Raw genomic sequence first — 288358 nt, forward strand, 5'->3', positions numbered from 1 at the left:
CAACATTGTTGACAGCAGTGACTTGGGAGTCAGAAATGCTTCCAGGGGTCTTCCCCATGCTGTTCCCATGTCATTTGAGCACTGTTCCCATCGATTTGGGCAATTTTTAGGCCCTCTGCAGAAAGCCGGGGGGAGTCGCCGGAAAAATGCTCGAGTTTCCCATAGATTTACATTGGGCTCATTGCTCTGGTCGAGCACCCGAGCATTCCAATTTGCTCGACTTGAGCAACGAGCACCCGAGCATTTTAGTGCTCGCCCATCACTAGTCTCTTTCCAGAAAAACCTCTGTCATAAGTGCCTCAGTTATAATACAAATAAAGGGACATGGGTCATTGCAGGTTTTGCTTTAAGGGATTGTTCATACGTAGTGATTTTTGTGCCTTTTTTTTCTGCAGCTTTTTAGCGCCGTCTTCTGCAGGTGCAAAATGCAATTTTGTCTTATTGCATTTTTTTGCTGTGTTTTCCTCTTTATTTGAAGCTGCATTTTTAATGCATTTTTGGTACAGAAAAGCTGCACATCTGCAAAACTCAACTGTGTTTTTTTCAAGATCCCCATAGAGGCCTGCAGAGAAAAAAATGCACCAAAATATGCACATTTCAGCAGAGTTTATAGATGTACAGTGGGCAGGAGTTTTCATGAAATTGTATTCACTTTGCTTGGTCCGTTAAATGCAAGATATTTTTTTTTTGTGGGAACATGGCCTAACGGGATTGTTCCCTGGTAAACCACACAGGCATCTTATACATGGCTTGTTTATTCCAGTAGGGATTACCACCTGCAGTAAGGCACAACCATGATAAGTATCACTAGGAGCGTCTTCTATGGATTATTATAAATTACAGTGGCCTGTAAAAGTTTGGGCACCCTTGGTCAAAATTACTGTTATTGTGAACCGTTAAGCAAGTTGAAGATGAAATGATCTCTAAAAGGGCTAAAGTTAAAGATGACACATTGCATTTGTATTTTAGGCAAAAATATACACTGTACATTTTCATCTTTTACATTTTAAAAATTACAAAAAGGAAAATGGGCCAATGCAAAAGTTTGGGCACCCTGCATAGTTAGTACCTAGTAGCACCCCCTTTTGAAAGTATCACAGCTTGTAAACGCTTTTGTAGCCAGACAAGAGTCTTTCAATTCTTGTTGGAGGGCACTAGCATATGGCCCATAGTGGCAGACCACGCTGCCGCTATGGGGCCCATGAGACAGGGGGGCCCGGGAGTCGGGAGAAGGGTATCCACCTCTGCAAAAGTTGTGTTGTTCTGCACAAAGGATGCCTCACTGTCTGCTCTGTTAGAGAAGGAGAGGAGGTTCCAGCCTCCAGCAGAGCAGAGAGACTGCTTACAGCATGGCCACTGCTCTCCCAGCCCACCCCTCTGTATATTATAGCGCCGCTCTCTCCCTCCTGCCCTGTAATCAGGGGTGTACATAGGAATCATGGGGCCCCATAGCAGAAGTTCTAATTGGGCCCCCCACTCTCCAAAAAAATGTAAATAATTGTCAGGGTCACAGAAGAGTAGATCTCACAACCTTCCATCCTTTACATAGTAATTTTCCTCCTGCTGAAGTCCTAGATCCCTCTTTCCTTGCCCTATAAAGTGTGATGCCAACAAAAGTGACCCCCCAAACACAGTATGATACCCCCATGGTGAATTCCTTCACACGCACAATATAATGATACTACTGTACCCCACCTCAACTCCCAGGGCAAAGTATGCTGACCCCAACACAGTATGATTTCCCAACGGTGACCCCCTAGAGCTAGAGATAATGGTACATAATAAGGGAGGGTGTTATACATAATAAAAGAGGAAACTATATAACTAAGGACGAAGCTATACATAATAAGTGAGTACACTATATACTAAGGGAGTATGCTATACATAATTCGGCTACATTCCTGCATCTGTGTGCAGTGTCGGTGTGCTGCCCGCTTTTACAGACGCATTGGGCATGTCCTATTCTAATCCTCAAATTCGGATCTGAACAGGACATTATCTGACCCTCACAGATCTCATTCTCAGATCTGTGATTTTCATGGATGTGTGAATGGATTTATAAAACTGTATGAGTCCGTGGACCATCCGATAAAAAAATCTGGTAGCACATGGACATTTCACACAAATGTGAGAATGCAGCCTAAGGGATTTTACAGACAACATTATCACTCCAAGTCACACAGTGCAGATACAGAATAATATTTACATCCAGGCACTTACCGCTGACGTCTCATCTGATCAGAGTCGGTTTCTGCTGCTTCTTCTCCATCTGGTCAGACCTTCATGTCGACATCTCCCAGCCACGACTCGTCTTGTCATGATGATCTCCAGCCTAGAAAATAACAAGGTCACATATATTGTATACATACATGTATCTCCCCCACACTGCGCCCCTGAAAACAGATATGTACCACCCACCCATTAATATGCTATTAGCCACTTAGTAATCAAAATATAATGTGATAAGTAGCACTGTGCCCCCCATTAACTATAATCTCCGCCGTCCAATTATATAAATTATTCAGTCTCTGTGACTAAAATTAACTGAAAGGTTACTTTCACACGGAAAATATATAAGGCTTTACAGTACTAGTAAAGTGAAACCCCCATCATTGCTCTCTCCCAGCACCTCCATCATTGCTCTATCCCAGCAACCCCATCATTGCTCTGTCCCAGCAACCCCATCATTGCTCTGTCCCAGCAACCCCATCATTGCTCTGTCCCAGCAACCCCATAATTGCTCTGTCCCAGCAACCCCATCATTGCTCTGTCCCAGCAACCCCGTCACTGCTCTCTCCCAGCACCCCCGTCACTGCTCTCTCCCAGCACCTCCGTCATTGCTCTCACCCAGCACTCCCATCATTGCTCTCTCCCAACACCCCCGTCATTGCTCTCTCCCAGCACCCCCGTCATTGCTCTCTACCAGCACCCCCGTCACTGCTCTCTCACAGCAACCCCCGTCACTGCTCTCTCACAGCAACCCCCGTCACTGCTCTCTCCTTCCCCACCATCCCCATCATTGCTCTCCCCAGTCCCACCATTCCCATCATTGCTCTCTCCAGCCCCATCACTGCTCTCCCCAGCCCCATCAGCCCTATAATTGCTCTCCCCAGCCCCCCCATCCCCATCATTGCTCTCCCCAGCCCTCCCTACACCATCATTGCTCTTCCAGCCCCACCATCCCATCATTGCTCTCCCCAGCAGCCCCATCATTCCTCTACCCAGCACCCCAATCCCCATTATTGCTCTCCCCAGCCCCATCATTGCTCTCCCAAGCCCAATCAGCCCAATTATTGCTCTCCCCAACCCCATTAACCGCATCATTGCTCTCCCCAGCTCCATCATTGCTCTCCCCAGCCCCATCATTGCTATCCCTAGCCCCTACAGCCCCTTTATTGCTTTTCCCAGCCCCATCATTCCTCTCCCCAGCCCCATTATTGCTCTCCCCAGCCCAATCATTGCTCTTCCCAGCCCCACCATCCCATCATTCCTTTCTCCAGCCCCATTATTGCTCTCCTCAACCCCACCATCCCATCATTGCTCTTCCCACACCAATCAGCCCCATTATTGCTCTTCACAGCCCTTCAGCCCCATTATTACTCTCCCCAGCTCCACCATCCCATCATTCCTCTCCCCAGCCCCATTATTGCTCTCCCCAGCCCCACCATCCCATCATTCCTCTCCCTAGCCCCATTATTGCTCTCCCCAGCCCCACCATCCCATCATTGTTCTCCCCAACCCTATCATTGCTCTCCCAAGCCCCATCAGCCCCATGATTGCTCTCCCCAGCCCCATCAGTGTCATCATTGCTCTCCCCAGCTCCATCATTGCTCTCCCCAGCAACTATAGCCCCATTATTGCTCTTTCCAGCCCCATCAGCACCATCTTTCCTCTCCCCAGCCCCATTATTGCTCTCCTCAACCCCACCATCTGATCATTGCTCTCCCCAGCCCAATTATTGCTCTCCCCAGCCCCACCATCCCATCATTCCTCTCCCCAGCCCCATTATTGCTCTCCCCAGCCCCACTATCCCATCATTGTTCTCCCCAGCCTCGTTATTGATCTCCTCAACCCCACCATCCGATCACTGCTCTCCCCAGCCCAATCAGCCCAATTATTGCTCTTCCCAGCCCCACCATCCCATCATTCCTCTCCCCAGCCCCAACATCCCATCATTCCTCTCACCAGCCCCAACTTCCATAATTGCTCTCCGCCACCTCCCCTCCCAACGCTTTAGTAAAACAAACAAACAAAAAAAAAACACAACTTACCTCAGCTCGCTCCCCTGCAGCATCCTCCTGGTTGCCGTCAGCATTCTGCCCGACTCAGGAGCGCACTGCATGATGACGTCATCAAGCTGCGCGCGCCTGGGTCAGGGAGAAAGCAGAGGACGGATCCCTCCAGCACTTCTGCTACTCTTCTCCTGTCAGCAGCAGAGCTGCAGGGATCGCTCCCTGCGTGCCGTGTGCAGGGAGAAGCTGGACTACTATGGGGCCCCAACGGCTCACGGGCCCCATAGCCGTCGCGTGGCCTGCTGTCATTGGCAGTACGCCACTGCCTGTAATTATAGCAAGAGAGGAGCCAGCTCTGCAGTCATGCCACAGAGGAGGGGAGGCTACACCACAGAGAAGATGGTGCATTCAACAGGTTCTTTTCTCTGAAGACTGTACAGTGGGTACGGAAAGTATTCAGACCCTTTAAAATTTTCACTCTTTGCAGTCATTTGGTAAATTCTAAAAAGTTCATTTTTTTCTCATGAAAGTACACTCTGCACCCCATCTTGACTGAAAAAAATAGAAATGTAGAAAGGGTGTTTTTCAGCTGCAGGGACAGGACGACTGGTTGCAATTGAAGGAAACATGAATGCGGCCAAGTACAGAGATATCCTGAATGAAAACTTCTTCCAGAGTGCTCTGGACCTCAGACTTGGCCGAAGGTTCACCTTGCAACAAGACAATGACCCTAAGCACACAGCTAAAATAACAAAGGAGTGGCTTCAGAACAACTCTGTGACCATTCTTGAATGGCCCATCTTGAGCCTTGACCTAAACCCAATTGAGCATCTCTGGAGAGACCTGAAAATGGCTGTCCACCAGCATTCACCATCCAACCTGACGGAACTGGAGAGGATCTGCAAGGAAGAATGGCAGAGGATCCCCAAATCCAGGTGTGAAAAACTTGTTGCATCATTCCCAAGAAGACTCATGACTGTACTAGCTCAAAAGGGTGCTTCTACTCAATACTGAGCAAAGGGTCTGAATACTTATGACCATGTGATATTTCAGTTTTTCTTTTTAATAAATTTGCAAAAATTTCTACATTTCTGTTTTTTTTTCAATCAAGATGGGGTGCAGAGTGCACTTTAATGAGAAAAAAAATAACTTTTTAGAATTTACCAAATGGCTGCAATGAAACAAAGAGTGAAAAATGTAAAGGGGTCTGAATACTTTCCGTACCCACTATACCTCCATGTGCAATCATCTACAGGGAAGGTAAGTTCATGTGTAATGTGTGGGTATATACGGTATTTATATGTATAGAGGTGTGTTATATGTCATCTCTATGTATTTGTGTACATATGTGTATGTGATGTCCATGTATTTATCTGTGGTACATCCATGTATTCTCATGTATTCATATGTGGCATTTCAGCTCCATTAAAACTTTGAGAAAGACCCAGTGCGGTGGGGCTGAAGTGCCACATATAAACAGAGAAGTGAATAAATACATTTCATGATGTCTGTGGTGCAGCACGCCCTAAATTGAACCTGACATGATATACGCTGCTCCATCCACAGGTAGCGGCCGCTCCATCCACAGGCAGCGGCCACTCCATCCACAGGCAGCGGCAGGATGATCTCAGCCAGCAATGTTTTACTCTGAAACGTGGCGGAGTTTCAGATAAAACCATACTTTAAAAGCCACCATGGAACGAGCCATATGGTGGACTAGTTGGACTGACGTGACCCGGTGGCTTTTCCCACCCACTGCCAGTGACTGACGGTTCTCTCAATCACTCTTGCAGTAATACTAGCGACTTGTCAGTCACTGGTAGCCGGTGGGGGAGAAGCTGCGGGGTTATGTCTGTCCGATTCATCCACTGTGCGGCTCAGTCCCCTACAGCTTTCAAAGTAGGATCTTCTTGGAAATGCCGCAGCATTCCAGAGTCAGACATACCTGGCTCAGATCATACAGCCTGTGCCTGATACCTGCTGCCCATGGATGATGGGAGTCATCTGTCAGGTTCCATTTTAAGGTGTAATGCAAAATAATGAAAACTCTGCACCCCAGCAGTAATACATGTCGATTAAAGAGATTATCTGGTAAAAGGTTCTCATGAAGGGTTAGGGTACATGCCCACAATCTGGAGTAGCAGCGGTTTGGACGCAGCTCACTTACACTGCGTCCAAACTGCTGCGTTGTACAGTAGAAGCACAGTGGATGGATTTATAGAAATCCCATGCCCACTGTGCTTCTATTTGCTGCTGCGTAAACTCACTAGTGGTGCAGCTTTACGAGCCGCAGCATTGTAATTTCACAAGTGGATTTACCTACTGGTTCGGACACAGTGAAAATATGCTGCGTCCAAAGCGCTGCTGTAGCCGGATCGTGGGCACATACCATTGGATTTTGTAAAAATAAAAACAAAATTAGCCATACTCACCTGCAGTCACCCTCCTTGATTCAGTGCAGACTGATCTGTGATAAGTCACAATAATGTCACCGTTCTACCAGACACAGGAGCACTGCGCTTGTGATAGGCTGCAGCGGTCAGGTAACTTGAACTGCATGCATCCCAAGCTGTAGCAGTCGTGTGTCTGGTAGAACGGTGTCATAATTAATGTTGGTGCAGACCATAGGGCGGTCTGCTCTGAGTCCAGGAGGGGGGCAGTAGCTGAGTAGGATTTATTTTGTTATTTTTACAGAATCTGGCCTCCAGGCAATGAGCACTTTTGCCTGGACAACCCCTTTAATAAACGTATAGATACTCATCTTCCTAACTCCTGGCAGCTTTAGTGTCACATTTCCTGATGCTTCCGTTTACAATGGCTGCAGACATCTCAGCCCAGATGCCCCATGTGACATCTCCAGCCAATCACTGTCTTCATGATCTTGAGCCTTATACCACTGACAAGCTGCAAAAGACACTTTGGGCGTCCAGGTTGTGTGATCTGCAGCCCATGTAAATAGAATCATCGGTGAAATGGCACTGGAGATCTGCAAACGATCAGTATAGGGCAGCAGGAGAAGCTGAACACCATATGTACAATGTATGTAGCTTCCCATCATGGAGGGAGCACATAGCCACATATGTCTCATCTACTTCCTGACCCACAACGATCTGTATGATCAGAAGTGGAGGCTTAAAGTGATGTGTACTTTTCTTTACACTTCCAGGGCATTGTTATCATATAGGTCTAAGGTGGACTCTGAGAATTAATATCACTGGTGGGCCCTATATACCCCAGTCCAACAGTGAATACAATGGTGGAACAGGGATCTGTCTGATCCTCTCTCTACCAGTCAGCTTGTATGTCTGAGTCCCAGCACAGAAGGCACAATTACATTACAAGATGGAGCCTGCTGCGCAGAGCTTACGTCCACGCGCTACACAGAGTGGAGCAGCACAACAGTGGAATGTGGCTAGGTGAGTGATATATATTTTCTTTATCAGTCAGTACTTATAGGGCCATCATACTCAGTGGTGATGGGGACCATTGTGGGAGCGTTCATACTGTGTTTGGGGGAATTGTACTGGTGGGGCCATTATATTATATAAGGTGTCTCATTATGTGGGGGTATACAGTGCCTACAAGTAGTATTCAACCCCCTGCAGATTTAGCTGGTTTGATAAGATGCAAATAAGTTAGAGCCTTCAAACTGCAAACGAGAGTAGGTTTTATGAACAGAAGCATAAATCTTACAAACCAAAAAGTTATGTTGCTCAGTTGAATTTTATTAAATTTTAAACATAAAAGTGTGGGTCAGTTATTATACAACCCCTATGTTTAATATTTTGTGGAATAACCCTTGTTTGCAATTACAGCTAATAATCGTCTTTTATAAGACCTGATCAGGCCGGCACAGGTCTGTGGAGTTATCTTGGCCCACTCCTCCATGCAGATCTTCTCCAAGTTATCTAGGTTCTTTGGGTGTCTCATGTGGACTTTATTCTTGAGCTCCTTCCACAAGTTTTCAATTGGGTTAAGGTCAGGAGACTGACTAGGCCACTCCAACACCTTGACTTTTTCCCTATTGAACCAGGCCTTGGTTTTCTTGGCTGTGTGCTTTGGGTCGTTGTCTTGTTGGAAGATGAAATTACGACCCATCTTAAGATCCTTGATGGAGGAGCGGAGGTTCTTGGCCAAAATCTCCAGGTAGGCCGTGCTATCCATCTTCCCATGGATGCGGACCAGATGGCCAGGCCCCTTGGCAGAGAAACAGCCCCACAGCATGATGCTGCCACCACCATGCTTGACTGTAGGGATGGTATTCTTGGGGTCGTATGCAGTGCCATCCAGTCTCCAAACGTCACGTGCGTGGTTGGCAGCAAAGATCTCGATCTTGGTCTCATCAGACCATAGAACCTTGAACCAGTCTGTCTCAGAGTCCTCCAAGTGATCATGAGCAAACTGTAGACGAGCCTTGACGTGACGCTTTGAAAGTAAAGCTACCTTACGGGCTCGTCTGGAACGGAGACCATTGCGGTGGAGTACGTTACTTATGGTATTGACTGAAACCAATGTCCCCACTGCCATGAGATCTTCCCGGAGCTCCTTCCTTGTTGTCCTTGGGTTAGCCTTGACTCTTCGGACAAGCCTGGCCTCGGCACGGGAGGACACTTTCAAAGGCTGTCCTGGCTGTGGAAGGCTAACAGTAGTTCCATAAGCCTTCCACTTACGGATGATGCTCCCAACAGTGGAGACAGGTAGGCCCAACTCCTTGGAAAGGGTTTTGTACCCCTTGCCAGCCTTGTGACGCTCCACGATTTTGTCTCTGATGGCCTTGGAATGCTCCTTTGTCTTTCCCATGTTGACCATGTCTGAGTGCTGTTCACAAGTTTGGGGAGGGTCTTAAATAGTCAGAAAAGGCTGGCAAAAGAGATCTTTAATCCACACATGTGAAGCTCATTATTCTTGGTACCTGAACTACTTCTTAATACTTTAGGGGGACCAAACAGAATTCTTGTGGTTTAAGGGGTTGAATAATAAATGACACTCTGAATTAAATTTTTACGTTTTAAAAAAAAAAATAAAATAAAAAAATTTGCTGCAGTGCATTTCCCACTTCCAGGCTGATCTACAGTACAAATGTCACAATGCCAAGTTAATTCCGCATGTGTCAACCAGCTAAATCTGCAGGGGGTTGAATACTACTTGTAGGCACTGTATACTGAGGGGACATCATACTGTTTTGGAGTTCATCATACTTTGTGTTTGGGGGAATTCACTGTTGGGTGGGGGTATCATTCTGTGTGTTAGATGCATTCTTAGAGACATTATAATGTATGGGGTCTCAAAAGGTGGATTGTAGTGGTTGAAAACAGTAAGGGGCTTAAGAAGGAGCAAAATTACTGTGTATGTGCTGCAATACATGTTTCTCTCTCCCCATTTTTAAAAAGTTATGAGGTATGCCATTTTGTGACTTCCTGTGCCCTGTGACCCCGCCCACTCCAGTGACAGGGAAGGAGGGGGCCCAATTAGGACTTTTGCTATGAGGACCCATGGTTTCTATGTATGCCCCTGGCTGTGCAGACAGGACACAGAGCAGAGCACAGAAGGAGGGTGCTGAAGCCTGGGCACAGCGGGAATAGCAAATGAAAATGAGTTGCTGTCTCCCTGCGGGTGCCCCATCTGGTCTCTGACTGCCTGCACCTTGTGTGACCGCACTGGTCGCACATAGGTAAGGCCGGCAATGGTTGCAAATAGTCAGAGTCGCAAACAACATGTTGAGAAAAAAAGATGCACAAAGGCATTGTTCACTACTAAGACAACCCCTTCTCACACTGGTGCCGTTCCAGCGGTGTCAGCCCTTGCGTTCCTGGAGCTCACATGAGCTTGTTATGTCACGTGAACCCTGTGCCCAATAAGCGCTGGCGTCACTGTCCTCTCCTTTGGACATAAAGTAATCAAGAGGAAGTGAGAGTTTGGTCTGGCCATAACTGTCATGATGACGTGAATATCAGCAGATTCCCTTTCAGCTCAGTCTCTTCCTAACTCTACTTCGCTTGTTCAATTTCACACCTTGGTCAGCCAATAATTTCTTTCACATATCACTAATTTAATTAAACTGTACTAATCCTAACTGCCATGTTCATGTGAGGACACCAAGACATTATGGTTTAAACTTGGGAAAAATCACAAAAATAAATGTATTTCACATAATGCTGTACCTGCTTTTTTCACTAAAAAAGCAGCAAAATCTGATACTTGCTTTTTTGCACTTACTAATTGCTTTCTATGGGTGAAAAAATGCTGCAAAAATGCTGAAAGAAGTGACATGCGGCTGTTTTAAAAAGCACAGCAGTTTTCCAATGCAGTCAGGAAAAAAAAAAAACAATGTGTGTGCACAAGATTTCTGAAATCTCGTAGCTTTTTGCTGGTACTGTAAAATGCAGCTTATAATTTACATACATTTTCATTAAAAACACAGCAAAATCGCAACGTGTGAACATACACTGTGTTCCAAATTATTATGCAAATAATATTTTCTCAGATTTTCCCAAATTACCTATATGAATTGCAGTCATTGTAATTTTCCAGTCAAATAACTATTAGAGTACAATTGAAAGATTTTTGCACAAACTGCCTATGATAACAGTATATTTTTTAAAAAATAAAAAACTCAAACTGCACTCAAAATGCATGTTCCAAATTATTATGCACAGCAGAGTTTTCAACCTTTTCATTTTAATAAAGAGCAAAAAAATTGTCATTTTTGAAATTATAAGCATTAGCAGGTTATTACAAACTGAAATCAAACAGTTTTCAACTCAAAACTTTATTCTAGGCTATGTTACATTTGCACATAGGACCCCTTGTTCGAAAGGAGCTTCTGAACTCTCTCGTCCATTGAATTTGTCAGGTTTTGGATGGTTTCTGCTTTAATTGTTTTGCATGAGGACAGAATACCCTCCCAGAGCTGTTGCTTAGATGTGAACTACCTCCCGCCATCATAGACACTCCTTTTGATGATGCTCCAGAGGTTCTCAATGGGGTTGAGGTCAGGGGAGCATGGGTACTACACCATAAGTTTGTCCCCTTTTATGCCCATAGCAGCCAGAGATGCAGATGTGTTATGTGCAGCATGAGACCAAAAAACAACAGCCATGCGTTCTTCTAAGAAGCTGCCTACCACTCTGAAAATGAAAATGGTGGAGGCCCACAAAGCAGGAGAAGGCTATAAGAAGATAGCAAAGCGTTTTCAAGTTGCCCTTTCCTCAGTTTGAAATGTAGTTAAGAAATGGCAGTTAACAGGAACAGTTGAGGTCAAAATAAGATCTGGAAGACCATGCAAGTTTTCAGTGAGAGCTGCTGGTAGAATTGCTAGAGAGGCAATTCAGAACTCTTACTTGACTGCAAAAGACCTTCAGAAAGATTTAACAGACTCTGGCGTTGTGGTACATTGTTCTACTGTTCAGAGACACCTGCACAAATATGGCCATCATGGAAGAATCATCAGAAGAAACCTCTCCTGCATCCTCACCATAAAATTCAGCATCAGAAGTATACAAAATGACATCTAAACAAGCCTGATACATTTTGGAAACAAATTCTGTGGACCGATGAAGTTAAAATAGAACTCTTTGGCCACAATGATAAAAGGTATATGTGGAGAAAAATTGGCACAGAATTTTAGGAAAAGAACATCTCGCCAACCATTCAGCATGGGGATGGATCAATCATGCTTTGGGATTGTGTTGCAGCCAATGGCACGGGGAACATTTAACAGGTAGAGGGAAGAATGGATTCAATGAAATTTCAACAAATTCTTGATGCAAATATAACATCATCTGCAAAAAAGCTGAAGTTGAAAAGAGGATAGCTTCTACAAATGGATAATGATCCTAAACACATGTCAAAATCAACAATAGACTACTTCAAAGGCACAAGCTGAAGGTCTTACAATGGCCCTCACAGTCCCCTGATCTGCTGATCTGAACATCATTGAAAATCTGTGGTTAGACCTCAAAATAGCAGTGCATGCAAGATGACCTAGGAATCTCACAGAACTGGAAGAATTTTCCGAGGAAGAATGGATGAAAATCCCTCAAACAAGAATTGAAAGACTTTTGGCTGGCTACAAAAAGCGTTTGCAAGCTGTGACACTTTCAAAAGGGGGCACTACTAGCTATTAACCATGTAGGGTGCCCAAACATTACATTGGCCCATTTTTCTTTCTGTAAGTTTTAAAAAGTAAAAAATTACTATATTATATCTATCTATATCATAACCGAGGATGCGTCCCTCTGTCTGAAGCCTCGATAGACTGCGCATGCGTGACGCGCAGTCTGGCTCCAGACAGAAGCTGATATCCAGCCGTTACAGATAAGAGGAGGTGTATGGCGCCGGAGATCGCAGTATGCGTAGACACTGAACGTCAGATAAGCTTGGTGATTCAATTGATGGGATATATTCATTTTTCCATCTAGCCCGACCTACTATGGTGTACTCCTGTGATTGTCCCGTGATGAGCCCTGAACTAGGAGGGGGCGAAACGCGTTGGAACTGGGACTTCATGTATATATAGTGATCATGAACCAATCAGCATCAGATAAGTTTGCGATTTACCAGTTTGTTATTATGTGATTGTTGCAATGTGAATTCATTTAGCACATTGCACTAAGTACTGGGAGTGCAGCGTATATTATGACCATGAACTACTGAGCATCATAGTTCATCTGTTATCTAGCAGTCTGTTTATTTATGACTGCTGTTACATTATTTTAATGAGAACATTTGACTTTGCATATATCTTTTTGGCCATTATGTGGGTAACTGAGACGCAAAAAGTTATTCCAATCTTATCTTTGGTTGTCTAAAAAAGACTGTGATTTATGGTTTCTCATATAGAAATTCATTGATAGGGATATATGGTCTCTTTCACTTCCATTTTCTCACAACTGTAGCCCTGATATTTCTTGGGGCATATTGACACTGATTGTTGGTGGTCTTTGTAATAAGTTATTCTGTTTACCCATTATTGACACTGATTGTCGGTGATTTTTACAATAAGTTATCCTGTTGACACTCCTTACCCACCTTACCATAACTGATGCATGGTTTGACTTTTACAGCATATTAATTTTTGATATGATTGTCAGGTCTCCCAATTTTGGGACACCGTTTTGTTTTTTGCTTTCTGTTTTTATGTCTGTATGTCTGCATAGGGACGTGCTAGGGATAGGCAAGGGACAGCCACGCTGACACATTAGGGTGATTACTCTGCTGTTAGGTAGGGCATTCCTCTCTTAGGGTCTATAGGGCAAGTCTGTATGCTATTTTGTGCCGCCCCATTGCCTTTCCTTCCTTATACTTTTATCTGAATTTTTGTCCTGGGTGTATTGTTATTATCTTTTAAAATATCTATTAAAAGTTATATCTTAGGTTGTATACCTTATGTTTTTTGTGGTTTTTGTATTTTTGAAACACCTACTTTATATTATTATTTGAGCCTCTGTTTTTTTGCCATAGGAGGGCAACAACCCAGCAGCAGGACCGCTACCTCCGCCTTTGTGCAAGGAGGAACAGGAGGAGCACTGCCAGAGTCCTGCAAAATGACCTCCAGCAGGGAACAAATGTGCATGTGTCTGCACAAACGGTTAGAAACCGATTCCATGAGGGTGGTATGAGGGCCCAACGTCCACAGGTGGGGGTTGTGCTCTCAGCCCAACACCGTGCAGGACGCTTGGCATTTGCCACAGAACACCAGGATTGGCAAAATCGCCACTGGCGCCCTGTGCTCTTCACAGATGAAAGCAAGTTCACATGGATCACATGTGACAGACGTGACAGAGTCTGGAGACGCCATGGAGAGCGATCTGCTGCCTGCAACATCTTCCAGCATGATCGGTTTGGCAGTGGGTCAATAATAGTGTGGGGTGGCATTTCTTTGGAGGGCCGCACAGCCCTCCATGTGCTCGCCAGAGGTAGCCTGACTGCCATTAGGTACCGAGATGAGATCCTCAGACCCCTTGTGAGACCATATGCTGGTGCGGTTGGCCCTGGGTTCCTCCTAATGCAGGACAATGCCAGACCTCATGTGGCTGGAGTGTGTCAGCAGTTCCTGCAAGATGAAGGCATTGAAGCTATGGACTGGCCCGCCCGTTCCCCAGACCTGAATCCGATTGAGCACATCTGGGACATCATTTCTCGCTCCATCCACCAACATCACATTGCACCACAGACTGTCCAGGAGTTGGCGGATGCTTTAGTCCAGGTCTGGGAGGAGATCCCACAGGAGACCATCCGCAACCTCATGAGGAGCATGCCCAGGCATTGTAGGGAGGTCATACAGGCACGTTGAGGCCACACACAATACTGAGCCTCATTTTGACTTGTTTTAAGGAAATTACATCAAAGTTGGATCAGCCTGTAGTGTGTTTTTCCACTTTAATTTTGGCGGTGACTTCAAATCCAGGTCTCCATTGGTTAATAAATTTGATTTCCATTGATGATTTTTGTGTGATTTTGTTGTCAGCACATTCAACTTTGTACAGAAAAAGTATTCTTTTAGAATATTTCATTTACTCAGATCTAGGATGTGTTATTTGAGTGTTCCCTTTATTTTTTTGAGCAGTGTATATATATATTTTTTTGCCTAAAATGCAAAGGAAATGTGTCATATTTAACTTTAGGCGTTTTAGAAATAATTTCATCTTCAACTTGCTTAACTGTAATTTTGACCAGGGGTACCCAAACTTTTCCATGCCACTGTATATACTGTATGAGACTACACACAGCCCCCTATATATCTATCAAGAAAGAAGGAATTGTGCGGTGTTAGTGAAGCGCTAGAACAACTAGACAGGGGATTAGGTTATAACACACAAACCTTTTGTTGTTCAGTACGCTCTCTAACGCCACAACGCATTTCGATAGCAGAAGATAGCTTCCTCAGGTAGATGGAGGAAGCTATCTTCTGCTATCGAAACGCGATCGCAGCATTGCTGTGGCTAAGGGGAGGTGATCGGTATACTCACCTCCTCTTCCGGCCTCCAGCGCTGTCTGCCGCGGCTTCCCGGGTGTTGCCATGACGACCCGATGTCGTCATGACAATATCCGGGTCACCAGACAGCAGGAAGATTTTTTGGTCATGCGCAGTGCATGACCAAACTATCTTCTCACTGTGCAGCGCTGACAGCCTGCACAGCACAGGGATGGTGCTCCATCCCTATGCTATGCAGGCGATCAGAATAAAAAAAAGTGAAAGTCCCATAGTGGGACAAAGTAAACAAATAAAAAAACTGTCAGAAAGTGAAAAAAAAAATTTAAAAAAATTGTAAAAATATTTAAAAAAAAATAAAAAAAATAATCCACCAAAAATAAAAATATAATGTACCCATCAATAAATATTATGAAAAAACAAACAAACAAAAAAAGTACACATATTTGGTATCGCCGCGTCCAGAACGACCTGACCTATAAAATTGTCCCACTAGTTAACCCCTTCAGTGAACACGGTAAAAAAAAAAAGCGAAGCAAAAAACAATGCTTTATCATCATACCGCCAAACAAAAAATTGAATAACACGCGATCAAAAAGACGAATATAAATAAAAATGGTACCGCTGAAAACGTCATCCTGTCCCGCAAAAAACAAGCCACCATACAGCTCCATCATCTGAAAAATCAAAAAGTTATAGGTTATAGCTCTCAGAATAAAGCGATGCAAAAAAATAATTTTTTCTATAAAATAGCTTTTATTGTGTAAAAGCGCCAAAACATAGAAAAACGATATAAATGTGGTACCGCTGTAAACGTACTGACCCAAAGAATAAAGCTACCTTATCAATTTTACCACACGTGGAGTAGAATAAAAAAAAAAAACAATTCCAGAATTGTTGTTTTTTGTTTATTCTGCCTCCCAAAAGCTGGAATAGAAAGCGATCAATAAATATCACGTGCCTGAAAATGGCACCAATAAAAACGTCAACTCATCCCACAAAAAACAAGCCATCACATGACTCTGCCGGCCAAAATATGGAAAAATTATAGCTCTCAAAATATGGCGATGCAAAAACTAGATTTTTACAAAATATGTGTTTTTTAGTGTGTGACAGCTGTCAATCATGAAAACCCGATATGATTCTGGTATCTCTGTAGTCGCACCGACCCGAAGAATAAGGTCGTCTAATCACTTATACCGCACTAGGAGCGGCATAAAAAATAAACGCTAGAGCTGGGTTTGGGGTTAGGGTTGTGCTAATGTTAGGGTTGGGGTTAGGGTTGGGCTAGGGTAGGGTTAGGGTTGGTAGGGTTTTCAAAAGTAAAAAAAAAAAAAATGATGAAAAAGATGACGATATGGCAACTAGTGTTGAACGCAAGTGCTCGCTACTTGAGTTTGCATCGGGTGCTCGGGTATGCATTGAGTATCACGGGTGCTCAAGTCTCCGCCCCATATGCTTCGCGGCCAAAAAAAACTCGCTGGGATTGCCTGCCATGCACGAGCGATCCACGCATGTTTTTTTGGGGTGTCTAATAACCGTGAAACATGCGGGCGGGGACTCGAGCATTTCACTTGAGCACCCGTGATAAATGGTGCATACCTGAGTACCCGATGCAAACTCAAGTAATGAGCACTTGCGCTCAAGACTAATGACAACTTATTCAATATGATGACCTAATGTTATCAAATTCTGTGTCGTACCTCTGGGTTCAAAATGTTAACTATACCCCTTGATAAAATCCTTGAGGGGTGTAGTTTCCAAAATGGGGTCACTTGTGGGGGGTTTCCACTATTTAGGCACATCAGGGGCTGTCCAAACGCGACATGGCGTCCGCTCTTGATTCCAGCCGATTTTGCGTTCAAAAAGTCACACAGTGCTCCATCCCTTCTGAACTCTGCCGTGTGCCCAAACACTGTATTTTCCCCACAAATGGAGTATTGGCGTACTCAGGAGAAATTGCACAAAAGTTTTTGGGGTCTATTTTCTCCTCTTACCCTTGTGAAAATAAAAAAATTGGGGCTAAAACATTTTTGTGGAAAAAGTTTGATTTTTTTATTTTCACGGCTCCATGTTATAAACTTCTGTAAAGGACATGGGGGTTCAAGGTGCTCACCACACACCTAGATAAGTTCCCTGAGGGGTCTAGTTTCCAAAATGGTGTCACTTGTGGGGGGTTTCCACTGTTTAGGCACATCAGGGGCACATCCGCTAATTATTCAAGCAAATTTTACAATCAAAAATTCAAATGGCGCTCCTTCCCTTCTTAACCCCGCCGCGCGCCCAAACAGTGTTTTTTCCCCCACATATGGGGTATCTGCTAACTCAGGAGAAATTGCACAACAAACTGCATGGTGCAATTTCTTCTGTTACCCTTATGAAAATGCAAAAGTGGGGGCTGAAAAACATTTTTGTGGGAAAAATTTGAAAATTTTATTTTTACGGCTCAATGTTATAAACTTCTGTGAAGCACATGGGGGTTCAAGGTGCTCACCACACATCTAGATAAGTTCCCTGAGGGGTCTAGTTTCCAAAATGGTGTCACTTGTGGGGGGTTTCTACTGTTTAGCCACATCAGGGGCTCCCCAAATGCAACATGGCGTAAGCTAATTATTCAGGCAAATTTTACATTCAAAAAGTCAAATGGCGCTCTTTCCCTTCCGAACCCTTCCGCGCACCCAAACAGTGTTTTTTCCCCCACATATGGGGTATCTGCTTACTCAGGAGAAATTGCACAACAAACAGCATGGTGCAATTTCTCCTGTTACCCTTATGAAAATGCAAAAGTGGGGGCTGAAAAACATTTTTGTGGGAAAATAGTGAAAATTTTATTTTTACGGCTCAATGTTATAAACTTCTGTGAAGCACCTGGGGGTTCAAGGTGCTCACCGCACATCTAGATAATTTCCCTGAGGGGTCTAGTTTCCAAAATGGTGTCACTTGTGGGGGGTTTCCACTGTTTAGGCACATCAGGGGCTCCCCAAATGCAACATGGCGTCCGCTAATTATTCAAGCAAATTTTACATTCAAAAAGTCAAGTAGTGCTCCTTCCCTTCCGAACCCTGCCGTGGGCCAAAACAGTGGTTTTTCCCCACAAATGGGGTATCTGCGTGCCCAGGGGAAATTGCACAACAAATTTTGGGGTCCATTTTTTCCTGTTACCCCTGCGAAAATAAAAAACATTGGGTCTAAAGTAACATTTTTGTGAAAAAAGTTAAATGTTAATTTTTTTCTTCCACATTCCAAAAATTCCTGTGAAGCACCTGAAGGGTTAATAAAGTTCTTGAATGTGGTTTTGAACACCTTGAGGGGTGCAGTTTTTAGAATGGTGTCACTTTTGGGTATTTTCTGTCATAAACACCCCTCAAAGTGACTTTAAATATGATGTGGTCCCTAAAAATATGGTTTTGTAAATTTTGTTGGAAAAATGAGAAATCGCTGGTCAACTTTTAACCCTTATAGCTCCCCAATAAAAAAAAATTTGGTTCCAAAATTGTGCTGATGTAAAGTAGACATGTGGGAAATGTTATTTATTAATTATTTTGTGTGACATATCTCTCTGATTTAAGGGCATAAAAATTAAAATTTTGAAAATTGCTAAATTTTCACATTTTTCGCCAAATTTCTGTTTTTTTCACAAATAAACGCAAGTGATATCGAAGAAATTTTTACCACATTCATGAAGTACAATATGTCACGAAAAAACAGTCTCAGAATCAAGGGGATCCGTTGAAGCGTTCCAGAGTAATTGCCTCATAAAGTGACAGTGGTCAGAATTGTAAAAATTGGCCTGGTCATTAACGTGTAAACCACCTTGGGTTGTAAAGGGGTTAATATATACTATATCGAGAAAACAGAGTGAAATAAATCTTTTGAAGATAAAGAGTTAATTTTCCAATCCTTGCAAGTCTGGGAGCGCTAGTCCTATCGGGTATTTCATTCTGAATCCTGTCTTATATTCTAGGTTCTTCAAAGTAGCCACCTTTTGTTTGATGACTGCTTTGCACACTCTTGGCATTCTCTTGATGAGCTTCAAGAGGTAGTCACCGGAAATGGTCTTCCAACAATCTTGAAGGAGTTCCCAGAGATGCTTAGCACTTGTTGGCCCTTTTGCCTTCACTCTGCGGTCCAGCTCACCCCAAACCATCTCAATTGGGTTCAGGTCTGGTGACTGTGGAGGCCAGGTCATCTGGCGTAGCACCCCATCACTCTCCTTCTTGGTCAAATAGCCCTTACACAGCCTGGAGGTGTGTTTGGGGTCATTGTCCTGTTGAAAAATAAATGATGGTCCAACTAAACGCAAACCGGATGGAATAGCATGCCATTGCAAGATGCTGTGGTAGCCATGCTGGTTCAGTATGCCTTCAATTTTAAATAAATCCCCAACAGTGTCACCAGCAAAGCACCCCCACACCATCACATCTCCTCCTCCATGCTTCACGGTGGGAACAAGGCATGTAGAGTCCATCCGTTCACCTTTTCTGTGTCGCACAAAGACACGGTGGTTGGAACCAAAGATCTCAAATTTGGACTCATCAGACCAAAGCACAGATTTCCACTGGTCTAATGTCCATTCCTTGTGTTCTTTAGCCCAAACAAGTCTCTTCTGCTTGTTGCCTGTTCTTAGCAGTGGTTTCCTAGCAGCTATTTTACCATGAAGGCCTGCTGCAGAGATGTGTCTGCTGCTAGAACTCTGTGTGGCATTGACCTGGTCTCTAATCTGAGATGCTGTTAACCTGCGATTTCTGAGGCTGGTGACTCGGATAAACTTATCCTCAGAAGCAGAGGTGACTCTTGGTCTTCCTTTCCTAGGGCGGTCCTCATGTGAGCCAGTTTCTTTGTAGCGCTTGATGGTTTTTGCAACTGCACTTGGGGACACTTTCAAAGTTTTCCCAATTTTTCGCACTGACTGACCTTCATTTTTGAAAGTAATGATGGCCACTCGTTTTTCTTTACTTAGCTGCTTTTTTCTTTCCATAATACAAATTCTAACAGTCTATTCAGTAAGACTATCAGTTGTGTATCCACCAGACTTCTGCACAACACAACTGATGGTCCCAACCCCATTTATAAGGCAGGAAATCCCACTTATTAAACCTGACAGGGCACACCTGTGAAGTGAAAACCATTTCCGGTGACTACCTCTTAAACCTCATCAAGAGAATGGCAAGAGTGTGCAAAGCAGTCATCAAAGCAAAAGGTGGCTACTTTGAAGAACCTAGAATATAAGACATATTTTCAGTTGTTTCACACTATTTTGTTAAGTATATAATTCCACATGTTTTAATTCACAGTTTTGATGCCTTCAGTGTGAATGTACAATTTTCATAGTCATGAAAATACAGAAAAATCTTTAAATGAGAAGGTGTGTCCAAATGTTTGGTCTGTATTGTATGTTATGATAATACAGTAATCGCTCTTATAGCGTTCAAAATGGATAAATAAATCCTTCACCCCAGTATTGCCATATGAATTAACATGTAGTAGAACAACACCATAACGAATAAACATCACAATGGATAAATATTACCTGTAGCCATATTGGAGAAGAAGGAAAAGAGGGATACTGCACACCTCTATACCGTAAGAGCTCACACACAGCCCCTTATATACAGTATGAGTCCCCATTGCTTCCTATATACAATATGAGCCCCAGCATAGCCCCCTATATACAGTATGAGCCCCACATAGCCTCTCTATATACAATATGAACCCTCACATAGCCTCTCTATATACAATATGAACCCTCACATAGCCTCCTATACACAGTATGAGTCCCCACATAGCCTCGTTATATACAGGGTGGGCCATTTATATGGATACACCTAAATAAAATGGAATGGTTGATGATAACAACTTCCTGTTTGTGGCACATTAGTATATGGGAGGGGGAATACTTTTCCAGATGGGTGGTGACTATGGCGACCATTTTGAAGTCGGCCATTTTGGATCCAACTTTATTTTTTTCAGTGGGAAGAGGGTCATGTGACACATCAAACTTATTGAGAATTTCATAAGAAAAACATTGGTGTGCTTGGTTTTAACATAACTTCAGACCAATAGCGGTGGTTTTGTTTGTTAACTTCACCATTCACAAAAAAGTTTGCCTCATCACTGAACATAATGTTCTGTGTAAACTGAGGGTCCTGTTCCAATTTTTGTTTTGCCCAGTCTGCAATTTTAGTGCGCCAATCCAGGTCATCCTCGTTGAGATGCTGCAGCAGCTGTATTTTGTAAGGATGCCATTTGTGAGTAGCTAATATCCGCAGAAGGGATGTTCGACTGATGCCACTCTCCAGTGACATGCGGTGAGTGCTACGCTGTGGGCTCTTGCTGAATGAAGCTAGCACAGCCATTGATATTTCTTCATTAGTAACAGTTTTCTTGTGTCCACATTTTGGCCAATCCAACACTGAACCGGTTTCACGAAATTTGGCAGTTTGCTAACTGTAGCATGGGAGATGGGTGGTCTCGTAGGGAGTCTTGCATTGAAATCTGCTGCAATGACCTGGGTACTGCGTTCACCAAACATCAACACAATTTGTATCCGCTCCTCACGTGTTAACCTCTGCGACATGTCAATGGCTGTAAACAAAGAGAAACGTGTAAATAACTCATGAAAGAATAAAGCTATGTTACAACCAAGCACACCATTGTTTTTCTTATGAAATTCTCAATAAGTTTGATGTGTCACATGACCATCTTCCCATTGAAAAAAATAAAGTTGGATCCAAAATGGCCAACTTCAAAATGGCCGCCATGGTCACCACCCATCTGGAAAAGTTTTCCCCCTCCCATATACTAATGTGCCACAAACAGGAAGTTGATATCACCAACCATTCCCATTTAATTTAAGTGTATCCATATAAATGGCCCACCCTGTAGTATATTGCACCCCCATAGGCAGACTCTATATAGTATAATGCACCCCCATAGGCCCCTATAGTATAATGCACCCATATAGGCAGACTCTGTATAGTAAAATGCACCCACATAGGCAGAGTCTATAGTATAATGCACCTCCAAGGCAGACTCTGTATAGTATAGTGCAGCCCCAAAGGCAGAGTCTATATAGTATAATACATGCCCATAGGCACAGTCTATAGTATAATACACCCCCATAAGCACAGTCTATAGTATAATACACCCCCATAGGCAGAGTCTGTAGTATGATGCACCTCCATAGGCAGACTCTATATAAAGTTTTCCCCCTCCCATATACTAATGTGCCGCAAACAGGAAGTTGATATCACCAACCATTCCAATTTAATTTAGGTGTATCCATATAAATGGCCCACCCTGTAGTATATTGCACCCCCATAGGCAGACTCTATATAGTATAATGCACCCCCATAGGCCTCTATAGTATAATGCACCCATATAGGCAGACTCTGTATAGTAAAATGCACCCCCATAGGCAGAGTCTATAGTATAAGGCACCTCCAAAGCAGACTCTATATAGAATAATACACCCCCATAGGCAGAGTCTATAGTATAATGCACCTCCAAGGCAGACTCTATATAGTATAATACACCCCCATAGGCAGAGTCTATAGTATAATGCACCCACATAGGCAGAGTCTATATAGTATAATGCACCCCCATAGGCAGACTCTGTATAGTAAAATGCACGGCCATAGGCAGAGTCTATAGTATAATGCACCTCCAAAGCAGACTCTATATAGTATAATACACCCCCATAGGCAGAGTCTATAGTATAATGCACCCACATAGGCAGAGTCTATATAGTATAATGCACCCCCATAGGCAGACTCTATATAGTGTAATGCACTCCATAGGCAGACGCTATATAGTATAATGCACCCCCAAAGGCAGACTCTATGTAGTATAATACACCCCCATAGGTAGACTCTATATAGTATAATGCACCCCCATAGGCAAAGTCTATAGTATAATGCACTCCCATAGGCAGATTCTATATAGTATAATGCTCCTACATATAGTATAATGCACCCCTATAGACCTCCATATAGTATAATATAGTATAATGCACCCCCATAGGCAGACTTTATATAGTATAATTCACCCCCATGGGCAGACTTTATATAGTATAATTCACTCCCATAGGCAGATTCCGTATAACATAATGCACCCCCATAGGCAGACTTTATATAGGATAATGCACCCCTATAGACCTCCATATAGTATAATGAACCCCTATAGACTTCCATATAGTATAATATAATATAATGCACCCCCATAGGCAGACTCTATATAATATAATACACCCCCATAGGCAGAGTCTATAGTATAATACACCCCATAGGCAGACTCTATATACTATAATGCACCCCGTAGGCAAAGTGTATAGTATAATGCACGCCCATAGGCAGAGTCTATAGTATAATGCACCTTCATAGGCAGACTCTATATAGTATAATACACCCCCATAAGCAGAGTCTATAGTATAATGCACCCACATAGGTAGAGTCTATATACAGTAGTATAATGCACCCCCATAGGCAGACTCTATATAGTGTAATGCACTCCATAGGCAGACACTATATAGTATAATGCACCCCCATAGACAGACTCTATGCAGTATAATACACCCCCATAGGTAGACTCTATATAGTATAATGCACCCCCATAAGCAGAGTCTATAGTATAATGCACCCACATAGGCAGACTCTATATAGTATAATGCACCCCCATAGGCAGACTCTATATAATATAATACTCCCCATAGGCAGAGTCTATAGTATAATACACCCCCATAGGCAGACTCTATATAATATAATGCACCCCGTAGGCAAAGTATATAGTATAATGCACACCCATAGGCAGAGTCTGTAGTATAATGCACCCCCATAGGCAGACTCTATATAGTATAATGCACCCCCATAGGCAGACTATTTATAGTATAATGCACCCCCATAGGCAGACTCTATATAGTATAATGCACCCCCATGGGCAGAGTCTATAGTATAATTCATCCCCATAGGCAGAGTCTATATTGTGTAATGCACTCCCATAGGCCTCCATATAATATAGTGCACCCCATAGGCCTCCATCTACTATAATGCACCCGCATAGGCAGATGCTATATAGTATAATACACCCCCATAGACAGACTCTATATAGTATAATACACCCCCATAGGCAGACTGTATATAGTATAATGCACCCCCATAGGCAGAGTCTACAGTATAATGCAGCCCCATAGGCAGAGTCTATATAGTATAATACACCCACATAGTTAGAGTTTATAGTATAATACACCCCCATAGGCACAGTCTATAGCAGGGGTCTCAAACTCGGCTGGGTATATGGGCCACACATGGAAAAAAATTTGAATTTGGGGGTCCGAATTCTTTGCAGGTGAAAGTGCCATTTTTAGTGATACCATTTTTTTTTGTATACACCTTTTGAACATTTTTGCCATGTTTATTTTATTTTTTTTAGAGCTTGGGTCGTAATGGATGTTATGATAATATGCATGCACTTTTTTGTGTTTACTTTAGTTTATATATAAAACAGCATTTTTAGTGCCAAAATATTTTTCATGCTTTATTTATTTATTTATTTATTTTAACTTTACAATTTTGTTTCCCCCAATTGGCTACATACATTAACATTATCTTACAATTAGCACCATATAATAATTCTGGCAAACATCTTGCAGTAATGTTCTCCATCCTGGTCCTCATTTTGCAGTAATGTGCCCCATCCTGGTCCTCATCTTGTAGTAATGTTCCATCCTGGTCCTCATCTTGAAGTAATGCTCCCCATCCTGGTCCTCATCTTGTAGTAATGTGCGCCATCCTGGTCCTCATCTTGTAGTAATGTGCCCCATCATAGTCCCCATCTTGTAGTAATGTGCCCCATCCTAGTCCCCATCTTGTAGTAATGTGCCCCATCCTAGTCCCCATCTTGTAGTAATGTGCCTCATCCTGGTCCCCATCTTGTAGTAATGTGCCCCATCCTAGTCCCCATCTTGTAGTAATGTGCCCCATCCTAGTCCCCATCTTGTAGTAATGTGCCCCATCCTGGTCCCAATCTTGTAGTAATGTGCCCCATCCTTATCCCCATCTTTTAGTAATGTTCCCCATCCTGGTCCTCATCTTGTAGTAATGTTCCCCATCCTGGTCCTCATCTTGTAGTAATGTGCCCATCCCGGTCCCCATCTTGTAGTAATGTGCCCATACTGGTCCCCATCTTGAAGTAATGCCCCATCCTGGTCCCCATCATGGAGTAATGTTCCCATCTTGTAGTAATGTCCCCCATCCAGGTTTACATATTGTGGCTATGTCCCAGATCCAGGTTTCCATATTGTGGCTATGTCCCCCATCCAGGTTTCCATATTGTGGCTATGTAACCATCCAGGTCCCCATATTGTGGCTATGTCCCCATCCAGGTCCCCATATTGTGGCTATGTCCCCATCCAGGTCCCCATATTGTGGCTATGTCCCCATCCAGGTCCTCATATTGTGGCTATGCCCCCATTCAGGTCCCCATGTTGCGTCTATGTCCCCATCAATGCCCCCATGCTGTGGCTATGTTCCCATCAATGTCCCCATGTTGTGGCTATGTCCCCATCAATGTCCCCATGTTGTGGCTATGTCCCCATGCTGAGGCTATGTTCCCCTCAATGTCCCCATGCTGTGGCTGTGTCCCCATCAATCTCCCCATGCTGTGGCTATGGTCCCATCAATGTCCCCATGTTGTGGCTGTGTCCCCATCGATGTAACCATTCTGTGGCTATGTCCCCATCAATGTCCCCATGCTGTGGCTATGTCCCCATGTTGTGGCTATGTCCCCCATCCAGGTCCCCATGTTGTGGCTATGTCCCCCATCCAGGTCCCCATGTTGTGGCTATGTCCGCCATCCAGGTCCCCATTTGAGGCTATGTCCCCATCGATGTCCCCTTGCTGTGGCTATGTTCACATGTTGTGGCTATGTCCCCCTTTCGAGTCCCCATGTTGTGGCTATGTCCCCTATTGTGCTGTTCTTCACACACATAAAAGAGAAAAAAAAAGATTCTTGTCACCTGTCCTCCATTCCCTCGGCGTCCTTTCTGCACATGCGGCCAACAGGCACCACAGAGTCAGACCCCTTACTGGTCCCGGAGGAGCCGCCGACAGCAACGCTGCATTGCCGCGCACTGCGCACAGAGACAGTCTCCCAGCACAGTATTACCAATGCCAGCCGCTGGCCAATCAGAGGCCAGCAGCTGACATCTGCGCATGGCAGTGACGGCGCGCAAATGTCAGCTGCTGGCCTCTGATTGGCCAGCGGCTGGCATTGGTAATGCTGTGCTGGGAGACTGTCTCTGCGCGCAGCGTGCAGCAATGCAGTGCTGCTGTTGGCGGCTCCTCCGGGACCAGGTCGGGATTGTCAAGGGGTCTGACTCTGTGGTGCCTGCGGGCCGCATAAAGCAGACTCAGGGACCACATGCGGCCCGCAAGCTGCGTGTTTGAGATCTCTGGTCTATAGTATAATACACCCCCATAAGCAGAGTCTATAGTATAATGCACCCACATAGGCAGAGTCTATATAGTATAATGCACCCCCATAGGCAGGCGCTATATAGTATAATGCACTCCCATAGGCAGATGCTATATAGTATAATGCACCCCCATAGGCAGACTCTATGTAGTATAATACACCCCCATAGGTAGACTCTATATAGTATAATGCACCCCCATAGGCCTCCATATAATATAATGTACCCCTATAGACCTCCATAGAGTATAATATAGTATAATGCACCCCCATAAGCAGACTCTACATAGTATAATTCACCCCATAGGCAGATTCTATATAGTATAATGCACCCCCATAGGCAGGCTTTATATAGGACAATGCACCCCTATAGGCCTCCATATAGTATAATGCACCCCCATAGGCAGAGTATATAGTATAATACACCCAATAGGCAGAGTCTATGTAGCATAATGCACCTTTCATCAATTTTTCTCTGCTGTCCACATCAAGGGAGATTAGCTACAGTGCTATGGGTTGTAAACTTCTTGATTATGTTGCACACCATAGACAAAGAACCGTCAAGATCTCTGGAGATGGACTTGTAACTGTAGCGCCGGCGTCCCTGCCCTCTGCTAGGCAGGGACGCTGTTCCCCTCACCTTCCTGCTCCGTGCCCGGCGTCCTCCTCCCGCTCTGCTGGCAGCGCGCGCTCCTTCCCGGCCACTGTGCTTAGGGCGCGCGCGCTCTCCCTCCCTCTTAAAGGGGCCGCGCGCGCCGTCCTAAGGAGTCCCCGGCCAATGGCCGGAGGACTTCACCATATATAAGGCACCTCCTCCAAAATGGAGGTGCCCGAGCAATGTTGTTACACTGTTCACTACTCTGCTTCAGCCCTCAGGTCCCGTTGCCAGTTACCTGCCAGTTACCTGCCAGATTCCTGCCTGATTATCTGCTACCTGCCTGCTAGTCTGAGGTCCGACGGTCTGCCTTACTACTCCTGTCAGTCTGTCTAAGGACCAGCCTGCCCGCTCACCTGGGAGCGCACACCAGCCACCTGCCTGCTTGCCTGAGGTCCGACGGTCTGCCTTCCTACTCCCGTCAGTCTGTCTATGGACCAGCTTGCCCGCTCACCTGGGAGCACACACCTGCTACCTGCCTGCTAGTCTACCTGGAGGCTCCGCCGTCACATGCTGTGACCACCTGCCTGTCCAGTGACTCCTGCTCGCTCACCTGGGAGCGCTCATCTGCTGCCTGTCTGCTAGCCTACCTGGAGGCTCTGCCGTCACGTGCTGTGACCACCCGCCTGTCCAGAGACTTCTGCCCGCTCACCTGGGAGCGCTCATCTGCCGCCTGTCTGTTGGTCTTCCTGGAGGCTCCGCCGTCACATGCTGTGACCACCCGTTTATCCAGAGACTCTCGCCTGCTCACCTGGGAGCTCAAGTCTACCATCAGCCGCCACAGGTCGTACCAACCCTTTACCCAGAGACTGCCCCGGTCACTTGCCGTGATCATCTGCCCGTTCACCCAGAGACTGCCCCAATCACTTGCCGTGATCTCCTGCCCGTTCTTCCAGAGACTGTCCCGGTCACTTGCTGTGACTGCCTGCCTGGTCGCCACCCGCTCCCTTACAAGGACTGCCCCCTTGTATAGTAGCTCAGAGGTTCCGCCTCCCAGACCCGTTACAGTTTGCTCGGGCCATGGAACCCGGTGGCACCCAAGCTCCCTCGCTCTCGGACCTCTGTCATGAACTGTCCCGTCAGAGGTCCCAACAGGAGTCCATCCTGGGTCACCTGCGGAATGTCAATTCTCGCCTGGACACTCTGACTGCTCCACCAGCAACCACCGCCTGTGCCATGACTCGCAACCCGGCAGCTCCGCTGCCCACCAATACCATGGTATCCTACCCCGGACCCCGGCTTTCTGCACCTCCTCGCTTCGGAGGCGACCCCGCCCAGGCTCGGGGCTTCATTAATCAGTGCACCCTGCACTTTGAACTATTGTCCCACCAGTTTAACTCCGACCGGGCCAAAATTGCCTTCATCATGTCCCATCTCACCGGGGAGGCCCTGGCCTGGCTAAATCCTCTATGGGAGAGAGGAGACCCCCTGGTGTCCGACCTGCCTGCCTTCCTCACGGCTTTCCGGAAAGTCTTCGACGAACCCGGACGGAAGACCTCATCCGCATCGTCTCTGCTACGCCTCCGTCAGGGAAGTCTCACCGTGGGCCAATATGCCATACGGTTCCGTACCCTTGCCTCGGAGCTGGCCTGGGATAACGACGCTCTGGTATCCGTCTTCTGGGAGGGTCTGTCCGGCCGTATTAAAGATGAACTTGCCGGTCGGGACGTTCCTACCACTCTCGATGACCTAATAACTCTTGCCACCCGGATTGACCTACGGTTCCAGGAGCGTGCCAAAGAGGTCACCCATGAGAGGAGGTTTCCACGTCTAGCTCCTACTTTTCAGAGACCCGTCACTCCCTCCGTCTCTCCCCAGGTACACTCTCCTGAGCCTATGCAGGTCGACCAGACCAAGATGGTCAAAACCCGTCAGGACTTACGCCGTGCCGAGGGGAGCTGCTTCTACTGTGGCAGTAAGGAGCACCGGATCCGTGCCTGCCCAGAGAGGTCGGGAAACGCCTGTGTCTAGGTTCGCTCAGAGAGGTCGACCTAGACAAGAATAAATCCTCTCCATCTCTGCTGCTGTCAGTTTCAATCGTCTGCGGGGAGAACCGTTATTTCGAACTAGCCCAACTGGACTCTGGAGCAGCCGGGAATCTTATTTCACAGTCCCTGGTAGAGAAGTACCGCATCCCCACCAAACCTCTGGCTGTACCCTTGTCTGTTGCTGCCGTGGATGGGGGCCTCTTACCACGCCCCATCCAACTCATCACCGAATCCATTACTCTGCAAGTGGGAATGCTGCATTCTGAGAGTATCTCCTTTCATGTTCTGCCTGGACTCTCTCACGCCCTCCTGCTAGGTCTACCTTGGCTCCAGAGACATGCACCCGTGCTTGACTGGCAGACCGGAGAAGTCCTTCGCTGGGGACAGGACTGCCATAAGACCTGTCTGGTTCCCGTCCATCCCGTCCGTCCTTCTCCTACCCCAGCTAATCTACCTGGACTTCCGATTCCTTATTGGTCTTATGCTGATGTCTTTAATAAAAAGGAAGCAGAGACACTACCCCCTCATAGACCATACGACTGCCCTATCGACTTGTTACCCGGTACTACTCCTCCCCGTGGGCGTATTTATCCATTATCCGCTGCTGAGACCCGGTCGATGTCCGAATATATTGAGGAGAATCTGGCCAGGGGATTCATCCGGAAGTCTACCTCCCCGGCGGGAGCAGGCTTCTTCTTCGTAAAAAAGAAGGACGGCTCTCTCCGTCCCTGTATAGACTATAGAGGACTTAACCAGATCACGGTGAAAAATAAGTACCCCCTTCCGCTCATTCCGGAGTTATTTGATCGTCTGAGAGGGGCTAGAATCTTCACCAAACTGGACCTCCGTGGGGCTTACAACCTGGTTCGTATCCGTCAGGGGGATGAATGGAAGACGGCATTCAACACCCGGGACGGCAACTATGAATATCTGGTAATGCCCTTTGGTCTCTGTAACGCTCCTGCCGTCTTTCAAGAGTTGGTCAATGACATCTTCCGGGACCTTCTCTACTCCTGCGTAGTGGTGTACCTGGACGACATCTTGGTCTTCTCTCCGGATCTCCAGACTCACCGGAGGGACGTTCGTCAGGTCCTGCTCAGGCTCAGGCAGAATCACCTCTTCGCTAAATACGAGAAGTGCCTCTTTGAGCAGACCTCGCTTCCGTTTTTAGGCTACATTATTTCTCAGACCGGCCTACGAATGGATCCAGAGAAACTGTCTGCCATCGAGAAATGGCCCCGACCGGAGGGGTTGAAGGCCATTCAGCGGTTCCTGGGCTTCGCCAACTACTACCGCCTCTTCATACCACACTTCTCTTCCCGGACTGCCCCAATTTCCGCGCTCACCCGTAAGGGTACTAATCCCAAAGAGTGGCCGCCCGAAGCAGAGGAGGCCTTTCTTTCCTTAAAACAGGCCTTCTCTTCCGCCCCGGTGCTGCATCGCCCGGACGGCAACAAGCAGTTCTTCCTGGAAGTTGACGCCTCCTCCTCTGGAGCCGGAGCGGTACTTACTCAAAAATCATCTTCCGGGAGAATGGTAACTTGCGACTTCTTCTCTAAACTCTTCTCCTCCTCTGAGCGCAATTATTCCATAGGAGACCGAGAGTTACTGGCCATCAAGCTGGCATTGGAGGAGTGGCGTTACCTGCTCGAGGGGGCTCTTCACCCGGTAATAATTTACACTGACCACAAGAACTTGGCTTACCTCCAGCATGCCCAGAGACTTAACCCGCGCCAAGCCCGGTGGTCCTTGTTTTTTGCTCGCTTTGATTTTGTTCTTCATTTTCGCCCGGCTGACAAAAACGTCAAGGCGGACGCCTTGTCTCGATCCTTTCTGGTGTCTGATCTCGAGGAAGATCCGAAACACATCATCGATCCCGCCAGAGTAATGCAGGTGGCTCCCGTGAGTCTAAATAGTCTCCCTCCCGGAAAGACGTTTGTATCAGTACCTGATCGGGAGAAGATCCTTCACTGGGGTCACTCGTCTAAACTAGCTGGCCATGCCGGTCAGAAAAAGACCCTCCAGCTTATTACCCGGCACTACTGGTGGCCTACCCTGCACAAGGACGTAATAGACTTTGTTTCTGCCTGTGTGTCCTGCGCCCGCAACAAGGTTCCGAGACATCTGCCAGCCGGTCGCCTCCTTCCGCTCCCAGTACCTGCTGCCCCCTGGCAGCATATAGCAATGGACTTTATAACAGACCTCCCAGTCTCTGCCGGTTGTACGGTCATTTGGGTGGTCGCTGACCGCTTCTCCAAGATGGCTCATTTCGTTCCCCTGCCAGGCCTCCCGTCTGCACCCGAGCTAGCTAAAGACTTTATTCATCACATCTTTCGTCTTCATGGCCTGCCCCTCCACATCGTGTCGGATCGTGGGGTACAGTTCACCTCACGCTTCTGGAGAGCCACTTGTAAACTGCTAGATGTCACCCTGGACTTCTCTTCCGCTTACCACCCACAGTCCAATGGTCAAGTGGAGTGGATCAATCAGAACCTGACCAGTTACCTCCGGCACTTCGTTAATGCCCATCATTCTGACTGGGTGGATCTCCTATCTTGGGCCGAGTTCTCTTATAATAATCACGAGAGCGAATCCTCCTCCAAATCCCCGTTTTTTGTAGTCTTCGGTCAGCATCCTCGGATTCCTTTTCCTGTCTCCACCTCTGTGGACAACCCGGCTGCGGAATCTCTCGTTAGCAAATTTTCCTCCATTTGGGAGAGTACCCGATCCGCACCCCTTCAGTCGTCCGAACGGATGAAAAGACACGCTGACAAAAAACGCCTGGATCCTCCACAATTTCGTCCCGGAGATAAAGTCTGGCTCTCATCTAAATATGTCCGGCTCAAGATACCTTCTTACAAGTTAGGGCCTCGGTTCATCGGCCCCCTGGAGGTCATCAGTCAGATCAACCCGGTGGCCTATGAATTGAAACTCCCGGCCAACTTACGGATCCCTAACTCCTTCCATGTATCTCTCCTCAAACCTGTGGTACTTAACTCTTTTTCCAAGTCTACAGGTACGCCTCCTGCTCCGGTTTCTGCTGAGGACGAGTTTGAGGTAGAGAACATTCTTGCCACCAAAAGGGTAAGAGGAAAGACCTTTTTTCTAGTAGATTGGAAGGGGTTTGGTCCTGAGGAGAGAACGTGGGAGCCCCGGGAGAACATCCATGCCCCTCTTATCCTTGCTAAATTTCTGTCTGGCCTAAAAAAGGGGGGGCCTAAAGGGGGGGGTACTGTAGCGCCGGCGTCCCTGCCCTCTGCTAGGCAGGGACGCTGTTCCCCTCACCTTCCTGCTCCGTGCCCGGCGTCCTCCTCCCGCTCTGCTGGCAGCGCGCGCTCCTTCCCGGCCACTGTGCTTAGGGCGCGCGCGCTCTCCCTCCCTCTTAAAGGGGCCGCGCGCGCCGTCCTAAGGAGTCCCCGGCCAATGGCCGGAGGACTTCACCATATATAAGGCACCTCCTCCAAAATGGAGGTGCCCGAGCAATGTTGTTGCACTGTTCACTACTCTGCTTCAGCCCTCAGGTCCCGTTGCCAGTTACCTGCCAGTTACCTGCCAGATTCCTGCCTGATTATCTGCTACCTGCCTGCTAGTCTGAGGTCCGACGGTCTGCCTTACTACTCCTGTCAGTCTGTCTAAGGACCAGCCTGCCCGCTCACCTGGGAGCGCACACCAGCCACCTGCCTGCTTGCCTGAGGTCCGACGGTCTGCCTTCCTACTCCCGTCAGTCTGTCTATGGACCAGCTTGCCCGCTCACCTGGGAGCACACACCTGCTACCTGCCTGCTAGTCTACCTGGAGGCTCCGCCGTCACATGCTGTGACCACCTGCCTGTCCAGTGACTCCTGCTCGCTCACCTGGGAGCGCTCATCTGCTGCCTGTCTGCTAGCCTACCTGGAGGCTCTGCCGTCACGTGCTGTGACCACCCGCCTGTCCAGAGACTTCTGCCCGCTCACCTGGGAGCGCTCATCTGCCGCCTGTCTGTTGGTCTTCCTGGAGGCTCCGCCGTCACATGCTGTGACCACCCGTTTATCCAGAGACTCTCGCCTGCTCACCTGGGAGCTCAAGTCTACCATCAGCCGCCACAGGTCGTACCAACCCTTTACCCAGAGACTGCCCCGGTCACTTGCCGTGATCATCTGCCCGTTCACCCAGAGACTGCCCCAGTCACTTGCCGTGATCTCCTGCCCGTTCTTCCAGAGACTGTCCCGGTCACTTGCCGTGACCATCTGCCCGTTCACCCAGAGACTGCCCCAGTCACTTGTCGAGATCTCCTGCCCGTTCTTCCAGAGACTGTCCCGGTCACCTGCTGTGACTGCCTGCCTGGTCGCCACCCGCTCCCTTACAAGGACTGCCCCCTTGTATAGTAGCTCAGAGGTTCCGCCTCCCAGACCCGTTACAGTAACCTTGAGATTGTTGATAGTTTTCAACAATTTTGGTTCTAAAGTCCTCAGACAGTCCTCTTCCCTTCTTTCAGTTCTTCATGCTTAGTGTGGCACACACAGACACACAATGCAAAGATTGAGTCAACTTCTTCCCTTTATATCTGGTTTCAGGTGTGATTTTCATATTATCCACACCTGTTACTTGCCACAGCTGAGTTTGAACGAGCATCACATGCTTGAAGCAAAATGGTTTACTCACAATTTTGGAAAGGTGCCAACTAGTGATGAGCAAGCGTGGTCGTTTAGCCCTTTTGCCGAGCACGTTAGGTGCTTTCCCAGTATCTTCGGCGTGCTCGTATATTAAGTTGGAGTCCCTGCGTCTGCATGATTTATGACTGATAGTCAGCCTCAACACATGCAAAGATAGCCTGTTTGTTAGTCAACCTCAACGCATGTGAGAATTCCCTAACAAACAGGCTATCTTTGCATGTGTTGAGGCTGACTATCAGTCATAAATCATGCAGACGCAGGGACTTGAACTTAATATACGAGCACGCCGAAGATACTCAGAAAGCACAAGAGCATGCTCGGCGAAAGGGTTGAATGAACATGCTCGCTCATCACTAGTGCCAACAATTTTCTCTGGCCCAGTTTTGGGGTTTTGTGTGAAATTATGTCCAATTTGCCTTTTTTCTCTGTTTTGTGTTGTTCCAATACACACAAAGGAAATAAACATGTGTATAACAAACATCTGTAATAGCAATAATTTTCCTGGAGAAATACTTCATTTTCTGGAACAATTTCAAGGGTGCCAACACATTCGGCCATGACTGTATCAGGGACATTAGGCCATCATACACATTAGATGGTCAATTGACCTAATCGAAATCAGCTGTTTTTTCCAAGTTTTCTCCATTGTGGATGAGGGCCATGACAACCTGCCTATCCGGACTTAACAGTATCTCTGCTGTAACATCTTAATTTGCAGTGATCGCTAATATAGTATTTTATGACTAAACAGTCAAAGCAATTAGTGCTACTTATATTCGTGAGAGAATTTATCTACATTCATAAAGAAATGAATGGGTTGATCCTGAACAAACCGCATATTGATTCATTCAACTCACCATGGTGCTTACTAAATGGCAAGAAAGACTTGCACAAGGAGTGATGTGCAGACATTCCTGCACATTGTCTTAGTGCACTGACTTTACATAAAGAGGAGGTCAGCCCCGAGAGCTTCCAATCAATATTTTATGGCAGAATGCATATCTAGGTCAAACCTGACCAGGGCTCTGCATCATGTGTGAATATGTTGTAAAGCATTTTGTTACAACCATCACTATTCATATTCTGGATTCTCTCATTTAATAAGGTTTACCAATGACTATGCAAAAATACAATTTTAAAAGAGTTTTCAGAGATCAGAATATATCCTTAGGATAGGCCTGGAGTATCTGGTATGCCGAGGCTGCAGCACTCACTGAGCACCGCAGTTCCTTCAAACAGCTGATTGGCAGGATACTGAAAGTCTGATGCACACCCCTTGAGGAAGCACGGCGAAACACTCATGCTATCCAGGCTGACAGCAATTACGTATGCTTTATATTATGCTATTATTAGTGATTAGTAGCATGCTCGCTACTGCTCGGTACTCGCCCGAGCATCTCACTGCTCGAGATGCTCGGCGCTCGCCGAGTATTTCTGGGTTGCTCGGGCAGGAACTCCGGTCCCCTCCCTGCATGTTTGGCACTCTTTAGAGAGCCAATGAATATGCAGGGATTGCCTGCCATGCATTGTAATGCTGTAGCCATGTTGGTTGTGGGCATTACAGTGATTGGCTGGCCGCACAGCGTCACCAGGTCTATATCAGACCTGGCGCCGCCATGCTTGTCACAGTCACTCCGGAATCAGACAGTGTAGGGCGAGGTGCTGCTGAGCTAGGGAGAGATTTGCTTATGTATTAGGTAGTGTAGGGAGAAAAACCGTACATAACATATATCCATCTTAACAAACAGTCCTTCTGAGGACTAATCCGTCTGCAGAGTTATCAGGCAGGCAGTGTATATAGGTGTAACGGGTCTGGGAGGCGGAACCTCTGAGCAACTTATACAAGGGGGCGGTCCTTGTAAGGAAGCGGGTGGCGACCAGGGAAGACAGGCAGGTAGTCACAGCAGGTGACCGGGACAGTCTCTGGGTAAACGGGCAGGAGGTCACAGCAAGTGACCGGGGCAGTCTCTGGGTGAACGGGCAGGAGGTCACGGCAAGTGACCGGGACAGTCTCTGGGTGAACGGGCAGGAGGTCACGGCAAGTGACCGGGACAGTCTCTGGGTAAAGGGTAGGTACGACCTGTGACGGCTGAGCCTCCAGGTAGGCTAGCAGGCAGATGGCAGATGTGTGCTCCCAGGTGAGCAGGCGAGAGTCTCTGGATAAGCAGGTGGTCACAGCATGTGACGGCGGAGCCTCCAGGTAGGCTAGCAGGCAGATGGCAGATGTCTGCTCCCAGGTGAGCAGGCGAGAGTCTCTGGATAAGCAGGTGGTCACAGCATGTGATGGCGGAGCCTCCAGGTAGGCTAACAGGCAGGTAGCAGATGAGCGCTCCCAGGTGAGCAGGCAAGAGTCTCTGGACTGGCAGGTGGTCACAGCACGTGACGGCGGAGCCTCCAGGTAGGCTAGCAGACAGGTAGCAGATGAGCGCTCCCAGGTGAGCGGGCAAGCTGGTCCATAGACAGACTGACAGGTGTCGGAAGGCAGACCGTCGGACCTCAGGCTAGCAAGCAGGTAAGCGGATAACAGGCAGGAATCAGACAGCAATCTGGCAGGAAACTGGCAGGCAACTGGCAGGTAACTGGAAACGGGACCTGAGGGCTGAAGCAGAGTAGTGAACAGTGCAACAACATTGCTCGGGCACCTCCATTTTGGAGGAGGTGCCTTATATATGGTGAAGTCCTCCGGCCATTGGCCGGGGACTCCTTAGGACGGCGCGCGCGGCCCCTTTAAGAGGGGGGAGCGTGCGCGCGCGCGCCCTAAGCACCGTGGCCGGGAAGGAGCGCGCGCTGCCAGCAGAGCGGGAGGAGGACGCCGGGCTCGGAGCGGAGAGGTGAGGGGAACAGCATCCCTGCCTAGCAGAGGGCAGGGACGCCGACGCTACAGTACCCCCCCCTTTAGGCCCCCCCTTTTTTAGGCCAGACAGAAATTTAGCAAGGATGAGAGGGGCATGGATGTTCTCCCGGGGCTCCCACGTTCTCTCCTCAGGACCAAACCCCTTCCAATCTACTAGAAAAAAGGTCTTTCCTCTTACCCTTTCTGTGGCCAGAATGTTCTCTACCTCAAACTCGTTTTCAGCGGAAACCGGAGCAGGAGGCGTACCTGTAGACTTGGAAAAAGAGTCAAGTACCACGGGTTTGAGGAGAGATACATGGAAGGAGTTAGGGATCCGCAAGTTGGCCGGGAGTTTCAATTTATAGGCCACCGGGTTGATCTGACTGATGACCTCCAGAGGACCGATGAACCGAGGCCCTAACTTATAGGAAGGAATCTTGAGCCGGACATACTTGGACGAGAGCCAGACCTTATCCCCTGGACGGAATTGAGGAGGATCCAGACGTTTTTTGTCAGCATGTCTTTTCATACGCTCGGACGACTGAAGGAGTGCGGACCGGGTACTCTCCCACAAGGAGGAAAATTTGTTAACAAGAGACTCCGCAGCCGGATTATCCACCGAGGTGGAGACGGGAAATGGGATCCGAGGATGCTGACCGAAGACTACAAAAAACGGGGATTTGGAGGAAGATTCGCTCTCGTGATTGTTGTAAGAGAATTCGGCCCATGGCAGGAGATCCACCCAATCAGAATGGTGGGCATTAACGAAGTGCCGGAGGTAACTGGTCAGGATCTGATTGATCCGCTCCACTTGACCATTAGACTGTGGGTGGTAAGCGGAGGAGAAGTCCAGGGTGACGTCTAGCAATTTACAAGTGTGAGGTGAACTGTACCCCACGATCCGACACGATATGGAGGGGCAGGCCATGAAGACGGAAGATGTGGCGGATAAAGTCTTTAGCCAGCTCGGGTGCAGACGGAAGGCCTGGCAGGGGAATAAAGTGAGCCATCTTTGAAAAGCGGTCAGCGACCACCCAAATGACCGTACAACCGGCAGAGACGGGGAGATCAGTTATGAAGTCCATAGCAATATGCTGCCAGGGGGCAGCAGGCACAGGAAGCGGAAGGAGGCGACCGGCTGGCAGGTGTCTCAGGACTTTGTTGCAGGCGCAGGACACACAGGCAGAAACAAAGTCTATTACGTCCTTGTGCAGGGTAGGCCACCAGTAGTGCCGGGTAATAAGCTGGAGGGTCTTTTTCTGACCGGCGTGGCCAGCTAGTTTAGACGAATGGCCCCAGTGTAGGATCTTCTCCCGATCAGGTACTGAAACGAACGTCTTACCGGGAGGGAGACTATTTAGACTCACGGGAGCCACTTGCATTACTCTGGCGGGATCGATGATATGTTTGGGTTCTTCCTCGAGATCGGACACCAGAAAGGATCGGGACAAGGCGTCTGATTTGATGTTTTTGTCAGCCGGGCGAAAATGAAGAACAAAATCAAAGCGAGCAAAAAACAAGGACCACCGGGCTTGGCGCGGGTTAAGTCTCTGGGCATGCTGGAGGTAAGCCAAGTTCTTGTGGTCAGTGTAGATTATTACCGGGTGAAGAGCCCCCTCGAGTAGCTAACGCCACTCCTCCAATGCCAGCTTGATGGCCAATAACTCTCGGTCTCCTATGGAATAGTTGCGCTCAGAAGAGGAGAAGAGTTTGGAGAAGAAGCCACAAGTTACCATTCTCCCGGAAGACGATTTTTGGGTAAGTACCGCTCCGGCTCCAGAGGAGGAGGCGTCAACTTCCAGGAAGAACTGCTTGTTGCTGTCCGGGCGATGCAGCACCGGGGCGGAAGAGAATGCCTGTTTTAAGGAAAGAAAGGCCTCCTCTGCTTCGGGCGGCCACTCTCTGGGATTAGTGCCCTTACGGGTGAGCGCGGAAATTGGGGCAGTCCGGGAAGAGAAGTGTGGTATGAAGAGGCGGTAGTAGTTGGCGAAGCCCAGGAACCGCTGAATAGCCTTCAACCCCTCCGGTCGAGGCCATTTCTCGATGGCAGACAGTTTCTCTGGATCCATTCGGAGGCCGGTCTGAGAAATAATGTAGCCCAAAAACGGAAGCGAGGTCTGCTCAAAGAGGCACTTCTCATATTTAGCGAAGAGGTGATTCTGCCTGAGCCTGAGCAGGACCTGACGAACATCCCTCCGGTGAGTCTGGAGATCCGGAGAGAAGACCAAGATGTCGTCCAGGTACACCACTACGCAGGAGTAGAGAAGGTCCCGGAAGATGTCATTGACCAACTCTTGAAAGACGGCAGGAGCATTACAGAGACCAAAGGGCATTACCAGATATTCATAGTGGCCGTCCCGGGTGTTGAATGCAGTCTTCCATTCATCCCCCTGACGGATACGGACCAGGTTGTACGCCCCACGGAGGTCCAGTTTGGTGAAGATTCTAGCCCCCCTCAGACGATCAAATAACTCCTGAATAAGTGGAAGGGGGTACTTATTCTTCACCGTGATCTGGTTAAGGCCTCTATAGTCTATACAGGGACGGAGAGAGCCGTCCTTCTTTTTAACGAAAAAGAAGCCTGCTCCCGCCGGGGAGGTAGATTTCCGGATGAATCCCCGGGCCAGATTCTCCTCAATATATTCGGACATCGACCGGGTCTCAGCAGCGGACAATGGGTAAATACGCCCACGAGGAGGCGTAGTACCGGGTAACAGGTCGATAGGACAGTCGTATGGTCTATGAGGGGGTAATGTCTCTGCCTCCTTTTTATTAAAGACATCAGCAAATGACCAATAAGGAATCGGAAGTCCAGGTAGATTAGTTGGGGTAGGAGAAGGACGGACGGGATGAACGGGAACCAAACAAGTCTTATGGCAGTCCTGTCCCCAACGAAGGACTTCTCCGGTCTTCCAGTCAAGCACGGGTGCATGTCTCTGGAGCCAAGGTAGGCCTAGTAAGAGGGCGTGAGAGAGTCCAGGCAGAACATGAAAAGAGATGCTCTCAGAATGCAGCATTCCCACCTGCAGAGTAATGAATTCGGTGATGAGTTGGATGGGACGTGGTAAGAGGCCCCCATCCACGGCAGCGACAGATAAGGGTACAGCCAGAGGTTTGGTGGGAATGCGGTGTTTTTCTACCAGGGACTGTGAAATAAGATTCCCGGCTGCTCCAGAGTCAAGTTGGGCTAGTTCGAAAAAACGGTTCTCCCTGCAGATAATTGAGACTGACAGCAGCAGAGATGGAGAGGATTTATTCTTGTCTAGGTCGACCTCTCTGAGCGAACCTAGACACAGGCGTTTCCCGACCTCTCCGGGCAGGTACGGATCCGGTGCTCCTTGCTGCCACAGTAGAAGCAGCTCCCCTCGGCACGGCGTAAGTCCTGACGGGTTTTGACCATCTTGGTCTGGTCGACCTGCATAGGCTCAGGAGAGTGTACCTGGGGAGAAACGGAGGGAGTGACGGGTTTCTGGAAGGTAGGAGCTAGACGTGGAAACCTCCTCTCACGGGTGACCTCTTTGGCACGCTCCTGGAACCGTAGGTCAATCCGGGTGGCAAGAGTTATTAAGTCATCGAGAGTGGTAGGAATGTCCCGACCGGCGAGTTCATCTTTAATACGGCCGGACAGACCCTCCCAGAAGACAGACACCAGAGCGTCGTTATCCCAGGCCAGCTCCGAGGCAAGGGTACGGAACCGTATGGCATATTGGCCCACGGTGAGACTTCCCTGACGGAGGCGTAGCAGAGACGATGCGGATGAGGTCTTCCGTCCGGGTTCGTCGAAGACTTTCCGGAAAGCCGTGAGAAAGGCAGGCAAGTCGGACACCAGGGGGTCTCCTCTCTCCCATAGAGGATTTAGCCAAGCCAGTGCCTCCCCCGTGAGATGGGACATGATGAAGGCTACTTTGGCCCGGTCGGAGTTAAACTGGTGGGACAGGAGTTCAAAGTGCAGGGTGCACTGGTTTATGAAGCCCCGAGCCAGAGCGGAGTCGCCTCCGAAGCGAGGAGGTGCAGAAAGCCGGGGTCCGGAGCAGGATACCATGGTATTGGTGGGCAGCGGAGCTGCCGGGTTGCGAGTCAAGACACTAGCGGTGGTTGCTGGTGGAGCAGTCAGAGTGTCCAGGCGAGAATTGACATTCCGCAGGTGACTCAGGATGGACTCCTGTTGGGACCTCTGACGGGACAGTTCATGACAAAGGTCCGAGAGCGAGGGAGCTTGGGTGCCACCGGGTTCCATGGCCCGAGCAAACTGTAACGGGTCTGGGAGGCGGAACCTCTGAGCAACTTATACAAGGGGGCGGTCCTTGTAAGGAAGCGGGTGGCGACCAGGGAAGACAGGCAGGTAGTCACAGCAGGTGACCAGGACAGTCTCTGGGTAAACGGGCAGGAGGTCACAGCAAGTGACCGGGGCAGTCTCTGGGTGAACGGGCAGGAGGTCACGGCAAGTGACCGGGACAGTCTCTGGGTGAACGGGCAGGAGGTCACGGCAAGTGACCGGGACAGTCTCTGGGTAAAGGGTAGGTACGACCTGTGACGGCTGAGCCTCCAGGTAGGCTAGCAGGCAGATGGCAGATGTGTGCTCCCAGTTGAGCAGGCGAGAGTCTCTGGATAAGCAGGTGGTCAAAGCATGTGACGGCGGAGCCTCCAGGTAGGCTAGCAGGCAGATGGCAGATGTGTGCTCCCAGGTGAGCAGGCGAGAGTCTCTGGATAAGCAGGTGGTCACAGCATGTGACGGCGGAGCCTCCAGGTAGGCTAACAGGCAGGTAGCAGATGAGCGCTCCCAGGTGAGCGGGCAAGAGTCTCTGGACTGGCAGGTGGTCACAGCACGTGACGGCGGAGCCTCCAGGTAGGCTAGCAGACAGGTAGCAGATGAGCGCTCCCAGGTGAGCAGGCAAGCTGGTCCATAGACAGACTGACAGGTGTCGGAAGGCAGACCGTCGGACCTCAGGCTAGCAAGCAGGTAAGCGGATAACAGGCAGGAATCAGACAGCAATCTGGCAGGAAACTGGCAGGTAACTGGCAGGTAACTGGAAACGGGACCTGAGGGCTGAAGCAGAGTAGTGAACAGTGAAACAACATTGCTCGGGCACCTCCATTTTGGAGGAGGTGCCTTATATATGGTGAAGTCCTCTGGCCATTGGCCGGGGACTCCTTAGGACGGCGCGCGCGACCCCTTTAAGAGGGGGGGAGCGCGCGCGCGCCCTAAGCACCGTGGCCGGGAAGGAGCGCGCGCTGCCAGCAGACCGGGAGGAGGACGCCGGGCTCGGAGCGGAGAGGTGAGGGGAACAGTGTCCCTGCCTAGCAGAGGGCAGGGACGCCGACGCTACAATAGGCAGGCAGTGTATATAGCAGACTGCAGTGCATATAGCACAAGAGGCTCCATTCCAGTTCTGCCTTCTGCTGCAGTTAGATATTTCTATACAAAGGTCCAGGTCTCAGGGGCCAGGAATACTTTTCTTTGGATCTTAATCCTCATTATTTGCTTAAAAAGCAATCCAGAGAAAACAGCTTTTCTGCGCCATTTGCTTGTATGGGGAGAGGTGCAGCTGCATCAGGGAGAGATTTGCTTGTGTATTAGGTAGTGTAGGGAGAAAAAACGTACATTACACATATCCATCTTAACAAACAGTCCTTTTGAGGACTAACTAATCCATCTGCAGAGATATCAGGCAGGCAGTGTATGTAGGAAGGCAGGCAGGGTATATAGCAGACTGCAGTGCATATAACACAGGAGGCTCCATTCCAATTCTGTCTTCTGCTGCTGTTAGATATTTCTATACAAAGGCCCAGGTCTCAGGGGCCAGGAATACTTTTCTTTGGATCTTAATCCTCATTATTTGCTTAAAAAGCAATCCAGAGAACACGGTTTCTCTGCGCCATTTGCTTGTTGGCACTGCAGAATACAGCCAGGTCCTTTCCATAATACAGCACTAAAAATCGAGCTATTTAAAACTGTGTTTTCTCCGTCAAACGGATCACATATAAATTGTCAGAAAATACTGCCATTTCTGGCCTCCATTAAAAATTTCTTTCAGTGTGTCAGTGAAGCAATTCACAGCAGTTTGCTGTTCAAACTACTTACCTACAGGCCAAGTATTTAACCGCTTTACAGCCTGTGCCGTATTTGTATGCAAAAGGCTGTAACCCCTGGTTCAGTGAGGGCTCCGGTGCTGAGCCCGCACTGAACCGGGCACATGTCAGCTGATTACTACAGCTGACATGTGCCCGCAACAGCTGCGGGTGGAATCGCGATCCACCCGCGCCTGTTAACATGTTAAATGCCGCTGTCAATCTCTGACAGCAGCATTTAACAGCGCCACGCCGGAAGCGCGTCACTTACCCTGCCCATCTGTGACCCCGTCACGTGATTGCGGGTCACCGATGCATGGGCATGTCAACCGTGGGTCTGCAGCAGACTCCAGTGGTTGTCATGAGCTGATCGCTATGAGAGCCACCTAGTGGTCGGCGCTCATATCACAGGACCATTTCTGCTACACAGAGGTGATCTGCTGATCACCTCTATGTAGCACAGGCGATCAGACAAGTGCTGCTTCTACATATGTGCCTTGCCATGCCTGGTCACAAATTATTTATATTTGTATGATAATAGCTTTTGGTCATGAGGGGTCAGATATATGGCCCCCCTTACGGAGTTTTTCAGTATCCTTTAGAAGGAATCTTATCAGGCCATTTGCCTTAGATTTGATACCTTAATATTTTTGATAATCGTTTATTTACTGTTTGATACGTGCTTTGTAATAATGTTGGCATGCGCGATCATTTACTGGTGTCCCTCTTATATTTATATCAATTATTAGAAGGAACTTGTATTTGCCTTCACCTTGCATGTTGTTGACTTGGGATGGAGGCAAACTGGAAGACTCACCATCTAACAGGCAGTTGCATACCTTCTGGCGGGGAACGATCAAATAAGTTATGGATTCTTACCCCTATTCCTCTTTAGGTTACCTTTAGCTAGCAGCACTTCCCAAAATACCTTTGTCCTTTATTATTTGGCTGACCTGGTGTCTGCTCTCTACGGCGCAGACGCACCTCGCACATGCACTGCTTGTTCCCTGGGGCGCCGCGGGCGAGAAGCGTTGCCGGGACGACGGAGGTGATGACGTTGTCCTCTCTTCCGTTGTTTCCGGCACGTGCCGGCCGGAAGCGCCCCTGGGGGAGGAGCAACATGACGAGCAATGCGCCGATTCGCCAGCGCTCCAGACTCTTTCATTTAAATAGTGCCCCCTTTTTAACTCTCTATACGCCTCCTGACGAAGCCGGAAGGAGAAACGCGCGTCGAGGCGCTTCCTTGGATGTTCCACCCGCTATAGAACACGCCAGCATGTATTCAGGTATAGCTTGTCACATACATTGTATTTTACGTTTAGTTTATTCATCTGGCATCTGTATATGACTGCATATTATTTATATGCACAACCTTGTCTAGTGCTTACCCACTTACAAGTGTGTACATGCTCTTTGCTGTTCGTGCTACTATTATAGGGATCAGGTTTGGAGCTCCAATGTGCTCTCATGGTTTCTATACGTTTAACCGCTTTTGAACAATTTTAGCAATCTACTCTGTCTCACCTTTTATGGATAATCTGTTTAGATATATCTTTAATAAAATGTGTTGCATATAGAATGAAACTGTTCCCGCAGTTCTTTTTTTGATTGGAGTCCTTTTGATGTTGCTATATTTAGCCTTAATAACTACTCATAATCTCTCGAGATTATTTGCATATTATTACTTCTCTGGTTCCTTGTAGATTGAATATATATTCTATGACTCTGATCCCCCTTTTGCTTTTTTTTCGGTTTTAAGTGCTGCTTCTAGTCTCCTATGCAGAATATAGAAGCAAGCAAAAAGTGAAAAAAAATATTTTTAAAAATATTTAAAAAATTAAAAAAATATAAAAGTTTAAATCACCCCCATTTCGCCCCATTGAAAATAAAATAATTAAAAAAAAACAACCACATACACATATTTGGTATCTCCGCGTTCAGAATCGCCCGATCTATCAATATAAAAAAAGAATTAATCCGATCAGTAAACGGCGTAAATAGAAAAATATTCTAAATGCCCGAATTACGCTTTTTGGTCGCTGCAACATTGCAATAAAATGCAATAACGGGCAATCAAAACATTGGATCTACCCCAAAATGGTATCAATAAAAACTTCAGGTTGGCGCTCAAAAAATAAGTCCTCATCCGGCCCCAGATCCCGAAAAATGGAGACGCTACGGGTCTTGGAAAATTGCGCCATTTTTTTTTTAGCAAATTTGGAATTTTTTTTCACCACTTAAATGAAAAAGAACCTATACATGTTTGGTGTCTATAAACTTGTAATGACCTGGAGAATAATAATGGCAGGTCAGTTTTAGCATTCAGTGAATGTGGTAAAAAAAAACAAACATCTGTGGTATTGCACTTTTTTTGCAATTTCACCGCACTTGGAATTTTTTTCCCGTTTTCCCGTACACAATATGGTAAAACTAGTAATGGCGTTGAATAGTAAAACTCGTCCTGCAATAAATAAGCCCTCACACGGCCATATTGACGAAAAAATGAAAACGCTATGGCTCTGGGAACAAGGGGAGCAAAAAATGAAAATGCAATAATGGAAAATCACAGGGTTGAGATTAAAACTGTGTTCTCTCTGTGACACGGATCACATATACGTTGTCAGAAAATACTGCCATTTCTAGCCTCCATTAAAAATTTCCTTTAGTGTGTCAGTGAAGCAATTCACAGCAGTTTGCTGTTCAAACTACTTACCTACAGGTCAGGTATTTAAAACTCTGTTTTCTCCGTCACACGGATCACATAAATGTTGTCAGAAAATACTGCCATTTCTGGCCTCCATTAAAAATTTCCTTTATTGTGTCAGTGAAGCAATTCACAGCAGTTTGCTGTTCAAACTACTTACCTACAGGTCAGGTATTTAAAACTCTGTTTTCTCCGTCACACGGATCACATAAATGTTGTCAGAAAATACTGCCATTTCTGGCCTCCATTAAAATTTCCTTTAGACTATGTGCCTACGATGCTGAAATGCTCGTCCCATGCGATTTCCTGACAGGGACATGCGGAAGTGAAGCATTCTTCATTTGCATTTCCGCATGCGGGTTGACAAGCGCTTTCCAAGAGATTTTAGCATCACTTGGAAAGTGCTTGTCAACTTGGTCACACTATATAAATCCATGCAAACAGCATGGATTTATATAGTGTGACCCGAGAGAATGTCAAAAAATAAAAAAATAAATCTATACTTACCCTCTGATGGCCCCCGGCGTCTTGCTTCGCTCCGTTCTCCCTTGCCGGCAGCGGTACACTGAAAGACCTGCCGATGTCAGCGTCGCGTGACCCGTCACATGACTATGACGTCAGCGCAGGTCCGTCAGTCCATCGCGAACTGCCGGCTTGCGAGGAGGAGCGCACCGCGGGCCGCCAGAAGGTAAGTATATATTTATTTTTTATTTTATTCTTTTTTTTAAAAAAATTTTCTATGGTACCCAGGTCCGGAGGAGAGTCTCCTGTCCTCTAGACCTGGGTACCATCTGAACATTAGAACGCATGGAATGTGCATCTACATATACAGTGATGCGTAATCCATGCGTTCTAATGCAAGTCAATGGCGGCGAAAACGCAGCACTTCCGCAAAATAAGTGGTAGTGCCGCGTTTTTTCCCGCAATGATAGTCTGCAGCGGAAATTTCCGCAGCATGTGCACAGCACATGCGGATTATCATTGGGGAGCATGGCAGGCCTTCTACCATGCGTTTTTTAAGTGTTTCTGCAGCGTTTTTGCCACTGCGGAAACGCTTAAAAAATGCATCGTGGGCACACAGCCTTAGTGGGTCAGTGAAGCAATTCACACCAGTTTGCTGTTCAAACTACTTACCTACAGGCCAGGTATTTAAAACTCTGTTTTCTCCGTCACACGGATCACATATAAGTTCGCTCCAAACTCAGTCATTTGTAGTGAGCGTGGAAGATACTGTCCTCCATTTAAATTGGGCAAGGCACGTGGCAAGGGACGGGGAACTGGACGTGATGGTAATGGTGCATGCAGAGGCCGAGGACAAGGCCGTGGGCCGTGGCCGAAATTGTGCCACAACAAACACCCACATCTTCTCGCCTGACCTTCCTGTCCCAATTTCTAGGGGACCGCAGCACACCACTATTGAACCCAAAGCAGTGTCAAAAGGTTGTTGGTTGAATAGCTGATAATGCTTCCAGTCACTTTGCCACCACCACCACCAACACCCTGTCTTCCACACGGTCAAGTCTCAGTAGCCGTGAGTCTGGACCGCATATTCCTCACCCTGATCCTACTTCCTCCCACCATGCTGAGCACCCAGAGACAACTGATCCCACACTTGGACAATCTGAAGAGCTGTTCACTTTTATAGATTCGGGCCTCTCGCCCGGTCCACTTGAAGCGGGGCAAGAGGAGATCGCGTGTAGCTATGCCCAAATATTTGAGCAGCCACGGTTACACGAAGGCGACGGTGGGAAAGTGTCACAAGAGGTGGACGATCATGAAACGCAATTGCCAGAAAGTCAGGAGGAGAACCAGGGTGCGGAAGTGGAAGAAGAGGTGGTGGATGATATAGTAACTGACCAAACCTGGCAGGAGGACATGCAGAGCGAGGACAGCAGCACACAGGGGGAGGGAGGCAGAGCACCCCAACAGGCAGGAAGAAGCAGTGTGGTGGCCGCAAACAGAAGGCAGGCAACCGTTCCCCGTAACACCAACATGAAGGAAGTTGCCAGTACAACTGTTAGGCCTTCCCGAGTCTGGTTGTTTTTTAAAGACTCTGCCGATAACCCCAAAAAAGCCATTTGCACCACCTGCCAGGCCAGCATCAGCAGGGGTGGCAAAACGTCCAGCCTGACCACCACCAGCATGATCAGGCACATGGCAGCAAAGCACCCAACTTTGTGGGCCGAACCCCAGGGTCCAGGAACAGTGACTGCGGGTGGCACCATTGCTTCTTCCGCTGTTGTGCATGCAAGCCAATCCCCTGTCTATGGTGCATGCGAAGATGCCTCCTGCCCTGCACCTGTCGTTGCACACTCTAAAGTAGCAGCATCAGGAAGCAGGCCCATGTCCTTGTCCCAGCATAGCATTCAGTTGTCCATACCCCAGTCCTTGGAACGCAAGCGCAAATATGCAGCCAACGCCCCACAGGCCACACTACTAAATTCTCACATTTCACGACTGCTTGCTCTCGAAATGTTGTCTTTTAGGCTCGTGGAGACGGAAGCATTGCGCAACATGATGGCGGCGGCCATCCCTCGGTACTTGGTCCCCAGCAGCCACTATTTCTCCCGGTGTGCCGTCCCCACATTACACAAGCACGTATCCCAAAACATTAGCCGTGCCCTCAACAACGCAGTAACCGGTAAAGTCCACCTAACCAATGACACGTGGACAAGTGCTTGTGGGACGGGACGGTACATCTCGCTGACGGCACACTGGGTTAACATAGTGGAAGCCGGGACCCAGTCGGACCTTGGGACGGAACACGTCCTCCCGACGCCAAGGATTGCGGGCCCTAGGTCAATCAGGGTTGCCCCCACGGTCTACAGCTCCTGCACCTCATCCTCCTCAGCCTCCTCTTCCTCTTCAGCCTCCATCTCCGAAATGACCACATCAGTCACAAGCTGGAAGCACTGCAGCACTGCCTCGGCCAAGCGGCAACAGGCTGTGCTGAAGCTAATATGCTTAGGTGACAAACCACATAATGCTGAAGAGTTGTGGACAGCTCTGAAAGAGCTGGAAGATCTGTGGCTCACACCACTGAACCTACAGCCAGGCATGGTCGTGTGTGACAATGGCCGGAACCTGGTGGCAGCTCTGAGGCGAGCTCACACACGTACCATGCCTGGCTCATGTGCTTAACCTCGTGGTTCAGCGGTTTCTCAAATCCTACCCGAAGCTGCAGGATCTGCTTGTTAAAGTACGCCGCCTGTGTGCCCATTTTAGAAAGTCAGCTACAGCTTACTCCGCCCTTGCAGTGTTTCAGCAGCGTTTGCAGATTCCGGCTCACAGACTGGTGTGTGATGTCCCTACGCGTTGGAACTCTACACTGCAGATGTTGGGAAGAATTTGCGAGCAGAAGAGGGCGGTTGTTGAGTACCAGCATCAACAAGGCCGTCAGTATTCAATTCAGGCTCCACACATAAGACCTCAGGAGTGGACATGGATGTCAGACATATGTACCATCCTCCAAAACTTTGAGGACTCCAAGATGGTGAGCGGCGATTACACCATAATTAGTGTCACCATCCAGCTTCTCTGTCTTGTGAAACGCTCTCTGCTCACAATCAAAGAGGATGCATTGTAGGCGGAGCACGATGAGATGGAGCAAGGAAGCATACAGGGTGATTACACACAGCCAAGCCTCGTCTCATCCCAACGTGGATTGGGTGACAATGAGGAAGAGGAGGAGGAAGGACATGAGCTAGTTTCATGCACTATAGACGGTACTACCTGCACAGCTGTCATACCGTCTGTTCAGCGTGGATGGCCAGAGGACAGAGAGGAGGAGGAGGAGAGCATGGTCAGTCATCCTCTTGGTGAGGACATGGAAGTCTTGCCTGTTAGTAGTCTGGCACGCATGGATGAGTTTATGTTACGCTGCCTTTCCCATGACCCTCGCATTCTCAAAATTTTTGGTGACAGTTATTACTGGTTGGTGACACTTCTAGACCCACGCTACAAGGAGAACTTTATATCTCTTTATCCTGAGGCGGATAGGTCGACAAAAATAGGGCTTTACCAGAAGGCCCTTGTTGCGGAACTGTTAAAAAAATTCCCATCTGAAAACGCTGGCGGCAGAGGGCACACTTCGTTGGACAACCAAGGAGTACAGGCGAGAGAGACACAACTTCAATCCAGCAGAGGCAGGGGAACACTGTCAAAGTTCTGGGAGAGTTTTATCAGACTCTCCCATCGCACAGGCCCTGAGGCGCAGGGTACTCTCACAAGGAGTGCAAAGTTTGGGAAGATGCTGAGGGAGTACCTTGCCGACCGTACCAACGTCCTCCGTGATTTCGCTGTGCCTTATAATAATTGGGTATCCAAGCTGGATACATGGAATGAACTGGCTCTCTATGCCTTGGAGGTCCTGGCCTGCCCTGCTGCCAGCGTTATATCAGAGCGGGTTTTTAGTGCCGCTGGTGGAATTATAGCTGATAAGCGCATCCGCCTGTCAACCGAAAATGCTGACAGGCTGACTCTTATAAAAATAAACAAGGGCTGGATTGGGCCAGACTTCTCAACACCACCGAATAATAGCAGTGTAACATAAACTCAAATCCAGTGTATTTTCTTGGGAGGTGTATTCCCATGCACCTTTTCACACCCACACATGGGTATACGCTTCCTGATTTTGGCTATTTGCTCTTGTCCTCCCTCTTTCTCCTCATCCTCCACCACCATATCACCAGGGTGACCGTGGTCCGTGATACAACACCCACAAAAATTTTTTAAAGGGTGTTTATGATGAACGTAAAAAAATTTTTTTATACAGTATGTTCATGTATACCCCCCAGGGGTAAATGTTTGTCAGCCCATACACTTAGTGCGTGGGCATTACAAGTATAGCAGGCCCACTCCTTTCTAATGGGAACATTTTTTTATGAGGCCCTCCTCCACGTCTCTTCTAAGGGACATTGAAGTGCCTCCAAATTTTTGGCAGCCCTTGCATTCACTGCATAAGCCAACACTATAGGAGACTCTCTCCTTTCTAATGGGAGTTTGTTGTTACTGTGGCCCTGCTCTATGTGTCTTTAAATTCTTAGTGGGGTTTTTCCTAAAATTGGGCAGCCGTTGGACTCACTGCAAACCCTATAACTGTATAGCAGACCCTCTCCTTTCTAATGGGAACATGTCATACCTTGTTACTGTGGCCCTGCTCTCTGTGTCTTTAAATTCTTAGTGGGGTTTTTCCTAAAATTGGTCAGCCGTTGGACTCACTGCATACCCTATATTTGTATAGCAGACTCTCTCCTTTCTAATGGGAACATGTCGTACTTGTTACTGTGGCCCTGCTCTGTGTTAAATTCTTAGTGGGGTTTTTCCTAAAATTGGTCAGCCGTTGAAGTCACTGCATACCCTATAACTGTATAACAGACCCTCTCCTTTCTAATGGGAACATGTCGTACCTTGTTACTGTGGCCCTGCTCTATGTGTCTTTAAATTCTTAGTGTTTTTTTTTCTAAAATTGGTCAGCCGTTGGACTCACTGCATACCCTATAACTGTATAGCAGACTCTCTCCTTTCTAATGGGAACATGTCGTACTTGTTACTGTGGCCCTGCTCTGTGTGTCTTTAAATTCTTAGTGGGGTTTTTACTAAAGTTGGTCAGCCGTTGGACTCACTGCATACCCTATAACTGTATAGCAGACTCTCTCCTTTCTAAAGGGAACATGTTGTACTTGTTACTGTGGCCCTGCTCTGTGTGTCTTTAAATTCTTAGTGGGGTTTTTCCTAAAATTGGTCAGCCGTTGGACTCACTGCATACCCTATAACTGTATAGCAGACTCTCTTCTTTCTAATGGGAACATGTCATACTTGTTACTGTGGCCCTGCTCTGTGTGTCTTTAAATTCTTAGTGGGGTTTTTCCTAAAATTGGTCAGCCGTTGGACTCACTGCATACCCTATAACTGTATAGCAGACTCTCTCCTTTCTAATGGGAACATGTCGTACTTGTTACTGTGGCCCTGCTCTGTGTGTCTTTAAATTCTTAGTGGGGTTTTTACTAAAATTGGTCAGCCGTTGGACTCACTGCATACCCTATAACTGTATAGCAGACTCTCTCCTTTCTAATGGGAATATGTCGTACTTGTTACTGTGGCCCTGCTCTGTGTGTCTTTAAATTCTTAGTGGGGTTTTTACTAAAGTTGGTCAGCCGTTGGACTCACTGCATACCCTATAACTCTATAGCAGACTCTCTTCTTTCTAATGGGAACATGTCATACTTGTTACTGTGGCCCTGCTCTGTGTGTCTTTAAATTCTTAGTGGGGTTTTTCCTAAAATTGGTCAGCCGTTGGACTCACTGCATACCCTATAACTGTATAGCAGACTCTCTCCTTTCTAATGGGAACATGTCGTACTTGTTACTGTGGCCCTGCTCTGTGTTAAATTCTTAGTGGGGTTTTTCCTAAAATTGGTCAGCCGCTGAACTCACTGCATACCCTATAACTGTATAACAGACCCTCTCCTTTCTAATGGGAACATGTCGTACCTTGTTACTGTGGCCCTGCTCTATGTGTCTTTAAATTCTTAGTGGAGTTTTTTCTAAAATTGGTCAGCCGTTGGACTCACTGCATACCCTATAACTGTATAGCAGACTCTCTCCTTTCTAATGGGAACATGTCGTACTTGTTACTGTGGCCCTGCTCTGTGTGTCTTTAAATTCTTAGTGGGGTATTTACTAAAGTTGGTCAGCCGTTGGACTCACTTCATACCCTATAACTGTATAGCTGACTCTCTCCTTTCTAATGGGAACATGTCGTACTTGTTACTGTGGCCCTGCTCTGTGTGTCTTTAAATTCTTAGTGGGGGTTTTCCTAAAATTGGTCAGCCGTTGGACTCACTGCATACTCTATAACTGTATAGCAGACTCTCTCCTTTCTAATGGGAACATGTCGTACTTGTTACTGTGGCCCTGCTCTATGTTAAATTCTTAGTGGGGTTTTTCCTAAAATTGGTCAGCCGTTGAAGTCACTGCATACCCTATAACTGTATAACAGACCCTCTCCTTTCTAATGGGAACATGTCGTACCTTGTCACTATGGCCCTGCTCTATGTGTCTTTAAATTCTTAGTAGGGTTTTTTCTAAAATTGGTCAGTCGTTGGACTCACTGCATACCCTATAACTGTATAGCAGACTCTCTCCTTTCTAATGGGAACATGTCGTACTTGTTACTGTGGCCCTGCTTTGTGTGTCTTTAAATTCTTAGTGGGGTTTTTACTAAAATTGGTCAGCCATTGGACTCACTGCATACCCTATAACTGTATAGCAGACTCTCTCCTTTCTAATGGGAACATGTTGTACTTGTTACTGTGGCCCTGCTCTGTGTGTCTTTAAATTCTTAGTGGAGTTTTTCCCAAATTTTGGCAGCCTTTGCAGTCACAGCATGGGCATTACCACTATAGGAGACCCGCTCCTTTATAATGGGAACATTTTTTTTACTGAGACCCTCCTCTATATCTCTTCAAAGGGGTATTGGGTTGCTTCCAAATTTTTGGCAGCCCTTGCAGTCACTGGATACGCAATAACAGTATAGGACCCACTTGTTAATAATGGGAACAACAACGCATAGCCGGCTGATGGCTCTCTCTAGCGAGGGCCGACTGCTGGCCTTTTAAGAATAGTAAGGGCCGTCTGATGGCCCTATAAAAATAGGCTTTATGACTTTCAGAGTCCCTCCATCATAAATAAAACAGGATGTGTCTGATGATGTGTCGCACACCACATTGCCAGATAAGGTTGTAAAATGTTAAAATGACATTTCCCAGTGAATGCATTTGTCTTAAAAAATAACGTAAAAAAACCAAAACAATATGATTTTTCTTTAGTATAAAAAACAGCGTCACCAATTTAACCTCAATGTAATCACATTGTTCAGCTCATGCACCTCCTCCTCCATCTCCGAAATGACTACATCAGTCACAAGCTGACAGCACTGCAGCACTGCCTTGTCCAACCGGCAACAGGCTGTGCTGAAGATAACATGCTTAATGCTTAATTGACAAACCGCCCAGCACTGCAGAGTTGTTGAAAGCTGTAACACAGCAGCCTGATCTGTGGCTCTCACCGCTGAACATACAGCCAGGCATGGTCGTGTGTGACAATGGGTGGAACATGGTGATGGAGAAATGACAGCGGGAGTAGATACGGTTTCTCTCTATGCCAGTCCTTTCACCGAGCTAAATACAACTCTCAGCAAAAAAAGTTGTGGACTGGCTCTGTACCGTCCCTGGCCACATTCGCCTGTCCACGTGTTTGTGGTTAGGCGGTCCTTCCCAGTAAGTGCACTGGGGAGGGCACGGGTAATGTTGTGGGACCCATGCTTGTGGAAGGCGGAGACGATACCGGGAGAAATAGTGGCAGCTGGGGACCGAGTATGGACACCCGGCCGCCGCCGGCATGAGGTTGTGAAAAGCTTCCGCCTCCACAATCTTAAAAGGCCATATTTCAAGTGCAAGCAGCTGCCCAGAAATCTGGCAGTTTAGTGTTGCGGCCTGTGGGTGGGTGGCTGGCTGCATACTTGCACTTGCATTCCAACTAACAGGAAACTAAGCAGATGGTGGCCTCTATCATCATCATGGCTTCACCTCGACACTATGAATTCTCCTGAAGGAGAAGACAGGGCCCGCCGGAGGAGTCTCCGGTTCTCTGGTGGGCCCGTGCAACCCTGTCGAGAAGCAGCCCTGGGTAAGAAAAGTGTGGCAGAAGGTTCCCGGACACTCTATGGCTGCTTTTTTAATGTGGATCGGCCATGCTTATGCATGTTATTTCTTAAACCGCATTACAGATCAGGCCATTGTCCAACTCTGTATTCAAGAAATTAAATGCGCAAAGAAAGATGTGTGTGTGTGTGTCAAAGCACCACGACAAGTGCGAGTTGATGTTGGACGGCCTGCATTGCTTCTGCAACAAGCTGCATTAGAGGACTTCCTGGGAGAAATGACACCCAGGGTAGATACGGTTTCCCTCTATGCCAGTCCTTTCACCGAGCTAAATACAACTCTCTGCAAAAAAAGTTGTGGACTGGATCCGTACCGTCCCTGGCCATATTCACCTATCCATGTGTTTGTGGTTAGGTGGTCCTTCCCAGTAAGTGCACTGGGGAGGGCATGGGTAATGTTGTGCAACCCGTGCTTGTGGAAGGCGGAGGCGACACTGGGAGAAACAGTGGCGACTGGGGACCAAGTATGGACACCCGGCCGCCGCCGGCATGAGGTTATGAAAAGCTTCCGCCTCCACGAGCCTAAAAGGCCACATTTCAAGTGCAAACAGCTGTCAAAAATTTGGCAGTATAGTACTGCAGCATGTGGGTGGGTGGGTGGCTGGCTGCATACTTGCACTTGCATTCCAAGGAATGGGGTAGGGACAACTGAACGCTGCACTGGGACAAGGACGTGGACGGTGATTGTTGCAAGTCTGCAATGACAGGTGCATGGCGGGAGGCATCTTCACGTGCGCCAAGGATCACTTATGATGGGCACACTTTTAGGCAGTGACCTGGGAGTCAGAAATGATTCCAGAGATCTTCCCCATTCTGTTCCCATGTCTTTTCAGCACTGTATGCATGTGTCTGATGATGTGTCACACACCACATGGCCAGATAAGGTTGCAAAATGTTAAAATGACATTTCCCAGTGAATGCATTTGTCTTTGTTGAAAGCAATGCAAAAGTGCACAAACGCATCAAAAATGCTACGTGTGAACATAGCCCAAGGTGTGGAGGAGTATTTTTGTTTTTGATTATTTATTTTGCTTTATATACATTGTACATGTCATGGAAAGGATGTTCCTTAACATATTTCCCAGGAAAATCAATTTTGGTTTAGTTTTGGTATGTTTTATTGTGAGTCTGTAAAAGTAGCATAATACCTCTGACAATGTTGTTCGACAGCAGTGACCTGGGAGTCAGAAATGCTTCCAGGGATCTTCCCCATGCTGTCCCCATGTCATTTAAGCACTGTTCCCATCAATTTGGGCAATTTTTAGGCCCTCTGCAGACCGCCGGGGGGAGCCGCCTGAAAAATGCTCGAGTTTCCCATAGACTTACATTGGGCTCGTTGCTCGGGTCGAGCACCCGAGTATTCCAATTTGCTCGATCCGAGCAACGAGCACCCAAGCATTTTAGTGCTTGCTCATCACTAGCTATTATTTATTATGATACATTACCATCTACTATTCTGTTCAACTACTGCATCTTCTATTAATGAGATAACTTTGCCCTGCACACTTTGCCATTATCAGATATATTATAGTTGATTTTTCAGTGGCGCAGACTTTAATATATACAGTGCCTTGTGAAAGTATTTGGCCCCCTTGAACTTTTCTACCTTTTGCCACATTTCTGGCATCAAACATAAAGATATAAAATTCTAATTTTTTTGGGAAGAATCAACAACAAGTGTGACACAATCGTGAAGTGGAACGAAATTTATTGGATATTTTAAACTTTTTAAAAAAATTTAAAACTGAAAAGTGGGGCGTGCAATATTATTCAGCCCCTTTACTTTCAGTGTAGCAAACTCACTCCAGAAGTTCAGTGAGGATCTCTGAATGATCCAATGTTGTCCTAAATGACTGGTAATGATAAATAGAATCCACCTGTGTGTAATCAAGTCTCCGTATAAATGCACCTGCTCTGTGATAGTCTCAGGGTTCTGTTTCAAGTGCAGAGAGCATCATGAAGACCAAGGAACACACCAGGCAGGTCCGAGATACTGTTGTGGCAAAGTTTAAAGCCGGATTTGGATACAAAAAGATTTCCCAAGTTTTAAACATCTCAAGGAGCACTGTGCAAGCGATCATATTGAAATAGAAGGAGTATCAGACCACTGCAAATCTACCAAGACCCGGCCGTCCCTCTAAACTTTCATCTCAAACAAGGAGAAGTCTGATCAGAGATGCAGCCAAAAGGCCCATGATTAGTGTTGAGACACCCCCGTAGAGTTCGAGCTCGGTTCGGTTCGCCGAACTTTTCGTCGAACTGTTCGTCGAACACCTTCGAACACCGTTAAAACCAATGGCAGGCAAACAAAACACATAGAAACACATAGAAAACACCTTCAAAGGTGTCCAAAAGCTGACAAACTGCTCAGAAGACACAACTAACACATGGAAAAGTGACAAGTACATATAGTCATGCGAAAAGAAAAGAGGTGGAGGAGTAAAAGGAGGGGGAGACACAGATATAGGCATGTCATGCCCTTCTAAAACCAAAAAAGTGCGAAGCCGACACGGCCAGTCCGTTCCTGCTCGTGCGACCTCCGTGTCGCCGGGTTTGTGCCAGAGCCGCGGTGGACCCTGACGGCCAGCCCCCCTCTCCCAATACTGGAGCCTGTCCGCTGGTGGATCGAGCGAGCCCCCCTGCGGTGGAGGCAGGTCTAATCTTTTTAATTTAAATTGTCTCTCTAATTTGAATGAGTACACTTTAAATCCTTTTACAAGGATGTATTGAAGGGCAAGTCTCATGCCAGCAGCCGCGGTAATTCCAGCTCCAGTAGTGTCCACTAAAGCTGCTGCAGTTAAAAAGCTTTTATAAAGATCGAGCTTGGCGGTCCACCGCAAGGCGTCCTACCGCCAGTCCCAGCCCCTGTGCCTTGGGGTGCCTCCCCGATGCTCTTCACTGAGTGTCCCGGGGGCCCGAACCATTTCCTTTGAAAAAATTAAGTGTCCAAACTACAGGTGGTGTAGCTAGCTTAACAGCTGGGATAATAAGCTGACTAGCAGACACTGCTACTAGGCACAAAGTATTTCCTGGGCTAGATGCAGTTAAAAATTTGTAATTAGATACTCTCGTTGGATGCTGAGAAAGCATTCCATAGAGTCTCCTGGCACGCCATATATTATTCTCTTAAAAAGCTTGGGGTAGGGGTCTATGGGACCCTTTTACAGCCAAAATCACGGCCCTGTATCGCAATACGTCACCTAGGCTGAAGATAAATGGAACATTTTCATCACCTTTCATAATCACCAATGGGACAAGGCAGGGATGTCCTCTGTCCCCTCTCTTATACATCCTAGTGACGGACCACCTGCTCTCATCAATTCGCCATAACCCCAATATTAGGTGGATTGAGGTGGGAGGCACCGAGTACAAGTGCTCTGCATTTGCTGATGATGTCCTAGTATATATCACTCAATCACATATATCCATCCCTGCTGTTATGGCTGAAATAGATCACTTTGTTACATGGTCAAATTTTAAAATTAATGCAGCGAAGTCTGAGGCCCTCGATGTCTCCCTCCCCAAATCCATACAGGATTCCATCCAGTTCAACTTTCCCTTTGCCTGGCCCTCACAGGGTATCAAATACTTAGAAATTCGTATTCATAGAGACCTCTCCCGTCTATGTTATCTTAATTTTGGGCCCCTTATTGAACAACTCCATACAGACCATGGTTGGCAAGTTAGAACTGTAAGATTCACTACGTGAACCACTGGTATTTTGTGGAAAAGCACATGTACACTGTGTTCCAAATTATTATGCAAAAAGTGTTTAGGAGTGATAAGGTAAGAATTTTTTTGTTTGTCAGTTAAACTCATTGATGGTGATGTGCATCAGGGCTCTTTATATCACTGTAAGCAATTGCAGACACCTGTGCTAATTAGTTTGGCAGGTGTGTCCAATGAAAGGTAAGACTACTTAAGAAGGCTGTCCCACATTATTAAGCAGCCTACATTTTCTGCCAAAATGGGAAAGAAAAAGGATGTGTCGGCTGCTGAGAAGCAACAAATTGTGGAGTGTTTAGGTCAAGGCATGACTACAATCAACATTGCCAAGACACTTCATCCTGATCATCGCACAATCAAGAAGTATGTAGCTGATTCACAGTACACACGTGTGCGTGCTGATAAGGGAAAATTGAGGACTCTTTCCTACAGGCAATTACGTCAGGTTAAAAGAGCAGCGGCAAAAAAGCCTTGTCATAGCAGCAGACAAGTTTTTGCAGCTGCTGGTGCCTCCAACGTCCCCCGAACAACAAGATGCAGGGTCCTTCAGAGGTTTGCAGCTGTACGTAAGCCATCCTGTCGACCTCCTCTATCCACTGTACACAAGCAGAAACGGCTCCAGCGGGCCAAACAATACATGAAGACTGACTTCAAAACTGTTTTGTTCACCGATGAGTGCCGTGCAACGCTCGATGGTCCAGATGGATGGAGTGGAGGATGGCTGGTTGATGGACACCCGATGCAAACACGGCTACGGCGCCAACAAGGAGGAGGTGGAGTAATGTTTTGGGCTAGAATCATGGGGAGAGAGATTGTCGGCCCCTTTAGGATCCCTGAAGGGGTAAAGATGAACTCCATAATGTATGTGGAGTTTCTCAAACAGCACTTCCTGCCATGGTTCAAGAAGAAGAACCGTGTATTCCGCAGCAAGATCATTTTCATGCATGATAATGCACCATCTCATGCTGCACATAACACATCTGCATCTCTGGCTGATATGGGCATAAAAGGGGACAAACTTATGGTGTGACCCCCATGCTCCCCTGACCTCAACCCCATTGAGAACCTCTGGAGCATCATCAAAAGGAGTGTCTATGATGGCAGGAGGCAGTTCACATCTAAGCAACAGCTCTGGGAGGGTATTCTGTCCTCATGCAAAACAATTGAAGCAGAAACCATCCAAAACCTGACAAATTCAATGAACGAGAGAGTTCAGAAGCTCCTTTCGAACAAGGGGTCCTATGTGCAAATGTAACATCACCTAGAATAAAGTTTTGAGTTGAAAACTGTTTGATTTCAGTTTCTAATAACCTGCTAATGCTTATAATTTCAAAAATGACCATTTTTTGGTTCTTTATTAAAATGAAAAGGTTGATCGAAGAGTGTGGGGGATGTAAGAGTGTGGCAACTCAGTAGTCAGGATTATTTTGAATTCTGACAATCTGAGGGTCATGTTGCAGGTAGTGCAGCAAGAAGGCACTCATGTGTCTTGCGCATCTAGGAGCCCCAAAATTATTTTCCGGGCTAGATGCAGCTAAAAATGATTATTAATTTGAAAGCTGGTGGAGCTTAGTATAGATGGCCTAATAGAATCAGTACTGCAAACTGCTACAAGGCCCAAATTATTTTCCAGCCAAGATACAGATAAACATGATTAGTAATTTTAAATCTGGTGGAGTTTAGTATAGATGGCCTAATAGAATCAGTACTGCACACTGCTACAAGGCCCAAATTATTTTCCAGCCAAGATACAGATAAACATGATTAGTAATTTGAAAGCTTAAAACGGTTGGTGAGGTGATTTTAACAAATCATCAAGCTTTTACTCTCCCCAGGATGACACAGGGGTAGAAAAGTCATTTTGGATCCATGATTTGTTCATCTTTATGAACGTGAGTCTGTCTACATTATCAGTGGAGAGCCGCGTGCGCTTATCTGTCAGCACACCACCAGCAGCGCTGAACACACGTTCAGACAGAACGCTGGCTGCGGGGCATGACAAGATCTCCAAGGCGTAAGTGGCGAGCTCCGGCTATTTATCCAGATTGGAAGCCCAAAAAGAGCAAGGGTCCAGTGACACAGTCATGGCTTCAATGTTTACTTGGAGATACTCCTGTACCATCGTCTCTAGGCGTTGACTATGTGTCAGACTTCTTGTCTCCTGTGGCATTGCAAAGGATGGGCTAAAAAAGTGGTGAAATGATTCCGCAAAATTGATGTTACCAGCAGAAACAGTGTTTCTGTTACGTTTTGAGTGCTGAACACTTGACGGTTCCACGGTTGGCAAGTTGGAACTGTAAGATTCACTACGTGCACCACTAGTGTTTTGAGGAAAAGCACATGTAAGATTCTGCAACAGTCTCTGCTGATACTCCTGCATGCGTGCATCCCTTTCTATGGCAGGAATAATTTCTGCAAATTTACTTTTGTACCGGGGATCTAACAGTGTGGCAACCCAGTAGTCAGGATTATTTCTAATTCTCACAATTCGAGGGTCATGTTGCAGGTAGTGCAGCAAGAAGGCACTCCTGTGTCTTGCGCATCCAGGAGGACCAAGTACTTGTTGTGTTGGTGGCGAGGTAACAATCATGCTTCCTTCCTCTGCCCTCTCCCCCCAACCTCGCACAACAGAAATGTGATCAAGGTCTCCCTCATCTGATGAGTCTTCCATCAGTTCGTCCTCCACTTCTTCCTGGGCTCCTGCACCTTCCTCACTAGTTTGGCTGCTACCATGCGCCCTGGTAAAACCATCTCCCCCACCCTCACACGCCTGCCGCCTTGGTGCTGCCGACTGTCTGGACCTTGCAGATGTTAGCCCTTCTGCATACAACTCCTCCTCCTCTACTTCCTCCACCTCCTCTTGTGCCACCACCTGACTCCAAATTCTGTTTAACATGTGCTCCAGCATGTAAATCACCGGAATAGTCATGCTGATAATGGCATCGTCAGCACTAAACATCTTCGTCGCCATTTCAAAACTGTGCAGAAGGGTGCATAGGTCCCTGATCTGAGACCACTCCTCCAGCGTGATTTGCCCCATCTCTGGATCTCGTTGACCCAGGCTATACGTCAGAACGTATTGCACCAGGGCTTGTCGGTGCTGCCACAGTCGCTGCAACATGTGCAGAGTTGAATTCCACAGGGTAGGCACATCGCATTTTAGCCGGTGAAGTGGCAGGCCCAACGACTTCTGTAGAGATGTAAGTCGCTGAGCTGCGGGATGCGATCGGCGGAAGTGAGCACACAGCGATCGTGCCCTCTGCAGAAGGCCATCTAGTCCTTGATAGTGGGCTAAAAATTGCTGGACAGCCAGGTTCAACACATGAGCCATACAAGGCACGTGTGTGACATTTCCCCGGCGAAGGGCCGCACCCAGGTTTGCAGCATTGTCGCACACGGCCTTCCCTGGTTTCAGGTCCAGTGGAGACAACCATTCATGAAACTGGTTCTCCAGAGCTGACCACAACTCCTCAGCTGTGTGACTCACATTTCCCAGACATTTCAAAGTAAAAACTGCATGATGACGTTGAGTCCTGCTGCTAGCATAGTAAGGAGGTGTGCAGGATCCCTTCTGCGCAGTTAGAAAGCTTGTGGCATGACCAGACAGGCTTTGGGTGCAGGTGGAGGACCGAGAGGAGGTTGAGGAGGCAGAAGCAGTGGAGGAACTTCGAGATAAAGAGGATTGACGCACCACTCGTGGGGACGGCAAGACTTGGACAGCAGCCCCTTGTCCTGCTGTCACCATAGTTACCCAGTGCCCAGTCAGCGACATGTAACGCCCCTGTCCTAGCCTACTTGTCCAAGTGTCTGTGGTGAAATGCACCCTGTCACACACAGAGTTTCTCAAAGAAGCGGTGATGTTGTGTGCGACATGCTGGTGGAGCGCAGGCACACCTTTCTTTGAGAAGTAGTGCCGACTGGGCATCTGGTACTGGAGCACTGCGACGGACATAAGGTCTCGAAAATCCTCTGTGTCCACCAGGCGGAAAGGCAGCATTTCTGTAGCCAAGAGCTTGCAGATGGTGAAATTCAACCTCTTAGCTTTCTCATGGCTAGGAGGAAATGGTCTTTTACTTGTCCACATCTGAGGGACCGAGGGCTGGCTGTTGAGCTTAGTCGGGGTTGAGAAGGGTGTCCCCGGCAAACTGCCGGTCTGTGAGGAAGATGCAGGCGGACATGTTAGGTTGCCTTGATCCAAAGGTGGTGCTATCGATGTCGGACAGCGCTGAACACCAGCTGGTGTTTCCACCTCCAAAGAAAATGATGACCTGCCAATCACGCTGGCTGTTGCGGGTAAAGAGGTGGCAGGTCAGCGTCCCAAAACAGGTGTGACCGCTGTCCCCCCAGTCACAGAGGATGAAGAGGCCGCGGATGCACAAGATGTGGCAGATGGTGGTTGGCCCGGCCGGCTAGGCCGCATTGTAGCACAGTGAGCTTCCCACTGCAACTTATGCTTCATATCCATGTGCCGGTTCATGCATGAAGTACTCAAACTATGTATTTTTTGGCCTCTACTTAGCTTTTGCTGACAAATGTTACAGATAACACGAGTTGGGTCATCTTTATCGATCTGAAAAAATGCCCAGGCTATGCAAGGCTTAGCACCCATGCAACCTGAAGAGCCACCATGACTTGTGGTCAGAGGCAGAGTTGTGTTTGAGGATGCAGTTGTTGACGTGCTTCCAGTACTACGTCTCTGTCCAGGAAGGCGCAACCTGACCTCATCGTCACTAGCATCCTCCTCCATCTCCTCTGCTGACCTCATCGACTGGCTGACTGTGGGTTGACAGTAAGTGGGATCTCCAACCTCGTCATCATCATCCTGTGTGTTATCACACCCGTCGTCCTCAGAGCCAACCTCTTCCTGCCCTGACAAAAAACTAAAGTTGTCGCTCCAATCAGGTATTTGAGTCTCATCATCGTCTTCCTCATTGTCTCCACCAACAGGAGTTACAGTTTGGGAACGAGGGTCTACATTATGGTCAGAACCTTCAGCGTCTGGTCCTGGATCCGACTCATAAAGATTCTGGGCATCAGTGCAGATCATTTCCTCGTCTGGATTCACAGAAGCTCTGGAGCCGACCTCTGATTCCCAGGCTATAGTATGAGTAAACAGCTCTGCAGACTCAACCATCTGTTCTACGCCATACTCAGACGGGCAGCTGGAGACTTGGGAGCTGTGAGGAAGCAAGTGCGATTGGGGTGACACCTCTGAGGACTGGAGTATTTGTGATGTTGAAGTTGAGGTGGAGGAGAGCCCACTTAAAGGAGCACTTGATATCCGTTGAAGCACCTGCTGTTTTTGTGCCTCATCTGGAATTTGTAGCGAGTGGCGTGGCCGTAAGAAAGGGATCTTATCACATTGTCCGCTAAAAGAAGTAGACATCTTAGTTTGGCTGGAAGATGGTCTTTCTTCTGCAGCTGTTACTGGTGCTTTAACACCTACCCCACGGACACAACCTTTTTTTCCCTTCCCAACACGCCTATTCCCCTTTTCACCAGCAGCAGGCCTTTTTCCACTCATTTTGGTGGTTAACTAATTCAAAACTCTGGAGTTGTTTGCACAAAAAACAATGGATGGGAACCAAGCAGAGCTGAGTGGTATTAGCCCAAAAGTATTGGCTGGGTTAGATGCAGAAAAAAATTATTTTGAATTTGCAACCTGGTGGAGGTTATTATAGATGGACTAATAGAACAAGTCCCACACACTGCTACAAGCCGAAATATTTTTTCAGAGCTAGATGCAGAAAAAAATTATATTGAATTTGCAACCTGGTGGAGGTTAGTATACATGGACTAATAGAACAAGTCCCACACACTGCTACAAGCCGAAATATTGTTTCAGAGCTAGATGCAGAAAAAAATTATTTTGAATTTGCAACCTGGTGGAGGTTAGTATAGATGGACTAATAGAACAAGTCCCACACACTGGTACAAGCCAAAATATTTTTTCAGAGCTAGATGCAGAAAAAAATTATATTGAATTTGCAACCTGCTGGAGGTTAGTATAGATGGACTAATAGAACAAGTCCCACACACTGCTACAAGCCGAAATATTTTTTCAGAGCTAGATGCAGATAAAAATTATTTTGAATTTGCAACCTCGTGGAGGTTAGTATAGATGGACTAATAGAACAAGTCCCACACACTGCTACAAGCCGAAGCCCAAATATTTTTTCAGAGCTAGATGCAGATAAAAATTATTTTGAATTTGCAACCTAGTGGAGGTTAGTATAGATGGACTAATAGAACAAGTCCCACACACCGCTACAAGCCCAAGCCCAAATATTTTTTCAGAGCTAGATGCAGATAAAAATTATTTTGAATTTGCAACCTGGTGAAGGTTAGTATAGATGGACTAATAGAACAAGTCCCACACATTGCTACAAGCCCAAGCCCAAATATTTTTTCAGAGCTAGATGCAGATAAAAATTATTTTGAATTTTCAACCTGGTGGAAGTTAGTATAGATGGACTAATAGAATGATGCTATGCCCAAAAGGTTTTACTTCACTAGGTGCAGTAAAAAAATTTGTATTCTATACACAGGTGGTGTAGCTTGCAACACGGATAGGCTACTCCACTGACTAACACATACTGCAAGAGGCCAAAAAGGATTTGCTTTGCTAGATTTAGCCAAATGCTGTGAAAAAAACTTGCACAGCACTGGCACAGACCTGCCTTGCAAAAAGTGATAGCAACTGATGTAACCTAGCCCTCAAAAGGACTGCAATTACAATTAGTCTTTACTCCCAACCTATCTATTTAAGAGCACAGACCTGCCTGATAAAAGTCGTAGGAAATGATGTAACCTAGTCCTCAAAAGGACTGCAATTACAATTAGTCTTTACTCCCAACCTATCTATTTAAGAGCACAGACCTGCCTGATAAACGTCGTAGGAAATGATGTAACCTAGTCCTTAAAAGGACTGCAATCACAACTATTGCCTACTCCCAAGCTATCTGTAGATTTGTGCGAAAATTGGCTTGAAATTAACACTGAAAGTATAGCGCACACAGCAACAGTGGTGCTGTCTAACATGCAGCTGCAGCGATGGGGAAAATGGCTGGGTCTTATAGGGCAAGGACATGTGACATACACTGCCAATGACACATGCCCTTGCTTGTGTGAAAAAAAGCACTTCGCTCCGTGTGTGTGATGCGCCCCCTGGGCCTGTGCTGTGCAGGGGGATACCCGGAGCCGGATCGCTGGGGGTTGTAGTCCTCCGTGGCGGTGACCCGGTCCGTGCCCAGGGCGGTCAAACCAGTGGCAGTCTTAAGTAATAACAATGTCTGACTACGCCACCCGTGGATTGCGGTCAGTGGGGACCGCTGCTGCGCTGCAGACCGCTGAGGCTGATGTAGTTTGCGCAGCCGAGTATGGAATAACTCCCCACGGGAGAAGTGTGGATGCTGGGAGTGATGGTGTGAGCGTCCCAGTACTGATGGTGCTGGTGCGGCGATGAAACACAGAGACTTGTGGTGCAGTTTCCAATGCTTTACTCACAGTTTTCATCCAGGTCACTTGTGCACATGAAGGACCGCCTGAGCTGTGCTGCGTTCACCAGGCAAGGGGCTCGACCAACTCCCAGGCAATTCCAGAGCGTGGCACAGGGCTCCCTTCTCTTCCTTTCTCTGGCCGTCCCCACCAGGGACCCAACTTTGTCCAGCTTTCTCGGGCCTTCTGTTGGCGAAACCTATCTCCGGTTTCCCTGACCCTATGCGGTATGCTTTCCTGGTGGATGTAGTGGAGGGTCGCACCAAGATGTGGTGACGACCTCCAGTCTTTGGCTGAGGAGTCTGTTGCCTCCACCAATTTGGGTTCCGGTACCCTGCTCTGCCAACCCTTCACCCTGTATCTCCTGGGCATATGGGGTTCCTTCTTTACTCGCGTCGCTGGGCCTTTCTCTGTGTTCCTTGCTTCCTTTCTCCTCTGTTCCAGTTCCTTTCTTACTTTCCTTTCCGTTCCTTCTCCTCTCTCTCTTTCTGCTGTTTGTGGCCTCCACTCCAGGCCTGCCTCTGGAGCTGGGCCCAGACTGAGCCACAGCTCCCTGCCAGCCCTCTCTGGCTGAACTCCTCTCTGACCTGAACTGGACTCTCTCCCACTCTAAGATGGTGCCCACCTTATATACCTCCCTCTATGTGTGAGCCCAGGTGACTAGCAACCAATGGGCTCCTACCTATGCCCAGAGACCCACCCCTATCTGCTCCTACACCATTGGGTTTTCCTTCCCCTCCCCACTCCAGACAGGGACAGATGCTGTCGTGCCTGCACTCCTGTCTCGTGGGAGCACCGTTGACCTGTCCCTCGGAAATGGGGTGTGTGTGGTGCATGCAGCTAAACGAGTCCTGGTCCACACTCCATCCTTACCCGGGAGTGGAATATCACACCTCTGGTTTGAGGTGCAACACCCCTGTAGCAGCCGAGCCCTCGGGGTGCTACATGTGCGCTGCTGATAGGCTGACAGATTGCACCTCCCCACTGTAAATGCGGGAAAGAGAAAAAAAAATGGAGATCTTCATTATTTCTGCAGAGATCCATCCCCTGCCCCTCCCCCCGCCCCGCTGTACACTCAAACTGCGTATTACCATTAATTTTCAGCATTACTGAGAAAAAATCCAGTTATGATTTTGGTGCACGAACAGTTATCGAACATAACCTCGAACAGCCGAATTTTTTTCAAATTGTTCGTGTTCGCCGAACGTCTCGAACACCGACCAAAACAGCTCGAATTTGAGATTGGCGAACAGTTCGAGTCGAACACCGCTCATCTCTACCCATGATCACTCTGGATGAACTGCAGAGATCTACAGCTGAGGTGGGAGAGACTGTCCATAGGACAACAATCAGTAGTACACTGCACAAATCTGGCCTTTATGGAAGAGTGGCAAGAAGAAAGCCATTTCTCAAAGATATCCATTAAAATTCTTTTTTGAAGTTTGCCACAAGCCACCTGGGAGACACACCAAACATGTGGAATAAGGTGCTCTGGTCAGATGAAACCAAAATCAAACTTTTTGGCCACAATGCAAAAAGATATGTTTGGCGTAAAAGCAACACAGCTCATCACCCTCAAAACACCATCCCCACTGTCAAACATGGTGGTGGCAGCATCATGGTTTGGGCCTTCTTTTCTTCAGCAGGGACAGGGAAGATGGTAAAAACTGATGGGAAGATGGACGGAGCCAAATACAGGACCATTCTGGAAGAAAACCTGTTGGAGTCTGCAAAAGACCTGAGACTGGGATGAAGATTTATCTTCCAACAAGACAATGATCCCAAACATAAAGCAAAATCTACAATGGAATGGTTTAAAAATAAACGTATCCAGGTATTAGAATGGTCAAGTCAAAGTCCAGACCTGAATCCAATCGAGAATCTGTGGAAAGAGCTGAAAACTGCTGTTCACAAACGCCCTCCATCCAACCTCAATGAGCTCGAGCTGTTTTACATGGAAGTATGGGCAAGAATTTCAGCCTCTCGATGTTCAAAAATGATAAAGACATACCCTAAGCAACTTGCAGCTGTAATCGCAGCAAAAGGTGGCGCTAAAAAGTATTAACTCAAGGGGGCCGAATAATATTGCTCACCCCACTTTTCAGTTTTTAATTTTTTTTAAAAGTTTAAAATAGCCAATAAATTTCGTTCCACTTCACGATTGTGTCCCACTTGTTGTAGATTCTTCCCCAAAAAATTAGAATTTTATATCTTTATGTTTGAAGCCAGAAATGTGGCAAAAGGTAGAAAAGTTCAAGGGGGCCAAATACTTTCACAAGGCACTGTATGTATGTTTATAATTGCTGTAATCCCTACAGTATTACAGTATAACTTTATATCACTGTCTGTAACTTACCTGGATCAGTTCATGTCATCTTTGAGTAACTTTGCTTTTCTAAATTGCTGTACATTTTAAAGTATTTAAAGAAAAAAAATAAGTTTCAAACTAATGTTTTAAGGATTTGCTGCACCACCTGTTTTCTCCTGGATTTTATGCTTAGGAGATTTGATTATATATGATAGTTTTGGGTGTTATCCCTGTCACTTCTAGTGGTTCACCACTAAGGAATTGCTTTGCATATGGTATAACAAAGTATCTGAAGAAACACAAAATATATACAAAAAAATAGCAGAGCCATGACACACTAAATGGACATTTAAAAAAATAAACTGAGCTCATAGATTGAATCATAAATTAGATTAGATAATTAATGTGAAAGTTTTATTATCCCAATATCCATGTAAGATAGGGGTGCATAACATTTTTAGTCCAAGGGCAACATTGCCATACTGAACGAATCCCAAGGGCAGAATTTTTTTTTAAAGGGGTACTTACTCAAAATTTGGTTCTGGTGATGTATTAATGTATTTGAAAACGATTTGGAGAGTTTCTGCTCCAAAAAATCAGTAAAAAAAATCAGCTAAAATTATTTTTTTAGAGCAGAAACTCACCAAATCCTCCTCATAATCTCAAATTTCTAAGTTTTGACACTATTTAAGTTTTAACATAGCCATGAAACACGTTAAGGATTGCTACATGTGTACAAGATCAGAACCTCTGTTAGCACATGAGTACAGCACCAAAACCACCATCAGTACATGAATGCAATACTAGAACAACCGTCAATACATGAGTGCAGCTAAATAAACACTGTCAGTACATGAATGCAGCGTCAGAAATACCATCAGTATATGAATGCAGTGAAAGAACCTCCATCAGTGCATGAATACAGCACCAACCTTAGTACAGTGATCAACTGTGACACCTTACATGGCCTGGACCTGCCGAAACACCAAGGCTTCCTTGATACCATCCCTTAAGTCCAAAATCCATAAGTCAATGCCAATCGCATTGAGATGAACTCCATCCTACCTCAATTGCTCCCTTGAAGGCACCTTCAACTCCTTGTGTCTTACCACTATACTTCTGTTCCTTACAACAAAATGAGCTACTGTTTTATTGACTTTAATCCTGGTCTTAATGACCTTCTCCACCTATTTTGTGTACCTCCTGGTAAGCCGTGCCACAATGTCTGACCAAACAATAATAGTCCCTGGATAGGAAGACCACAACCTTAAAAAAAAAAAACTTTATGTCTCTAACTCCCAAGAGGATCTAACTCCCAGGTCATTACCTCCCATATGCAACACCAGCACATTCATGGTTGATCCACTCTGCAGTAATAGGAGACTTCAGGCAGAACCCTCCCTCAAGTCATACCGCGAATTCCAAGCCATTTGATCAGTGCTGACCAGCACAGTCCACCTAGCCTGCCCGAGCTGCAAACCATGAGGATGAACATCAGCCTGCAACGCCCCCAGAACACGTACGAGTGGCCCAGGATCCAAATTAAGCAAGAACCTATAGTGAAACAAAACAATCACCACATTAATTCTTGCATTACTATGACCAGACCAAACCCGACTCCAGACCCGCACATCATTATAAAACCACAAAATGAGGGCGAGCATAAGAACGAAACCGTGCCAATTCCCAACACCCAATATGGCAAACAATCTCCTCTCCCAAACCCCAACGTGATACCTCCGTCGCTGCCCTGATGCGAAAGGAGTTTGACCCATATTTCTCAAGCCTTTCACCAATACGCAACAAACATATATCCTACACAAAAAAACAGAGCAAATAGCCAAAGTAGATAAAAAATAAAATTTTATTTATATATACAACAGACAATACATATAAGTTATTAAAAATAGATAAAACAGATGTACAAGCAGAAAAGTGCACTCACACACTGATCACCCATGCGGGTGTATGTAATAGCTATGTGGCTACCTCAAGAAAACCTACTGGTGAATAACAAAAAAAAAAGTCAGCATCCAAGAATGCATATACCTAATGTCATCAATTCCCCTAGGTATATACATATGACTACAAAATTTCACCTGCAAAGCTGTTCTATGTTGTGGCAAATGACAGTCTATACAATTCAATGTAACATGCAATACATAAGAAAACACAACTTTATCCTCAGGGTTAGAATGTCGCAGTAACCAGATAAATCATGGTGCATGATAAGGCCGCAGGAGGAACCAACCGGCGCCATCTGCGCTCCACCTCCATGGTCATCCTGCCTTGATTATCTTCCTCCACCGGCATTTGTGAAGGGCCCCGTGGGACAGCCTGCCCCTGCGAGCCCTGCCTTTATCCAGGGACTCCTGGAATTTTGCTTCCACATCCAGCCTGTCAGCTGCCTCAAGCCCCCCCTGCCGACTGCAGGAGGGCCGCTCACTTCCCTCCAGATGCCTGGAACGACCCCCAGCTGTCACCTCTGCACTTGACCTGGGACTGCTGGTCTGGGACTGCTGGTCTGGGGCTTAGTAGGCCGCAACCCTGCCTGGCGACTGCAGGAAGGATCCACATGCTCCCTCCAATGCTGTATTCGACCCCTCACCACCCCAGGGGCCTCTGCTACCTGACGACTGAGCCTAGCAGGACACAATCCAGAAGAGGGCCGCAACCCCCATTCCCACCCGCAAGTGAACTCCCCAAAGCTCTCCCGCCGCTGGGTTCGACCCCCAGTCAGCACATCACTAGGGGCCCCCACCACGCTTGTTCGGGGCCTGGCTGGCCGTGAACTGTAAGTAGGCCGCAACTCAGGAACGCCCACTTTCGGTAGGCCACGGCTCCGGGGTGGATTCCTCCAGGGGACAGGAAAAGGAGCCGCAGGCTCCTGCTGATCCCCAGCCACAGAGGGTCTCAGATGGGGCTCCTGGAGCGTCTACTGCTCTGCTTCTCACCTTCTGGTGAGTAACGCTCAGGCAAGAGGAGGTAACCATCCCATTCAACTCCTTTTATCCCCTCTTAACCCTGCCCCCAAACCCTCCCCGCCAATCACAAACCCCCACACATATTCCTACTATACAAACCCCCATGGGGCTCCCCAGCTTTTCTGTGTGATGGAAAAGGGAAGCTAATATATTTTTTGTTTATATGTGAAAAACGGATGCAACAAAGATCCCAAAAACTGACACATGGACAAAAAATGGGTCTGGCACACTGAAACTGACTTTACTAATGAATGGTTTTGGTTGGAAATGTTCTTTGACTGTAAAGGTTAAGTTCCCACAATGAAGTTTTGACGCTGCATATTTTCAGTGTGCAAAAAAATGATGCGTCTTACAGTTCCAGCAAAATGGATAGAATTCATAGAAATCTCATGTCCACTGTGCTTTTTTTTATGCTGCACAAACTAACCCGGGGTGCGTGTTTGAAATCCACAATATGTCAGTTTCTCTTGCGGATACGCTGAGTTTTATGTGCAGATTTTCCTCATAGACTTGCATTAGATGCGGAAAATCCTCAGGTAAAAAACGCATGTGCATTTTTAGTGCGTCGCCGCTGTAGAAACTCAATAAAAAAACGCTTGTGAACCATATCAATAAAGTTTCATCAGATCCAAATAACCGGAAGTATCAAAAACAAAGCAGCTTTATTTCAAATAATAATAATAATTTTTATTTCTATGGCGCCAACATATTCCGCAGCACTTTACAATTTTAGGGGAAACATGACAAACCAACAAAAGACAATAATGTCGCATCAAAAACATAATAAAAACGCATGTAAAAGAAAGTATTCAAAAGCACAATAAAAAAAAACAGCAAAAGTAACATAATTTACTTAGTAAGAGTAGAAAATGTGTAACATCAAAAACTCACCAAATACTCATTGGGGTAACATAACCTAATTAAATTTTTGGCAGAACAAACTCTCACTAAATATAAATGAACAAGTCACGATGTAATTGTGTAGACCTGTGTCATCAACTGTCTCCAAATAAGGAGTAATTTGCTATTTTCAGGCTCTTCTTACATAAGAGCAGAATTCCCATTTTTAGCCGAGATTTAGCAAAGTTAAAATTAGCTTTCTTCATTGACAGCACACCATGCAATGTCATATAATTACACAGTCATCTGATGACTTTCTTCAGTCTCCATAGCTACTGCTAATTTACTAGCGGATTCACTTGCACGTGGACTGTCGATTACTCTATTAGGGGTTTCTCTTAAACACAGATTTAACCCTATTAACTTCACTTTTCTTTGTGGTATATTCCAGCTCTATTATCACATGCTAAACGATTTCATCCTCATGTGGGAAAAGCCTTAATGGATATTAAAGTAATGCTATAAAAATGCTTTAAAACTATTAAAGTAAAAAAATGGAGATAGCTATCTCCTAAAGTGGATGGCTACCAAGTATCCCGCCTAGTCGAATAGTAGGGGCGTATAATAGGATGCTGGCTAGGCACGGTGCCGCGAGTGTGTGAATTGCACCCTACTGCAGGTTTCATCTGTGTGCAGTTTTAGTGCTGGGTAGTCGCCCCTCCAGTGAGAGTGGTTGAGGGCGATTGTTCATTAGCATTCTGCACCTGTGTTACCTCCTTGTAACAAAAGGGGGCCGGCCGTGTCCTGGTGTGCATTTTTTCTTGAAACCTTGGCTGGTGAGTACCATTGCCTTTTGCTATTTTCTAAAAATTTTGTCTATTGTTCTGGCTATGCTGTCTGTTTCTACCAAGTATCCTGCACTATAAAAATAGGTTAATTACCCTCATGTTCTCTTATCTCTTATTTCTCGTAAGTGGATTGTACTTGGATGAATGTGGACGCCTATCTCACTAGGAAAAGAAGAAAAAACTCATCTCACTAGACCAACACTTACTTACAGTTATCAATCTCAAAAATCACAAGTTACTGTAAACGGGTTGTCCAGATTTTATTGGGATACATAGGGAGACCTTCAATACCAAGCACAGGTGTGGCATCAGTGGCGTACCCCTGCTATGGGGCTCGTGAGTCGGGGGGGCCTGGTGTCAGCGCAGGCACTGCCCCCATCTCCCCAGCACAATACTTTTAACTGTTTTGGCATCCTGGATGCCGAGACAGTTGAAAGCAATGATGGGAGAGGGAGCTGTCAGCTGTCAGCTGGAGCAATACTTGGGGTCAATTATACTGAATGGAGCACTATATGGGGCCCATAATACTATATGGAGCGCTATATGGAGCTCATAATACTGTATGGAACGCTATATGGGACCCATAATACTGTATGGAGCAATATATGGGGCAAGTAATACTGTATGGAGGGCTATATGGGGCCCATCATACTGTATGGAGGACTATGTGGTACCCATAATACTGTATGGAGGACTTTGTGGTGCCCATAATATTGTATGGAGGACTAGGTGGGGCCCATAATACTGAATGGAGGACTAGGTGGGGCCCATTATACTATATGGAGGACTATGTGGGGCCCATTATACTGTATAGAGGACTATGTGGGGCCCAATATACTATATGGAGGACTATGTGGGGCCCATTATACTGTATAGAGGACTATGTGGGGCCCATTATACTGTATGGAGGACTATGTGGGGCCCATTATACTGTATGGAGGACTATGTGGGGCCTATTATACCGTATGGAGGACTATGTAGGGCCTATTATACTGTATGGAGGACTTTGTGGTGCCCATAATACTGTATGGAGGACTATGTGTGGCCCATAATACTGTATGGAAGGCTATGTGTGGCCTATAATACTGTATGGAGGACTATGTGGGGCCCATAATACTGTATGGAGGACTATGTGGGCCAATAATACTGTATGAAAGACTATGCAGTGCCCATAATACTATATGGATGATTATATAGGAGGAAAATGGTTTTGTAAAGGGTACACGGCTAAGGACAGTTTCTACTGATAGGATATGTTTATCAATATCCCGTTTACCTCTGATACTACAGGTACTGAAACCCTGAAACCTATGGACCATAGATGACCTGAATCTCCTCTGCTGTATGGTATTGTAGAATTTACAATAGATATTACTCATGTGATGGAAATCTTAAAGTGTTGGAGCCATCAGTTTGGGGACTACTAAGGGGTCAGTATACTGTGTGAGGGACACTATACAGTGAGAGGGGATTATACTGTATATAGGAGAGCATCATACTGTGTAGAGGGGAGCTGTACAGAGGGGAGACTCGGACATAATTAAATGTTAAGTGGGCACTTATCGTTATAGGGGAACTCAGGTTATTGTGACTGTCAAAGGGGCACACAGAGGGCATTATTACTTTCTAGGGGACAAAATATGGGCACTGTTTTCTAGGGCACTTGCACACAACATTATTATATTCTAGAGGGTTGTTTTACCATCTAGAGGGCACACAGTACCACACAGCAAGTGCATTACTGGGGACACATACAGCAGCAGCGGCTCAGCATTGGGGTATCAGCAGGATGAGGAAATTGTGCAGGTTAGGAATAGGAAATGTGCAGGGAATGTGAGAAGTCAGATGTGTCTTTGTTGTAATCTCTGCAGACGAGTCCTGGATGGAGAAGTTGTCATGTCGGTCTGGGCCAAATGGAAAAGACGGGAAATGTGAACGATTTCACCAGAAAGAACGTCAGCTGTAAGGTACTATATATACCTGTAGTGTAGTCTATTATATGTTCTGCAGGACTGAAATCTATCAATACATGGCGGTAATATCAGCGTTGGTCTTTGCATAAAGATTATTTTCAGTAACAGTGCAGTCATCTGCTGAGGTTCTCCTACATCCACTATGGGTTATGGTCCCATTTAGTAGTTTCTCCCCCCCTGAACCAAACCCTCAGCTACAGCTCTGCGGTCATCTCATGTTCTAATATTCTTTCATTCACTTGGAAAAAAAAAGATATTTAGAATTCAGTCTTTTGAGCCAGGATGCATTTCTCCCCCAAGCAGCAGCTATTTTTACAATGACATTTATACCAGCTTTTTCATTATTATCCTTAACTTGTCAAACCTGAGGCAGAAGTCATCTGTGTTTAACTTTGCGGTGAATCACAGCACATCCAGCACTTCATTTATTCTAGATCCATTACAGCTGGCTCTGTTTGCTCATAAATTCAAGCTTTGAATATCTGGCCTGAGCTAGATGTATTAATTATGCAGTAATTAGACCCCTGACATCTGCATGGAAAGAATGGACCTGTTTCCTCACCAGAGAGTCGTTATTTGCATTACCTGTGGGAAAAGGAACTTTCCCCTTGTGCTCTGCTAAATATAGAGTCAAATACGTAGAAAACACATTTATATCTATTCAACATGGTACAGTACCAGTCCCTTACCGCAGCTTCTGGGCAGAGGGAACTATTCATATAAATACCATATACTGTATAAGCCCCCAATCTCCATCCTATTACTGATGCTGAGGAAAAAAGGGGAGGAGGCGAGAACCCCACTTTGAGTGACAGTTCTGATTTAGTAGAAGCTTCTCCTGATCTTATCTTGCTGCTCTGACACATTCAGGTCTGTTAGTGCTTGTTTTGAAGTCTACACTGTTATCACTATATTTGCATATATAAATTACTGTGATTTGAAGGAGCACACTAATGGGGAATGTGAGAGCCATGTTTATAAGAGCTGCTCCTGATATAGCAAGAAGTGGGGAAGTGGGCTAGTGATTTTGCATGACTGATAACATCAGCTCAAAGTCAGAGGCTGAGAGGTAGGGGGAGGTGACCAGTTAACTACTGTATAGAAATTAATGCGTTGGAGAGAGGTGACAATAATGTCGTGTTAGATGGCTGGCAGGCCTGCTGGTGTTGAAACCCCTTTATAAACCCTACTCACTCCGCCCCTAAGGTCTTGGGACAGCCCCTTTACTTTCCCGCAATTTTAATTAACCCCTTCCTACTCCCTTACAGTCATAGGGCCTATCCTGATTTAGTTAAGGCCCTGTAAGGAGGTTGGTATCCTTGTCAATGACTTGAAAACCATGTAAGAAAAAAAGTTCTTATAGCAGGAGAACAACAGCAGATGGAAAAAGCAAGTCAATTGTAAACTTGCTTATTTTCATGTTGTCCAACTAACTATACTAATTCCATAACATGAAAATAACCCTTTCATTTCATTTTTATGTATTTTAAATGCATAACTTAGCTTTTTTAAAGAGAACCTAACAGCAGGATTTAGACCTATAATCTAAAGGCATGGCCATAATGGCATTGTGATGCTGATTAATCTGATACCTGATGTGAAGGGATCCAATCAGTGGCTGTTGAATACTCAGCTTGTGAAGTTTTCATAAAATTACATCTTGTGTGCTTCGGGGCAGACCACCAGCCTTCTCTGCTTCTTGTACAGGTCACTGATTATTCAGTGTGTAAAGAAAGGAGAGAACAAGGCGCAATGGGTGACTCAGTATTGCAATTGTAGAGGGGTGTGGGGATGGCTACTAACCTTATGAAGTTGTGCACCTCTGCACAACCCCAGTGTAAAGCTCCACAAGCTCCGCTCTGTTGGTGGCTGTCATCTATTTCCAGCGGCGTTCACAGATCCTGATCTCTTGATGGTATATCACGTGGTCAGGTTAGTGGCATGTAATGCCGAGATAGACACCCAGCTTCACCAACACCCCCGGCAGCGCTCCGGAGGGGTTAAGGCAGCGCAGCTTGGAAAACCAGGGTAGTGATTCTAATTAAATTGCTCCCACAGGTGAAAAAACAATAGGTTAAAGGCAGCTCTACCGCACCCCAACAGGGGGAAAAGGACAATCAATGGATATGACTAGCGGTACCAGAGCGCCAATAACAGGGCAAAAATATTAAAAGGACTAATATTAGTCCTTTTAATATTTTTGCCCTGTTATTGGCGCTCTGGTACCGCTATTCATATCCATTGACTGATTATTCAGTGACCTGATTTCTTTTTAAAATTCTGAGCCGCCATCGTTGAGTGGGCGGCGCGTGCACAGTGTGAGTCTCTGTCCTGTGTGCAGCTCTTCAATAAGATGGTGCCAGAGGCGGAGCATGTGCAGATCGAGATTTCGGCTCTGAAAAATTCACCGAGCCGAAAACTTGATTTGCGCCTGCGCCGATAGTGACTTGTACAATTACTGCTTCCAACATGTGCCTCTATAAAGTTCTAGTCATCTTCCTCTCTGAAGGGGCAATTTGCATATTTATTTTCCAGAGGAGCACTGCATGGTGAATAAGTTTCCTTACATTGGCATGCCAGGGCCGGTATGTCACTCTCCACAAGGAGAAATGTTACCCCTTAGGCCACGGCCCCACTATCAGTATTCTGTCAGTATTTTTCTCAGGAGTGGGTGATAAATGCAGAATTGGTGACTTGTTTCTATTATACCTTTTCTCTGATTGTTCCTCACCTGGTTTTGGCTCCCACTCCTGAGAAAAAATACTGATAGTGGGGCCGTGGCCTTAGACTTCTAACAATGAAAAACACAGTATGTGAAAAACTGACGTTTGAATGAGTCCTTATAGTACGTGACGCCTCTGCCAATCTGCGATGGTTATATTAGTTTCTATGAAAAGAATTGGAGCTGATCTGCAGTTTTCAGCAGCTGCTGCTACACATTGCTATTGTTCAACTCTGGTGTTTATATGAAGCCACCACTGGAGCTCATAACAGCTGATTGAGGGGGTTCTGGATGTCTGCCCCCCCATTGAAATTCCCAGACAACTCCTTTAAATACAGTGGTGGTAATAAAATATTGTGTGGGCCATCCCTGACTACAGTAAGGAGCTGCACATTATAGACAGGACTGGGTCAGGGAGCAATCAAAAACACACATCCTTTTTACACAACTTTAAGATGTCGTGTGGGTTGTAAAAATGGGTTTTACTTCACTCAAAATATAAAACATTCTAAAATACTCACTTTATCAAATTAATTTTCTGTTAGTACCTGTTCTTCTTTACATTGAGCGTAATGATGTGTCATCCATATTGAAATTCAACATGCCAGATACTACTTTCCTACAACTTCTGCTGTCTGATTTGATTAATTTAATCTAACATGTATGTTTTGGAAAAATAATGTAATGGCAACAACCAACATGGCTGCACTTGCCGTATTAATATTTTTAGTAAACTTTGGCTTTAATTTTTTGCTGTACTACTAAAGGTATGTAGGATATGTTCACACATGGCGTTTTTGCAGTATTTTTCCCTTTTTTTTTTTTTTTTTTACAGTACCAGCATAATCAATGAGATTTCTGAAATCTCATGCAGATACTGCATTTTTTCCATGCAAAATGTGGGCTCCACTGCATTCTTTTCCAAGAAACAGCATGTCAATTCTTTATGTTTTTCCAGAGCTTTTCACCCAAAATGAATGAAAAATGCAAGTAATAACACAGCAAAAATTCATGTAAATATGTATCAAAAATGCAAGTATGGAATGCAGCATTTTTTTCCTACTAACACACTGGTTTGCAATGCAGAAAAAAAGCTGCAAAACTGCAACATGTCAACAGGCCCTAAAGGTATACTATGTGCACACGTTGAGTATGTACAACAGATTGTTCTGCACCAGAAACCAGTGTTAGTAGCAAAAATTCTGCATAAAATATGAAAGTTCTTAATGCGTTTTTATGTGGGTTTTAATTGTGACTGTACTTATGTTTTTCCCATTTATTTGAATGGGTGAAATCGCTGCAAAAAAGTAGAAAGAATTGACATACTGCAGATTTGAAAAAACATTGAAAATGGTTCAAATCAGCAAGGAGAAAATAAGCAGCATGTGCTTGAGAATTCAACAATATCATTCACTTTGCCAATACTGTAAAACTCTTTTTTTTTTAACCCTGGAAAACCGCAGCATGTGAACAAGCCCTTATAACTGCAACCAAGCACTTCTTTAATCACTGTCTTTGAGGTTTCATTCACACGTTCATGTTTAAGCACATACGTGAAAAAAATGGTACCGGTGTCATTAGAGTGTCTGTTTTAGGCCACGGCCCCACTATCAGTATTTGGTCAGTATTCGGTCAGTATTTTTTCTCAGGAGTGAGAGCCAAAACCAGGTGAGGAACAATCAGAGAAAAAGTATAATAGAAACAAGTCACCAATTCAGCATTTATCACCCACTCCTGGTTTTGGCTCCCACTCCTGAGAAAAATTACTGACCGAATACTGATAGTGGGGCCGTGGCCTTACCATCAGTGTCCTCCGTGCTTTTCACAGGTAAATAAATAAATATATTACAAGCTTTTCCTATACATGAACAGCACACGCGCTGTACACTGATGCCATCCATGTGCTGTACGTGTTTTTCACGGACCCATAGACTTGTATTGGTCCTTTTCATCCGTGATATATGAAAAAATGGACATGTCTGTGAGTTTTGCACAGACACAGTCCTTGAAAAAACACAGACATGTGCACAGTCCCATAGATTATAATGGGTATGCTTTGTTTCCTTGAAAAAAAAAACCAAAAAGGAAAGAAACACTGACGCGTGAATGAGGCCTAACATCACTTTTTTTTTCATTCCACTATTTATCCTAAGGGTGGGGGATGGTGGGGTCGACTGGGTATTATGTTTAAAAATGAAAAAACATTTCCGGCATGCAAATTTGTTATAAAGGAAGCCACTACCTTCATTGTCCTGTAAAATCCGGTAAAATAATTCTGTGGTAGTGAGCGCTCTCTAGTGGTCATATTTAAGATTACACAAAATAGTGCAAACAATCATATTTTGTAGTTTCCTTTCCTTTTATAGCAGGTTCAGTACATTATTTTTGAGGCCTTTTGAATGTTTAAGCACCAAGATCTTTTTTTATTCATTTTTTTCCTTCCTATTTACATTGATGTAGCTATATTACGTGTTTGGTTTGTTTTTTTGCATGTTACTTTCTTATCTATCTATATAATTGTCTTATCCCGTCTGTCTGTCTGTCTTTCTGTCTGTCTGTCTGTCCAGGAAATCCCGGGACGCTGATTGGTCCGGTCGCGGCCAATCAGCGACGCGGCATTTCAGAAAAACATGGCGGCCATTAGCGGCTCATGTGCAGCACAGAGGTCAGCGGCGATGCAGCCGGGAGATGCAGCCGGCTGCTCGCAGCATAAGTCCCCCGACCGCAGGCGCCGCTGACCTACATGCGGCTATCGTCGGAAGATCAGCGGCTACGGCCGCTTATCTCCCAAGGACAAGTGTGACGCCCCTCCCCTCCCCTCCACTCCTCTCCCCTCTCCTCTCCTCCGGTCCCTCCCCCCGCTCGATCAGGACCCCGGCACCCGGCATCATACTTACCCCTCCCCGTGCCTGCGCAGCAGCTCCTGTGTCTTCCGCTGATGCTCTGTGACGTCTCAGGTCAGAGGGCGCAGTGACGTCTTTACACCACGCTCTCTCCTGAGCGGTCACAGCGCACAGCGGGAAGATGCCGGCTACGCTGGAGTCCAGAGAAGCAGTGAGGTGAGTATTGGATTTTTATTTTTTGTATGGGGCCATAGGGGACCTGCATGGGGCACTATGGGGGGATGTGACATCCTGCATAGGGTATTATATAGGGGGGATGTGACAGCCTGCATGGGGCACTATGGATAGATGTGACATCCTGCATGGGGCACTATGGAGAGATGTGACAGCCTGCATTGGACACTATGGAGAGATGTGACATCCTACATGGGGTATTATATAGGGGGGATGTGACATCCTGCATGGGGCACTATAGGGGGATGTGACATCCTGCATGGGGTATTATATAGGGGGGATGTGACTTCCTGCATGGGGCATTATATAGTGGGGATGTGACATCCTGCATGGGGTAATATATACGGGGGATGTGACTTCCTGAATGGGGTATTATATAGGGGGGATGTGACAGCCTGCATGGGGCACTATGGAGAGATGTGACATCCTGCATGGGGTATTATATAGGGGGGATGTGACATCCTGCATGGGGCACTATAGTGGGATGTGACATCCTGCATGGGGTATTATATAGGGGGGATGTGACTTCCTGCATGGGGCATTATATAGGGGGGATGTGACATCCTGCATGGGGTATTATATACGGGGGATGTGACATCCTGCATGGGGTATTATATGCATGGGGTATTATATACGGGGGATGTAACATCCTGCATGAGGTATTATATAGGGGGGATGTGACAGCCCGCATGGGGCACTATGGAGAGATGTGACAGCCTGCATGGGGCACTATGGAGAGATGTGACATCCTGCATGGGGTATTATATAGGGGGGATGTGACATCCTGCATGGGGCACTATAGGGGGATGTGACATCCTGCATGGGGTATTATATAGGGGGGATGTGACTTCCTGAATGGGGCATTACATAGTGGGGATGTGACAGCCTGCATGGGGTATTATATAGGGGGGATGTGACAGCCTGCATGGGGCACTATGGAGAGATGTGACATCCTGCATGGGGTATTATATAGGGGGGATGTGACATCCTGCATGGGGCACTATAGGGGGATGTGACATCCTGCATGGGGTATTATATAGGGGGATGTGACTTCCTGCATGGGGCATTATATAGGGGGATGTAACATCCTGCATGGGGTATTATATACGGGGGATGTGACATCCTGCATGGGGTATTATATGCGTGGGGTATTATATACGGGGGATGTGACATCTTGCATGGGTATTATATAGGGGGGATGTGACAGCCTGCATGGGGCACTATGGAGAGATGTGACAGCCTGCATGGGGCACTATGGAGAGATGTGACATCCTGCATGGGGTATTATATAGGGGGGATGTGACAGCCTGCATGGGGCATTATATAGGGGGATGTGACATCCTGCATGGGGTATTATATACGGGGGATGTGACATCCTGCATGGGGTATTATATGCGTGGGGTATTATATACGGGGGATGTGACATCTTGCATGGGGTATTATATAGGGGGGATGTGACAGCCTGCATGGGGCACTATGGAGAGATGTGACAGCCTGCATGGGGCACTATGGAGAGATGTGACATCCTGCATGGGGTATTATATAGGGGGGATGTGACTTCCTGAATGGGGCATTATATAGTGGGGATGTGACATCCTGCATGGGGTATTATATAGGGGGGATGTGACAGCCTGCATGGGGCACTATGGAGAGATGTGACATCCTGCATGGGGTATTATATAGGGGGGATGTGACATCCTGCATGGGGCACTATAGGGTGATGTGACATCCTGCATGGGGTATTATATAGAGGGGATGTGACTTCCTGCATGGGGCATTATATAGGGGGGATGTGACATCCTGCATGGGGTATTATATACGGGGGATGTGACATCCTGCATGGGGTATTATATGCATGGGGTATTATATACGGGGGATGTGACATCCTGCATGGGGTATTATATAGGGGGGATGTGACTTCCTGCATGGGGCATTATAAGGGAGGGGGGGATGTGACATCCTGCATGGGGCATTATAAAGGAGGGTCGGGAGACATATGCTAGAATAAACGATGCGTTAGAATCGGGCCACCATCTAGTATATTATATTTTGGGTTACATATACCGTAGTGTTTGATGCTAACATAATGTATTTTTTCACTAAATTAAAATAAGTATATATATTTAAAATGATTACAGTAACAGAAACAGGCGGTATTTGGGAGAGTTTAATTATTATTTTATATATGTTCTTATAAATCAATATGTTTATTGAAGTGCGCCTGCACAGGAGCGAGATTGGGGGACACCGTGATGATGACGTAGGACGCGTCATTCACACAAAGCAGGGAAGGAGGACGGTGATTGTAGAAAGAGAATAAAACTTTTCAAAAAGTTTTTTAAAAAAAAACCTTAAAACTCATTTCACCCAACGAATGAATGTTTTGTTCGTGCATTGGGTGATTGACAACCTGTTTAGATAGATCGATAATCAGTTTCCCATTATCAGCTACAGTGTTAAAGGGGTTGTCTGATCTAAAACTACAAATCTGCAGTCACTGTATGTGACTCTATGTGACTGCAGACTTGTGAATCCTCACATCACGCACTGCTTGCTGTGAGTATTCTCCGGTGTCAGTATTAGGAACGACAGTCATGTGACTGCATTAAGTGATTTGCATACTTCCGGCCACAATCCGACTATGCAAGTAAACTGAGCGAGGCCTCGCCCATCTAGTCGGATTGTGGGTGGGAGTATGCACATCACATACTTTTGGTCACATGACTACCGTTCCTGGCGCTGACACCGGAAAATCCTCACAGAAGCAGTGCGTGGGCTGGGAGAATTCACAACTCTGCAGTCCCATAGTGACTCCAGATTTGTAGTCTTATACTGGACAACCCCTTTAATGCTCCTTAAAGGGGTTGTTTCAAGTTGGAAAGTTATGCACAGGTGGTTGGACTCCCAGTGTTTCTGACTACTGGAACCTAGGTCGATCATCTGCACTACCATTCATTCATTCTTAATGGGAGTGCCAGAGATTACTGAGCTCAGCACTCTGCTCATCTTTGGCATTCCCATTAGAATGAATGGACCAGTAGTGCGGATGCCTCTTCAACCCAGGGCTTTTCATATCTCCGGTTCTCAGGATCGGTGAGAATCACCGCAGTTGGACCCCCAGTGATCAGAAAGTTATTCCCTATCCCATGGATGGGGATCAACTTTCAAACTTGAGATATCCACTTTAGATAATATGTAAACTTTTGGGATATTTTTTAAGTTTTATACCCATTCTGAGCAGATTGGTGGATTACCCAGTTCTGAGGCTCCCACAACTCGCTAAACAAAGACCTACTAGAATGCCACAGCTCAGGAGACAGGAGAGCATGTACACAGCGCAGAGTGGATCCAGTGAGTATAAAGTCATAGTCTGGTCTCCTGAGCTGTGCACTTCTAAGTCTTTTGAGCAATCGGTGGGGATCTTAGGTCCCACCCTATGATGCCCCTTCTCCATACTGAGCCAACTTCAGACTCACACCAATCTGCTGAGAATTAATGGACCTAAAGCATATAATATATCTTATATTACTCTTTGAATGTGCAATAAAGGTCCTGCCTAGGACCCAGCAGTACTGTAGTTCCTGCAGGGCTGCCACCAGGAATTTCAGGGCCTCATACTGCCAAAATTTTTGGGCTACCTTGAGACTCTGTCCAGGCTCCACTCCAACTCCGCCTCCGCCCCTCAAACCTTCCACATTCCCACCGCCCACTTTTGGAAAAATTCATCTTCTGCACCACGTCCTCACCAATCACACATTAACAGTTCCCATCAAACCATATCACATACATAGGCATCAGATTTAGTTTTGGCCAAAAGATTTTTTAAACCACCACCACGACAAGGTAGACTCTTCTGTCAGGGCCCTACTCTACTCTAACCTATTAAATATTTCTTAAAATATCCAATACTCTTTTTCGGTATATTTTTATTTATTTTTCTTTAAGGGAATGTGTCACTTACATTTTTTAAAATGACCAATAATATCACATATAAGGAACAAATACCACCACACCATGACTAGACCACATATTACCACCACATAGTGACCGAATAATACCAGATACAAGGAACAAATATCACCACACCATGACCAGACCAAATATTACCACCACATAGTGAGCGAATACTACAATACTGATCATTAATAAAAAAAAAAACACAATACTAATATTACCATAAGTGCCATTATACACAGGAGCTCTGTACATAGTATACAGTGTATAGTGTCAGTGTACAGGTAATACAATGACCACCAGTGACATATTATATACAGGAGCTCTGTATATAGCGTCAGTGTACAGGTAATACAGGGATCACTAGTGACATTATACACAGGAGCTCTGTATATAGTGTCAGTGTACAGGTAATATGTGGATCACTGGAGACATTATACACAGTAGCTCTGTATATAGTGTACAGGTAATACAATGATCACCGGTCACATTATACATAGGAGCTCTGTATATAGTGTATAGTTTACAGGTAATACAGTGATCACCAGTGGCATTATACACAGGAGATCTGTACATAGTATATAGTGTATAGTGTCAGAGTAGAGATAACACACAGACTCACCGGTGACGTCACTAGTTGAAGTCCTTCATCTTCGCTTTTCTCCTTCATATAGCGCAAACTATCCATCACTTCTTCCAGCCAGGAATCGTTTCTGCATAAAATAACACACAGTTATCTAGAGCACCGCTTCCAGAGTACAGTCCTCAACTTCTACACTATACAGCTGAATACAGACGTGCACCCACCATTAATATATAATTAATTATGCAACCCACTATTCCAAATATAAATTGTAATCCACCACTGCACCCCCACTAACTATAAATAGCCACTTTCCTCATCCAATAAATATATCAATTAGTTAGTACCTGTACTCTTTCCCCCAGTTCATTACCAGTCAAACTTCTGAATCCTCAATTTCCCCCTCATGCTATACCTCCCACTCCCCCGATTCATATTTACATGCCCCTCTCCGCCCCAATTCATTATCATGTCCTCTCTCTCACCCCCAATCCCAATTCACCATTTGCTCTCCCCACCCCCCACTCCCAGTTCATTTGCTCTCCACACGCCACACACCCAATTCATCATTTGCTCTCGCCACCCCCACTCCCAGTTTATCATTTGCTCTCCCCACCCCCCACTCCCAATTCATCATTTGCCCCCCCCACTCTAAATTCATCATTTGCTCCCCCTCTCACTCACAATTCATCATTTGTTCTCTCCACCCTCCCACTCCCAATTCATAATTTTCTCTCCCGACCCCCACTCCTAATTCGTTTTCTCTCCCCACTCCCAGTTCATCATTTGCTCCCCCCACTCCCAGTTCATCATTTGCTCTCCCTACCCTCACTCCCAGTTCATCATTTTCTCCCCCCACTTCCAGTTCATCATTTGCTCCCTCCACTCCCAGTTCATCATTTGCCCCCCCACTTCCAGTTCATCATTTACCCCCTCACTCCCAGTTCATCATTTGCCCCCCACTCCCAGTTCATCATTTGCCCCCCACTCCCAGTTCATCATTTGCTCTCCCCACCCCCTACTCCAAATTCATCATTTGCTCCCCCTCTCACTCACAATTCATCATTTGCTCTCCCCACCCCCACTCCCAGTTCATAACTTGCCCTCCCCATCCCCCCACTCCCAAGTCATCATTCTCTGTCCCCACTCCCAATCACAATTCATCATTTGCTCTCTTCAACCCCCAACTCTCAATTCATCATTTGCTCCTCCTCTCACTCACAATTCATCATTTGTTCTCTCCACCCTCCCACTCCCAATTCATAATTTTCTTTCCCAACCCCCACTCCTAATTCATTGTTTTCTCTCCCCACACCCCACTCTCAGTTCATCATTTGCTCCCCCCACTCCCAGTTCATCATTTGCTCTCCCTACCCTCACTCCCAGTTCATCATTTGCTCCCCCCATTTCCAGTTCATCATTTGCTCCCCCCACTCCCAGTTCATCATTCCCCCCCACTTCCAGTTCATCATTTGGCCCCCCACTCCCAGTTCATCATTTGCCCCCTCCACTCCCAGTTCATAATTTGCTCTCCCCACTCCCAACTCCAAATTCATCATTTGCTCTCCCTCTCACTCACAATTCATCATTTGCTCTCCCCACCCCCACTCTCAGTTCATAATTTGCCCTTCCCATCCCCCCACTCCCAAGTCATAATTTTCTCTCCCCACCCCCAATCACAATTCATCATTTGCTCTCTTCAACCCCCACTCGCAATTCATCATTTTCTCTCCCCACCGCCCACTCGCAATTCATCATTTGCTCTCCCCACACGCCACTCCCAGTTCATCATTTGCTCTCCCCACCCCCACCCAGTTCATAATTTGCCCTCCCCATCCCCCCACTCCCAAGTCATCATTTTGTCTCCTCACCCCCCAATCACAGTTCATCATTTGCACTCTTCAACCCCCCACTAATTCATAATTTTCTCTCCCCACCGCCCACTCACAATTCATCATTTGCTCTCCTCACCCCCATTCCCAGTTCATCAATTGCTTTTCCCCCACTCACAGTCCATCATTTGCTCTCCCCACCCCCCACTCACAGTACATTATTTGCCCCCCCCCCACTCCCAGTTCATCATTTGCTCTCCCCACCCACCACTCCAAATTCATCATTTGCTCTCCCCACCCCCCAGTCCAAATTCATAATTTGCTGTCCCAAAGACCATTTATCTAATTCTATTTAAAAAAAAAGTTTTTCATACTTACCTCCTCTACGATCCCCTGCAGCTTCACTTCTGGACTGGCATCCTGGCGTTTGATGGGGGCGCGTAAGTCATCACGTATGTGCCTTCACCAGTGCATCACAGCAGAGGTGGAGTGACTCCCTTGGAGCTGCACGGCTGTTCAGTTTTGACGGCCTTGAGAGCTCCAAGGCTCCCTGCGCCAAGATGTATGCCGTCGGCGGCAGCACTCCGTTACACGGCAAACATTATCCTGGGGCCCAGTGAGCAGTAGCAAAAGAGGGGGGACCCTGGACTGGGTCCCCTCTCTTTACTACTGTTCACCAGGCCCCATACAGCAGTAAGGGATTCCTGTATGGTCTGATGACGGCTGGTAACAACAACTTCAAGCATCTCATTACCATTGTTAAGGACACACTGGGAGTTGTAGGTTAATACAATTCAATTGTATATGGGGCTGACCTGACACTACAATTGACGCGGCAATGTATTCATGTACCAATGGAGGTTCTGGTGATGTATTGCTATGCTGACGTTGGTTCTGGTGATGTATTACTGTATTGACGGAGGTTCTGGTGATGTTTTACTGTACTGACAGTGGTTTTAGTGATGTTTTACTGTACTGACGGCGGTTTCAGTGATATTTTACTGTACTCACTGTGGTTCTGGTGATGTATTACTGTATTGACAGTGGTTCTGGTGATGTATTATTGTATTGATTGTGGTTCTGGTGATGTGGTCATGTAGATGTTGTAATCTTTAATTTATCAGACTTGATACTTTAACATTATAAGGTTAGTGTGCTGGACTAACAATTCAGCTATCAGAATGTCTGTCAACTGAAAAAGAAATTGAGTAAAGCCCCCATACACTATAGACAGCTGTCCAATCATTCGGCCAGCAGCTATCTCACTCTACTCTCCCATATACAGGATTGCTCACTTTGCCGAGTGTTCCTGTGTTCTCTATGAGAGCCAATGTTATACATCTCTGACAGCAGCTTATCACTTAGAGAACAAAAGGATCAACAGTCTGAAATTGGACATGCTGGATTCTTATCTCCCCCGAGAATCCTCAGTCAGAGCCACCCATACACATTGGACTGTCAGCAGAACCTGTTGATATTGGCGGGTTTGGACAAAATTAGTCTAATATGTGGGGGTCTTAACTACTATCTGAAGGGTATGGGCGCTGTCAGGGTATGTGTACACAACTTCTTTTAGGAATCCTTGGAGTTTTTCAGACGGAAGAAGCTTCGGGACACATAGTCAACGGTCGTCATTTTGTCCTGAATGAACTTTTTTTGCTTCATTTTGAGCGTCTTTTCTGACATTTTTAGCCATCAGTTTTTGTTTATTTATTTTAATTAACGTAGCAGCTTCCAAATGAAGCCACCCAGATAATGGACCGGTAACTTCTTTTAGCAGCTTCATGTCTTAGCAAACCTGAAGCGGTTAAAAAAACCCTCAAAGGACTGAACATATGAACAGCGAGTCGTCTTTATAGTGCGTGGTATGAGTGTAATGCCAGTGATGCACTACTGTGCCATAGATCACACACAGGTGGTGTGCTAGTATTATCACTTCACTAAGGCAGGAAGAAAAGTAAAAGAGAATGTAGTTCGTGATGCCAGGGTGCACTGTATTAACTTCTGTTTCCTGGTATGATGGTATGTTGTGCACCCGATAATCCAGAAAAACAGATAGATGGATAGGCTATTGGTAAACTTTACTTTTTGCAAACAACTACAGATAAATCCAGACAGATGATTCAGCAGAGTTTCAATTCCAATGCAGCAAGCACAGTTATTTTCAGTACAGCAATGCAGGTACATAAATAGTGCAGCAATTCCTGAGTACTATCATCTGCTTATATGCACAGTCTATCACATGGCAGATTGCAGCTGAAGCTGTGGTCTCTCATGTACAGGAGCTCTGTCTTGAGCTTCCTACCTGCTCCTTCAGCTTCCAGGCAAAATCAGACACCACAGGATGTCTCCTCCTCTCTCCTTCTCTCTGAGCACACACTGGACTAAGCTCAGGACCTTGGCATGTCATCTAACCTTGTGACCTTATTGCCATATATGGAAAGCAGGGCTAAATCATTAACTGTTGGTAATCTGTTATTGTATTCTACTAAGTACATCACTCTCTGCAAATATAAAACATTCTGTACACTGGATCCTCATGTACATTATCTGCAAAGGGAAATATAAACATTGTCCAGACATAATGAGGTAGCTGCTGACTCTGCTACATCTTAAAGGGGCATACACATACAACTTTGGGGCACTACATGAGTTCATTGTTTTTAACATATATTTAGCACTTCTTCAGGTGTGTTACAGAGCAGATCTGCCTGAAAAAGACACTGTGAGCACATACCGTTAGTCTGACTGATCAATGGGGGTCATACCATTGAAAGTGTCTTGGGCAGCATGAATGCCAAACACGGCGCTGGGTATATGTACAGAGTTATTTCCATATGGCTTCTAGTGATGAAGTGACTTTGCTTTCTAACTTTTTGTCACACACACGCTGCTAGGTTCAGATAGGGGCGAGACAGGTTACATGAATTCTTTGGAATCCTGAGGGAAACGTTACTCAGGGCGACCATAGACCATGTGCTGCAGCTTCTCTCAGGCACACAGGGGTATTGACCCTCAGGCACAGACACGTAGATTGTTTCACTTGTTGACCAGACACACTTGACAAGAGTCCCCATAAACGGTAGAACAGTTGCATTTAATAAGAAGCCGCACAGCCAGTGCAAGTTAAGTCTTATGTGCAACAGGCTCCAGTGACAAACAGTACAGTTTCCTTAGCAGCACAGAAGTTCACAGTCTTCCCAGTAGTTTACAGCACAGTGAGATGGAGGAGGGGTGGGAGGGTTTGCTGAGGGAGATGATCCCTGTGACACCATTTCTTCCAGTCCTTACCTTTCTGCCTGGCAATACTCTGCACGCTAGTACAGGAACTCTACCTGACCTCTTCTTAGCTTCACTCCTGACTTGAATCCTTTTCACTTGCAGGGGCGCTTCTGTGAGATACAGAACACACACACCACCTTTCTCTTTGGCTCCAGCCAGACAGTAAACAACTTCCCCACAATCCCCCTGGGGCTCTGCTAAAACACTCCCCTTCTCCTGTGACTGTGTTAACCCCTCTAGTTGCTGGATGCTTCTGGAGCACAACACTTCCTGTCTCATGTACTTTTGTTACTGCTAATAGTGGCTGAATGCTTTTAAAGCAAGATCACTACTTCTGCATGTCTCACTCTGCAACAGCACTACTTCTGCTTGTCACACTCTTCCCTCCTTTTTGAATGTCGTCCTCGACATTTGTCTTAATTAGTCAATCTGACCAATTCTGAGACAGTGGTGAAAGTTGGATAGCTTTATATATAAATTGGCATTGACAAATTGGTATAACATTCATAAACATTGATAACAACCTAATCTTACAAACTTTTTCTTGTAGGATCCCTGTAAGAAATAAACAATTAACACAATTAAAACAATCAGCATCTCTTCAGCTGGAGCTTTTCATACGTCTTCAACCAGCTCTCTCTCTCTATGCTTTAACAGTTTTTGTTTCTACAAAGTCTTTTAAGGAAAATCTAAGCATGAAAACAAGTTTTTCCAGTAGGCAACATCTTCCATACTGCCTCTCAGTGGTGAATACCACTCAAGTGGGCTTACCTGGTCTGCAGGCAGAGATACCTGTTTCCAGTTGACAGTCCTTGGCACTTGACTCGGTTCACCAAGTGTCTCATACGTCAGCATCACGGGCCTCCTCACTTCTCGAGTCGACATCCTCCTGGTGGGTTGTTCCTCAGAGACCACGGGTTTTTCGGTCACAGAAGTTTCTTCCGCCGCACTCATTTCCTGTGCTTCCTCAGATGCTCTTGGAGCTGCCTCTGTAAGTTCCTGTAGTTCTCCTGAGTCGCTTGTTTCTGCATGGTCTGGTAATTCCGCTCCTCCTGAGTGTCGATTGGTCTCTTTAGGGGCCGGTGTTCGATCATCAGATCTGAATTGGACTTCATCTGTACTCCTTGGTACAAACTCTGGAGCCTCAGGACTTAGTTCACTCTCCTGAGGATGGTAAATCCCTCTCCTTGCCGGTCCGTGAAATAGGTCACTATCCACCTCCGGAGCTTCAGTCAGTGGTGGTCCCTTAGTCGATCTCGGACGATGTCGGTCTACTTCTAGGAAGTCTTGTTGTGGTAGGAGATAATCACCGGGTAGTAGCAAATTCTGATGGACTATTCTGGTTTTCTTGTCTCCCGTTTCCAATCGGATTTCATACACTGGGTTGTCATCAGCTTTCTTCCTTACGACCACATATACCTTGTCTTCCCAGTATGAACAAAGTTTTCCTGGACCTCCTTTCTAACATATGTTCTTGACTAGCACCCGACTTCCCGATGCCAATTCTGCTCCATAAAATTTTCAATCATAATACTCCTTACTCTTGCTCTGTCCTTGCGTAACCACTTTGGACACTATGTTGTATGCCTCTGCCATCCGTTCCTTCCATTTCTGAACGTACTCTGGGTACGTTCTGTAAGTCTCTAACACCGGAATATCAAACATGATGTCGATTGACAGTCTTGGCGATCGTCCATACAATAGGAAAAAGGGTGAGTAACCCGTTGCATCGCTCTTTGAACAGTTATAGGCATGTACCACTTTTGACAGAGAACTCTTCCAGTCTTTCTTCTCGTTAGCTGTTAAAGTGCGCAACATCGACAATAATGTCCGGTTAAAACGTTCCACTCGTCCATTACCCTCTGGGTGATAGGGAGGTGTGTGGGATCTCTGAATTCTACAGTACTTTCCTAGCTTGGCAAAGAGCTGGTTCTCAAATTCTATCCCTTGGTCATGGTGTAACCTCGTAGGGAACCCAAACCTCAAAGAAAAATCATTGAAGATCTTCTCTGCTGCTGCTCAACCCGATTTATTGGAGGTGGCATATGCTTGACCAAATCAAATGAAATGGTCCATCACCACCAAGATGTATTCGTAACCACCCTTGCACGTCTCGATATATAGGAAGTCTATTGAGACCATCTCAAACGGATACGTAGTTTGGATGTTGCCCATAGGTGCCCGGGTTGATGTTTTTGGACGTTTATCTTTCAGACACTCAAACTCCCTGGTCACGTACCTCTCAATATCTCTCTACATGTATGGCCAAAAGAAAAGTTCACAGATCAAATTTGTTGTCCTTTCCACTCCCAGATGTCTCATGTTTTCATGGAGTTCTTTGAAGACCAAGCTACGGAATACTCTGGGTAGTACCAACTGCCGGTTTTGTCCTCCTTTACGATACAGGATACTGTATTCAGTGAGGTAGAGCTTCATCCATTCTTTAAAACAAAAAACAGATAGTGCTGGCGACTCATTATCTCTCTCCCGTTTACTTGGAAACCGATTTTGGTCCACATAAAGTAGTATTCTACCAATTATCTGATCTTGTCGTTGTGCTCTACGGATTTTCTCTTTTGGTAGTTGCTGAATAGACTGTGGGTGATCTTGTTCTCTTGCTTTTATGGTGGTTTCCACCGTCAACGGACACCACAATGGTGTGTCTTCCTCCTGATAAGCTTGTACTGCTTGGGTAGTGCTCTCAATTGCTTCCAGACTGACTTCCTCCGAGCATTCTTGCATGAACTCCTCAGGCTCTAGTGGCATTCTTGACAATTTGTCAGCATCCGCATTGCATTTTCCTGGCCTGCACTTGATGCTGAAATTGAAGTCAGCTAGTTCAGCGACCCATCTCTGACACGTTGCATTCAGTTTGGCTGTAGTAAGGACATAGGTCAAAGGGTTGTTGTCAGGGTATACCTCAAACTCTTTGATGTAGTAGAGATAATCTCTAAATCATTCACAGATAGCCCATTTTGATGCCAGGAACTCCAATTTTCTGGAATGTAGATGGTAATTCTTCTCGGCGTCTGTCAACGTTTTAGAACCGTAACCGATGACTCTCATTTTTCCATCTTAATGCTGATACAGGGCAGCTCCCAGTCCAACTTGAGAAGCGTCACAATGAAGAATAAATGGTAAATTGAAATCAGGATATCCCAAGATAGGTGGTTTTACCAGGTAGTCTACTAGTTCTTCCAATACCTCCTGGTGGTCTGCTGTCCAGAGAATGGGCTGTTGGGACGAAACGGCGTTGTTGCTTTTAAGCCCGGTCCTACCCGCGTTCTTCTTTTTCTCCGTGGGTGTTGTTGTCTCTGTCGTTCCCCCCAAGAGGAGAAGTTCCGAAAGTAAGTACGATAGTAGGAGAGGAATCCTAATATCTGCCTCAACTCCCCTACGGTAGACGGCCGCTTGTCTTTTAAGGCCAGTACCGGAGCGATTTCTGCTGGGTTCATGGTATATCCTTCTCCAGACACAATTTTCCCTAGAAATCAGACTTGTCTTTTCAACACTTCACACTTCTTTGGGGTCAGCTTATCTCCGTGTTGTTGATACCGCTGTAATACGGTCCTCACTTGTTCAACATGCTCCCAGAAGGTTTTGCTGTGTACCACATTGTCATCCAAGTACTGTTGGCAGATATCGTCCCTCAATCCTTCTAAACATGTCTCCATGCTCCTCTGGAATTCTGATGGAGCTGAACTGAGCCCAAATGGTATGTGGATCCACTCATATCCCCACAGTGTGATGAATGCTGTCAAGGGTCTACTGGACTCTTCGAAAAATTCTTGGTGTTATGTAGTGTTGAGCGAACATGCTCGACACTGCTCGGTACTCGCCCGAGCATCACGCTACTCGGGATGTTCGGCGAGCACCGAGCATTTCCGGGTTACTCGGGCGGGAGCTCGGGTCTCCGCCCTGCATGTTTGGTGCTCTTTACAGAGCCAATGAACATGCAGGGATTGCCAGCCAGTCACTGTAATGCTGCAGCCATGTTGTTTGTGGGTATTACAGTGATTGGCTGGCCGCACAGCGTCACCTCCCAGACGATCAGCCCGTCATGATTGGTGTGTGCGGGGTGTCTGTGCGTGTGTCTGCGAGTGTGTGCGGGTGTGTGCGGTGTCTGTGCGATGTCTGCGGGTGTGCGCGGTGTCTGTGCGATGTCTGCGGGTGTGCGCGGTATCTGTGCGATGTCTGCGGTGTCTGTGCGATGTCTGCGAGTGTGTGCGGTGTCTGTGCAATGTCTGCGGGTGTGTGCGGTGTCTGTGCGATGTCTGTGAGTGTGTGCGGTGTCTGTGCGATGTCTGGGGGGTGTGTGAGTGCAGGCAGACATAAGCCGATGTGACACTACTACTCCCATCGGCCTATGTCTGTCCCTGGTCCACTGGTGCCAGCAGGATCAGCTCGATGGGAGCAGTAGTTCCCATCAGCCTGATCCTGCTATTTAAATTGCCCTACTGTGTCCCCAATAAATTTTAAATACATGTCATTGGTGGCCAGTGGTTGCCTACAATAAATTAGTTCATACATTACCTGTCCCCGCCGATCGCCACCTAAAATAAAGTAAAAAATAAAAAACTACGCCTATATTCACCTAGACACCTAATTCCCTGAAGCAATCGATCTCCTGTAATAAAATATAAAATAATAAACCACAACCTTATCCTTACCCCTCCGTAGTAGTCCACGAGTGTCCCACGAAGATCTCCAGTTTAGAGCAGCCACATAGAATGTGACCGCTCTGAACCGCTGCCGCCGCTAGAATGATGGGGCCGTAAAGCAGCCCCGTCATTGCATAAGCGGGTTCGCCGGAGTTCAGGCAGCGCTGCTCCGGTTAGCTCCTTTACGGCCCTGCTGTATCGTGAGAAATTCCCACGGTACAGCAGTGCCGTAAAGGAGGTCTCCGGAGCTGTGCTGCCTGAATGCACTCCGGTGACCTCAGTCAGTGGCTCCCGCTGCCGGGAGCTGACGTGTTCCCGGCAGTGTGAGCTTACAGCAGCCATGCACAGCTGTCACCATCTCCAGATGTGACAGCTGTGCATGGGAGATCAGCGCAGGAACGTGGACAGGTAACTATTTTTTTTTAGTAAACTAAGAATTAAATAAAATGGTGTGTTTTATTTCAAATAAATTATTTTTTTCTGGGTGTAGTGTGTTTTTTCTTTTTAACACTTTGTAGGTTAGTAATGGGGGTGTCTTATAGACGCCCATCATTACTAACCTGGGCTTCATGGCAGCTGGCGCTGACATGAACCCCAACCCTATTACCCCCTGCCACTGCACCAGGGCAGCGTGGAAGAGCGAGGCTAAGCGCCAGAATTGGGGCATCCTATGGATGCGCCATTTCTGGGGCCGCTGACGGCTGGTGTTTCTAGCCTGGGAGGGGGCCAATATTCATGGCACCCTTCCTGGGCTATTAATATCAGCCCCCAGCTGTCTGCCTAGCCTTTGCTAGCTATTAAATTAGGGGGGACCCCACGTCATTTTTTTGAGCGGGTCCCCCATTTTAATAGCTAGTAAAGGCTAGGTATTCAGCTGGGGGCTGATATTAGTAGCCTGGGAAGCTCCGTGGGTATTACTCCCTTCCCAGGCTTCAAACAACTGCCCCAGCCGTCTGCTTAACTTCCGCTAGAGACTAAAATTACGGGGAACCCCACGCCAATTTTTTTTTTAATAAATCCTTTATTTTAACACTAAATGACAAGTACAGTAATCAACACTGTCACTGTACTTCATATATATGTGACTGACATGTTTCTATCTATCTAATCTATGTGTGATTCTCTATTCCTTCAATTTAAATTGTCGGGTACAGATGCTGAATTGCCGGCCGGCTTTTTTAAAGAGACGGTGCATGAAAACACTATTATATTTTTAAATAAATCCTTTACACTAAATGACAAGTACAGTAAGCAACACTGTCACTGTACTTCATATATATGTGACTGACATGTTTCTATCTATCTAATCTATGTGTGAAGCTCTATTCTGTCTGTTATAAATTGTCGGGTACCGCAGCTGAATTGCCAGCCGGCTTTTTTAAAGAGACGGTGCATGAAAACACAATTATTTTTTTAAATAAATCCTTTACACTAAATGACAAGTACAGTAAGCAACACTGTCACTGTACTTCATATATATGTGACTGACATGTTTCTATCTATCTAATCTATGTGTGAAGCTCTATTCTTTCTGTTGTAAATTGTCGGGTACCGGTGTATGCCGCTGCTGAATTGCCGGCTTTTCGCGTAATACATTCTACATTATTCTTAGTTGTTTTACTTCATGTAGAATTAACCTACAAGGAAAGAAAGGGTTTATTTTCATTCCGATATTTGTGTCCCATTGACTTGCATTGGTTTCCGGTATCGGAATCGGCGATATCCGATACTTTTTGGGTATCGGTCCGATCCAATCCGATACGATATTTCCTGATATCGGAAAGTATCGCTCAACACTATCCTTAACATATTTCACAGGAAAGCACTTTCACTTTCGTTTTTGAACGTTTTATTTTGAGCCTGTAAAAGTGGCTTAATACCTCTGACCACGTTGTTGACAGCAGTGACCTGGGGGTCAGAAATGCTTCCTGGGGCGATCCCCATGCTGTCCCCATGTCATTTGAGCACTGTCACTATCGTTTTGGGCACTTGTTAGGCTTTTAAAAGACTGCCGGGGGAGCCGCCGCAAAAATGCTCGAGTCTCCCATAGACTAACATTGGGCTCGTTGCTCGGGTCGAGCACCCGAGTATCACGGCGAGCTCGGCCCGAGCTTTGAGCACCCGAGCATTTTAGTGCTCGCTCAACACTAGTGTTATGCCTTACCCTGATCGAGAACAGAGAACCAGCTGCTTCCTGATAGGCTATCCAGCATATCTTGGATCTTTGGTATCGGGTGTCGATCAGGTACTGACTTTCGGTTTAGTTCCCGGTAATCACAACAGAGTCTCAGTGCACCGTCCTTCTTCCTAACACAGACAATAGGAGAGGAAAAAGACGACTTTGACTTTTGGACCCAACCTCTGTTGATGAGATCTTGTAAATATTCTTTCACTTCACGGTGTAAAGGTTTTGGCACAGACATGTAACTTCTGGTTACTGGGGTCGTGTCTTTCAAATTGATTTTCAAGTGCAAAGAAGGGATACAGCCTATATCAGAGTCATCTTTGGAGAATGCAAGACACTCTTCTCTCAGCATCTGTTTTGCTACCGCTAGATCTTCAGCATACAAGTATTCCAGGGGTACTGGGGAATCCCAGGACTCTGAGGTGGGTCGTGCAATTTCTTCCCCTGGGCAACCCCTGTTCCTTGGTGGGGAGACTGAATTCACTGTAGATCCCTGGGCGGGTCTCACTCTGGCTGGATATACCATTTTAACGGTTTTGATGTGAACTAACACAGTCTTTGGATCCAGTCTAATTTCATGTCTCGTAGTATTCATCACCGATATTGCCACTCGAGCAAATCCACCAGTAGGAATAATAAGCACAGTCTCACCTTTAATTAGGCCTTCTGGAAGTTCTGAGGAGTCTTTTGGCACAAACAGTCTTTTCTGGACTTTTCTTCCCGGTTCTACAGGGACTCCACACCTCACCCCCCCATTTAGTTTGCAGGGATGATGGCTGGGGGCCAGCCTACCTTGACTTCTTTTAGGTCCATTGTATTCTGTGCTTTCTTTACTCAATGAATCACATTTTCTGCCACAATGTTGGGTATGGCAAGCGATGTGGCAATTGCATCCACCACCAGTGTCCCTGACTTGTGTTTCGTGATGACCTCACTGATTACATTATAACCCAGGATAGGATCCTTTGCCACGTTCTGATAACTGGTCACGAGAAAAGGTACCAAGAGCTCAATGGTGTTGCTGTTCTTCGTGGCCCAGAGTTGGAAAGTCACTTCCACCCAGCCTATGAAAGGGATTTCGGTCTGGTTGACAGGTTTGCCATGGAGTTCCACTGGTCCCAAGAGTTATTTTAGTGACCGAAGGCAAGTGTGTGTCAGGTAGCGCCTTCTCCATTCTTCATTTAAAAGGCTTGCTTGTGCTCCTGTGTCCCACAGTGCTTTTACTAGGAGTCCATCTAGCTGGCACTGTATAAAGCACCTTTCACCGATCAGGCTGATGAGGCTATCTTTACTGACCGAGGAATCCTCCTCCCAGGAGTACATCGTTTGACCTCCGCACTGGGCATTAAGCAACTGATGGCCCCGTCTCCCTTGTAGCTGTTGTAGATGGGAACACACTTGGGGATAGTACTGATGCAGCTGTTTTACCTCATGCGCCGTTCTGGGGTTTGGTGAGATTTGGATTTGCTTCTGGGGCCTCCTCCGTGCCGTGGTTACCAGTCACCCCACACTGGCAACCTCCTGTCTTTTAACCCAAACGACCGTGACCATTTGCACTCCTTGGCATAATGTCCTTCCTCATCACATCTTAGACAGTGGACACACACCGTACTCTGATTCGATGAACGGCACGCTTCACAAGCCAGGTTTCTTCTGTTTTGGAACCCACTTCTGGGTCTGAGGGATACAGGTTCTGGCCTAGAACGAATCAACTTTTTCACCTCAATCAACTCGGCTCGCAGTTCTCCTATTACTTCCTCCCAGTCAGCGCAGGCAGGCCTCTCTTTTGTTCGTGATTTAAGGTTCCCTCTTGGAGGTGGCACTGGAGGCACTTCAGCTGACTCATTTTGGTGATTTTAGGAGCAGAGCCTTTCTTTAACTTCTGTTCGCTCTCTGACTCCAAACTAGCGGCCTCATTCATTTTTACAATTAGGACTTCGTCCAAAATGCCAGGATCTTCTAAGTACTGTTTCAGCTGCAACTTGATATCTTTGCTGATTAATCCCATTTCCAATGATCTCAAGAACTTCTTCTGGACTAGTCCAGCATCAAACTTCTACTCCGCTTGTACATCTCTGGATGCAAAGAACAGTCTATCTTTCAGTTCAATTGCTCTGAACAAGAAACTTTGGGGTGATTCATTATTTTTCTGTGAGAGGTTAATGAGTCGGTGGAACAATTCTGAAGTACTTTCTTCTTTATGGTGCCTTTTTAAAACCATCTTCAGCTGTGGTCAATTGACTCTTCATTTCTAGCATACTACGGAGGTTCAGTCCTGGGTTGATCACTTTTAACCACCCACTGAACGATCTCATCTGTCTGGTAGCCTTTCTGTAATCCTGCATCGATCTGCTGCAACAAGTTCATATAAGACAGTTTCCCTTTCTGTTCACACTCTCCAATCTGTCCCAGGATCTTGAATTCTCTCCTTATGGTGATTTGTGGTGTTAGAGAGGACTGTCTCCCTGATTTATCTGACCCGAGCAGGTTAAAGCTCCTGTCTGAGTCTATCACCCGTTCAGAGGTTTTGGTCGATTCCTGCAGGGCTGTTGTTAGGGATTTGAATTGTTCTTTCAATTCCTGTAGTTCAGTCTGTGGACAGAGATTCCCGCTTTTGGTAATTGGTGCGGCCCCTCTATCCTGCAACTTCAACCTGGTTAGAAACTGTGTTAGTTCCTGGAGGAATGTCCCCATGACGTCTTCAGCTTCTTTCTCCCCCAGCTCATCCATTTTTGCCTGCGGTTGTGTGCTTTGGAAATCTGTTCTACTGACATCTTTATATGTTCTGCTACTGTTCTCAATTCTTAAGAACTGCTTAACTAAGGAAGCAGCTCACTAATTCTGTCCATTTGTATTTCCATATCCATTGCTGCTAGTGAGTTTTTCTTTAGGGCTGGTCCCCTTTAACTGGTGTAGCAGAGTTAAGTTGGAGGTGCTGTGCTGCTGTGTTTTTCCAGACTCTTTTCCTCTTCTCCCTCTACATGCTGATTCCCGCTCAGGATTCCCCTTATGGGCCACCAATGTTACACGCACGCTGCTAGGTTCAGATAGGGGCGAGACAGGTTACATGAATTCTTTGGAATCCTGGGGAACCGTTACTCAGGGTGACCATACGCTGCAGCTTCTCTCAGGCACACAGGGGAATTGACCCTCAGGCACAGACAAGTAGGTTGTTTCACTTGCTAACCAGACACACTTGACAAGAGTTCTCATAAATGGCAGAACAGTAGCATTTAATAAGAAGCCGCACAGCCAGTGCAAGTTAAGTCTTATGAACAACAGGCTCCAGTGACAAACAGTACAGTTTCCTTAGCAGCACAGCAGTTCACAGTCTTCCCAGTAGTGGTCAGGACAGCACAGTTCTAATGCAAAGGCACATTAATGAACACAGCATTCTTTACAGCACAGTGAGATGGAGGAGGGGGGGGGGTTGCTGAGGGAGATGATCCCTGTGACACCATTTCTTCCAGTCCTTATGTTTATGCCTGACAATACTCAGCACTGCTAGTTCAGGAACTCTACCTGACCTCTGCTTAGCTTCACTCCTGACTTGAATCCTTTTCACTTGCAGGGGCGCTTCTGTGAGATACAGAACAAATACACTGCCTTTCTCTTTGGCTCCAGCCAGACAGTAAACAACTTCCCCACAATCCCCCTGGGGCTCTGCTAAAACACTCCCCTTCTCCTGTGACTGTGTTAACCCCTCTAGTTGCTGGATGCTTCTGGAGCACAACACTTCCTGTGCTTGTGTTACTTCTAATAGCTGCTGAATGCTTTTAAAGCAACAGCACTACTTCTGCATGTCACACTCTGCAACAGCACTACTTCTGCTTGTCACATTTTCCTTCACATGATATCAGTGACGTTACTTTTCTCCAGTTCAGACTGACTAGTTCACTCACAAAGCGTCTTTTGTGTACACCAAGTCACTTTCTCAGTGTAAATATATGAGATCCTTTATGTTGGTGTAATAGGATGGCATTGAGAAAACCCATTTCTGGTAAACAGAGGAGACACTGTCTGATCTGGCTAATCTGAAATATAGTCACAAGATACAGAAGAAGAGCAAAACAGTACTGATATCAGGAAGGGACAGTGATCAGGAAGTATAAGAACAGATACAAAATCTTCTACATTCATATTGCTAAGGGACTAAGAAATTAACATTTTCCTGGAAGTGCTTCTATATAAAGAGTCTGTCAGCATAAAATGACTGTTCATACCAAGGACAGGCGCTCGGTGCACCCTTGAAGTGGCCAAGCAGCTCTTTGTACCTTCCCAGCTGCTTGTTTTCCATCAGTTTCCATTTTCCTCTGACTCCTGAAAAGGCAGAACTGTCAATCAGTGAATTGGGGAGTTAACATTAATGCAAAACATGCTTGGCTGTGTCAAAGCTACACTGATTGGCTGTGCTTGGTTTGATCAGTCATTTTGTTCTGACAGACTCCCTTTAATCATGGCTCCTTGCCACTACACGAGTCTTGGTGTTTGGACAGCAAGGGAGACGTCACATTGAATGCACGCTTCATAGCTGCAGCCAATCTCTAAGCTCAGTGGCTTGTGCTGTCTACCTTGGTAAGAAAAGAGCTGGCAAGCGCATGTTTTTTGCCCAGGATACTGGCCACTTCGGAAAGTTTGCTGGTAAATATGACAACAAGCAGTAAACAAAATAATTCAAAAAACCTCTTAGTTTGCAGCATGGTTTGGGGCGATAGCCTCGGGCAAGGCACTCATCTTCTCCTGTTACTGTTAGAACCCACCTGTTTGCTTTTTCCATCTTGTGTTTTGCGGTCACATGACCATCTGCCTTTATATTCCATCTAAGCCCTTTTGGCTGTGCTGGACTTCAGTGTTTGACTGTTTCTCTAGCCAGGTGCTTCTGTGCCTTTCTCTGTCAGTTCGTTTTGTCCTTCTGGGACCTCTAGTACTTTTTTGTCTGTTCGTCTTTTTGTGCTCTGCAACAAATTCTCTGTTTAGGAGGTGTCCCATTTTTGTCCCAGTCCTTAGTTCTTTTAGGGACCCCTCCCCTTATGCTATAGGTCTTTGTTCAGACTAGCTTTAGAACTAAGGCAGGTCTATTTGCTAGGAACAGGCAGCCCGCTACATCATAGGGATTCAGCTTAGTTTTACTGTAGGGACAGTTTTCCCTTATCTTTCCTTAGTACATGTTGCAGATCAAAGCAGTAAGTCCAGCCCAAAAAAACTAAAAAGAAAGAAATTCGGGGATCAGTATGGTTTCCGTCCAGGATTTGGCTCAAAGCCTGCAGAGATTGTCTCTGGAGGTAGCCAAGTTCCAGCAACACGTGAGTAGCTGTTCTGAAGCGCAATTTGTGGAACCCAAGGTAGGACTGCCTGATGTTTTTTATGGTAAACAGCAAGATTTTTTTTTCCTTTAAAAATGCTTGTTTGTTATATTTTCATTTGAGACCAAGGTCCTCTGGGAATGAATCACAGCACATTGGTTTTATTATGTCACTTTTGCGCAAAGAACCACAGGGATAGGCCTTTTCTCTCCAACCTAATGATCCATGTTTAAGGTCTGTAGAAGATTTTTTTTCTGCTATGGGGCTATTATATGACGATCCTGATTGAATCTCATCTGCTGAGGCAGAACTCAGGTGTTTGAATCAGGGGTCAGGTGATGCTGAAAATTATTGCACACACTTCAGAAGATGGGCCTCAGAAGTTAAATGGAATGATCCAGCTCTGAAATGTCTATTTCTTGCTGGTCTGAGTGAAAGGGTTAAGGATTTGCTAATTGCATTCCCTGCACCTGAGACTCTGCAGGATGCCATGCAATTAGCTGTTCATGTGGATAGGAGACTGAGATTTAGACAGAATGCGGTAAAGACTCCTGTAATGCCAGGTCCTAGTCCCCAGAAAATCTGCTCTGACGGCGGAGAACCAATGGAGGTTGGGGCAAAGTCGCTCCCCTCTCAGGAAAGAGACCGGAGGTTCGCCGAGGGATTGTGTCTTTATTGAGATAAAGCTGACCATTTGATTAAGTATTGTGAGCTTCGTTTAAGTAAAGAAAAAAAAATGGTCAGTTACGCCCGTATAGCTTGTTTACGCTCAGCAAGAGTATTTCTTTCTGGGAGCACTACTTTGCAGGAAAATTTGATTGAATTTCAGGTATTTGTGGATTGTGGCTCAACACTTAATGTGATTGATAAAGGGTATTTGGAAAACCTTAAATTGAAATCCAAACCTTTGTCATAACCTATTGCTGTGATTGCTATTGATAACACTCCCTTGAAATGTATTACTCACAAGGTTGCTGCATTTCCCCTCACTATTAGTGGAGTTCACCAAGAAATTTTGGTCTTGGTTGTATTAGATAATTTACCCTCTCCGGTCGTTCTAGGATTGCCTTGGTTAAAACTGCACAATCCTTTGCTGGACTGGTCTACTAATGTGATTAAGTCTTGGAGCCCGAAGTGCTATGTTAAATGTTGTAATGGTCGCATTGCGGCTGTGGAAAAAGGGGAATTACCTGTACCTATTCAAGATTTTTGGAGGGTTTTTTCAGAGGAGGAGTCGCAAGTTTTACCTCCTCATAGGGACTATGATTGCGCCATTGAGTTTGTTCCTGGAGCTACTCTTCCCAAGAGTCGCTTGTTTAATCTGACTATCCCTGAAAGAAAGGCCTTGGAGGAGTACATACTGACTAGCCTGGCTGCTGGTCACATTAGACCTTCTAAGTCGCCTGTGGCAGTTGGATTTTTCTTTGTTAAAAAAGGACGGGGGTTTACCTCCATGTCTGGATTTTCGTGAAATTAATAAGATTACCCTACGCAATTCCTACCCATTGCTGTTAATTCCTGACTTGTTTAACCAGTTGGTGGGGGCCCAGTGGTTCTCTAAAATTGATCTCTGGGGGGCATACAACTTGTTACGAGTGAAGGAGGGTGATGAATGGAAAACTGCTTTTAACACTCCAGTAGGTCATTTTGAGAATCTGGTGATGCCTTTTGGTCTTACCAATGCACCTGCATTTTTTCAGAACCTTATTAATGACATCCTGAGACCTTTGATTGGTAAGAATGTGGTTGTGTATTTGGATGACATTTTGATTTATTCACCAGATCTAGAGTCCCATTGGCAGAGTGTACGTGAAGTTTTGCAGTTATTGAGTGATAATTCACTCTTTGCTAAGCTGGAGAAATGTGAGTTCGCTGTGCAGAAAATTAGTTTTTTGGGCTACAATGTCTCCAGCAAGGGCTTTGAGATGGACCCGGTGAAGGTTCAGGCTGTGCAGGAATGGCCTAGGCCTATTGGTTTGAAATCTATACAGAGATTTTTGGATTTTGCCAATTATTACAGGAAATTCATTAATGAAACAAGAGGGGATTGTAGGGAGAGAAAATAGGAAGCGCAGGCTTCTAAGTGTACAGTCATGGCCAAAAGTATTGAGAATGAGACAAATAGTAATTTTTCCAAAGTTTACTGCTTCATTTTTTGTAATGGCAATTTGCATATACTCCTGAATGTCAAAGCGTGATCAGCTTAACAGCAATTACTGTACTTGCAAAGTCAATATTTGCCCAGAAAATGAACTTTAACCCCCAAAACACATTTCAACATCATTGCAGTCCTGCCTTAAAAGGAGCAGCTAACATCGTTTTAGTGATTGATCCATTAACACAGGTGTGGGTGTTGATGAGGACAGGGCTGGCGATCAATCAGTCATGATTAAGTAAGAATGACATCACTGGACACTTTAAAAGGAGGCTGGTTCTTGGTATCATTGTTTCTCTTCAGTTAACCATGGTTATCTCTAAATAAACATGTGCAGCCATCATTGCACTGCACAAAAATGGCCTAACAGGGAAGAGTATCGCAGCTACAAAGATTGCACCTCAGTCAACAATCTATCGCATCATCAAGAACTTCAAGGAGAGAGCTTCCATTGTTGTCAAAAAGGCTCCAGGGCGCCCAAGAAAGACCAGCAAGCACCAGGACCGTATCTTAAAACTGTTTCAGCTGCGGGATCGGACTACCAGCAGTGCCGAGCTTGCTCAGGAATGGCAGCAGGCTGGTGTGAGTGCTTCTGCACGCACTGTGAGGCGGAGACTCTTTGAGCGAGGGCTGGTTTCAAGGAGGGCAGCAAAGAAGCCACTTCTCTCCAGAAAAAACATCAGGGACCGACTGATATTCTGCAAAAGGTACAGGGAGTGGACTGCTGAGGACTGGGGCAAAGTCATTTTCTCTGATGAATCCCCTTTTCGATTGTTTGGGACATCTGGAAAACAGCTTATTCGGAGAAGAAGAGGTGAGCGCTACCACCAGTCTTGTCTCATCCCAACTGTAAAGCATCCTGAAACCATTCATGTGTGGGGTTGCTTCTCAGCCAAGGGAATCGGCTATAAAGCAAAGGTGATAACTAAATGGCTCATGGAACAAAACATAGAGATTTTGGGTCCATGGCCTGGAAACTCCCCAGATCTTAATCCCATTGAGAACTTGTGGTCAATCATCAAGAGACGGGTGGACAAACAAAAACCAACAAATTCTGGCAAAATGCAAGCATTGATTATGCAAGAATGGACTGCTATCAGTCAGGATTTGGTCCAAAAGTTGATTGAGAGCATGCCAGGGAGAATTACAGAGGTCTTGAAGAAGAAGGGGCAACACTGCAAATATTGACTTGCTGCATTAACTCATTCTAACTGTCAATATAATCTATTGGTACTCATAATATGATTGCAATTATATTCTGTATGTGATATAAACATCAGACAAACACTAATAAAAACCAGAGGCCAGCAGATCATGTGAAAATATAATTTTGGTTTCATTCTCAAAACTTTTGGCCATGACTGTAGTAGTTAGATTCCAAGGGTATATACTCAGTATCAATCCACTCACCTATTTGGTTTATTTAGGTACTGCATGTAAATCCAATCAGTGGATTACTCCATTCCTCTTTCCATCCAGTTTGCTGCAGAAATCTGGAGCTGATGAGAGCACTGGACAGTGCTTTCATGGGCGATACCACTTTGTAAATGTTTTTCCCAGCAATATGCGCTCCTGAAGGATGATGATGGAACTTGATATTCGGATTCAAAGATAATTTTTATTTCAAACTAAAATACAACCGGTTTCGACTTCTTTGAGTCTTCCTCAGGTATAACATCATGCATATAAACACACATTTTATAGCAGATATCCCTGCTTGTCATTTTAGGTGGGGACTGAAAGATCTGTTTTTCGGACACACTCAGATACTCAGATATGCAGGATTTTGCACTCTGAAGAATGTAACAAAACCCATATACTAAATGACTTTCATACAGTTTTTTTCCATAAAAAAAATTTTTGCACAAATTTTTTTCACACAGAAAGTATTTTCTTTTCTAAAAACACTATAAATATAATTTTACCATATATAAAATGTCTTTTAAAATGTTATTAAATATACTAAAAGTGTGATTTCATACAGAAATGTAAAATCCTGCAAACATGTACATTATGACAAAATTTAAAACCCTTTCTTTCTTCATATTATAGCCATTTTCAAATACAATTTTGTAAAAAAAAATAAATAAATAAAAATAAATAAATAAATAAATAATAAAATAATAATAATAATAATAAAAAAATGTATTTATATACCTGTCAACATTTATATGTCATATACCCTCTATAATATCATTTAATCCATCTGGGTATAATGTACCCAGATGGAAGATCCAATATGATTCTTTCCGGTTTAAATTTTGTACCCTATTAGTACAATTCTCAAGTATTTGCTCCAACGGGGTCACGGAAATATTGAATGTTTTATTATGCTTCAAACATAAGTGCCGAGATAAGCTCTGTTTTAAAAACCCATTTTTGGTATTGTGCCTGTGGCCATTCATACGGGATCGTAGGGACTGGATGGTCCGACCCACGTATTGCAGGCCACAGGCACAGGTAATGACATATATCACAAAATCACTATCACACGTTAATTTTTGTGTGATTGCTATGGTTTCACCCGTACTGTACGATGTAATGTACTGAGTCATATGATTGATGATTTTGCAGGTACAACATTTTCGGGAGCCACATCGATGGACCCCCAGTTTGAAAGCATCCGTTTTATTTATCCTAGTTTTTTCTTTTTTCTTTATACATTCCTGTTCCCCATCTTTGGTCATTCTGAGATTACTAGGGGCAATTATACCCTTCACTGTTTGGCCCCTACGAAAGGTAATATTGGGTCTATCTGGTAAAAGCGGTAATAAAATTATACTGCTGATACCATACAACCCAGTAATAGTATACATAAAAATGTCCGTCCAAAATCCAATTTTAACCCCACTCACCACCAGGGCTGCCATTTGGATACTTTTTATGCTTTAGTATCTGAGGCATTTCGGGGATTAAATAGAACTGGAGAAAAAAACATACAAAAAGGGAAAACAGAAAACATGAGTTTAAGAATGTTAAAGCCGATGCTTTATCTCGCAGCTTCTCTCCTACGGTCGGTGCCGAGGAGGAGGAGAGCATTTTACAGAAAGGAGTTGTGGTGGCGGCATTGGACTCCGTTTTGGAGAATGGAATTCTGAAACCTCAAGATGATGCTCAATCTAACACTCCCCATGGGAGGTTGTTCATGCGTAGAGCCTTTAGGAGAGATTTGTTTGTGGAGTGTCATGAGTCTCGGTTGGCAGGTCATCCAGGAATTTCGGAGACTAAGAGACTTATCAGTCGCAGTTTTTGGTGGCGTGGATGGCAGAAGGAAGTCATCAAGTGGGTGCGTCAATGTACTGTGTGTGCTAGGTCAAAGGCTTCACATACTCCTGCTGCGGGGTTGCTTTGCCCTCTGGAGGTTCCTAGTGTGCCTTGGACACATCTCACAATGGATTTTATTACTGATCTTCCTGTGTCCGAGGGTTTTACTGTCATCTGGGTGGTCGTGGACCGTTTTAGTAAGATGTGTCATTTGGTTCCATTCATTAAGTTGCCCTGTGCCAAGACACTCGCTATGGCGTTTGTTAAGGAGATTGTCAAGCTCCATGGCATTCCCACGGATATTGTTTCTGATTGAGGACCTCAGTTTGTGGCTCACTTTTGGCGTGCTTTTTGTGACAGGTTGGGAGTCCATTTGTCATTTTTGTCTGGTTATCATCCTGAGTCTAATGGACAGACTGAAAGAAAGAACCAGGATGTTGAACAGTTTTTGCGTTGTTTTGTGGCGGACAATCAAGAGGTGTGGTCTGAGTTTCTGCCTCTCGCAGAATTTGCTCTTAACAATCATACATCCTCCTCTGCTGGGTGTTCTGCTTTTTTTTGTTGTACTGGGAGACATCCGTTTTTTGGTTCGTTCTCCAAATTGGGGTCGGTGGTAAAGGAGGAGGAGAATTTGGAGAGAGTTTGGACTAATGTACGTTGCAACCTGTAAGAGGCTAACAAGAAATCCAAGAAGTATTTTGACAGGAAATGCAAGGAGGTTTAGTTTACTGTGGGTGACATGGTTTGGTTGTCCTCAAAGAACCTGCGGTTGAGGATTCCCTCTAAAAAACTGGGTCCTAAGTTTGTGGGTCCATTTAAAATGATTCAGGTTGTTAACCCGTCTGCTGTTAGGTTGGATGTCCCTACTTCCTGGAAGATTAATCCTGTGTTTCATGTTTCCATGTGGAAAAAGGCTGATGTATCAGATAGGGATGCCATTGTCACAGTTCCTCCTGTGGTGGAAGACAGTGAATATGAAATTTCTCGTATTTTGAATTCTAGATGGCATAGAGGGGGATTACAGTATCTTGTCTCCAGGAAGGGTTTCAGTCCCGAAGACAACTCCTGGGTAAGGACGGATAATGTCTCTGCTCCTAGGCTTGTTAGAGCTTTTCACAAGAGTTTTCCGGTTAGGCCTCGGCCTGGAGGATCCGGAGGATCCTCATAAAAGAGGGGGTACTGTTAGAACCCTCCTGTTTGTTTTTTCCATCTTGTGTTTTGCGGTCACGTGACCATCTGCTTTTATATTCCAGCTCCGCCCTTTTGGCTGTGCTGGACTTCAGTGTTTGACTGTTTCTCTAGCCAGGTGCTTCTGTGCCTTTCTCTGTCAGTTTGTTTTGTCCTTCTGGGACCTTTAGTACTTTTTTGGCTGTTCGTCTTTTTGTGTTCTGCAACAAATTCTCTGTTTAGGAGGTGTCCCATTTTTGTTCCAGTCCTTAGTTCTTTTAGGGACCCCTCCCCTTATGCTATAGGTCTTTATTCAGACTAGCTGAGGACTAAGGCAGGTCTGTTTGCTAAGAACAGTCAGCCTGCTACATCGTGGGGATTCAGCTTAGTTTTACTGTAGGGACAGTTTTCCCTTATCTTTCCTTAGTACATGTTGCAGATCATAACAGTTACGCCCTGACGCTACATGAAAGAGTGGGTCCTGGCTGGGTGTTGGTGTTGTGGGGACTTTGTGCCCCCGCAGGCCACCTCTCTACCTGCTCAGCGACTTTGCATACTGTTTCTTCCACTATTGGCACCCTGGATCTACCGTTTGTGACCTCCTTAGTCCCACGTACTTACTCCTATTTAGGTCCGTTACCTTAGTTGTTTAGCAAGCTAAGGGTTTCTCATGATACGTCATCCTATCCAAGGATCTCTTTAAGGTGGAAGGCCACTCTATCTCGTCTTCGGCCAGTTCCAGGTCACGCTACTCCCTTGTCCCTTAGTCTCCTTTTCTTAGTAGTTCACCCATATGGTAGCACTACTCACAGAAACTTCCTACTCCAACTTGAACTTGTCCATATCTGACTATCTAACAGGAAGCAGTCACTTGCCCAAACACTTAGCCCCTGCTACTATGGGCTAGTCCCAAACATTAACTCTATCCTTACCCATAGTCGTTACCTAACTACAGCACTAACTTATCCTATCTAGCTTGTGTCCTAACCTATGTCTTATCCTATATTGTACACTACCAACCCTATATATTGGCAAACATCACATGACACAATATATACAAAAGATGCAAGACATAATACACATGGCAACGTGATTGGTGTCTTTAGGGGTAGGAATGCGACAGTCCATTCCACACCTCTAACATGTTCTTCAGAATGGAGAGGATTTTTGATAAAAGAAAAATGGCGAAATTGTTTTTACAAGCAGTTAGCAATTTTACACATTAATGATGATGAGTAACTTCAGCCACCACTGCATATGCTGGTAATATTTGATTATGGTCTATTGATATTATCTGTCTTTTATTTTGAAGTATTGATGAAAATATATTGGAGATTCTACAGTCTGCACGGTTTAGGTACACACACAGGCACTTGGTCCTTGGTGCAAAAACAGTCTTATGTTGATTAACAGAGTCAACATGAAACAAAAGTAGCCTTTTCTGTGGCTTAAACAAGTAACAGGCAAACAAAGACATGGCCCCTTCTCTAGGTTGGCAAGCTTACAAATATGGTCTCTTATCTGTATGGAAATTTCAGGCACTGCTCCTCGCTCAGTGTGGGTCAGCAACAAAACTAATCCTTCACGTACGTCATGCCCACCTGAGCTAACCCAGCTGCCCTATATGGCCTGTAAAACTGGACTGGATTATATGGGAGCAACCATTCCCACCCAGGCTCTTTGGTCGCTCCTAAATACCACACCGAAAATGCGGTCCTTTAAAAAAACTTCATAGTTAACTACAGGTACTAAAGCACACTTTTCTGGGACCTATATCACTGAGGCCAGGCACTTTGGTGACACATACCTGAAATTCAGGACTTTACCTATTGCTCCTTTACCCTTATATCTTGGTATTTTCGGTAATGATGATTTTGGAACAGAAGATTTTGTTAAGTAACAGTATGGCGATAGTATGTATATAGATATATATATATATATATATATATATATATATAAATATACTATGTGCGTGTGTATATACATATACACATATATATATATTTGAACATTCCTTTTTTGTTCTATTTAGAACAATAGACAAATGGAATTAATGTGAAAAAGATATTGGTTGTTTGATTATTATGGGATCTGTCTGGGTTCTGTTTGTGTCAGTTTTTAGGAAAAAACATTTTTTTTTGGTTTTAAAAACAGACACATACCGGACCCATAAAAATCCAAGTGACCCCTCTTCTCCCATTTTCATCAGTTATGCAATGGATCCGTTTTGCACCTGAATTCTGTTTGTTTGCTCATTGAAACAGAACAGACAAGTAGAAAGTGTTATAGTTCTGTTGCTATGTGGTATACAGTGGGGAAAAAAAGTATTTAGTCAGCCACCAACTGTGCAAGTTCTCCCACTTAAAAAGATGAGAGAGGCCTGTAATTGACGTCATAGGTAGACCCCAACTATGAGAGACAAAATGAGAAAACAAATCCTGAAAATCCACACTGATCTGGAAAGAAATTTTTTTTTCAAATTTTGGTGGAAAATAAGTATTTGGTCAATTACAAAAGTTCATCTCAATACTTTGCTATATATTCTTTGTTGGCAATGACAGAGGTCAAACATTTTCTGTAAGTCTTCACAAGGTTGGCACACACTGTTGCTGGTATGTTGGCCCATTCCTCCATGCAGATCTCCTCTAGAGCAATGATGTTTTGGGGCTGTCGCTGGGCAACACAAATTTTTAGGAAAAAAAAGGCCTACCATACATTTTGGAATTACATATAATTTACAGACAATTTTTATTTAATTCAGTGTCAGGCAGGGTCATATTTACAAAAGGGATCTCCATCTGGGCAAGTGGGTGTTGGAGGGGATAGTAGACGGACAGCATGGGCCTGTGTGCTTTCAAATGACATGGCTGAATTTCAGTTCTAGTCCAACACTGCATGAAGTGTATCCAATTATTTTTGAGGGTAAAACAAGGACAGCAGCAGAAGAAGTCGGCACTCCTTTTTCCTTAGTTCAATACTTTATTGGAAATCTATGTGGAGAAATTACATATAGTGCGGTCTTTAATACATCTTACGTGTTTTGGAATATCATTCAGCTCTTTACTCTGAAATATAAGAAGTGATCACAGCCTAGAAAAACGCTTCATAGGAATGATTAAGGAATGACATTCCGAAACACGTAAGATGTATTGAAGAACGCACAATATGTCATTTGTGCACATGGATTTCCAATAAAGTATTAAACCAAGGAAAACGGAGTGCCGACTTCTGCTGATATACTTCTTTGCCTGCTTAGGATGTCGTGCACCCAAGATGCAAGTGATGCCAGTGTGGTGAACTGACAATTTTCTGTGTTTGGATTGAAGAAGGACAATCTCCCTTCAAAATGTCACCAGGTTTTTGCTATGTAATCTGAGAGCAGAATGATGTAGAGGCTGAGACCCTAATTCCAGCGATATATCACTTGCTGGACTGAATGCTGTAATTTTTATAGATGTAGCAGTGCTCTGATTGCTTGGCCCTGTACAGTGAGTACAGAGTTTGATGGGCCCCGTTGCAATATTTGGACTGGGTTCCCCCCCATCCTGGTATATATATGTCCTCCATCCTGGTATACATATGTCCTTCATCCTGGTATATATGTCCCTCATCCTAGCCCCATCCTCGTATATATATTTTCCATCCTAGTATATACAGGTATGTCCCTTATCCTGCGCTACATCCTGGTATATATGTCCCTTATCCTGGGCCCCTTCCTGGTATACATATCACCCTAATTTGCTATATGTCCCCCATTCTGCCAGTGTTCTATAACGCATAGAAAAAAAACAAAACAATTATACTCACCTTTCCTCTGCTCCCCCGCCCAGCGGCATCCTCTTTTGAAGCTTGGAGCTGACTTCAGTGTGCAAGCGACAGGAGTGCATGACGTCACTGCCATGCGCCAGAAGTCACATAAACGACGACCTCAGCTGCTGGCCTCTGATTGCCCTGCAGCGTTTATTGGCACACATGGACCCAATGGGTTTCTGCACCACAATACACTTCAGCTGAATGTGCATCAAGTTTGTACTGACGTGGGCGGGCCCCCACCCCCACGGGCCTGGTCGCGGTTGCGACTTCAGCTACCACAGTCGTTATGCCTCTGGCCCTGTATAACTCCGCTCACACCACTGATTGGCAGCTTTCTGTGTATACTGTGCATAGGCAGAAAGCTGTTAATTAGTAGTGAAGGCGGGGTTATACAGAGCAGTTGACCAGAAAGAATCAGACAGCTAGTCCAGAAGTGATAATATCCTGCTAATAAAACATTGATTTTATTGAAACAACACACAGCCTAGTAAGTGACACGTCGCTGTAATCAGGCTCTCAGGCCCTACAACATGCTGCTCTCAGATTACATAGCAAAAACCTGCTGACAGATTTCCTTTAAGCTGCTGAATCCCACAATGATCAGCTGATATTACATATCTTCATATTTACCTAGTAGATTTTGAAATGAATGCATGTTCATGTGTGATCTACTAGAGCTAGCACTGTGCTTTGTCGCTGCTCTTTACTCTGAAATTTAAGAAGTGATCGCAGCCTGGAAACAAGCTTCTATAACATCCACTCACGCTGATCATGAAAAGACTGAGAAGAGCAGACCATTCTGAAATGAAGTACCCTGACTGCTGTGAAATAATAATAATCATATCATCATTATCCAACAAGTCACAACTGTATAAAATAACAGATTAACTGAGCACAACTATATTAGCATTACGTATGAAAATACATTTCTCACATAACTTCAGTCAATATTTAAAGCTAATATTTACAGTATAAAATGTCCTCAGGTACAAAGAACATTTCTTACAATATTTGCACAGGTCATATAATAAAAAAGGCAAACTCTGTCTTGTATGAGCATTAAATATAGCACAGAATAAAACAATTAGAAATTAAATCAGCTCCAGCTAGTACTGTCCATAGTATTATCTGATGTAAATTAATTTTTTCTCATAATTATTAATTCATGACTATTGAAATAGCTCTTAAAACAGATAGCACTTGTTGTGGTTAATTTTTTAATATCTAGATATCATTATTAATTTAGAAAAAAAACAATGTATATTTTTGCTATGTCTGAAGTCTGCTTGAGTGTTTTCTAATTTTACATTGTGGAATGTCTGACTAAGATACTTGTTTCCTGTAAAGTCCTTGACAAGAAGGTTTACGCTGGGCCAAGGGAAATTTGTTACTAATAAGTCTATTTCGGGTTTTCTGTTCAGTTGTATGTAACAATGAAGTTTTGTTCTGTCTAGCTACTAAATATGTTGCCACACCAGAAGACTCTTCCTGCTGACAATGCATGCCACATGTATTCTGTCTCTCTTCCTTCATCGATGAAGTATCTTAATTTGAATCTCACTGGCAATGTGAAGACCCTTTGCTGTCTCTTCCAAAGTTCTCCTTAAAAAAAGAGGGTCTCTGTGATGAACCTGTAGCCGCCATCTTGGTAATGATAAATCATATCCAGGGATGGCCACACTTCAGCAGCCCCTACCCTTGGGACCTTCTGTTAAAACGTCAACTAGATAGTTTCCCCCCATCCAGGCTCCTGTAAGATAAGAAGCCTACTTAACACTTGAATGCTAGGAGCTTCAAAGACTTCGAGAGGAAACACAGCCAGCAGGGGGGGGGTGCTTCGTCTATCTGTACCTGACCATTTGTCCCATAGGACTAGTTTCTTTGTCTGTCACAAGCATGGAGGCATAAGATATAGAAACATGAATAGTACACGCATGTTGCGTGGGATGGGCCAATAAAAAAATATCACGGCGTCCCGGAGCCATTGCGCACACAAGCCTCCGCGGTAGACGTTTGTACGTGCTCTGGAAGCCAAGATATAGCGCGGAGCCATTCCTGAGGACCGTATGGTATCATAATTGATATCAAAAGGTCGGTTACGGCGGCCCGAATCCATGGGAACCCCTGGGGGTATCATGAGACCATCCCAGAAGAAGTTATTGGGTTCCATAGAATTTGGGCTTCTGATCGAAGTTAGACCTGAGGGTGGAGACTGAGCCAGCTGACCTCACCAGCAGTGGGCGGGACGGGGCAGGTAAGATAGCAGGACAGACAAGAGACAAGTCAGTTTTTGACCCAAGAGTGGTGTGCTGAACATCTGAGCACCAGCTGAGGCCACCAAGGGGAGGAGCAGTTTGACCATGCGGTGGTAGGCCTCAGCCTGTAACAAAGAACCGTGCCTGCGACCGCAGAATCCTCTCCCTGCGTCACAAGAAAATCAAGAAACCGGTAACTGATATGCTGTGGTGATTCTGTGTGTTGTATTCCATTGTTGTATAGTTTAGCCTGACCTTATACCTGTGTATATTTAGTTGTATATCGTGTATCTAGTGTATTATTATAATCAATTACCTCAAGTAATTGTGGGCCTGCCTTTTATTCTGCATAACGAACGCACGTCCGTGTGAGCTCGGCTCAAGCCAAAACGCTACCCAGGGTTGGTTCCTGACCCGATATAGGCCCATTCACGGACTGGGCGTATATCTAAAATAGGGACTGGTGGCAGCATACCAACTGGGGATTGGGGAAGGCTGGTAGTGACGGTCGGAGGTTCAGATATATATATTCCTGGCGCGGCCAAGGAAGATATATATACCGCCCTCACTACAGAGGGCCCCGATACCCAGTAGGTTACAGGACAGTCTCCCTGGCGACCGCTTATCCTAGGTGCAGTTCCTTGACTGACCTGAGGCTAAGAGGGCGCTAGCGAGTTGTGCTGTGTAGTGACGTTACGGTTTAGTGACGTTGAAGGGATAACACACTACCGTGTTCCCTGCGCTGGTTGCAGCTACCTGGCACTACTTTCTCTAGGTGCAGTACCTTGACTGACCTGAGAGGTAAGGGGGCGCCAGAGAGCTGCACCCACCGGCCGGCTTTCATCACATTGGTGGCAGAGCGGTGGGATTGCAGAATAATAGTGTTGTGGGACCCCTACTCCCAGGCACTAAAGACTGCCAGTGGTAACTTCCACTGCTGGAGTCTTAAGGTCAGCCCAACATTAGACGGTCAGGCTAAAAGTATAACAAGGTGTGTGCAAACTCAGGGTTGCAGCGGTGTCGGTTACCAAGATGGCAGACGGCACCAGGAGCAAGACCCTGCAGGAGGCTAATGCTACGGTCCGTGTGGCAGGAGGGGAGGACATTGTTACTCATGGCGAGGAGGAGTCCAGCCCGGGCACCTCAGGGAGCCAGTCCCCAGTATACGGTCCCGCAGTGGGCTGCCCACCACCTACCCAGCCCAGCCTGTCCAGATCACAAGCCCTTTTACAAGCGGCTATGGCAAGTCTCCAGTCTCATGGCGATGCCGTCTACAAAACCCTCCTGGCAGCATCAGAGAAGGCAGCGGAGGAGGAGCGCGAAGCTGCGGAGCGCCGGGAGGCTGCGGAGCGTGAAGCTGCAGAGCGCCGGGAGGCTGCGGAGCGTGCAGAGCGAGCTGCGGAGCGCCAGCACCAACTGGACCTGGCCCAGCGGGGGCTTCCGCTAGAGCAACCAACCCATCAGGAGACCAAGTCGTCCAAAGTCCGAGCTGAGGACTTCCCTCTACTGGAGAAGGATGGGGACCTGGACTCCTTTCTGGTGGCATTTGAACGGACCTGTCTTCAGCACCATCTGGCCCGGGATCAGTGGGCCAGATACCTGACCCCCCGTTTGAGGGGTAAGTCCCTGGATGCCTTGGGGGACTTACCTGCCGGGGAGGTACAGAACTACGACTGCATCAAGCGGGCCCTGATCCGGCAGTACAACCTCACTCCTGAGTCATACCGCCAGAAGTTCCGGAGCCTGCTGCGTGGCCCCAAGGACACCTGGACCGATCATATGCGGGCGCTGTTGAGAGCCGCAGAGCACTGGACCTCGGGTCTAGCGCTTACTACCCGCCAGGAGGTCCAGGAACTGTTCGTCACGGAGCAGTTTTTGTGGAACTGCCCAGAGGACCTCCGACAGTTCCTCCGTGACCGAAAACCAACAGGGGCTTCTGCTACAGCCGCCCTGGCAGACGAGTATGCCAATAACAGGGCGCCTGAGCTGAAGAAGTCTGCCAGCAGCACCTGGAGAGGGGGTAAGCCCAGTCATGCCCCTGTTTCCCCGGCCCCTAGAACACAAGGGGTGTATCCCCCTGTTGCCCTCTCCAGGCAAGGACCAGACGTAAGACGTTGTCATCTATGCAACAAACCAGGACACTTTAGGGCTGAGTGTCCCCAGCGCCAAAAGACCCCATCCCAGTCCCAGAGAGCGCCCAATGTTTTGTGTGTGGGAGGGGGTGGTGGTAGGTCCCTGGACAACATCCAACCCGTCACCATAGGCCGTTCTGCGGTCATGGGACTGCGGGACACGGGCGCTGAACGAACACTGGTACGGCCTGAGGTGGTGTCCCCCCAGGACTTGGTACCAGGAAAGACTCTTTCCGTCTCCGGGGTTGGAGGCGTGGAGCCGGCACTTCCCGTTGCCATGGTGTATTTGGACTGGGGTGCCGGAAGGGGGATGCGGGAGGTGGGAGTAACGCCAAATATTCCCGCAAATGTTTTATTAGGGACCGACTTGGGGCGTCTAGTATCGCAGTATGTACCCTCTGAACCCCCAAGTTCGGCCCCCCAAGAGTGTATTGATTTGTCTGCTGCTAATGCCAACCATGTTGTATGTAGTGTGTGTCCTGCTGAGGAGGAGGGAGTGAAACCTGAGGGTAACACCTGCACAGACACAACACAAACAGGGTTAGTGAAAGCAGGTGGGGAGTGTGGGGATGCCCGCAGAGGTGCTCAGCCGGCGTGCCGTGACCTCTTGTCCTCCGGTGAGGGAGGGGGCGGGCAGGATTCTGTAGAGGGAAGCTCAGGGATGGAGAGGGGGGCAGCTACCGGCAGTGTAGGGCTCCCAGGGGTATCCAGGCTGCTGAGTATAGGCCCACTGCAGGGGGAGGAACCGGCCATGGGAGGTGGGGGTGTCCCAAGAGAGGAGCCGCCAGGTAAGACCCCAGGGCAGGAGTTCCCCACATCCGAGATGTCCAAAGGCCTAGGAAGCCTGCCTGATCGGGCGGCTTGGTCAGAAACAGAGGGGAAGCAGGCACTACCCACGGTCACAGCGGTCATAGCCGCTGTCACCAGGAGTGGGAGCGCCGGAGCCCAAGGAGCCTTGCAGAGGTCCGACGGCTTCCCCACTTCTGACCAAGTGTCTGCCGGGTCAGACAGCGGCCAGGTGACATGCCCGGAGGGGCTGACGGAGGATGTGGCAGTTTCGTCGATTCTGGCCACATCAAGTCAGGAATTTCAGGCTGCGTTGGAAGCAGACGACAGCCTGAAAGCTCTCAAGGAACAGGCGGCACAGCCTCCCATGGAGTCAGACTGCGAGCGTGTGGTCTGGGACCAGGGACGGCTGTACCGGGTAACGGTCCAGCAGGGTTCACCGGAGGCGTGGCCCAGGGACCGACAGTTAGTGGTACCCTATCCGTTCAGGGCGGAATTGTTGCGGATCGCACACGAGATTCCGATGTCCGGACACCTAGGGATCGCTAAAACCAAGGCCAGGATAGCTCAGCATTTCTACTGGCCTGGGATGGGAGCCGCGGTGGGTGCCTACTGCCGTTCGTGTGACACCTGTCAGAGGGTGGGGAAGGCGGGGCCGCGCCCCAAAGCCCCACTGGTAACTCTGCCAATCATCGAAGAGCCTTTCTCGAGGGTCGCTGTGGATCTTATTGGACCTCTGTCCACTCCCAGCCACTCCGGGAAATGCTTCATACTCACGGTAGTGGACTATGCCACCCGGTACCCGGAAGCGGTAGCTTTGTCGTCCATTCGGGCCGACAAGGTGGCTACCGCCTTACTGGAGATCTTCTCCAGAGTGGGTTTCCCCCAAGAAATGCTCACCGACCGAGGGACCCAGTTCATGTCGCGGCTGATGGAGTCCCTCTGTAAGCAAATGCAGGTGCAACATCTGGTGGCCAGCCCGTATCACCCACAGACTAATGGCCTGTGTGAGCGGTTCAATGGCACCTTAAAGCAGATGCTTAAGATGTTGGTCGACTCCCACGGGAGAGACTGGGAGCGTTACCTCCCACACCTCCTATTTGCTTACCGGGAGGTTCCGCAGGCCTCAACGGGGTTCTCCCCCTTTGAGCTCCTGTACGGGCGACGGGTACGGGGCCCCCTGGCTCTGGTGAAGGAAGCATGGGAAGGGGATTTGGCCACCCCCGAGGTGTCGGTCATCGAGTATGTCGTGCGCCACCGGGACAGGATGATGGCCTTGGCAAAGCTGGTGCAGGACAATATGGCCCAGGCCCAGGCCGACCAGAAGCGGTGGTACGACCAGAATGCTTGTGAGAGGACCTACCAGGTGGGTCAAAAGGTGTGGGTACTGGTCCCCGTACCACAGAACAAGCTTCAGGCAGCCTGGGAAGGTCCCTACTTCGTGCACCAGAAACTCAATGCCGTCACCTATCTGGTCACCCTGGATCACGCCCGTGGAAGGAGGAAGGCCTTCCACGTGAACATGATGAAGGCTCATCATGAGCGGGAAGCGACTGCCCACCCAGTGTGCAACCTTCCCGAGGAAGGAGAGGTAGAAACCCTCCTGGATCTGCTCACCCAAGCCAAGGCGGGTGGGTCCATCGAGGATGTGGGGGTTGGCCACCAGCTCACGGAGGACCAACGGTCCCAGCTGGGGACCACCCTGCACCCCTTCCGGGGGCTGTTCAGCAGCCTGCCCGGAAGGACTGAGATGGCTGTCCACGACGTGGACACTGGCGATCACCCGCCGATCCGGCGTTCAGCATATCGGGTCTCTTTCGAGGTGCAGGGAAACATGCGCCAAGAGATAGACGAGATGCTGAAGCTGGGGGTGATCCAGGCATCCAGCAGCGCGTGGGCCTCGCCTGTAGTCCTCGTACCAAAGAAGGACCGAACTACACGGTTCTGCGTGGACTACCGGGGGCTCAACGCTGTAACGGCCACCGATGCGTTCCCCATACCACGCATCGATGACCTGCTCGATCGGATGGCCGGGGCTAAGTACCTGACCATCATGGATCTGAGCCGGGGGTACTGGCAGATTCCTCTGACCCCCGCGGCAAGGGAACGCTCTGCCTTTATCACCCCTTTTGGACTGTACGAGTCCACAGTGATGCCATTCGGCATGAAGAATGCCCCTGCCACTTTTCAGCGGATGGTCAATACGCTGCTTGAGGGACTTGAAGGGTACGCGGCTGCGTACTTGGACGATATTGCAGTCTTCAGTCCCACTTGGGAGGATCACCTAGAGCACCTGCGGCAGGTGCTCGGTCGGATCCACCGGGCAGGCTTGACCATCAAGCCGGAAAAGTGCCAGCTGGGCATGAGTGAGGTCCTCTACCTGGGTCACCGGGTAGGCGGGGGGGTTCTGAAGCCAGAACCTGGGAAAGTGGATGCCATCGCATCCTGGCCCACTCCTAGGACCAAAAAGCAGGTGATGTCCTTCTTGGGGACCGCCGGGTACTATAGGAGGTTCGTCCCACACTATAGCACCCTGGCCAAGCCCCTGACGGACCTCACCAAGAAGAAGCTGCCCGTCGCAGTCGACTGGACAGTCGCCTGCGAGACAGCTTTCGGGGCACTCAAGGCCGCCCTAAGTAGCTCCCCTGTACTGCAAGCTGCCGACTTCGACCGGCCGTTTGTGGTACAGACCGACGCCAGTGACTTTGGCCTCGGTGCTGTGCTAAGTCAGGTCAACACGACAGGCCAGGAACATCCTGTCTTGTACCTGAGCAGGAAGCTACTGCCCCGGGAGGTGGCTTACTCCACGGTGGAAAAAGAATGCCTGGCAATTGTATGGGCCCTGCAGCGTCTGCAGCCCTACTTGTACGGGAGCCATTTCACCGTGGAGACGGACCACAACCCCCTCAGCTGGTTACACACGGTCTCTGGGTCGAATGGCAGGTTGCTGCGCTGGAGCCTCGCTCTCCAGCAGTACCACTTCTCCATTCGCCACAGAAGAGGCCGTGACCACGGTAACGCTGACGGGTTATCCCGGCAAGGGGAGGGTGCAGAAGGACGCACGGGGGAACACAGGAATGTGCTACCCCCTCGCGCCCTCGTATAGGGGGAGGTGTGATGAACCTGTAGCCGCCATCTTGGTAATGATAAATCATATCCAGGGATGGCCACACTTCAGCAGCCCCTACCCTTGGGACCTTCTGTTAAAACGTCAACTAGATAGTTTCCCCCCATCCAGGCTCCTGTAAGATAAGAAGCCTACTTAACACTTGAATGCTAGGAGCTTCAAAGACTTCGAGAGGAAACACAGCCAGCAGGGGGGGGGTGCTTCGTCTATCTGTACCTGACCATTTGTCCCATAGGACTAGTTTCTTTGTCTGTCACAAGCATGGAGGCATAAGATATAGAAACATGAATAGTACACGCCTGTTGCGTGGGATGGGCCAATAAAAAAATATCACGGCGTCCCGGAGCCATTGCGCACACAAGCCTCCGCGGTAGACGTTTGTACGTGCTCTGGAAGCCAAGATATAGCGCGGAGCCATTCCTGAGGACCGTATGGTATCATAATTGATATCAAAAGGTCGGTTACGGCGGCCCGAATCCATGGGAACCCCTGGGGGTATCATGAGACCATCCCAGAAGAAGTTATTGGGTTCCATAGAATTTGGGCTTCTGATCGAAGTTAGACCTGAGGGTGGAGACTGAGCCAGCTGACCTCACCAGCAGTGGGCGGGACGGGGCAGGTAAGATAGCAGGACAGACAAGAGACAAGTCAGTTTTTGACCCAAGAGTGGTGTGCTGAACATCTGAGCACCAGCTGAGGCCACCAAGGGGAGGAGCAGTTTGACCATGCGGTGGTAGGCCTCAGCCTGTAACAAAGAACCGTGCCTGCGACCGCAGAATCCTCTCCCTGCGTCACAAGAAAATCAAGAAACCGGTAACTGATATGCTGTGGTGATTCTGTGTGTTGTATTCCATTGTTGTATAGTTTAGCCTGACCTTATACCTGTGTATATTTAGTTGTATATCGTGTATCTAGTGTATTATTATAATCAATTACCTCAAGTAATTGTGGGCCTGCCTTTTATTCTGCATAACGAACGCACGTCCGTGTGAGCTCGGCTCAAGCCAAAACGCTACCCAGGGTTGGTTCCTGACCCGATATAGGCCCATTCACGGACTGGGCGTATATCTAAAATAGGGACTGGTGGCAGCATACCAACTGGGGATTGGGGAAGGCTGGTAGTGACGGTCGGAGGTTCAGATATATATATTCCTGGCGCGGCCAAGGAAGATATATATACCGCCCTCACTACAGAGGGCCCCGATACCCAGTAGGTTACAGGACAGTCTCCCTGGCGACCGCTTATCCTAGGTGCAGTTCCTTGACTGACCTGAGGCTAAGAGGGCGCTAGCGAGTTGTGCTGTGTAGTGACGTTACGGTTTAGTGACGTTGAAGGGATAACACACTACCGTGTTCCCTGCGCTGGTTGCAGCTACCTGGCACTACTTTCTCTAGGTGCAGTACCTTGACTGACCTGAGAGGTAAGGGGGCGCCAGAGAGCTGCACCCACCGGCCGGCTTTCATCACAGTCTCCATAACAGTACATGGTGCCTGAAACCTGGGATTGTCATAACCGGACCTCCTCTGGACCCGTCAACAAGGATCTCTCTGGGAATTACTGAATAAAATCCGCAGTAAATAATCCCTTGTATTACTACTAATTCACTACTACCGAGAGGGATCCAGGATGGGTAATTGGTGGTCCTAACAAGACAATCATTTTTGAACCCTTGCCAGTGATTGAATTTCTTGTCTTATATGTTTTAATGTGGATTTTAGATGTATGATTGACGATTGAATGATGGTTGAATGATAATTGAATGAAGTGACGAATAACCAACCTTGTCCAGCGTGTCGGGATTAGGCACCTCCGCAGTTCTTCTGTATATTTCAGGAGTCGGAGGATTGTTTTATGTTGTTTGTTTTGTCTACGTCATAAATGTCTGGTATGATATTGTAAATTATGAGGATCCTTGAATATGGGACTGAATGATTTTTGATTGACCAATAAGGGACTACGGTCTCTGCTTGATAAGGGATCCCGTTAGGTGTGTTCCTTCACATGTGCTGGAGAGGAAAATCGGTCCGTAAGAGGATCAGGGAAGTGTGATTGCCTATAACAGAGGAATCCTTCACGGTAAGGTAGTACTCTGAGGGTATTGAATTCCCCTGTAAACTGATAAGGGCATCCTCAAGAAAGGGGTAACTGAATGCAGTTTTTAGCCCGAATACAGCAGGGGGATTAATATCAGCGATTGTGCAGTGTGCATTGAATGATTGACGTATTGTTAAGTTGTTTTTGATGAATCAGAATCGTTGTCCTCAGTGTCTGTGTTCTGTTTTGTGTAAGCTCAAGAGAGGGAAAATCTTAGCCTGTATACCTAGACGGGGAAACATACAGTATAAAAAGTAACACTTATTGCAGATATAATTGTCACGCAGTCCCTTTACAAGGTGTAGAAGGAAAACCTTTGAACTGGGAAATGTTATATGATCATGTAGAAATAATTGCAATAGTAAGTGGAGCAGTAGGCTTGGTATTGTTATTTGTTTGGTTGTGTGTAAGAATCTCTCTAGCTCACAGTGCTGGACAATCTGTGTTAGTACTTCCTTAAAGATCTGTCTTCCGAGGCTCAGTGGAGACTGGGACAGGATCTGATCCGTCTTTCGAGGATCAGAGGAGACTGGGACGGGATCAAATTTAGAGTCTGAGAGGCTCTAGGTGTGCTGAAGAGAGTTCTGTGGTAACTCTGGCACAGTGGTTGCAGTCATGGGGACTGGCAACAGTAAGGAATTGACTAACCTAAACGGCGTGGGCCCAGTTCCAGCATGTGAGATAGTGGAGAGACTGAAAGGGAAAGAAGCAGTAGAGGGATGTGAAATAATATTGAGGCAATTTGGTATGGGAAAGTGGGGAAATTTGGAGGAGAAGGAATGGGAGAAATATATCTGCAATTGGGAAGGATGGTTGAAAGATTTAAACAAATTAGAGCAGGCTAGGATGTGGTTAGAAGTAGCAAAACATCTCTCAATGCGTGAACATAAATCAGGGGAAACCAGGCATGGAACTGTCTATGTAATCTATGATAGTTTGAAAAACTCTCAAACCCCTGTAGTCTCTGTACCTGATGTAAATTCTGCACCCCCTTCAGCACCCCCGCCTTATGCTGGGTCAATGGCATGGACTTGCAGACATTGTGGTCATCAGAATCCACCTGGGGTTAATTGTTGCTGGTCCTGTGGGTCTTCACACCCAGGGACAACACACAGGGTGCCTCTGTTCCCAATGAGGACGACTAGTCATGTACAGTTTCAACCTCCTAGGATGGTTGATAATGTTCAGGTACACGATCCCCCCCAAGTATGGTCAATAGAAACATATTGGCCTTGGTCCCCCAGTGAACTTATTGCCCTCGCTACACAGCTCCCAAATCCCTGAAAAAAAACCTTAACATTTAGAATGCGCCTACAGGGTGTTCAGGAGGTATATCGGGCCACATGGGATGATCTAGTTTCTGTCATTCTGCAGAAAGGCAGTGACCCCTTACTTATGGAAATTACTCAGATGCTGCCAGGCCAGGAACCAGCCATTAAAAATACATCAGAGTCAGGTCGGGTGTTTATACAAAGGATGCAAAACTGAGCACGGGCAGAGCAGGATAAAAAAACAAGACCTGTTACAAACTGTAGAAGAGGATAAGGCTCAGTCAATCTCAGAATATGCCTCTGTATTAGTACAAACATGGTTCGATTTTGGATATGAGCATAATGATGATAAGGATCGCAGATTATTGTTGCAGTGTTTTATGAATGGTCTTAAACCTACGTTTCAGACTGCCGTACGCACTAGTCGCCCGGAGTGGCGCAATATGCAATGGGTTGATTTAAAGGAAATAGCCCGAGGTGCTGAACTAGAAAGCATGTCAAAGAAAAGGGTTAACTTGGCTCCTGTGCAGCCCAGGAATGTAAGATGGGGGGGGAGAGGAGGAAGGAGCAAATAGAGATTACAGCAATGTAGAATGTTGCTCTTGCCAGCAAAACGGACATCTATCCATCAAATGTCCCACAAAACTGGCAATCCAGATGTCTCCCTCTGCCCCGTTGTCACCCCCCAGGGACCCACATTCACTGTCCCCCTGTCCCTGCGGGAGGGACAAACTATTTCATTCATGGTAGACACTGGAGCAGCCCGTACAGTATTAATGCAAGAACATGTTCCAGAGGACATTTTGTCCCCTGACTATGTGGCTTGTGAAGGGGTAGAGGGATGACTTACTAAATTACAAATGACTCAACCTCTCCGGTTAAATTTGCATGACTCAATTTCAATTGTAACCCAGGTTTTAGTTTCCCCTGATGTGCCTTTTAATTTGTTAGGAACAGATGTGTTGCAGAAAATTGGGGCCTGAATAGAATTCACTCTAAACGGCCCCAAGATGACCACACCCCTGGATGATGACACATTGTGTAGTCTTCTATCCCTAACAATTCCCACAGTTCTAGACAATACAGACTCTAAACCTCATTCCCATCCTGTTTGGCTTGAGGATATACCCAGTCAATTGCGGGCATGTAGCAAGCTTGATGTGGGAAAACTACCCATCCCTCCGGTGACTGTAAAACTTAATCCAGGTGCCCAACCTTCCTGTATAAAGCAGTATCTTTAAGTGCTGCTCAGGATGCAGCAATACATGAGAATGTCCAGGAGCTTTTGTCAAGAGGTCTAGTTATTCCTGTAGCGCCGGCGTCCCTGCCCTCTGCTAGGCAGGGACGCTGTTCCCCTCACCTCCCTGCTCCGTGCCCGGCGTCCTCCTCCCGCTCTGCTGGCAGCGCGCGCTCCTTCCCGGCCACTGTGCTTAGGGCGCGCGCGCTCTCCCTCCCTCTTAAAGGGGCCGCGCGCGCCGTCCTAAGGAGTCCCCGGCCAATGGCCGGAGGACTTCACCATATATAAGGCACCTCCTCCAAAATGGAGGTGCCCGAGCAATGTTGTTGCACTGTTCACTACTCTGCTTCAGCCCTCAGGTCCCGTTGCCAGTTACCTGCCAGATACCTGCCAGATTCCTGCCAGCTTGCTGTCTTATTCCTGCCTGATATTCCGCTACCTGCCTGCTAGCCTGAGGTCCGACGGTCTGCCTTACAACTCCTGTCAGTCTGTCTAAGGACCAGCTTGCCCGCTCACCTGGGAGCGCACTTCAGCTACCTGCCTGCTTGCCTGAGGTCCGACGGTCTGCCTTCCAACTCCTGTCAGTCTGTCTATGGACCAACTTGCCCGCTCACCTGGGAGCGCACATCTGCTACCTGTCTGCTAGCCTACCTGGAGGCTCCGCCGTCACGTGCTGTGACCACCTGCCTGTCCAGTGACTCCTGTCCGCTCACCTGGGAGCGCTCATCTGCTGCCTGTCCGTTAACCTACCTGGAGGCTCTGCCGTCATGTGCTGTGACCACCCGCTTATCCAGAGACTCTCGCCTGCTCACCTGGGAGCTCAAGTCTACCATCAGCCGCCACAGGTCGTACCAACCCTTTACCCAGAGACTGCCCCGGTCACTTGCCGTGACCATCTGCCCGTTCTTCCAGAGACTGTCCCGGTCACCTGCTGTGACTGCCTGCCTGGTCGCCACCCGCTCCTTTACAAGGACCGCCCCCTTGTATAGTAGCTCAGAGGTTCCGCCTCCCAGACCCGTTACAGTTTGCTCGGGCCATGGAACCCGGTGGCACCCAAGCTCCCTCGCTCTCGGACCTCTGTCATGAACTGTCCCGTCAGAGGTCCCAACAGGAGTCCATCCTGGGTCACCTGCGGAATGTAAATTCTCGCCTGGACACTCTGACTGCTCCACCAGCAACCACCGCCAGTGCCATGACTCGCAACCCGGCAGCTCCGCTGCCCACCAATACCATGGTATCCTACCCCGGACCCCGACTTTCTGTACCTCCTCGCTTCGGAGGCGACTCCGCCCAGGCTCGGGGCTTCATTAATCAGTGCACCCTGCACTTTGAACTATTATCCCACCAGTTTAACTCCGACCGGGCCAAAATTGCCTTCATCATGTCCCATCTCACCGGGGAGGCCCTGGCCTGGCTAAATCCTCTATGGGAGAGAGGAGACCCCCTGGTGTCCGACTTGCCTGCCTTCCTCACGGCTTTCCGGAAAGTCTTCGACGAACCCGGACGGAAGACCTCATCCGCATCATCTCTGCTTCGCCTCCGTCAGGGAAGTCTCACCGTGGGCCAATATGCCATACGGTTCCGTACCCTTGCCTCGGAGCTGGCATGGGATAACGACGCTCTGGTATCCGTCTTCTGGGAGGGTCTGTCCGGCCGTATTAAAGATGAACTTGCCGGTCGGGACGTTCCTACCACTCTCGATGACCTAATATCTCTTGCCACCCGGATTGACCTACGGTTCCAGGAGCGTGCCAAAGAGGTCACCCGTGAGAGGAGGTTTCCACGTCTAGCTCCTAGTTTTCAGAAACCCGTCACTCCCTCCGTCTCTCCCCAGGTACACTCTCCTGAGCCTATGCAGGTCGACCAGACCAAGATGGTCAAAACCCGTCAGGACTTACGCCGTGCCTAGGGGAGCTGCTTCTACTGTGGCAGTAAGGAGCACCGGATCCGTGCCTGCCCAGAGAGGTCGGGAAACGCCTGTGTCTAGGTTCGCTCAGAGAGGTCGACCTAGACAAGAATAAATCCTCTCCATCTCTGCTGCTGTCAGTTTCAATCGTCTGCGGGGAGAACCGTTATTTCGAACTAGCCCAACTGGACTCTGGAGCAGCCGGGAATCTTATTTCACAGTCCCTGGTAGAGAAATACCGCATCCCCACCAAACCTCTGGCTGTACCCTTGTCTGTTGCTGCCGTGGATGGGGGCCTCTTACCACGCCCCATCCAACTCATCACCGAATCCATTACTCTGCAGGTGGGAATGCTGCATTCTGAGAGTATCTCCTTTCATGTTCTGCCTGGACTCTCTCATGCCCTCTTGCTAGGTCTACCTTGACTCCAGAGACATGCACCCGTGCTTGACTGGCAGACCGGAGAAGTCCTTCGCTGGGGACAGGACTGCCATAAGACCTGTCTGGTTCCCGTCCATCCCGTCCGTCCTTCTCCTACCCCAGCTAATCTACCTGGACTTCCGATTCCTTATTGGTCTTATGCTGATGTCTTTAATAAAAAGGAAGCAGAGACACTACCCCCTCATAGACTATACGACTGCCCTATCGACTTGTTACCCGGTACTACTCCTCCCCGTGGGCGTATTTATCCATTATCCGCTGCTGAGACCCGGTCGATGTCCGAATATATTGAGGAGAATCTGGCCAGGGGATTCATCCGGAAATCTACCTCCCCGGCGGGAGCAGGCTTCTTCTTCGTAAAAAAGAAGGACGGCTCTCTCCGTCCCTGTATAGACTATAGAGGCCTTAACCAGATCACGGTGAAGAATAAGTACCCCCTTCCGCTCATTCCGGAGTTATTTGATCGTCTGAGAGGGGCTAGAATCTTCACCAAACTGGACCTCCGTGGGGCGTACAACCTGGTTCGTATCCGTCAGGGGGATGAATGGAAGACGGCATTCAACACCCGGGACGGCCACTATGAATATCTGGTAATGCCCTTTGGTCTCTGTAACGCTCCTGCTGTCTTTCAAGAGTTGGTCAATGACATCTTCCGGGACCTTCTCTACTCCTGCGTAGTGGTGTACCTGGACGACATCTTGGTCTTCTCTCCGGATCTCCAGACTCACCGGAGGGACGTTCGTCAGGTCCTGCTCAGGCTCAGGCAGAATCACCTCTTCGCTAAATACGAGAAGTGCCTCTTTGAGCAGACCTCGCTTCCATTTTTGGGCTACATTATTTCTCAGACCGGCCTACGAATGGATCCAGAGAAACTGTCTGCCATCGAGAAATGGCCTCGACCGGAGGGGTTGAAGGCCATTCAGCGGTTCCTGGGCTTCGCCAACTACTACCGCCTCTTCATACCACACTTCTCTTCCCGGACTGCCCCAATTTCCGCGCTCACCCGTAAGGGTACTAATCCCAAAGAGTGGCCGTCCGAAGCAGAGGAGGCCTTTCTTTCCTTAAAACAGGCCTTCTCTTCCGCCCCGGTGCTGCATCGCCCGGACGGCAACAAGCAGTTCTTCCTGGAAGTTGACGCCTCCTCCTCTGGAGCCAGAGCGGTACTTACTCAAAAATCATCTTCCGGGAGGATGGTAACTTGCGGCTTCTTCTCTAAACTCTTCTCCTCCTCAGAGCGCAATTATTCCATAGGAGACCGAGAGTTATTGGCCATCAAACTGGCATTGGAGGAGTGGCGTTACCTGCTCGAGGGGGCTCTTCACCCGGTAATAATTTACACTGACCACAAGAACTTGGCTTACCTCCAGCATGCCCAGAGACTTAACCCGCGCCAAGCCCGGTGGTCCTTGTTTTTTGCTCGCTTTGATTTTGTTCTTCATTTTCGCCCGGCTGACAAAAACGTCAAGGCGGACGCCCTGTCTCGATCCTTTCTGGTGTCTGATCTCGAGGAAGATCCGAAACACATCATCGATCCCGCCAGAGTAATGCAGGTGGCTCCCGTGAGTCTAAATCGTCTCCCTCCCGGAAAGACGTTCGTATCAGTACCTGATCGGGAGAAGATCCTTCACTGGGGTCACTCGTCTAAACTGGCTGGCCATGCCGGTCAGAAAAAGACCCTCCAGCTTATTACCCGGCACTACTGGTGGCCTACCCTGCACAAGGACGTAATAGACTTTGTTTCTGCCTGTGTGTCCTGCGCCCGCAACAAGGTTCCAAGACATCTGCCAGCCGGTCGCCTCCTTCCGCTCCCAGTACCTGCTGCCCCCTGGCAGCATATAGCAATGGACTTTATAACTGACCTCCCAGTCTCTGCCGGTTGTACGGTCATTTGGGTGGTCGCTGACCGCTTCTCCAAGATGGCTCATTTCGTTCCCCTGCCAGGCCTCCCGTCTGCACCCGAGCTAGCTAAAGACTTTATTCATCACATCTTTCGTCTTCATGGCCTGCCCCTCCACATCGTGTCGGATCGTGGGGTACAGTTCACCTCACGCTTCTGGAGAGCCACTTGTAAACTGCTAGATGTCACCCTGGACTTCTCTTCCGCTTACCACCCACAGTCCAATGGTCAAGTGGAGCGGATCAATCAGAACCTGACCAGTTACCTCCGGCACTTCGTTAATGCCCATCATTCAGACTGGGTGGATCTCCTACCATGGGCCGAGTTCTCTTATAACAATCACGAGAGCGAATCCTCCTCCAAATCCCCGTTTTTTGTAGTCTTCGGTCAGCATCCTCGGATTCCTTTTCCTGTCTCCACCTCTGTGGACAACCCGGCTGCGGAATCTCTCGTTAGCAAATTTTCCTCCATTTGGGAGAGTACCCGATCCGCACTCCTTCAGTCGTCCGAACGGATGAAAAGACACGCTGACAAAAAACGCCTGGATCCTCCACAATTTCGTCCCGGAGATAAAGTCTGGCTCTCATCTAAATATGTCCGACTCAAGATACCTTCTTACAAGTTAGGGCCTCGGTTCATCGGCCCCCTGGAGGTCATCAGTCAGATCAACCCGGTGGCTTATAAATTGAAACTCCCGGCCAACTTACGGATCCCTAACTCCTTCCATGTATCTCTCCTCAAACCTGTGGTACTTAACTCTTTTTCCAAGTCTACAGGTACGCCTCCTGCTCCGGTTTCTGCTGAGGACGAGTTTGAGGTAGAGAACATTCTTGCCACCAAAAGGGTAAGAGGAAAGACCTTTTTTCTAGTAGATTGGAAGGGGTTTGGTCCTGAGGAGAGAACGTGGGAGCCCCGGGAGAACATCCATGCCCCTCTTATCCTTGCTAAATTTTTGTCTGGCCTAAAAAAGGGGGGGCCTAAAGGGGGGGGTACTGTAGCGCCGGCGTCCCTGCCCTCTGCTAGGCAGGGACGCTGTTCCCCTCACCTCCCTGCTCCGTGCCCGGCGTCCTCCTCCCGCTCTGCTGGCAGCGCGCGCTCCTTCCCAGCCACTGTGCTTAGGGCGCGCGCGCGCGCTCTCCCTCCCTCTTAAAGGGGCCGCGCGCGCCGTCCTAAGGAGTCCCCGGCCAATGGCCGGAGGACTTCACCATATATAAGGCACCTCCTCCAAAATGGAGGTGCCCGAGCAATGTTGTTGCACTGTTCACTACTCTGCTTCAGCCCTCAGGTCCCGTTGCCAGTTACCTGCCAGATACCTGCCAGATTCCTGCCAGCTTGCTGTCTTATTCCTGCCTGATATTCCGCTACCTGCCTGCTAGCCTGAGGTCCGACGGTCTGCCTTACAACTCCTGTCAGTCTGTCTAAGGACCAGCTTGCCCGCTCACCTGGGAGCGCACTTCAGCTACCTGCCTGCTTGCCTGAGGTCCGACGGTCTGCCTTCCAACTCCTGTCAGTCTGTCTATGGACCAACTTGCCCGCTCACCTGGGAGCGCACATCTGCTACCTGTCTGCTAGCCTACCTGGAGGCTCCGCCGTCACGTGCTGTGACCACCTGCCTGTCCAGTGACTCCTGTCCGCTCACCTGGGAGCGCTCATCTGCTGCCTGTCCGTTAGCCTACCTGGAGGCTCTGCCGTCATGTGCTGTGACCACCCGCTTATCCAGAGACTCTCGCCTGCTCACCTGGGAGCTCAAGTCTACCATCAGCCGCCACAGGTCGTACCAACCCTTTACCCAGAGACTGCCCCGGTCACTTGCCGTGACCATCTGCCCGTTCTTCCAGAGACTGTCCCGGTCACCTGCTGTGACTGCCTGCCTGGTCGCCACCCGCTCCCTTACAAGGACCGCCCCCTTGTATAGTAGCTCAGAGGTTCCGCCTCCCAGACCCGTTACAATTCCTATAACCTCCCCATTTAACACTCCCCTGTACCCAGTCAAAAAGAAAACCCCACCTGGACAACCAGTAGCCTATCGTATGGTACATGATCTTAGGGCAGTTAATGCAGTAACTATAGTGGATACTCCACTTGTACCCAACCCCCATACTCTTCTGAATCAGGTCCCCTCCACAGCCACCTGTTTCACAGTGATTGATCTGGCCAATGCTTTTTTCTCTGTCTTCTTGTCCATGGAGTGTACCTCTTATTTTGCCTTCACCCACAGAGGTGCTCAGTATTCACGGGCAGTCCTTCCTCAGGGTGCTGCTAACTCCTCTTCCTTATTTTCCACATCTCTGAAGACTGTGCTCGATAACTGGTGCCCCTTTGATTCATCCACCATACTCTTACAATATGTGGATGACCTTCTCCTTTGCTGCACCACTGACCAGATATGCCACAATGAATCTCAATCTCTGCTGATATTCTTAGCAGAAAATGGGTGCAAAGCTTCAAAAGATAAACTCCAATTGTGCAAGTCCACATTCACTTTCCTTGGGCATTGCCTGTCTCCAGACATTAAGTATCTCAGCCCAGGGAGGATTGAGGCTATACTAAAAATACCCCTTCCAAGATCTACCAAGTCCCTTCGGGCATTCTTGGGCCTAGTCCAGTACTGCTGTCTCTGGATACGAAATGCCTTTAGTATTATGGCCCCATTGTTTCAATGCCTCAAAACTGAGCCTTTCACCATTAATTTTGAGGCTATTGATGCATTTCACACCCTCAAGCTCACTCTTTCTACCTCACCAGCTCTAGGTATACCGAATTATGACAAGTTTTTTACTTTGTACTGCCACGAACAGGCTGGACATGCGTCTGGTGTCCTTACCCAAGAACATGGTGGTAGGCAGCGCCCTCTAGGGTATTACTCTGTAACCCTTGATCCAGTCATTATGGGTTCTCCTACTTGTGTTAGAGCTGTGGCAGCTGCTTCAGAACTTGTTAAAAAGACAGAGGACATAGTGTTAGGAAGCTCCCTCACACTTCAAGTTCAACATGCTGTTTATGAAATACTTCAACAGGCTCAGACCCATCACCTCTCAGCATCAAGGTTGAGAAAATATGAAGTCTCACTCCTTACACCTCCCCATATAACTATCAAACGCAGTAATGTTCTAAATCTGGCTACACTACTACCAGTGGATTTAGAAAAGGGAGGAAAGTATCAGGATGGGGAAGAGGGAGAGACCATGAGCCAAGATTTGCCCGTTTTTCAAATTAGCAGATGAGGAAGCTCAGTTTGATATGGCACATGAACATGATTGTCAGGCATTGATGGAAGCTGAAATAAAGGGCTTGGCAAATATGACTGATGTACCACTCACTAACCCCTCTGCTGAGTATTTTGTAGATGGTTCCAGAGCTTGGGACAGTGAACAAGGACGATTCATCACCGGGTATGCAGTAGTCCACAATGGTAAGGCAGTGATACAAGAACCACTCCCCTCCAGCTGCTCTGCGCAAGAGGCAGAGCTTAAAGCACTCGCTGCAGCATCTGGGAAAAGGTAAAGAAATTAATGTATTTTCTGACTCGCAATATGCTTATGGTGTTGCACATGACTTTGGCGCCATTTGGCAAAGCTGTAGTTTCTTGACCTCTGCTGGCAAACCTATAAGGAATGCGCAAGCGGTAGAGCAGCTACTCACAGCACTCACCCTTCCCCGAAGGGCAGCCATAGTCAAAGTGTCAGCACACACTCGGGAACAAACTCCCCTTGCAGTAGAGAATGCTTTGGCCGACCAGGGGGCTAAGGAAGCAGCACGATTACCTCTGACAGAGATACTGGCTACCGCAAGTGCGGGAACCCCAGGAGACTCAGAGTCAGGGAGTGCAGGAAGCTCCCTTTCAATTAAGGAGACATCCCCTGCACCGGTCCCAGAGACCGTGGACCTCGAACTACTGCAGGTCTTCCAGACCCAGGCTCCCCCCCACGAGCAGAACGCATGGGTCAAAGCTGGCACCGTACAGTCAGTGTCAGGGGTATGGCAGGTAAACAAACGTATTTGCCTTCCACGCTGCCTGTTCCCCATGATGGCTGCCCTTGCACATTCTCCGGTGCATAACTCAAAGGGTGTTCTGTGTGCAGTGGTGCTACAAAACTGGTGTGCGCTAGGTTCCCGAATATGGCTGCAAAGTATGTTCAAGAATGTCTAGTTTGTGCAAAACATAACCCTGGTAGTGTCACACTGCCACAGAATACTGGAGGTAGGGGGCCTAAGCTGACCCTAAGCTGGGGCCCTGACTAATCCCTCATCCTGGAGGTACTGTTAAAGGTACAGAGGTCCAGGCCGCCAGCGTAACCCCTACCTTCTGAGGATCCCTGCACCTAAGTAATCTAGTCCTGAGAAGGACCCCGATCACAACAATAGGGAACCAGAAATAATATGCCCACACACAGTATTTAGACGAACGAGACAGTACAAGGGAAAAACCAAAACCACCTTGCATACAACTTCTAAACAACTACAACAGAGGGAACACCAACGGGAAAGGAGATAAATGATAAAGCGAGGAAAGGGAAAACACACTTCCAAATACACTTATCTCAGCAACTCCAAACACCACGATCCGCTCTGTAAGTCTGAATGAAAAGCTTTCGCCGACACCTCCCAAACAGACCTGCAGGAATATAAAGGAGTCTCACTAAAGAAGCATTGATTGCAGCTGGGCGAGGCTGGACCTCAGCTAGCCCAGAGAGAGAGAGAGAATTAACTCCTACACTGCCGAGAAAACACAAAGCACCAACAAGTCAGCTGCGAGAAGTCAGGCTGTGTGCTCGTGACGATCTTCGTGGCAACACACCCGTGACAGTACCCCCCCTTCTACGAGGGGCCTCTGGACCCTCAGGGCCAGGTTTATCCGGGTGAGTCGTGTGGAAGGCCCGAACTAATCGGTCTGCGTTAATATCCGACGCAGGAACCCACATCCTCTCCTCAGGACCATACCCCTTCCAATGAACCAAGTACTGAAGGGACCGGCGATTAAAGCGTGAATCAATGACCCTCGATACCTGGAACTCCAAGTTACCATTGACAACCACAGGAGGGGGAGGTAAAGGTGACGGTACCACCGGCGCCACATACCTCTTAAGCAATGATCTGTGAAACACGTTGTGAATTTTAAACGTAGGGGGGAGGTCAAGACGGAATGCCACTGGATTAATAACAGAACTGATTCTGTACGGCCCGATGAACCTGGGACCCAGTTTCCAGGAGGGAACCTTAAGTTTAATATTCCTGGTAGACAACCATACCTGATCGTTCACACTTAGGTCCGGACCAGACACTCTCCTCCTATCAGCCATACGTTTGTATCGGTTCCCCATAGTATTCAGATTCTTCAGCACCCCTCTCCATACTGAAGCGAGAGATGAGGAAAATCGTTCCTCCTCCGGAACCCCCGAAGAGCCCCCCCTACTGAAAGTACAAAACTGGGGGTGAAAACCATATGCCCCAAAAAACGGGGACTTACCAGTGGACTCGCTCCGCCTATTATTGAGAGCAAACTCTGCCAGAGGTAGGAAAGAAGCCCAGTCCTCCTGGTTCTCTGACACAAAACACCGAAGATATGTCTCCAAGCTCTGGTTCATACGTTCCGTCTGACCATTGGTCTGAGGATGAAAAGCCGACGAGAATGACAAATGCATCCCCCGCCGTGCACAAAACGCCTTCCAGAACTTGGACACAAACTGAGACCCCCGATCAGACACCACCTCGGAGGGTACCCCGTGAAGCCTCACAATCTCCCCAATGAACACCTGCGCAAGAGTTTTAGCATTAGGGAGAGCCGGAAGAGCGATAAAATGTGCCATCTTGCTGAACCTGTCCACTACAACGAGTATGACCGTTTTACCCGAAGACGGAGGGAGGTCAGTAATAAAGTCCATAGACAGATGAGTCCAAGGACGCTCCGGGATCTTCAAAGGTAAGAGGGCCCCAGACGGACGGGTATGTGAGGTCTTAGAGCGCGCACAAACCCCACAGGACGCGACAAAAGTTACCACCTCTTTATGTAAGTTAGGCCACCAAAACCGACGCGAGAGGAGATCCACAGTTGCTTTACTCCCCGGGTGTCCTGCAAAAACTGAGTTATGGTGTGCCTCGATCACCTTTTGTCGCAACTGATCTGGAACGAACAGTCTCCCCGGAGGTCCAACAGGGGCGTCTCCCTGAGCCTCCAATATCTCCTCCTCCAGCTCAGAGCATACTGCCGAAACCACCACCCCCTCCTGAAGAATAGGAATCGGGTCGTCCGTATTCCCGGCCCCAGGGAAACTACGAGATAAGGCATCCGCCTTTACATTTTTAGACCCAGGACGATATGTAACGACGAAATTAAACCTGGTAAAAAACAATGACCACCTAGCTTGTCTGGGATTCAGACGTTTAGCGGACTCCAGATATAGCAGGTTCTTGTGATCGGTGATGACGGTGACCGGATGAACTGCCCCCTCCAAAAAATGGCGCCACTCCTCAAAAGCTAACTTAATGGCCAAGAGTTCCCTATTGCCGACATCGTAATTCCTCTCAGCGGACGACAATTTTTTAGAGAAAAAGGCGCACGGACGCCACTTACCAGGGGACGAACCCTGTGACAATACTGCTCCCACCCCTACCTCGGAAGCGTCTACCTCTACAAAGAATGGCTGAGACGCATCAGGTTGAATGAGTATGGGTGCCGAGGCAAAACATTTTTTCAAGGAGGAGAATGCTTGACAAGCCTTGTCAGACCACCTAGAAAAATCCGTCCCCTTTTTAGTCATGTCTGTGAGAGGCTTAACCATGGACGAGAAATTACGAATGAACTTCCGGTAATAGTTAGCAAACCCCAGGAAACGTTGTAGTGCCTTAAGATTCTCCGGCCGATCCCACTCAAGAACTGCCCGCACTTTCCCAGGGTCCATACGAAAACCGGACGCTGAAACCAGGAAGCCTAAAAACTGGAGTTCCTGTACGGCGAACACACACTTTTCCCACTTGGCATACAGTTTATTATCCCGCAAGATCTGTAACACCTGTCTAACGTGCTCCTGATGAGACACCAGATCCGGCGAGTAAATTAAGATATCATCCAGATATATGACAACAAACTGTCCCACCAGGTGGCGAAAAATATCATTAACAAAGTGTTGAAACACCGCCGGGGCATTAGTCAGACCGAATGGCATGACAAGGTTCTCATAATGCCCCTCCGGAGTGTTAAAAGCCGTCTTCCACTCATCCCCCTCCTTCATCCTAATCAGATTGTACGCCCCCCTGAGATCCAACTTAGAGAACCATTTGGCGCCCACGATCTGATTAAAGAGATCGGGAATAAGTGGGAGCGGATACGGATCTCGGACCGTAATCCGATTAAGTTCACGGAAATCCAGGCAAGGGCGTAGGCCTCCATCTTTCTTCTTAACAAAGAAGAACCCCGCGGCCACCGGAGAAGATGAAGGTCTAATATGCCCCTTAGCCAGACTTTCAGAAATATAATCCTTCATGGCCTGCCTCTCAGGACCAGAAAGGTTATACAACCTAGCTTTAGGTAACTTGGCCTCAGGGAGCAGTTTTACAGAACAGTCATACACGCGATGAGGAGGTAGTTCCTGACACCCATTCTCCGAGAATACATCCTCAAAGTCCGCCAGAAATGGAGGTAAGACCCAAGGAGTAACCGCACCGATGACCGTGTTCATGCAGTTTTTATTACAGAATTTACTCCATTGGCTTATCTCTCTGGTTTGCCAATTAATAACCGGGTTATGCTTAGCTAACCAAGGAAGGCCCAACACTATAGGAGTGGGAAGACCCTCCAACACGTAGCAAGACAACAGTTCTTTAAGTATTGCCCCCACTTGAAGTTTTACGCCATGCACAGCTTGCAAAAAACTTCCCTGACCGAGAGGTCTGGCATCGATCGAGAATATGGGGATGGGTTTAGCCAACTCACTCAATCGCATACCTTGAACCCGGGCAAACCGAGCATCAACCAGATTAGCCCCGGCCCCACTATCCAGAAGAACAGATATCCTCTCAGTTCTCGTACCCACCACCACCTCCGCCGGTACGAGAAACTGAGACGAACCTAGGGACGAAATACCTACTCCCAGATTGCCGTCCACCACACAACCTGGGATCAACAGTTTTTTCGACGACTCTTTACTCTGCAAGGGACGGGATGGACACCCCCCAATAAAATGTCCTTTTTTCCCGCAGAGAAAACACCTTCCTGTCTTATGGCGCACCACCGGTCCCCTTCCCCGAAATGATGTCCCTCCTAATTGCATAGGCTCCTCCGGACTGACCAGGGGAACCACCATATGAGGGGACCTTGTAGGAGGTGGAGACATTACAGGGGGTAGAGTTATCCCGCACCTCTCCCGAAGCCGTCTGTCAACGCGAATAGCAAGGGCCATAGCGGCTTCCAGTGACGCGGGAGAGTCATACTGTGCCAACACATCCTGTAATTTGTCGGATAAACCATGACAAAACTGGCTCCTAAGAGCCGGGTCATTCCACTGGGTGTCCGTGGCCCACCTACGGAACTCCGAACAGAATTCCTCCGCCGGACGATCTCCCTGCTGAATCCTACGTAACTTAGACTCAGCAAGGGAGATCCGATCTGGGTCATCATATACGAGTCCCAGAGCAGCGAAAAACCTATCCACTGACTGGAGAACCGGGGAGCTTGGGGGAAGAGAGAACGCCCAAGATTGTGGGTCCCCTTGTAGGAGCGAGATGACAATTCCCACCCTTTGTTCTTCACTGCCCGATGACCGAGGCCGCAGCCGAAAGTACAATTTGCATGCCTCCCGGAAAACAAAAAACTTGTCCCGCCCCCCAGTGAACCTGTCAGGGAGAGCTACTTTAGGTTCTGGTCCGGCTTGCTCCAGAGGATGCAAAACCTTGGACCTAACGTCCGCCAGCCCCATGGACAAACTCTGCAACTGCCGAGCTAGACCGGCTACTGGATCCATGGTAGCTGGAGAAAAACTAAGATGGTCGGTGAAAATGTCACACTGCCACAGAATACTGGAGGTAGGGGGCCTAAGCTGACCCTAAGCTGGGGCCCTGACTAATCCCTCATCCTGGAGGTACTGTTAAAGGTACAGAGGTCCAGGCCGCCAGCGTAACCCCTACCTTCTGAGGATCCCTGCACCTAAGTAATCTAGTCCTGAGAAGGACCCCGATCACAACAATAGGGAACCAGAAATAATATGCCCACACACAGTATTTAGACGAACGAGACAGTACAAGGGAAAAACCAAAACCACCTTGCATACAACTTCTAAACAACTACAACAGAGGGAACACCAACGGGAAAGGAGATAAATGATAAAGCGAGGAAAGGGAAAACACACTTCCAAATACACTTATCTCAGCAACTCCAAACACCACGATCCGCTCTGTAAGTCTGAATGAAAAGCTTTCACCGACACCTCCCAAACAGACCTGCAGGAATATAAAGGAGTCTCACTAAAGAAGCATTGATTGCAGCTGGGCGAGGCTGGACCTCAGCTAGCCCAGAGAGAGAGAGAGAATTAACTCCTACACTGCCGAGAAAACACAAAGCACCAACAAGTCAGCTGCGAGAAGTCAGGCTGTGTGCTCGTGACGATCTTCGTGGCAACACACCCGTGACAGGTAGGCCTATTTGAGACCCACGAAAATGCACACCAAAACCAGATTACCCGTTTCAGAGACTGCAGGTGGACTACATACAGCTACCTAAGGTGTTTAATTATGAATACGCCCTGGTATGCATTGACCTTTTCTCTGGGTGGCCAGAAGCTTGGGTGGTGACTAAAGCAAACACAAAAACTACTGCTAAAAAATTGATCAGTGAAGTGGTTTGTAGATAACGGGTGCCCGAAACTATAGAAAGTGACAGCGGAACCCACTTTACTGGGGAATTAATGAAACAAATCATGGTCCCTCTTGGGATAGAACTGGCTTTCCATGTTCCCTATCATCCACAAAGTAGTGGGAAGGTGGAACGTCTCAATGGTACCTTGAAACTAAAAATTCAAAAGTGCATGGAAGAAACACACTTGTCCTGGGTAGATTGTTTGCCCATAGCACTGTATTCAGTGAGGACCGCCCCAAGGGCGAGGGAGAAGCTGTCCCCATATGAAATACTGTTTGGTAGTGTCCCTAAGACAGGGTTGTATTTCCCACAGCAGCTGCAGGCCTCCTATGGTTCTCTCACTGAATATGTTCTGGAGTTGCATAAACATTTGACTGTTACTCATAATCGTGTTCTTTCCTCTATCCCAGACCCCAATTGCCTCAGCGGCACTCACACTTTGGTACAAGGAGACTGGGTCGTGGTAAAGAGACATATGAGGAGACCACTGGAGCCCAGATACAGTGAACCATTCCAAGTGCTGTTAACCACTGCCACTTCGGTCAAGCTTCAAGGCAAGGACACTTGGATCCACACCAGCCATTGCAAAAAGATTTTGAACCCCAGCAGCAGCAAAGATGATGACCCTATTCGTTTGGACTATGGTGATAGCAACCGTACCCTTTGCCCTAACTCTCCATGAAGTACTTAAAGAGAACTGGGATAACAAACTGATAAAGCATCACCAAGTCTTTCTCCAAGACATGAACTCTGTAGCATCGACGTCTCTACCCCCTGACGAAGGCGCTTTCCGAAACGCGCGTCGGGGTGGACGCGGTCCGGTCTGTGGGAGCAATTTAGCATACTATTTGTAAGTAATTTTTACTTTTGATACATGCCAATTATGTCTAATATACCTGTATATCTTATATGCACATTGACTTGCTTTGGCTCCAGTGCAGATGAATTTTTTGCAGTTATTGATTATTGCAGGTTTTTCTTCCCCCCCTTTAACATATTCATGTGCAATACATATTGTGCCATCGCACATATGCGAAGATACTGACATTGATTTACTTTATATTATATATTTTACACATAATTTAGGGGAACCTTTAAAGCACTAGCACTTACATGTACTATTTATTATATTTATATATACTGCAATACTGTGCACTTTATGTATATTAATATTTTCCCACATGAATTTTGCACACCATCCGGATACGCGCCCCTGTCTTTTAGATGTTTTTAATTATTGTATTTGATCTGCTATACATTATTGTCACCTGTTACCAATAAATATATTATTCACTACATCTGGTATTTTGGACTTTATGGTCGGTTCCTCTTTTTTCCCCTTGTTTCTCAAGACATGAACTCTGTAGCATCGACGTCTCTGCCTCCTGCCCGGCAGAGACGCCGTCCCCCCTACCGGTGCACGCAGCTTCCCTGGCCCTGAGCTTAGGGCGCGCGCTCCCGTCCTCTTAAAGGGGCCGCGCGCGCCATCCTAAAAAGTCCCCGGCCAATGGCCGGAGGACTTCCCCTATAAAAGGCACCTCCTCCAATATGGAGGTGCCTGTGCAAGGTTGTAGCTTTGTGTGTTATACTCTGCTTCAGCCCTCAGGTCCCGCTGCTAGCCAGACTACCAGTCCAGCCCGCCAGCCAGACTGCAAGTCCAGCCCGCCAGCCTGACTACAAGTCCAGCCCGCCAGCCAGACTACAAGTTCAGTCCGCCATCCGGACTACTAGGCCAGTCCGTCTGCTAGTCTACTCTCCAGCCCGACAGTCTGCCTACTGCCAGTCCGCCAGTCTGTCTATGGGCTCTGCACGCCTGCTTACCAGGGAGCACCTGCCTGTTACCTGCCGTGCCTGCCAGCCAACCTACCTGGAGGCTCCTGCCTGTTACCTGCCATGCCTGCCAGCCAGCCTACCTGGAGGCTCCTGCCTGTTAACTGCCGTGCCTGCCAGTCCGCTTACCTAGAAGCACCTGTCTGTTACCTGCCGTGCCTACCAGCCAGCCTACCTGGAGGCTCCTGCCAGTTACCTGCCTTGCCTGCCAGTCCGTCTGCCCAGATCACCCGTCAGCCTGCCTGCCATGCTCATCTGCTATACCGGTCAGTCCCTGCCTTCTGACCCGTGGGAGTCACCTGCTCTCATACAAGGTCGGTCCCCAGAGTAGCACCTGGTCCCTCTGCTCGGTCTCTCCCTGGTCACGGAGTCAATTGAGCCACTGTACGACCTTGGTCGGTCCGAGTTGATACCTAGTTATGCCCCTCTGGTCCCTCCTTGCACCACAGCACAGAGGTTCCACCACCCGGATCCGTTATAAACCATAATGACCGTCCTAAGAACTGTTGGATATGCACCCATAGTCCAATATCCTCCAATACTATGCCTTATTTAGCTATTCCAGTGACTTTGAATGAAATGTTTTACTTAAGTAACTACACTTTTCCTATTAGATTAAGAACAACAAAGAAAAAGAAGGCTGTAGGTCTAACTGTAGCTGCTTGGGTGACTGAGCCATGGTTGTTGTTTAACAGGAGTGGTCCACCTCTAAGTCAGACTGAAATGCCTTGGGCGACCAGTCGTGTCGACCTCTCCTGTTATCCGAACTTTACCTCTTGCAGCTGTATTCAGATAAAATCCAGAGGGTTTCCTTTCTCTATAGCTGACTATTCAGAGTGTAATGGATCTGCTACCACTACTACACAGTGTATAGCGGTTGATGCCACTCTCAATACTAAGCTTCATTGTGTAAATGTCACCTTGCAAAATCTAATATCAGGTTTTACCTCAAATGACACTCAGTATCAGGGAAAAATTATGGAACAATTAAGCACCACATTGTTATCTAAATGGATTGCTAGTCTGTTCAACAACACTGTGGTTGGAACACCAGAGAGTTTATACATTGTATGTGGACATCAGGCTTACAAGTGGTTACCCAATAATTTCACAGGAGTTTGCACATTGGCCTTTCTGACACCTTCTACTTTTATAGTACCACACACAAGAGTAGATATTAAAGCAATCCCGCTACACACACTGTACAGACGAGCTGCAGACGACAAGCCCAGACCAAATGGTAAACCACATCTTGTAGAAATGGGGGTGGCTTACAAATTTTTTAGTGTCTTATTCATTTACCCATTCATAATGCAAATGTGGGATAAGTTGGTAGGAGCGACTTATTATCTAGATGACCAGATCTTCCAGATTCTTGACATTCTCAATACATCTAATATTGTACAGAAACAACTAATTGCAGTTACTAACCAACACACCAGAGTGCTAGATTACTTGACTGCTAGAGAGGGCGGGATGTGTCAGATAATAGGGGCCCTATGTAACGGGTCTGGGAGGCGGAACCTCTGAGCTACTATACAAGGGGGCAGTCCTTGTAAGGGAGCGGGTGGCGACCAGGGAAGACGGGCAGGAGGTCACAGCAGGTGACCGGGACAGTCTCTGGGTGAACGGGCTGGAGGTCACGGCAAGTGACCGGGGCAGTCTCTGGATGAACGGGCTGATGGTCTCGGCAAGTGACCGGGGCAGTCTCTGGATGAACGGGCTGATGGTCACGGCAAGTGACCGGGGCAGTCTCTAGGAAAAGGGTTGGTACGACCTGTGGCGGCTGATGATAGACGTGAGCTCCCAGGTGAGCAGGCGAGAGTCTCTGGATGAACGGGTGGTCACAGCATGTGACGGCGGAGCCCCCAGGAAGACCAACAGACAGGCGGCAGCTGAGCGCTCCCAGGTGAGCGGGCAGAAGTCTCTGGACAGGCGGGTGGTCACAGCACGTGACGGCAGAGCCTCCAGGTAGGCTAGTAGACAGGCAGCAGATGAGCGCTCCCAGGTGAGCGAGCAGGAGTCACTGGACAGGCAGGTGGTCACAGCACGTGACGGCGGAGCCTCCAGGTAGACTAGCAGGCAGGTAGCAGGTGTGTGCTCGCAGGTGAGCGGGCAAGCTGGTCCATAGACAGACTGACAGGAGTTGGAAGGCAGACCGTCGGACCTCGGGCAAGCAGGCAGGTGGCTGATGTGCGCTCCCAGGTGAGCGGGCAGGCTGGTCCTTAGACAGACTGACAGGAGTAGTAAGGCAGACCGTCGGACCTCAGACTAGCAGGCAGGTAGCAGATAATCAGGCAGGAATCTGGCAGGTAACTGGCAGGTAACTGGCAGGTAACTGGCAACGGGACCTGAGGGCTGAAGCAGAGTAGTGAACAGTGCAACAACATTGCTCGGGCACCTCCATTTTGGAGGAGGTGCCTTATATATGGTGAAGTCCTCCGGCCATTGGCCGGGGACTCCTTAGGACGGCGCGCGCGGCCCCTTTAAGAGGGAGGGAGAGCGCGCACGCGCGCCCTAAGCACAGTGGCCGGGAAGGAGCGCGCGCTGCCAGCAGAGCGGGAGGAGGACGCCGGGCACGGAGCAGGGAGGTGAGGGGAACAGCGTCCCTGCCTAGCAGAGGGCAGGGACGCCGGCGCTACAGTACCCCCCCCCTTTAGGGCCCCCCTTTTTTAGGCCAGACAGAAATTTAGCAAGGATAAGAGGGGCAAGGATGTTCTCCCGGGGCTCCCACGTTCTCTCCTCAGGACCAAACCCCTTCCAATCTACTAGAAAAAAGGTCTTTCCTCTTACCCTTTTGGTGGCAAGAATGTTCTCTACCTCAAACTCGTCCTCAGCAGAAACCGGAGCAGGAGGCGTACCTGTAGACTTGGAAAAAGAGTTAAGTACCACAGGTTTGAGGAGAGATACATGGAAGGAGTTAGGGATCCGTAAGTTGGCCGGGAGTTTCAATTTATAGGCCACCGGGTTGATCAGACTGATGACCTCCAGGGGGCCGATGAACCGAGGCCCTAACTTGTAAGAAGGTATCTTGAGTCGGACATATTTAGATGAGAGCCAGACTTTATCTCCGGGACGAAATTGTGGAGGATCCAGGCGTTTTTTGTCAGCGTGTCTTTTTATCCGTTCGGACGACTGAAGGAGTGCGGATCGGGTACTCTCCCAAATGGAGGAAAATTTGCTAACGAGAGATTCCGCAGCCGGGTTGTCCACAGAGGTGGAGACAGGAAAAGGAATCCGAGGATGCTGACCGAAGACTACAAAAAACGGGGATTTGGAGGAGGATTCGCTCTCGTGATTGTTATAAGAGAACTCGGCCCATGGTAGGAGATCCACCCAGTCAGAATGATGGGCATTAACGAAGTGCCGGAGGTAACTGGTCAGGTTCTGATTGATCCGCTCCACTTGACCATTGGACTGTGGGTGGTAAGCGGAAGAGAAGTCCAGGGTGACATCTAGCAGTTTACAAGTGGCTCTCCAGAAGCGTGAGGTGAACTGTACCCCACGATCCGACACGATGTGGAGGGGCAGGCCATGAAGACGAAAGATGTGATGAATAAAGTCTTTAGCTAGCTCGAGTGCAGACGGGAGGCCTGGCAGGGGAACGAAATGAGCCATCTTGGAGAAGCGGTCAGCGACCACCCAAATGACCGTACAACCGGCAGAGACTGGGAGGTCTGTTATAAAGTCCATTGCTATATGCTGCCAGGGGGCAGCAGGTAGTGGGAGCGGAAGGAGGCGACCAGCTGGCAGATGTCTCGGAACCTTGTTGCGGGCGCAGGACACACAGGCAGAAACAAAGTCTATTACGTCCTTGTGCAGGGTAGGCCACCAGTAGTGCCGGGTAATAAGCTGGAGGGTCTTTTTCTGACCGGCATGGCCAGCTAGTTTAGACGAGTGACCCCAGTGAAGGATCTTCTCCCGATCAGGTACTGATACGAACGTCTTTCCGGGAGGGAGACGATTTAGACTCACGGGAGCCACCTGCATTACTCTGGCAGGATCGATGATGTGTTTCGGATCTTCCTCGAGATCAGACACCAGAAAGGATCGAGACAAGGCGTCCGCCTTGACGTTTTTGTCAGCCGGGCGAAAATGAAGAACAAAATCAAAGCGAGCAAAAAACAAGGACCACCGGGCTTGGCGCGGGTTAAGTCTCTGGGCATGCTGGAGGTAAGCCAAGTTCTTGTGGTCAGTGTAAATTATTACCGGGTGAAGAGCCCCCTCGAGCAGGTAACGCCACTCCTCCAATGCCAGTTTGATGGCCAATAACTCTCGGTCTCCTATGGAATAATTGCGCTCTGAGGAGGAGAATAGTTTAGAGAAGAAGCCGCAAGTTACCATCCTCCCGGAAGATGATTTTTGAGTAAGTACCGCTCCGGCTCCAGAGGAAGAGGCGTCAACTTCCAGGAAGAACTGCTTGTTGCTGTCCGGGCGATGCAGCACCGGGGCGGAAGAGAAGGCCTGTTTTAAGGAAAGAAAGGCCTCCTCTGCTTCGGGTGGCCACTCTTTGGGATTAGTACCCTTACGGGTGAGCGCGGAAATTGGGGCAGTCCGGGAAGAGAAGTGTGGTATGAAGAGGCGGTAGTAGTTGGCGAAGCCCAGGAACCGCTGAATGGCCTTCAACCCCTCCGGTCGAGGCCATTTCTCGATGGCAGACAGTTTCTCTGGATCCATTCGTAGGCCGGTCTGAGAAATAATGTAGCCCAAAAACGGAAGCGAGGTCTGCTCAAAGAGGCACTTCTCGTATTTAGCGAAGAGGTAATTCTGCCTGAGCCTGAGCAGGACCTGACGAACGTCCCTCCGGTGAGTCTGGAGATCCGGAGAGAAGACCAAGATGTCGTCCAGGTACACCACAACGCAGGAGTAGAGAAGGTCCCGGAAGATGTCATTGACCAACTCTTGAAAGACGGCAGGAGCGTTACAGAGACCAAAGGGCATTGCCAGATATTCATAGTGGCCGTCCCGGGTGTTGAATGCCGTCTTCCATTCATCCCCCTGACGGATACGAACCAGGTTGTACGCCCCACGGAGGTCCAGTTTGGTGAAGATTCTAGCCCCTCTCAGACGATCAAATAACTCCGGAATGAGCGGAAGGGGGTACTTATTCTTCACCGTGATCTGGTTAAGGCCTCTATAGTCTATACAGGGACGGAGAGAGCCGTCCTTCTTTTTTACGAAGAAGAAGCCTGCTCCCGCCGGGGAGGTAGATTTCCGGATGAATCCCCTGGCCAGATTCTCCTCAATATATTCGGACATCGACCGGGTCTCAGCAACGGATAATGGATAAATATGCCCACGGGGAGGAGTAGTACCGGGTAACAAGTCGATAGGGCAGTCGTATGGTCTATGAGGGGGTAGTGTCTCTGCTTCCTTTTTATTAAAGACATCAGCATAAGACCAATAAGGAATCGGAAGTCCAGGTAGATTAGCTGGGGTAGGAGAAGGACGGACGGGATGGACGGGAACCAGACAGGTCTTATGGCAGTCCTGTCCCCAGCGAAGGACTTCTCCGGTCTGCCAGTCAAGCACGGGTGCATGTCTCTGGAGCCAAGGTAGACCTAGCAGGAGGGCGTGAGAGAATCCAGGCAGAACATGAAAGGAGATACTCTCAGAATGCAGCATTCCCACCTGCAGAGTAATGGATTCGGTGATGAGTTGGATGGGGCGTGGTAAGAGACCCCCATCCACGGCAGCAACAGACAAGGGTACAGCCAGAGGTTTGGTGGGGATGCGGTATTTCTCTACCAGGGACTGTGAAATAAGATTCCCGGCTGCTCCAGAGTCCAGTTGGACTAGTTCGAAATAACGGTTCTCCCCGCAGACGATTGAAACTGACAGCAGCAGAGATGGAGAGGATTTATTCTTGTCTAGGTCGACCTCTCTGAGCGAACCTAGACACAGGCGTTTCCCGACCTCTCTGGGCAGGCACTGATCCGGTGCTCCTTACTGCCACAGTAGAAGCAGCTCCCCTCGGCACGGCGTAAGTCCTGACGGGTTGTGACCATCTTGGTCTGGTCGACCTGCATAGGCTCAGGAGAGTGTACCTGGGGAGAGACGGAGGGAGTGACGGGTTTCTGAAAAGTAGGAGCTAGACGTGGAAACCTCCTCTCACGGGTGACCTCTTTGGCACGCTCCTGGAACCGTAGGTCAATCCGGGTGGCAAGAGTTATTAGGTCATCGAGAGTGGTAGGAACGTCCCGACCGGCAAGTTCATCTTTAATACGGCCGGACAGACCCTCCCAGAAGACGGATACCAGAGCGTCGTTATCCCAGGCCAGCTCCGAGGCAAGGGTACGGAACCGTATGGCATATTGGCCCACGGTGAGACTTCCCTGACGGAGGCGTAGCAGTGATGATGCGGATGAGGTCTTCCGTCCGGGTTCGTCGAAGACTTTCCGGAAAGCCGTGAGAAAAGCAGGCAAGTTGGACACCAGGGGGTCTCCTCTCTCCCATAGAGGATTTAGCCAGGCCAGGGCCTCCCCGGTGAGATGGGACATGATGAAGGCAATTTTGGCCCGGTCGGATGGACTCCTGTTGGGACCTTTGACGGGACAGTTCATGACACAGGTCCGAGAGCGAGGGAGCTTGGGTGCCACCGGGTTCCATGGCCCGAGCAAACTGTAACGGGTCTGGGAGGCGGAACCTCTGAGCTACTATACAAGGGGGCAGTCCTTGTAAGGGAGCGGGTGGCGACCAGGGAAGACGGGCAGGAGGTCACAGCAGGTGACCGGGACAGTCTCTGGGTGAACGGGCTGGAGGTCACGGCAAGTGACCGGGGCAGTCTCTGGATGAACGGGCTGATGGTCTCGGCAAGTGACCGGGGCAGTCTCTGGATGAACGGGCTGATGGTCACGGCAAGTGACCGGGGCAGTCTCTAGGAAAAGGGTTGGTACGACCTGTGGCGGCTGATGATAGACGTGAGCAGGCGAGAGTCTCTGGATGAACGGGTGGTCACAGCATGTGACGGCGGAGCCTCCAGGAAGACCAACAGACAGGCGGCAGATGAGCGCTCCCAGGTGAGCGGGCAGAAGTCTCTGGACAGGCGGGTGGTCACAGCACGTGACGGCAGAGCCTCCAGGTAGGCTAGTAGACAGGCAGCAGATGAGCGCTCCCAGGTGAGCGAGCAGGAGTCACTGGACAGGCAGGTGGTCACAGCACGTGACGGCAGAGCCTCCAGGTAGACTAGCAGGCAGGTAGCAGGTGTGTGCTCCCAGGTGAGCGGGCAAGCTGGTCCATAGACAGACTGACAGGAGTTGGAAGGCAGACCGTCGGACCTCGGGCAAGCAGGCAGGTGGCTGATGTGCGCTCCCAGGTGAGCGGGCAGGCTGGTCCTTAGACAGACTGACAGGAGTAGTAAGGCAGACCGTCAGACCTCAGACTAGCAGGCAGGTAGCAGATAATCAGGCAGGAATCTGGCAGGTAACTGGCAGGTAACTGGCAGGTAACTGGCAACGGGACCTGAGGGCTGAAGCAGAGTAGTGAACAGTGCAACAACATTGCTCGGGCACCTCCATTTTGGAGGAGGTGCCTTATATATGGTGAAGTCCTCCGGCCATTGGCCGGGGACTCCTTAGGACGGCGCGCGCGGCCCCTTTAAGAGGGAGGGAGAGCGCGCGCGCGCCCTAAGCACAGTGGCCGGGAAGGAGCGCGCGCTGCCAGCAGAGCGGGAGTAGGACGCCGGGCACGGAGCAGGGAGGTGAGGGGAACAGCGTCCCTGCCTAGCAGAGGGCAGGGACGCCGACGCTACACCCTACCTGTTGCCACTACATATACCCTGTCGGAAATTTCCAGGTAAAGACCAAGATAGAGATAGTTAGAGAAATGAGGGATGCGTGGCTCCAAGAACATCATGTCAGCAAAGATTCCTGGTGGAGTGACACTTTCTCATTTCTTAATCTTGTCAATTGGTTCAAGGGTATAGGTGGATGGCTAATGGGTATCCTACAAGGTATTCTAGGGATTTTGATATTACTAGTGTATATAGTTGCCAGGATTAGTATATTTGCTATTAAGAGACTATGCAAGAAAACACACAAGATTAAGCATCACAGGCCTGCAAAATATAATGCCACTTCTTCTATAAACATATATGATGAGATTTACAAGCAAGATATTTGTTGGTGAACGGGATTCGTCCCCTCCAGGCTTTTATAGCATGGGGAAGTAGCTGATGAATAAATTGTTTTGTAAAATAATAAAAAGGGAGGAGTTGTTGTGGTTAATTTTTAATTTCTAGATATCATTATTAATTTAGAAAAAAAACAATTTATATTTTTTCTATGTCGGAAGTCTGCTTGAGTGTTTTCTAATTTTACATTGTGGAATGTCTGACTAAGATACTTGTTTCCTCTAAAGTCCTTGACAAGAAGGTTTACGCTGGGCCAAGGAAAATTTGTTACTAATAAGTCTATTTCGGTTTTCTGTTCAGTTGTATTTAACAATGAAGTTCTGTTCTGTCTAGGTAATAAATATGGTGAGTCTTTGTTGCCACACCAGAAGACTCTACCTGCTGACAATGCATGTCACATGTATTCTGTCTCTCTTCCTTCATCGATGAAGTATCTTAATTTGAATCTCACTGGCAATGTGAAGACCCTTTGCTGTCTATTCCAAAGTTCTCCTTAAAACAAAGAGGGTCTCCATAACGCACTAAACATATCTCTAGGGGACATAATTAAAAAAAAAATTCAAGAAAATCAAGAGGAATATTATTAAAAATCTTTAACAAATATAATTAAAGGGTTTATTCAGGACTACTTTTTTTTTTTCTATGGGCCTAAAAAGGAACAGGCAGGTAGTTGCCAACTACCTGCCTGTTCTACCCGGTGCCAGCACAAGACGGTCTTGACCACTCCTGCGGCGACTCAGCTGCTCCACATCAACACACGGTGGCTCAGTGGTTAGCACTGTTGCTTTGCAGCCCTGGGGTCCTGGTTTCAAATTCCACCAAAACATCTGCAAGGAGTCTATATGTTCTCCCTGTGTTTGCGTGGGTTTCCTTCCAGGTTCTCCGGTTTCCTCCTATACTCCAAAGACATACTGATAGGGAATGTAGATTGTGAGCCCCAATGGGGACAGTGATGATGTCTGTAAAGTGCTGTGGAATGAATGGTGCTATATAAGCAATGTATTATAAATAATCAACAGAGCAGCTCTCTGTCTTCCGGGCTGCTCTGTCAGCAGGACATGACTGCGGTTGGGTAGGCAGTGGGGAGCCAGCAGTCAATCAGCATGCCGTCGGCATTCACACACAGAGCGGAAGGGAAGTCGCTGCTCTGTTGACGTGATGTCAACGTAAACCTTTGAATCACCAGCAGAAGCGGTCTGTGACTTTTCTTTGCCGAAGGAGATCGGCAGCAGATAGGCAGCAACTATGAACCCGTTAGTTCTTAGATCCGTAGATAACCCCATAGTTTATTATGAAGCTGGAGCTTTTCTTAGCCAACCCAGGGTTTTGCTAATCCAGCTTCATCTAGGGATACTAGGCGTGCCCATATCCTCTTAATTTAAATAGCTGACTAATAAAGCCCAGATGAGGCTGGAAATGCAACAGGGTGAGAAATTGGTTTTGATGTACTTATATGTATTTAAAACATTGTGGATATAATAAAATACTTTGGGACTAATTCCTCATCTCTTCTTTTTAAGTCAATTCACGTTTTTGTCTTTTGATATTCACTGATGTTTTTTGCACCAAATTAATCAAAATGGCACAGGTGGTTCATGGATTTTGTGCAGTTAATAATGGTCTAATTTTCCTCTCTTTAACAGTTTTTGCAACTTTTTAGCACAAAAAAATATAAGTTTCGCAAAATGTCACACTAAAAAATGGCCTACACAGAATCACTAGGGGCTGAGGGGGAGCAATGAAGTATAATTGTAACAAGTTTTGCAATTCAAATGATGAATCAGGTGAAAAATTTGCAAAAAAACTCTGCTCACAGTAAAGAACTAAAAAACAACAGGCGAACATATAAAATAGACTTCAAAAAAGGCACCGATTGAAAAATGAATTTGGTGCAAACAAAAAAAGGTGCAAAACATGACAAAATACAGGCGTAAATGCAATAATGAATCGAGCCCTTTAACTATTCATCTTGAAAGTGATCATATTCTTTCTTTTAAGAATAACTTCATTAAAAATCTGATTGGGGAGAGGATACAGAGCAGAGAAGCTCTGAAAAGGATATTTAATAAAGTATTTAGCATGATATAGAATTTTTTTTCTTCTGCATCTCTCTGTATAGAAAAGAGCAGCAGACTACAATTTGGCCCAAAGTAGTGACACTTTTCAGAGCACATACCCTGAGCATAATAAAATAATGAGATGTAAATAAACCTAATGTGATATTAAATTTGGACTGACCATTCCGAAATTATCTTGCCCCTAATTTATTTAAACCATGTATATGTTGTTTAAGGTTAGGTATAATGAGAAAAGTATTATTTAAAGCGTAACTGTTGTTTTAATTTTTCCATCATAATCTATACTGCACATGAATATAAGAAACTTTGCTATATACCTTATCAGAGAAATGTGCTTCATTCTCTAAATTCTCAATTCACAGATAAAATCTGTATTCAGTGAGATTATTACATTACTGAGATAGGAGATGGCAGTTGCTACTGATAAGATCTCAGTAATGTAACAATCTGCGTTCACTGAATAAAGATTTTACCCAAGAACTGTGAATTTCGAAAATGACCAATTAGTTCAGGAGCAGAAAGAAGCAAGTTTCTCTGATAATATTATTACGTTTTTTATTTTCACGTGTACTATTAATTTATGAAATAAAAATGAAAACAGTTACTCTTTACATAGCTAATAATTATCACCACTTTTCAGTTTGCTGTGTAGATTAGACAAGCGGATGCAGAGGACAAAAGATTTTTTAACAGTTGTCAACTGTACTGATATAAGATTTATTATTGCAGCACATCAGCACAATACCCTGGCTCTGTACACAGCTACAGTTGTGCTCAAAAGTTTACATACCCCGGCAGAATTTTTCCTTTCTTGGCTTTGTTTCAGAGAATATGAATGATAACAAAAAAACTTTTTCTCCACTCATGGTTATTGGTTGGGTGAAGCCATTTATTGTCAAACTACTCTGTTTTCTCTTTTTAAATCTTAATGACAACCAAAAACATCCAAATGACCCTGATCAAAAGTTCACATACCCTGGTGATTTTGGCCTGATAGCATGCACAGAATTTGACACAAATGGGTTTGAATGGCTGCTATAGGTAACATCCTGTTTGCTTGTAATCAGTACGGATCTATGGGAAAAGGTAGTTGAACTGTATAACACAGGAAAGGGATACAAAAAAACATCCAAGGAATTGATAATGCCAGTCAGCAGCGTTTAAACTATGATTAGCAAATGGAAAATCAAGGGCTCTGTAAAAACCAAACCACGATCAGATAGACCAACAAAAATTTCGGCCACAACTGCTAGGAAAATTGTTAGGGATGCAAAGAAAAACCCACAAATAACATCAGCTGAAATTCAGGACTCTCTGAAAACTAGCGGTGCAGCTGTTTCAAGATGCACAATAAGGAGGCACTTGAAGAAAAATGGGCTGCATGGTCGAGTCACCAGAAGAAAGCCATTACTGCGCAAATGCCACAAAGTATCTCTCCTACAATACGCCAAACAGCACAGAGACAAGCTTCAAAACTTCTGGAACAAGGTAATTTGAAGTGATGAGACCAAAATTTAACTTTTTGGCCACAACCATAAACAGTTGGAGAGAGGTCAACAAGGCCTATGATGAAATGAACACCACTCCTACAGTAAAGCATGTATGTAAAATTTTGAGCACAACTGTATGCACCATCTCTTCCTGAAGACTGTTTTAGTCTATTGACACTTTTCGGTCCATTAAAAATCATCTTAAAGCTTAATATGATGACTCATATAAGGACAGCAGAACGGTACTCCCACTAGCAAAAACTCTACGAAAAAATTGTGCCGTATGGCAACTAGGTACCCAGAAATAATACAGCAAAGTATGAGTAGGAGTCAGGTGTATTCATGTAGAGAACACTCAACCCACATCTCCTATAACTTTCTGGTGTGGATATCGGCTAACTGTGTGTGTCTTTGCTGCATTTTGAGAGAATGCTCTCTTTTATCCTTAAGATATTCCTGTTCATCCTTCCTTGGGAAAATTAATTTCTGGATTTTACAAAATTAGCTGATCTCCTTTATTAAATCTCTTTCCTCCATGATACAGCTCCGAAACACTATGATTAATGCAGAACAGATTCTGACAAACTCTATTCCTTTTCTTCGTGGAACCCTCTAAACCATACATGCCAAACTCTAGCCCGTGGGCCAAATCTGGTCCTCAGGGTGGTTTTATTTAGCCTGCGACACCAGAACCACCACCCCTATGTGGTGCCCATTATTCTGTATGGAGGACAATGTGGAGACCACTATTCTGTATGAAGGACTATGTGGGGCCCATTATTCTGTACGGAGGACAATGTGGAGTTCATTATTCTGTACGGAGGACTATGTGGTGCCCATAATACTGTATGGAGGACTATGCGATGCCCATAATACTATATGGAGGGCTATGTGGTGCCCATAATACTGTATGGAGGACTATGTGGTGCCCTTAATACTGTATGGAGGACTATGTGCGGCCCTTATTCTGTATGGAGGACTTTGTGGGGCCCATTATACTGTATACTGGTTGGCCCGCGATTTTATCCAAGTTTTTCATTTTGGCCCTACGTGTGTTTGAGTTTGACATCCCTGCTCTAAACTGTATGTTACAAACTGGGTTCAGAATATTTCAATGTCAACCTCGGACCCTGAGGTATGGCAAGTGTTCCCTGATTGGCAAGAGAAGTGTTTGGCTTTTGGGGTCTCTTCTTAGTTCTTACCTAAAAGCCTTCCCTTTCTTAACTCACTGTTTCCTTTCCTATTCCCCCTAAAATCCTTTCTACCACTCTCTCTCTCTCGCTACCCTTTTTTCCCTTTTCTTTACAATTCTTTTTTTTTCCCTTTCATATTTAGTAGTCTGTTATGTTTTATCTTTTTATCTATGTTTTATCTTCTAAACAAAGCATGCTAGTTTCCTGTGATATGCATGAGATGGACCTACCATATTGTATTACATTTGTAAGCTGCCCTACTCAACATCTCCTTTAAGCGAACTTGAATTTATTATCTCTGTATTTTGGGCTGCTTGACCCCAATACAAAGCTGACATCAACCCCAATACTATTACTTCACTTGCCACCGCACTAGGGCAAGTGGGGAGAGCAGAAGCTAAGCGCCAGATTTTTTGTCTGGGAGGGGGCCAATATCCATGGCCCCTTCCTAGCCTATTAATATCAGCCCGCAGATGTCTGCCTAGCCTTTGCTAGTTATGAATTATAGGTGGGAGCCCCCGTCATTTTTTTGGGGGGTCCCCTATTTTAATAACCAGGAAAGGCTAAGTATGCAGCTGTGAGCTGATATTAATAGCCAAGAAAGATCCATGTGAATTACCCCCTTCTCAGGCTATAAACATCAGCCCCAGCAGTAACCTTTCCCTCAGCTGGTTATTAAATTTTGGAGGGACCCCACGCCATTTTTTTCATTTATTTATTACTTAAAGACATGTATGGTAAGATACACATGCAAAGCATGGATAATACTGTATGAACAGGGGAGAGGGAGGAGGATGTTAGATATGGATGTAAAATGAATTGGGTGGTGGAAGAGGATGCTAAGTCCCTGATAGTGTCATAATGAATTGTGGGATGGGGAGGATGCTATCAGGGATTTAAATTTTATTGTGGAGTGGAAGAGTAGGGGGTGGGAGAAGATGCTATCTGGGACTTGTAATGAATTGGGAGGTGGCGGAGGATGTTAAGTACCTGGTAATGTCTTCTACCACCATCGAATTTATTATGATGCTATCAAGGACTTATAATGAATGGGGGGCACAGGACAGAGACTAAGGCTATATGCACACATTCAGGATTTGCAGGAGAAAATTCTGCTGCATGTCATAATATGTTGTCAGGAAGAAAGCTGCGTAAAATACATTTTTTGCCATGTTTTTGACATACGTTTGTTCATATTTCCCCCCACTCATTAGTACGGGTGAAATACGCTGCTAGAATTGACATTATGAAGATTTTAATCTGCTGCAAATATGCAAGGAAAAAATAAGCAACATGTGCATGAGACTTCAGGGATATCATTCACTTTGCTTGTACTGTAAAACTGTGCATATTTTCCGTGTGCACATAACCTTACAGTTAATTGAGGAGAGTCACAGAGACTTAATAATTTATATTATTGGGCGGCAGAGATTATAGTTAATTGGGGGCAAAGAGCTTATTATTATTATTATAGCGCCATTTATTTCATGGCGCTTTATATGTGAAAAAGGGGGTATACATAGCAAAAACACTTAAAATAATCTTGAACAAAACGAGTCAGTGACTGGTACTGGACGAGAGAGGACCCTGCCCGCGAGGGCTCACAATCTACAAGGGATGGGTGAGGACACAGTAGGTGAGGGTAGAGCTGGTAATGCAGCGATGTGGTGGAGCGGTGGTTACTGCAGGTTGTAGGCTTGTCGGAATAGGTAGGTCTTCAGATTCCTTTTGAAAGTTTCCACGGTAGGCGAGAGTCTGATATGTTGGGGTAGAGAGTTCCAGAGTAGGGGGGATGCACGGGTGAAATCTTGCATGCGATTGTGGGAAGAGAAGATAAGAGGGGAGCAGAGAAGGAGATCTTGTGAAGATCGGAGATTGCATGTAGGTAAGTACTCGGAGACTAGGTCACAGATGTATGGAGAAGGCAGGTTGTGGATGGCTTTGTATGCCAGGGTTAGGGTCTTGAACTTGAGTCTCTGGGCAATGGGAAGCCAGTGAAGGGATTGACAGAGGGGAGAGGCTGGGGAGTAGAGGGGGGACAGGTGGATTAGTCGGGCAGCAGAGTTTAGGATAGATTGGAGGGTGCGAGAGTGTTGGAAGGGAGGCCACAGAGCAGGAGGTTGCAGTAGTCGAGGCAGGAGATGATGAGGGCATGCACTAGTGTTTTTGCTGAGTCTTTGCTGAGGAATGTGCAGATCCGGGAGATATTTTTGAGTTGGAGTCGGCAGGAAGCGGAAAGGGTTTGGATATGTGGTTTGAAGGAGAGATTAGAGTCCAGGGTTACCCCAAGGCAGTGAGCTTGTGGGACTGGGGAGAGTGGGCAGCCATTAACTGTGATGGATAGGTCAGATGGGGGGTTGAGTGAGGTGGGGGAAAGATGATGAATTCAGTTTTATCCATGTTAAGTTTTAGAAATCTAGCTGAAAAGGATGAAATAGCGGACAGACATTGTGGGATTCTGGTTAGTAAGGAGTAGATATCGGATCCAGAGAGGTAGATCTGTGTGTCATCAGCATAGAGGTGATACTGAAAGCTGTGAAACTCTATGAGCTGTCCCAGGCAAAAAGTGTAGATTGAGAAGAGCAGGAGCCCTAGAACTGAGCCTTGGGGGACACCGACAGATAGAGGGCGAGATGAGGAGGTGGTGTGTGAGTGGGAGATGCTGAATGTCCGGTCTGTTAGGTATGAACAGATCCAAGATAGGGCCAAATCCATGATGCCAAGAGATGAGAGAGTCTGTAGTAAGAGGGAATGGTCCACTGTGTCAAAGGCAGATAACAGGTCCAGGAGTAGGAGGACGGAGCAGTGTCACTTGGATTTGGTTAGTAGGTTGTTGGTGACTTTATTCAGGGCAGTTCCAGTGGAGTGATGCGGTGAGAAGCAAGGTTGTAAGGTATATAAGAGGGAGCATGAGGAGAGGTGGGAGGACAGTTCAAGGTGGACATGTTGTTCCAGTAGTTTTGAGGCATAGGAGAGAAGTGATATGGGGCGATAGCTAGTCAAGGAGGATGGGTCAAGGGAGGTCTTTTTGAGGATGGGTGTGATTGAGGCATGTTTGAAACATGAGGGGAAGACACCAGTTGTTAATGACAGGTTGAAGGGTTGGGAGGAAGACTGTGGTAAGGTTAGGGATGAGGTGGGACAGTATTGGGTCAAGTTCGCAGGTGGTGAGGTGTGATTTGGAGAGTAAAGAGGAAACTTGATCTTCTGTAATAGTGGAGAAGTTGGTTTTGGAGGAGGAAGGTTGAGTAGATATGAGGAGGGGCTGTGAGGAATTTAGGCAAAAGCTTTGTCTGATGGTGCCATTCTTTTGCTTGAAGAATGAGGCAAATTCTTCAACTGAGATGAGAGGAGAGGGAGGAGGCGCTGGGGGACGGAGGAGAAAATTGAAAGTTTGAATAGCTGTTTGGGGTTGTGAGACAGGGAGGATATGAGGGATGAGAAGTAGGCTTGTTTTGCTGCTGTGAGTGTTGACTTGAAAATAGTGAGGGATTGTTTGAATGCGATGAAGTGCTCATTGGAGTGGGACCTTTTCCATCTCCGCTCAGCAACCCTGGAGGCCTGTCATAGTTCTTTAGTCAGGTTCGTGTGCCAAGGTTGCCTATTGAATGTGCGAGCTTTGGTATGTGTGAGAGGGGCGACCAAATCGAGAGCTGCAGCTATTGTGATGTTATATAAAGCATCAGCAACATCTGCATCCTGTAAGGATTTTATGTCTGTAAGAGGGAGAAGGGATTCAGAGAGTGAGTGAAGGTCAAGGTATTTGAGATTTCTGCGAGGGTGTGAAAGTTTGTGAAGTTGGGATTGTGGACCAAGAGAGGAGAGGGCAGAGAATGTAAGTAGGTTGTGGTCAGAAAAAGGGAGAGGAGAGTTAGAGAGGTAAGATAGGGAACAGAGGCGGGTGAAGATGAGATCTAGTGTGTGGCCATCTTTGTGAGTGGCTGCAGCAGACCATTGAGCAAGGTCAAAGGAGGAAGTGAGGGATAGAGCTTAGAGACAGATGAGTGGGATGTGTCAATGGGGATGCTGAAGTCGCTCATGATGATAGTGGGGATGTCAGTGGAAAGGAAGTGAAACAGCCAGGTGTTGAAGTGGTAGAAGAAAGTGGTGGCTGGCCCTGGGGAGCGGTAAATGACAGCCAGTTGGAGGTTGGAGGGGGAGTAGATGCACACACAGTGCACCTCAAAAGAGGGGAGAGTAACAGAGGGCGGTAGTGGGATTTGCGTGAAGGCGCAGGTATCTGACAGGAGAAAACCTACGCCTCCACCATGTTTGCAGCAGGGGCGGGGTGTGTGGGAAAGGTAGAATCCGCCATAAGAAAGTGCGGCTGGAGAGGCTGTGTAAGAGGGGGTGAGCTAGGTTTCAGTGATCGCGAGGAAGGAAAGTTTGTTAGTAATGAAAAGATCATGAATGTAGGAAAGTTTGTTGCAGACGGAGCGAGCGTTCCATACAGCACCTGTTAGTGCAAGTGGGGAAGTGGGGACTAGGTGGATGGGCATGAGGTTAGAAAGGTTGTGAGAGTTTGTGGTAGATCGGGGATAGGAGGTAGAATGTGGGGATATGGTGAGGAGGACCAGGATTTGGAGACATGTCGCCGGCAGTGAGGAGGAGCAGAGAAAGTGTTAGCAGGTGGGAGTAGGAGAGGGCATGGGGTGGCTGTCTGTGTTTGGAGACACAGGATTGTATGCTGGGGAATAGTTCCGAGGAGGAGGTGAGATGGATGGGGGGGATGGAGGGAGAGATGAAGAGTTCATTACTAGGTGTAGGGATTAAGGGGGTTAGCAGGAAGTGGAGGCCTATAAGGATAAGAGTTGAAACTAACAAAAACAGTTAAGAGAGAGTAAGCAGTCTAAGTATGGGTTACCTATCTCCAGCCCTGACTAACTGCCAATGAAATAACTGCCACTTAGCGCCAAAGACACTTTGCGCAAGAAGACACGTGCAACCGCTCCACACGCATGCACCCCTTAGGCAGCTTCTGATTTTATAGGGCAGACTATAGCATTAGGTGAGGGGCATTGTGGGAGCTGCTAGTGGCTAAATTAGCAGCTGATCAGCACACCAGAAGATGGCTCAATGATCAAAGACAGACATAGATGTGAGGGGGTCAGGGTGGTAGTTGTGGCGATGGGCTGCTGTGTCCCCACACCCTGGCTCCCTGACAAAGACAAATGTCCCAATTCTCCTGTGCTGTGCGTGTGGTGTGTAACAGATCTCTGCTGTCTTCGTTTCTTCTACCTCAGGAACCGCCGCACACACATTTAGGGACTTCCACGCTGTTTTATGAAAAAGAACTTTACTTGAACGCTTGAATTCAACATCATGCAGCATTGATCACGTACTTTTCTAGGGTTACCGTCCGTTGCACCACACGTAGTGATGTTCACTGTCCATTTGTCCTGAGCTGTCCCTTCCATAGTCAAACTTTTTGGCCTATGAGACGCTCGCAGTTTTAAGAGTACCATACTGTCTTCTCTGTACTAATAATCCCCGTCCGACTTTTTCTTCTGGGAAGATTTTGAGACAAGCTTCTCTGCTGGCTCCTGTGGTCCGTAGGCCCCGAACGTTAAGAGAAAGTCTACTTCAGAGTTCCTGACTGACGTTCCTTGGCTGCTGGACAGACTGTGCTACTGGTGCCCCCTGGACCTCAAACTACTGCTCTCTCACATCTCTCTTTTTCTCACCCTAACACCAACTACTTGCAATCAGGAAGTGTCACAGTTCTTCACTGTCCTGCTCCTCCCACACTGGAGAAGCTCCTGAACCCCTTAACTGTTTCCTGACTTATAATTACATACTCCCTATGCTATAGTTCCCCCTCTGCACTACCCTTCTACTAATCTAATATTCTACCTACACTTAACCTATACTGACCCTGTAAGTAATCCATCAGACATTAGGTCATCTACATGCTCTTTTATAAACATAAAGTAAGACATTATGTGCACAAAGAGGGAAGAGGTGCATGACCGTCCTGGTCACCCGCTTACATAGACTATGTAGGCTACACAGAGTAACACCTTAACCATCAGATAATGTCTGTAGTGAGGGAGGGACAGACATGTGTCAGTGAGTATTGAGAGGAATGTAGCAGATGTCAGCAGAAATTTATCAAGCAGAGGAATTGTGCACCAAGCAGAGATTGTACCATTAGGTTGTTTTGGGGAAATAGAGCAGCAGATGACATATGAAAACCAGGGATTGAAGCTTGAAGAGGACAATTTGCATATTCCAGGTGCCTTCTGGGAAAAGCGAAGAGTCTCCTTCAGCTAGAAGATCGTTGGGTACAGCCGGGACCAGCTGCTTGGAAAGCATCGCCAAACCAGGGATTGAAGCTTGAAGAGGACAATTTGCATATTCCAGGTGCCTTCTGGGAAAAGCGAAGAGTCTCCTTCAGCTAGAAGATCGTTGGGTACAGCCGGGACCAGCTGCTTGGAAAGCATCGCCAAACCAGGGATTGAAGCTTGAAGAGGACAATTTGCATATTCCAGGTGCCTTCTGGGAAAAGCGAAGAGTCTCCTTCAGCTAGAAGATCGTTGGGTACAGCCGGGACCAGCTGCTTGGAAAGCATCGCCAAACCAGGGATTGAAGCTTGAAGAGGACAATTTGCATATTCCAGGTGCCTTCTGGGAAAAGCGAAGAGTCTCCTTCAGCTAGAAGATCGTTGGGTACAGCCGGGACCAGCTGCTTGGAAAGCATCGCCAAACCAGGGATTGAAGCTTGAAGAGGACAATTTGCATATTCCAGGTGCCTTCTGGGAAAAGCGAAGAGTCTCCTTCAGCTAGAAGATCGTTGGGTACAGCCGGGACCAGCTGCTTGGAAAGCATCGCCAAACCAGGGATTGAAGCTTGAAGAGGACAATTTGCATATTCCAGGTGCCTTCTGGGAAAAGCGAAGAGTCTCCTTCAGCTAGAAGATCGTTGGGTACAGCCGGGACCAGCTGCTTGGAAAGCATCGCCAAACCGCACGCCTGACGGCGCGCGAATTTGTTTAATTTGTTTGTCCTAGGGTATCACAAGAAAGAAGACAGACATCAAGTCAGCAGGGACAAGGAGCAGCATGGCAGATGTGACAACCTACATGGTGAGCTGCAACATGTGCTACATGTTCACAGATCGACCAGAAGCTGAAACCAACTTCACCTGCCAGAAGTGTAGACTACTGGCTCTTTTAGAAGAAAAGGTGCGGGGACTGGAAGAAAGAATTGCGACATTAAAACTCATCAAGGAAAATGAAGACTTCCTGGACAGAACAGAAGCGTCACTACTGGTCACGGAAAGTCAAGGAAGCATCAGAGAACCTCCAGAGGCAGACAAGTGGAGGCAAGTGACCAAAAGAAGCAAGAAGACCATGGAGACACCACCAACCACACAACTGAGAAACAGATTCCAAGGACTAGTGGAGGACGAAGATGGCACACCTAAGGATGAGGAACTACCAGCAAGCAAAAAAGGAAAGAGCACCCAGAAACACCCAGAAGCGACAAGAAAAAGGACAGCCAAGAAGGGAAGAAGAGTGGTGGTGGTGGGAGACTCACTACTGAGAGGAACAGAAGCAGCTATCTGCAGACCGGACATAACCGCAAGAGAAGTATGCTGCCTCCCAGGGGCGAAGATCAAGGATGTTACCGATAGGATACCGAAGCTCATCAGTTCCAAGGATGTCCACCCATTTCTTCTGATACATGTTGGCACCAATGACACGGCAAAGAAGGACCTACCGACAATCTGCAAGGACTTTGAAGCATTGGGGAAGAAAGTAAAAGAACTGGATGTGCAGGTAGTTTTTTCTTCTATCCTTCCAGTAGACGGGCATGGCGTCAGGAGATGGAACAGGATCCTTGAGGTGAACAACTGGCTGAGACGATGGTGCAGACAACAAGGATTTGGATTCCTGGACCACGGTGTGAATTACCTCTATGACGGACTCCTTGCCAGAGACGGACTACACCTCAACAAACCCGGGAAACACACATTCGCCAGGAGACTCGCAACACTCATCAGGAGGGCGTTAAACTAGAAGAAGAGGGGATGGGAAGAAAAACGCCGGACACGATCATGCAACCAGAGAACATACTAATGAAAGATATGAAGTGCGACAAAGAAGGTCCAAGACAAGATACTTGGAAGGGAGGTAAGAAAATTTCTAATACAATCCACAGGGAGAAGATTGGAACAAAACAAAATCGTGTAAACTGCGTGCTAGCAAATGCCAGGAGCCTGACAAACAAGATGGATGAACTGGAAGCAGAAATATCTACAGGTAACTATGACATAGTGGGAATAACCGAGACATGGTTAGATGAAAGCTATGACTGGGCAGTTAACTTACAGGGTTACAGTCTGTTTAGAAGGGATCGAAGAAGTCGGAAAGGGGGTGGAGTCTGTCTATATGTAAAGACGTGTCTAAAGCCTACAATACGGGAGGATGTATGGGAGGGAAATGAGGAGGTCGAGTCCTTATGGGTGGAGATACATGGGGCAAAAAACAATAATAAAATTATCATAGGAGTCTGTTATAAACCACCAAATATAGCAGAAGCCACGGAAAGTCTATTAATGAGACAAATAGACGAAGTAGCAAAAAATAATGAGGTGCTTATTATGGGGGACTCCAACTACCCCGATATAGACTGGGAAACCGAAAGCTGTAGATCTCAGAAAGGAAACAGGTTTCTGTCAATTATCAGAAATTATTTTAGACTTAATATTAACTAACAGGCCAGACAGAATAACTGAGGTGCAGGTTGGGGGGCACCTGGGAAATAGTGACCACAACATTATACAATTCCACATGTGCTTCAGTAGGGTGCCCAGCAAGGGAGTCACAAAAACACTGAACTTTAGGAGGGCAAAGTTTGATCAGCTAAGAGATGCCCTTCACCTTATAGACTGGGATAGTATCTTTAGTAATAGGAGCACGGATAGAAAATGGGACATTTTCAAAACAGTCCTACATAGTCACTGTAGAAGGTACATACCTTATGGGAATAAAAGGGCTAGGACTAGGAGGAAGCCAATGTGGCTAAATAAGGAAGTCAAGAGGGCAATGAAAAACAAAAAAAGGGCTTTCGGTAAACTTAAACAAGAAGGCAGCGAGGAAGCGCTAATATCTTATAGGGAAAAAAACAAAATCTGTAAGAAACAAATAAGAATAGCAAAAGAGGAGACAGAGAGACTAATTGCCAAGGAAAGTAAAACGAATCCCAAACTGTTCTTTAACTATATAAACAGTAAAAGGATTAAAACTGATGGCGTTGGCCCATTGAAAAATAACCTGGGTAAAATCATAGAGGGCGATGAGGGTAAAGCAAACCTACTCAATAGCTTCTTCTCCACTGTTTTCACAAAAGAAAACAATTTATCGGAGGAAATGCAGAGTGATAAAGTAAATCCTCCGCTAAATATCACCCACCTAACCCAGGGGGAAGTTCAGAAACGCCTAAATAATATCAAAATAGACAAGTCACCAGGCCCAGATGACATACACCCCCGGGTACTAAAAGAATTAAGTAATGTGATAGACAGGCCGCTGTATCTTATATTCAAGCACTCTTTATGGACAGGGACTGTCCCACTAGACTGGCGCCAAGCAAATGTGGTACCAATATTCAAAAAGGGGTCTAAAAGTGACCCTGGGAACTATAGACCAGTCAGCTTAACGTCTGTTGTGGGTAAATTGTTTGAAGGATTTCTTAGAGATGCTATTGTAGAATATCTTAATGATAATAACTGTCTAACTCCATATCAACATGGATTTATGAGGGATCGCTCCTGCCAAACAAACCTGATCGCCTTCTACGAGGAGGTGAGCTCACAGCTGGACCGGGGAGAGTCAGTGGATGTTGTATACCTTGACTTCTCCAAAGCGTTTGATACCGTGCCACACAAAAGGTTGGTATATAAAATGAGAATGCTTGGTCTGGGGGATAATGTGTGCAAGTGGGTAAATAGCTGGCTGAGTGATAGAAAGCAGAGGGTGGTTATCAATGGAGTAAGCTCAGGGTGTGTCAGGGTTACTAGCGGGGTGCCTCAAGGGTCTGTCTTGGGCCCTATATTATTTAATATATTTATTAATGATCTAGTGGAAGGGTTGCATAGTAAAATAGCAATATTTGCAGATGATACTAAACTTTGTAAAGTAGTTAATACAGATGAGGACAGGGCACAGCTACAGGAGGATTTAGATAAATTGGGGAGTTGGGCCAAAAAATGGCAAATGGGGTTCAATGCCGATAAATGTAAGGTCATGCACATGGGAAAGAAAAACAGCAGTCACCCATACATATTAAATGGGAAACCGTTGGGGAAATCTGACATGGAGAAGGACCTGGGCGTCTTGGTTAACAGCAAATTAAATTGGAGTGCCCAGTGTCAGGCAGCAGCTGCGAAGGCAAATAGAGTCATGGCATGCATCAGAAGAGGAATAGGGGCATATGATGAGAACATTGTTCTTCCTCTGTATAAAGCGCTGGTAAGGCCGCACTTAGAATATTGTGCACAGTTCTGGGCTCCGGTGCTCAGGAAAGACATATTGGAGCTAGAGAGGGTACAAAGGAGGGCGACTAAGGTAATAAAGGGAATGGAGGGACTAGAATACCCAGAGAGGTTGTCAAAATTAGGCCTATTTATATTGGAAAAGAGAAGGCTTAAGGGAGACCTCATAAACATGTATAAATACATCAGGGGGCAGTACAGAGATCTCTCCCATGACCTGTTTATACCAAGGATGGTGACAAAGACGAGGGGGCACACTATGCGTCTGGAGGAAAGGAGGTTCCTGCACCAGCATAGAAGGGGATTCTTTACGGTCAGAGCCGTGAGACTCTGGAACTCTCTGGGAGAGGAAGTGGTGATGTCCAACTCACTTAAAGAGTTCAAGAGAGGCCTGGACGCCTTTCTTGAGAACAATAAAATTACATCTTATGCTTAGTTAATTAATCCAGGGATTTAATCTTACTGCCAGATTGGTGTCGGGAAGTGAATTTTTCCTCAATGATGTAAATTGGCCTATACCTCATGGTTTTTTGTTGCCTTCCCCTGGATCAATGCTGCGGAATAGCTGCAGTGCACAAGAAATAGGCTGAACTGGATGGACGCTTGTCTTTTTTCGGCCTTATAAACTATGTAACTATGTAACTATATACAGCAAGCAGAGGAATTGTGCATCAAGCAGAGACCATTATGTTGTTTCAGGTTGCTTATCACTTTAAATTTTGATTACAGTGTGGCTAATAGCAAATTAATGGTGGCGTATATATCTGTATTCAGGGGTGCAGTGCAGGGAAGACGCATGTATGTACACAATATATGTGACCTTGTTATTTTCAGGGCTGTGGTGATCATCGTGACAAGAAGAGTGGTGGCTGGGAGATGTCGGCATGAGGGTCTTACAAGATGGAGAAGAAGCAGCAGAAAATGACCCTAATTAGATGAGACGTCAGCAGTCACTGGATGTAAATATTATTCTATATCTGCACTGTGAGACTTGGAGTGATAATGTTATCAGTAAAATCCCTTAGGCCACATTCTCACGTTCTCTATGTAACCTTTTCATATTTTGTTAATTTTAATTAACCTAATAAAATAATAATTTTTACCGCATTGGCTGTTTTCTGATCTATTGGTTTTAGTGGAGGAGCTGGTGAGGCAGCATCTGACCAGAAGAACAGTCCATCAGCTCCTCCATTAGAAAAAAAAGCTTTCCCATGCTCCATCAGCAGTCATTGTATTATATATCTAACAAGAGAGGACGGTATGTAATAAAGAACAGGGCGCTATATAATCCGATATATAAGGGATGGTGCTGTACATAACAAGAGATGGCACTGTGCAATAAGGGATGGTAATATACATAATAAAGGAGACTATGTAAGATATACACAGTACAGTATATATGTGTGGCTATATATATAACTGTAGCTTTGCCACCATAAAAGGAGGGCGACCCAGCCAAATTTCTTGCACAGGGGCCCCAACCTGTTAGTGTCCACCCCTGATCTCACTCACATATTTCTATCTATCTATCTATCTATCTATCTATCTATCTATCTATCTATCTATCTATCTATCTATCTATCTATCGATCTATCTTTTGAAGAATATTTACTTTGAAAACTATCTTGAAATGACATACAGAATTACTATATGCAAAAGCTAATGTTAAAATTGCATTGCATATGGATTGCATTTGCATGTCAATTGGATGTCATTTGGATGCTAGGTGAGAAAAGTCGCATTGTACTCCCGTGACACTCGCTTGACACTCGTCCGACTTTTCGGGACCAGCATTGAACCGTTTTTATTAACGGTGATGGCTATGAGCCCTTACTCATGTGCTCTACTATATGCACACCAACAATGAAGGCACCAAACACACCTTAAACCAAGATCCATGCATCTCACATTGGAGCATCCATAGTATAGTCAGCACAGGGCACCAAATTAATGTCGCCTGCTGGACTTCTCCTCCTAATGCAGCCTGACGTCAAAGGGACACCAAACAACCTTGAGTCATTAACTAAATTAGGAAATGGCGACATGGTTGAGAAAAGTTTGTCAGCTCCCCCTTGGCTAAGTGGTACCTGGACTCGTTTATGGCATTGTGCATTGTATACCATTGCATGCTAAACAAAGGCTTTCCAAGTGCAAATATAAGGCCATGTGCCCACGTAGCGTTTTTGCGGTGTTTTTACGGCCGCGAAAACGCTTGTAAAACCGTCTGCCATGCAAAGCAATGTGAATTCGGATGTGCTGTGCACATGATGCGCTAATTAGCGCACTGAATTCGCATTGCATTGCAAAACGCAGCATGACCATTTCTACCCCGATTACGCTGCAAATTCGCGGCCATTGAGTAACATTGAAACGCAGCAAACCCATCAGGTATATGTGGATTTGCTGCGTTTCAATTAAATTCAATGGCCACAAATTTGCAGCGTAATCGCAGTACGTGTGGTACCCAGGATGAAGAGGAGACTACAACTCCTCTTCATCCCAGCTACCATGCGGTGAAAAAAAGAAATAAAAAAGTTAAAAATAAAGAAAAACCTGTATATTCACCTCTCCGGCGGCCCTCAGTCTGCTCCCGGCGGCGTCCTCTCTCCTTGGCGTCCCATGGTATACTGGCAGGACCTGTGGTGACGTCATTTAGTCAGCTGATGGTCATGCGACCCCTGATATCAGCAGTCAGGTGATGGTCGTGTGACCATCAGCTGACTAAATGATGTCACCGCAGGTCCTGCTAGTACACAAGCGGGACGCCGAGGAGAGAGGACGCCACCGGGAGCAAAACAGGGGCCGCTGGAGAGGTGAATATACAGGTTTTTTTTTATTTTTAACTTAATTCTTTTTTTTTTTACTATTGATGCAGCATTTAAAGCATCTAAGTTGGTCACACAATATAAATCCAAGACGGTTGCATGGATTTATATTATGTGACCAACTTGTCAAGCACTTTTCCAAGTGATGCTCAAAATTGCTTGGAAAAGTGCTTGAAAAAAAGCATGCGAAAACGCTGAAAAAACGCTTCTCTCTGGCAGAAAAAATGCATGTAAACCTGCATGCGTTTTTTTCTGCCAGAGAGAGGCAAAAACGCTCTGCATCAAATCTGCTACGTGGACACATAGCCTAACACTGTGCTTTGTAAGGGGGGTGAGTGTGGGTTACCTATTATTCATCGCCCCTTACATTTACAAGTCTTACATTCGCTCCAAGTCTAAATCTATTTAATATTGTTTGTACATAATTTGGATCAGATGTCGTTAATTTAGGATTTCTTTTATTACAGAGCAGTTTTTATTGCCAGTGAAGTTTTAGACTAGATGGTAACATGTGTGGGTCACTTATAAACAGGAAAAATGAGACATTTAATTAACAACAAATGCACCTATTTCTTGTCTCATGCATAATGAGCGCACATTCACATTCCACTCTTGTGACTGTCCCTGCACAAATGCTCTGGATGACTTTGTGGCACCGTGGGTATGGTACTAATGGATTTAGAAGAATAAAAATGTCACATGGATGTCAATTTATTTTTAATTATCATCCCAGTTGGTACTGAGAGTAAGGAGACATTATGTCTGTTTGAACCGCATTATTGCTTTCCAGCATTAATACTTTTCATTGAAACCAGAGCACAAGTTACATGAGGAAGGCATGTTCTCTGAATAAATATCTTATGCTAGCGATTCTGGGTTCTTCCTTTTCTTTCATCAGAAAGGTTGTCAGTTAGCCACAGGATCCAGGACAGTGTGAGGAACAGAGGAGGACCAGTAAGTGAGTAGATAAGTAGGTGGGTAGACCCCGAACTTAAAAGTAGCGGTGGAAGGGGGGAGGTAAGAGAGAATATTTTCAAGATCAAAAGCTTGGGTTCCCATTGTTTTCAATGGGGTTCGAGTACTGGTTCAAGTTTGAGGGCAGTTATGGTACTCGAACTGAACTTTGGAATAAAGTTTGGGTCGATTACCAGAACTCAAGCATCCACTAATCCCCATACATGGGTATATATATACAGTGGTGGCCAAAAGTATTGGCACCCCTGCAATTCTGTCAGATAATACTCAGTTTCTTCCTGAAAATGATTGCAATCACAAATTCTTTGGTAATATTATCTTCATTTAATTTGTCTTCAATGAAAAAACACAAAAAGAATTGTCCTAAAGCCAAATTGGATATAATTCCACACCAAACCTAAAAAAGGGGGTGGACAAAAGTATTGGCACTGTTTGAAAAATCATGTGATGCTTCTCTAATTCGTGTAATTAACAGCACCTGTAACTTACCTGTGGCACCTAACAGGTGTTGGCAATAACTAAATCACACTTGCAGCCAGTTAACATGGATTAAAGTTGACTCAACCTCTGTCCTGTGTCCTTGTGTGTACCACATTGAGCATGGAGAAAAGAAAGAAGACCAAAGAACTGTCTGAGGACTTTAGAAACCAAATTGTGAGGAAGCATGAGAAATCTCAAGGCTACAAGTCCATCTCCAAAGACCTGAATGTTCCTGTGTCTTCCGTGAGCAGTGTCATCAAGAAGTTTAAAGCACATGGCACTGTGGCTAACCTCCCTAGATGTGGACGGAAAAGAAAAATTGACGAGAGATTTCAACGTAAGATTGTGCGGATGGTGTATAAAGAACCTCAACTAACATCCAAACAAGTTCAAGCTGCCCTGCAGTCCAAGGGTACAACAGTGTCAACCCGTACTACCCGTCGTCGTCTGAATGAAAAGGGACTGTATGGTAGGATACCCAGGAAGACCCCACTTCTTACCCCGAGACATAAAAAAGCCAGGCTGGAGTTTGCCAAAACTTACCTGAGAAAGCCGAAAACGTTTTGGAAGAATGTTCTCTGGTCAGATGAGACAAAAGTAGAGCTTTTTGGAAAAAAGCATCAAAATAGAGTGTGCAGGAAAAAAAAAGAGGCATTCAAAGAAAAGAACACGGTCCCTACAGTCAAACATGGAGGAGGTTCCCTGATGTTTTGGGGTTGCTTTGCTGCCTTTGGCACTGGACTGCTTGACCATGTGCATTGCATTATGAAGTCTGAAGACTACCAACAAATTTTGCAGCATAATGTAGGGCCCAGTGTGAGAAAGCTGGGTCTCCCTCAGAGGTCATGGGTCTTCCAGCAGGACAGTGACCCAAAACACACTTCCAAAAGCACTATAAAATGGTTTGAGAGAAAGCACTGGAGACTTCTAAGGTGGCCAGCAATGAGTCCAGACCTGAATCCCATAGAACACCTGTGGAGAGATCTCAAAATGGCAGTTTGGAGAAGGCACCTTTCAAATATCAGGGACCTGGAGCAGTTTGCCAAAGAAGAATGGTCTACAATTCCAGCAGAGCATTGTAAGAAACTCATTGATGGTTACCGGAAGCGGTTGTTCGCAGTTATTTTGGCTAAAGGTTGTGCAACCAAGTATTAGGCTGAGGGTGCCAATACTTTTGTCTGGCCCATTTTTGGAGTTTTGTGTGAAATGATCAATGATTTGATTTTTGCTTCATCGCCCTTTTGTGTTTTTTCCTTGCAAGCAAATTAAATGAAGATAATAATACCAAAGAATTTGTGATTGCAATCATTTTCAGGAAGAAACTGAGTATTATCTGACAGAATTGCAGGGGTGCCAATACTTTATATATACTGTATATATATATATATATATATATATATATGTATATATATATATTTTTAGACCATTAAGTTAGCTTTCATTCATACATCTGTTGTATATGACCATATTTAAATGGACAGCACACTGACCCATAGAGTTTCATTGATCCATACTCTGTTATACTGTTCGATCCATGAGACTCAGAGAATGTTCTATTCTGAACCTTTTTGAGGATCAGTCCCGACCATTATAGTCTACAGTTATCTTATCTAGGTATGGATGTTACACGCACGCCGCCTAAGTTCAGATAGGGACGAGACGGGTTTCATGAATTCTTTGGAATCCTTGGGGAACCGTTACTCAGGGCGACCATATGTTGCAGCTTCACTCAGGCACACGATAGATTCAATTGCTGACCAGACACATCTGACAAGAGTCTTTTTCAACAGTTTAACAGTGGAGTTTATTGAAGTATGACCAGTACCATTTAACTCTTTGAAGAAACAGGCCTCACAACAGTACAGTCTATTAAAGCAGGTACAGTAACGGCAGTCTCTTCAGTAGCACAGTTCAGCACAGATTAGATCTCCTAGCAGCACACTTCACAAGGACGCAATAGTACACAGCATTCTTTATCCTGCATGGAGATGGAGGAGGGGGGGGTTGATGAGGTACATTATCCCTGTGACACAATTCCTTCCAGTCCTTATCTTCCTGCCTGACAATGCTCTGCACTGTTAGTTCAGGGATTTTATATGACCTGTGTTTAGCTTCCTGTAGCATCGGCGTCTCTGCCCCATTCCAGGCAGAGACGCCGTCCCTCTCACCTCCCCGCTCCTGGCGCGGCGTCCTCCAGCGCTGCTCTCCCCGCTGCTTCCGGCGCGCGCTCCTTCCCCGGCAGTGTGCTTAGGGCGCGCGCGCGCGCGCGCTCCCCCTCTCTTAAAGGGACCGCGCGCGCCGTCCTAAGGAGTCCCCGGCCAATTGCCGGAGGACCTCCCATATAAAACGCACCTCCTCCAAAATGGAGGTGCCCGAGCAATGTTGTAGCACAGTTCACTACTCTGCTTCAGCCCTCAGGTCCCGTTGCCAGTTTCCTGCCAGATTCCTGCCAGCCTGCTGTCTAACTCCTGCTTGATTTTCCTGCTACCTGCCTGCCAGCCTGAGGTCTGACGGTCTGCCTTCCAAACTCCTGTCAGTCTGTCTAAGGACCAGCTTGCCCCCTCACCTGGGAGCGCACATCTTCTACCTGCCTGCTTACCTGAGGTCCGACGGTCTGCCTACCAACTCCTGTCAGTCTGTCTAAGGACCAGCCTGCCCGCTCACCTGGGAGCGCACCCCTGTTACCTGCCTGCTAGCCTACCTGGAGGCTCCGTCGTCACGTGCTGTGACCACCTGCCATTCCAGAGACTCCTGCTCGCTCACCTGGGAGCGCACACCTGGTACCTGCCCGCTAGCCTACCTGGAGGCTCCGCCGTCACGAGTTGTGACCACCTGCCATTCCAGAGACTCTCGCTTGCTCACCTGGGAGCACACATCAACCATCTGCCTGCTAGCCTACCTGGAGGCTCTGCCCTCACAGGTCGTACCTACCCTTTATCCAGAGACTGCCCCGGTCACTTGCCGTGACCTCCTGCCCGTTCATCCAGAGACTGCCCCGGTCACTTGCCGTGACCTCCTGCCCGTTCTTCCTGGTCGCCACCCGCTCCCTTACAAGGACCGCCCCCTTGTATAGTAGCTCAGAGGTTCCGCCTCCCAGACCCGTTACAGTTTGCTCGGGCCATGGAACCCGGTGGCACCCAAGCTCCCTCGCTTTCGGACCTGTGTCATGAACTGTCCCGTCAAAGGTCCCAACAGGAGTCCATCCTGGGTCACCTGCGGAATGTCAATACTCGCCTGGACACTCTGACTGCTCCACCAGCAACCTCCGCCAGTGCCATGTCTCGCAATCCGGCAGCTCCGCTGCCCACTAATACCATGATATCCTACCCCGGACCCCGGCTTTCTGCACCTCCTCGCTTCGGAGGCGACTCCGCCCAGGCTCGGGGCTTCATAAATCAGTGCACCCTGCACTTTGAACTATTGTCCCATCAGTTTAACTCCGACCGAGCCAAAATTGCATTCATCATGTCCCATCTCACCGGGGAGGCCCTGGCCTGGCTAAATCCTCTATGGGAGAGAGGAGACCCCCTGGTGTCCAACTTGCCTGCTTTTCTCACGGCTTTCCGGAAAGTCTTCGACGAACCCGGACGGAAGACCTCATCCGCATCATCACTGCTACGCCTCCGTCAGGAGAGTCTCACCGTGGGCCAATATGCCATACGGTTCCGTACCCTTGCCTCGGAGCTGGCCTGGGATAATGACGCTCTGGTTTCCGTCTTCTGGGAGGGTCTGTCCGGCCGTATTAAAGATGAACTTGCCGGTCGGGACATTCCTACCAACCTCGATGACCTGATAACTCTTGCCACCCGGATTGACCTGCGGTTCCAGGAGCGTGCCAAAGAGGTCACCCGTGAGAGGAGGTTTCCACGCCTAGCTCCTACTTTTCAGCAACCCGTCACTTCCTCCGTCTCTCCTGAGCCTATGCAAGTCGACCAGACCAAGATGGTCGGTTCTCGCCAAGAATCTCGCCGAGCCGAGGGAAGCTGTTTCTATTGTGGCAGTAAGAAGCACTTCATCCGTTCCTGCCCGGAAAAGCCGGGAAACGCCAGTGTCTAGGACCACTCGGAGAGGTCGTCCTAGGCAAGAGTAAACCGTCTCCGTCTTTGACTCTTTCGGTTTCCATTTCCAGTGGTGAGACCCGCTTCTTCGAGACAGCCCACCTGGATTTGGGAGCCGCTGGGAATCTCATTTAACAAGCCGTCATGGAGCGTTACCAGATTCCTACCATACGTCTGGCTGAACCATTGGTGGTTGCCTCTGTGGATGGGAAGCTTCTCCCGGAGACCATCTTGCTTGTCACTGAGCCTGTAACCTTTCAGGTGGGAATGCTGCACTCGGAGAAGATCTGCTTTCATGTGCTGTCCGGTCTCTCTCACTCCCTCTTGCTTAATCTACCCTGGTTACAAAGACATGAGCCTGTCCTGAATTGGAGATCTGGTGAAGTGCTCCGTTGGGGTCATGAATGCCATGAGTCCTGTCTGGTTCCAATTCGACCTGCTCGACCCCTGTCTACTGCGGCTAATCTACCTGGTCTGACGGCGACCTACTGGTCCTATGCGGATGTCTTTGACAAAAAGGAGGCTGAGACACTACCACCTCATAGGTCGTATGATTGCCCCATCGACCTGGTACCTGGTGCTTCTCCTCCCCATGGGGGAATCTACCCTTTGTCGCTGGCCGAGACCCGTGCCATGTCTGAGTACATTGAGGAGAATCTTGCTAGGGGATTTTTCCAGAAATCCTCCTCTCCTCTTTCTTCTTCGTCAAGAAGAAAGACGGCTCTCAATGTCCCTGTATCGATTACAGGGGCCTTAACCAGATCACCATAAAAAATAAGTACCTTCAGCCTCTCATCTCAGAGCTGTTTGACCGCCTTAAAGGCGCAAAGATCTTCACCAAGCTCGATCTTCGTGGGGCGTACAATTTGGTCCGGATTCGCCAGGGAGACGAGTGGAAGACGGAATTCAACACCCGGGACAGTCACTACGAATACCGTGTGATGCCCTTTGGTCTCTGTAATGCTCCAGCCGTCTTCCAGGAGCTGGTAAATGACATCTTCCAAGATCTCCTGTATTTCTGCGTGGTGGTGTACCTGGACAATATCTTGGTTTTCTGTCCGGATCTGCCCTCACACCGGAGGGATGTTAGTCAGGTTCTGCTGAGGCTCTGGAAGAATCGCCTATACACTAAATAAGAGAAATGCCTCTTTGAGCAGACCTCTCTGCCATTCCTGGGCAATGTTATCTCTGAGACTGGCCTGCAGATGGATCCCGAGAAGGTGTCTGCTGCCTTAAAATGGCCCCGACCGGAGGGGTTGAAGGCGATTTAGCGATTCCCGGGCTTCGCAAACTATTACTGCCTCTTCATTCCTCATTTCTCCTCCCAGACTGCTCCCATCTCTGCGCTCATCCGTAAAGGAGCAAATCCCTGGGAATGGACTTTCGAAGCGGAGAAGGCCTTCGTCTCCCTTAAACAAGCCTTCTCCTCCGCTCTCTGTACTACACCGTCCGGATTGCAACAAGCAATTCTTCCTGGAGGTTGATGCGTCTTCCTCCGGGGCCGGAGCAGTGCTCACCCAGAAATCCTCGTCCGGGCGAATGGTGACCTGCGGATTCTTTTCCAATCATTTCTCCTCGACCTAACTCAACTACATATCACTGACCCCTCCAAAGTAATGACTATTGCTCCATTTGACCTGTCTCATCTTCCACCCGGTAAGACCTTTGTAGCGGTTCCGGATCGAAAGAAGGTTTTACTCTGGGGCCATTCATCCAAACTAGCCGGTCATGCAGGCCAGAGGAAGACCTTTCTGCTCATCGCCCGACATTACTGGTAGCCTTCCCTGTGCAAGGATGTTGCGGACTTTGTCGCGGGTTGTTCCTCTTGTGCCCGTAACAAGGTTCCCAGGCACCTTCCATTCGGCCATCTCCTTCCTCTTCCCGTGCCTTCCGCTTCATGGCAACACATTGCAATGCACTTCATCGCGGACCTCCCTGTTTCTGCCGGTTGCACTGTCATTTGGGTGGTCGCTGACTGCTTTTCTAAAATGGCCAACTTCATCCCTCTGCCTGGTCTTCCGACTGCATCTGTGCTGGCTAAGGACTTCATCCATCACATCTTCCGTCTTCACGGCCTACCCCTCCACATTGTCTCTGATCGCGGAGTTCAGTTCACTTCGCGCTTCTGGAGAGCCACGAGCAAGCTACTGGATGTCTCTTTGGATTTCTCTTCTGCTTATCATCCTCAGTCCAATGGTCAAGTGGAACGTATCAATCAGATCATTACCAGCTTTCTTCGGCACTTCGTCAACGCTCACCATAGTGATTGGGTTGAGCTCCTGCCCTGCGCCGAGTTCTCCTATAACAACCATGAGAACGAGTCTTCTACTAAATCCCCGTTTTTTGTGGTCTACTGTTGACACCCCCGTATTCTGTTTCCCGTCTCCTCTTCAGAGGACAATCCTGCCGCGGAGTCTCTCGTCAGTGAATTTTCGGCTATTTGGGAAGACACTAGATCTGCACTTCTTCAGTCCTCCGAGCGGATGAAAAGACATGCTGATAAGAGACGTCTGGATCCGCCGCAATTCCGTGCGGGAGACAAGGTCTGGCTTTCCTCCAAATATGTCCATCTCAAGATACCTTCTAATAAGTTGGGTCTGCGGTTCATCGGTCCGTTCGAGGTTCTGAACCAAATTAATCCCATGGCTTACAAGATGAAACTCCCGGTCACCTTACGGATTCCCAACTCCTTTCATGCATCCCTCCTCAAACCAGTTGTCCTTAATTCCTTCTCTGACGATCCAGGTTCCACTCCAGCTCCAGTCTCCGCTGAGGACGTCTTTGAGGTAGAAAACATTTTGTCCACCAAGAGGGTAAGAGGAAAGACTTTCTTTCTTGTGGATTGGAAGGGGTTTGGCCCGGAGAAAAGGTCTTGGCAACCCAGGGAGAACATTCATGCCCCTCTTCTTCTTAAAAAAAGAGGGGGCGTAAAGGGGGGGGTACTGTAGCATCCGGACAGAGGCGCAGTTCCCCTCACCACTGCGGTCCCGGTCCGGCGTCTTCCTGCTCTCCTGCTGCTGTGGCACGCACCGCGCGCAGCTTCCCAGGCACTGTGCTTAGGGCGCACTCCCACCCTCTTAAAGGGGCCGAGCGAGCCATCCTAAAGAGTTCCCGGCCAATGGCCGGAGGACTTCTCCTATATAAGGCACCTCCTCCAAAATGGAGGTGCCTGTGCAAGGTTGTTGTTTTGTGTGCTAACACTTTCCTCAGCCCTCAGGTCCCGCTGCTTGTCAGTCCTGCCCGCCAGTGTGTCTAACAGTTCTGCCTGCCAGTCTGTCTAACAGTCCAGCCTGCCAGTCTGTCTAACAGTCCAGCCCGCCAGTCTGTCTAACAGTCCTGTCCGCCAGCCTGCCTACCTGGAGCACCTGCCAGTAAACTGCCATGCCCGCCAGCCAGCCTACCTGGAGCACCTTCCAGTTACCTGCCGTGTCCGACATCCTGCCTACCTGGAGCACCTGCCAGTAACCTGCTGTGCTCGCCAGGTTGTCTACCCGGAGGGCTCCCAGGCTGATTCGCTCTCTGACCTGCACCAGGAGGTCTCACGACAGAGATCCCAACAGGAAAATATTCTGTCCTATCTGCGGACTGTCAACTCCCGCCTGGACACGCTGTCCACCCCGTCTGTGTCCGTCTCTAGCCGAGCGGCACCCGCTCCGGTGGCACCTCAACCCAGTGGCGCTGTGGCGTCTATTAAGTCTATTAAAGCAGGTACAGTAACGGCAGTCTCTTCAGTAGCACAGATTAGATCTCTTAGCAGCACACTTCTATGCATACACAACCACAGGCTTTTCCTTCACAAGGACACAATAGTACAAAGCATTCTTTATCCTCCATGGAGATGCAGCAGGGAGTGTTTGAGGAGGGAGATGATCCCTGTGACACAATTCCTTCCGGTCCTTATCTTCCTGCCCGAAAATACTCTGCACTTCAGGGAGTTTATCTGACCTGTGTTTAGCTTCCCTCCTGATCTGAATTCTGTTTTCTTGCCTTCTGTGAGATACAGAACATATACCACCTTTCTCTTCGTCTCCAGACAGACAGTAAACAACTTCCCCACAATCCACCCGGGGCTCTGCAAAACACTCCCTGTCTCCTGTGACTGTGTTAACCCCTCTAGTTGCTGGATGCTTCTGGAGCACAACACTTCCTGTCTCCTGTGCTTGTGTTACTTCTAATAGATGCTGGATGCTTTTGAAGCAACAGCACTACTTCTGCATGTCACAATGGATAAGAGGTGGAAGACCTCCTTTTAACTTCAGTTTTCCATTTTTCCATCCATATTTAAAGGGAAACTGTCATGTCCAAAAAAGCTATTTACCTAAAGATATAGGGTTAATCTACACTTTAGTAGCGCTATGAAGGTGCCCGGCTGCAGTACTGAAAGTACAACACCCAGAAGAAAATTAACTTTTTGCTCCCGGGTTTTCAGTCAAGCTTTAGTGGGCACTAACTGACAGCCGGCTTTGCACTGATGCACTCACTGTAGTGCTAGCTGTCAGTTAGGGCCGGGGCGCGGTTACAGACGCTGTTTTCAGTGCTGTGAGCTGTGACTGTAATTGCTCTGGGCACACCTGCATGACTGAAAGGCTGCGGCGCCCAAGAGAACAGCATCTGTGCACCTTCAAAATGCTATTAACATGCAGATCGATTCAATATTTGCAGGTTAATAACATTATCAGGTTCTCTTTAACTGACCCACTACTAAGAATCAAAGAATAAATTAAGTTCAGTCTACCTCCTTCAGATTTCAAAAAGGGTAAGAAAAAATCCCTGGATACAACATGAATTAAAAAGAATGCAAAACAGATGATACATGAGAGAAAAATGGTCTGGCTTGATGGGTGTGATTGTTGAAATGGTTGTGCGGTTGTAGCCTTAGTTCTACTTGGTTTTACCAAACCGGCGTGAATAAACCGTGTATGATGCTTAACTTTCAGTTAACCAGATTGAGCACAAAATCTTTTGTATTCTATAGCCCTGTTAAAGAGAACCTGTGAGGCGATTCATGCTGGCCAAACCACACTCCGACGATCCAGAGAAAATATACTTTCAAGATCCATCGGATTACCATAACCAAAGACCAGATTAGTCCGGTCGCGTCACCGGTCAGCTTTTGATAGTGTTGCTGCTGCAGCTGATTGACAGGATTCTCTATATATACACATGAAAAACCTTCCAATCACCTGCACCGGCGCTGGGAACTAGTCTGGTCTCCAGCTATGGTCCTATGCTGGATATTCAAAGTTTACCATCTCTGAAATGCTGGAGCGTTTAGAAAATAATATACCTAGCTGCAATCGTGTAGCCATGCTACGATTCATGCTGCCTGTGGTTTGGGCAGAATGAATCACCTGATTAGTTCCCTTTAAAGGAATATTTGCTTCTAATGGATTAATCTGCAAGAGGAAAAAAAACATCTAATGGGTTAATATATTAGAGTTGGACATAACTGCTTGTAAAAGTTTAATCTAAGTTTCATAATACATACTGTACAAAGCCAGCAGCAACCAAAGCACATAAAGAGGGCTATATGTAGATTTTACTCTGAGCTCCTTTTGCTCCTGTTCCATAATGCACATGAATCCATCTTTCATTGCTTCTTATACACACGTGGTCAAAATTGTTGGTACCCCTCGTTTAATGAACGAAAAACCCACAATGATCACAGAAATAACTTGAATCTGACAAAAGTAATAATAAATTAAAAATCTATTAAAATTAACAAAGAAATTCAGTCGTTGTTTTTCAACCCTGCTTCCACAGAATTAAAAAAAAATTAAACTCATGAAATAGGCCTGGACAGAAATGATGGTTCTCTTAACTTAATATTTTGTTGAACAACCTTTTGAGGCAATCACTGCAATCAAACGATTCCTGTAACTGTCAATGAGACTTCAGCACCTCTCGACAGGTATTTTGGCCCACTCCTCATGAGCAAACTGCTCCAGTTGCCTCGTGTTTGAAGGCTGCCTTTTCCAGATGACATGTTTCAGCTCTTTCCAAAGATGCTCAATAGGATTTAGGTCAGGGCTCATGGAAGGCCTCTTCAGAATAGTCCAATGTTTTCCTCTTAGCCATTTTGGGTGTTTTTAGCTGTGTGATTTGGGTCATTATCCTGTTGCAAGACCCATGACCTGCGACTGAGACCAAGCTTTCTGACACTGGGCAGCACATTTCTCTCTAGAATCCCTTGATATTCTTGAAATTTCATTGTACCCTGCACAGATTCAAGACACCTGTGACATTCCTGGCGGTGTGCTGGCATTGCTTACCATCTCCCACCATGCAAGACCGCCAACTTACCTATCAGTCCAGGCTGTGCACTATACTCCTTTATTTTCTGTGTGCATGTCTCTTGTCTGCTGGCTTATGGCGGCGGTGCTGGTACTTCCTGATTCTTAAAGTTACAGTGTGCGCAGTCCTAATGTGTCCCCAGCCTATTGCTGTGAGTCACTGGATACTTAAACCTCCCCCACCCAGTGGAAGGTGCCTGAGCAACACTTTCTTTCAGTGTGTTCTGTGCAACTGAGTTGCCAGGTCCTGTCCTGTATCTTGTCTGTTTCCGCCACCATGGGGGCTGAGTACCCAGGCCCGTTACCTATATCTGTGACTTCTAGTCTTTTCCGCCACCCGGGGGGCTGTATGCCCAGGCTCGTTCCTGTATCTCGTTCCAGTGTAAATTCCTGTCTGAACTGTGTCCTAGCCCATTACCTGTTTATCTCTTTTTCCAATCCTTCCCTTTTCCTGCAGTGTCTGAACCAGTACCTAACTCCTACTCGTTGTTTCTGTACTTCTGTTTGTGAGTTTTATGTTCACTCGCTACTTCATTGCAAGTATCTTGTGTGTATCTTGTTCTGCTTGTCCCGTTTCCCTGCCTCCGTATCTACCTACCGGGTGTTTCTAGCTATCTTCCTGTGTTTCCCTGTCTATTTCATGTGAACAGAGCCCTGTCCTGTTTGCCCACACCTGCGGCTCTGCTCCGCTCCTCTCCGCTCTGCTTGTCCTCCGTACCTGTGGCTCTGCTCTGCTTGTCCTCCGCACTTGCGGCTCTGCTCTGCTCCGCTTGTCCTCTGCACCTGTGGCTCTGCTCTGCTCTGCTTGTCCTCCGCACCTGCGGCTCTGCTCTGCTTGTCCTCCACACCTGCGGCTCTGCTCTGCTTGTCCTCCGCACCTGCGGCTCTGCTCTGCTTGTCCTCCACACCTGCGGCTCTGCTCTGCTCCGCTTGTCCTCTGCACCTGCAGCTCTGCCTTACTCTGCTCCGCTTGTCCTCCGCACCTGCGGCTCTGCTCTGCTCCGCTTGTCCGCTGCACCTGCGGCTCTGCTCTGCTCCGCTTGTCCTCCACACTTGTGGCTCGGCTCTGCTCTGCTTATCCTCCGCAGCTGTGGCTTTGCTCTGCTCCTCTTGTCCTCCGCACTGCGGCTCTGCTCTGCTCCGCTTGTCCTCCGCACTGCGGCTCTGCTCTGCTCCGCTTGTCCTCTGCACCTGCGGCTCTGCCTTACTCTGCTCCGTTTGTCCTCCGCACCTGCGGCTCTGCTCTGCTCCGCTTGTCCGCCGCACCTGCGGCTCTGCCTTACTCTGCTCCGTTTGTCCTCCGCACCTGCGGCTCTGCTCTGCTCCGCTTGTCCGCCGCACCTGCGGCTCTGCTCTGCTCCGCTTGTCCTCTGCACTTGTGGCTCGGCTCTGCTCTGCTTGTCCTCCGCAACTGTGGCTCTGCTCTGCTCCGCTTGTCCTCCGCACCTGCGTCTCTGCTCTGCTTGTCCTCAGCACCTGTGGCTCTGCTCCGCTCTGCTTGTCCTCCGCACCTGCGGCTCTGCTCTGCTCCACTTGTCCTCCACACCTGCGGCTCTGCTCTGCTCCGCTTGTCCTCCGCACCGCGGCTCTGCTCTGCTCCGCTTGTCCTCCGCACCTGTGGCTCTGCTCTGCTTGTCCTCTGCACCTGTGGCTCTGCTTTTCTCTGCTTGTCCTCCGCACCTGCGGCTCTGCTCTGCTCCACTTGTCCTCCACACCTGCGGCTCTGCTCTGCTCCGCTTGTCCTCTGCACTGGCGGCTCTGTTCCTGTATCCCAGTCTGTACTGGTCCCTATCCAGCCTGTTTTCCTACCTGCCAGTACCGGCAGGTCTGTATACCAGCCGAGCCTGCCAGTACCCGCCCATCTGTATACCAGCCATACCTGCCTGTACCCGCCTGTCTGCATACCAGCCATGCCTACCAGTACCCACCTGTCTGCATACCAGCCAAACCTGCCCATTCCTGCATTCCCCGGTGTGAGTCAACCGGGGTCTGACCTGGAGTAGCATCTGGGCCACCTCCCATGTCCCTCCTCGGACCACGGAGTTGATGAAGCCGCCGTGTGTTTGTGGTCGGATGTGGCGAGGCCCCTAGTCATGTCCCTCCAGGCACTCCTCGGTTTGTGGCCCAGTGGGACCTCTAACCACGTTCACGCCAGTCAGTCCGGGCGTGAGTGTAACAACACCCTATGCTAGATGCAGCAAAGCTGCCTCAGAACATAACAAAGCCTCCTCCATGTTTCACATTAGCGATAGTGTTCTTTTCTTGATGTGCTTCATTTTTCCGTCTAAAAACTTCTATTTTTGTCTCATCTGTCCATAGGACATTCTCCCAGAAGTTTTGTGGCTTATCAACATGTAGTTTGGCAAATTCCAGTCTGGCTTTTTTATGATTTTTTTTCAACAATGGTGTTGTCCTTGGTCATCTCCCATGAAGTCCACTTTGGATCAAACAACGACGGATGGTGCGATCTGACACTGATGTTCCTTGAGCTTGAAGTTCACCTTTAATCTCTTTAGAAGTTATCCTGGGCTCTTTTGTACTATCTGTCTCTTTGATTTGTCATCAATTTTCCTACTGCGGCCAAGTCCAGGGAGGTTGGCTACAGTCCCATGGATCTTAAATTTCTGAATAATATGTGCACCTGTATCACAGGAACATCAAGCTGCTTGGAGATGGTCCTATAACCTTTACCTTTAACATGCTTGTCTAAAATTGTCTTTCCTTTGCTTCCTCTGGTCCATGTTGAGTGTGGTACACACCATGTCACCAAACAGCACAGTGCGTATCTGTAACCCTATATAAAGGCCCACCGACTGATTACAAGATTGTAGACACCTGTGATGCTAATTAGTGGACACAACTTGATTTAACATGTCCCTTTTGTCACATTATTTTCAGGGGTACCAACATTTCTGTCCAGGCCTATTTCATGAGTTTAATTTTTTTTCAATTCTGTGGAAGCAGGGTTGAAAAGCAATGACTGACTTTCATTTGTTCATTTTCATAGATTTTTAATTTATTATTACTTTTGTCAGATTCAAGTTATTTCTGTGACCATTGTGGGTTTTTCTTTCAATAAACGAGGGGTACCAACAATTTTGACCATGTGTGTAGAACTTCATCCAGCATCATCCACGTAACTGCACAGATCTCTCCCATGTTAACATGCTGCACGCAGACTTATCCCCACAAACATTTCCCAAAATAGTCAGACAATGGAGAGTCCCACTTGCGCCAACTTCAAACTCATTCTCTTACAAAACAGGAGCTTTTATTACTAAATTAAGAGTTTTATTTATTTTTTGAATTTTCCTAATTACATATATTTAATAAAGGGTTTTATTTGTTTTTTTTAACTTCATGAGGTTTTTCGCAAGATAATAGGTCCTTTTTAAAGGAAACTTGTCAGGTCCTCCAAGTCTTCCAAATTGCCACCAATGTACTTTCGAGCTTCATTTTGACATTCTAATAATATATTTTGTGTCCAAGACTTATACTTGAGTGTGATGCAAAACAACATATATCACTGTTGCTTGTTATATGCTATGTAGCTAGGCCTAGTGCAGCAGAGCGTTCCTTCACTAAGACTAGTCCTGTGTCAGACGCTGTAATCATGACCTCCTATGTGTGATTGTTGTCCTCCCCAATGACTGACCGAGTGGGACTTGTCATCAATATGCCTCCCTGAGCATGCTTACTGTGCCGATCAAGCTGGAGAGGACACACCTGACGTTACTGTGCGTGTCTAACGAGGCATAGTGATGTCGAGTCCAGCTTGGCTAGCCATTAGGAAGGACATCAATCACACATAGGAAAGCATACAGTATTGGACTGACAGAATAGTTTTAGTTAATTAGAATATAGTGAGCAACATTGATATAATTTGTTCAAACATAAGTCTCGGACGCCAAGGACATATTTTGAATGCCAGAATAAAGCTCTAAAGTGCAGTGGTTGCAGTTTGGGATGCTTTTAAGGAGTTTTCTGGGATATTTTATTTTTTTTTGTCATAGGGTTAAGAAGTAACAGGCAGGTAGCTGCTAACCTGCCTGTTTTGTTTTGTCCAGCGCCGGCTCAGAGTGGTCACAAACCGTTCTTGCCGGCGATTATCTTTCTTCATGTCAACAGAGCAGCTCTTCCTCTTTCGGGCTGTTCTGTGACTGTCGCTGTTAGTTATACAGCGAGGAGCCAACTGTCAATCAGCATGACATTGGCAGTCACGGCCCATAAACAGAGCGGAAGAGAAGCAGCTCTGTCGACATTATGTCAGTGGAAGCCGTTAAATTGCCAGCAGGAGCGTGAGCACACTGAGTCAGCAGAGATCGGCACCGGGCACAACAGGTAGGTAAGTAGGTAGCCCATAAGAAAAAAATAAAATAGTCCCAGAAAACCCCTTTAAGTATTGTCACTGTTCAGGTGGGACCTTGATGGATCAGACCAATTTTCCATCACATCCCATAGATGCTTGATCAGATTAAGACCTTGGAAATTTGGTGGTCAAGTTATCACCTTGAACGCTTTGCCATGTTCCTGAGAAGATTCATGAACAATTTTTGCAGTGTTGCAAGGTGTTTTATTCTGCTGCAAGATGCCACAACCATGAGGAAATACTTCTGCTATGAAGGAGTGTATTTGATACTTAAAATATTTAGGAAGGTGGTACATTTCAAACTAATCTCACATGAATGCTAATATTTCCAAGCCGAACATTGCCCAGAGCATCACACTGCCTTGGCCAGATGGCCTTTTTCCCACAGTGCATGCTGGTGCCAACTCTTTCCAGGTAAATGATTCACACACTATCAGCTGTCCATGTGATATAAAAGAAAACATGATTGCTCAAACCTGTCCAGACATTTTTCCAATGCTCCACAGTCCAGCTCTGATGCTCATGTACCCCCATATGAGCACTTTTACCAGTGTCTAGAATGCTGTATAAAGGATGGCATATGGCGTATGTAGGAGAACAAACCATAGGAGACAAAGTGTTGCAAAGCCGTGAGGCATTCATGCCTGAACAAAACCCTGCGGAACTGTATCCAGGGAGAAGACTTGCAGAGGGGACAGAATTAGACAGTGCCCGGGTCAGGTGACAGTGACAAAACCAGCCTTCAATATAAAAGGTCAGAGCGCCAGGACAGGAGTGTATTTTTGCTCCAAGAGAAGTGGCAGAATCTCTCACTGCAGCTACAGCAACCGAGGCAGTAGGCCACAACCGTGGGCACCAGTCAGACCCAGACGCCGACGGTCAAGCACCGAAGACCTGAGCTACACCAGTCAAGTTCCAGACGACACCTGTCAACAGTCAAACACTGAAGACCCGAACGATGCCAGTCAAGACCTCTGACCCAGACAACGCCGATCAACAGTCAAAGACCAGTTCACACCGATAAGGACTGAGGAGACACCCGTCGGCGGTCAAGAACCGAAGAGGTCCTGAGAATACCCAGCCAGAAACTTCAGCCTGGGCTGGTGATCAGAGGAGGCGTGTGAGATGGGCCGTCACTTCCAGCACTGACTTACGGTACCGGGCGTGGGCAGGGAGAGAGCTGAAGAGCAGACTGGGTCCGGCTGATGCTAGAGCAGCCCAGAGAGCGTTGATAGACTTTGTAAGGGAGACGTGCACCTAGCAAGACGGAGCAGTGGCCCTAGTCACGGCCCAGGAAGCCGCAGCAACTTCTAAAGACTGTTTCAGCCCAATAATGTGCTTGCCCCTTCCCCCCATTAGAACTCACTAACCAATACCATATTTATAAGGCCACTGCCCAAACCAGTGGTCATAAGACGTGATCCGATATTACTGCTGTAATAATCGTCACATTTTTGGTGCGTGCCAAATATTACACTCCAGTTAAAGTCTGCCAGTTGTGCGTTGTTCAACCTATTCACACTTGGTCACTGACCAATACCATATCTATAAGGCCACTGCCAAAACTGTGGTCATCACACATGATCCGATATTGCTGCCATAATAATCGTGCCATTTTTTGGAGAGTGCCAAATATTAAACTCCAGTTAAAGTCTGTCAGTTGTGTGTTGTTCAACCTATTCACACTTGATCGCTGACCAATACCATATCTATAAGGCCAATGCCTAAAACCGTGGTAAGAGGTCACAGTTCCTTGGACAACCAAGGAGTACAAGCGAGGGAAACACAAATATTATGCAGTAGAGGCAGGGGAACACTGTTAAAGGTCTAGAACAGTTTTCTCAGACCCTCCCAGTGCCCAGGCCTTGATGCTCGGGGTACTCTGACAAGGAGGGAAACGTTTTGGAAGATGCTGAAGGAGTACCTTGCCGAGCATACCAACGTCCTCCGTGATTCCTCTGTGCCTTATAGCTATTGGGTATCAAAGCTGGACACTTGGCATGAACTGGCCTCTACGTCAAGGAGGTCCTGGCCTGCCCTGCCGCTAGCATTTTGTCAGAGTGGGTTTTTAGTGCTGTCAGGGGTATTATAACTGATAGGCGCATCCGCCTGTCAACTGAAAATACTAACAGACTGACTCATCAAAATGAACAAGGGCTAGATTGAGCCAGACTTCTCAACACCACTGGATAATAGCAGCGGAACATAAAGTCAAAGTTTTTTTGGGGGGGTCTATTCCCATGCACCTCTTCACACCCAGACATACGCCTCCTGATTTTGTCTATTTTCTGTTGTCCTTCTCCTTCTCCTCATCCTCCACCACCATATCACCAGGTTGAACATGATGCAACACCCACATATATTTTTTTAAGGGTGTTTATTTTTTTAGAAGCCTACTTCTAACATTCTGTATGTTATACAGTATGTTCATGTATACCCCCCCAGGGGTAAATGTTTTTCAGCTATGCACTTAGTGCATGGTTATTACCAGTATAGGAGACCCACTCCTTAACAATGGTAACAATAGTTTTAATGAAGACCTCCTCTACGTCTCTTTAAAGGGGTATTGTAGTGCGTCAAATTTTTTGGCAGCCCCTGCAGTCACTGCATGGGCATTACTACTATAGGAGACCCACTCCTTAATAATGGAAAGAATTTTTTTAATGAGTCCCTCCTCTATGTCTCTTCAAAGGGATATTGGAGTGCGCTGTAATTTTTGGCAGCCCTTGCAATCACTGCATATGCAATAACAGTATAAGAGACCCACTCTTTTATAATGGGAACATTTTTTTTAATGAGGCCCTCCTCTACGTCTCTTCAATGGGGTATTGAAGTGCGTCCTAAGTTTTGGCAGCGCTTGCAGTCACTGCATACGCAATAACAGTATGGGAGACCCACTCCTTAATAATGGGAACAACAAATCATAGCTGGCTGATGACCCTCTAACAACAGTGAGGGACGACTGCTGGCACTCTAACAATAGTAAGTGCAGCCTGATGGCCTTGTAAAAATAGGCTTTGTGACTTTCAAAGTCCCTCCTTCAAAAATGAAACAAGATGTGTTTGATCATATCTCACACACCACATGGCCAGATAAGGTAGTAAAATGTTAAAATTATATTCTTCACTGTTGAAAGCAATGCAAAAGTGAAAAAACGCATCAAAAACACTACCTGTGAACATAGCTCAAGGTGTGGAGGAAAATGTTTGTTTTGGTTATTTATTTTGCCTTATATATAAGTCGTTACCCTGGAAAGAATGTCCCTTAACATTTTTTCCAGGAAAATCCATTTTCGCTTAATTTTTGTATGTTTTATTGTGAGTTTGTAAAAGTGGCGTAATACTCTGACAACATTGTTCACAGCAGTGACCTGGGAGTCAGAAATACTTCCAGGGATCTTCCCCATGCTGTTCCCATATCATCTGAGCACTGTTTCCATCGATCTGGCCAATTTATAGGCCCGTTGCAGTCCTCTAAGGGGGGGGCGCCGGAAAAATGCTTGAGTTTCCCATTGTCCCACCAGAGCATTATGATTTGCTCGACCCCAGCAATGAGCACACAAGCATTTTGGTGCTCGCTCATCATTAGTAATTGAATAAATATACTCACTTCATTCCAAAAGGAGTGTGAATTTCTTCTTACTTTTTCTATCATTACCAGTATTGGCTTTTTCACCAGCTTTTATGACAATAGCTCTACTGTGGGACTGAACCAGATGGACTAGCCTTTAGCTCTCCATCCACAAGTCTTGAGCACCCAAGCAACCAGTTCACTAATTGTACTCCCTTTTAGCACTTTAGATGCTCTGACCGATTTATGTAGCCATCCCAATTTATTTCTAACCAAAGTTGCTCAGATATATACATCCTTACTAGTGATGAGCCAACGTGCTCGCCACTGCTCGGCACTCGCCCGAACATCACGATGCTTGACAAGCTTGGAGAGTATTTCCGAGTTGCTCAAGCAGGACCTCGGTTTTCCGCCCTGCATGTTGTGGCATTACAGTGATTGGCTGGCTGCACAGCGTCATCAGGTCTATATAAGATCTGACGCCGCTATGCTCGTCACAGTCTACCCCGGAAACAGGCAGAGTAGGGAGAGCTGTTGCTGAGTCAGGGAGAGATTTGCTTGTTTATAGTTAGTATATGTATTCCACAACATATATATATATATATATATATATATATATATATATATATATATATATATATATCCATCTGAACTAACAGTTCTTCTGAGGACTAATCCAGCTGCATATATTCAGTGGTGATAGCAGGAGTTAGGCAGGCATGGTATGTGACAAACTGCAGTTGTGGCACCCCAGGGGTCCGGTTGCCACAGTGGCATTGCCTCTCTCACAAGAGGTGATGCCATGCCTGGAAGCAAGCAGGGGTCCCCTAATCAGGTTTTACTAAGCATGCAACACTTTCCTGGCTCCAGACCAGCAAGGGGAGTTCCTGACCTTGGCAACTGGGATCTGGGGGCGGGGTTATTTAGACTTGGTGTGAGGAGTTGAAGTGAGGACGTCGAGGAGAGAGGTGCCGGGGAGTGGAGCTGCGCAGCAGTTCACCTCAGAGGGACACAGAAGAACCGGATACCGGAGTCCGAGGCTGTGGGTCACTGAAGGCCATACGGGTGAGCACAGAAGCGTTGCACTCAGGGACGAGGGCCACCGCACAGCTACAAGCAGCAGGGCCAAAAAGTTTAGTGGAAAGGGAAGGCCTCCAATTCACCTGGCAAGGAGGATTCTTTACTTGCTTCCAGGCTGCCTGGACTTCCACTTCTAGCCAGTACCCTAGTCCCGGCTTGTCTAATCACCACCAGTAAAGATAAGAGGAAACCGCCATTAAGTTGTGGACTGATTATTGCTGTGCCATCAACCCCTGCACTACAACGCCCAGCATAACCCATAACATCTACACTGCCCTGGAGCTAAGCTCTATCTGTGGAGAGCCACACCATCCCTGCTGCAGTAACATCAGCTCCAGAGGACCTGCTCCGCAGCGGCGGCTCCCTTAGCCGCATACCACAGGTGGCGTCATGAACTTTATACAATCACTATAAATCCCCTATCAATAACCCCTTTTTATTGACCGCCCTGGGTCACGGACCGGGTCACCGCCACTGTGACATCCCCCAGCATCTACCGGCCCGGCACCGGGTACCCCACGGCCCAGGGGGTGCGTCACAGTGCATATAGTGCAAGAGGGTCCATTGAACATCCTGTCTGCTGCTGCTGTAATTACAGATATTTGTAGACATAGCCCCATACATCAGGGGCCAGGGCAATTTTTTTTATTTTAATCCTAGTTATTTGCTTAAAAAGCAATCCAGAGTACACCATTTTTCTGCTCCATTTGCTTTTTAGCACTGCAGAATACAGCCAGATCTGTTCCATATTTCAGCGATAAAAATCCAGAAAATTGAACTGAACCTGGAAAATATTGGCCTCCTTTTCCATTCTGTGGCAGTGTGTAGGTCAAGCTATTTATACTAGGTCTCTGTGTAGAATAATATTAGTAAATTACAGGCCTGCTATTTAAAACCGTGGTTCTCTGTCAGACATATCACATATAACAGTGTCCCAAAATCAGCCATTTCTGCCTTCCATTTTGTTGCAGTGTGTCGGTCAAGCTATTCACACTAGGTCTCTGTGAAGAATAATATTAGTAAATTACAAGCCTGCTATTTAAAACCCCGGTTTCTCTCTTTCATACATATCACATATAACAGCATTGCAAAATTAGCCATTTCTCATGAACGTGGAAAATATTGTCCTCCATTTAAAATGGGCAAGGTGCGTGGCAAGGGACGCGGAAGTGGACGTGTTGGTGATGGAGCATGCAGAGGCCGAGGACGTGGCCGTGGGCAAGCTGAAATTGTGCCACAACAAATACCCATATCTTGTCGCTCGACCTTCCTGTCCCAATTACTAGGGGACTGCAGTACACCACTATTGAACCCAGAGCAGTGTCAAAAGGTTGTTGGCTGGATAGCAGATAATGCTTCCAGTCACTTTGCCACCACCATCACCACCCTGTTTTAAACACAGTCAAGTCACAGTAGCCGTGAGTCTGGACCGCATATTCCTCACCCTGATCCTCCTTTCTCCCACCATGCCGAGTGCCCGGAGACAACTAATCCCACACTTGGACACTCAGAAGAGCTGTTCACTTTTCCATTTGTAGATTCGGACCTCTCGCCCAGCCAGCTTCAAGCGAGTCAAGAGGAGAACACGTGTAGTGATGCCCAAATATTGGAGCAGCCATGGTTACACAAAGGCAACGGTGGGAAAGTGCAATTACAGTCGAAAGAGGTGGATGATGATGATGAGACACTATTGCCAGAAAGTCAGGAGGAGGACCAAGGTGCAGAAGTGGAAGACGAGGTGGTGGATGATATAGTAACTGACCCAACCTGGCAGTGGGACATACAGAGTGAGGACAGCAGCACGCAGGGAGAGGGAGGCGTAGCACCACAACAGGGAGGAAGAAGCAATGTGGTGGCCACAGACACAAGGCAGGAAAGCATTCTCCGTAACGCCCACACAACGGAAGTTGCCAGTACAACTGTTAGGTCTTCCCGAGTCTGGTTGTTTTTTAAAGACTCTGAAGATAACCCCAAAAAGGCCATTTGAACCACCTGCAGGCCAGCATCAGCAGGGGTAGCAAAACTAGCAGCTTAACCACCACCTGCATGATCAGGCATATGGCAGCAAAGCACCCGACTAATTGGGCCGAACCCCAGGATCCAGAAACAGCGTCTGCGGGTGACACCACTGATTCTTCCGCTGTTGTGCGTGCACGCCAATCCCCTGTCAATGGTGCATGCCAAGATGCCTCCCGCCCTGCACGTGTCGTTGCACACTCTCAACTAGCACCATCAGCAAGCACATCAACGTCCTTGTCCCAGCGCAGCGTTCAGTTGTCCCTACCCCAGTCCTTGGAACGCAAGCGCAAATATGCAGCCAACGCCCCACAGGCCACACTACTAAATTCACACATTTTGCGAATGCTTGCGCTCGAAATGTTGCCTTTTAGGCTTATGGAGACGGAAGTTTTCCGCAACCTGATGGCGGTCATCCCTCGGTACTCGGTCCCCAGCCGCCACTATTTCTCCAGGTGTGCCGTCCCCGCATTAAACGAGCAAGTGTACCACAACATTAGCGGTGCCCTCAACGACGAATTTACTGGGAAAGTCCACCTAACCACGGACACATGGACAAGTGCTTGGGGGCAAGGACAATACATCTCGCTGATGGCACACTGGATTAATATAGTGGAAGCCGGGACCCAGTCGGACCTTGGGAAGAAAAACATCCTCCCGATGCCAAGGATTGCGGGCCCTGGGTCAATCAGGGTTGCCCCCACATTCTACAGCTCCTGCACCTCCTCCTCTTCAGCCTCCATCTCCGAAATGACCACATCAGTTGCAAGCTGGAAGCACTGCAGCATTGCTCCAGCCAAGTGGCAATAGGCTGTGCTGAAACTAATATGCTTAGGTGACAAACCGAGCAACGCTGAAGAGTTGTGGACAGCTCTGACAGAGCAGGCAGATCTGTGGCTCACACTGCTGAACCTACAGCCAGGCATGGTCGTGTGTGACAATGGCCGGAACCTGGTGGTGGCTCTGAGGCGAGGAGAGCTCACACACATACCATGCCTGGCCCATGTGCTTAACCTCGTGGTTCAGCGGTTTCTCAAATCCTACCCGGATCTGCCGGATCTGCTTGTCAAAGTACGCCGCGTGTGTGGCCATTTTAGAAAGTCAGCTACAGCTTCCGCCGCCCTTGCCATGCTTCAGCAGCGTTTGCAGCTTCCAGCTAATCGACTGTTCTGCGATGTCCTCATGCGTTGGAACTCTATGTTGCAGATGTTGGGAATGATTTATGAGCATAAGAGGACAGTTGTTGACTACCAGCATCAACAAGGCCGTCGGTATTCAGGTCAGACTCCACACATAAAACCTCAGGAGTGGACATGGATGTCAGACATCTGTACCATCCTAAAAAACTTTGAGGACTCCACCAAGATGGTGAGCGGCGATGACACCATAATTAGCGTCACCATCCCGCTTCTCTGTCTTCTGAAATGCTCTCTGCTCACAATTAAAGAGGATGCATTGCTGGCGGAGCACGATGAGATGGAGGAAGGAACCATACAGGGTGATTCCACACAGCCCAGCCTCATCTCATCCTAACATGATTGGGTGACAATGAGTAAGAGGAGGAACAGGAGCTAGTTTCCTGCGGTATAGACGGTACTACCTGCACAACAGTCATACTGTCTGTTCACTGTGGATGGTCTGAGGACAGGGAGGAGGAGGAGGATGAGGAAGAGAGCATGGTCAGTCCTCTTGGTGAGGACATGGATGTCTTGCCTGTTAGCAGTTGGGCACACATGGCTGAGTTTATGTTACGCTGCCTTTCCCGTGACCCTCGCGTTGTCCAAATTTTGGGTAACAGTCATTACTGGTTGGTGACACTTCTAGACCCACGCTTCAAGGAGAACTTTCTGTCTCTTATTCCCTTGCAGGACAGGCCTAATAAAATGGTAACAAGGAAAGAAAAAAAAAAAAAGTTTCAGCACCAGGTGTCTCTTCTTTAAAATCTTCAATAATTTATTTACATGTCAAGAATAAAATATCATAAGGAGACACAGCCCCTAAACGCCTAACACGTTTCAAACAAAGTTCTTAATCATAGGCACATGAACAATACTAATAACATCCTTATATACCTATTCCAATATGTGTGAAACCATGTACACCTGTTACTTGACATGTTTAATTAACATTCATTAGAAATTTGAATCTAAGACAGCCTACCAAGAATTGTGATGCCTACCTAGACCATTGCCTCCTTATCTATACAAAATAAGTTTATGAAAAACCTTTCCATTTTCTTAATGTAGCAGATTAGCATATTTTTTATAATAAAAAAATAAATAAATAAATAAACCCAACAACCCCCCCCCCCAAAAAAAAACAATCCCCCCTCAAAAAAAAATTAAAAAAATTCCCTTTCTGATAATCTTTTAATAAAAATAACTAATATCACCGTGATTAAGCCCTAAAGGGAATCTCACCCCTAAGGCTATGTGCCCACGATACAGAAATGAAGCAGAAAATTTCTGCAGCATTTCTGCATCTCCCTGGCAGAAAAAACGCATGCAGATTGTGCATGCGTTTTTCCTGCAGAATACATGCGGAATACATGCGGATCCACATGCGGATTCACATGCGTTTCCGCATGCAGATTGACAAGCGCTTTCCAGGTGATAGCATCACTTGGAAAGTGCTTGACAACTAGGTCACACTGTATAAATCCATGCAAACAGCATGGATTTATATAGTGTGAACCGTAAAAATGAAAACAAATAAAGCTATACTCACCCCCGAGGCCCCGGCGTGGCTGCATCGCTCGTTCCTGTCTGGTTCCTGGATGCCGGCATATCGCGAGACAGAGCGGTGAAGGGCCTGCGGTCACATGACTGTGACGTCACCGCAGGTCCTCAAGCGATGCCGGCATTCAGAGAGAAGCCGCCGGACAGGTGAATATAAACTTTATTTGTTATTTTATTCTTTTCTTACAGGTACAATGGTACCCAGGTCTGGATGAGAGTCTCCTCTCCTCCAGAACAGGGTACCATCTGCACACAGAGACGCATAGAAGCCGCTTGTAAAAATGTACAGTCGCGGTTTCTATGCGTCTCAATGTAAGTCAATGGCGGGAGTTCCGCTGCGCTTCCGCAAAATTAAATGACATGCTGCGGATTTTTGTACGCAGCATAAACGCTGCGGAAAAGTCCACAGCATGTGCATAGAACATGCGGAATCCCCTTGCGGACCATGGGGGGCGGATTACCTAGCGTTTCACAAGCGCTTATGCTGCGGAAATTCCGCAGCATAAACGCTTGAAAAACGCTACGTGGGCACTCAGCCTAACTCTATTATTCAGTAAGCCTAACAACATCTCAAACTACGTTCCCAATCTCCGCCTCGGGCCGGCTTCCTAACTCTCTGTATACCTTTAACTGTTCGTGAGCTGATATCTCCATTATGGTTCTCACAAAAATGTTTGGAAAGTCCAGACAATCCCAATCGATTGGCAGTACTGTCAGGTTTGGCAGCTGTAATGTGCTCCCCAATTTTTTTTTAAGGGTTCTCACGGTGCATCCTATGTAGTTCTTATAGCACATCACACATGTCGCCATATATACCAGATGTGTAGTGTTGCAATTAACAAACGCTTGAATAAAATACCCAAACTTCTTACCAGTCACGCTATTACTAGATTAATTTTTTCTCTCCATATGTCTACACAGAGTGCATTTCCTTCCCCCACACTTATAACACCCTTTTTGTGTCAACCATGTGATTTTCTTTTCTATACTAGCAAAAAGACTTGGGGATAAAATATTACCTAGTGTTCTGGCACGTTTGGGAACACAGCGATAGCCATTTTTCAAAATTTTAGCCAAAACCTCATCCTGATAGAGAATGGGCAAAAACGTATGCACTAGTGCGACAATGTTATTATAATCCACACTATATGTAGTTGAAAATGTAAATATATTCTGTGCATTAACTCTATGTACACAGCTTTCATCACCAAGCAGAGACTCCCTAGTTCTCTCCTTTACCAAAGTATTGGCCCTTTGTAGCATCCATTTTTTGTAACCTCTGTTTTTTAATCTCCTTTCAATCCTTTTGCTTTCTCTAATTAATGCTTGATCAGTGGAACACATTCTTTTAGCCCGCACCAACTCACCTATTGGCAAATTCCGTATCACATGTGGAGGATGACAACTATCCGCATGTAAAACGGAATTGCCACTTATTGGTTTCCTAAATAGAGTAGCGTGAATAGTGCCTGATTCTATAATACCTATCAGAACAACATCTAAATAAGGAGCTTCTCCACCATGAACCTCAAAAGTGAATCTAATGTTTGCCCAATTATCATTCAGATATTTGATGAAGTCAGACAAAGGAGTGTGGGGGGACACATCGGTGGAACCTCGCCATATAATAATGACGTCATCGATGTATCTCCCCCACCACACAAAATGTTCTAAATATGGATTTGTAAAATTATGTATAAACTGCCTTGGCCTCTGAGCCATATAATTATTAGCTGTTACGGATCCAGGTGGTGGAACCTCTGTGCTTTGATGCAGGGAGGGACCAGAGGGGCGTAACTAAGTGCCTCCTCCGACCAACTCAGGTCACACGGCGGCTTAGTCAACTCCGTGAACCAAGGAGTGACCAGCCAGGTGAACCAGGTGCCACTCTGGGGCCGATCTTGTGTGAGAGCAGGTGACTCCCATGGGTCAGATGACAGGAGCTGACCGGTACAGCGGATAAGCACGGCAGGTAGGCCATCGGGTGATCTGGGTAGACAAGAAGGCGGGTACAGCGGATAGCTAGACAGGTACTCCGGGTAAACGAGCAGGCGGGTATGGCAGGTAACTTGGCAGGTGCTCCGGGTAGGCAGGCAGGCGGGCATGGCAGGTAATCTGGCTGGTGCTCAAAGGTAGGCAGGCTGGCAGGCACAACAGTTAACTGACAGGTGCTCCGGATAGGCAGGCTGGCTGGCACGGCAGGTAACTGGCAGGTGCTCCGGGTAGGCAGGCTGGCGGGCACGGCTGATAGACAGACTGGCAGGCAGGACTGTTAGACAGATTGGCGGGCAGGACAGCTAGACAGACTGGCGGGCAAGGAACCTGAGGGCCGAGGAGAGTGTTAGCACACAAACAACAACCTTGCACAGGCACCTCCATTTTGGATGAGGTGCTTAATATAGGGGCAGTCCTCCGGCCATTGGCCAGGGACTCTTTTGGACGGCGCGCGCAGCCCCTTTAAGAGGGAGGGAGCGCGCGCGCCCTAAGTACAGTTCCGGGAAGCTGCACACAGTGCGTGCCTCAGCAGCAGGAGAACAGGAAGACGCCGGACCGGGACTGCGGCGGTGAGGGGAACCGCGTCTCTGCCCGGCAAGAGGCAGAGGCGCCGATGTTACAGTATGCCTCCTTTATGCCCCCTCTTCTTTAAGCCCACAAGAAATTTTTCTAGAAGATGAGGGGCATGAATGTTCTCCCTGGGCTCCCAAGACCTCTCCTCAGGGCCAAACCCCTTCCAATCCACAAGAAAGAAAGTCTTTCCTCTTACCCTCTTGGTGGCCAAAATGTTTATTACCTCAATGACGTCCTGAGCAGAGACTGGAGCTGGGGTGGTACCTGGATCGTCAGAGAAAGAATTAAGGACAACGGGTTTGAGGACAAACACGTGAAAGGAGTTGGGATTCCGTAAGGAGGCAGGGAGTTTCAGCTTGTGAGCCACTGGATTAATTTGGTTCAGAACCTCGAACGGACCGATGAACCGCGGACCCAACTTGTATGATGGTATCTTAAGATGAACATATTTGGAAGAAAGCCAGAACTTGTCTCCTGGACAGAATAGAGGCGGATCCAGACGTCTCTTATCAGCATGCTTCTTCATCCGCTCTGAGGACTGAAGAAGCGCAGATCTAGTGTCTTCCCAAATTGCAGAAAATTCGCTGACAAGAGACTCCGCGGCAGGATTGTCCACTGAAGAGGAGACAGGAAACGGAATCCGGGGGTGTTGACCGTAGACCACAAAAAACGGAGATTTAGTAGAAGACTCGCTCTCATGGTTGTTATAGGAAAACTCGGCCCAGGGCAGGAGCTCAACCCAATCGCTATGGTGAGCGTTGACAAAGTGTCTAAGAAAACTGGTGAGGATTTGATTGACGTGTTCCACTTAGCCATTGGACTGAGGATGATAGGCCAAAGAAAAATCCAAGAAGACATCCAGCAGCTTGCACGTGTCTCTCCAGAAGTGCGAAGTGAATTGAACTTCGCGATCTGAGACAATGTGGAGGGGTAGGCCGTGAAGACGGAAGATGTGATGGATGAAGTCCTTAGCCAGCACCGATACAGATGGAAGACCAGGCAGGGGAATGAAGTGGGCCATCTTAGAAAAGCAGTCAGCGACCACCCAAATGACAGTACAACTGGCAGAAACAAGGAGATCCAAGATAAAGTCCATTGCAACATGTTGCCACGGAGCGGAAGGCATGGGAAGAGGAAGAAGACGGCCGGCTGGGAGGTGTCTAGGAATCTTTTTACGGGCACAAGAGGAACAAGCCACGACAAATTCCACAACATCCTTGCGCAGGGTGGGCCACCAATAATGTCGAGCAATGAGCAGAAATGTCTTCCTCTGGCCAGTGTGACCAGCCAGTTTGGACGAATGACCCCACAGTAAAACCTTCTTCCGATCCTGAACCGCTGCAAAGGGAGGTAGATGAGACAGGTCAAACAGAGCAACAGTCATTATTTTGGAGGGGTCAATGATATGTAGAGGCTCCTTCTCCTGGTTGGTAGACAAAAATGAATGGGATAGTGCGTCGGCTTTAATGTTCTTGTCTGCCGGGCGATAGTGAAGAGTAAAGCAGAATCGAGCGAAGAATAGTGACCATCTGGCCTGACGCGAGTTTAGTCTTTGGACATTCTGCAAATAAGCAAGGTTTTTATGATCAGTGTAGATGACCACTGGGTGCAGAGCCCCCTCCAGCAAGTAACGCCACTCCTCCAGCGCTAATTTGATGTCCAGCAGCTCTCGATCTCCTATGGAGTAGTTGCGCTCGGACGAGGAGAAGAGCTTGGAGAAGAAGCCACAGGTTACCATTCTCCCGGACGAGGATTTCTGGGTGAGCACTGTTCCGGCCCCGGAGGAGGAGGCATCAACCTCCAGGAAGAACTGCTTGTTGCAATCCGGACGGTGTAGCACTGGAGCGGAGGAGAAGGCTTGTTTTAGGGAGACGAAGGCTTTCTCTACTTCGGAAGATCACTCCCTGGGATTTGCTTCTTTACGGGTGAAAGCAGAGATGGGAGCAGTCCGGGAGGAAAAATGAGGAATGAAGAGGCGGTAATAGTTTGTGAAACCCAGAAACCGTTGAATCGCCTTCAATCCTTCCGGTCGGGGCCACTTTAAGACAGCAGACACCTTCTCGGGATCCATCCGCAGACCGGTCTCAGAAAGGATGTAACCAAGAAACGGCAAGGAGTTCTGCTCAAAGAGGAATTTCTCGTATTTAGCATACAGGCGATTCTTCCGGAGTCTCAGCAGAACCTGACGAACATCCCTCCGGTCTGAGGGCAGATCCGGGGAGAACACAAAGATGTCGTCCAGGTACACCACAACGCAGGAATACAGGAGATCTCGGAAGATGTTGTTAACTAGCTCCTGGAAGATGGCTGGAGCATTACAGAGACCGAAGGGCATTACACGGTATTCGTTGTGACCGTCCCGGGTGTTGAATGCTGTCTTTCACTCGTCTCCCTGGCGAATCCAAACCAGATTGTACTGTACGCCCCCCGAAGATCGAGCTTGGTGAAGATCTTTGCGCCTTTTAGGCGGTCAAACAACTCTGAGATGAGAGGCAGAGGGTACTTATTTTTTATGGTAATCTGGTTTAGACCCCTATAGTCAATTCAAGGACGAAGCGAGCCATCTTTCTTCTTGACGAAGAAGAATCCTGCTCCAGCCGGAGAGGTGGATTTCCGGATAAATCCCCTATCAAGATTCTCCTCAATATACTCAGACATAGCACGGGTCTCGGCCAACGACAAGGGGTAGATTCGTCTACGAGGAGGTGAAGCACCAGGTATTAGGTCGATGGGTCAATCATACGGCCTATGAGGTGGTAGAGTCTCAGCCTCCTTTTTGTCAAAGACGTCCACGTAGGACCAGTAGGGTGCCGGCAGGCAAGGTAGGTTAGCCGGCGTAGACAGGGGGTCGAGCATGACGAACGGGAACCAGACAAGATTCATGGTATTCCTGACCCCAACGGAGCACTTCACCAGATTTCCAATTCAGGACGGGCTCATGTCTCTGTAACCAGGACAGACCAAGCAAGAGAGGATGAGAGAGACCGGACAGCACATGAAAGGAGATCTTCTCCGAGTGCAGCATTCCCACCTGAAGAGTTACAGGCTCAGTGACCAGCAAGATGGTTTCCGGAAGAAGCTTCCCATCCACTGAGGAAACCGCCAAAGGTTCAGCCAGACGTATGGTAGGAATCTGATAATGCTCCACAACGGCCTGTTGAATGAGATTCCCTGCGGCTCCGGAATCCAGAAAGGCAGTCTCAAAGAAGTGGGTCTCACCACTGGTGACAGAAACGGACAGAGTCAAGGACGGAGAGGAAGAACTCTTGCCTAGGACGACCACTCCGAGCGGTCCTAGACACTGGAGTTTTCCGGTCTCTCCGAGCAGGAATGGATCAGATGCTCTACACTGTGTGCCGAATTATTAGGCAAATGAGTATTTTGATCACATGATATTTTTTATACATGTTGTCCTACTCCAAGCTGCATAGGCTTGAGAGCCAACTACCAATTAAGTAAATCTGGTGATGTGCATCTCTGTAATGAGGAGGGGTGTTGACTAATGACATCAACACCCTATATGAGGTGTGCTTAATTATTAGGCAACTTCCTTTCCTTTGGCAAAATGGGTCAGAAGAGAGATTTGACGGGCTCTGAAAAGTCCAAAATTGCGAGATGTCTTGCAGAGGGAGGCAACAGTCTTGAAATTTCCAAACTTTTGAAGCGTGATCACCGAACAATCAAGCGTTTCATGGCAAATAGCCAACAGGGTCGCAAGAAGCGTGTTGGCCAAAAAAGGCACAAAATAACTGCCCATGAATTGAGGAAAATCAAGCGTGAAGCGGCCAAGATGCCATTCACCACCAGTTTTGCCATATTTCAGAGCTGCAACGTTACTGGAGTATAAAAAAGCACAAGGTGTGCGATACTCAGGGACATGGCCACAGTAAGGAAGGCTGAAAAAAGACTACTTTTGAACAAGAAACATAAGATAAAATGTCAAGAATGGGCCAAGAAATATCTTAAGACTGATCTTTCAAAGGTTTTATGGACTGATGAAATGAGAGTGACTCTTGATGGGCCAGATGGATGGGCCAGAGGCTGGATCAGTAAAGGGCAGAGAGCTCCACTCCGACTCAGACGCCAGCAAGGTGTAGGTGGGGTACTGGTATGGGCTGGTATCATCAAAGATGAACTTGTGGGACCTTTTCGGGTTGAGGATGGAGTGAAGCTCAACTCCCAGACCTACTGCCAGTTTCTGGAAGACAACTTCTTCAAGCAGTGGTACAGGAAGAAGTCGGCATCGTTCAAGAAAAACATGATTTTCATGCAGGACAATGCCCCATCACATGCCTCCAACTACTCCACAGCGTGGCTGGCCAGTAAAGGTCTAAAAGAAGACAAAATAATGACATGGCCCCCTTGTTCACCTGATCTGAACCCCATAGAGAACCTGTGGTCCATCATAAAATGTGAGATCTACAGGGAGGGAAAACAGTACACCTCTCGGAACAGTGTCTGGGAGGCTGTGGTGACTGCTGCACGCAATGTTGATCGAAAACAGATCAAGCAACTGACAGAATCTATGGATGGAAGGCTGTTGAGTGTCATCGTAAAGAAAGGTGGCTATATTGATCACTATTTTTTTTGGATTTTGTTTTTGCATGTCAGAAATGTTTATTTCTAAATTTTGTGCACTGATATTGGTTTTCCTGGTGAAAATAAACAAGTGAGGTGGGATTATATTTGGTTTTTATTAAGTTGCCTAATAATTCTGCACAGTAATAGTTACCTGCACAAACAGATATCCTCCTAAGATAGCCAAATCTAAAAAAAAAAAACACTCCAACTTCCAAAAATATTAAGCTTGGATATTTATGAGTCTTTTGGGTTGATTGAGAACATAGTTGTTGATCAATAATAAAAATAAGCCTCTAAAATACAACTTGTCTAATAATTCGGCAAACAGTGTATACTGCCACAGTAGAAGCAACTGCCCTCGGCGTGGCGTGTCTCCTGGCGAGACTTGACCATCTTGTCTTGGTCAATTTGCATTGGCTCTGGAGAAAACACCCGGGAATTGCTGGTTGCGAGACAGGCCTTTGGAAGGTTGGAGCGAGACACGGAGGTCTTCTCTCCCGGGTCGTCTCCTTAGCACGTTCCAGAAAGAGGATGTCAATCCGGGTAGCTAAAGACACCAGGTCGTCCAGGGTGGGAGGTATGTCTCGGCCGACTAGCTCATCCTTGATCCGTCCAGCTCTCTGTGTGAGAGCAGGTGACTCGCACGGGTCAGCTGACAGGAGCTGACCGGTACAGCGGATAAGCACGGCAGGTTGGCCGGCGGAAGATCCGAGCAGACAAGCAGGCGGGTACCGCGGATAGCCAGACAGGTACTCCGAGTAAACGAGCAGGCGGGTATGGCAGGTAACTTGGCAGGTGCTCCAGGTAGGCAGGCAGGCGGGCACGGCAGGTAATTTGGCAGGTGCTCCAGGTAGGCAGGCTGGTGAGCACAGCAGGTAACTGGCAGGTGCTCCGGGTAGGCAGGCTGGCGAGCACGGCAGGTAACTGGCAGGTGCTCCGGGTAGGCAGGCTGGCAGGCATGGCTGATAGACAGACTGGCAGGTGGGACTGTTAGACAGACTGGCAGGCAGGACTGTTAGACAGACTGGCGGGTAGGACTGTTAGACAGACTGGCGGGCAAGGAACCTGAGGGCTGAGTAAAGTGTTAGCACACAAACAACAGCCTTGCACAGGCACCTCCATTTTGGAGGAGGTGCTTAATATAGGGGCAGTCCTCCGGCCATTGGCCAGGGACTCTTTAGGACGGTGCGTGTGGCCCCTTTAAGAGAGAGGGAACCCGAAGCACAGTGCCCGGGAAGCTGCGCGCAGTGCGCGCCTCATCAGCAGAAGAACAGGAAGACGCCAGACCGGGACTGCGGCGGTGAGGGGAACGGCGTCTCTGCTACATTAGCCAGTGAGGGTGAAAAATTTGCTTCCATTGGACAAACTTGTACTTGAATGTAATATGATATATCAAACTTAAAATAATTGGTAAGCAATAGATGTTGAACTGCCATAACAATGAATATATTTATGTCCGCTGGATACATGTTAGTCTGAAACAAAGCATCACTTATGGCTCCACTTATGGCTCCATCACTTATTCTCCCTTCTTTTGAAGTCCACTCTGTCCGCATTTACTCTCCCTCCAACCTCCAAGTGGCTGTCATATACCGACCCCCGGGCCCGATCACTGCCTTTATCGACCAATTCTCCACCTGGCTTCTTTACTTTCTCTCGGTTGACATTCCCACAATCATCATGGGCGATTTCAACATCCCCACTGACACTCGCCAGTCAGCAGCATCAAAACTCCTGTCGCTTACTTCATCCTTTGGACTTAATCAGTGGTCCTCCTCAGCCACCCACACAGATGGACACACACTAGACCTCATCTTCACCCGACTCTGCCCCCTATCTAACCTCACAACCTCCCCCCTACCCCTATCTGACCACCATCTACTCACCTTCTCATCCCTGTCCTCCTCACCTGTCACCCATGTCCGGCAGCTAGCACACCCTTGCAGAAACCTTGCACATCTAGACACTCACACACTCTCTGACTCTGTTCTACCACTGACATCCATATCCTCACTCCATGACACAGACAGCGCCACTGCTTTCTACAATGCCACTCTCGCATCAGCTATTGACTCGGTCGCCCCTCTTATGCATGGCAGAGCGCGACGAGCCAACAGGCAACCCTGGCACAACAACCTCACTAAACAGCTTCGACAAACGTCCAGGGTTGCGGAGCGGCGTTGGAAGAAAACACATACTCAAGAAGACATCACTGCATTCAAACAAGCATCGCTCGCATTCAAATCAGCACTCACCTCTGCTAAACAGGCCTACTTCACAACCCTCATATCCTCCCTATCCTACAACCCCAAACAGCTATTCAACACTTTTAACTCTCTCCTCCGCCCTCCACTGCCCCCTCCGACCTCCCTCATCTCTGCCGAGGAGTTTGCCACACACTTCAAAAACAAGACTGACCAAACACGGCAAGTCTTTACTGTCCGACCACCACAACCCCTTTTTTTCCACACCATTTCCATAACCTCATGGAAAGAGACCTTACTCGTCTCCTCTCCAAATCACACCTCACCACATGTGCACTCGACCAGGGGCGGACACAGACTGTAGTGGGCCCCTGTGCAAGAAATTTTTGGGGGCCCCCCCCTGCGCTTCATAAGGCAACAAAGTTATGTAAACATAACCCCCCCATGTGCAGCTCTCATCCCCCCCATGTGCAGCTCACCCCCCCGATGCATCTCTCATCCTCCCCCCATGTGCATCTCTCATCCCCCCCGTGCATCTCTCACCCCCCATGTGCATCTCTCACCCCCCCATGTGCATCTCTCACCCCCCCATGTGCATCTCTCACCCCCCCATGTGCATCTCTCACCCCCCATGTGCATCTCTCACCCCCCCATGTGCATCTCTCACCCCCCCATGTGCATCTCTCACCCCCCCATGTGCATCTCTCACCCCCCCATGTGCATCTCTCATCCCCCCCATGTGCATCTCTCATCCCCCCCATGTGCATCTCTCATCTCCCCCCCCATGTGCATCTCTCATCCCCCCCCATGTGCATCTCTCATCCCCCCCACTCCTAGTTAATTAATTGTATTTAAGAAAAATAAAACTTGTTATACTTACCCCCATGCGATCCCTGCAGAATCTTGGCGCTCGTCCACGTCGCTGCCACCAGGCTCTCCTGACGTTCGGCCATGTGACGGTGCCACATACATAGCCAACAGCTTTTGTTTTGGCCAAAAGATTTTTAAAGCCGCCACCACGATAAGGTAGACTCTTCTGGCCGGGCCCTACTCTAACCTATTAAAATTTTCTTAAAATATCCAATACTCTTTTTAGAAATATTTTTATTTAGTTTTCTTTAAGGGAATGTGTCATATAAATTTTTTTTTAAAATGACCAATAATACCACATACAGGGAATACCGCCACACCATAACCAGACCACATATTACCACAACATAGTGACCGAATAATACCACACAGAAGGGAGAAAAACTGCGACACCATGACCAGACCACATATTACCACCACATTACTAATATTACCACCACATTACTAATATTACCATAAGTGTCATTATACACGGGAGCTCTATACATGGTATGTATAATGTAAGTGTCCAGGTAATCTAGTGATCACCAGTGACATTATACACAGGAGCTCTGTATATAGTGTCAGTGTACAGGTAATACAGTGATCACCAGTGACATTATACACAGGAGCTCTGTATATAGTGTACAGGTAATACAGGGATCACCAGTGACATTATACACAGGAGCTCTGTATATAGTGTACAGGTAATACAGGGATCACCAGTGACATTATACACAGGAGCTCTGTATATATTGTCAGTGTACAGGTAATACAGTGATCACCAGTGACATTATACACAGGAGCTCTGTATATATTGTCAGTGTACAGGTAATACAGTGATCACCAGTGACATTATACACAGGAGCTCTGTATATAGTGTACAGGTAATACAGTGATCACCAGTGACATTATACACAGGAGCCCGGTACATAGTATATAGTGTAAGTGTACATGTAATGCACTGACTCACTGGTGACGTCTCTAGGTGAAGTCCTTCAGCTACGCTTTTCTCCTTCATCCAGCACAGACCGCCATCACGTCTTCCAGCCAGGACTCGTCTCTGCATAAAATAACACAGTTATCTAGAGCACATTCCCCAACTTCTACATTACGCAGCTGAATACAGACGTGCATCCACCATCAATATATGGTTAGTTATTATGCAACCTACCATTCCAAATATAAATTGTAATCCACCACGGTGCCCCCATTAACTGTAAATAGGCACTTAATATATAATTTAATTAGAACCTCTACTCTATACTTCCTGCTCCCCGCATTCATTATTTACATGCACCCCCTGCCCCAATTCATTATATCATGTCCGTGCTCTCCCCACCCCATCGTCATTTATCATTTACTCTCCCCCACCCCACATTCATTATGTGCAGCTCATTATCCCCCTACTCCTAATTCCCCCATGTGCAGCTCATTTTCTCCCAATTCCCCCATGAGCAGCTCTCACCACCCCCCATGTGCCCCTCTCATCCCCCTCCCCCACATGTGCAGCTCTCACCACCCCCCATGTGCACATCTCTCATCCCCCTCCCCCACATGTGCCCCTCTCTCATCCCCCTCCCCCCCATGTGCCCCTCTCTCATCCCCCCCATGGGCATCTCTCATCCCCCCCACATGTGCACATCTCTCATCCCCCTCCCCCACATGTGCACCTCTCTCATCCCCCCCATGTGCATCTCTTATCCCCCTCCCCCATGTGCATCTCTTATCCCCCTCCCCCATGTGCATCTCTTATCCCCCTCCCCCATGTGCATCTCTTATCTCCCCCCCCATGTGCATCTCTTATCTCCCCCCCATGTGCATCTCTTATCTCCCCCCCATGTGCATCTCTTATCCCCCCCCCACATGTGCACCTCTCTCATCCCCCCCACCCCATGTGCATCTTTTATCATCCCCCTCCCCCCACGTGCACCTCTCTCATCCCCCTCCCCCCACATGTGCACCTCTCTCATCCCCCCCACCCCATGTGCATCTTTTATCATCTCCCCCCACCCCATGTGCATCTTTTATCATCTCCCCCCCCCATGTGCATCTCTTATCTCACACACACACACACACACACCTCCCATTTCCCCCACTCCTAGTAAATTGTATTTTGAAAAAAACAAAACTTGTTATACCTACCCCCATGCGATCCCTGCAGAATCCTGGCGCTCGTCCAAATCGTTGACACTAGGTTCTCCTGACTTCCGGCCATGTGACGGCGCCGTCACATGACCGGAAATCAGGGGAATCATGAAGGCGCTGCCGCAGGAGCGCAGCGCAGCGCTGAGATGTCCCGGACCCGGCGCTTGGCATGGGGCCGGGGGCCCCATGAGGAGAGAGACTCACAAGAGGGGGCCCCCAACGGGGCTCCAAGGGGGCCCCTACCGGCTGGGCCCCACACTGGAGTCAGGGCAGACATGCCCTGATGGCGGCCCTGCTGGAGGCTGGAGGGGCCCCCTCTCCCTCGGGGCCCCCGTTCAATGAACCGGCTGCACGGGCGGTAGTTCCGCCCCTGCACTCGACCCCATCCCATCCCATCTCTTCAACCTATCACTATCCTCTGGTACCTTCCCTGCTGCCTTCAAACATGCCACAATCTCGCCCATCCTCAAAAAGCCATCCCTCAACCCATCCGCCCTGTCCAGCTATGGCCCCATATCGCTGCTCCCATTTGCCTCCAAACTCCTTGAGTAACACGTTCACGCCGAACTTTCCTCCCACTTTTCATCTAACTCTCTCTTCGACAACCGACAATCCGGCTTCCGCCCCCACCATTCCACCGAAACTGCCCTTACCAAAATCACCAATGACCTCCTCACAGCCAAAGCTAACAGACAATTCTCTGTACTCCTTCTTCTTGATCTGTCCTCTGCTTTCGATACAGTTGACCACTGCCTCCTACTACAGATCCTCTCTTCCTTTGGCGTCAAAGACCTTGCCCTATCCTGGATCTCCTCATACCTTTCTAACCGCACATTTAGCGTCTCCTACTCCCACGCTACCTCCTCACCCCGCCCCCTTTCTGTTGGAGTCCCTCAAGGCTCGGTCCTAGGACCCCTACTCTTCTCAATCTATACCCTTGGCCTGGGACAGCTCATAAAATCCCATGGCTTCCAGTACCATCTGTACGCTGATGACACCCAGATCTACCTCTCTGGCCCAGACATCACCTCTCTGCTGTCCAGAATCCCAGCATGTCTATCAGCCATATCCTCCTTCTTCTCCTCCCGCTACCTCAAGCTCAATGTGGACAAAACTGAACTCATTATCTTTCCACAATCTCGCATATCCTTCCCACCTGATCATTCTATCACAATAAATGACATCACTCTTTCCGCTGTACCGACAATCCGCTGCCTCGGAGTAACCCTCGACTCTGCCCTGTCCTTCAAACCCCGCATCCAAGCTCTCGCCATCTCCTGTCGCCTCCAGCTCAAAAATATTTCCAGAATCCGTCCTTTCCTCAACCCTAACTCTACTAAACTGCTTGTGCATGCCCTCATCATCTCTCGCCTCGACTATTGCAACATCCTCCTCTGTGGCCTCCCTGCTAACACTCTCGCACCCCTCCAGTCTATCCTCAACTCTGCTGCATGACTTGTTCATCTCTCGCCTCGCTACTCCTCTGCTAAGCCCCTTTGCAAATCGCTTCACTGGCTCCCATTCCCCCAGCGTATCCAGTTCAAACTACTAACACTGACCTACAAAGCCATCCATAACCTCTCTCCTCCATACATCTCCGAACTAACCTCCCGATATATTCCCTCACGTAACCTCCGGTCCTCCCAAGACCTCCTTCTCTCCTCCACACTTATCCGTTTCTCACCCAATCGTCTCCAAGATTTCTTCCGACTATCCCCCATCCTCTGGAATTCTGTGCCTCAACACGTCCGATTATCCACCACATCCGTATCCTTCCGACGGAACCTGAAAACCCATCTCTTCAAGAAAGCCTAAAGCCTGCAATGACCCTGCTGCCTCAACAACACCGAAGCTACTGCAACCCCCAACCTACTGTCTCCTCCCCACGCCCGTAGAATGTAAGCCCGCAAGGGCAGGGTCCTCTTCCCTCCATACCAGTCTATTCATTGTTAGTTTGTTTACTGTAAGTGATATTTTTACTTGGTATGTAACCCCTTCTTATGTATAGCACCATGGAATCAATGGCGCTATATAAATAAATAATAATAATAATAATGGCTGCAACAGCCAATTTGTGCGGAATACATGAATATAGAGAGATAACATCAAATGTTATCCATGAGTAGTTATGCAACCAAGTAACATTTCTGATATTAGACAATAAATGTTTTGTGTCTTTAATAAAACCTACCATGCGATTTACTATCGGCTGCAATTTCTTATCTACCCATGTAGACAATCTCTCATTCAAACTGCCTATTCCAGCAACAATCGGACGAAAAGGAGGGGGAAATTGATCTTTGTGCACCTTAGGGAGGGCATGAAACACAAGACATATGGGTTTTTCAACATTTCAATATTCTTGTAGCATCGGCGTCTCTGCCTCCTGCCCGGCAGAGATGCCGTCCCCTCTGTGCTTAGGGCGCGCGCGCGCTTCCTTCCTCTTAAAGGGGCCGCACGCGCCGTTCTAAAAAGTTCCTGCCCAGTGGCCGGAGGACTTCCCCTATAAAAGGCACCTCCTCCAATATGGAGGTGCCCGTGCAAGGTTGTAGCTTTGTGTGTTATACTCTGCTTCAGCCCTCAGGTCCCGCTGCCAGCCTGACTACTAGTCCAGTCCGCCAGCCTGACTACAAGTCCAGTCCGCCAGCCTGACTACAAGTCCAGTCCGCCAGCCTGACTACAAGTCCTGCCCGCCAACCTGACTACAAGTCCAGTCCGCCTGCTTGTCTACTCTCCAGTCCGACAGTCTGTCTACAGTCCAGTCCGCCAGTCTGTCTAGGGGCTCTGTCCGCCTGCTTACCTGGAAGCACCTGCCCGTTACCTGCCGTGCCTGCCAGCCAGCCTACCTGGAGGCTCCTGCCCATTACCTGCCGTGCCTGCCAGCCAGCCTACCTGGAGGCTCCTGCCTGTTACCTGCCGTGCCTGCCAGCTCGCTTACCTAGAAGCACCTGCCTGTTACCTACCGTGCCTACCAGCCAGCCTACCTGGAGGCTCCTGCCTGTTACCTGCTGTGCCTGCCAGCCCGGATCACCCGTCAGCCTGCCTGCCGTGCTCATCTGCTGTACCGGTCAGTCCCTGCCTTCTGACCCGGGGGAGTCACCTGCTCTCACACAATGTCGGTCCCCAGAGTAGCACCTTGTCCCCCTGCTCGGTCCTTCCTTGGTCACGGAGTCGATTGAGCCACCGTACGACCTTGGTCGGTCCGAGTTGATACCTAGTTACGCCCCTCTGGTCCCTCCTTGCACCACAGCAGAGAGGTTCCACCACCCGGATCCATAACAGTTTGCACGGGCCATGGATCCCGGTGGCCCCCAGGCCCCTTCGCTTGCTGACCTGTACCAGGCGGTTTCTCGTCAGAGATCCCAGCAGGAAACCGTCCTGACCTACCTTCGGTCTCTCAACACTCGCCTGGACACGCTGTCTGTTCCACCTGTGTCCGCCCCAAGTCGAGCGACACCCGCTCTGGCTGCGCCGCTACCTACCAATACCACGGCATCTAGCCTAGGACCCCGGCTTTCTGCGCCTCCTCGTTTTAGAGGTGACCCCGTCTTATGTCGGGGCTTTCTGAACCAGTGCACGCTGCACTTTGAACTTCTGCCACATCAGTTTCCCTCTGACTGGGCCAAAGTGGCGTTCATCATGTCTCACCTAACCGGGGAAGCATTGGCATGGCTTAACCGTCTATGGGAGAGAGGGGATTCCCTGGTGTCCGATCTTCCAGCTTTCCTCACTGCCTTCCAGAAGGTCTTCGATGAACCCGGACGAAGGACCTCAACTGCCTCCTCATTGCTCCGTCTCCGCCACGGGAGTCTCACTGTGGCCCAGTGTGCCATACAGTTCCGTACCCTCGCTTCTGAGCTTGCCTGGGACAGCGAGGCCCTGGTGTCCACCTTCCGGGAGGGCCTTTCCGGTCGGATTAAGGACGAGTTAGCCGGCCGGGACGTTCCTACCACCCTGGATGACCTGGGTCACTAGCAACCCGTATTGACATCCGTTTCCTAGAACATGCCAAGGAGACTACCTGGGAGAGAAGATTTCCTCATCTTGCTCCTGCTTTCCAGAGACCCGCTTCCCAACCTGCAACTCCCCGGGCACGCTCGCCCGAACCTATGCAGATAGACCAGACCAAGATGGTCAAATCTCGCCAAGAGACACGCCGAGGGAAGCAGTTTCTACTGTGGCAGTAAGGAGCACCTGATTCGTTCCTGCCCGGTGAAGCCGGGAAACTCCAGTGTCTAGGACCGCTCAGAGAGGTCGTCCTAGGCAAAAGTGAATCCTCTCCATTCTTCACTTTATCCGTCTCTATTTCCTGTGGAGAGAACCACTTCTTTTAAACCGCACATCTGGATTCTGGAGCCGCTGGGAATCTCATATCCCAGTCCCTTGTAGAGAAGTATCAGATTCCTACCAAACCTCTGGTCGAACCATAGGCAGTCGCTTCCGTGGATGGTAGACTCCTTCCGGTGACCATCTTGCTCGTCACAGAGCCCGTAACCCTGCAGGTGGGAATGCTGCACTCAGAGAGGATTTCCTTCCGTGTGCTTTCCAGACTCTCTCACCCCCTTTTGCTAGGTCTACCCTGGCTACAGAAACATGAATCCGTTCTGAACTGGCAATCCGGTGAGGTGCTCCGTTGGGGGCAGGATTGCCATGAGACCTGTCTGGTTCCGGTTCGCCCGGCTCGACCCCCATCTACTCCGACTAATTTTCCCGGTCTACCGGCACCCTACTGGCCCTATGCTGATGTCTTCGACAAGAAGGAGGCAGAGACTCTGCCACCCCATAGGCCATATGATTGCCCTATTGACCTGATACCCGGTGGTACTCCACCCCGTGGGCGTATCTACCCGTTGTCGTTGGCCAAAACCCGGGCCATGTCGGAGTACATCGATGAAAATCTGGCTAGGGGATTCATCCGGAAATCTTCCTCCCCGGCTAGAGCCGGATTCTTCTTCATTAAAAAGAAAGATTGTTCACTACGTCCATGTATCGACTATAGAGGACTCAACCAAATCACTGTCAAAAACAAATACCCCCTGCCGCTCATCTCTGAGCTGTTCGACCGCCTGAAATGCGCGAAGGTGTTCACCAAGCTCGATCTTTGTGGGGCGTATAACCTGGTTCGGATCCGCCAAGGAGACGAGTGGAAGACGGCATTCAATACCCGGGACGGTCACTATGAATACCGTGTGATGCCCTTCTGTCTCTGTAATGCTCCCGCCGTCTTCCAAGAATTAGTTAATGACATCTTCCGTGACCTCTTATATTCTTGCGTGGTGGTGTACCTGGACGACATCTTGGGCTTCTCTCCGGATCTTCCCTCACATCGGAGGGATGTTTGTCAGGTCCTACTTAAGCTCAGGCAGAATCACCTATATGCAAAATTTGAGAAATGCCTCTTCGAGCAGTCCTCTCTTCCTTTCCTGGGCTATATTATCTCTAAGACAGGTCTACGGATGGACCCCGAGAAGGTCTCTGCCGTCTTAAAGTGGCCCCGTCCGGAGGGGTTGAAGGCGATTGAGCGATTCCTGGGCTTCGCCAACTATTACCGTATCTTCATCCCACATTTCTCTTCCCGGACTGCTCCCATCTCTGCGCTCACCCGAAAGGGAGCAAATCCTAAGAAATGGCCGTCCGAAGCGGAGGAGGCCTGTCTATCTTTAAAACAAGCCTTCTCTTCTGCCCCTGTGCTGCACCGTCCGGATAACAACAAACAATTCTTTCTGGAGGTTGATGCTTCCTCTTCCGGAGCCGGAGCGGTGCTCACCCAAAAATCTCCATCCGGGAGAATGGTAACCTGCGGCTTCTTCTCCAAGCTCTTCTCCTCGTCTGAGTGCAACTACTCCATAGGAGACCGAGAACTGCTAGCCATCAAACTGGCGCTGGAGAAGTGGCGTTACCAGCTCGAGGGAACTCTGCACCCAGTGGTCATCTATACTGTGAGGCAGTGACCGGAATCGTATACGAGGGACGTTATATATCCCCCAGAATGTGTACAGAGACCTATTAAAATCCATTGGAGTGCATTGCAGTCACACACACAGCTGCGGCTACAATGCAGGAATGAAGGTGAGCAAAAACTTGGTCAGACTACCTGGCTAAGGCAGATTAAGTAAAACCCGGCAGGGCCTTCATTTCTTGGAGGAGGTCACAGGAGGCAGTGGGGCGACCTTCTCCCTCCAACCCGGGTTTTTCAGTGGCTCTTGCCACAGGTCCTTTACAACTCCTGCACTAACTATTAGTGTGCGGGCATAGTGACTGAGGCATACCCCACCGGCCACTGCATGACCACAATCCAGCCTGCCACCTTTCAGTTCCACCCCATGGACAAAATGGAGGAGCTATTAAAGCAGCTCGCACTCGCCCAGCAGCAGTTGCTGCAGTCTCAGCAACAGCAGGAGCAGCACCTGAGTCTCCAACGGCAACAGCAGGAGCGGGAACAGCAGCACAATCAGCAGCAGCAGCTACTGTACCAGCAGCAGCAAAAAACAAATGAACTGATGATGCAACAGATTGCTGCCCTGCGGGAAACGGCCACAGCACCGATTCCGGAACGTCGAGAGGCCCGGGACAAGGTTCGCTCAGCATTGAGGATGATGGGTCCGGAGGACGACGTGGAAGCCTTCCTGACCATCTACGAACATATAGCTGAGCAGGAAAACCTATCAGCCAACCAGTGGGCGGAAGTGGTAGCTCCGTTTTTGGTTGGCGATGCCCAGAAGGCCTGTTTCGACCTCAGTCGGGAGGACGCCCAGGACTACCAGAGGCTCAAAGGTGAGATCCTTGCCCAGCTGGGGGTCAATACATACGTGAGGGCTCAGCGTGTGTTTTCGTGGGCCTATGTGGAGACCCGACCCACCCGGTCTCAGGCTTATGACCTCCTGCAGCTGGTAAAGAGGTGGCTCCAGCCTGATACTTTGTCTCCAGCCCAGATGGTGGAGAGGGTGGTGGTTGACCGGCTGGTGAGGACTCTGCCAGCCGCTATCCAACGTTGGGTGGGGCAAGGGGACCCCGGCACACTTGACCAGGTGGTCAGCCTGATCGAGCGCTTCTCGGCCACTCAGGACTTTATCCGGGACTCTGGCCCCTCGCGGCTGTCACGCCGATCCCTGCCAACCCAGGAGTCGGGAAAGGGGTCGCGTCTCTCTGCTGGGGACAGTCAGCACCGTACCCGTGCTGAAGGGGATCCTCGGAGTGAGAGTGACAGGGGACCGACCCCCTCCCAAACTGTCATAAGACCAAATAGTACCTCCACCCTTAGATGTTGGCGGTGTCAGCGGCCGGGACATGTGATAGCTAATTGCCCCCTGACTACGGAACCAATGGACTGTGGATATAGCCGCCGGGTCTCAATGTATGCCCAGACCGTCTGCTCGGCGAGCACCGACTCCCGGGTCAGTGAACTCCAATTATGCCAGGTACTGGTTAATGGGTACCCCACGGAGGCCCTCCTGGACTCAGGGAGCCTTGTGACTTTGGTACATGGGTCGTGGTGGCAGGAGACATCCCCGGTGAACGGCCCGTTGGGGTTGTGTGTATCCATGGGGACCTCCGAGAGTACCCAACTGAGGAGGTAGTCCTGTCCACGCCGTGTGGAGAAATAAAACATGTGGTAGGGGTGGTAAAACTCTTCCCTATGGGACTGTGTTGGGAAGAGACTTGCCCCTGTTCTGGACTCTGTGGAAAAACAAAATCCACTCTCCCCCGGTAAAATGTATTACAGGCATTGTACCCGACGAACCGGAGTCAGGGGAACCTGCCATAGGGGTGTCCAACCTAGGGACAGAGTGTGACCCCGATAGGTTTCCCTTAGAGGTGCTGGCAGGAGAGGTCGAGGAGATCCCATCGATCCCCGAGCTGGAAGTGTACCGGGCCACATTTGGGATGGCTCAGCTACAGGATCCCACCCTGGCTCAGGCGCGGGAAAGGGTGTTAGAGGTAAATGGCGTAGCTTAACAGCCTGGTGCCGATACTGTATTTCCACGCATGGTAATCAACAGTGAGTTGCTCTATAGGATAGATAAGATCAGGGACGAGGTTGTGGATCAGTTAGTGGCACCTCAGTCATACCGTCGGGCGATTCTCGAGATGGCACACTCACACCTGCTGGGTGGACACTTAGGGGTAAAAAAGACGCTAGAACGTATCTTGCAGCGGTTCTTTTGGCCTGGGGTTTACGCGGAGGTCAAAAGGTACTGCGAATCCTGCCCCGAATGTCAGTTGACCACACCCACTGCAAGTTTCCGTAGCCCATTGGTACCCCTGCCGGTGATAGAGGTACCTTTTGAACGGATTGCAATGGACTTGGTTGGACCCATTGTAAAATCCGCCCGTGGACACCAACATATACTGGTAGTCGTCGACTATGCCACTCGGTACCCGGAAGCTATACCACTACGCCACACCTCGGCAAAACTGATTACACGGGAGCTGTTTGCCATGTTCTGTCGCCTTGGACTACCCAAGGAGATCCTGACGGATCAGGGGACCCCCTTTATGTCCAAAGTGACAAAGGAACTATGCAAATTGCTAAAAGTTAAACAATTGCGCACCTCGGTGTACCACCCTCAAACCGACGGGCTAGTAGAACGGTTCAATAAAACCCTTAAGTCCATGTTAAAAAGGGTGGTTTCTAAGGATGGAAGGGATTGGGACATGTTGTTACCCTATTTGATGTTCGCCGTCCGTGAGGTACCCCAGGCTTCCACAGGGTTCTCTCCCTTTGAGTTATTGTATGGCAGACACCCTAGGGGTCTGTTGGACGTAGCCAAAGAGACATGGGAACAAGAGCCAACTCCGCATAGGAGTATAATTGAACACGTGGCTAGTATGCAGGACCGGATCGTGGCGGTCATGCCCATCGTGAAAGAGCATCTGTTAGATGCCCAGGCAGCTCAGAGGCGCACATATAATAAAAGAGCCAGAGTCAGAACTTTTAACAAGGGTGATCGGGTGTTAGTACTGCTACCCACAGCCGAGAGTAAGTTCATGGCCAAGTGGCAAGGACCATATGAGATTCGAGAAAGAGTGGGGGAGGTAAATTACCGGGTGTATCAGCCCGGAAGGAGGAAACCTGAGCAGCTTTACCATGTAAACCTGCTAAAGCCTTGGAAAGATCGAGAGTGTTTAGTTACAGACGTCACCCCGGGCATATCACCAGAGAATTCTCCACCTTCAGCCAGGGAAGCATCCGAGGGGGAGGTCAGGATAAGTGATGCCCTCACTAAACAGCAGCGACGGGAGGCTCGCTCGCTGGTGCAGCACAATACCGACGTGTTCTCAGAGCTACCAGGTAGGACTACGGTTATCCAACATGACATTGTCACGGAACCTGGGGTACGGGTACGAATAAGACCGTACCGGGTACCCGAGGCCCGGAGGCAAGCCATCACGGCTGAGGTAAAACAAATGCTTCAGTTAGGCATCATAGAGGAATCACGGAGTGAGTGGGCTAGCCCCATCGTACTGATTCCAAAACCAGACAGATCATTACGCTTCTGTAACGATTTCCGGAAATTGAATGAAGTGTCAAAGTTCGACCTTTATCCAATGCCCCGGGTGGACGAGCTGATTGAGAGACTGGGGCAGGCCCAGTACTTTACCACGCTCGATCTCACCAGGGGTTACTGGCAGGTACCTCTCACAGATTCGGCGAAGGAAAAGACCGCCTTTGTAACTTCAGAGGGTCTATACCACTATGTGGTCTTACCTTTTGGGTTACATGGGGCCCCGGCTACATTTCAGAGGTTGATGGACATAGTGCTCCAGCCTCATCAGGAGTACGCGTCCGTGTATCTAGATGATATTATCATCTTTAGCACCAACAGGCATACGCACCTATCACAGGTACAAGCGGTGCTGGATTCTCTCAGAGCCGCAGGGTTAACGGCAAACCCAAAAAAATGTGCGATAGGGCTAGAGGAAGCCCGATATTTGGGGTATGTGATAGGCCGAGGAGCTATCAAGCCCCAAATCAATAAAGTAGAGGCTATAAAAAACTGGCCTAAACCGTCAAGTACAAAACAGGTGAGGGCGTTCCTTGGAATCCTTGGGTATTACCGCCGGTTTATACTTAATTTTGCTGGGCGAACGGCGGCCCTGACCGATCTCTTGAAAGGAAAAAAATCGGTAATGGTTCGGTGGACCCCTCAGGCAGAAGAAGCTTTTCAGTCCATGAAGTTGGCCCTGTGTGGACAGCCGATCCTCATCAGCCCCAACTTCAATGAAACCTTCATTGTACAGACACATGCCTCGGAGGTAGGCCTAGGGGCGGTATTGTCACAAAAAGTGAATGGTGAAGAGCACCCGGTCACCTACTTGAGTAGAAAACTTGTCCCGGCAGAGAAAAACTATAGCGTGGTAGAGAAGGAGTGTTTGGCTATTAAGTGGGCCTTGGAATCACTACGTTATTATTTACTCGGGCGTCAGTTCCGCTTGGTGACGGACCACTCACCCTTAGTATGGATGAGGAACACCGAGGAGAGGAATGGCGAGTCACCAGGTGGTTCCTGTCACTGCAAAATTTCAGTTTCTCTGTAGAACATCGCCCTGGGAAGTTGCAAGCAAACGCGGATGCCCTGTCCCGGGCACCCTGTATAGTGGCAAATGTTCAACCCCACAAGTTTGAACAGAGGGGGGGGATATGTGAGGCAGTGACCGGAATCGTATACGAGGGACGTTATATATCCCCCAGAATGTGTACAGAGACCTATTAAAATCCATTGGAGAGCATTGCAGTCACACACACAGCTGCGGCTGCAATGCAGGAATGAAGGTGAGCAATGACCTGGTCAGACTACCTGGCTAAGGCAGATTAAGTAAAACCCGGCAGGGCCTTCATTTCTTGGAGGAGGTCACAGGAGGCAGTGGAGTGGCCTCTTCCCTCCAACCCGGGTTTTCCAGGGGCTCTTGCCACAGGTCCTTTAAAACTCCTGCACTAACTATTAGTGTTGTTCTTTGTTGCAACCTGCTTGGAGCACAGCAGGAAACCTCAGCAGTATTGAGGGAGGCTGAACCACTGCCTGGGAAGGCTCTGCACCTGTCAGGCTCTGAGTGGCCCGGTGTGGCAGTTGTTCCCGGCAGCCATTGTGTATGGACTTTCTGGTAACCCGGCTGCGAACCGGAGGACTTTCTGTTAACCCGTGAGTTGCTGAAATAAAAGCTGTTTATGTTGGACTTGCTTGGGTCACTGCCTCAGTTACTGCACGGTGTGAACACCGCCGCCTTACAATACTGACCACAAAAACTTGGCTTATCTTCAGAACGTCCAAAGACTCAATCCGCGTCAGGCCCGGTGGTCTTTGTTCTTCGCCCGCTTTGACTTTACCCTACATTACCGCCCGGCGGACAAGAACGTTACAGCAGACGCCTTGTTCGGATCCTTCCTGTCTTCCGATCAAGAGGAGGAGCCTATACATATCATCGATCCCTCCAAAGTGATGAATGTGGCCCCCTTGGATCTGTCTCATCTCCCACCCGGTAAGACGTTGTAGCGGTTCCGGATCGTAAGAAGGTTCTTCACTGGGGTCATTCATCCAAACTAGCCGGCCATGCTGGCCAGAAGAAGACCTTACTGCTCATTACCCGGCATTACTGGTGGCCTACCCTGCGCCAGGATGTGGTAGACTTCATCACAGCCTGTTCATCCTGTGCCCGCAACAAGGTTCCCAGACATCTTCCTGCCGGCCGTCTCCTGCCTCTTCCCGTACCTGCTGCCCCATGGCAACACATTGCTATGGATTTTATTACGGATCTCCCTGTTTCTGCCGGTTGTACGATCATTTGGGTGGTCGCTGACCGCTTTTCTAAAATGGCCCACTTCATCCCTTTGCCTGGTCTCCCGTCTGCATCTGTGCTGGCTAAGGACTTCATCCATCACATCTTTCGTCTCCACGGCCTACCCCTCCACATTGTGTCTGATCGAAGGATTGCGCTTCTGGAGAGCTACGTGTAAGCTGCTGGATGTCACCCTGGATTTCTCCTCCGCTTACCATCCGCAGTCCAATGGCCAAGTGGAGCATATCAACCAGATCCTTACCAGCTACCTCCGGCACTTCGTCAACTTTCACCATACCGATTGGGTGGAGCTCCTACCTTGGGCCGAGTTCACCTACAACAACCATGAGAGCGAATCTTCTTCCAAGTCACCGTTCTTTGTGGTCTACGGTCAACATCCCCGGATTCCATTTCCCGTTTCCGCTTCAGTGGACAACCCTGCCGCGGAGTCTCTGGTCAGTGAATTTTCCACTATTTGGGAGGACACTAGATCTGCACTTCTTCAATCCTCCGAGCGGATGAAGAAGCATGCTGATAAGAGACGTCTGGGTCCATCTCAATTCCGTCCAGGAGACAAGGTTTGGTTATCCGCCAAACATGTTCGCCTCAAAATACCCTCAAAAGTTGGGTCCACGGTTCATCGGCCCATTTGAAGTCCTCAAGCAAATCAACCCAGTAGCCTACAAGTTAAAACTCCCGGCCACCTTACGGATTCCCAACTCCTTCCACGTATCTCTCCTCAAACCAGTTGTGCTTAATTCTTTTTCCAACAATCCAGGTACCTCCCCAGCTCCGGTCTCCGCTGAGGACGTCTATGAGGTAGAGAACATTCTGGCCACCAAGAGGGTAAGAGGAAAAACCTTTTTTCGGGTGGATTGGAAGGGGTTTGGCCCAGAGGAGAGAACTTGGGAACCCAGGGAGAACATCCACGCCCCGCTTCCCCTTAAAAATTTCTTGCTGGCCTGAAAAAGAGGGGGCGTAAAGGGGGGGGGGTACTGTAGCATCGGGGTCTCTGCCTCCTGCCCGGCAGAGACGCCGTCCCCCTTGCCGCCGCGGTCCTGCTCCGGTGTCTTCTGGCCTCCCTGCAGCTGCTGCTGGTGCAGGCAGCTTCCCCGGCTCTGTGCTTAGGGCGCGCACGCGTTTCCTCCCTCTTAAAGGGGCCGCACGCGCCATCCTAAAAAGTCCCTGCCCAGTGGCCGGAGGACTTCCCCTATAAAAGGCACCTCCTCCAATATGGAGGTGCCCGTGCAAGGTTGTAGCTTTGTGTGTTATACTCTGCTTCAGCCCTCAGGTCTCTCTGCCAGCCTGACTACTAGTCCAGTCCGCCAGCCTGACTACAAGTCCAGTTCGCCAGCCTGACTACAAGTCCAGTAGGCCAGCCTGACTACAAGTCCAGTAGGCCAGCCTGACTACAAGTCCAGTCCGCCAACCTGACTACAAGTCCTGCCCACCAACCTGACTACAAGTCCAGTCCGCCTGCTTGTCTACTCTCCAGCCCGACAGTCTGTCTACAGTCCAGTCCGCCAGTCTGTCTAGGGGCTCTGTTCGCCTGCTTACCTGGAAGCACCTGCCCGTTACCTGCCATGCCTGTCAGCCAGCCTACCTGGAGGCTCCTGCCCGTTACCTGCCATGCCTGCCAGCCAGCCTACCTGGAGGCTCCTGCCCGTTACCTGCCGTGCCTACCAGCCAGCCTACCTGGAGGCTCCTGCCTGTTACCTGCCGTGCCTGCCAGCCTGTCTGCCCGGATCACCCGTCAGCCTGCCTGCCGTGCTCATCTGCTGTACCGGTCAGTCCCTGCCTTCTGACCCGTGGGAGTCACCTGCTCTCACACAAGGTCGGTCCCCAGAGTAGCACCTGGTCCCTCTGCTCGGTCCTTCCCTGGTCACGGAGTCGATTGAGCCGCCGTACGACCTTGGTCAGTCCGAGTTGATACCTAGTTACGCCCCTCTGGTCCCTCCTTGCACCGCAGCACAGAGGTTCCACCACCCGAATCCGTAACAGTTCTGATGTCTTTTTTAGAAATAGCCCCCAATGCCAGTCCCTCCTCGAAAATACAGCGTAATTTTTCCTGTATTTTTGCAGCTGGATAGCTGTATAGGTGGCGGTAAGTGGTAGTGTCTGACAACATAGACAAAATTTCCTTTTGATATAAAGTCCTGTCTAACAACACCACTGAACCCCCCTTATCAGCAGACCTAATGACTATATAGAAATTATCACTTAACTCCTTAAATGCCTGTTTTTCCTGTTTAGTCATATTATCCATATAAACTGCATCAGATTTCAACAAATTAATTACCTCATTCTCCATAACTGTTTGGAACATCCATAGCTGGAACATGAGATGCTACCAGATAATAAAAAGGATTAGACACAATAGTATTGTCTATTTGTTCCATGTCCGCCATTTCATGTGTTGTGAAATATTCTTACGAGTACAGTCCGGATTACTCCTATTTTTGAGTATAGACCTTTTTAGACCTTACGAATCCATATTTAGAACATTTGGTGTTGTGGGGGAGATACATCGATGACGTCATTATTATATGGCGAGGTTCCACTGATGTGTCCTCCCACACTCCTTTGTCTGACTTCATCAAATATCTGAATGATAATCGGGCAAACATTAGATTCACTTTTGAGGTTCATGGTGGAGAAGCTCCTTATTTAGATGTTGTTCTGATAGGTAATATAGAATCAGGCACTATTCACACTACTCTATTTAGGAAACCAATAAGTGGCTATTCCGTTTTACATGCGGATAGTTGTCATCCTCCACATGTGATACGGAATTTGCCAATAGGTGAGTTGGTGCGGGCTAAAAGAATGTGTTCCACGGATCAAGCATTAATTAGAGAAAGCAAAAGGATTGAAAGGAGATTAAAAAACAGAGGTTACAAAAAATGGATGCTACAAAGGGCCAATACTTTGTTAAAGGAGAGAACTAGGGAATCTCTGCTTGGTGATGAAAGCTGTGTACATAGGGTTAATGCACAGAATATATTTACATTTTCAACTACATATAGTGTGGATTATAATAACATTGTCGCACTAGTGCATACGTTTTTGTCCATTCTCTATCAGGATGAGGTTTTGGCTAAAATTTTGAAAAATGGCTATCGCTGTGTTCCCAAACGTGCCAGAACACTAGATAATATTTTATCCCCAAGTCTTTTTGCTAGTATAGAAAAGAAACCCACATGGTTGACACAAAAAGGGTGTTATAAGTGTGGGGGAAGGAAATGCACTCTGTGTAGACATATGGAGAGAACTAATGAATTTTGTAATAGCGTGACTGGTAAGAAGTATTTGATTCAAGCATTTGTTAATTGCAACACTACACATGTGGTATATATGGCGACATGTGTGATGTGCTATAAGAACTACATAGGGTGCACCGTGAGAACCCTTAAAAAGAGAATTGAGGAGCACATTACAGCTGCCAAACCTGACAGTACTGCCAATCGACGGGGATTGTCGGGACTTTCCAAACATTTTCATGGAGATATAAGCTCCCTTAGAGTTAAATGTATAGAGAGAGTTAGGAAGCCGGCCGAGGAGGAGATTGGGAACGTAGTTTGAGATGTCGCGAGGCTTACTGAATAATAGAGTTAGGGGTTTAGATTCCCTGTAGGGCTTAATCACAGTGATATTAGTTATTTTTATTAAAAGATGATCAGAAAATGAAATTTTTTTTGGGGGGGTGTTTTTTTTATTTTTTTTTATTATTATTATTATTATAAAAAATAGGCTAATCTGCTACATTAAGAAAATGGAGAGGTCTTTCATAAACTTATTTTGTATACTGTAGATAAGGAGGCAATGGTCTAGGTAGGTGTCGTAATTCTTGGTAGGCTGTCTTAGATTCAAATTTCTAATGAATGTTAATTAAACATGTCAAGTAACAGGTGTACATGGTTTCACATATTGGAATAGGTATATAACGATGTTTTTTATGTATTGTTCATATGCCTATGATTAAGAACTTTTTTCGAAATGTTTAGGGGCTGTGTCCCCGTATGATAATTTATTCTTGACATGTAAATAAAATATTGAAGATTTTAAAGAAGAGATACCTGGTGCTGGAACTTTTTTTTTTTTTCTTTCTTTGTTATTGCTAATGACGCACCCCCTGGGCCGTGGGGTACTCGGTAGCTGGGCAGTCGGTGCTGGGCGTGTCACAGTGGCGGTGACCCGGTCCGTGACACAGGGCGGTCAATAAAAGGGGAATTAAGAAAAGGGAATAAAGTTTTTATATATAATGTTCGTGATGCCACCTGTGGTATGCAGCTATATGGGGCCGCCACTGCAGTGAAGATCCTCTGGAGCTAATGGTGACGCAGCAGAGTTGGTTCAGCTCTCCACAGGCAGTGCTAAGCTCCAGGGCAGTGTAGGGATGATTGGATGAGGTAGATGTTGCAGTGCAGTGTAGTGCAGATGATGGCGCAGATAATAATTCTAGGACACAGTGGGGATGCAGTCTTCAGATTTACTCACAGTTGTCAGACTCCAGGTTACCAGTGCCAGGGTAACCTCTCACGCCGTCCTTTGTTTACCAAGGCAGGGGATCGGCAATATCCCAGGTGTTTCAGGTATACATAACGGGACCCCAGTCTGTGTGCCTTCCTTGGTCGTCTTCCTGAGCTGGCTCTCACCCTCCTGCCCTGCGCCTCGCAACCAGTGTCCCAAGCCGGTAGCCTCGGATTTTAGCGAGCAACGTGCAGTCCTCTGAATCCTATGCAGCTACCTTTTTAGCGATTTAATTGCGGTTGTGAGCAGCTGCACCCTGAAAGTACAGTAGCCTCCGGTTTCTAGCTGAGCCTTGTAGTTCTCCACTAGTTAGGGGCCAGTCCCCTTTGCGGCCTGATCCCTCTACGTCCTTGTAGATTCAGGCGCACAGGTGGCTTCTGCACTCGCCGTGCCCCTGGGACTCTCTCTGTTCTTGGAGCCTTCCCTCTGCTCCCGTCCTCTTCCAGCCTGTCCTCCTGGGCCTCTCAATTTAGGCTCGCTCCTCTCTCCTCTGAGCAGAGCTCCTACAGAGCTCCTGCTCCCACTTCTCCTCAGACTGAACTCCTCTGACTGAACTGTCCCTTCCAAGATGGTTCCCTTTTGTACTCATACTCAAAGTGCTCCCCTGTACTGCTTCCTCCACCCACACCCACTACATGGTTCCCCCTCTCTCGGTTCCCCCCACTTCCAACCAGGGACAGGGATCAGCAGTGAACAAGTGCATCTTGCCCCTCCTGCTGGTCTGGAATGGTGTAGTGTTAGATGCAGGTGGGGGGGTCCCGGGCAGTACTCCATCCTTACCTGAGAGTGAGATACCACACCTCTGATTGAGATGCAGTACCTCTGTGGCGACTGAACCCGCAGGGGCGCCAGACTAATGAATGGTAGGAGTACAGGTGAGAGAGACACAACTTCAATCCAGCAGAGGCAGGGGAACACTGTCAAAGTTCTGGGACAGTTTTCTCAGACCCTCCCATCGCACAGGCCCTGAGGCGCGGGGTACTCTCACAAGGAGGGAAAAGTTTCGGAAGATGGTTAGGGAGTACCTTGCCAACCGTTCCAACTGTCTCCTAACCTGTTACATGTTTCGTCCCTATGTCCGTTTTCTCCCCTTTTGCTGCAGTGTCTGAACCAGCACTTGACTATACCTAGGCTCGTTCCTGTATTTCGTTGCAGTACAGTTCCTGTCTGAACTGTCTCCTAACCTGTTACCTGTTTTGTCCCTATGTCCATTTCCTCCCCTTTTGCTGCAGTGTCTGAACCAGCACTTGACTATACCTAGGCTCGTTCCTGTATTTCGTTGCAGTACAGTTCCTGTCTGAACTGTCTCCTAACCTGTTACCTGTTTTGTCCCTATGTCCATTTCCTCCCCTTTTGCTGCAGTGTCTGAACCAGCATTTGGCTATACCTAGGCTCGTTCCTGTATTTCGTTGCAGTACAGTTCCTGTCTGAACTGTCTCCTAACCTGTTACCTGTTTTGTCCCTTTGTCCGTTTCCTCTCTTTTTCTGCAGAGTCTGAACCTGCACCTAACTCCTACTCGTCGCTGTACTTCTGTTTGTGAGTTCGGATTCCACTCGCTACTTCTTTGCAAGTACTTTGTGTGTATCTGGTTCTGCCTTTCCCTTCCAGTCTGTTCCGTGTGAACAGAGCCCTGTCCCCTCTGCTCTGTCTTTGCTCACCGCTTTGGCGGTTTATCTCTGCTCTGCCTTACTTACCGCTCTGGCGGTTTCTGCCCGCTCTGCTCTGCTTTGTTCACCGCACTTGTGGTTTCGCTCTGCTCAGCCCTGTCTACCGCACCTGCGGTTTCGCTCTGCTCTGCTTTGTCCACCGCATCTGCGGTTTCGCTCTGCTCTGCCTTGTCCACCGCATCTGCGGTTTCGCTCTGCTCTGCCTTGTCCACCGCACTTGCGGTTTTGCTCTGCTCAGCCTTGTCCACCGCACCTGCGGTTTCGCTCTGCTCAGCCTTGTCCACCGCATCTGCGGTTTCGCTCTGCTCAGCCTTGTCCACCGCACCTGCGGTTTCGCTCTGCTCAGCCTTGTCCACCGCACTTGCGGTTTCGCTCGGCTCAGCCTTGTCCACCGCACCTGCGGTTTCGCTCTGCTCAGCCCTGTCCACCGCACTTGCGGTTTCGCTCTGCTCAGCCTTGTCCACCGCACCTGCGGTTTCGCTCTGCTCAGCCCTGTCCACCGCACTTGCGGTTTTGCTCTGCTCAGCCTTGTCCACCGCACTTGCGGTTTCGCTCTGCTCAGCCTTGTCCACCGCACCTGCGGTTTCGCTCTGCTCAGCCTTGTCCACCGCACCTGCGGTTTCGCTCTGCTCAGCCTTGTCCACCGCACCTGCGGTTTCGCTCTGCTCAGCCCTGTCCACCGCACTTGCGGTTTCGCTCTGCTCAGCCCTGTCCACCGCACTTGCGGTTTCGCTCTGCTTAGCCCTGTCCACCGCACTTGCGGTTTCGCTCTGCTCAGCCTTGTCCACCGCACCTGCGGTTTCGCTCTGCTCAGCCTTGTCCACCGCACCTGCGGTTTCGCTCTGCTCAGCCTTGTCCACCGCATCTGCAGTTTCGCTCTGCTCAGCCCTGTCCACCGCACTTGCGGTTTCGCTCTGCTCAGCCCTGTCCACCGCACTTGCGGTTTCGCTCTGCTCAGCCCTGTCCACCGCACTTGCGGTTTCGCTCTGCTCAGCCCTGTCCACCGCACTTGCGGTTTCGCTCTGCTCAGCCCTGTCCACCGCACTTGCGGTTTCGCTCTGCTCAGCCCTGTCCACCGCACTTGCGGTTTCGCTCTGCTCAGCCCTGTCCACCGCACTTGCGGTTTCGCTCTGCTCAGCCCTGTCCACCGCACTTCCGGTTTCGCTCTGCTCAGCCCTGTCCACCGCACTTGCGGTTTCGCTCTGTTCAGCCTTGTCCACCGCACTTGCGGTTTCGCTCTGCTCAGCCTTGTCCACCGCACCTGCGGTTTCATTCTGCTCAGCCTTTTCCACCGCACCTGCGGTTTCGCTTTACTCTGCTTGATTACCGCATCTGCTGTTCTGAACCCGTCTCCTAGTCTGTACTGGACCCTACCCAGCCTGTGCTCTAACCTGCCTGTTCCTGTATTCCCCGGTGTGGGTCAACAGCCGTGTCCGGGGTCTGACCTGGAGTCGCACCTGGTCCCTCTGCTCAGTTCCTCCCTGGTGCACAGGCGTCGTTAGCCGTCGTGCGACCTTGGTCGGATCGGGTAGATACTTAGTTACGCCCCTCCAGGCACTCTCCGGTTCATGGTCCAGTGGGATCACTAAACACGCACACGCCAATCAGTCCGGGTGTGTGCATAACAGTTTGCTCAGGCCATGGTTCCCGTTGAGCCCCACGGCCCTTCGCTCTCTGAGACATTTTGAATCTGTTTCCAGCGAATACGTGCATTAAAAATAAATAAATAAAAATATTTTTTTTTCTCTACCTATGGCCCAGGCGATGTACGCACCAGTTCAAATGGAGCTTTCTGCACTCGTTCCTGCGGATCCGCCACTGTACTATGGGGATCCTAAACAAAGCCGTGCGTTTGTGGAGCAATGCATGCTGCATTTCAAGTTCTACCCTCTCTATTTTCCTACCGATTGGTCTAAAGTGGCATTTATGTTATCCTACCTAGCGGGTGATGCCTTGAAATGGGTCACCCCCCTATGGGAAGCATGGGATCCTATCGTCCTTGACCTGAAGGCCTTCCTGGTGGCCTTTCTAATGGTCTTCGACGACCCTAATCCTGGGGACTCTGCTGAAGCTGCCCTTCCCAGTGTCCCGGAGCAGCCCCGATGGGTGATGTGTGTGGGTAGCGCACCAGTTCTCCTGCCCGAAGAGACTGCTGCTCTCCCAGAAACCAGACTGAAGATGGTCCCTAAGCAGGAACTCTCCATCTTTAATGAATCTGGCGTTACGTCCATCGAGGCGGAGGATACTCCCAAGTCTCTGCACCCCTCTAACCTGGTGGAGGACCTCCAGTTGCCTCCTGAATCCTCCGGGGTGCTACCTGTTAACAAATGGAGAGAGACTTTCCTACACCCTGTACCGGATACCTCGCCCACTTCATCCAGTGAGCTTGACCAAGTGTACTCCGAAACAGTGGTTACCCCCGAGTCTCTGCACCCCTCCAACCAGGCGGAGGACCTCCAGTTGCCTCCTGAATCCTCCGGGGTGCTGCCTGTTAACGAATGGAGAGAGACTTTCTTACACCCTGTACCGGATACCTCGCCCACTTCATCCAGTGAGCTTGACCAAGTGTACTCTGAAACAGTGGTTACCCCTGAGTCTCTGCACCCCTCCAACCAGGTGGAGGACCTCCAGTTGCCTCCTGAATCCTCTGGGGTGCTGCCTGTTAACGAATGGAGAGAGACTTTCCTACACCCTGTACCGGATACTTTGCCCACTTCATCCAGTGAGCTTGACCAAGTGTACTCCGAAACAGTGGTTACCCCCGAGTCTCTGCACCCCTCCAACCAGGCGGAGGACCTCCAGTTGCCTCCTGAATCCTCCTGGGTGCTGCCTGTTAACGAATGGAGAGAGACTTTCCTGCACCCTGTATCGGATACCTCGTCCACTTCTTCCAGTGAGTTTGACCAAGTGTACTCCGAAGCAGTGGTTATCCCCGAGTCCTTGCACCCCTCCGGCCAGGCGGAGGACCTCCAGTCATCTCCTGTATTCCCCGGGGTGCTACCTGGTAACAATTGCAGTGAGACTTTCCTACACCCTGTACCTGGTACTGCGCCTACTTCATCTAGTAAGCTTGGCAAAATGTACTTCGCAGCACTAATGACCCCAGAGTCTCCGCATCCCTCCAACCAGGCGGAGGACCTCCAGTTGTCTCCAGAATCCACTGGGGTGTTTTATGATAACAAATGGACAGAGAATTTCTTACACCCTGTACCTGGTACTTCACCCACTTCATCCGTTGCTGAGGATGACTTGATGGGAGGAAGCATCCTAGTTACCAAGATGATGAGACCAGTTTCGTTTCCTCTAGTGGACAGTAGAGGTAATCCTCTTGAAGAGAAGGATTGGCCTCCCAATTCTCTGCGGAACACTCTAGCAGGCTTGAAGAAGAGGGGGCGTAAAGGGGGGGTACTGTAACATACCTGGCGGCGTTCTTGCATAGGGCACCATCTCCCACTATGCAAGATCGCAAACTTGATCATCAGTCCAGTCTGCTAGCCTGGCTTCTTTCCATGCTGTCTGCTTGCCTCTGTTCTGGCTGCTTAGAGCGGAGGCCCGGTCACTTCCTGTTTCTTGTAGCTGCTGTGGGCACACCCCTAATGCATCCTCAGCCTATTGCTGTCAGTCACTGGATATTTAAACCAGCTTCACCTGGAAGCTGAGGCTTGAGCAGCGCCATTATTCAGTGTGCTCCTTGACTCTGAATGTGCCAGGTCCTGTTCTGTTCTTGTCTGTTTCCGCCACTCTGGGGACTGTATTCCCAGACTGGCTCCTGTATCTCCTTCATTAGCAGTTCCTGTCTGAACTGTACCCTTGCCTGTTCGTCCCGCCTTCTAGGGGCTGCATACCTAGATCTGTTATCTGTGTTTTCTTGCCAGTCTGTCCGCCTTCCTGGAGGCTGTATTTCCAGGCCTGTCTGAACACGGTCCTAGCCTGTTCGTTTCTGCCTCTGGGGGCCGTATACCCAGGCTCGTTCCTGTATTTCGCTGCAGTAACAGTTCCTGCCTGAACTGTCTCCTAACCTGTTACCTGTTTCGTCCCTATGTCCGTTTCCTCCCCTTTGCTGCAGTGTCTGAACCAGCACTTGGCTATACCTAGGCTCATTCCTGTATTTCGTTGCAGTACAGTTCCTGTCTGAACTGTCTCCTAACCTGTTACCTGTTTTGTCCCTTTGTCCGTTTCCTCTCTTTTCTGCAGAGTCTGAACCTTCACCTAACTCCTACTCGTTGTCGCTGTACTTCTGTTTGTGAGTTCGGAGTCCACTCGCTACTTCTTTGCAAGTACCTTGTGTGTATCTGGTTCTGCCTTTCCCTTCCAGTCTGTTCCATGTGAACAGAGCCCTGTCCCCTCTGCTCTGTCTTTGCTCACCGTTTTGGCGGTTTATCTCTGCTCTGCCTTACTTACCGCTCTGGCGGTTTCTGCCTGCTCTGCTTTGTTCACCGCACTTGTGGTTTCGCTCTGTTCAGCCTTGTCCACCGCGCCTGCAGTTTTGCTCTGCTCAGCCTTGTCCACCGCATCTGCGGTTTCGCTCTGCTCTGCCTTGTCCACCGCATCTGCGGTTTCGCTCTGCTCTGCCTTGTCCACCGCACTTGCGGTTTCGCTCTGCTCAGCCCTGTCCACCGCAAGTGCGGTTTCACTCTGCTCAGCCCTGTCCACCGCACTTGCGGTTTCGCTCTGTTCAGCCCTGTCCACCGCACTTGCGGTTTCGCTCTGCTAAGCCCTGTCCACCGCACTTGCGGTTTCGCTCTGCTCAGCCATTTCCACCGCACCTGCGGTTTCGCTTTACTCTGCTTGATTACCGCATCTGCGGTTCTGAACCCGTCTCCTAGTCTGTACTGGACCCTACCCAGCCTGTGCTCTAACCTGCCTGTTCCTGTATTCCCCGGTGTGGGTCAACAGCCGTGTCCGGGGTCTGACCTGGAGTTGCACCTGGTCCCTCTGCTCGGTTCCTCCCTGGTGCACAGGCGTCGTTAGCCGTCGTGCGACCTTGGTCGGATCGGGTAGATACTTAGTTACGCCCCTCCAGGCACTCTCCGGTTCATGGTCCAGTGGGATCACTAAACACGCACACGCCAGTCAGTCCGGGCGTGTGCATAACAGGGAACATGTCATTACTGTGGCTCAGCTCTATAAGTCTTTAAATTATTAGTGGGGTTTTTCCTAAATTTTGGCAGCAGTTGGACTTACAGCATACCCTATAACTGTATAGCAGACCCACTCCTTTCTAATGGGAACATGTCGTACTTGTACTGTGGCCCAGCCTTATGTGTCTTTAAATTGTTAGTACGGTTTTTCCTAAATTTTGGCAGCCATTGGACTCACTGCATACCCTATAAATGTATGGCAGACCATCTTCTTTCTAATGGGAACATGTTGGTACTATGGCCCTGCTCTATGTATTTTTAAATTGTTAGTGTTTTTTTTCCTAAATTTGGCAGCAACTTCTATTCGCTGCATACCCTATAACTGTATAGCAAACCCTCTCCTTTCTAATGGGAACATGTCGTACTCGTTACTGTGGCCCAGCTCTATGTGTCTTTAAATTGTTATTGGGGGTTTTTCCTAAATTTTGGCAGCCCTTGCCGTCACTGCATACGCAATAACAGTATAGGAGACCCACTCTTTAATAATGGGAGCAACAAAGCATAGCCAACTGCTGGTCCTTTAAGAATAGTAAGGCTGTAAAAATAGTGTTTGTGACTTTCAGAGTCCCTCCTTCATAAATGAAACAGGATGTGTCTGATGATGTCTCACACACCACATGGCCAGATAAAGTTGTAAAATGTTAAAATGACAGTTCCTGGTGAATGCATTTTTCACCGTTGAAAGCAATACAAAAGTGCAAAAATGCATCAAAAAGCTACTTGTGAACATAGCCCAAGGTGTGGAGGAGTATTTTTGTTTTTGTATATTTATTTTGCCTTATATACATGTCATTACCCTGGAAAGGATGTTCATTAACATATTTCCCAGGAAAATCCATTTTGGTTTTGTTTTTGTATGTTTTATTGTGAGTCTGTAAAAGTCCTCTGACAACGTCTGACAACGTTGTTCACAGCAGTGACCTGGGAGTCAGAAATAGTTCCAGGGGTCTTCCCCATGCTGTTCCCATGTAATTTGAGCGCTGTTCTCATGTCATTTGAGCACTGTTCCCATCGATTTTGGTAATTTTTAAGCCCTCTGCAGACCGCTGGGTGGGGGGTGCCGCCGGAAAAATGCTTGAGTTTCCCATAGACTTACATTGGGCTCGTTGCTCGGGTCGAGCACTCGAGCATTTCAATTTGCTCTACTCGAACAATAAGTACCCGAGCATTTTAGTGCTCGCTCATCACTAATCCTTACACTTGCACATTTTTTTCTGCTTCCAAATAATCAATGTCAACAATTGACTGTTCAGTTGTTGTGTAATATATGCCACCCCTTAAAGGGACTCTCAGCACAGAATGACTGTTCAAAACAAGTACAAGGGCTCGGTGCTTCATGGCGGAGCCAAATATTTATATACACCTTCCCACCTGCTTGTTTTCCTTCTGTCTCCTCCCTTCTCTGGCCCTGTGAAGCCCGAGCTGTCAATCAAATAAGGGGGAAGATAGAGGGAAAACAAGCAGTTGGGAAGGGGAATATAAATGATTGGCTCTGCCAATCATTCTGTACTGACACAGTCCCTTTAAGAATTGATCTGTGTACACACTTTATATCAAACTGATTGCTTCAAGTGGGAGTTTTTATGACAATCTGTACCCCACCAAGCTCCTTTAAACATAAAAAGAATGCATGTGCTGTAGAAACCATTATAACTAATGTTAAAACACCACTCCAGCGTTTTGTTTTATTTCAGCACTAGAGTGGTGCCACTAATTAAGTTCCCTGCCCCCAGTATTATACCCACCAGCCACTGTCTTCTGCTCTTCCCAGTGCTGCTCTGGTCTCACACCGCCGTCTTGTGACCACAACTTATGACAGATCGGAAGTCAGAAGTAATGGTCACAAGCTCTCAATGTAAGTCTGTGAGATCCTCATTCTGGCCTTGTTCTGCCTCTCATAGACTTACACTGAGTAGTGACTGCCAGGTGACTCACAACCAGCAGAAGACGACCAGAGCGGCGCCAATAATAGATGAAGACAGTGGCTGGTCAGTATAATACTGGGGGCAGGGAACGTAGATTAGTAGTGACGCACCCCTGGGCCTGTGTCGCGCAGCGTTGCGCACGCGGGAGCTTACCCGGAGCCGGATCTTTTGAGGGTTGTAGTCTCGTGGCGGTGATCCGGTCCGTGCCCAGGGAGTCAGACTAAGTGGCGCTGTATCAGCGGTAGATGTTGGATGACTACGCCACCCGTTGAATGCAGCTTTGGAGCTGCCGCTGCAGAGCAGACCGCTGAGGCCGGTGGAAGGATGGTGCAGCGGGGATGGTATAACCCCCAACGGGAGGGGTATGGCCTCAGGGCAGCCGACGTGGATGATGGGGGTGGCAGGAACCACTCGGAGACGGTACGGTGTAGTTCAGGGTCTTTACTGGTGACAAAGATAGACCCTCCCGGAGTACTGGCTAGCGATTGGGGCCTGGTCAGTCCTTGAGCAGATGGGATCTCCCCTGGCCAGGCGGAGTTGTAGGCCTCCCAAACTAACTGTACTCTTCTGGCTACCTTGCTAGAGGCGGGTATAAGTAGCCCACGTCCCTGAGTGTACCGTGTGGTGCTCACCCGTATGGCCGGTGACTCGGGGCCTTCTAGTAGCTTCCGCTCCACGACGGCGGTGCTGGTCCCATGCGTGTGACCGTGCCTTCGGGTTTCTTGGCCAGAGGACCTGAAATCCCCTGCCTGACGGATTCTGCTGCTGGGTAGGAGTTAGTCCCCACAGCCTCGGACTCCGGGTCCGGTAAGAAATCTTCTCAGTCAGGGCGAGCTCTGCAGCTGCCAGCCCCTGACTCTTTGTAACACTGCTCCCACAGAGCTCCTGTTGTTTCTTCCTATGTTTGCTTCTTTTCTCTACTTCTGGCATGGCCCAGGAGCTGGGCCCAGCCGGAGCCACAGCTCCCTGTCAGCCCTCCTGGCTGAACTCTCCCTCTCCACTCTCTAACCCTGCCTCCGCCCCAGGTTTATACAGGGGAAGTTCTTCCCGTCCCAGGACTGGGCAGGAGGTGTGGCATGCATAGGATTCCTGACCAAGAGACCTCCCACCTGCTCTCAGACATAACATTGCTGTTACTGTGGAAACCAGACCCCTGGGGTGCCACATTCCCCCCTAGTGAAATTTAGTACTCTGGGACTAAACATATTTTTTTAGAAAGACATAACAGGGTATAACAATAATAATACAATAAGAAAAACACATAAAGGTGGTCACGGCATGTCCGCAACCGGGTGCAGTCTTTGAAGGAAACAAAGGTGTCCATTTCACCAAAACAGGGAGACGTAACCAGGTAGGGGTCTGTCCTGCCCCGAGTCCTTAACAGTCTTTTAGTCCATCCTGGGTTACGCTCCACTAACTGTACAAAGGATTCCCGGTAAATCCACCAAGGACTCCTATAAATTACTAGAAACACATAATTATTTACAGGATATGGCCGCTCACAGTCCTCAGCCTGGTAAGGGATAGGGGATGGCTGCTCACAGTCCTCAGCCTGGTAAGGGATAGGGACACACGGGGAACAATTCACTAATCCCAACGGGGACCATATTTTAATTAGCAGCAGTCCTTGTACCCTTACGGGTAACTATTTACAGCTCTTTATTCACGCTACTTCCCTTCAGTAGCTGTGTCCTCTTTGTGCTCCCTCCTGAGGGTAGTCCTCAGACCCGTCCGGGTCCTCTTGGCTTTCCTCGTATTGGTAGTACTGCAGCTCCTCCTCGGTTAGCTGGGTTAGTATCTCTGCGACAGTCCTCCTCCCAGGTGGCCAGGACTTTACCTCCCTTTGGGCTGCCCCGGTTAATTGGGCCACCAGGATGCTCACTTTTTGCTCCTCTGTGAGGGTGTACACCTGGAAGAGGCTATCCAGCTTTTCTCTAAAGTCATGCAGGGTATGTGACTCCCCTGAGTACTGGGGTAGCCAGGCTGCCCCCGGGATATAGGGCATGGTGAAAGGCATGACCGCAACAGCGGTGGCGCTGGCGGGGGTTGAAGCGGTGAAGCTCTCCTCCGTATCCGACATCCTTCTCCCCCCTAGTGGACCGTGGCCTACCTTGCGATGATCCTCTTCCGTAGGCCGCGGCTCCGCAGTGGATCGTCAGGGTTGAGGACCTTCCGTCGCGCTCCTGTGACGTCAGCGTCTGCTGGGCTCCTTCCAGGACCTTACGCGACGTCTGGACGTGAGGCGGGGCTTCAGTTCTCGCGCGCTTTTGGAGTCCACGCCCCTCTTCTTCCCGCGCGGCGTCTTCAAGATGGCGTACAACGGCGGGAAAACTCCACGGATGGCGGGAAGAAGGCAGAAGATGGCGCCGGATGGCGGGAAAACTTCGCCGATGGCGGGAAGAAGGCTGAAGATGGCGCCGGATGGCGGGAATCTTCACCACTGGTAAGTTTGAACAGTCTTTTTCAGGCACGCAGTACCCGGTGGTTGCGGGCACGAAATCCTGCCGACTACGCCAAAAGTTGACGCACCCCTGGGCCTGTGTCGCGCAGCGTTGCGCACGCGGGAGCTTACCCGGAGCCGGATCTTTTGAGGGTTGTAGTCTCGTGGCGGTGATCCGGTCCGTGCCCAGGGAGTCAGACTAAGTGGCGCTGTATCAGCGGTAGATGTTGGATGACTACGCCACCCGTTGAATGCAGCTTTGGAGCTGCCGCTGCAGAGCAGACCGCTGAGGCCGGTGGAAGGATGGTGCAGCGGGGATGGTATAACCCCCAACGGGAGGGGTATGGCCTCAGGGCAGCCGACGTGGATGATGGGGGTAGCAGGAACCACTCGGAGACGGTACGGTGTAGTTCAGGGTCTTTACTGGTGACAAAGATAGACCCTCCCGGAGTACTGGCTAGCGATTGGGGCCTGGTCAGTCCTTGAGCAGATGGGATCTCCCCTGGCCAGGCGGAGTTGTAGGCCTCCCAAACTAACTGTACTCTTCTGGCTACCTTGCTAGAGGCGGGTATAAGTAGCCCACGTCCCTGAGTGTACCGTGTGGTGCTCACCCGTATGGCTGGTGACTCGGGGCCTTCTAGTAGCTTCCGCTCCACGACGGCGGTGCTGGTCCCATGCGTGTGACCGTGCCTTCGGGTTTCTTGGCCAGAGGACCTGAAATCCCCTGCCTGACGGATTCTGCTGCTGGGTAGGAGTTAGTCCCCACAGCCTCGGACTCCGGGTCCGGTAAGAAATCTTCTCAGTCAGGGCGAGCTCTGCAGCTGCCAGCCCCTGACTCTTTGTAACACTGCTCCCACAGAGCTCCTGTTGTTTCTTCCTATGTTTGCTTCTTTTCTCTACTTCTGGCATGGCCCAGGAGCTGGGCCCAGCCGGAGCCACAGCTCCCTGTCAGCCCTCCTGGCTGAACTCTCCCTCTCCACTCTCTAACCCTGCCTCCGCCCCAGGTTTATACAGGGGAAGTTCTTCCCCTCCCAGGACTGGGCAGGAGGTGTGGCATGCATAGGATTCCTGACCAAGAGACCTCCCACCTGCTCTCAGACATAACATTGCTGTTACTGTGGAAACCAGACCCCTGGGGTGCCACAGTAGCGCCACTCCAGCGGTGAAATAAAAAAACTCGCTGGAGTGGCGCTTTAAATGCAAAGTATGTGAGTTGGCAGAATTAAAATCACATGAGATGAACTTGTAAATCTTTCAGTGAGTTATACAGCCTTATAAACACAAAAGATTCAGATTACCATAAGACACCACTAAGTATCAAATAGAAAAACATAATAAAATAAGTATCAAGAGGAGCTTCAGTCAAAAGAATAAGGAGAGGGGAGTCATGATAGTGATCAACTCCTTAGTTAACAGCACAAGGATTCTGCTGACATTTCTGGGAGGACAGATGGAAATTTGATTTCTCATCTGCTTTCCACTGTTACTCAATGTAGAGCTATTCCGGCATCCCTGCATAGTCCCTCTCCCTCCTCCCGGCAGAGACTCCGACATACTCACCGCCCCGTCCTCGTGCTCTGCTTCTACCTCCCAGTCTTCTGTGAACATCACACAGGCTTCCGGCGGCGGGCTTAGTGCGCATGCTTCCCTGTTCTTAAAGGAGCAGCGCGTGAACTTTTAAAAATACCCCCAGCCAATAGCTGGCAGGCATTTAGTATAAAAGGCACCCTTCTCATTAGGGAGGTGCCTGAGCAAGCCCTGCAGTTTACCTACATTGCGTGTGTGCAACTATATGTTGTCAGGTCCCTCTTTCCATCTAATTAAAGTTAGTTCCTTACCCTGTCTCTATATTCCCATATATTGTGGACGTTATCCTGAAGCAGCTCCGGCGATACCCGAACTCTGAAGCCGCTAAAGTGGTACCTGAACCCGCTACAGTGGTACTTGAATGCTGTAGTCCATCTGGCAGTACCTTAACTCTGTAGCTGCACTGGCAGACCCTGAACCTAAAGCCGCTACGGCGGTACCCAAACCTGGGAGCCGCACTCGTCTGAACAGGCTCCAAATCCAGCCTTGTCTGTGACTCTGAATCCAGTCCATGTCAGCGTACCTGCCCCTTTGGGTTGGCAGCTGCAGTACCGAGGACTGCCTAGGAGTGGTATCTGGAGGCTACCTGCAGCTCAAACCTGACTCCACCATCAGGAGCTCCAATGAAAACCAGGTATCCGCTTAGTTACGCCCCTCCTAGGTAAGCCTGGCCCTGTGGCACAGTGGATCCCTGGACCACGTTCGCCGCCTGCGATTGTGACACCCAAAATGCTATTGCTTGTTAAAGTTGCAGTTCTGGTGATATCTATATACTTGACAATATGAAGATATTGTATTTCCTGCACATGTGATCTTAGGTTCATTGAAGGTAAGCCTTTGTAATTGCAGAGTGATATTTTGAACCGGCGAGTCACTATTTAAAAGTGGAAGGAGTCTGTTTCTTCCTGTTAAACCTTACACTCTCCTATTTCATTGTATTTCTATCAACACATTGTAACAAACTCCTTCTAAAATAGAAGTGGCATCTAAGAATAGAAAGGTTGTGCTTCCACTGTACCCATTCTTTTTTTAAGGCCGATCCTAATAGCAAAACAACATAACCCTTGTTTTTAGATTCATTAACGAGATTTCTAAAGGTTCATGATGTAAACTATGTAAGAAGGCAGACTGGCTCCACGTCTAGAAATCTGCCTGGTACAGAGAGATTCCAACCAAAAATGTTAAAATGGGCATACATTAGTAATTTGGAAGTTACAAGAATAAAAAACACCTTCTGTTATGTTTTACTTATTTACACCGCCATATAGCAGCCATATTGATTGATTGTCACCCATTTAACCGAATTATCTTCTAAGTAACTGACGTTCAGTGATCACTTGGTAATAAGTCTGAACTAATTCCAAAGTAAACCAATGTGATTGTACCGCCTATTGCAAATATTTGCCAATATAACAATATTCAAAATGTAATTCATTGCTATGTGTGTACTATTGGAAATGAATGGGTACAGGATGCAATTGTGCACACATGGGTACAGCTCCTTTAATGCAGCATATGTTCTTATGCCTCAACTGCTTTGTAGGTGGTGTACACCTAGTGTCTGCTAAGAAGCATATTGGGCCTTCATAATTTGTGTTAGGACATGAATAGGTGCAGGATCGTTGATGTACTCTGTATTTGTGTTGGTGTTTATTAATACAAAACTAGTAATTACTTTTACAAATCAGGTCAGAATGCCATTGTGGTGCGCACATGCACTCACAGAATGGCCAGTGACATAGCATATTAGTTGAATATGCATGAGTGGAATCAGCCGCATAAATTATTCAGAATATTTTAAGTTTAAAACCTTCACAGTACTATATTAAAAATGTTTTACAACCATGGAAATTTCCAGAATATCCAGAGTACATCTCAGGTTCTCTGTCCCATGTCTGAAATCCCAGTTATCAGTAGAGCATAGATTTCCTCAACCTCGTACAACATGTGTGACGATACAGCTTAGAATCTTAATAAGCCAGACGATTAGATTAGTTAAGCCGAGAGAAATACACTATTGTGTTTAAATTGACTTTTAAATATATGTGTACCTCTATGGCTGTGGACAGACCAGTATTTTTATATTTGTATAACCCTGAATGCTGAATTCTATTCGTTTGGAAACAATCATGTTTACTATGCTAATTACATAATGTACTAAAAGTCAGCTAGAGGTTTATTTGCAATAGCAACTGTGATACCAACTATGTAAGTGGATTAGCTAAAACAATGATAGCTGAGCCATGTGAGGCTGCCCTCCAAAAACCCCTTGACCTGTGGATGTGTATTTAAAAAGGAGATATGCTTCTGTAGGTGTTAGCCTTGGGACAGAGATTCAGAAAGACTTTAGAAGGAAAATGAGAGACATCCTTCAGGACAGCAGATGGATTGCATGACATTAACCAAAGAGACACAGATTTGTATTCTACATGATTCTAGCCTAAGGGTACCGGCCCTGACTGGAAATATTCGGATCTGCTCCATTAACTATCAGACAGACCATGGATACTTTTGAGGAGACCAGGAGAGGACGAAGAAGTCACCTGGCCCCATGGATATGTTGTTTTGGGGTTGCTAGGAGGGACCCACCGGTCGCCTAGAACCCATGGAGACATTTGGAGTTGCCAGGAGGGACCCACCAGTCCCCTGGCCCCATGGAAATTCTCAGAGAGGCCAGGGTGGGTCCCTTGGGTCTCCTGGTCTTGTACCTCGATAGACTGCTAGCTTCCTAAGCTTGCTGCTACCTTCTCTCTGTGGGGGCTCGCCAGAAGCAGGGGGCCACGGGTTGAGGTAGTCGGCCCTTGAAGTCTCCAATGTCACAGCTGTTCTATCCTAGACGGGTAGAGAAGGAAGGGATTGTGTAATGTTGTACCATCTTAGGAATTTGCTGGGACTGTTCTGTGTGTTTATTGTCCGCTTTGTGGTTCAATAAAGTATTGCCACGCTGTTTTACCCTCACCCTGCGTTCTCTGAGTAGCGTTACGCCCACGAAGGACCCCGGGTCTTCACAACATGTCATCTACACAGAGTCCTCCATTGCGCTTCGGCGCAGGTGCACTTCTATCTGTCCGGCCAAGGGAGAACAGATTACTGCAGCGCGCATGCGCCGGTGCTCTTTGGCCATTACTCGCACATGGGCATTACAGTACTTTGCTCTGCTTTTCGCAGGGCAGAAACAAGTGTAAACAGGAGTGTAAAGAGGTACTGGGATGCAACAGGGCAAAAGATGAGGACACAGTGGTAACTTAACCAAAGATTATTTGTTACTCTAAACTGAATGAAAGAGTTCAATTAAAGATTTACATCATGTCACCTTTGTAATATGTAAGGACGGTATAAATGACGCAGTAAGCCGGACAGGAATTTATCATTAGTTTATTTACTCCAAAAACAACTAAATCATTATAAAACCCACACACGGCCAAGATAAGGATCCTGGGGAAGAATATTCCACTATATGGTGAGGTCTTCCCAGTAGGTTTCACCATTACAAGGCCAGGAAAGGAGTTGTCTTTTCAGATGGTAACTGGTATCATTGTAGGTAACTCACAGTATCACCTCTGCCTGTTATCTCAGCCACATTCGTGCTGGGGACTCGCTGGTATCATCTCAGCCACATCCGTGCTGGGGACTCGCTGGTATCATCTCAGCCACATCTGTGCTGGGAACTCGCTGGTATCATCTCAGCCACATCCGTGCTGGGGACTCTCTGGTATCATCTCAGCCACATCCATGCTGGGGACTCGCTGGTATCATCTCAGCCACATCCATGCTGGGCACTCGCTGGCATCTCAGCCACATCCGTGCTGGGGACTCGCTGGTATCATCTCAGCCACATCCATGCTGGGGACTCGCTGGCATCTCAGTCACATCAGAGCTGGGGACTCGCTGGTATCATCTCAGCCACATTCGTGCTGGGGACTCGCTGGCATCTCAGCCACATCAGAGCTGGGGACTCGCTGACATCTCAGCCACATCCATGCTGGGGACTCGCTGGCATCTCAATCACATCCGTGCTGGGGACTCGCTGGCATCTCAGCCTCACTTCATATATGGCATGAAGAGGAGCCGATACTCGGCATACTTGCTGATTGATGGAGATGTTTTTGTTAGGCAGGTATCAGATGATGGAGAAGACGTCCTCCTCACATTGGTGGATGGTGATGATATTGGTAATTTAGCAGATATAACAGTACATGAAGAACTGCTTCCACGTCGCTGTCCATGCACGCCACATCACTGAGGACTTCCAGGAATTCATTCTTCTTTCTGACATATTCTTCTTGGTGCCGCTTTGCTTTGTCTCTATATTCCTGGTTATTAATGAGGCTTTTCAGCTTCATCAAAATATACTCAGAAGAAATGTCAATGGCTGACCTCAGGATATACCTTTCCAGCCAGAACATTTTTTTTTATCCAAAATGTAATCCAGTAAACGCAGTCAGTTGTAAGATCCAACCAACCAAATCACTCGCTTTGCAGAAAGTGACTGAAGAACCTTGGTGGCAAAGAACCTTGAGAATGCGCAGCAGTGTGGGTGACATCACAATGTGGGTGACATCGCAATGCGGGTGACATCACAATGCGGGTGACATCGCAATGCGGGTGACATCGCACCGACAGCAACCAAATACAGAAAAATCATATTATATAGTAAATATGGAAACTTACCTGATCCCCAACCATACAGTGCCTACAAGTAGTATTCAACCCCCTGCAGATTTAGCTGGTTGACACATGCGGAATTAACTTGGCATTGTGACATTTGTACTGTAGATCAGCCTGGAAGTGGGAAATGCACTGCAGCAAATTTTGTTTTTGTTTTTGCTTTTTAAAACGTAAAAAGTTCATTCAGAGTGTCATTTATTATTCAACCCCTCAAACCACAAGAATTCTGTTTGGTCCCCCTAAAGTATTAAGAAGTAGTTCAGGCACCAAGAATAATGAGCTTCACATGTGTGGATTAAAGATCTCTTTTGCCAGCCTTTTCTGACTATTTAAGACCCTCCCCAAACTTGTGAACAGCACTCAGACATGGTCAACATGGGAAAGACAAAGGAGCATTCCAAGGCCATCAGAGACAAGATCGTGGAGGGTCACAAGGCTGGCAAGGGGTACAAAACCCTTTCCAAGGAGTTGGGCCTACCTGTCTCCACTGTTGGGAGCATCATCCGTAAGTGGAAGGCTTATGGAACTACTGTTAGCCTTCCACGGCCAGGACAGCCTTTGAAAGTGTCCTCCCGTGCCGAGGCCAGGCTTGTCCGAAGAGTCAAGGCTAACCCAAGGACAACAAGGAAGGAGCTCCGGGAAGATCTCATGGCAGTGGGGACATTGGTTTCAGTCAATACCATAAGTAACGTACTCCACCGCAATGGTCTCCGTTCCAGACGAGCCCGTAAGGTACCTTTACTTTCAAAGCGTCATGTCAAGGCTCGTCTACAGTTTGCTCATGATCACTTGGAGGACTCTGAGACAGACTGGTTCAAGGTTCTATGGTCTGATGAGACCAAGATCGAGATCTTTGGTGCCAACCACACACGTGACGTTTGGAGACTGGATGGCACTGCATACGACCCCAAGAATACCATCCCTACAGTCAAGCATGGTGGTGGCAGCATCATGCTGTGGGGCTGTTTCTCTGCCAAGGGGCCTGGCCATCTGGTCCGCATCCATGGGAAGATGGATAGCACGGCCTACCTGGAGATTTTGGCCAAGAACCTCCGCTCCTCCATCAAGGAACTTAAGATGGGTCGTAATTTCATCTTCCAACAAGACAACGACCCAAAGCACACAGCCAAGAAAACCAAGGCCTGGTTCAATAGGGAAAAAGTCAAGGTGTTGGAGTGGCCTAGTCAGTCTCCTGACCTTAACCCAATTGAAAACTTGTGGAAGGAGCTCAAGAATAAAGTCCACATGAGACACCCAAAGAACCTAGATAACTTGGAGAAGATCTGCATGGAGGAGTGGGCCAAGATAACTCCACAGACCTGTGCCGGCCTGATCAGGTCTTATAAAAGACGATTATTAGCTGTAATTGCAAACAAGGGTTATTCCACAAAATATTAAACATAGGGGTTGTATAATAATTGACCCACACTTTTATGTTTAAAATTTAATAAAATTCAACTGAGCAACATAACTTTTTGGTTTGTAAGATTTATGCTTCTGTTCATAAAACCTACTCTCGTTTGCAGTTAGAAGGCTCTAACTTATTTGCATCTTATCAAACCAGCTAAATCTGCAGGGGGTTGAATACTACTTGTAGGCACTGTATATTACACCTTTCTATAGTTTGTCACTCATCTGATTTTATCTCAAAAGAAAACTAATAGTGACAGTGTCCAGCCACTATCGGATTGTTATTACAGAGGAGCTGTCACCATGTCATAAGTTGCCAGATTTGGCTCTCATTTTATTCCTGCTGATTTCCAGACTAAGCAGTTGTTTATTTTTGCTTGTTTTTTTTTTTTTAAATCTACCATACGGTTTCATAGATACGGATTTGCACGGAGCATAATCTAGCAAGTTTGCTAGCTCTGGTGACCCATGATGACATCGGATCACCATAGCACTGATCAGGTCCCTGCGATGACGTTGCGGGGGCGCCGATCCAAGGGCAGAGGGAGATTCTTCGATCACAGCATTTAGGGGGTTAAAGTGACTGGAGCGATGCGGCACTGCTTCTGGTACTGAGTGCTGGGTGTCATCTGTCAGAATCAGCTGACACCAGGCGGCGATCGTGCGCACACAGCCCGGTTACAGCTGCCGCTCTCTATACTCAGAGAGGTGACTGAATCAGCGCTGGTGCCGCCCCGTGACTGAAACCGCGCTCACATCCCTGACTGACACTGGCTCAGCTATGTGGCAGGCTGTTAGTCAGGACCATGGGTGTGGTTTAAGTCACGAGTCGGGCCGGCACTTATTCAGTCACCGCTCTAAATATACAAAGCGGCGGGTGTAACTGTGCCACCGACACTGATAGCTGAGCCCCAATGCAGAGGGAGTTTCAGTAAGTATCGGGGGTGCGGTTACAGCTGCCGCTCTGTTTACTTATAGCGGTGACTGAACCTGCGCCAGCGCCACCCCTATGACTGAAACGGGAACACTGCTGGGGAGAATAAAGTTAATTTTCTCTCAGCAGCGTAAGGCTAGGTGCAAATGGTACAAAACCTTGGACAAAGTATGAAAACATTCGATATTTCACAAAAACTTAAAGCACCACTCCAGCGTCACATACTCACCTTCCGGCGTCTTCACCGTTTTTCGGTGCGGCTCTGGTCCCCCTGCGCCATCTTGTGAGCCCAGCTTCTGACAGCAGGAAGTCAGAAGCTACGTCACACACTTTCAATGCAAGTCTATGAGAGCCAGAATGAAGCCAAAACAAGGCTCTCATAGCCTTGTATTGAAAAAGTGACCTCCGCGCAGCTTCATGAAACACTTCAGCTGCGAGAAGGTCACTTTTCACCGAAAGCAGCAGCGAAAACCAATGAAAACGCTAAAAGGTGAGTATCAGACAAGGGGTAGGGGACTTACATTTCAAGCACCACTCCAGCGGTGCAATAGAAAAAAAACCACTTGAGTGGTGCTTTAAGTGTTTTCATCATAGTTGGAGAGATTTGTGGCTGATACAGAGAACAGACGGGTTAGTGCAGATCAAGGCATAATGAGGAGGGTTTGTGCCAGAAAAATTCATCAGATTAATACAACAGCTGCTAAAATACCATTATAAAGCGGCAAACAGGTATTTGAAGTTGCTGGTGCCTTTAAAGACCCACAAACCTCAAGATGTAGGATCCTCCAGAGGCTTGCAGTTGTGCATAAACCTACGATTCGGCCACCCTTAAACATTGCACACAAGCAGAAATGTTTGCATTGGGCACAGAGAAACGGTTGCATTGAGCACATACATGCATGAAGAGTAATTTTAAAATAGTCTTGTTTACTGATGAGTGCCGAGCAACCATGGATGGTCCAAATGGATGTAGTACTGAATGGTTGGTGAATGGCCTCCATGTCCCAACAAGGCTGTGACGTCAGCAAGGAAGTGGCAGAGTCATGTTTTGGGTCAGTGTTATGGGAAGAAAGCTGTGAGACAGCTTTAGGGTATTTAAAGGTGTGAAAATTACCTCAGCAAGTATATGGTAAAAAAAGACCCATGCCATCCATAGCAAAATTATCTTCAAGCTGACAATTGACCATCTTTCATATTGAAAAAAACCTCTGAGTCATTGACTGCTATGGGCATGAAAGGGATAGAAACTCATGTGTGGTCACCATCCTCCCCTGACCTCAACCATATTGAGAAACTTTGTAGTATCCTCAAACAAAGATCTATGAGGATGGAAGGCTGTTCACATCAAAACTGCAGCTCTGGGAGGCTGTTCTGACATCCTGTGAAGAAATTCAAGCAGAAATTATCCAAAAAGTCACAAGTTCAATGGATGCAAGAACTGTGTAGGTGACATCAAAGAAGGGTCCTATGTTACATGTAACTTGGCCTGTTAAGATGCTTTTCATTAAGAAAGCTTTTGATGTCAGTAAATGTAACCTCTTACTGCTGCAAATTCAACAAATTACAATTTTCAGTTCTTTACAAATTATAAAATGTTTGGAAAATCTGTAATTCATAATAAATTGGAACATTGCATTTTAAGTTTGTCCCCAAAAAATTAAATTCATCCTCTAACGGTTGATGATTTGAATATTACACAGGCTCATTTGCATCAGCCATTTAGGAAAATTAGGGAAAAATAGCATTTGCATAATAATTTGGGATGTGGTGTAAAGCTTCGTCCAAATTTAGAACACAAGTATAAGAGTCATTGCACCTCTGAATTGGAATTGGTCGCATTGTTCAAATCCTCCTCCCCCTTTTTTCTCTTCTTTCCTTATTACTATTTTACTGTAGTACTTAGCTGCCCCTTGTTGTGTATGTAGCCCAAAATGGTGCCAATAAAATCGTCAACTCATCAAAACAAGCCCCCGCTCAGGTCTCTCATCTGTCAGTGGAAATATAGGCGGCTTCCCACATTACTGGTATTACAGAGACTCTGGAAAAGTTACATAGCTCCCTCAAAATAAATATGTCAAAAAATGAAATCCAAAAGCCAAATAAACCCCTCCCTTCTGAGCCCTGCAGTACGCCCAAAACGTGATTAGCATACACATGTATGACATTTTTATAGTGGCGGTAGCAGAGAAATCCCATTTACCAATTTATGGGATACATGTTTCCATACTGTGGCAAGACGACTGGCTCAGCTCTCCGGAGGCAGACACAGGACACACGGTTTGGGTAAACTGTCTGCGGGTTTATCGTGCGGCATAAACTCCAGCAGCGTCCCATAAAAAATAAACAGTCCCTCTTCGGGTTAACGGGAAAACAAAAGATAAGGTATGACAGATTTCAATAGTAAGCGAGGCTCTGCCCGCTGCAGGTAACACAGTGAAGTCTTCAGCAACACCAATCCTCTGGTGTTGCTCTCTGGTTTCACCCAAACACAGCCTGGAGACTTCACTCTCCAGACCACACACCCTCCACAGAAACAAAGCTGACTGAGCATTTAAACCTTGCTAAACCACACCCTGAGGTGCGGTAGGGGAAATGACTTCCCTCCCATCTCTACGTCATTCCCATAAAACCACACCCTTTATATAATTAACCCTCCAGCATATAACATGCTGGCAGAATGTTTATTGGTTTCAGTTCACACAGGATAGCAACCTGTGTGACACATACCTCCCCTCATAGATCCTACCAGTGACTCTGTCACATATTCCCCCCCTCTGCCCAAAGCCGGGGGTTTGGGCACCTTCCGACGCCACGCAGGGAATCCTAGAGAGGGCATCCGCGTTCCCATGTAACTTCCCGGGCCTATGATCCACGTGAAAGTTAAAATCTTGGAGCCCTAGGAACTATCTAGTTACCCTGGCATTTTTTCCCCTCTTCTCCCTCAACCATCTCAACGGGGCATGGTAAGATACTAATTTATACTTCCGGCCTAGTAGGTAGTATTTTAGTGTATCCACAGCCCACTTTATGGCTAAACACTCTTTCTCTACTATGGTGTAGTTCTTTTCGCGAGACGAAAGCTTCCGGCTCAGATAGAGAATGGGATGCTCTTCCCCATTTATCTCTTGAGAAAGTACGGTCCCTAGACCAACATCTGAAGCGTCCGTCTGGACCACAAATTCTTTCTTAAAGTCTGGCGCGACCAGGACCTACAATAGTTCTAAATTTCTCGGTAACACCCTGGCCAGTAAAACCTCCTCAGTATCTCCTGAGCTTTCTCGACCCCTAGGTGCCCCCCCAGAACATATGAATGGGCCATATCTAGTATCCTCCGTCTGTATGGCCCTGGCACTAACAGCTGTTCCACTATCTCACTGCCCCTTAGTTTTGCCACCAGGTATAGCAACTCCCCCTGCACTGCAAAGTAGGGGAACCGGGTGTCGGCCCCCGGCTCTTGGGCAACCCCATTACATACAGTAACCTGGTCAAACGCCCCCTTTAAGGTCAGGTCTCGAACTTGAGTATTCTCAAAGTTCTCTCCGGACATATCTAACTCAGGGAGGTCGGCCTCCTCGGTCACCATCTCGCCCTCGTCGCCGGCAAGGATGCACAGTGGGAACTCATCCACCTGAGACTTCGTCGGGGGTTCTTCTCTGGGGACCTGGCTTTTTCCCACACTACTTAGTCCAGTTCCCTTCCCCCACAAGTCCCAAAATAAAGAAAAATCACGGCCCAGTATGACGGGATGTATCAGATCCTTAACCACCCTGACCTCGTGGGATTGGGCACCACAGTCTGTCACTGTGGCCACGGGATAGTTCTTGGCATTGCCATGGATGCACTGAATGGTCACAGTTTTGAAAGGGATCAACTGGTGGGAAAGGGTAGCGCTGATAAAGGTCACCAGACTCCAAGAGTCTAACAGTCCAAGTCTCTCCCGATCAGCCACCCTCTCAAAAACAGTCAAAAAAGCTTCTACATCATCCCCGGGGTCATTTTCTGCATGGCCCGTCTTACCGCCTTACTGACGTGGGAATCATCAGTCGGCCCTGGAGGTGGGGCCGCCCTGCCTTGGATGGCATCTGCCAAAAGCTGTATCTGCTGTTGCGCCTCCAGCTGGTGCTGCTGCTGTGCCTTTTGCTGCAACTGGATCTGCTGAAGCAAGTTTGGTCGTCTCCTGTTGAGCTTGCTGCTGCTGCAGGATCTGCTGCTGCTGTAGCTCCCGGTGTTGCTGTAATTGTTGCAGGTGCTGCTGATGTTGCTGCTGCTGGCTCTGGACTAAATGCTTAATAAGCTCTTCCATGTTGACGGCCATCACCCAGGACATCCACTGGTCTCTGTGTCAGGTACACGTGTTCTTGCCACATGAAAAATGTTTTTATTTTCGCAGCCCAAAGTTATAAAATTATGTGAGACACTGGCATTGTAATCAAGCATATTACACCCCTAATGGTCTCCTTAAGGGTTTTAGTTTACAAAATGGGGTCAATTGTGGTTGGTTTCCGCAGTTCTGGCTCCTCAGGGGCTCTGCTAATGGTGTCTACAATCTATTCCAGCACAGTCTGTGCTCCAATATCCAAATGGTCCTCCTTCCCTTCTGAGCCCTGCTATGTGTCCAGACATTTAGGCACCAATTCATCAAGACTGGGGATTTACACATCGGTTTTGATGAGGGGCATGCTAGAGTCAGACCCTCATGATTCATTTAGAGGTGAATGCGCGTTTATGAATTAGGAGGATTTGTACAATGTGACCATTTCCAATTCAGAGGTAAAATGACTTTTATACTTCTGTTCTAAAGTGGGACGCCATCTACACCGCATCCCAAATATTATTGGAAAAGCTCTTTTTTGTGTTATGCACAGCGCACTGGGGACATATATACATCATTCTAGAATGCTGTATATGAGGGATTTAAGGTGCAAAAGTGCTGGTCCTACACTATATGGGAAAAACCTGGCGACATGTTCCTTTTAAAGGGAAACTGTTAGCATAAAAATCTCGTCCAATCTGCAGGCATCATGTTGTAGAGCAGGGAAAGATAAATAGACTGATATATAGTTTTGTGAGAAAACATTCAGTATAACCTATCAATGATTGGCAGGTTGCTTTGTATAAGAGTGCATACACAGAGCGCTGTCAATCACTGATAGAACCGTCACTGGACCAAAACCCCAGAAAGTGCAGAAGATTAAATGATTAAATCACAGGTTATACTGAATGTTTTCTCACAAAGCGATATATCAGTCTACTCAACAGATTGGATTGCTTTGTAGTGTTGAGTGAGCACTAAAATGCTCGGGTGCTCGAAGCTCGGGCCGAGCTCACCGTGATACTCGGGTGCTCGACCCAAGCAACGAGCCCAATGTTAGTCTATGGGAGACCAGAGCATTTTTGCGGCGGCACCCCCGGCAGTCTTTTAAAAGCCTAACAAGTACCCAAAATGATAGTGACAGTGCTCAAATGACATGGGGACAGCATGGGGATCGTCCCAGGAAGCACTTCTGACCCCCAGGTCACTGCTGTCAACAACGTGGTCAGAGGTATTAAGCCACTTTTAAGGGCTCACAATAAAACGTTCAAAAACGAAACTGAAACTGCTTTCCTGTGTAATATGTGAAGGAAGTTCTTTTCCAGGGTAAAGACTTGTGTATAAAGTAAAATAAATAACCCCCCAAAAAAATACTCCTCCACACCTTGGGCTATGTTCACAAGTAGCATTTTTTATGCGTTTTTGCACTTTTGTATTGCTTTCAACCGTGACAAATGCATTCACCGGGAAATGTAATTTTAACATTTTACAACCTTATCTGGCCATGTGCTGTGACACATGCATACAGTGCTGAAAAGACATGGGAACAGCATGGGGAAGACCCCTGGAAGCATCTCTGACACCCAGGTCACTGCCTAAAAGTGTGCCCATCAGAAGTCATCCTTTCCGCATCAGAAGATGCAGACTTGCAACTATCCCCATGCAAGTTCTTGTCCCAGGGCAGTGTTCAATTGTACCTCCCCCATTCCTTGTAATGCAAGCGCAAATATGCAGCCAACCACCCACCCACCCCCAGGCTGCAATACCATACTGCTTGCTTGCACTTGAAATTGGGCCTTTTAGGCATGTGGAGGCGGAATCTGGCCACCACGTCATGGCTGCGTTGGCGGCCTGGTATCCATACTCAGTCCCCAGCCGCCCGGCGGCCGGGAGTCCACACTCGGTCCCCAGCCGCCAGGGGGTGGCCGGGTGTCCATCCTCTGTCCCCAGCCGCCCCGCGGCCGGGTGTCCACACTCGGTCCCCAGCCGCCAGGGGGCGGCCGGGTGTCCATACTCGGTCCCCAGCCGCCCCACGGCCGGGTGTCCAGAGACGGTCCCCAGCCGCCTGGGGGCAGCCGGGTGTCCATAAACGGTCCCCAGCCGCCCCTATTTCTCCTGTCAACTTCCCCCCACACACTTTTCTTAGCCCAGCCTGCTTTAGGGCAGCATTGGACGAGCCCACCAGAGAACCAGACTCCTCCGGTGGGCCCTGGCTTCTCCATCAGGGGAGTTGAGAGCGTCAAGGTGAGGAGCATGATGATGATGATAGAAGTTAGCATCTGCTTTGTTTTCTTGGAATGCAAGCGTAAGTGTGCAGTCTGCCACCCACCCACCCCCAGGCTGCAATACTATACTGCTTGCTTGTACTTGAAATTGGGCCTTTTAGGCATGTGGAGGCGGAATCTGGCCACCACGTCATGGCTGCGTTGGCGGCCTGGTATCCATACTCAGTCCTCAGCCGCCCGGCGGCCGGGTGTCCACACTCGGTCCCCAGCCGCCCCACGGCCGGGTGTCCACACATGGTCCCCAGCCGCCTGGGGGCAGCCAGGTGTCCATAAACGGTCCCCAGTCGCCCCTATTTCTCCTGTCAAATTCCCACCACACACTTTTCTTAGCCCGGCCTGCTTTAGGGCAGCATTGGACGAGCCCACCAGAGTACCAGACTCCTCCGGTGGGCCCTGGTTTCTCCATCAGGGTAGTTGAGAGTGCCAAGGTGAGGAGAATGATGATGATGATAGAAGTTAGCATCTGCTTTGTTTTCTTGGAATGCAAGCGCATGTATGTAGTAGCGGCTAGGCTTGAGGTGGTCAGCGTTTTGGCGCATATCCTAACTCCTCCGAGGATTGCTGGATGTTTTCCTGCTACTATCCCAGTTCTATGACTCCCGTTAAAACAAAGCTTCAGGTGATAAATGATGGATGAGGTAGTGGCAAAGGAGAAAGAGCAGGAGGAACACGGACCATTCACATGAATATCAGGCCAGTCAACCACATATGTATTGTAGGATATGTTTCTGTAACAAAAGGAGCAGTTCAGCTACACAGTTATAGGGCATACAGTGAGTGCAATGCCTACCAAAAATTTTGAGGCACTCCAATGCCCCTTGGAAATGACATGGAGGTCAGAGGGCCTTAACTAAACCGTTTTTTCCATTTATAGCAACTGGGTCTCCTGTACACTGTTGGCCTAAGCAGTGAATGGAAGGCTTTCTAAAAATTATGAGGAACTGCAATGCCCCTTGAAACATACATGGATTACAGCATACTAAAAACCTTCTACCCATTATTGGGGAGTGGGTCTCCCTTAGTTTTCACCTTTGCATTGAAAAGCAAAAGCTGACTAAAATTAGGAGGAAATGCAATGCCCGTTGGAAGAGTCGTGGAGGTTAGAGGTAATTAAAAACATCATTTCAATGCCCCTTGGAAGAACTGTGGAGTTCAGAGTGGCTTAAGAAGACGCATTTAATGCCCCTTTGAAGAGACGTGGAGGTCACAGTAGCTTAACAAGACGGTTTTAATGCCCCTTACAACAGCCATGCAGTACAGCATATTACAAACATTATTCCCATTATTGGGGAGTGGGTCTCCCATAGTCTTTGCTTAAGCCTTCCAAGCAAAAGCTGCCAAAAATTAGGACGGAGGAACTTGCAATGCCCCTTACAAGAGCCATGCAGTACAGCATATTACAAACATTATTCCCATTATTGGGGAGTGGGTCTCCCATAGTCTTTGCTTATGCCTTCCAAGCAAAAGCTGCCAAAAATTAGGACGGAGGAACTTGCAATGCCCCTTACAAGAGCCATGCAGTACAGCATATTACAAACATTATTCCCATTACTGGGGAGTGGGTCTCCCATAGTATTTGCTTATGCCTTCCAAGCAAAAGCTGCCAAAAATTAGGAGGAAATGCAATGCCCGTACGAAGAGTTGTGGAGGTTAGAGTTAATTAAAAACAACATTTTAATGCCCCTTGGAAGAGCTGTGGAGTTCAGAGTGGTTTAACAAGATGCTTTTAATGCCCCTCAGAAGAGACATGGAGGTCCCAGTAGCTTAACAAGATGGTTTGAATGCCCCTTGGAAGAGACGTGGAGGTCCCAGTAGCTTAACAAGACGGTTTGAATGCCCCTTGGAAGAGACATGGAGGTCCCAGTAGCTTAACAAGATGGTTTGAATGCCCCTTACAAGAGCCATACAGTACAGCATCTTAAAAATATTATTCCCATTATTGGGGAGTGGGTCTCCCACAGTCTTTGCTTATGCCTTCCAAGCAAAAGCTGACAAAAATAAGGACAGAGGAACTTTCAATAATGGCAACACGGACCACGGTCACCCTGGTGGTATAGTGGTGGTGGAGGCTGAGGATAAGGAGAAGAACATAAAACAGCCGAAATGAGGAAGCGTATACCCATATGTGAGTGTGAAGCGGTGCATGTGAATACACCTCCCGAAATAACACAGTGGATTTGGCTTTATGTTACTCTGCTGTCATTTGGTGGTGATGAGAAGTCTGGCCCAATCCAGCCCTTGTTCATTTTGATAAGTGTCAGCATTTTCAGTTGACAGGCGAGTGCGCTTATCAGTTATAATTCCCCCAGCGGCACTAAAAACACGCTCCGATAACACGCTAGCGGCAGGGCAGGCCAGGACCTCCAAGGCGTACAGAGCGAGTTCATTCCAAGTGTCCAGCTTGGATACCCAATAATTAAAAGGCACAGAGGAATCACGGAGGATGCTCGTACGGTCGGCAAGGTACTCCCTCACCATCTTTTGAAACTTTCCACTCCTTGTGAGAGTACCCCGCGCCTCAGGGCCTGTAAGCTGGGCGGGTCTCAGAAAACTGTCCCAGAACGTTAACAGTGTTCCCCTGCCTCTGCTGGATTGGAGTTGCCTCTCTCTCGCCTGTATGCCTTGGTTGGTCAACGAACTGTGACCTCTGCCGCTAGCGTGTTCAGATGGGAATTTTTTTAACAGTTCTGCAGCAAGGGCCTTCTGGTACTGCCCCAATTTTGTAGACCTCTCCACCTCAGGAATAAGAGAGTGAAAGTTCTCCTTGTAGCAGGGGTCTAAAAGTGTCACCAACTAGTAATGACTGTCTCCCAACATTTTGACAATACGAGGGTCACGGTTAAGGCAGCGTAACATAAAGTCAGCCATGCGTGCCAGACTGGTAACGGGCAAGACTTCCGTGTCCTCACCAAGATGACGATTGACCATGCTCTCCTCCTCCTCCCCCCTGTCCTCAGGCCACCCACGCTGAACCGACAGTATGACAGTTATACAGGAACTACCGTCTACAGCACATGATACAAGCTCCTGTTCTTCCTCTTCCTCTCCCTCACTGTCCCGTAATGCACGTTGGGATGAGATGAGGCTTGGCTGTGTGTAATCGACCGCTACAGCTTCTTCATCCATCTCATCATACTCTGGCTGCAATGCCTCCTCTTTAATTCTCTGCAGAGAGCGTTGCAAAAGACAGACAAGTGGAATGCTGACGCTAATGATGGCGTCATCGCCACTCACCATCTTGGTGGACTCCTCAAAGTTTGTCAAGATGGTACATATGTCAGACATCCAGGTTCACTCCTGAGGTCTTATGTGTGGAGTCTGACCTGAATATCGACGACCTTGTTGCAGCTGGTACTCCACAATTGCTCTCTTCTGCTCACAAATTCTTTGCAACACGTGGAGGGTAGAGTTCCAACGTGTGGGGACATCACACACCAGTCGGTGTGACGAAAGCTGCAAAAGCTGCTGCAGCACAGCAAGGGTGGCGGAAGCTGTAGCCGACTTGCGAAAATGAGCTGACAGGTGGCGTACTTTGACGAGCAGATTTGGCAACTCGGGGTACGATTTAAGAAACTGCTGAACCACGAGGTTAAGCACATGAGCCAGGCATGGTACGTGTGTGATCTCGCCTCGCCTCAGAGCCACTACCATGTTACGGCCATTGTCACACACGACCATGCCTGGATGTAGGTTCAGCGATCTCAGCCACAGATCTGCTTGCTCTTTCACAGCTGTCCACAACTCACAAGCAGTGTGAGGTTTCTCACCTAAGCTTAAGAGTTTCAGCATAGCCTGTTGCCGCTTGTGGAGGCAGTACTGCAGTGCTTCCAGCTTGTAACTGATGTGGTGATATCTGAGATAGAGGCTGAACATGGGGAGGAGGAGGAGGATGATGCGCAGAAGCTGCACACTGTGGGGGCAACTCTGACTGACATAGGGCCCGCAATCCTTGGTGTGGGGAGGATGTGTTCCGTCCCAAGGTCCGACTGGGTCCCGGCTTCCACTATTTTTACCCAATGTGCGGTCAGGGACATGTACCGTCCCTGGCCACAAGCACTTGTCCACGTGTCCGTTGCCAGGTGGACTCTCCCAGTAACTGCGTTGTTGAGGGCACGGCAGATGTTTTGGGACACGTGCTTGTGTAGTGCGGGGATGGCACACCGGGCAAAATAGTGTCGACTGGGGACCGAGTACCGAGGGACGGCCACCACCATAAGGTTGCGGAAGGATTCCATCTCCACCAGCCTAAAAGGCAGCATTTCCAACGCAAGCAGCCGTGAAATGTGCGAATTTAGGACTGTGGCCTGTGGGGCGTTGGCTGCGAATTTGCGCTTTCGTTCAAAGGTCTGGGATATGGACAATTGAACGCTGCGGTGGGACGTGGATGTGGACGTTGATGCTGTTTCTTGAGAAACTGCCATAACAAGTGAAGACTGAGAGGAGGGGGCATCTTTGCATGCAGTATGGACAGGGGATTGCCTTGCACACACAACAGGGGGTTCTATTGCACGCACAACAGCGGAAGAAGCAGTAGTGACACCCGCTGACACTGGTCGTGGACCCTGGGGTTCGCCCCGCAAAGTCGGGTGCTTTGCTGCCAAGTGCCTGATCATGCTGGTGGTGGTCAGGCTGGTAGTTTTGTCACCCCTGCTGATGCTGGCATGGCAGTTGGTACAAATGGCCTTTTTGGGGTAATCAGCAGAGTCTTTAAAAAAATTCCAGGCTCTGGAAGACCTACAGGTTGTACTGGTAACGTCCCTCGTGTTGGTGTTACGGGGAACTGTTGCCCGCCTTCTGTGTGCGGAAACCACACTGATTCTTCCTGCCTGTTGGGGTACTCAGCCTCCCTCACCCTGTATGCTGCTGGCCTCGCTCTGCATGTCCTCCTGCCACGTTGGGTCAGTTACTAGATCATCCACCACCTCCTCCTCTTCCACTTGCGCACCACGATCCTCCTCCTCACTTCCTGGCAATTGTGTCTCGTCATCATCCACCTCTTGTGACAAATTGCCAGCGTCGACTTCCTGTGGCCGTGGCTGTTCAAATATTTGGGCATCGCTACATGGGATCTCCTCTTCCACCACTTCAAGCGGAGCAGGCGAGGGGCACAAATCTGGAAATGGACCAGTGAACAGCACTTCAGAGTGTCCAAGTGTGGGATCAGTTGCTGTCTGACGACACTCGGCATGGTGGGAGGAAGGAGCATCAGGGCGAGGAGGAGTATGCGGTCGAGACTCACGGCTACTAAGAGTTGACTGTGTGGAAGGCAGACCGGAGGTGGTGGTGCCCAGGTAACTGGAAGTATTATCTGCTATCCAATTAATAACCTGTTCACACTGATCAGTTCGCAATACTGGTGTTGTTCTGTGCTTCCCTAGTAATTCGGTCAAGAAGTGGGAGCGAGAAGATGTGGCTGTTGGTTGTGGTACATTTTCACCTTGGCCACGGCCCCGTCCTCTTCACGCACCATCACCAGAACGTCCAGTCCCTTGCCACGCGCCTTGCCCATTGTAAAGGAAGTAAAATAGCTTACACTCGCACTATCAATGGAAAAAGGGTAATAGAAAGTAGATTAGAACCGTGGAAGAGGAAAACCACAGTTCTATTTCTCTGGCCTACACCCGACTCTTTTAAACAATCTGAACAATCAGGGAGAAACTATTACTGTTTTTCTTTACGGAAAAAATACCAAAAGCTGAATAATAGAGATTTTTTACCATGGAATGGCAAAGCCACAGTTATTGTTTACTGGGGTATACCAGAAAATTTTAAATAGATATATCTGCAGCTGAACAGTGAGCGACACACTCAAACGGTTTTTTTTAGGCAAAAATGGCCCAAAAGTGGATAATACTGAGGTTTGAACTGTGGAACTGCAAAAAAACACACTTGTATTTCTCGGGCCTTCAACAGACTATTTTCAACAGATATATTTGTGTCTGAACAATCAGGAGACACTACTGTTTTTCTTTACGGCAAAAAATGCAAAAGAGCAGGATAATACAGAGATTTGACCCGTGGAACTGCAAAACCACAGTTCTAGTAATCTGGCCTACACCAGACTATTTTCATCAGATATATTTGTGTCTGAACAATCAGGAGACACTACTGTTTTTCTTTACCGCAAAAAATGCCAAAAAGCAGGATAATACAGAGATTTGACCCGTGGAACTGCAAAACCACAGTTCTAGCAATCTGGCCTACACCAGACTATTTTCAACAGATATATTTGCGTCTGAACAATCAGGAGACACTACTGTTTTTCTTTACGGCAAAAAATGCAAAAAAGCAGGATAATACAAAGATTTGACCCGTGGAACTGCAAAACCACACTTATATTTCTCGGGCCTACACCAGACTATTTTCAACAGATATATTTGTGTCTGAACAATCAGGAGACACTACTGTTTTTCTTTACGGCAAAAAATGCAAAAGAGCAGGATAATACAGAGATTTGACCCGTGGAACTGCAAAACCACACTTGTATTTCTCGGGCCTACACCAGACTATTTTCAACAGATATATTTGTGTCTGAACAATCAGGAGACACTACTGTTTATCTTTACGGCAAAAAGTGCAAAAAAGCAGGATAATGCAGAGATTTGACCCGTGGAACTGCAAAACCACAGTTCTAGTAATCTGGCCTACACAAAACTATTTTCAACAGATATATTTGTGTCTGAACATTCAGGAGACACTACTGTTTTTCTTTACGGCAAAAAATGCCAAAAAGCAGGATAATACAGAGATTTGACCCATGGAACTGCAAAACCACACTTGTATTTCTCGGGCCTACACCAGACTATTTTCAACAGATATATTTGTGTCTGAACAATCAGGGAGACACTATCAGGTTTTTTTATGGCAAAAAATGTCAAAAGCAGGATAATAGAGATTTTTTACCGTGGAACAACAAAACCACAGTTATAATTTACTGGTGTATACCAGACTTTTTTAAATATATATATATATATTTGCGGCTGAACAGTGAGCGACACGCTCAAACTGTTTTTTTTCAGATACAAATGGCCCAAAAGTGGATAATACAGAGGTTTGAACTGTGGAACTGCAAAACCACACTTCTGCTTCTCTAGCCTACACCAGACTATTTTCAACAGATATATTTGTGTCTGAAAAATCAGAGACACACATTTTTTTTCTTTTTTTTGGGGGGGGGGACACCCAAAGGTTAATAAGACGGATATTTGTACAGTTTAAAGGAGGAAAAAAAAAAGAGGATTTTGATGAAAAAAAAAGGATTTTTCCTGGCCCCCGAGACCTGGAGCTAAGTCCAGCAATTTCAGCAACAGGAGCACACAGGACTGTAATGCGGCGTTTGCTGGTATAACCACTGCGTCTCCTATACAGCCTGCCTGCCTGCCTGCCTGATATCTGGGATGGATATTAGTCCTGAGAAGGACTGTTTGTTTGATCTGGCAGCCTTTACAGACCCTACACTAACTATTTTGCAGGATATATCTCTCCCTAAATAAGCAGTGCTGTCCCTACACTGCCTGATCCCGAGCGACTGTGTCCAAGATGGTGGCGCCTGGTTTTAAATACTCGAGGTGACGCTGTGCGGCCAGCCAATCACTGTAATGCCCACAAACAACATGGCTTCGGCATTACAGAGACTGGCTGGCAATCCCTGCATGTTCATTGACTCTGTAAAGAGCGCCAAACGTGCAGGGCGGAGACCCGAGCTCCCGCCCGAGTAACCCGGAAATGCTCGGTGCTCGCCGAACATCCCGAGTAGCGTGATGCTCGGGCGAGTACCGAGCAGTGTCGAGCATGCTCGCTCAACACTATTGTTTGTCATTGTGACAGGTTCCTTTAAATTTCACAAAAAGCACCTTGCAAGTTTGGGTGAAATCTACATCTATTAGGCATTTGTGCAATATCCTGTGAATTATAAACTGAGAAAAATGCTTTCATGGTTTCTGCAATAGTACAAGTGATTCTCAGTAAATTAGAATATCATCAAAAAGTTAATTTATTTCAGTTCTTCAATACAAAAAGTGAAACTCATATTATATAGTCATTACAAACAGAGTGATCTATTTCAAGATGAGAGACACCAGATCCCACAATGCAGACGAGCTGAAGGCTGCTATCAAAGCAACCTGGGCTTCCATAACACCTCAGCAGTGCCACAGGCTGATCGCCTCCATGCCACGCTGCATTGATGCAGTAATTGATGCAAAAGGAGCCCCGACCAAGTATTGAGTGCATTTACTGAACATACATTTCGGATTTTAAAAACATTTTTCAAGCTGTTGTTATATGTATTCTAATTTACTGAGATAATGACTTTTGTGTTTTCATTGGCTGTAAGCCATAATCATCAACATTAACAGAAATAAGCACTTGAAATAGATCACTGTTTGTAATAACTCTATATAATATATGAGTTTCACTTTTTGTATTGAAGAAATGAAATAAATTAACTTTTTGATGATATTCTAATTTTGTGAGAAGCACTTGTATCTGGTTAAGCGGCACAGAAATATCTCAGACTATATTGGGAAATGACAAGTTCGGCTCGTTTCATGCTTGCGTTGGAACCTTCCTTAATTCATTGTTACAGGAAGTAAAAGCCCAGCAAGGTTTTTTTCTGTTACAATTGCAGAAACAAAACAGACCCTATTATTATCAATAGGGTCTGTCTGGCACCATTTGCGTTTGTCTGATCTGACTGCAGGAGCTCTGTTTTTCTGTTAACGAAACAGAGTAACAAAACAGAATAACAGAAAAGCTGAATAATGGAAGTCTAAATGGCAGTATGGAGCCAAACACTGACTTCAATTCTTATTGCAGAATGAAAGGTACTGAAAATGTGCATTTTACATTTGTTAGAAATAAATATTGAAAATATTGAAAAAAATTGATGTGACCTGATGATTTTGCCACCTGGCAGAAAGCTGTCATCTCTTACCAAGACGGTTATGGTGCATATATTTCCAGATGCTTATTCAGTGCCTGGACTCAGTAGTGTGGCATTACAAAATAATGTAGTTGAAAATTCATCACAATATCGAACCATTTATTAACAGATGGTGGCAAAAAAAAGTGACATATGGAAGGCTTTAAAATATTTTTTAAATCCATAAAGATGAACTACTAAATATATTACTACTTCTAAATTAATTGAAGAAAAATAACAAAATACTATGGCTGATACATTCAAAGTAAAACACTTTGAATAATTGCAAAATTATTGTGCAATGTGGAGTTGCACAAAAATTTTGCAACTTTTGCCGTTCTCACACTAGTTTCGAGCAGCTTTGGCAAAATGGGTGAAGCTGGGGACGGATGGGAGGTGGCTACACCCAATTGTCGAATTCATTGACAGTGGCGGCATTTCTTATGCCAGAAATGTTATTCCAGTCTATGACTGGAGCAACAGGTAGGGTCCCAGACTGGAGTAACAGGTAGAGTATCTGACTGCACTAACAGGTAGGGTCTCTGACTGGAGCAATAGGTAGGGTCTCTGACTGGAGCAACAGGTAGGGTCTCTGACTGGAGCAACAGGTAAGGTCCCAGACTGGAGTAACAGGTAAGGTCTCTGACTGGAGTAACAGGTAGGATCTCTGACTGGACTAACAGGTAGGGTCTCTGACTGGAGTAACAGGTAGGGTCTCTGACTGGACTAACAGGTAGGGTCTCTGACTGAAGCAATATGTAGGGTCTTTGACAGGAGCAACAGGTAGAGTCTCTGACTGGACTAACAGGTAGGGTCCCTGACTGGAGCAATAGGTAGAGTCTCTGACTGGAGTAACAGGTAGGGTCTCTGACTGGAGTAACAGGTAGGGTCTCTGACTGGAGTAACGGGTAGTGTCTCTTACTAGAGTAACGGGTAGGGTCTCTTACTAGAGTAACGGGTAGGGTCTCTGACTGGACTAACAGGTAGGGTCTCTGACTGGACTAACAGGTAGGGTCTCTGACTGGACTAACAGGTAGGGTCTCTGACTGGACTAACAGGTAGGGTCTCTGACTGGACTAACAGGTAGGGTCTCTGACTGAAGCAATATGTAGAGTCTCTGACAGGAGCAACAGGTAGAGTCTCTGACTGGAGCAACAGGTAGGGTCTCTGACTGGAGTAACAGGTAGGGTCTCTGACTGGAGTAACGGGTAGGGTCTCTGACTGGAGTAACGGGTAGGGTCTCTGACTGGAGTAACGGGTAGGGTCTCTGACTGGAGTAACGGGTAAGGTCTCTTACTAGAATAACGGGTATGGTCTCTGACTGGAGTAACAGGTAGGGTCTCTGACTGGAGCAATAGGTAGGGTCTCTGACTGAAGCAAGAGGTAGAGTCTCTGACTGGAGAAACAGGTAGGGTCTCTGACTGGAGCAATAGGTAGGGTCTCTGACTGGACTAACAGGTAGGGTCTCTGACTGGACTAACAGGTAGGGTCTCTGACTGAAGCAATATGTAGGGTCTCTGACTGGAGCAACAGGTAGAGTCTCTGACTGGACTAACAGGTAGGGTTCCTGACTGGAGCAATAGGTAGAGTCTCTGACTGGAGTAACAGGTAGGGTCTCTGACTGGAGTAACAGGTAGGGTCTCTGACTGGAGTAACAGGTAGGGTCTCTGACTGGAGTAACGGGTAAGGTCTCTTACTAGAGTAACGGGTAAGGTCTCTTACTAGAGTAACGGGTAGGGTCTCTGACTGGACTAACAGGTAGGGTCTCTGACTGGACTAACAGGTAGGGTCTCTGGCTGGACTAACAGGTAGGGTCTCTGGCTGGACTAACAGGTAGGGTCTCTGGCTGGACTAACAGGTAGGGTCTCTGACTGGACTAACAGGTAGGGTCTCTAACTAGACTAACAGGTAGGGTCTCTGACTGGAGCAACAGGTAGGGTCTCTGACTGGAGTAACAGGTAGGGTCTCTGACTGGAGTAACAGGTAGGGTCTCTGACTGGAGTAACAGGTAGGGTCTCTGACTGGAGTAACGGGTAGGGTCTCTGACTGGAGTAACGGGTAGGGTCTCTGACTGGAGTAACAGGTAGGGTCTCTGACTGGAGCAAGAGGTAGGGTCTCTGACTGAAGCAAGAGGTAGGGTCTCTGACTGGAGTAACAGGTAGGGTCTCTGACTGGAGTAATAGGTAGGGTCTCTGACTGGAGTAACAGGTAGGGTCTCTGACTGGAGTAACAGGTAAGGTCTCTGACTGGAGCAATAGGTAGAGTCTCTGACTGGAGAAATGGGTAGGGTCTCTGACTGGAGTAACAGGTAGGGTCTCTGACTGTAGCAATAGGTAGGGTCACTGACTGGAGTAACAGGTAGGGTCCGTGATTGGAGTAACAGATAGGGTCTCTGACTGGAGCAATAGGTAGGGTCTCTGACAGGAGTAACAGGTAGGGTCCCTGACTGGAGTAACAGGTAGGGTCTCTGACTGGAGCAATAGGTAGGGACTCTGACTGGAGTAAAAGGTAGGGTCCCTGACTGGAGTAACAGATAGGGTCTCTGACAGGAGTAACAGGTAGGGTCTCTGACTGAAGCAATAGGTAGGGTCTCTACTGGAGCAATAGGTAGGGTCTCTGACTTGAGTAACAGGTAAGGTCTCTGACTGGAGCAATAGGTAGAGTTTCTGACTGGAGAAATGGGTAGGGTCTCTGACTGTAGCAATAGGTAGGGTCTCTGACTGGAGTAACAGGTAGGGTCCGTGACTGGAGTAACAGATAGGGTCTCTGACTGGAGCAATAGGTAGGGTCTCTGACTGGAGTAACAGGTAGGGTCCCTGACTGGAGTAACAGATAGGGTCTCTGACAGGAGTAACAGGTAGGGTCTCTGACTGGAGCAATAGGTAGGGTCTCTGACTGGAGCAATAGGTAGGGTCTCTGACTGAAGCAATAGGTAGGGTCTCTGACTGGAGTAACAGGTAGGGTCTCTGACTGGAGCAATAGGTAGGGTCTCTGACTGGAGTAGCAGGTAGGGTCTCTGACTGGAGTAACAGGTAGGGTCTCTGACTGGAGTAACAGGTAGGGTCCCTGACTGAAGCAAGAGGTAGGGTCTCTGACTGGAGTAGCAGGTAGGGTCTCTGACTGGAGTAGCAGGTAGGGTCTCTGACTGGAGTAACAGGTAGGGTCTCTGACTGGAGCAATAGGTAGAGTCTCTGACTGGAGTAACAGGTAGGGTCTCTGACTGGAGTAGCAGGTAGGGTCTCTGACTGGAGTAACAGGTAGGGTCTCTGACTGGAGCAATAGGTAGAGTCTCTGACTGGAGAAATGGGTAGGGTCTCTGACTGGAGCAAGAGGTAGGGTCTCTGACTGAAGCAAGAGGTAGGGTCTCTGACTGGAGTAACAGGTAGGGTCTCTGACTGTAGCAATAGGTAGGGTCTCTGACTGGAGTAACAGGTAGGGTCTCTGACTGGAGTAACAGGTAAGGTCTCTGACTGGAGCAATAGGTAGAGTCTCTGACTGGAGAAATGGGTAGGGTCTCTGACTGGAGTAACAGGTAGGGTCTCTGACTGTAGCAATAGGTAGGGTCACTGACTGGAGTAACAGGTAGGGTCCGTGACTGGAGTAACAGATAGGGTCTCTGACTGGAGCAATAGGTAGGGTCTCTGACTGGAGTAACAGGTAGGGTCCCTGACTGGAGTAACAGGTAGGGTCTCTGACTGGAGCAATAGGTAGGGACTCTGACTGGAGTAAAAGGTAGGGTCCCTGACTGGAGTAACAGATAGGGTCTCTGACAGGAGTAACAGGTAGGGTCTCTGACTGAAGCAATAGGTAGGGTCTCTACTGGAGCAATAGGTAGGGTCTCTGACTGGAGTAACAGGTAAGGTCTCTGACTGGAGCAATAGGTAGAGTCTCTGACTGGAGAAATGGGTAGGGTCTCTGACTGGAGCAAGAGGTAGGGTCTCTGACTGAAGCAAGAGGTAGGGTCTCTGACTGGAGTAACAGGTAGGGTCCCTGACTGGAGTAACAGATAGGGTCTTTGACAGGAGTAACAGGTAGGGTCTCTGACTGAAGCAATAGGTAGGGTCTCTACTGGAGCAATAGGTAGGGTCTCTGACTTGAGTAACAGGTAAGGTCTCTGACTGGAGCAATAGGTAGAGTTTCTGACTGGAGAAATGGGTAGGGTCTCTGACTGTAGCAATAGGTAGGGTCTCTGACTGGAGTAACAGGTAGGGTCCGTGACTGGAGTAACAGATAGGGTCTCTGACTGGAGCAATAGGTAGGGTCTCTGACTGGAGTAACAGGTAGGGTCCCTGACTGGAGTAACAGATAGGGTCTCTGACAGGAGTAACAGGTAGGGTCTCTGACTGGAGCAATAGGTAGGGTCTCTGACTGGAGCAATAGGTAGGGTCTCTGACTGAAGCAATAGGTAGGGTCTCTGACTGGAGTAACAGGTAGGGTCTCTGACTGGAGCAATAGGTAGGGTCTCTGACTGGAGCAATAGGTAGGGTCTCTGACTGAAGCAATAGGTAGGGTCTCTGACTGGAGTAACAGGTAGGGTCTCTGACTGGAGTAGCAGGTAGGGTCTCTGACTGGAGTAACAGGTAGGGTCTCTGACTGGAGTAACAGGTAGGGTCCCTGACTGAAGCAAGAGGTAGGGTCTCTGACTGGAGTAGCAGGTAGGGTCTCTGACTGGAGTAGCAGGTAGGGTCTCTGACTGGAGTAACAGGTAGGGTCCCTGACTGGAGTAGCAGGTAGGGTCTCTGACTGGAGCAATAGGTAGAGTCTCTGACTGGAGTAGCAGGTAGGGTCTCTGACTGGAGTAGCAGGTAGGGTCTCTGACTGGAGCAATAGGTAGAGTCTCTGACTGGAGTAACAGGTAGGGTCTCTGACTGGAGTAGCAGGTAGGGTCTCTGACTGGAGTAACAGGTAGGGTCTCTGACTGGAGCAATAGGTAGAGTCTCTGACTGGAGAAATGGGTAGGGTCTCTGACTGGAGCAAGAGGTAGGGTCTCTGACTGAAGCAAGAGGTAGGGTCTCTGACTGGAGTAACAGGTAGGGTCCCTGACTGGAGTAACAGATAGGGTCTTTGACAGGAGTAACAGGTAGGGTCTCTGACTGAAGCAATAGGTAGGGTCTCTACTGGAGCAATAGGTAGGGTCTCTGACTTGAGTAACAGGTAAGGTCTCTGACTGGAGCAATAGGTAGAGTCTCTGACTGGAGAAATGGGTAGGGTCTCTGACTGTAGCAATAGGTAGGGTCTCTGACTGGAGTAACAGGTAGGGTCCGTGACTGGAGTAACAGATAGGGTCTCTGACTGAAGCAATAGGTAGGGTCTCTGACTGGAGTAGCAGGTAGGGTCTCTGACTGGAGTAACAGGTAGGGTCTCTGACTGGAGCAATAGGTAGAGTCTCTGACTGGAGTAACAGGTAGGGTCTCTGACTGGAGTAACAGGTAGGGTCTCTGACTGGAGTAACAGGTAGGGTCTCTGACTGGAGTAACAGGTAGGGTCTCTGACTGGAGTAACATTTCTGTTGAAGCGCACGGAGTAGCACGCCACTGCGCCACTGATAAGATTCACCAAATTCATTAAGTGGAGTGCATCTCTTGATGAATTCAATGCATCTTACTCCTGCACGCATATGAAATGCCAATCTTAATGAATTATGGCCAAAGTGTAAATATGTATTGCATTTTTTTAAAAAGAGAAGCCATCGTCTTTGTGACTTTTATGAATATTTCACATATTTCATCCAGCAACATGAATCACTGGGGATTATGCTTTGATAACGAAGGATACTGTTCAGGACTGTATCAGTACTGTATGCTGACACATAGTATAGCAGTCTCTCACACTGGTGTCATTACTTATTTATTCAATGCAATTATTGTTATAGAATACTTAGATAATTCCAACGTATTCCATAGCGTATAGTTGTGCAGAGATTGTTATTACCTAAATTAGTCGTTGTCCCCTTTGAGGATTCACACGTTACTTTTCCTATCTGAAACAAACATTTACACTCTACAACCAATTTTATAGAAAGCCAAATATCCAGTATACTTTTTGTGGATCCATGATGCATATTGTGATATTGTGGTCGGTCAGGTTTACTAGGTAAAATAATGCAGCAAACTAACCTGCCATCAAGAGTAACAGAGACTGAAAAGTTGTCACATTTTAAAAAAAACATCACAGGTAGGAATGTTAGGTACTGGATGCTGAGACCCTCACGGGGGCCTAGAGACACTTGTGTGGATGGAACAGTAGTGAATACGTATGACCACACTCCTACTCATAGGCCCCGATTAATCAAGACCGTTGATTTTTACTCCGGTCTTCATGAAATGGCATGGGAGTCAGATGCTCCTGATTCATTAAGAGGTGCATCTGACGAGTGGCATGCGACTCTGTGCACTATGCCATAAATCTTACTCCAGTCAGGGTTTGGAGTAAGATTTCGAGAATAGGGAATGTTCCAGCTCTGCTTATTTAGGCAGAGCTGGGAGAAACTGGCAAGAAAACGCCAAAAGACACAACATTTTGCGACTTTTCAATGTTTTTACCCCATTTTTTAGGGAATTGGGACCATAGTGAAGACAGTTTTGGTTGGACATACTAACTAACTACACCTCAATGCACCAGCAGTTCAGTGATCATACATTTATCACCTACCCTGTAAATAGGTGATTTATATTGTTCATGAGACACACAGGGACAGTTCATACAGGTTGGATATACATACTATAGATTTTCCGGCCCTTTTTTACTCGAGTTTGCATCGGGTGCTCGGGTATGCACTGAGTCTCGCAGGTGTTTGAGTGACATGTTCGTGTCCCCACAGTTGCATGTTTTGCAGCTTTTAGACTGCCAAGAAAAAATGCGGGATTGCCATACACAGGCAATCGCAGCATGTTTTGTGGCTGTCTAACAGCCTCAAAACATGCAACCGTGGGGACACGAACATGTCACTCAAACACCTGCGAGACTCAGTGCATACCCGAGCACCAGATGCAAACTCGAGTAGCGAGCACCCGATGCAAACTCGAGTAGCGAGCACTTGCGCTCATCAATAATGGAGAGCAATAACTCTGTCCTCCTCCAACATCCCAATGTGTCTCTTAATGATTTTTTGTTTTCACGACTTTCGTTCTAAGCCCTGAAAATTGTTGGATGGATCTCCGGTTCCCAAAATACTAACATTGTCAGGAGCCCAAGGCTGCAAAACCGAACTAAGAAGGAAAAAGCCTATTTTGATTTCACTGTGATGCCCTCTTTTTCATACAGAACAATTACTCATTCTATACCATGAAAGTAATTATCTTATCATCAACTATTAAATATGATTACAGACATTACACTGAGCTATTGAGAGTTTTCTGCATGGAAAGAATAATGTTTCAGGTAATGTGACAACCACAGACACAGTTTCTTATATAACACAGCTGTATATTGGTGTCCACTCCAGAGATCTCCCTACTTTGTCACAGTGATATTATTCGCTCCATAATGCAGGATATACAGCAGGCGCATAATGTATCTCCAGTTACGAGCTAGTAAAGCAGGTATTACTGTACATCTGTGGGCTGTAATTGATGTTAGGAAAATGGCTCTGCTTCTTGGTCAGATGATACGGTGTCATTTACGCAGTTTAACAATAACCCCTTTGCTTCTAATGGATTACATTTAGTTGGTAAAGAATTGAAATTCTTATTGCCTCTAGGGCTAAAGTGGATTAAACAAGATTAACAGTTTGCAATGAGATATTCTGCTATCCAGGCATATCAACTGAAGTTACAGAAGGAAGTTGTTTCATTCCTTTCTTTACATTGATTGGTAATTTAACTATTTCATAACATTAATATGTGAAATTAATGATGAGTAGGAAGGGCCATATCTCCCCCAAACTGCCCCTTTCCAAATTCCCCCCACCCTAGTGCCCCTTTCTATGCTATGCCCCCTTTCACAATCCCCCTACTTGCCCCATAATGTCCCTCATAATGTCCGAAATTGCCTTATAAAGTCCCAAATTGTCCCATAATGTGCCCCATAAACAGGGGTGTACATAGAAATCATGGGGCTCCTTAGCAGAAGTTCTATTTGGGTTCCCCCCACTAAAAAAAAATAACCTTAATATTCGGCAGGGTCACAGAAGAGCATATCTCACAACTTTGCAGACCTTACAAAGTAATTTTCCTCCTATTGAAGCCCCTAGATTGTCCTTTCATTGCTCCCATTAAGTATGATGCCAACTATAGCGTCTCCCTCGAAACACTGCATGATATCCCTGCAGCGAATTCTTCCACAGTACCCTCCGCATGCATGGTATGATGACCATACTCCCCCTGAACCCTCCCCCAGCAAAGTATGGTGACTCCAACACAGTATGATACTCCATCTGTGATCGCCACACAGCCCTCTATACAGTATAATGGGCTTACATACAGTATAATGGCCCCCTCATCCTTCTACTCAGTATGATGGCCCCAACATAACCATCCACACTGTATAATGGTCCCCACTAGCCCTCCAAATAGTACAATAGCCCCCATCCAGCCCTCCGAACAGCATACTGACCCCCACACAGTATTATGGAACCCACAAAAACCTTCACACTGCATAATTGCTTACTTACAGTATATTGGCCCCCACATATCTCTTCAAACAATATAATAGCACCCACACGGCCCTCTAAACAATATAATAGTCCCACATATTCCTCCAAACAGTATAATGGTCCCCACATATCCCTCCAAACAGTATCATGGTCCCCTCATAGCCCTCCAAACAGTATAATGGCCCCTAACACAGCCTTGAAAACAATATAAGGTCCCATCCCCCACATAGATCTGCAATCAGTATAATCCCCCCCACATAGACCTGCAAACACTATAATGGCCCCCCAACATAGATCTACAATCAGTAAAATCCCCCCACATAGACCTGCAAACAGTATAATACCCCCCCACATAGTTCTGCAAACAGTATAATCCCCCCCACATAGTCTTGCAACCAGTATAATGGCCCCCCACATATTCCTCCATACAATGGTATGGGCACCACATAGTCCTCCATACAGTAGTATGGGCACCACATAGTCCTCCATACAGTAGTATGGGCACCACATAGTCCTCCATACAGTAGGATGGGCACCACATAATCCTCCATACAGTAGTATGGGCAACACATAGTCCTCCATACAGTAGTATGGGTACCATTTTGTGCTCCATACAGTATTATGGGCACCACATTGTGCTCCATGCAGTGTTATGGGCCCCATATAGTCCTCCGCACATAAAAATAAATACTCACCTCTCCTCGTTCCTCTGCTGCTCGTCTCTGCAGCGCTTCTTCTTACCCTCTGCACTGCTCAGCACAGAGGGCCCTCTATAGTGATGTCATCGCGCCCTCTATGCTGAGACATCAAAGAGCTCATACGCAGAGGGGGAATGATGTTCAAAGGAACATCAGCCGACGGCTCCCTCTCCCATCATTGTTTTCAACTATATGGGTATACAGTTGAAAGTACGATGCTGGGCGGGGAGTCCGGTTAAAGCCGCGTGATCTGCTGCTATTAGTGATATGCCACTTCCCATAATGTCCCAAATAGCTCCATAATGTCGTCTATAATGTCTCAAATTGCCCATAATGTCACCCACAATGTCCCAAATTGCCCCATAATGTCCCCCATGATCTCCCAAATTGCCCATGATGTCCAAAATTGCAATATAATGTCCCCCTAATGCAGAACCAGTGACAGCCGGCCCTAATGCAGAACCAGTGTCAGTCAGGGCCGGGGGCACGGTAACAGCGGCCGCTTTGTATACTCAGAGCGATGACTGAACCCGCGGCGCCCCCGCTTCCATGACTGAAACCGAATGCTGGCGGGGAGAATAAAGTTCATTTTCTCCCCGCTGCATTCGGCTAAGTGCAGGTGCCGGGCAGCTTAACAACACTGTTAACCTGCAGATTAACCCCGTATCTGCAGGTTAATAGCATTATTTCTGGTGACAGGTTACCTTTTAAAGAAAAACAAAAACATATAAAATGGTGCAAAATATATAGAGAAAAGGGTGCGAATACTGAAGCCACTAAAAAGAAAATTACTTCACAAAACTGGAGAAACAGTAATGATGAATCAGGGGCAATGTTTATAGACATAATACGAAAATAAATGGAGAGAACAGAATTCCTTAATATGCCAGCCAGACATTTGTGGACATTCTGCAATTTCCAAAGAATATGTAATTGGCAAATGCAGGCCCTTATCCGAGCTCTGTGGAATCTTTACACAATACATCTTACTCATCAATCGGAGCTGAATGTGCTGCTGAAACATCGTGAACATGCAGCTTTTGCGCTATATTGTAATCCACTATTTTATAACTTCCTGAAGCATGGAGAAAATTACAATACATAAAACACACAAGACTGGTGAACTAATATACAGTAACAAGGACTGCTCCTCTCCCCCCATGCTTGGCTCTCACAGCGGGGGGCTTCTGATGTTACCAGCCTCTTTTACACTTACAAAACTCTATTCAGCCAGAGAGTTTGAGACACAGGAAGGAGCTATGTGTTCCGTGGGTGCGATTTCCTTTTATATAAGGTCAAATGTTTTCACTGTGTATTTCCTTATCTTTTTATTACGTAAACTCAAAATAAACATCACTAAGTAACATTATAATACAGGGCTGGATGTACCAATGCTGTATATACACAATACAATATTTATGTTTGGGCAAATAACTAAATAAATAAAATGGGAAAGAAAATGAATACCTCATCCCCCAAGTACATTCGCTAGAATGGAAACTATTTGTTTTATTCTCATTACTGATTGTTTCCTTTCTATTCTGAGAAGAATGTTCAATACAAATTTCTACTTATTATACCCCAGTCAGAGCCTCTTATACAGTCAAATCAGATCTCATGCTTTGCACTGAGGAGGGGCAATACACCGAAACATAGTTACATAGGTTGAAAAAAGATCTAGGTCCATCAAGTTCAATCTTCCAAGTGTCTGCAAATTCAGAGTCTGGTTTGGCTTTTAACCCAAGTCTTATGATAAGGCTCGTTAAAGGGTCGATAATGACTTTTGGATTGCTACTTCCAATAAGTGGTACTAGAGTTCTAGCCCTCTTCCTCTCTGAAGAGACAATTGGCATACTTATTGTACCACATAAGGGAAACATTTGTTTAACCCCATCGCGGTGCGGCCATTTTCCGTTTACGTTTTTTGCTCCCCTTCTTCCCAAAGCCATAACTTTTTTATGTTTCAGTCAATATAGCCGTGTGAGGGCTTGTTTTTTGCGAGACGAGTTGTACTTTTGAACTACTCCATTGGTTTTACCATATTGTGTACTGGAATACAGGAAAAAAATTCAAAGTGCTGTGAAATTGCAATTCCACGATTGTTTTTTTTTTTTTTTTTACCATGTTCACTAAATGCTAAAACTGACCTGCCATTATTATTCTACTAGTTATTAGGAGTTTGCAGATAACAAACATGTATAGGTTCTTTTTTATTTAAGTGGTGAAATAAATATTCAAAAGTTTGTTAAAAAAAAATGGCACCATTTTCCGAAACCCGTAGTGTCTCCATTTTTCAGGATCTGGAGCCGGATGAGGGCTTATTTTTTGCGCGCAGAGCTGACGTTTTTTTTGGGGGTAGATACAATGTTTTGATCGCCTGTTGTTGCATTTTATTGCAATGTTGCGGCGACAAAAAAATGTAATCGTGGCGTTTTGATTTTTTTTCTCGTTACGCCATTTACCAATCGGATTAATTATTTTATATTGATAGATTGGGCGATTCTGAACGTGGCAATACCTAATATGTGTTTTATTTTGAATGGAGAAAAAAGGTGGTGATTTGAACTTTTATATTTTTAAAAACTTTATTTTCTACTTTTTACTTGCTTCAATGGTCTCCATGGGAGACTACAAGCTGCGATTGTCTGATCGCCTGTATTACACATAGAAAGGCTGACACATAGAAGGGCTGAAGCCCTGCTATGTGTTACAAAAGTGCTCATCTATATACAGTGCCTACAAGTAGTATTCAACCCCCTGCAGATTTAGCTGGTTTGATAAGATGCAAATAAGTTAGAGCCTTCAAAATGCCAACGAGAGTAGGTTTTATGAACAGAAGCATAAATCTTACAAACCAAAAAGTTATGTTGCTCAGTTGAATTTTATTAAATTTTAAACATAAAAGTGTGGGTCAATTATTATACAACCCCTATGTTTAATATTTTGTGGAATAACCGTTGTTTGCAATTACAGCTAATAATCGTCTTTTATAAGACCTGATCAGGCCGGCACAGGTCTGTGGAGTTATCTTGGCCCACTCCTCCATGCAGATCTTCTCCAAGTTATCTAGGTTCTTTGGGTGTCTCATGTGGACTTTATTCTTGAGCTCCTTCCACAAGTTTTCAATTGGGTTAAGGTCAGGAGACTGATTAGGCCACTCCAACACCTTGACTTTTTCCATATTGAACCAGGCCTTGGTTTTCTTGGCTGTGTGCTTTGGGTCGTTGTCTTGTTGGAAGATGAAATTACGACCCATCTTAAGATCCTTGATGGAGGAGCGGAGGTTCTTGGCCAAAATCTCCAGGTAGGCCGTGCTATCCATCTTCCCATGGATGCGGACCAGAAGGCCAGGCCCCTTGGCAGAGAAACAGCCCCACAGCATGATGCTGCCACCACCATGCTTGACTGTAGGGATGGTATTTTTGGGGTCGTATGCAGTGCCATCCAGTCTCCAAACGTCACGTGTGTGGTTGGCACCAAAGATCTCGATCTTGGTCTCATCAGACCATAGAACCTTGAACCAGTCTGTCTCAGAGTCCTCCAAGTGATCATGAGCAAACTGTAGAGCCTTGACATGACGCTTTGAAAGTAAAGGTACCTTACGGGCTCGTCTGGAACGGAGACCATTGCGGTGGAGTACGTTACTTATGGTATTGACTGAAACCAATGTCCCCACTGCCATGAGATCTTCCCGGAGCTCCTTCCTTGTTGTCCTTGGGTTAGCCTTGACTCTTCGGACAAGCCTGGCCTCGGCACGGGAGGACACTTTCAAAGGCTGTCCTGGCCGTGGAAGGCTAACAGTAGTTCCATAACCCTTCCACTTACGGATGATGCTCCCAACAGTGGAGACAGGTAGGCCCAACTCCTTGGAAAGGGTTTTGTACCCCTTGCCAGCCTTGTGACCCTCCACGATCTTGTCTCTGATGGCCTTGGAATGCGCCTTTGTCTTTCCCATGTTGACCATGTCTGAGTGCTGTTCACAAGTTTGGGGAGGGTCTTAAATAGTCAGAAAAGGCTGGCAAAAGAGATCTTTAATCCACACATGTGAATCTCATTATTCTTGGTGCCTGAACTACTTCTTAATACTTTTGGGGGACCAAACAGAATTCATGTGGTTTGAGGGGTTGAATAATAAATGACACTCTGAATTAACTTTTAACGTTTTTTAAAAAAAAAAAAAAAAAAATTTGCTGCAGTGCATTTCCCACTTCCAGGCTGATCTACAGTACAAATGTCACAATGCCAAGTTAATTTCGCATGTGTCAACCAGCTAAATCTGCAGGGGGTTGAATACTACTTGTAGGCACTGTATATAATTGTCTTATCCGGTCTGTCTGTCTGTCCAGGAAATCCCGCGTCGCTCATTGGTCAGGCCGCGGCCAATCAGCGACGCGGGATTTCAGAAAAAAGATGGCGGCCGTTGGCGGCTCATCTGCCGGACGGAGGTCAGCGGCGATGCAGCTGGGAGATGAGCGGCGCTAGCAGCAAAACTACACAGACCGGCGGCGGCGCTGACCTCCATGCAGTTAACGTCGGGAGATCAGCGGCTAGGACCGCTGATCTCCCGACGACAAGTGTGAACGGAGGACCGGGGAGCGGCGCCGCTGGTCGGGATGCATCTGCTGCGAGCAGCTGCACATCTCCCAGCTGCTCGCAGCGGAAGTACCCGCACAGGCAGCGCCTCTCCCCGATCCTCGCTAATACGACGCTGATTGGTCGCAGCCGCCGGACGCGACCAATCAGCGATATGGACGGCAAATTTAAACGCCGCCATGCTGATGGGTTGCGGCCGCCGCCCGCGTCCAATCAGCGATTTGGGCGCCAAATTTAAACTCGCTCTCCAGTTCTCACTAACACGGTTCGCTGATTGGTTGCGGCCGCCGGCCGGCCGCGACCAATCAGCGATTTTGGCGCCAATTTAAACAACGCTCTGCTGATTGGTCGCGGCCGCTGGCTGACTGCGACCAATCAGCCAGATTGGCGCCAAATTTAAACACCGCTCTGCTGATTGGTCGCAGCCGCCGGCTGACCGTGACCAATCAGCGAGATTGGCGCCAAATTTAAACACCGCTCTGCTGATTGGTCGAGGCCGCCGGCCGCGACCAATCAGCGATTTTGGCGCCAAATTTAAACACCGCTCTGCTGATTGGTCGCGGCCGCCAGCCGCGACTAATCAGCGAGATTGGCGCCAAATTTAAACAACGCTCTGCTGATTGGTCTCGGTCGCCGGCCGCCCGCCACCAATCAGCATTATTGGCGCCAAATTTAAACACTGCTTAGCTGATTGGTCGCGGCCGGCGACTGCAACCAATCAGCAAAGCAGTGTTTAAATTTGGTGCCCATAATGCTGATTGGTCGCGGCCGGCGACTGCAACCAATCAGCATTATGGGCACCAAATTTAAACACTGCTTTGCTGATTGGTCGCGGTCGCCGGCCGCAACCAATCAGCATTATTCGCGCCAAATTTAAACCCCGCTTTGCTGATTGGTCGCGGTCGCCGGCCACAACCAATCTGCATTATTGGCGCCAAATTTAAACAACGCTATGCTGATTGGTCGCGGTCGCCGGCCAATCAGCATTATTGGCGCCAAATTTAAACACCCCTCTGCTGATTGGTCGCGAGAGCCGGCCACGACCAATCTGCATTATTGGCGCCAAATTTAAACACCGCTTTGCTGATTGGACGCGGTCGCCGGCCGTGACCAATCAGCGATATTGGCGCCAAATTTAAACACCCCTCTGCTGATTGGTCGCGAGAGCCGTCTGCGACCAATCAGCATTATTGGCGCCAAATTTAAGCAACGCTCTGCTGATTGGTTGCGGGCGACCGCAACCAATCAGCATTATTCGCGCCAAATTTATACCCCGCTTTACTGATTGGTCGCGGCCGGCGACCGCGACCAATCAGCAAAGAGGGGTTTAAATTTGGCGCGAATAATGCTGATTGGTCGCGACCTGCGACCGTGACCAATCAGCAGAATGGTCGCGGCTGGCGACCGTGACTAATCAGCATTATTGGCGCCAAATTTAAACACCGCTTTGCTGATTGGTCGTGGCCGGCGACCGCGACCAATCAGCATTATTGGCGTCAAATTTAAACACCGCTCTGCTGATTGGTCGCGGTCGCCAGCCGCGACCGCTCTGCTGATTGGTCACGGTCGCAGGTCGCGACCAATCAGCATTATTCGCGCCAAATTTAAACCCCGCTTTGCTGATTGGTCGCGGTCGCCGGCAGCGACCACTCTGCTGATTGGTCACGGCCGGCGACTGCAACCAATCAGCAAAGCAGTGTTTAAATTTGGTGCCCATAATGCTGATTGGTCGCGGCCGGCGACTGCAACCAATCAGCATTATGGGCACCAAATTTAAACACTGCTTTGCTGATTGGTCGCGGTCGCAACCAATCTGCATTATTGGCGCCAAATTTAAACAACGCTCTGCTGATTGGTTGCGGTCGCCGGCCAATCAGCATTATTGGCGCCAAATTTAAACACCCCTCTGCTGATTGGTCGCGAGAGCCGGCCACGACCAATCTGCATTATTGGCGCCAAATTATTGGCGCCGTGACCAATCAGCAAAGCGGGGTTTAAATTTGGCGCGAATAATGCTGATTGGTCGCGACCTGCGACCGTGACCAATCAGCAGAGTGGTCGCGGCTGGCGACCGTGACCAATCAGCATTATTGGCGCCAAATTTAAACACCGCTTTGCTGATTGGTCGTGGCCGGCGACCGCGACCAATTAGCATTATTGGCGTCAAATTTAAACACCGCTCTGCTGATTGGTCGCGGTCGCCAGCCGCGACCGCTCTGCTGATTGGTCACGGTCGCAGGTCGCGACCAATCAGCATTATTCGCGCCAAATTTAAACCCCGCTTTGCTGATTGGTCGCGGTCGCCGGCAGCGACCACTCTGCTGATTGGTCACAGTCGCAGGCCGCCACCAATCAGCATTATTGGCGCCAAATTTAAACACCGCTTTGCTGATTGGTTGCGGTCGCCGGCTGCGACCAATCAGCGATATTGGCGCCAAATTTAAACACCCCTCTGCTGATTGGTCGCGGTTGCCAGCGGTCGCGACCAATCAGCGATATTGGCGCCAAATTTAAACCCCCCTCTGCTGATTGGTCGCGAGAGCTGGCCGCGACCAATCTGCATTATTGGCGCCAAATTTAAACAACGCTCTGCTGATTGGTCGCGGTCGCCGGCCGCAACCAATCAGTATTATTCGCGCCAAATTTAAACCCCGCTCTGCTGATTGGTCGCGACCGCCGGCCGCGACCAATCAGCGATATTGGCGCCAAATTTAAACACCGTTTTGCTGAGTGGTCGCGGTCGCGACTAATCAGCAATTTTATCGCCAAATTTAAACAAGCTCTCCGGTCCTCATTAACACAGTTAAACACCGTTCTGCTGATTGGTCGCGGTTGCCGGACGCGACCAACCAGCGATTTTGGCGCCAAATTTAAACAACGTTCTGCTGATTGCGCCCGGTCGGCCGCATACATATTCTAGAATACCCGATGCGCTAGAATCGGGCCACCATCTAGTCTGCTATAAGCGCCGACCGCTGGGAGATACACGACATGCGCCGTACATATACGGCGCATGTCGTGAAGGGGTTAATATGCTATTAACAACATTTCAAGTCATCTGTCTTATGTAAAGAATTCTTTAGGCAGTCCAATAGGGAAATAATCCATTCTAATGGGGTATTTCCAAAGCTTGTTCTCAGAATCAGTGGGGGCCCTGAGGTTGCACCCCAGTGAGATGTACATGATCCAACCTATCCAAATGTAATGTGACATCAAAAGGGAATAACCCTTTAAGTAACTAAATCATTATAGTTATGTAGGTTGAAAAAAAAGATACAGGTCCAACAAGCTCAACCTTTCTCTACCAGTTACACAGGTGCATCTCACTAAATTAGAATATCATCAAAAAGTTAATTTATTTCAGTTATTCAATCCAAAAAGTGAAACTCATATATTATATACAGTCATTACAAACAGAGTGATCTATTTCAAGTGTTTATTTCTGTTAATGTTGATGATTATGGCTTACAGCCAATGAAAACACAAAAGTCATTATCTCAGTAAATTAGAATAATTAACAAAAAAACACCTGCAAAGGCTACCTAAGAAATTTAAAAAGGTCCCTTAGTCTGTTTCAGTAGGCTCAACAATCATGGGGAAGACTGCTGACTTGACAGAAGTCCAGAAGGCAGTAATTGACACTAACTGAATGCAAAGTAAATTTTGCATTTCATTTGGAAATCAAGGTCCCAGAGTCTGGAGGAAGAGTGAAGAGGCCACAATCCAATCCAAATTGAATATTTGTAAAATATATTGTCAAAATTCCTGTAGCACTTCTTTTGAACAATCATGATGGAGTGTCCTCAATCTAGGGTCCGCTTTGCATTTTCCTAAAAAAAAACACTGTCTGTGCCTGCTTGGTGGTGATCATTGAAAGGGTATGTGCAAGAGTTTTTTAGAGTTTTGGTGCGGATCTGCTTAAAAAACAACTGACGAACTGCCCAGACAATGCTTGATAAACTCTTCATATTCATTTCCAATTTAAAACCAATTTGTTGTTTATATGTTGCTATATAGGAGCAGTGCAGCGTTATTTGAGCACTGCACACACTGTATAGGAGCAGTGCAGCACTATCAAGGCACTGTGCACACTATATAGGAGCAGTGCAGCACTATCAAGGCACTGTGCACACTATATAGGAGCAGTGCAGCACTATCTGGGCACTGCGCACACTATACAGGAGCGGTACAGCACTATCTGGGCACTGCGCACACTCTATAGGAGTGGTACAGCACTATCTGGGCACTGCACACACTCTATACGAGCAGTAAAGCACTATCTGGGCACTGCACACACTGTATAGGAGAGGTACAGCACTATCAGGGCACTGTACACACTATACAGGAGCAATACAGCACTATCTGGGCACTGCACAAACTCTATAGGAGCAGTACAGCACTATCTGGGCACTGCACACACTGTATAGGAGAGGTACAGCACAATCTGGGCACTGCACACACTGTATAGGAGCAGTACAGCACTATCTGGGCACTGCACACACTGTATAGGAGCAGTACAGCACTATCTGGGCACTGCACACACTGTATAGGAGAGGTACAGCACAATCTGGGCACTGCACACACTGTATAGGAGCAGTACAGCACTATCTGGGCACTGCACACACTGTATAGGAGCAGTACAGCACTATCTGGGCACTGCACACACTGTATAGGAGCAGTACAGCACTATCTGGGCACTGCACACACTGTATAGGAGCAGTACAGCACTATCTTGGCACTGCACACACTGTATAGGAGCAGTACAGCACTATCTGGGCACTGCACACACTATAGGAGCAGTACAGCACTATCTGGGCACTGCACACACTCTATAGGAGGAGTACAACACTATCTGGGCACTGCAGACACTCTATAGTAGCAGTACAGCACTATCTGGGCACTGCAGACACTCTATAGGAGCAGTACAGCACTGTCTGGGCACTGCGCACACTCTATAGGAGCAGTACAGCACTGTCTGGGCACTGCGCACACTCTATAGGAGCAGTACAGCACTGTCTGGGCACTGCGCACACTCTACAGGAGCAGTACAGCACTGTCTGGGCACTGCGCACACTCTATAGGAGCAGTACAGCACTATCTGGGCACTGCACACACTTTATAGGAGCAGTACAGCACTATCTGGGCACTGCACACTCTCTATAGGAGCAGTACAGCACTATCTGGGCACTGCACAGACTCTATAGGAGCAGTACAGCACTATCTGGGCACAGCGCACACTCTATAGGAACAGTACAGCACTATCTAGGAACTGCGCACACTCTATAGGAGCGGTACAGCACTATCTAGGCACTGCGCACACTCTATAGGAGCGGTACAGCAGTATCTGGGCACTGCACACACTGTATAGGAGCGGTACAGCACTATCTGGGCACTGCACACACTCTATAGGAACGGTACAGCACTATCTGGGCACTGCGCACACTCTATAGGAGCAGTACAGCACTATCTGGGCACTGCACACAATCTATAGGAGCAGTACAGCACTATCTGGGCACTGCGCACACTCTATAGGAGCAGTACAGCACTATCTGGGCACTGCGCACACTCTATAGGAGCAGTACAGCACTGTCTGGGCACTGCGCACACTCTATAGGAGCAGTACAGCACTGTCTGGGCACTGCGCACACTCTATAGGAGCAGTACAGCACTATCTGGGCACTGCGCACACTCTATAGGAGCAGTACAGCACTATCTGGGCACTGCACACACTCTATAGGAGCAGTACAGCACTGTCTGGGCACTGCGCACACTCTATAGGAGCAGTACAGCACTGTCTGGGCACTGCGCACACTCTATAGGAGCAGTACAGCACTGTCTGGGCACTGCGCACACTCTATAGGAGCAGTACAGCACTATCTGGGCACTGCGCACACTCTATAGGAGCAGTACAGCACTATCTGGGCACTGCGCACACTCTATAGGAGCAGTACAGCACTATCTGGGCACTGCACACACACTATAGGAGCAGTACAGCACTATCTGGGCACTGCACACACTCTATAGGAGCAGTACAGCACTATCTGCGCACTGCGCACACTCTATAGGAGCAGTACAGCACTATCTGGGCACTGCGCACACTCTATAGGAGCAGTACAGCACTGTCTGGGCACTGCGCACACTCTATAGGAGCAGTACAGCACTGTCTGGGCACTGCACACACTCTATAGGAGCAGTACAGCACTATCTGGGCACTGCGCACACTCTATAGGAGCAGTACAGCACTGTCTGGGCACTGCGCACACTCTATAGGAGCAGTACAGCACTATCTGGGCACTGCGCACACTCTATAGGAGCAGTACAGCACTGTCTGGGCACTGCGCACACTCTATAGGAGCAGTACAGCACTGTCTGGGCACTGCTAAACACTCTATAGGAGCAGTACAGCACTGTCTGGGCACTGCGCACACACTATAGGAGCAGTACAGCACTATCTGGGCACTGCGCACACTCTATAGGAGCAGTACAGCATTTTCTGGGCACTGCGCATACTCTAAAGGAGCAGTACAGCACAATCTGGGCACTGCACACACTCTATAGGAGCAGTACAGCACTATCTGGGCACTGCGCACACTCTATAGGAGCAGTACAGCACTATCTGGGCACCGCACACACTCTATAGGAGCAGGACAGCACTATCTGGGCACTGCGCACACTCTATAGGAGCGGTACAGCACTATCTGGGCACTGCGCACACTGTATAGGAGCAGTACAGCACAATCTGGGCACTGTGCACACTGTATAGGAGCGGCACAGCACTATCTGGGCACTGCGCACACTCTATAGGAGCAGTACAGCACTATCTGGGCACTGCGCACACTCTATAGGAGCGGTACAGCACTGTCTGGGCACTACGCACACTGTATAGGAGCAGTACAGCATTATCTGGGCACTGTGCACACTGTATAGGAGCAGTACAGCACTATCTGGGCACTGTGCACACTGTATTGGAGCAGTACAGCACTATCTGGGCACTGTGCACACTCTATAGGAGCAGTACAGCACTATCTGGGCACTGTGCACACTGTATAGGAGCAGTACAGCACTATCTGGGCACTGCGCACACTCTATAGGAGCAGTACAGCACTATCTGGGCACTGCACACACTCTATAGGAGCAGTACAGCACTATCTGGGCACTACACACACACTATAGGAGCAGTACAGCACTATCTGGGCACTGCACACACTCTATAGGAGCAGTACAGCACTATCTGCGCACTGCGCACACTCTATAGGAGCAGTACAGCACTATCTGGGCACTGCGCACACTCTATAGGAGCAGTACAGCACTGTCTGGGCACTGCACTGCGCACACTCTATAGGAGCGGTACAGCACTATCTGGGCACTGCGCACACTGTATAGGAGCGGTACAGCACTATCTGGGCACTGTGCACACTGTATAGGAGCGGCACAGCACTATCTGGGCACTGCGCACACTCTATAGGAGCAGTACAGCACTATCTGGGCACTGCGCACACTCTATAGGAGCGGTACAGCACTGTCTAGGCACTGCGCACACTCTATAGGAGCGGTACAGCACTATCTGGGCACTGCGCACACTCTATAGGAGCAGTACAGCACTATCTGGGCACTGCACACAATCTATAGGAGCAGTACAGCACTATCTGGGCACTGCGCACACTCTATAGGAGCAGTACAGCACTATCTGGGCACTGCGCACACTCTATAGGAGCAGTACAGCACTGTCTGGGCACTGCGCACACTCTATAGAAGCAGTACAGCACTGTCTGGGCACTGCGCACACTCTATAGGAGCAGTACAGCACTATCTGGGCACTGCGCACACTCTATAGGAGCAGTACAGCACTATCTGGGCACTGCGCACACTCTATAGGAGCAGTACAGCACTGTCTGGGCACTGCGCACACTCTATAGGAGCAGTACAGCACTGTCTGGGCACTGCGCACACTCTATAGGAGCAGTACAGCACTATCTGGGCACTGCGCACACTTTATAGGAGCAGTACAGCACTATCTGGGCACTGCGCACACTCTATAGGAGCAGTACAGCACTATCTGGGCACTGCACACACACTATAGGAGCAGTACAGCACTATCTGGGCACTGCACACACTCTATAGGAGCAGTACAGCACTATCTGCGCACTGCGCACACTCTATAGGAGCAGTACAGCACTATCTGGGCACTGCGCACACTCTATAGGAGCAGTACAGCACTGTCTTGGCACTGCGCACACTCTATAGGAGCAGTACAACACTGTCTGGGCACTGCGCACACTCTATAGGAGCAGTGCAGCACTGTCTGGGCACTGCGCACACTCTATAGGAGCAGTACAGCACTGTCTGGGCACTGCTAAACACTCTATAGGAGCAGTACAGCACTGTCTGGGCACTGCGCACACACTATAGGAGCAGTACAGCACTATCTGGGCACTGCGCACACTCTATAGGAGCAGTACAGCATTTTCTGGGCACTGCGCATACTCTAAAGGAGCAGTACAGCACAATCTGGGCACTGCACACACTCTATAGGAGCAGTACAGCACTATCTGGGCACTGCGCACACTCTATAGGAGCAGTACAGCACTATCTGGGCACCGCACACACTCTATAGGAGCAGTACAGCACTATCTGGGCACTGCGCACACTCTATAGGAGCGGTACAGCACTATCTGGGCACTGCGCACACTGTATAGGAGCGGTACAGCACTATCTGGGCACTGTGCACACTGTATAGGAGCGGTACAGCACTATCTGGGCACTGCGCACACTCTATAGGAGCAGTACAGCATTATCTGGGCACTGCGCACACTGTATAGGAGCAGTACAGCACTATCTGGGCACTGTGCACACTGTATAGGAGCAGTACAGCACTATCTGGGCACTGCGCACACTCTATAGGAGCAGTACAGCACTATCTGGGCACTGCGCACACTCTATAGGAGCGGTACAGCACTATCTGGGCACTGCGCACACTGTATAGGAGCGGTACAGCACTATCTGGGCACTGTGCACACTGTATAGGAGCGGTACAGCACTATCTGGGCACTGCGCACACTCTATAGGAGCAGTACAGCACTATCTGGGCACTGCGCACACTCTATAGGAGCGGTACAGCACTGTCTGGGCACTACGCACACTGTATAGGAGCAGTACAGCACTATCTGGGCACTGTGCACACTGTATAGGAGCAGTACAGCACTATCTGGGCACTGTGCACACTGTATAGGAGCAGTACAGCACTATCTGGGCACTGTGCACACTGTATAGGAGCAGTACAGCACTATCTGGGCACTGTGCACACTGTATAGGAGCAGTACAGCACTATCTGGGCACTGCGCACACTCTATAGGAGCAGTACAGCACTATCTGGGCACTGCGCACACTCTATAGGAGCAGTACAGCACTATCTGGGCACTGCACACAATCTATAGGAGCAGTACAGCACTATCTGGGCACTGCGCACACTCTATAGGAGCAGTACAGCACTATCTGGGCACTGCGCACACTCTATAGGAGCAGTAGAGCACTGTCTGGGCACTGCGCACACTCTATAGGAGCAGTACAGCACTGTCTGGGCACTGCGTACACTCTATAGGAGCAGTACAGCACTATCTGGGCACTGCGCACACTCTATAGGAGCAGTACAGCACTATCTGGGCACTGCACACACTCTATAGGAGCAGTACAGCACTGTCTGGGCACTGCGCACACTCTATAGGAGCAGTACAGCACTATCTGGGCACTGCGCACACTCTATAGGAGCAGTACAGCACTATCTGGGCACTGCGCACACTCTATAGGAGCAGTACAGCACTATCTGGGCACTGCACACACACTATAGGAGCAGTACAGCACTATCTGGGCACTGCACACACTCTATAGGAGCAGTACAGCACTATCTGCGCACTGCGCACACTCTATAGGAGCAGTACAGCACTATCTGGGCACTGCGCACACTCTATAGGAGCAGTACAGCACTGTCTGGGCACTGCGCACACTCTATAGGAGCAGTACAGCACTGTCTGGGCACTGCGCACACTCTATAGGAGCAGTACAGCACTGTCTGGGCACTGCGCACACTCTATAGGAGCAGTACAGCACTGTCTGGGCACTGCTAAACACTCTATAGGAGCAGTACAGCACTGTCTGGGCACTGCGCACACACTATAGGAGCAGTACAGCACTGTCTGGGCACTGCGCACACATTATAGGAGCAGTACAGCACTGTCTGGGCACCACGCACACTGTATAGGAGCAGTACAGCATTATCTGGGCACTGTGCACACTGTATAGGAGCAGTACAGCACTATCTGGGCACTGTGCACACTGTATTGGAGCAGTACAGCACTATCTGGGCACTGTGCACACTCTATAGGAGCAGTACAGCACTATCTGGGCACTGTGCACACTGTATAGGAGCAGTACAGCACTATCTGGGCACTGCGCACACTCTATAAGAGCAGTACAGCACTATCTGGGCACTGCACACACTCTATAGGAGCAGTACAGCACTATCTGGGCACTGCGCACACTCTATAGGAGCAGTACAGCACTGTCTGGGCACTGCGCACACTCTATAGGAGCGGTACAGCACTATCTGGGCACTGCGCACACTGTATAGGAGCGGTACAGCACTATCTGGGCACTGTGCACACTGTATAGGAGCGGCACAGCACTATCTGGGAACTGCACACACTCTATAGGAGCAGTACAGCACTATCTGGGCACTGCGCACACTCTATAGGAGCGGTACAGCACTGTCTAGGCACTGCGCACACTCTATAGGAGCGGTACAGCACTATCTGGGCACTGCGCACACTCTATAGGAGCAGTACAGCACTATCTGGGCACTGCGCACACTCTATAGGAGCAGTACAGCACTATCTGGGCACTGCGCACACTCTATAGAAGCAGTACAGCACTATCTGGGCACTGCGCACACTCTATAGGAGCAGTACAGCACTGTCTGGGCACTGCGCACACTCTATAGAAGCAGTACAGCACTGTCTGGGCACTGCGCACACTCTATAGGAGCAGTACAGCACTATCTGGGTACTGCGCACACTCTATAGGAGCAGTACAGCACTATCTGGGCACTGCGCACACTCTATGGGAGCAGTACAGCACTGTCTGGGCACTGCGCACACTCTATAGGAGCAGTACAGCACTGTCTGGGCACTGCGCACACTCTATAGGAGCAGTACAGCACTATCTGGGCACTGCGCACACTTTATAGGAGCAGTACAGCACTATCTGGGCACTGCGCACACTCTATAGGAGCAGTACAGCACTATCTGGGCACTGCACACACACTATAGGAGCAGTACAGCACTATCTGGGCACTGCACACACTCTATAGGAGCAGTACAGCACTATCTGCGCACTGCGCACACTCTATAGGAGCAGTACAGCACTATCTGGGCACTGCGCACACTCTATAGGAGCAGTACAGCACTGTCTGGGCACTGCGCACACTCTATAGGAGCAGTACAGCACTATCTGGGCACTGCGCACACTTTATAGGAGCAGTACAGCACTATCTGGGCACTGCGCACACTCTATAGGAGCAGTACAGCACTATCTGGGCACTGCACACACACTATAGGAGCAGTACAGCACTATCTGGGCACTGCACACACTCTATAGGAGCAGTACAGCACTATCTGCGCACTGCGCACAACTCTATAGGAGCAGTACAGCACTATCTGGGTACTGCGCACACTCTATAGGAGCAGTACAGCACTGTCTGGGCACTGCGCACACTCTATAGGAGCAGTACAACACTGTCTGGGCACTGCGCACACTCTATAGGAGCAGTACAGCACTGTCTGGGCACTGCGCACACTCTATAGGAGCAGTACAGCACTGTCTAGGCACTGCTAAACACTCTATAGGAGCAGTACAGCACTGTCTGGGCACTGCGCACACACTATAGGAGCAGTACAGCACTATCTGGGTACTGCGCACACTCTATAGGAGCAGTACAGCATTTTCTGGGCACTGCGCATACTCTAAAGGAGCAGTACAGCACAATCTGGGCACTGCACACACTCTATAGGAGCAGTACAGCACTATCTGGGCACTGCGCACACTCTATAGGAGCAGTACAGCACTATCTGGGCACCGCACACACTCTATAGGAGCAGTACAGCACTATCTGGGCACTGCGCACACTCTATAGGAGCGGTACAGCACTATCTGGGCACTGCGCACACTGTATAGGAGCGGTACAGCACTATCTGGGCACTGTGCACACTGTATAGGAGCGGTACAGCACTATCTGGGCACTGCGCACACTCTATAGGAGCAGTACAGCACTATCTGGGCACTGCGCACACTGTATAGGAGCAGTACAGCACTATCTGGGCACTGTGCACACTGTATAGGAGCAGTACAGCACTATCTGGGCACTGCTAAACACTCTCTAGGAGCAGTACAGCACTGTCTGGGCACTGCGCACACACTATAGGAGCAGTACAGCACTATCTGGGCACTGCGCACACTCTATAGGAGCAGTACAGCATTTTCTGGGCACTGCGCACACTCTATAGGAGCAGTACAGCACTATCTGGGCACTGCGCACACTCTATAGGAGCAGTACAGCACTATCTGGGCACTGCGCACACTCTATAGGAGCAGTACAGCACTGTCTGGGCACTGCGCACACTCTATAGGAGCAGTACAGCACTGTCTGGGCACTGCGCACACTCTATAGGAGCAGTACAGCACTGTCTGGGCACTGCGCACACTCTATAGGAGCAGTACAGCACTGTCTGGGCACTGCGCACACTCTATAGGAGCAGTACAGCACTGTCTGGGCACTGCTAAACACTCTCTAGGAGCAGTACAGCACTGTCTGGGCACAGCGCACACACTATAGGAGCAGTACAGTCATGGCCAAAAGTATTGAGAATGAGACAAATAGTAATTTTTCCAAAGTTTACTGCTTCATTTTTTGTAATTGCAATTTGCATATACTTCTGAATGTCAAAGAGTGATCAGCTTAACAGCAATTACTGTACTTGCAAAGTCAATATTTGCCCAGAAAATGAACTTTAACCCCCAAAACACATTTCAACATCATTGCAGTCCTGCCTTAAAAGGAGCAGCTAACATCGTTTTAGTGATTGATCCATTAACACAGGTGTGGGTGTTGATGAGGACAGGGCTGGCGATCAATCAGTCATGATTAAGTAAGAATGACATCACTGGACACTTTAAAAGGAGGCTGGTTCTTGGTATCTCTTGGTTTCTCTTCAGTTAACCATGGTTATCTCTAAAGAAACACGTGCAGCCATCATTGCACTGCACAAAAATGGCCTAACAGGGAAGAGTATCGCAGCTACAAAGATTGCACCTCAGTCAACAATCTATCGCATCATCAAGAACTTCAAGGAGAGAGCTTCCATTGTTGTCAAAAAGGCTCCAGGGCGCCCAAGAAAGACCAGCAAGCGCCAGGACCGTATCTTAAAACTGTTTCAGCTGCGGGATCGGACTACCAGCAGTGCTGAGCTTGCTCAGGAATGGCAGCAGGCTGGTGTGAGTGTTTCTGCACGCACTGTGAGGCGGAGACTCTTTGAGCAAGGGCTGGTTTCAAGGAGGGCAGCAAAGAAGCCACTTCTCTCCAGAAAAAACATCAGGGACCGACTAATATTCTGAAAAAGGTACAGGGAGTGGACTGCTGAGGACTGGGGCAAAGTAATTTTCTCTGATGAATCCCCTTTTCGATTGTTTGGGACATCTGGAAAACAGCTTATTCGGAGAAGAAGAGGTGAGCGCTACCACCAGTCTTGTCTCATGCCAACTGTAAAGCATCCTGAAACCATTCATGTGTGGGGTTGCTTCTCAGCCAAGGGAATCAGCTCACTCACAGTCTTGCCTAAAAACACAGCCATGACTAAAGAATGGTACCAGAATGTCCTCCAAGAGCAACTTCTCCCAACTGTCCAAGAGCAGTTTGGCGCCCAACAATGCCTTTTCCAGCATGATGGAGCACCTTGCCATAAAGCAAAGGTGATAACTAAATGGCTCATGGAACAAAACATAGAGATTTTGGGTCCATGGCCTGGAAACTCCCCAGATCTTAATCCCATTGAGAACTTGTGGTCAATCATCAAGAGACGGGTGGACAAACAAAAACCAACAAATTCTGGCAAAATGCAAGCATTGATTATGCAAGAATGAACTGCTATCAGTCAGGATTTGGTCCAAAAGTTGTTTGAGAGCATGCCAGGGAGAATTACAGAGGTATTGAAGAAGAAGGGGCAACACTGCAAATATTGACTTGCTGCATTAACTCATTCTAACTGTCAATATAACCTATTGGTACTCATAATATGATTGCAATTATATTTCTGTATGTGATAAAAACATCAGACAAACACTAATAAAAACCAGAGGCCAGCAGATCATGTGAAAATATAATTTTGGTGTCATTCTCAAAACTTTTGGCCATGACTGTACAGCACTATCTGGGCACTGCGCACACTCTATAGGAGCAGTACAGCATTTTCTGGGCACTGTGCATACTCTAAAGGAGCAGTACAGCACAATCTGGGCACTGCACACACTCTATAGGAGCAGTACAGCACTATCTGGGCACTGCGCACACTCTATAGGAGCAGTACAGCACTATCTGGGCACCGCACACACTCTATAGGAGCAGTACAGCACTATCTGGGCACTGCGCACACTCTATAGGAGTGGTACAGCACTATCTGGGCACTGCGGACACTGTATAGGAGCGGTACAGCACTATCTGGGCACTGTGCACACTGTATAGGAGCGGTACAGCACTATCTGGGCACTGCGCACACTCTATAGGAGCAGTACAGCAGTATCTGGGCACTGCGCACACTGTATAGGAGCAGTACAGCACTATCTGGGCACTGTGCACACTGTATAGGAGCAGTACAGCACTATCTGGGCACTGTGCACACTCTATAGGAGCAGTACAGCACTATCTGGGCACTGAGCACACTGTATAGGAGCAGTACAGCACTATCTGGGCACTGCGCACACTCTATAGGAGCAGTACAGCACTATCTGGGCACTGCACACACTCTATAGGAGCAGTACAGCACTATCTGGGCACTGCACACACTCTATAGGAGCAGTACAGCACTATCTGGGCACTGCGCACACTCTATAGGAGCAGTACAGCACTATCTGGGCACTGCGCACACTCTATAGGAGCAGTACAGCACTATCTGGGCACTGCGCACACTCTATAGGAGCAGTACAGCACTATCTGGGCACTGTGCACACTGTATAGGAGCGGTACAGCACTATCTGGGCACTGCGCATACTCTATAGGAGCAGTACAGCACTATCTGTGCACTGCGCACACTCTATAGGAGCAGTACAGCACTATCTGGGCACTGCGCACACTGTATAGGAGCAGTACAGCACTATCTGGGCACTGCGCACACTCTATAGGAGCAGTACAGCACTATCTGGGCACTGCACACACTCTATAGGAGCAGTACAGCACTATCTGGGCACTGCACACACTCTATAGGAGCAGTACAGCACTATCTGGGCACTGCGCACACTCTATAGGAGCAGTACAGCACTATCTGGGCACTGCGCACACTCTATAGGAGCAGTACAGCACTATCTGGGCACTGCGCACACTCTATAGGAGCAGTACAGCACTATCTGGGCACTGCGCACACTCTATAGGAGCAGTACAGCACTGTCTGGGCACTGCGCACACTCTATAGGAGCAGTACAGCACTGTCTGGGCACTGCGCACACACTATAGGAGCAGTACAGCACTGTCTGGGCACTGCGCACACTCTATAGGAGCAGTACAGCACTGTCTGGGCACTGCGCACACTCTATAGGAGCAGTACAGCACTGTCTGGGCACTGCGCACACTCTATAGGAGCAGTACAGCACTGTCTGGGCACTGCTAAACACTCTATAGGAGCAGTACAGCACTGTCTGGGCACTGCGCACACACTATAGGAGCAGTACAGCACTATCTGGGCACTGCGCACACTCTATAGGAGCAGTACAGCATTTTCTGGGCACTGCGCATACTCTAAAGGAGCAGTACAGCACAATCTGGGCACTGCACACACTCTATAGGAGCAGTACAGCACTATCTGGGCACTGCGCACACTCTATAGGATCAGTACAGAACTATCTGGGCACCGCACACACTCTATAGGAGCAGAACAGCACTATCTGGGCACTGCGCACACTCGATAGGAGCGGTACAGCACTATCTGGGCACTGCGCACACTGTATAGGAGCGGTACAGCACTATCTGGGCACTGTGCACACTGTATAGGAGCGGTACAGCACTATCTGGGCACTGCGCACACTCTATAGGAGCAGTACAGCACAATCTGGGCACTGCGCACACTCTATAGGAGCGGTACAGCACTGTCTGGGCACTACGCACACTGTATAGGAGCAGTACAGCACTATCTGGGCACTGTGCACACTGTATAGGAGCAGTACAGCACTATCTGGGCACTGTGCACACTGTATAGGAGCAGTACAGCACTATCTGGGCACTGTGCACACTGTATAGGAGCAGTACAGCACTATCTGGGCACTGCGCACACTGTATAGGAGCAGTACAGCACTATCTGGGCACTGCGCACACTGTATAGGAGCGGTACAGCACTATCTGGGCACTGCGCACACTGTATAGGAGCAGTACAGCACTATCTGGGCACTGCGCACACTGTATAGGAGCAGTACAGCACTATCTGGGCACTGCGCACACTCTATAGGAGCAGTACAGCACTATCTGGGCACTGCGCACACTGTATAGGAGCGGTACAGCACTATCTGGGCACTGCGCACACTCTATAGGAGCAGTACAGCACTATCTGGGCACTGCGCACACTCTATAGGAGCAGTACAGCACTATCTGGGCACTGCGCACACTGTATAGGAGCGGTACAGCACTATCTGGGCACTGCGCACACTCTATAGGAGCAGTACAGCACTATCTGGGCACTGTGCACACTCTATAGGAGCAGTACAGCACTATCTGGGCACTACGCACACTCTATAGGAGCGGTACAGCACTATCTGGGCACTGCGCACACTCTATAGGAGCAGTACAGCACTATCTGGGCACTGCGCACACTCTATAGGAGCAGTACAGCACTGTCTGGGCACTACGCACACTGTATAGGAGCAGTACAGCACTGTCTGGGCACTGTGCACACTGTATAGGAGCAGTACAGCACTATCTGGGCACTGTGCACACTGTATAGGAGCAGTACAGCACTATCTGGGCACTGTGCACACTGTATAGGAGCAGTACAGCACTATCTGGGCACTGTGCACACTGTATAGGAGCAGTACAGCACTATCTGGGCACTGCGCACACTCTATAGGAGCAGTACAGCACTATCTGGGCACTGCGCACACTCTATAGGAGCAGTACAGCACTATCTGGGCACTGTGCACACTCTATAGGAGCAGTACAGCACTGTCTGGGCACTGTGCAC

At 47.8% G+C, this 288358-nt stretch overlaps 1 long non-coding RNA gene across 1 annotated transcript; it reads right to left on the bottom strand.

Annotated features, from left to right (window-relative positions):
- Positions 1 to 2221: 2221 nt before the first annotated feature.
- Positions 2222 to 205658, bottom strand: LOC141160942 (uncharacterized). The gene is made up of 3 exons (XR_012250586.1): positions 205391 to 205658; positions 204219 to 204308; positions 2222 to 2332 (listed from the first exon to the last, which is right to left on the bottom strand). It is a non-coding gene; the product is annotated as an uncharacterized lncRNA (long non-coding RNA).
- Between the last annotated feature and the right edge of the window lie 82700 nt (positions 205659 to 288358).

Source organism: Phyllobates terribilis, unplaced genomic scaffold (assembly GCF_046119375.1).
Source record: "Phyllobates terribilis strain yellow unplaced genomic scaffold, ASM4611937v1 Scaffold_9__5_contigs__length_417890890, whole genome shotgun sequence".
Classification (NCBI taxonomy): domain Eukaryota; kingdom Metazoa; phylum Chordata; class Amphibia; order Anura; family Dendrobatidae; genus Phyllobates; species Phyllobates terribilis.